We start from the raw sequence: 288,358 nt of genomic DNA on the forward strand, positions 1-288,358 counted from the left end.
ATGGAAGGCCAATTCCTACTCTGGTTCCACTGGCCACACTATTTCTGACAAGCCAGAATGCTGTTGGCCTTTTTGGCCACCTGTGCACGCTCCTGACTCATGTTTAACTGGCTGTCAACCAATCAACCAACTTGTGACTCAAGTGTAACACCCTGTACTTTACCTTAGTTGAATGTCACGTGACTGGATTTGGCTTATCAATCCTTCTGCAAAGCCCTTCTACCCTCAAGCTGATTAACAGTCCCACCTAATTTGGTGTCATCTGAAAACTTACTGAGGGTGCTTGCAATTTCACAATCTAGATCACTGATAAAAATATTAAACAAAACTGGTCTAATACTGAGCTCTTTTAGCTCAGAGTCACTCTATGAGGTGTTGACTTCTCATTTGCTAAAGAAAAGCTTCAGTGAAATGCTCTATTTTTGTACTGCCAAATTTGCTCTAGTATCATTTTATCTGTCTTTCTATGTAAGCATGGAAGTAGGTATGTACAGGTATACCACAGAATTATAGAATGGCTTTGGTTGGAAAAGATCTCAAGAATCACCAAGTTTCTATACCCCTGCCACAAGCAGGGTTGTCAGCTGCTAGATCAAGTACCAGATCAGATTGCCCAGCACCCTATCCAACCTGGCCTTAAACACCTCCAGAAATGAGGCATCCACAGCCTCTCTGGGCAACCAGGTCCAGCATCTGACCACTCTCTCAGTAAAATACTTCCTGACATCTAATCTAACTCTCTCTTTCTTTAGTTAAAACCATTGCTATCATTATCTACTCATGTAAAAGCTGAATTCCCTCATATTTATAAACTCCCTTTGAACATGGGAGGCTGTAATAAGGTCTCCACACAGCTTTCTCTTTTCCAGGCTGAACAAGACCAGTTCCTTCAGCCTGTCTTCATAGGTGTTCCAGCCCACTGATCATCTTTGTGGCCCTCCTCTGGACACTTTCCAAAAGTTCCATATCTTTCTTGTGTTAGGGGCTCTAGATTTGGATGCAGAACTCCAGCTGGGGCCTCACAAGGGCAGAACAGAGGGGGATAATCTCCTCCCTCACTCTGTTGGTATCCCCTTGTCATGGTTTTATGACTTTTGTTATCAGTACTCTACATCATCAGTATTCCACATTACCCTAATCCTAACCCTAACCCTACCATAACTCTATCCTAACCCTCACATTTACATCATGTAGAGCACTGAGAGTTAAAGAGTTAATGCTCCAGTTCTATGGATTGTCGTTATTTCTGGATATCAGTTCTCAGAAGAGAAGAACTACATCTGCCAGGAGGCTGACTGTTCCATTTCCATTTTCCATTCAGAAGAAAAGATAAAAATTGTTTGCAAGTCATGAGATGCCCCTTTTTCCCCTTCTGCTCATCTCTGCAGCGTGTGCTCCCTAGCCATCTCTCCTTCTGCTCTAGAGTAAGACCTTCAGTTTTTGAACACTCTCGCTCATCTTATTTATTAGCTTCAATTCCAATTTTTATATATTATGTATTATATTGAGTTATCTTGCATTCAATATCTTACTTAGTAAATCAACTTTCCCCCTCAGATCCTGCTGCTGTTTTGTTTTTCAGCCCATCTCCTTGTTCTTTCCCCTTTTCCCTCTTCCCCTTCTACCAGAGTGTGGGTCCATCAGTCTCCTCTCCCTATTAGTCATGGAGCCAGGCCAAACCAGTCTGTAAACCACCCCTCTTCTGATGGAATCAAGGATACTATTGGCCTTCTGGGCTGCAAGTGCACACTGCTGGCTCACGTTAAAATTTTCATCAACCAAGACCCCTAAGTCCAGCAGGGCTTCTCTCAAGGATTTCTCCTTCCAGTTTGTATACACATCGAGTGCAAAACCTTTGTTGAACTTCATTAGGTTCACAAGGGCAGACCTTTCAAGTTTATCAAGGTCTCTTCTGGATGGCATCCTTTCTTTCTGCTGTACCAGTCACACTGCTCAGCTTGCTGTCATGAGCAAACTTGCTGAGGGTGCACTCAGTACCATCATCTATGTAATTGAGGAAGACATTAAAGAATACTGGATCCAAGACAGACCCCTGGGGGCAACACTCATTACCAGCCTCTACCTGGACATAAAGCCATTGACCACAAGCCTCTGGCTGCAATCTCTCAACCAGTTCCTGTCTCGCTCCAATTTATAGGAGGGAGAGGAGGTTCTTTTATTATCTATATACCCGGCGTGAGATTAAGAAGCAACGGTTCAAATGTTGGTCCGACCAGTTTATTACAAATCTTGATCAGGGAAATGGGGAAGGGGAGGACGGACACTATTATGAATTAGGGTAATGGGGGAAGGGAAGGAGGGCGATAGAAAAGATAGAAAAGAAGAAGCAAGGAGTCATTACAGGCAGCAAGAGGGACATAGTCACCACCATGGATCCAGCGAGGTTCGTAGTTCAGTCTTTGATCTTCAGTAGCGGTGGGTCGTCAGGCAGAGTTGTCCTGTTGCCAATGACGACGAAGCACGACGAGAGACGACCATGGTGATGATGGCCCCTTTTCAATGGTTTCAAAGTGGTTGAGTCAGCTATCTTTGGAGTGACAGCTCAAATCCAAAGTGGTCGAGTCAGCTCTCCTTTGAGTGGCAGCTTCTGGCTCTGGGGCCTCAGCAGGAAACTCCTTTGCTCTTATCTTCCTGGCCTTGCCAGCAGATAAGAGGGAGCAGGGAGACGCCAACTTGTATCTTGCCTTCGCAGGATACAATGGCATTGTCCCTCAGTCTTCCATAGCAAACAGGAGTTATTTGGTAACAGGCTAGATCTTCTGCCAGTAAACAATCCTGAGCACTATCTTCTGAAGGCAAACAGTTCCAAAGATGTAAAATTGTCCACACAGCGATGTTGATTGCCACACAACATCCATCACTTGCCTCCTCAACAAAATACCTAAGGAAGCAAACTTTGAGCCAAAAAAACAAAGAAGGATTCTCACACCACCCCGTGGCTCAAAGATTGCTTGAAATGAAGCATAAGTGACCCTCCACGGTGGTGAGGAAAAGAAAAGGGAGAAAATAAAAAGACAGCAAAGAAGCAGGAGGGAAGGAGGAGGGGGGGGAGAAGGGGGAAGATAATTGTTACACAATTACTACAAAAGATTTCTTGGGCTTAGTTACAAATGTTGCCCTGATCTGTTGGACTTGTCCACCATCAGTTGAAGTGGTTACAAAGTACATGGAGGATACAATACGTTGTATCAGTTGAATAAAACATGGAATCATACACAGTACAAACATAAGAGTTGCAACAACACACAGTAGATACAACAGGATACATTTGACCCATGGGCCACCTGGAAGCCAGGAAAAGAAATCTACGTCTAGGCTCTTCCAGGTTTGGACAGGAACATGGGCTATTTTCCACATACCCTGGGCAATTTGTTTAACAACTTTACCATTATCATCAATCTTTAGACAACAATTAGAATCATTCAGTTTGCCACAGACACCACTCGGTGATATCCCAGGAGTGGTGACATGAATGTTACATGATGAATTAAAGGTAGAAAGTGAAAAGAGACAACCATACATTTAGCAATGACCACACATTTAACAATAACCAATAATAATAAATAAATAGGTAAAACAAACTTAGGTATTTGTGTCAGCTGCTTTCCCCACCCACGAACTCCCAGTGTAAGCCAGGATCCAGATGGGAATTCTTCAGTAGAGGTTGTGGTGTTTATGAATAGCCATACAATACTACACTTCAGTTAATTCACTAAAAGTGTATCTAGTCTAATTTGACAATATGTGGACTTGCCATGTAATGTTTTCTAAGATGATTTAGTGTCTCGAGAACTTTACACTTGAGCATTTCCAAAGCAATTCAAATGCTGAGAGATATAAATATTAGTTTGGCAAGTTCAAGTATTCTAACAGTCCACAGAACTTTTCACAGGATAGTGTGTGCAGGATGCACCCGCAGTACAAACCATCAAAGAGGGGTAATCCCAGAAACATACACTTCTCTTTTTAAAACTTAGGCACTTTCCAACAACCATGTTGGAAACCATGTTCCAACAACATCCAACAATGTTTTGGATGGAACTCCTGGACTGGTGTGACACTGAAAAGCATCAGTGCAAAAGGCTTTCTGATAGATTTCTTTTGTGACCACATCTAACAGATATTAGATGGGTCCCTTGATTCATTTCCCAGTTTGTTAGGAATTTGGAAACGCTGTGGAGGAGTTACATGGAAATCATAATCAGTTTGGTAAAAAAGGGGTGAAAGAAGGGGTCAAAAGAAATGGTATCACTGTGCAGGGAGTACCAGTAAGCCAGGATGACCTGTAAAAAGCCCTGAACCCAGTTGTGAAGTTTAACAGATCCAAGGACTGATACCAATCACCACCCACACCCATAACAACAAAAAACATAACACTATTGCAACCAAAAAATGTAATCAAGAGGTACATTCAGTGTTCTAGCATGATCAAATCTTCAGTATTTCTGTCACAAAACACAAATAGTTAAAATCAGCTATTAGCCTTTTTGTGTTCTGTCAAGGTCCCACGGGGATCTTCTGTGAAATAAAACAAGACACCGACTTGCCCTTTTTGGGCTTTGTTAATATGGTTAAAAAATGAGGGAACAATCCAGCAAGTGTTGATTTCATATTCCTTTTTCGGGGTGTCTTTAGCCTTCCAAAGATATTTGTTAAGGGATCTTGTTAAGGTTAGGGGAACTGGCCTCAGGTTAGCTGAGTCAATCGACACAGTCTGGCCAGGGAGGTAACAGTGTTTCCCTGGCTTATCAGCCACTGGATCGTGACTCACAGGGATAACTGGCAAGAGTGGTGAGACTTTTAGCAAAAGGTTTAAATCGACGATCTTGTTTCCCTTTGTTGTGAGCTTTCTCATGCATCCACCCTTCACCGCCCCCACCCCGCTCACTTGGGAGGGGCGAAGACATCAGTTTTCTAATGGCTTAGATAGCCGTTCAGGTTCCCTGAGAGAGACCCTAGGACCTGGGGTTTTGCTCTCCTCGAGATTCTGGAGCTTTTGTTCTGGCCACCAGTTAACTAATTTCTCTAACATTACAGTGGGTAATCCATTCATCAAATCTCGTGGAACATCCTTTTGCCAGCCCAGTCTCCAGAGACAATTACGTTTATGATCAATATTTCGCCTACCTGTTTTTACTGACAATGAGACCCTTCCAGTCCCACTGAGCTTTGGGCTAGGAGGCCTGGGGGCAAGGCTGACTGCTGCAAGTCTTACTTCTCTTGGCTCAGATTTAGTGGAGGAAGAAACCACTGGCCCATATTTCCTTCCATAGTTAATTAACTCTTGGGCAACCTCTCCCCACGTCCACACTTTGTTTCCTGACTGCAGATGGTTGGGGGTTACAGTTCCTTCTAACACTGGCTGGGTTCTCTCTCCCTGAGACATTACCTGTATTTTTCCTTGCAGTTGTATACCTATAGGTTTTAACGACTCTGGAAGCCCCTTAATTAAAGCAGTCATTCTCTCAGGATCAACAGGCATCATCATAGGTGATTCATGGTGTGGCTGCAGCTTTCTATCATACATCATTTGGAGACAAGCAGCCTTTTGAACACTCTCTACTAACTGATCAGTTGTTCCAGTAATGGCAAGAGGGTCTCCCCGTTCTAAAGGGTTGAGACCACCTGCCCAATAGGCAGCCCTTTGTGTTAATGACCAGGGAGCACGATTGTTACCAGTAGTTAAAAATACTCCTGGTCCCCAATAACCTTCTGCTTCTTTTTCTGTTAACCGAATCTGGTCGCCACCAGTGAGGCTAACCCTCCATACATATTCTGTTTCTGATTCCCTTGGAGAGCGGCTGAAATCTTTCTTCAATTTCGCTAGTTCAGTGGCTGAGAAGGGAATTTCTTTAACATTCATTTGAGGATCTAAATCCTCACTGTTATCGAATGTGTATTCAGTTTTTATCAAAGGACGCAATGGGGCTATTGGAGTTTCTAATTTATCTAGCCTTTCCTTCTTTCCTGGTAGTTCCACCTGAGGAAAAGTTTTTTCTCGAGGCAAACTATGGGTGATGGTATGGCTGGCATGCTTACACGTTAGCAGTTCCTTAAAAGCCATTTGCAACAAAGCCGAATTACTCTTCTCTCTTTCTAATTGTTCCTCGAGGTTCACTATTTGATTCTGCAGAGTTTTCACCAATTCTTGTGTTACTTTAACCGATTCCTGCAGTGCTTGTATGGTTTGGAGTTCTGCCGAATGCTTTTCATTTCGAAACTCCACGGCAGCTTTTAAAGCAGCCCCGAGTACGGCACAAATAAACGACTTTCCTTTTCCAGCTCGTGTACGAGCCTCATTCTGTAAGACACTAATACGGTCCGAAACACTTTGCAAGTTATACCAGTTCTGTCGTGCCCAATCCATGCCTGATAAAGAGGGTCGAGCACCATGTTTTTCTAAAAGATCAAATAATACATCTTCACTTTTCATGGTGGCAATGCTGTCGCTCATTTTTCAATACAATGAAAGGCCTACACTAAGGGAGGTGTACGTATTCAAAAGCTCAAGTGACTCCTTATCTCCCCAGGGAAACAGACACTTTTCAAATGCTAATGATCAAAGCACTCTTCCCTTTCTCTGAGGGGAGCACACAAAAAGATGCAAATTTCACACTTAAGTTACAAGACACTTAAAATCGCAAAATTCAGAGAGGTCTTCTCGAGGAGGCACACACTTAATCAAAATTAATTCATACGTCCCCGAGAGGTACACACATAAACTGTAAAGTTTCAGAATGTGGAGCGGTCTTCCTGGAGAAGGACTCACGTCTAAGTTTTCAAAACTATCGCTCCATGCAACTCCAGGAGGTGCACACAAAGAAAGTTTCAGACTATATCTGGAAGGACAACACTCCCACGGTGGGTATCCTGCAACGACTACGCCATTAAATAAATGTCTCGCTCCAATTTATAGGAGGGAGAGGAGGTTCTTTTATTATCTATATACCCGGCGTGAGATTAAGAAGCAACGGTTCAAATGTTGGTCCGACCAGTTTATTACAAATCTTGATCAGGGAAATGGGGAAGGGGAGGACGGACACTATTATGAATTAGGGTAATGGGGGAAGGGAAGGAGGGCGATAGAAAAGATAGAAAAGAAGAAGCAAGGAGTCATTACAGGCAGCAAGAGGGACATAGTCACCACCATGGATCCAGCGAGGTTCGTAGTTCAGTCTTTGATCTTCAGTAGCGGTGGGTCGTCAGGCAGAGTTGTCCTGTTGCCAATGACGACGAAGCACGACGAGAGACGACCATGGTGATGATGGCCCCTTTTCAATGGTTTCAAAGTGGTTGAGTCAGCTATCTTTGGAGTGACAGCTCAAATCCAAAGTGGTCGAGTCAGCTCTCCTTTGAGTGGCAGCTTCTGGCTCTGGGGCCTCAGCAGGAAACTCCTTTGCTCTTATCTTCCTGGCCTTGCCAGCAGATAAGAGGGAGCAGGGAGACGCCAACTTGTATCTTGCCTTCGCAGGATACAATGGCATTGTCCCTCAGTCTTCCATAGCAAACAGGAGTTATTTGGTAACAGGCTAGATCTTCTGCCAGTAAACAATCCTGAGCACTATCTTCTGAAGGCAAACAGTTCCAAAGATGTAAAATTGTCCACACAGCGATGTTGATTGCCACACAACATCCATCACTTGCCTCCTCAACAAAATACCTAAGGAAGCAAACTTTGAGCCAAAAAAACAAAGAAGGATTCTCACAGTTCCTTAACCACCAAATGGTCTATCCTTCAAACCCATATGTCTCCAATATAGAGAAAAAGCTGTGGTGGGGAACCATGTTAAAGGTCTTGACATGTAAATATATGTCCCTTTGCTCAACAGAACACCTTTTTTATAGCAACACTCTCAGTGAGGAAACTCTCATCTGAATAATTTCTATTGTCATTGTCACCACATCCCGTGCCCTGTTGGGTACTGAATCTTATTTCCCTTGGTTGCCTACCTCATTCTGACAATGTATTTACAGCTGACCTTCTGACTAGTTCCAGCCCCAAATGAGCTTGGGCTTTCCTGGCTCCATTCCTGTACCTGCAGGCCAGGTCTCTGTCTGCTTTCTGGGCACCTGTTTCTCCTCTATCCTTCCTGCACTTCCTCCTGGTGTTTGAACTTCTGAGCTGGGGGGGTCTGTGTTCATCCCTGATGACTTTCTGCCTGGCCCTGTTTGACTGGCTGGGTGTAGAATGGCTTGAGAGTAGCCCTAAGGAGAAAGATTTGGGGGTGTCGGTTGATGAAAGTCTCAACATGAGCCACCAGTATATGCCTGCAGCCCAGAAGACCAACCATATCCTGGGCTGCATCAAGAGAAGTGTGGCCAACGGGTCAAGGGAGGTGATTCTGCATCTCTACTCTGCTCTTGTGAGAACCTACCTGGAGTACCGCATCCAGTTCTGGGGCCCCCAACACATCAAGAAGGACATCAAGCTGTTGGTGACAGGATAGGGCCACAAAGATGATCAGAGGGCTGGAGCACCTCTCCTACAGGGATGGGCTAAGAATGCTGGGGCTGTTCAGCCTGGAGAAAAGGAAGATTTGAGGGGACCTTATAGCGGCCTTAGTATCTGAAAGGGGCCTACAGGAAAGCAGGGTAGAGACTATTTATAGTAGCAGGTAGACACTGGATGAGGGGAAATGGCTTTAAACTGGAAGAGGGTAGATTTAGACAAGATATCAGGAAGAAATACTTTACTATGAAGGTGATGAGATGCTGGAACAGATTATCCAGTAAGGTTTTAGATGCCCTCTCCCTGGAAGCATTCAAGGCCAGGCTGAATGGGACTGTGAGCAACCTGGTGTAGGTGTTCCTACCTATAGCAGGGGGCTAGAACTAGATTATCTCTCTTCTATCCCCAACCATTCTATGATTCTATGACTCCCTGCCCAACAAACTGATATGTTCCTGGGCTCTGAGAACGTTGTCCCTGAATATCCAAGATGGACACATAGTCCTCTTGTCCTCCAGAACAGTCCAAGCAGACCCCCAGCTACATGAAATCAGCTCTCTTGTGGTCTTATGCTGGGATTCGCTCAGTTGTCCTGCTTCACCTCTTGGTCATTGCAGATGTGGCTATCCACAGCATTCCTACCCCCTAGCAAATCCCTCTTCCCTGTGAGTAAGGGACCAGCCTTAGTCACCTTATTAACTCTTTGTGTCAAAATGCTACCTTTGATACCTCCCAGGAATCTCCTGAGTTGCATATGCTCAGCCTTCCTGCCAGCAGATTCTGGGCTGGTTCAACTTCCCATGCAATTTTGGACCCATGATCACCAGGCTTCCTCCCAGGGCAGACTCTTTGCATCAGCCTTCCCTTTTCCCAGAGTTCACTTCCACCTCCTCACTATCCTGCTTGCCTTGCTGACTAGCCTTTCTTATCTGTGGCTGCCCTGTCACCACTTGAGGTCTTAACCCAATGCTCTGCAGTTGCTTTTGTGGAGGCGCTTCGCTGCCAGCTGAGAAGAAATGGCAGAGCTGATGAAGGGAGGAAGAGTTTTGAAAGGAGCTCTGCCAACTAGACTGTGCCAATGGTCACAACCTTCTGAGCTCTGTTAGTCACTTCTCAATCCATGTCACTGTCCACTCATCTATCTCACATTTCCTATGCTTCATTAAAGGATATTGTGGGAGAATCAAAAGCCTTACTGAATTACAGCTACACAACATACCTTCATCTACTCATCCAGCCATGGCATCTCAGAAAGCCACCAGATCAGTCAAGCACGCTGTATGAGGCTGCTGAATCACAGCCTGAACCTCTGATTAATCACCTAAGGCGAACCATGAGTCAGCCCTGGGAGCACAGGTGAAGGCAATTCACCTGTGCTGCAGGAAGGACTGGAGCCTGGCTGCACCTCTCCTAGACCCATTTAAGAGCTGAATACCAGTGGGGAAGGATCTCTTCTGGAGATCCACTCCACCAGAGTTTCCTACATGAGCCCAGGATAGGGTGAGTGTCCTTTTCTGCTCCAGTATAATAATTACATAAGCCAAGCTCTCAAATATACTATATCATCTGTATATTCATTGATTGTACACATGCTTTCCCCTTTGTGAATCCATTCTGACTACTCCTGAGAACCTTTTCTTCCACTTGCTTGGAGACGCTGCCAATGGAAACAAACTATGATACTGCAATCATACAAGAGAAGTTAGAACATATTCTTTGACATAATATAGATATATTGAAGTAATTCAACAGTGACTTAGCAAGATTCAGGATCTCTGCATATACTAGATTATTTACTGCATAAAGGATAGGACAATAGATATAATACAGAGATTTAACAGAACATAATTGCAGATAGAGCAGTGACTTAACAAGCTTCCAGATGGCTGGATACACTTGGTTATTTACTGCATGGAGGCTAAGTTAAACAAATTTTTCCTAATGTCCAACCCAAACCTGCTGAGGCACAACTTAAGGCCATTACCTCTCATTCCATCACTGAGTTGCCTGGGAGAAGCTGCCAACTCCCACCCAGACAGGGTAAGTTTAGATTTGATACTTGGAAAAATTTCTTCTCTGACAGAGTGCTTGTTCTTCTTCTTCTTTATTTTCCATGTGTTATGTACAAATCAACACAACTGAAGTTAATTATGAGATGTTTAAGCCATGATGTAGATGTTTTGCACTGATATGAGAAATCACAAAAATACTGAGGAGATGTTTCCAGCTATGCAATTGTCAGACTTATCTATCTAATCCTGGACTGATTCCTCAGTAAGCTTTTTAAGATTCACAGGGTGGGAGGAATGGCTTGTAAATACTGAAATTATGATTTTATGTATTTCCTGATTTGTAATGATAAGCATAGTCATAAGTAATGTGATTGCCAGAATATAGTCTTTTTTTTTTTTTTAGCCTGTATAATCAATAAATATCAAGATGTTATAATCACAGTATAATTGTATAATCAATAGATATCAAGATGTTATAATCACAATATAATCAAGAGAGTTAGGCAAAGTAGACAACGATAACAGAAGAGAATAAGTGGAAGAGCTTACCCTTTGGCTGAGCTCACCACAAAACACCAAGAGAGGTGATCTCCAGAAGAGATCCTTCCTTTCTGGTAGCCAGCTCTTAAATAGGTCTAGGACAGGTGGAGCCAGGCTTCACCCCTTCCTGCAGCACAGGTGAATTGCCTTCACCTGTGCTCCTCTGGCTGACTCATGGCTCACCTCAGGTGATTAATCAGAGGTTCAGGCCGTGACTCAGCAGTTCCCATACACAGCCTTTCCTCTCTCCTCATTCTTTCTCACTCTTACTCTCTTTTTCTTCTCCTGCCTCTCTTCATTCTTTCTCTTCTTTATCTGCTCTGTTCACGTCACCATGGTCTTGAAGTGTTGGAGCCCCATCCTTAGTCATTAAGAAATTAAAGACGTACTTACTTAGATCTCTAGTAAAGATGCATTATTTAGCAGCACAGCCTAGACAGAATTTGAAGAGTACCAATACTTTTAAGATATTTGTAGTACAGAGATAATTGGTTTTGGAACTTGAGTGTCAGTTTCACCTTAATCTAATTAGGAGGAACCTCACTTACTGCTGTTTTGACTGCTCTTTCCAGGACATCATCTAAAGTACAGGGGAAAGGGGCAAATATCGGAGCACTGTACCTCAGCTCTTGCTTCCAGCCCTGACCTACAACTGGGACAGTCTTGGGGAGCTGCAGGGGCAGGCTCTACCCATCAAAATTTGACAGACTTATTCTTAAAGCTTTGTAAGGAACTCAATTGTACACTGCAGTAAAAAGCACAGAGAGGCAAACAAAGAAACGTTCTGGACTTGTGACCTCAGACCTTGCCCCTGCCCTTACCTGCACACCTGGTCTTCTTACTCCTGCTTCTTGGAGGAGAGCCTTCTGCAAAGGTCAAGGGGGAAAAGCAGCACCTCCTCCCCCAGTGCCTTGCTGACTGAGCTAGGAGGCCTGGATGGAGTTGCAGAAGCAAGTTCTGCATTACTTTTGAGACAGCACTGAGGATCCAAAGGGAAACTGGACAAAGAGCCACCTGCTACACAAGAGCTTTGCCAGCCAGACCAGGTGCACCATTACTGTCTGCAGGTCTCATGCCTGGGACAGCCTTTCCACCCAGAGCAGCAAACTGTCCTGGCCCTCTAAAAACCTTAATGCTGACACTCCCCAACACGGTGTCCTGGAAACGCTGACAAACATTTGCAAAGGGCACCCACCATTCCCTCCCCTTGAAATGTTAGTTGGAAAGCAGACACGAAGCTTCTGCTAGTGAACATACCTTTGTTGTGGAGCAATGTGACAGTTTTACTAACAGGAGATTAGGTTGTTTGCAGGAGGTTCCTGCCTATAGAGCATGACCGCTCCACAAGGCTGCTCTAAAGAGAAGAACAGATAACTGCTAGTCCTTTGGGGCTGTAGTCAGCAAAGCATCCCGCAAATGAGCTTTCCATCCCTAATAAAGTAGAAAGACCAGAGTTCAACTAAAGCACACACTGATACAACCACAAGAGGTCCCAAGACCACCACCACAAAAACGCTGCATACACATGGAGGCAGAGCCCTACATTAATGGTTCTGTGGGAAATACTGAATATGTGTGTACTGTCCAGGGAATATCTTTACATGTGTAACACAAGTAATGAATATAATATAATAACCAAATAATAATCACATAATTGCATATAATTTTATATAATTGCATTATAATATAATAACCAAAGAACTTTTGTGACAAGTATGCACTCTCAGGTGGAGTGATCCCCTGTACATCCAACACTGCAATAAAAGTATGCCTGCTTCTTAATGCTACGTTGATCTTAAGGAGTTCTCTTTCAGGCTGGCATTTTTGTCCACTGTTGTCATGAAGGACTTCACAGTCTTTGAGAGGAGGGGCTTGGCTCGGGCTGTTGTTTCCCATTCTCTTGAACTTCTCTGTCAGAGCTGAAAGCCAAAGATCTGTTTCTTCCCAGTCCTCTGTACAACATCTCTATGTTCTTGCAAGGGAAGAGAGTTCACCCATAAGTTCTTGCAGTGCCCTCACCTCGCTGTTCGTCAGCAATGGACCTTGCAGCACTTGAGCTCTTTTGTGTAGAAAAAGGAGCTGTTTCGTCTCTGGATCACCTAAATGAGGCAAGCTACTATTCTGACCATAGTAAGAAAGGCAGTAGTGCAGAGGTGTCTATGGGCCCAAATAGATGGAGGAAGTTGTCAGTCATGACCTCCCCATGACAGCAGGCAAGAATGAGCACTGCCTGGCTCAAGAAGGGCATGAATGTGCTGCATGGACAACACAGAGGTGTGAGGGATGTCGTGGAGAAGAAGGGGAGAAAAAATTGCTGCATCTGCAAGAGTCGAATCATGGATATTCATCACATGACCAATGCCTGCTTTCTTGACATGCCATCAAGGTCTACACCTGAATTTAACCACTACCACTCTGTTCAAGCTCTAGATCTGCATTCAGGCTGTGCTTCTTTACTTCACAGAGGCAAAAGGCACAAAGTGTACTGCAGAGGCTAGCAAAGGAAAAGTCCAAGTCACATGGAAAAAAATCTCTTATGTCCTAGTGGATGTCTTTCCCATACACATGCAGAAAGATGATCACGCGTTTCTGTCATGGTTTAATAATTTTTTGTTAGTGGTATTCCACATCATAACATCATGTACTGCACTGGGAGTTAAAGAGTTAATGCTCCAGTTCTGTGGATCATGGATAGTTCTGGGTACCTGTCCCAGAAGAGAAGAGCTACACCTCCCAGAGGACTGTTTGCTGTTCTGTTACTGTTTTTTGCTCAGAGGGAAAGACAAAATCCATTCACAGATCACAAGATGTCCCTTTTTGATCTTCCGGCTCATCTCTGTTGGGGGTGCCATACCAGCTCAGCTTACTTAGAGTAAGGCCTTCAGTTTTCAGACACTTGCTCTCATTTTAATTGATTTACTAACTTCAATTGTACTATATTGTTTTATATTTTGTTTTCTTGCATTCGGTATCTTACTTAGTAAATTAGTTTGCTTCTCAGATCATTGCCACTGTTATGTTTTTAGGCCCATCTCCCTACCCTTTCCCCTTTTTCCCTTTCCCTGGGTGTGGGTCCATAGATCCCCCTGCCCCCTTAGTTGTGGAACTGGCTGAACTAGCCCATAAGCTGCTGAAAGCTTCTCAGCAGCACACACACATATTCCTTTGGCTTGCTGGAGGGTCTTCATTATGCCACTCATAAAGTCTGTGTTGGAGTATTTTCTGCAGACTGTTTGCAAAGAGATGAGAAGCAGGAGTGACCCCATCACAGCTTTGCTACAGCTCTTCAGAACATAAAGCAAACTTGAGGGCATTCTTAGGTCAGGAGGTTGTGCAAGGGACAATCATAATGCTCCAGCTGTGCATACACTGCTTTAATATACTTGAGCCATCTCTAAGACTCTCCTCCAATGTTGTGTGCTTACCTATAAAGCCTACCTCACAACAGCAGCAGTTGCACACACATAGGACACACACACATCATGGAATCTGCTCCTTGCACTGGGTGTCTAAAAGCTGGACATGGCTCATAGCCTCCTTGTGCTTCCTGAGAAAAGCTGTCTCAGTGTGACATCTCATTCTGGAAATTGTGCAAGAGCCTGGAGGGACATGCCTATGCACTGAGATCCCACTACTTCTTTTTAGGTCCAGTTACCCTTCCCATTTTGACAGAGGTGTGGAGCTGACATACGGTACTGCGGGCATCCTGCCGCTCACACAGGTTCATAGTGTTGCCTGTTTCAACAGCTCAGTTGGTCATCTAAGCTAAAAAAAAAGTATCAGGAGAAAAGGGGAATCATGCTTCTGGAAACTGAATCATTTTCCATATGGGTGAAATGGAGACAGGCAGGAACAAGAAGGCAGCTGAGTGTGGTGCTTCTCCTTCCTGGGGATAGGGCCCAGACTGTGGGGTCCTCGTTGTGATATGTAGGGATGAGAGGGCTGGCAATCTCTTGCTCTACTCACTGTGGTCTGGAGAAGGAAGGTGGACAGGGGGTAGCCAACTTGCAGGACTTGAGCATGGGGTCACATGTCAGAGGCCCTAGCAATCCCAACAAGGAGCCAAAGGCTCATCCTTTCTGCAGGTGCAAGAGGCAGGAAAAAGGCTGTAGGCAGTCCCAGCTCTCCTGTGCTTCTCCCACTCGTGCATTCTCTATGCCATGACTGGGCATCCCACACCTCACACAGAGCTGAGCAGAGTTCTTTTTCCAGGACAGGAGCACTGGGGAGGAAGCATGGGGCATGCAGTGGGGCTCCTTACTTACTTGAAGCTCTAAATGATCTTCAGCCAACAGGCAACTGGGTGCAGGTCTGCAAAGCCCTGCTGTGCTCCCACACATTGCTAGAGATCACTGAATACCACAGGACTTGAGGTAGGTCTCTATCACACTGTAAACAATTTCCCCTTCCTGCCATCCTCCTCTGCCACTGACTGCCAGCATCCCAGGTCCTCACCAGCAGACAACACATGGCTGACCATGTTTCTTTTGATGCAGCCCAGGATACGGTAGGCTTTCTGAGCTCTAAGGGCATATTACTGGCTCATGTCCAGGTTATCATCCACCAGTACCCCCGGGTTCTTTTCAGCAGCACCGTGCTCAATCATTTTACCCCCAGCACTATTGGCAGTAGAGGTTGCCTCAACCCAAGTGCAAGATCTTGCACTTGGATTTATTGAATCTCATGAAATTCTCTTGAGCTCACTGCTCAAGCTTGTCTAGGTCCCTCTGGATGGCATCCCATCCTTCAGGTGTGTTAACCGCACCCCACAGCTTGGTACCATTAGCAAACTTGCTGAGGGTGTATCCATCCCCACTGTGGATGCCATTGATGAAGATAGTAAAGGGTATCAGTCCCAGCACTGACCCTTGTAGAACACCTCTCATCACCACTGATCTCCATCCAAATATGGAGTCACTGACCACCGCACTCTGGACTCAATCCTGCAGCCAGTTCTTTGTCCATTCAGCAGCCCACCCATCAAATCCATATGGAATCACAGAATTGCTCAGGCTGGAAAGATCTTCAAAACATTCAAGTCCAACAGCAACCTAACCATACTACCCTAACAACCCACTGCTAAATCATGTCCCTGAGCTATCTTTCCAATTTGGAGCGAAGGATGTTATGGGATACTGCGTCAAAGGCCTTGCTGAACTCCAGATAGATGACGTCAGTGGCGCTCCCCTTATTAACTCTTTTACACCATCATAGAAGGCCATGGTTGGTCAAGCAGGATTTGCCCTTCATGAAGCCATGCTGTTTCTCTCATATCACCTCCCTGTCTTCCATGTGCCTTAGCACAGTTTTCTGGAGAGCTTGCTCCATGAAGTCAGGTTCTCCATCACCTTACACTTCAAGGAGGGATTAAAGCTGCCACAGTCACTCACAGCTTGGACAGCACAGCTGAGGTGGGTGATGCTTTGCACCAGTGTGAGCTTGTTCTGCAAGTCTTGAGGCCCGAGAGAAAAATATTCTTTGAATTGCAGGAAAGGCCAAGGGTCACAAGGGGAACATGTGGGGGGAATACAAAGGGAAGGGCTTGGATCTTCATCTGGGGAAAAAACGTTCCCTGGGGAGTCTAAGGAAAGAGAATTCTCATCTCAGCAGGTCCCACCATGGGGGGTGGGCTGGAGCTCAGCGTCAGCACTCAGATTCCCTGGCACAGCTCAAGCTCTCACCTGGTAGTTGCAGCTGTAGAACAGCCCACAGTGTCTCCCTCCAGGTGGGGAAGAAGCTGTTCCCTGGAGGAACACAGTGCCAAGCTGCCCTGGGTGAACATGAAAGCGCTGTGTGCAGCATGAGCTCTCATGCTGTCCAGCTCCAATTGTGTGGGGAGAAATGTCTTGAGACATTGCTTAATGGCACCCAGCACCCATGCCCCAGGGCCCCCACACCAGGAATTGCTGTGAAAATAAAATGGAAGAAAACCAAAAAGTTAAAGCCCAGACACTTTACCAACTCATGTCTGGAAACCATTGCATTCCAGCCTTTGCATAGCCTGGAAAGAAGCATGATGAGCGTGTCTGAGACCAGGTGGAAGTTGATCTCAGCAGCATGGCTGAGAAGAGAAATTATTCTCTGCACAAAAAAGCAAAGGTCAGATGGTGCAGGCCCAGACCTTTCAGCGTGGCCAGGCCTGGGGGAAGCAGTGGTAGGAAGAAGACCAGAAAGGCCTGGAGCAGGGCTGGGAAAAGTCCTCTCCCCCAGGGAAAAACTGGGGAGACTCATAGAAGCTGGAGAAGAGTAGACATCACTTAGGCCTCAGTCAGCTCCTCCATGTTTGCTTCCTCCAGATGCTGCAGCTGCTTGTCTTGGACAGGGGAGACTTCCTTACAAGCTCCCAGTGCATTCCTCGTTATTTCTTGTACAAGAATTACTGTTTTGTTATTCTGATGTGGAACATATTTCTTTATAATTATTTAAAAGGGGAAGCATTGCTCAAACCTTGCTGAATTTAAGGAAGATAAGGGGAAGCAAGATTTGCAAAACAAGGCTGTAAAACAGAAGCTAGGGAAGATAAGGCTGAGAGGACTGCATCCAGCCAGGATATGCTGATTCCTGAAAAGAATGTAACAGATAAATCACAAAGACGGAGTCAGCAATTAGGCTTAACCTGGACCAAAGAGGAAAAAGGACAACAAGAGGAAGACATCGAGCCTTCTCCTACAACCCCCAAGGAGCACCACCATGACTCGGTACGCATGTGGAAAGGGGCTGGGCTAGGGGTGGAGAACATGATAATAATCTCTCGGAAGTAATTGTAATATCCCCCCAATTCATGGCATATGTATGACTTGTCTCTATAAATATTCTTAACCTTTATCTCAGGGTGCACAAGCTAGGAGGAGTTACCCTGTTTGCACCCAGCATGTGCGCACAGCGCTGATTAAATCATACCTGCTTTATAACTACTTTGTGGTTATGGCGTTTGATTTTCATCAATCTCCATTGATGGAAATTGATTCCTTGTACAGGAATAACTGGATGGGAGGGGAAAGGAAGATCCTGAGATGTGGAATAGACTAACCTGCCAGGAGAGGGCCAGGGGGAACAGACCCAAGCTGCCAAGGAGCAGCCGAGAGCAGCTGCAGGGCCAAGCTTTAGCCAGACACGAGCAATAGACAGTAAAAGGTCCTCCAAGGCCCAATCAGGGAAATAGCACAAGCAGCTCATGCACTCAGAGAACTGCTTGCAGCCTGAGGCCCCAGCTGGGTGTCCCACACTGCGCTTCAGGAGAGAGTTGAGAGGAAGCCACCCTCTCAGAGAGTTTCAGAGAGCTGCCCAACTGCTGGCTCAGCTCGCAGCTCAGAGCTTTGATCCAGGCTTCACCTTCTATGGCCTCCAGTGACGCCCTCAGGAACTACTGGAAAAGAGGAGGAGAAGCAAATGTTCCCTTGCCTTTTGCCTCTTCCAGCATTCCCAAATCACTGTAGCCTGCTTGGGAGAGCTGTCCCTCTCACACTCCACCCTAACATTTTCCTCATTAAAACCACCTCCCGGTCTTCTCCTAAGACACTCCTTTGGGTTCAGGACAAAGAAGAAGAGGCAGTGCCAGGGCATATGGCTGCAAACATGAGAGGCTGTTCCTTCCTGCTGTGGCATCTGTGGGAGTGGGATCTCCTCTAGGCAGGAGCTGCATCCTGCACTGTGCCTCCCAACAATGCTGTGCCTTTAGCAGATAGCACTCCCATTCTGCAGAGTCCAAGAAGCTCTGTACTTTCCCTAGAGAGCAGTAGGAAGGAAAAGACCCTTGTTTGTAATCAAGTTACAGAAGAAAAGCTGCTGTAGACCTGGCCTGGTCTGGGCACTTAGCACTGCCAAGCTGGGACCTGCACTCACTCCACAGGTACCCATCCCTCCCCACGAACACCGTCCCAGGAGGGACATGAAGCTGCTCCAAGGCCTGCTGTCCTAGGGGACACAAAGGACCACATCTGTGTTCTGAGATAAAGATATCACCAGGGGAATCAGCCCCCAGACTACAGTGCTGGCTCCCTGGAAAGAAAATGGCAGCTGAACAAGCACTGGGCAACAGGAAGTGCTTCGTCTCAATCAGGCTGTAAAGCTGAGCTTTCATACTCCTTCCCTGCCTCTCCCTTCCCACCAGCACTTAAAGGTATATAAATCTTAACGGTACTGCAGTAACGAGGATCTCCGTGGCTTACATGGTTCCCACAGCTATATGGATCTTGCTGTGGAGACTCTGTGTCCAGCAGCAAGGCAGTGGCTTGGAGTTCTCTGCCTGCAAAAGGAGCCACTGCCACCTCCTGAGTGAGGGAGAGGAAAAGTAGGATCACTCTGCAGCACGAGCAGTAGCTTCTCCCAGGAAGGAAGCAGCACAGTGCTGCCCTGGCAGGTAATGAGAAGCTGACAGCTTTGTCCACAGCACTGCCAGCCAAGGAAGGGAACAGTGCTTCCAGGGACAAAGTGGATGCTGACATACTGGAACACACTGCTTCCTCTTGGGGCTCACGGCACCAACCTCCATAGCATCTCTGCCACTGCCTTGGTCCAGAAAAGCTTTCTTCCCGAAGGCTTGCTACTCTCTAACAGGCTCAACAGCGGGATCTGGGGAGACAGCAGAGGACCTGTAGGGAGAAAGAAGTGCTGGGTGAGATACCAAGCCACTCTGCCCTGCCATGTGCACCTCTTGTTGGATGCAGATGCAGAGATACAACAGAGCTCACTGAGGAATTTTCTGCTCCTACTTTGAAAGCAGGATCTGAGGAAACAGGGATCAGTCATTTCTATTTTATGCCCTGCTGTTATGTCCTCTCTTTCAGCCAGGGCTTGGAGTCAGTGGGAGAGCAGGATCAGTATGGCCATGTACTGAGCTGGCACTATGTACAGCTGCAACCTTGGCCACAGGAGCTGTAAAGCTGTAGAAAATGAGGCAGTTCAGCATTTCTCTGAGCCTTATGCACACTGGGAGGAGAGATCTGGGGTGCTGGAAAGAGCTGAGGAACAAGTGGCTTGAAGGTGAGGACCAGTAGCAGGATAAATTATGGCTTACTTTGGTCATCCCTCTCACAGAGACATCCAGTGAAGTCTGGATATTCATGCACTGCTCTTGGAGACTTCCTTCTTCTTGGCTTCCTGGGTAGAAGTCTCCCATCACCTGCGTGACAACGTTGGGGAAGCCCCATTTACTCTCAGTTCCCAACTCAGGAAGCTCAGGCATACCCCAACTGGTTCTCCTGTGTCAGCCTCTAAGCATCACACATATCCCAGAGATCCTTACCCTTCTGTCTGAAACATGGCTGAAATCACTTGAAGTTGTGCCCCAGCACATCCCATGCTGAGCAGCTCTTCACATTTGCACTGAGCAACTCAAGTAAATGCAGAACTGCCTTCCTCACTTACCAAGAGTCAATTGTGGTTGTGATTTTCCTGGTCAGTGGACAAAGGCAAGCCACCTGCTCATTGGGACAGTCCTGGACGTGCAGACAGACAACAAGAGCATAGGAGAAGACTTCTTTCCTGGGGTCAATGAGCACCAGGCCATGTGCTTTCCCTGCAAATCACAGGGACCATCGTTCTCTGCACTGCTGTACTTGCTCTTCTTGGCACAAGACATCACAACCATATGAGTCAGCATGTCCCTGGGCACCACAACCTCGTCTGATGCAGCAGCATCCCTTTCCCTTTCCCCTTCTCCTTTTCCATCTGTCCAGTGGAAGATGAGCTTTCTCTGCAGGGCAGGGAAGTTTTCCCCACACCCTCAACCCCAGACCTTCTTGCCAAAGTGCTGAGATATGGCTGCTTCTGAACAGGGAGTGCAAATCCCACCTTGCAGCTGTTCAGCAGACTGGTGCATATCAGCTGTTTGTTCACAAAAGCCTACGTCACACAGAAAAGGAATTACTATTGAATAGAATAGAAACTCTTAAGAATAACATCATCATAAAAATATTTTTCAAGGATGTTGGTACTAGCAAAAGAACAGGAAAATATATTATTTACTAAACAAATGACTGAACTATCCTACTCTCTATAGAGTAAAAAAATAAATAAATAAAAAGAAGTACAACCTCTACAAATTGCAGATGTGGTCCCTACTCTGGACCACAAATATTCCCAAATTTAGATTTTTTCTTTTTAGCCAGGAAACTGGTTGCCATAGGCATTAACTCATTTCCTTTCTTCTTTTGCTTTGTTGTGCAACATAAGTTTGTAATACGACACTGTGCTCAGACGCTGTGCTTGCTGAACCTCCAAGAATGTCCCCCATACTGCACTAATCTGACTGATCCCATAGCTCTGAAACGGCTAGGGGGAATATCTACCCTGAGAAAATCAGGCAGAGCACTTAAAAAATAGCATTTTTTCAATTCCTACCTTCCATGCTGGGTGGTTTATATTATAATCCATTATGCCTCAAAAGATCTTGTAAGTGAAGAAGTGTTTCTTAAACAGCACTGTGCCCTGTCCAGGACCTAGAATGCCCCAAATGCCCTGTCCAGGACCTAAATTTGAGGTAAACGTCTTATTCTACTTCCACTTAGAACACCATTAGCAGGATGCTGTATGCTTTGCAAAGCTGGGAAAATTCAAAGGCAGAGATTTTTTGTCTTTTACAAAAGATACTGATCTTAGTTTTTTGACACACCAGGTCACCAAAAACCTGTGTTTCATATTTTAAAATTGTCTGCATTTCTCTGGGGGGTTTTTTGGGATTTCAGTAGGGAAAAGTTAGATGGATAATAAGAATTTCATTGTGCATGATCACATGACAGACATCCCACATTTAAATCTTTCTCTAGTCCATTTTTAGGCTAATGAGATCATGACTAACCTTCATTCTTATCTGTGACACTCAAGAGACACTTGATCTTTTATAACCTCAATTATTATGCTAATCAACAAAAACGCAATTCAAGCTTGCAATCCGCTGTCTGCTTTCTGATACTTTGTGTCTGCCGTGGTCTATGGAAAGAAAGACCTAATAGCAGAAAATACACCATTATCCCTTTTTATTTTGACATAAAAAGCAAACAAGAGTATGAATACCAGCCCACATAAAGACCTTTAAAATAAAAGCAATTAATGTTCAGAAAAAGTGAGAGATTTAACATTGGAGGTAAGTTTGCATTTGGCAAGTTTTTTTTCTGCTTTTTGTTCTGCTTTAAACATAATTATTTTGCACGCTTTCCTTTGAAAATAAGCAGAAGATCAAAACAGATGTTTGAATTATTGTATGTGGATATTTGAGGGAACTTTGAGCCTTTTTATTATGTAAATAAAACTAATACTATCTTGCAGTTACCCTGTCAAAACGTTTCCCTGTTCTACATATGTTAAAACAAAGGTCAAAAGGTTCTTGTCATATTTTTCTCTTGTTCTCATTGTTCTCTTTACAATACATATAGCGTGATGGAATAATTTGAGGACAGTGAGATTGAAACAGAATTTATGCTGCTGGAATGCAGTGAAGAACCTACCTTTATGCTCCATAGAAATTTGCATTCATCAGGTAATAAACTACACTCAAGAACTTCAGAAGTCTCCTGTGCAAACTTAATTCAGCCTCCATATTCTTATAAATGAATAAATGATGATGAAATCTTTAGGTACAAACTTTTTTGTTGTTGTTGGTCTGCTTCACTCACTGTGCGAAAGAGACTGTGCCCTCAGTGAGCAGCTATTTGATATGCTCGTTTCATTCTTCATGCTCTGCGCAGGATCTCCTGCCTTGTTAGCTTCATACCATTCAAAGCATTCTAAAAGTCAAATACTTGAGTTCCTCAAAGAACTCTTAGAATCAGATTTTTTAAAACACAGTGATCATTTTATTTATGTTTACCAAACTCTGAATTAATTCATGTTTCCAAAATTTTGTAAGTAAAACAGTAGTTGTTTTTTTCCCCCCTCCGTTTCATTGGCTCAGTCCCGAGACACTGAGAATTTGAGACAAGAAATAACTGCAAATGGCCAATGCCTGATCCAAAAGTCAGAAGAATTTAAAATTCACTGCACTTCACATATTTAAATCTAGCTCTCACTAGAGGGTGTTTGCATTGTGTGGTCTCAAGTCAGGCATTCTAAAACTGACACCACCAGCCAGCAAGACCAGGAGTGAGAGACCAGGTTTAGCTCCACTCAGCAGTTCAGAGGCAGCAATAGGAAACAAAACTAGATCTCTAGGCTGGCATTAACTGAAAGCTTTTACTTTTTTTAAAGTTCTGGCTATTCTTTATTTCCCTCTCAACTTCTGTAGTTGACAGAGAGAGAAATCCCACCTAATTATATCATATTTCCATGTCAGTGTAGCATCCTTCTCCTACTTCACCATCCTACTAATCCTCTTCCCCACAGCTGGAACACTAGAAAACAAAATACTCAATCACTAAATACTCTAATAGTTTATGAAAAACTTTGGTCTTGTAAACCAAACACTGAAGACTGCACCCTTCTTAGAGTAACTCAGAAAAAAAGGACTTAAACCTCCTCCAGATCCCAAAGCTGATGTTTTCAAATAAACTACTTTCTGAGACCCCTAAACTGCTTGAATCACCTCCTGAGACAACCCATGTACGAGCTCCAACACAACAAACAACACGAACAAGAAACCTCACCCTGCCACTAAGAACAACCCGACCCCACACAAATAAAATGCCACTACTCCACTAAAATCTAAGCGAACAAAAGACACCCCCCAGTATCGACAGTGTAGTTTCATAGGTTTTTCAGCTTTCAAAATAAGCTTGAGATAAGCTTTTCTATTGTTTCTGTTGTCTGCTTGTATTCTGTAATGTCTGTTTTGAATCCTAAACAAGTATGCTTTGAGATGGAAAATTACGCTCAGTGATACTTTTAAGACTCATTTAAATTAAGAAATCTGCATATAAATCTCTCTATAAATATTTTTAAGAATTGAGAACATTCTCTAAAGCATTTGCATTTCCCTCCTGAACATAGTAAGTTGCAAGGCAAAGAGAACAATAGCATGAGCAAGGAGATGAAAGTCAAAGCAGATAAACTACGTCAAGAACCAGCATAATGACCATAATATGTATGTATGACCAGGAGAAGGCTTCACAGTTGAAGGAAAATTTTATTCTACTGCCCACAGCAATAGGGAATTTGTGGGAACAGTGCATGGCTCTGGTACAACCTCCAGTGGCTACAGCTGAACAGGAGCTGGTGATTCAGATACCTTTCAGAGAAACCTATGAAGATGAGCCTAACAGCAAAGTGGTATGAAAAAGTGCCATGTACTTGCTTCAGCAACAAAAACAGAAGATTGAATATGCCTTCCTTGTGGTCAATGTTGACTTCCTCTCTATGACGTAGGCAAGAAAAGACAAACAGTGAGATCAAGCACTATGCTATAACTAGCAAATGGGACTTTTCAGAGTCAAGCATGAAAAGCAATTAGCAACTTGAGAAGTTAGTTCAGGATTCAGCAGTTTTCAGTAGTTTTGAACAATATGTGATTACTAAGGGTAATGTTGATCTGACTACATTAGGCAATAAACTGCTCTTTGTATGTCTTACAGCTGTCAAAACTGGCTCATGGCATACATAAGATTACAAACACTTACCCTGGTCCAGTAGCATAACTCCTACATTTTTCCTCTGTTGAGGAAGGAAATATGTTAAGCTGGAAATTGTGCCAGTATATAGAAACATATTGCTTATACATATAACAGGCTAATGCTGGAAAAAAGAACAGATTGGAAGATGAGAACATCCCTGCAGAAAGGGCCCTGGAGGTGCTGGTGGCATCAGCACGAGCCAGCAGTCAGGACGGCAAACTGTGTTTTGAGGTGCATTAAGCACAGCACATGTAGGCAGTCAAAAGGGGTTCTTCTGACTGAACAAATAACCTGCTGGTTGAAAAAGATTCTCCCACAACTTGTAGGGTGTCTGCAGCCTCACCTGCAGTATTGCATGCAGCTCTGGATTCCACAATATAAAAAGCATCCAGAGGAGAGCAAGACAGCTGGTAATAGAGCTGGGAGACATGCCCTGTGAGCGGAGGCTGAGAACAGCTGGGCTGTCCAGTGTGGAGGAGGCCAAGAGGTGACTTCATGGCTCTCTGCAGCTCCCTGAGGACTGGAAGCAGAGGGAGGTGCTGGGCTCTGCTCCCTGGAACTGATGGCAGGATGTTGGAACAGCACAAAGTAGTGGAAAGGGAGGCCCAAACTGGATGTCAGGAAAGATTTCTGTACTATGAGTGTGGTTACACAAATGGCACAGGCTTCCTAGAGAGGTGGTTGATGCCCTACATCTTTTTGAAGGAACAGAAAAACGTTATTATAGTGATGCCTGGTAGTATTTCATTGTCAGTGCTTAGTAAAGTACGTTGGCTTCACCACTTCATTAGGCCAAAGTCTGCCCCAACACTACAAGCACACTTGCAAATACAGCAGTCACCAGGGACAGACAGTATCAGTGTGACCCTCAGCTGCCATTTACAGGCCTGTCTGGAAAATCTCCTGGCCACAGGCAAGGATCTGTCCTCCTCCAGCACTTTCATAACTGTTATGTGCAACATTCTACTGCCCAACCTCTTCTCCTATTGGCTATTAACTAACAGCCAGATGCATGTGGTGAAAATAAAGAAAACTAAATCATAAACTGGAACTCTACATGAATATCAGATATCTCTTCTCTTCAGAAGAGTCTTGCGGCTTTGAAATATTACACTCTGCTGAATGCTACATGGATGGCTTTTTCACCTTCTTACAAGCTTTATCAAGGCATTTTTCTGCCAAATGACTTCATGTGGGGATGCAAATATTTAACATACATAATGGCATCTGGTAATGCATTCTAGGTGTACTACCATCCTCATAAGCTTTCAATAAAGCAATGAATATTTTATAATCGTACATGATGTAATATAGCTGTCCTTATCAATTTGCAAACCTTCAGATGGAAAATGGTATATTTCTTCCACAGTATAGACCTACATTATGAATGAAGCTTTGAAGGACATCACTGAAAAGAAGGAGTGAGCTTGGGTTAATTCTATCTGCAGCTTTAGAGGCAGGTAGCTTCCTGTAAGAAACGGTGATTTTTCTGTCAGTACACCAATAAATGTGTATTTCTTATCTAGAGAATATCAAAGTTCAATTTGCTTGAAAAATGAGCGCATTTGCAAACCTGAATTTATAAATTCAGAGCTTTAGTGACTTCAGAAATAAATGAATTTGTTGTAACTGAGTTGACTCACCCCTTCTTCCCTCCCTCCCTCGCTCCAGTAGGGGAACTGTTGGATCACGGCCTGAACCTCTGATTGACGACCTGAGGCAAGCACTGGGTCAGCCGTGGGAGCACAGGTGAAGGTAATTCACCTGTGCTACCAGGAAGCAGTGGAGCCTGGCTCCACCACTCCTAAACCCTGTTTAAGTGCTGACTGCCAGTGAAGAAGGATCTCTCTGGAGATCACTCCTTAGGGAGTTTACTGTCAGCCTACAACACTGATGAGCACTTTCCATTTATCTCTGATTATCTTTTCTATTTTACTGTGGACTTACTAATCTTACTAGCCTAACTTCTCTGCATACTTACTGATCACCCAATACTTTACAACATCTGTATACTTATTGATCTTACACTTGGCAAGCCAGCCAGGCCAAATAGACTAAAAGATATATAATATCTTTCCATTAGGATATCTATAAATGGGTCAGGGGGGTAGAACATTACCCCCCTAGATAAAATAATCCCTGGACAGATTCCAGGATTTCTGGGTTCCCCTTATTTTGAGTTAGTAATCGTAACTGAAAAGTGGGGTCCCCTGCGTTACATTTCCCCATTCCACATGGCAGAATATTTTCAAGGTCTAGATAAAGACATCCTAATTACAAAAGAAAGGCAGGTAGCTGCCTCTACAGTGGCATGGCCACTGCCAAATGCTCTAAACCCAGCTGAAATAAGAGCCAATATTTAAGAAAGCGAAAATCAGCTATTGAAAGATCGCATTGAGAAATTAGAACAGGAACTTTGTATATCAACAGGAAAAAAAAAACAACTTTTCATCTCCCAGTTGGCCAGGTCCATAATATTTCAATAGATAATAACCACATTTCTGAAACAGGGAAATGAAAATTCTAAATCAGAGCTCTGGAGCTCTGTCCTATTATAACCCAAAAAACAAAGAAAATACAAGATAGACCAGCAGGGCTGTGCCCTGATCAATGGTCCCCTGCCCAAACACATTTACATGTAATAGCTAGGCCTTCTACACCAATGGGATTAATGGACATGGTACAACAATGCCGGCAGAAGCCGAAGGAAAGCATATCCACCTGGTTACTAAGACTGTGGGATTTAGGAACAGAAGGTGTCATGGTTAATGGTCTGGAAACATCTAAATTGGCCACCATGACAATGCACCCTCCCCTTTGGCAAAGATTATATGCAGGCATCCAATATGCTAATGAAAAACATTCTGTAATCAATTGTCTAATGGCAGCATGTCGTGTGGTATGGCCAAACAAATCAGACAAATCATTAAATATAGGATTGTGGTCCTCCATGGAGGACCTTCAAAATTACATTTGTGAAATTAGCATAAGAGAGGCAATATGAGGAATCATTTGAAAGTCCAGATATGGTAGGATTTTTGGCAGGTATGAGAGACCTGATCTTACAACAGGCCCCTTCCCATTTATACGGGACCTCAGTTCCTATACCGAACCCCCTGATGGTGTCAGAGTCTGTGGTCCAACAGGCTGCCCAATTAGTGGCCGATCTGGGCACCTGCTGACCAGGCGCAATACTCGAGCATTAGAGGAAGCAGAGGTCCTCCCGGTAATTAAAACTAAGAAGCCGGTTGTAAGAAATCCTTAGTCTGGGCCTATGAGGGTTTCCAGGAAGCAAATGTTTAACGATCTTATCTGGGCTAGGGTCCAATTTGCAAAAATATACTGCCAGCCCAATCACGTCCTCCTTCAGGTTTGGAGACAGCTGAAAGATAATCAGAAATTTCAAAATTACCCTAAAAAATGAGGGTAAGAGTTATAGATAGGGTACCAATAACGACATGGAACCTAGAGGATTTCATAATCCCTTATAGAAAAAAGAAGCTCCCTCAGGTGTCTCGGTCCACAATGCCCGAGCCAACAGAAACAAAAGACTTAAACCTAGCACAGCTCAAGGCATGACAAGGAATGTTAGTCCTCATAAGGCCTCCGGGAGGGATCGGAGGCCCTACGTGGAATTGATGATTTTCTGGTCCCGAAAGAATATTCAGAGAGTTATGGCATTTGTTGATACAGGGGCAGAAATATTGATAATCTATGGAGATCCAACTAGATTTAGCGGCGATAGAGTCATGATTGCAGGTTTTGGGAGATAGACCATACCAGTCATCCAGACCTGGTTGAAACTGGGGGTTGGGCATCTCCCACCCCCGGATTATAAGGTATCTATTGTCCCAGTCCAAGAATACATCCTGGGCATAGATATTTTATGGGTTCTGGCTCTCCAGATGACGGTAGGAGAGTTCAGATTCTGACAAAGATGTATTATTGTCTGGGCGGTTATTGAGAGACACTATTGAGAGGCCATGCGAAGCATGAGCCTATTTGCCTGCCAAAACCACACCGGATTACTAATGTAAGACAGGATAGACTCCCGGGTGGGCAAGATGAAGACCAGTGCAGGAATTACAAAAAGTAGGCATTAAGTAGGCATAAGAGCTGCACACAGCCCATATAACTCCCCCATATGGCCAGTGCGGAAGTCAGATGGAACATGGAGAATTACAGTGGATTATAGAGAGTTAAATAAAGTCATGCCACCTTTCATGCAGCTGTACCCAACACTGCCTCCCTAATGGACGTATTGAGTAGGGATATAAAAACCTATCAGTGTGTCCTAGATTTGGCAAATACGTTCTTCAGTATTCCAATTGCTGAAGAATTGCAAGACCTCAAATCTTCCTAGCAGATATAACCAAGTGAATGACATATAGCTGAAAACTTCTGCTGCTACCAGTGAAAGTGCTTTTGCCTCAATACAGAGAGAAAGCTACAAGGGACTCACCTCAATGGCTCCACCTCTCCTAGACCCCATTTAAGGGCTGACTGCCACATCAGGCTGGAGTCTCACGCACATTCTTTCCACATTCAGATTTGACTAATGCTTTAAAGCCTTTGTTGGATTATTTCAGTTATATTGTTCCCTTTACATGGCACCTGCTAGGGATGACCATAAATCCTTGCAATGTAGATCACTGAAATTTAATAGTGATAACATTGTGGATGGATAATGGCTTTAAGATGACAATTTCAAGTTACAAGGAATGATTTGACTTATTTTTCTAGAAGAAAAGTGTTTTCTCAGCCTGAGACATTAATGATGCAGCTAACGATAGTTAAAAATCTGTACGAACATCAAAGAGAGAATGATACAAATAGAACATACAAGCCTAAATTCTGTAGTTACTTCGGTTCCCTGTGCCTTCTACTCACAGACACATACACATGCACAAGGATTCTGCTTCTGTGCGTGGTGGCTCTGTTGCCAGGAAGCTTCATCTTGTACTGACAAATTGAGTACAAGAAGTGACTGCAAGATATTTTAGCACCACTCTTCTGAGTACATTTTTGAGTAGTTCATTTGGAAGGGATCTACAAAGATCAAGTCCATCATTCATTTTTTTTGTCACTGCCAACATGAACCTAGAGCCGTTTTGTCCTGGTTGGCGAGCCAGACAAACATGGTGACTGTTGAGTACCACCCAGCATGGCCCTTAAGATGGGCAATTCACAATTTACTCTCCCCTGTGCCTTCCACTGCTGCAGAACACAGCTCAAAGATGAGGAAAAGCCAGACCACAAGTCTTCCTAGCAGATATAATCAAGTGAATGACATGTAGCTGAAAACTTCTACTGCTATCAATGAGAGTACTTTTGCCTCAATACAGAGAGAGAGCTAGAAGGGACTCACCTGCCTTACTGAAGTAACTGACCAGGAGTCACTAGGGTACAGCAAATCGCATTTGGTCTACCCTCCGTACTGAAACATGGGTCTGGTAGTTAGCATGCAGGGATTTCTATACTTAGTGTCTTCCGGAAGTCACTCATTCCAGTAATATAGAGGTAAAAAACAGTTTTGAAATACAATGACTTTCTTTCTGGATACCGGTGTTTTGGACAAAAGGAAGACTACTTGGCATACTGAGTAATGAACTAGTATTTTTAAACAGACATATTGGGGCACTTTCTTTTGCTCTGAAACACAGTCAAGGATTGCATTTGATAACAAGGGTTTTCAAACCTTCCTAGCCAGTATGATTCATAACAGTAGGATTTTGTCAACAGTGAGGTCAAACCAAAAAGAAGATGGAAATGTTACCGAGTTATCACTTAAACTTAAGGACCAACATGACAAGACTGGATGAAGTTGAACTTGTGCACTTGTGCACATGTACTAGACGTGTGTAAATCAAATTTGTGGCTCCATTTTGTGGTTACACAACAGCAGGATGACTGTTGCACAGAATCTGCAAATTTTCTAACAGTCTTAACAGGACAAAAATAAAAAAGGGCATATGTTATTTTGGAATACAATCTGATCCAGCTCTGGAATTTTCATTTGGCAGGGTAATGCAGTAAATTAAGTTAAGTGGGATGCTGAATCAAAGCCAAGTATTAAGGCAGACTATTGGCTGAGGGTTTGTGTGGGACACCTTTTTCCAGCTTGTCTTCACAAAATGTATGACTGAGGCATTTTAATCTGGGGGTTAGCCAGACTGCTTGTATCATTTGTGAGAGTTATGTAAATATGGTGCAGTTGAACCAACATTATACGAAATATTAAAGATCATCTGTCTTCCTTACTCTGTACTTTTCATCTTATGGTGAAATATGCTCATATTCATTTGGGGATGAAGCAAGCTTGAGAGCAGTGCTGCTAACTAGGAGTTGTTTATGTTGACTTAATTAATTAGCCAGAAAAGACAATAGTTCTAATCTAACCCCCAAACACTCAGTGAATCACAGAATCATTTGAGTAGGAAGGGACCATTAAAAGATACCTAGTCCAACTCCCCTGCAATGAACAGACACTTGCAGCTAGACCAGGTTGCTCAGAGCCCTGTCAGTCTAGCTTTGGATGTCTCTAGGGAAGGGGAGTCTGTTAAGGAGAGCAGAAAGCAGCCATTTAAGTGATGAAGGACCTCCTCTGTGCAAAGCAGTTCAACTCAAAAAGCCAGCAGCCTCCTGGAGCTGTTTCAAATGCTAAACATAAGGTCAAGGGAGGTTCTCCTCCCCCTCTACTCTGCCCTAGTGAGGCCGCATCTGGAGTAATATGTCCAATTCTGGGCTCCCAGTTGTAGGCAGACAGGAATATTCTACAGAGCATCTACAGAGAAGAACCACAGAGCCAGTGAGGAGTCTGGATCAGCTCCCTCATGAGGAAAGGCTGAGACCTGGGGCTGTTCAGCCTGGAGAAGAAAAGGCTGAGGGGGAATCTTATCAGAGCTTACAAACATCTAAAAGGCAGGTGCCAAGAGGATGAGGCCAGGCTCTTTTTGGTGACACCCAGCCACAGAACAAAGGGCAATGGGCACAAAATGGAACACAAGAAGTTCTATACAAACATGAGGAAGACTTCGATGGTAACAGAGCACTGGAACAAGTTACGCAAAGAAGCTGTGAGAGGTTGTGGAGTCTCATTTTCAGGATATTTAAAATCTGCCTGGATACATTACTGTGCACCCTACTGTAGGGAATCTTCTTTAGCAGGGGATTGGACTAGCTGTTCTCCAGAGGTTCCTTCCAACATCTACAATTCTGAGACTCTGTAAGAAGAGTGCAAGCTGCAAAACATCTGCTGCATGTGTTTCACCTTTTCCAGCTCCCTAGAAGGTAAATCACATTTGTTTCATTTGCAAGTTTGAGGGAAAGCAAGAATGTTGTTCCATAAATACAATTCTCTGAATAGAACATTCCTGAGCCACAGACCTCCATGTTCTGGAGCAAACCTCATTATTCTCAGCATTTCTAATCTGCCCAGTACTGACCTTAAATTGAGAGACCTTATGCAGGTTAAGCCGTATGAAGACATCTACAATTTAGTATTACATCATCCTTGGACTCCATTTTCCTCTTTCATGCTGAAAAATAATTTGAACCGTAGAGTGAATTCCCAAAGTACACAGCAAGCAAATCTTTTTTTTTTTTTTTTCTCCTTAAACTGAGTAGGACAAAATGTTGGTGACAGTTTGCAATAAAAGTTTCTTCTACTAAGCTGTGCAGATTCCTCTGCACATTTAATGTTTTACCTTGCTAAATTTGGACAGACAATGCAGAAGCAGCTCCTCTTCTAAGTCATTTCAAGCTGATCTTCCCACTCCACGTTAACAGCGACATTTCATGTATGGAACATTTAACGCATGGAAGCAGTATTGTAGAATTTTGCTACTCTGGTTTCTTATAACAGTGCTATCTGTTACTGCTCACTTAAGTGTGTGTTCTTCCAATCTACCATTAGAAATGATGCCATATAAATAACCCCATTCCAAGAAAGGAGGGCATGCACAAAGCACAAACATCTCATGGTAAACAAGTCCGCATAGGCAGCAAAAAGATGCAGCTGGTTGGCATTTGGTAACTACTTAATTTGGCTTATCAAATTCGATGGTGTACGGTTTCCTTTCTGCTAAACTTGATATTTTCAGACAATTCTTTCTGAACTGCTTCAGAAGCTAGACTGATAGTATGCTCTCTTACTGGGAAGAAAAAAAAAAGAACTGCACCTAACATCTTGTACAATATAAGGATTAATGGAGTATGTTTTATGAACTACTTAACAGCAACTAAACAATGCCATTGAGAACAGCCAAGCCATACATAATTTAAGATAGTGTATCCTTTGATAGCTGTTTAGTAGTTCACATTTTGAAGAAGTTTCTTCAAAGTCAGTAATAGAATAGTTGGTTTCAGCAAATACTGTGCAAGGTCATAAAACAAATGCTTTACATCCTGATGACCTAAAATATATATATATATATATTTCAAAGAAAGATATTCTTAGACTAACTTCAGAGTTACAATGACTTTACTAAACTTTGCAAGTTTGGATGACAGAGCTTGTGAATGAAGTTTTCAATTCAATCAAGCAGGACAGACTTAGCTTTGTAAACTGCATGTGTATTTGAGAAAATGATGCTGATGACTGCTAGTAACCACTGTTTCTATACTGCTCCATGCAACCAAAAGACCAGCTTCCCATATTAAATATTTCCTTAAAAACCAATAAATCTGAAATACTAAGACTGCTGCTGCAAATAGCAAAAGTAAGCTAGTCCTCACTTTCAGCCCAAGGTGGACTATAATGGGATGACTTACTGAAGAATAAAACGAGGCCTTTCTTAGATCAGTTAGAAGTCTGTTTGCTGTGTAGGGCAGAAAGACCCTCACCAAAAATCCCTCTTCTGTGTGCACTGTGATGTCCTCCACTAGTTCATCCAAAATCTTCAGAAGATCAGAAGGGTATTAATTTTTTTTAAGAGTTACAATTCAGTCTACTAATGTTCAGATAGCTGTAAAAGCCTGCAGTGTGTTGACTTTGTCAGAGAACAAAAACAGTATCTTTTCTGAAATGCTAAGCACAAACCCAATTTCCTATAGGTAGGTCAATAGCAAATGCTATCACAAGAAAGCCTTTAAGTTTATAACCAATAAAATGTGTAGGAGAGCAAAGTGATTGTAATTCATTCTTTATTATATATTTTTATTAATAAGTACTGTTACTTGAGGCATGCATAATAACACTGCAACAAGTATATCTATCACAGCATTACAATGGCAACTTTCTGAATCCTGGAATTCTTGCATTTTGGAAACTGTCATTACTACCACTGCAGTCTTATTCGAGAACAGAATCAGCTCGCCCTGATAAAGCAATCTACTTCCAAAAACAACCAGAGAAGACTTTGGCACTAACTGCAGTCTTGGTTGTAGTTACATTACATCAAGTGATGTAACCAGTGAAGACACAATATCAAATTTTAGCTGTATTTTGAATGATACCTGGAGAGGGAATAAAGGAATTCATCATCCAGCAATTACTTAGAAGACAGACAGCAAATAACACAAATCTAATTACTGTTTTTAACCTTATTTCTTATTGTTACAGGAAAAAGACATTACTCCTTTTCTTGTAGAGAATCAGTCATGCTTACAGTAAAAGAGCATCATTTAAAACCAAAAATATATTGAAGTGTCAATACACAAAACAAAGACAATGAGTTCTCTGGGTCAGGCCATGATAGATTGATCAGTGGCTGATGAGGAGCTCCTGTTCTGGCCGTTCAATGTGGGTGAATGCCTCTGTAACAGGGCTGCAGGTGCTCAAGCCCCACCTATTCCACATTCAGCTAAGCCGTCCAACTTCTCACCACACTACCTGTGGGATACTGGAGTGTGAATGCCAACAGTGCTGTTAACAGTGGCAACAAGTAATAGAGAAGGGATAAATAGGTGAAGTAGCTAGGGCTGTGGCAGCTCAAAACAAGAACCTGAGTCCCTGTGGGCACAAATGGAGACCTGGCCTTTGAGAATGATGTACCTGCAAACAAGGTGCATGCCAGACACATGGCCTTTGCAGTTTCCACAACGTGCAAGGTAAGGACAGTTTCACTCTTGCACTGCAGTTTTGCACTGAAGTAGTTCAGACCCACAACTGACAGCTTGACTTCTAAATCAAATACAGAAATCTAATTTTTAAGTACCTTAGAATTTAATGCATAAAAAGAACAGTATTTTAGAAAAGTGCCTGTTATCCTGAGTCATTGCTTGAGTCATTCATAACTTCTTTTTTTTTTTTTTTTTTTTTTGCACTATCTAGAAGCTGAACAAGACACGAGTATGTAGATGTGTATTTATTTTGGATGAAAATGCCATATTTGTTTTTTTACTACTAAACCAGAATTATTTCTAATTGGATCTAGCACATTTCTAGTCTTGCTTGTAGTGTGCAAAAAGTATTCCAGGACTCATACAAATTTATAGGAGAAGTCATGAAAAAATGCACAGTTGGGTTAACTAACACCTGGCATCCTGCACCTTCCAAAATTTAAGCCAAAATTATTCACTGAAGTTACTGATGTGTGAATCCATAAGGATGAAAATCTATTCATGCAGAGACCTAGTAAAGTGGCACTGTAATAAGAGCATTCTGCACTGCTTTAATTGGGTTAAAGATATTTCAAAGTCTGTGGTAAGTTCAATCCTCCTTCTTGGCAGGTAATTCCCTGTAATTTCAGTGCAGGTAACACCTCTTCAACAGGTTATGAAATAAACTTTCTTGTTTACAGTATGTAGCTCTAAGAATACGAGAAATTATAATTTTCACTAGATAGAAATATATATGGGGATAAGAATCTGACTTCATTATAGCCTCACACCTCCACAGTGTGTAATTATTAGCATAAATGTAAATCTTTAAACAAAAATATAGCAGCAAATCACCAGAGGGTCAGAAACCCTTCCTCAGTTTCAGAATTAGAATGATACAGACATCACTAACCAGCACTCCATTTGAAATGGCAACTCCTGGTGAAAAACAGCGTCCTAGCGTTAATGAATCAACACAGTTAATTCCCTGATTTTTTTTAATCCTTCTGCCAATGGCACCCTTCATATAGTTTCATTTGCAATAGTAAATGCAATGTTCTCATCAATTAAACCCTCCTGCAATTAATGAGTGTTATTCTTCATGCTCTTTAAGCCTCTGCACATGCAACAGAAAATGAATAATGCAATGAGGTCACATCCAGTGAAAATCTTTCGGAAAAATATTTTTCATTGCAAAACATGCGAGTTCTGTAAATGAAAGTGTGCAACTTCATTTCTGCATTAGATTTTATACTAAGCAAAGATAAGAGGCAAAGGAGCTGGCAGATGACAGGAGAAGACAAAAAAATGAAAACTCGTGTCTGACAGCTTGGCTTTAGACATGAAGAATACAAAATCATAGCACAGTTTTTCAGGCTGGAAAGGAGCTCAGGAGGCTACATAGTCCAATCTCCTTCTCAGAGAAGGTTTAACACTGAATTCAGACCAATTAAAAGATGTTTCAACAAAATTGGACCTTCCCTCTTTAAGCATTTAAATTGGATATATACATTATTGTGCCTGCAGTAAATTGAACTCTTTAACTACGTGCATACTGAACAAGAGAAAACAAGCAACAGGTAGCTAAACATACATACAAGGCACACATCTAATCCACTTCTTGTAGTCATGTACACTTCATCTTTTCATATTAAGCCATGTTTTTTTAATAGGGAAAGACTTTTAAACAAGTGTACAGTTCTTGTGAATACAGGCAGAATTGGTTGCAGTGCAGAACTTTGTACTATGAACAGATGTTATAGTTTCAGCTAGTACTACGGTAACATCATACAATCCTCAGAAGCAAGAAACAAGAGCAACAATTCATACATCACTTTTTCATTTTTAATTTGGTAATTATCAAATGATTTCAGAGCAGGCACTACATTATTGCAAACACAATCAAGTATCTGTATTAACATGATATTGAAAAATAACCTTTTCACCTCAGTATACACACGCGCATATACACACACACATACAAACAGAATTTAAAAAAATCTGTACAGATGAATTTTTCAGAAAGCAGCCCTAGCACAAAGAATGCATTTCTGTATCCTGACACATCACAAATTATTATCCTTTTTTTTTTTTCTTTTTCTTTTTTTTTTTTTTATGATAGGCTTTAAGGACACAAAATGTCATGCAATGTTACTCAGTAGAAAATGAACCAGTAAGGAAATTTATCTAGTTCATGCTCAGAGAAAACAGAGAACTCCTTAAATAAAATAAGTGCCAATTTATGAGAAATCAGAAATATTTATTGTCCTTGAGCTTGAAAGGACCCAGTTACTGTGGTTCTTTAAGCTTATCCCCTTAGTAGACTTGAGTGAAGAAGTATGTGAGTACAAGAACCCAAGATTCCTCATTTCTTATTACCAGCTGCAAAGATGCTTCAAGAAAGGAGTATCCTGGTTGAATCTGAGTCTGAGAGTCCATCTTCTTGATTGCTGGCCTCATAATCACCCACATTATCAGCTAATTCAACATCTTGATCATCATTACTTTCTGCACTATAATCAACTTCTTCAAGAAAGCGAGGCTCATCTTCATCCAAAACGTATGTTGTAGGGCTAAAATGAACAAGAAGTTGCACAAATTATGTTGAAGCTCTACCCCGAACACAGCATTCAGACTGTGCCCTGTCAGTATCCTGACATAATCCAAAAATTACCTCAGGAAAAGAAGTTTACTTGAAACTGATTTTTGATTGCAGGTAAGACAACCAAGAGATAAAAACACATCTGTAACACTCTGAATTAATTAGTCAGTCATATACAACTCATTATCGACATGTCCCATGATAAGTCAGCTCTATGATAAAAAAAATCACACTAATGACCTGTACAAACATCATATACTTATAGCACTATCATACATTGCTGCAGGACACAAATACAGAAATAGCAGCTGCTATAAACAAATTGAAAAAAAAAACACCAAATAGATCACAGTCTAACAATCTGACTGGAAATGTATTTTAGTAAACACACATTTTACAGAAAAGCACTGTGAACAATTGCACTGTACATGCCAGAAATGACAAAAAAGGAGATTTTTTTTGGCCTACAATTAAGATAAATTTCCATGTGTCCTATGGCTGATACCGCTGTCTGCACAGCAGTCTGTGTCCTGAACTCACGGCCTCCAAGAATGTCACCTTAGTGTAAATTAGAGGAAGCTTAGTAAATAACTTTCCGATCTTCTCAACAAGCAAAATTATAGGCACTTTCCAGATGCAGTTTCACTGCTCTCCCTTGGAACACAGAACACTTTCTGCTTAAAAGCACCAAGTATTGCTAAATATTTCATAAGTAATTTTACATTCAGATGAAGTACTAAGAAGGTTTTCAATGCCTTTTTCCTAATAATCAACTCACACACAACTAATACAAAAGAGAGATCACCAGGTACTTGCATAAATGCTTGCCTATTAATTTTGATGACTTCTCTCTTAAGGCACACTTCAACTTATCTTGGTTGTGGCTTTAAAATTAAAAGGATCAATCATTATTTCTTTCTAGAGGTCTATTAAGAGCTTAAGTAGATCACCTGAATCTTCAGTGCAATTTTTCTATTCAATACAAGGAAATTTCACACTGTTTTTCTTCTACTTGTAGTCTCAATAAAACACTACATTATAACCTTTTGTGCTGTTGGCAGTTAATTTATATAATGGAATAACAACAAATCAGATGAATTGATAGTCCTAGCTTATTAAAAATGGAAGTAAAACCTAAAATAGTACAAAAATAAATTATCAAAAACTCAATTCAGCCAGCCTCTGGATTTATATTTAAAGCAATCTGTACAACAGTTCAATTGAACAAAACTAGATACTCCTATTATTTAGCTGTAACTGGGGCAACAACCCAATATGTTGGTTGAAGAACTGGTGTTTTAACAAAACTGTTTCCATTTAAGACAACTAATGAGTGCAGGGAACAGTCTATATCTTTTCTATGATGCCTCCTCATTTTACAGGTGGGGAAACCAAGGTATCATAAAGCATATGCACACTTCATGTGAATAACCTGTCACAGAACCAGAAGGGAAACACAGGCTTTTGAGCTTTCACCTTGTGATTTTTTCTGCCCTAGACATTCACTACCTGACAAGTATTCTATAAGGGGAAAAAAAAAAAAAAGTTTAAGTGTTTCACTTATTCAATGAGATACCAAGAAAGCAAGTATACCACATTTCAACAAATGCACAACTTTTTTGCAGCTCCTGCTTCTAACCACTTAATGTAGATGTGTACTTGTTTGATTTCATATACAAGAAATCCACACTGCAATTGCAGAGTAGATCACGTAATGCAATTCACAAGGAATGAAGCCATCAAATCTGAATGCTGGTCCTATCTTAACTAACAATTCTGAATACTGAAACAAAAAGCTACATACAACAGTATATGTCAATGACAAAATCTTCATAAGCCATTGACAGTGGGACATTAATACATTACTGTAGGCACTTAGGAAAATTCATGTTATTAAGAGGCTCTACAGTCTAGCAAAGCTCTCTGAAAAACTTTTTTTTTTTTTTTTTTTTTTTTTAAGTAAATGCCATTATTTGGGAATTAAACTCACATAGTTATCCCAGTACAAGAAAGAAAAGGCCAACCAACACAGCCTGTTCTACACAAAAAGCTGGGCAAACAAGCAAACCTCAAATTTATAGTTCACCTGTTCATAGAATGTTCAATTTTTCACTTCATTGCAAAATATGCACATGTATGTATTACATGTTTTTGTCACACTTCTGTGCATTTATTTCATATATATTCACATGTGCTTGCATACGTATGCACACTCGTAACTTGTACAAAGTCAGACGATGTGCACAGTCTTTGAAGTCAGCATGTCTGAGAGAAGACGTTTTAGATATCTGCTCTGGTATGTACACATTCAAAATTCTCAAGGGATACATTTAGTTGGTACTTCTCCTTTGATAAATCAAAATTATAAATTACATTCTCTATTCAAGACAATAACCAAAATAGCAGATCTGAGTCTCAAAACTACATAAACATTTAACTTCAAAACTGTCTCAGAAATCTGCCTCAGTTTTAGCTTTCTACTGCCATCCAAGATACAATGCACCATCACTTCTTTAATTACTGAAAACAAATATTAAGATTATATTTATCCAGTCCTTAATTTTCCCTTTCTTGAATCTTCATTCCTTGCAAGATGGTACTCCAGTACTTTGTACATTCATAGGAGAAACTTACATACCACTTACAGACATTTGCTTTCCCGTGATGCTTTGCATCTGATGTAGCAGATTAGCCTTGGATATTAAAATGTCCATAATTATTCTATAGGGTATCATGTATCTGCAAAGTATAATTATCAGTTCACTGAGGCTTGGTGAAAAGGAAAAAATGCAGAAATCCAAGCAACTGAAAAAATCTATTGCTGCTTAATCAAATTCTTCATTTGCCTCCCTGCCACTGCCCACCCTCAACATACCTTGTGATAATATACTCTTAGCTGCCATCATGCTGATTCTGTGGGTTTTAATCTCCCAACTTTTCCCTTGAGCTGCATCTAATTAACTTACTCAATAATTCCTCTTCCTCTACTCATATACCTCCTGCTTTTGATTTTAAAAGGAAACCATTATTGGTCTCAAATTTTGTTGTTGATCATACAACCAGAGTCAGCAGTGTAATGTATAATCTCAGTGCTTTATGTTACAAAATTTCTTTGAAGTTTTGCAGAAACTTACTTAAACAACATTTTATGGTGAAGTGATGAATTCATCAATACGAAGTAATACAATTGATACAATTTTGTGTTCCTCACATTTATTAAGAACTTTAAGAATATTCCTTTAATTTCATAAACTATCTTCCACAATCTGCCATCAAATAAACAGAATTTAGGAATGAACATAAACTCTCTCTGAAACATTATTTTTAATTACAATATTTTACTACATTTTTCTTACATAAATTAATGCTTCGAACATATTCAAAAATAAACCTGTGTTTATTTTTGTGTACACATTTAAAAGCTTCTATAGAGAAAGAAAGAAATATTCCCTGCCAAACCATGGAAAGCTGCAGATGCCTGAGGAGTTGGAAAAGGAAGGAGAGAAAACCTAAGAACTAATGATTTCTTTTAGAACTGCAATGGAAGGGAAAGAAGAATTCTGAAAGAGCAGAAGAATAAAGAAATATCACCAAGGAATGACCTGTACATACTTATGCTTTTGATTTATCTTTAGGATTTATATTCCTTTACAGGAAACAGCAAAGCTGCAACAGTAGGCAACACCACAAATTCATCTCCATGTGCTGTTCCCATAAGGAGCTCTTCACCTGTTTGTTTACCGAAAGTATTAACTATAATCCTTAAATACTAAATTTAGAACTTCTAATACTAAAAAGAAAAATTATGTGCCAATTCCTTTTCAAACCATAAGAAGCTGTGTATTCAATTTCCATTTAAATATTTCAATTATTCTCATTTCCACTGTCACATAATTTCATTCCACAGCTTAATCACAAGTTACCTTAACGCTTTATGGAATCATCCTGAAATACATTTTGTAAAACTCAGAATTGGATTAAATTACTTGGGTTCAAAAATCGTTGACTGCAGTACTTTGTACACTAGTATTTGGATCACGTTACCATAAATGGAAGAAAAGCATGAAAAGTGGTATCACAACATCACAGAATGCCTGAGGTTGACAGGGACCTCTGGGTCCACTTGTCTGAACCCGTGCCCAAGTAGGCACACCCAGAGCAGCCTGCCCAGAAATACACCTAAGGGGCTTCTGAAGATCTCCAAGGAGAAGGTCCCACAGCCTCTGGGCAGCCTTTGTCAGTGTTCTTTTACCTGCACGACACCTGGTGTTCAGATTAGATGTTAGGGGGAAAGTTCTCACTCAGAATCTGGTGAGATGCTGAACAAGTTGCCCAGATATGTTGCAGATGCCCCATCTCTGGAAGAGTTGAGTTCAAGGCCAGATTGGATGGGGCCCTGGGCAGCCTGATCTGGTGGGTGATCGACCTGTCCATAGCAGAGGTGTGATCTTTATGGTTCACAGAATCTCAGAATGGCCAGCGTTGGAAGGGACCTCAAGGATTATGAATCTTCAACTCCCCTGCCACATGCAGGGCCATCAATCTCCCTATTTAATACTAGACCAGGCTGCCCAGGGCCCCATCCAATCTGGCCTTGAACACCTCCAGGAACAGAGCATCCACAACCTCTCTGGGCAGCCTGTTCCAGCACCTCACCATAGTAAAGAACTTAGGTTCCTTTCAACTCAAGAACATTCTAGAATACAATAATTTTTGTGGCCCTACGCTGGACCCTTCCTAGTAACTCAATGTCGCTCTTGCACCATGATTCTGGCCAGGCAGTTATTAAGATGAAAGGAAACAAAGTAGGTCAAATTTGGTTTCTTTCTGGCAGCCTAAAAGGAGACCTTTTTGCAAGAGGATCTTTGTCACATTCTTCTGCATGAGCCCCGCACTCCTTGCCCCTACCACACTGATGCATTTTTTCAAGTCTAAGAGTGTAAGTGCAGAAAAATGGATTTTGCAACTGTTTTTTCCCTTTCACACAGCTCCTTTTAGCAGTATGCTCTTTCGACTGTTTCGCAGATATCCAAAAGCATTCAGAAAAGTGCAGTCTGCTTCCCTACTATAATTAAATAAAATTAACAAAATACAAAATGTTCTAGAACATGCCAACGAGCGTCAAAACAACTAATGGAACAGCTAGAATTTCCAAAAGAGGTCAGGTTATTCGGCAAAAAATATTCCAGTAAGTCCTAACATGCAGTCATGTGTTTTTGTTTCATTACACAGACCTTACCACATCTCTCAAGGTAATAAATTTAATTCATACTGCAAGATTAGTATTACATTTAGTCAAATCTTTTCCACTGAGGATCACTTAAAAGACTGGCATGGTAACACATACTGAACTCTCCTCCCCACAGTTCCCCTTAGCACCTCTGCTGCCACTCACCCTGGAAACAATGTCAAGCAGTAGTTACATCTTTATTCACTTTCTTCAAATAACATTACAGCTGGATTTTTTGTTCATGTGTTTATATAAAGTAGTATGTTATGAGGCTGACTGGTACATGACTTCTCACCTTTTTTTATTGAATCCTGATGCTAACACACTTCTGATGTTTCTTTAGCTCTCTGCCAGAAACTGCAGGGAGTGACTCATATATGGCATTCCTCAATTCACAAAGTACAGTTTCAGTGCCACTCAACCACGTGTAACATTAACAGACTAAGAAATCCAGCACTTCTTTTTTTCTAGAACATCACAACTATCTGTGAACTGCCACGTTAACTTCTCTTAGTAGAGACAGTATAAAATATAAATTCTGAATCTGAGGCACCACATGAAACAAAGCTGTGTAGAAATCTGGGGCTGTTCTTCAGCGCCACCCTAGTAATTACTCACAAACACATCTTGATTCAAAATACTGCAATTCAAGGTTAAACATTTCAAAGAGACAAATCTATATTGAAGCTTGGCTCTAATAAAACTGACAGTCATGTAACACTTCTGGATAGGAAAATATTCTACAGTCATTTTAATATTAGCTGCAAATGAAATAAAAACTACTCTTGAAAATACGTACTCAAGGCAATACATGAGGAAGTGACAGAATAAGCATAACTTGTCTGTATTAACTCTTGAAGCTCAGCATCCTGCACTAATGGACAGAAGAAATCTTGTATTCCAATTGCTTCAATTAGCATTCTAATTTAACACTGCCAAAACACAAGCACTCAGTGTTTCTGAGAGCAGACTTAAAAACACTCTCATTTTCACAGGCTCACAGCATGGTTGAAGTTGGAAAGAACCCCTGGAGATCATTTTGTCCAACCTCCCTGCTCAAGCTTGGCTACCTAGATATGGTTGCCTACAAACATGTTCTTCTGAATATGATGACTTTTGAATATTTCCAAGAACAGAAATTCCACAACTCTCAAGGAAAGCATATTCCAGTGTCTGAGAACATCCACAGCAAGATGGGTTATTTTTATGCTTAAATATAATTTCTCTCTGTTTCAGTCTTTGTTCATTGTATCCTGTCCTGTCACTAACATATACAGCCTGGCTCTGTTTTCCTTACAGGCTCCCTTCAGGTATTTGGGCACCTTAACAACAAGATCCACCCCCTAAGCACTCTCTAGGGGTCCCAGCTCATTCAGCCTTTCCTCCTAATGGGAAACACTCCAGTCCCTTAATCATAGTAGGGGTCTTTTGTTAGTCTCTCTCCAAATTATTTGTCTTCTGTAAACGAGGGCCCAGACCTGGAAACAAATTCAAGCTGTGGGCTTCCCATCCCAGTGTTGAGTAGAGAGAAAGGGTCACTCTGAAGCTGCTGGCAATGTTTCTCCTCAGGCAGACAAAGATACCATTATTCATCCTTGCAGAAAAGGCACATGGCTGGTTCATGTCTAGCTTGTGTAGATCTACCAGGACTCCCAGGTGCTCTGCTGCTGAGATGCTCTCCAACTTAGTGGCCCTCAGCATATACTGGTGCATGAGGTTGTCTCTCCCCAGGTACAGGACACTGCAGTTCCCTTTGCTGAGCTTTGCCTCTACCCATTTCTTGAGCCTATCAAGGCCCATCTCTCTGCCCTATCAGGCCACTTCTTCCAGTTCTGACTCAGAGAACTTGTTGAAGGTACACTCTGCCCCATTATCCAGACCATGAATGAAGATGCTGAACAGGATGGGATCCACTACTGAACTCTGCAGTACAAAGCTAACCAATGGCCTTCAACTAGACTTTATACTATTCTGGTCATCACTGTAGGCACCGCCTTTCAGCCATTCTTCAGTCTAACTCATGGTCTGCTCATCCATCTCATACTTCATCAGCTTATCTATGAGGATTTTATGTGAGCCTGCGTCAAAAACCGTACTGAAGTTCAGGCAGACAGTATCCACTGTTCTTCCCTTGTCTATCCGGCCAATCATTTCAGCATGAAAGGTTATCAGACTGGTCAAGCACACCTTTGCATTCAGTTCCGGTGCCCCCAACACAAGGGATACATTGAGCTAAGGGCCATGAAGATGACCAGAGGGCTGAAGCACCTCCCCTACAGGGACATGCTGAGTGAGTTGGTTCTCTTCAGTCTGGGGAAGGGAATGGACCTTATAGAGGCCTTCCAGTATCTGAAGGGGGCCTACAGGAAAGTTGAGAAGGGACTTTTTATATTGCCAGGTTGCAACAGGATGAGGAGAAATGACTTTAAACAGGAAGAGGGTAGATTTAGACTAGATATTAGGAATAAATGCTTTACTGTGAGGGTGGCGAGACACTGGAAGAGGTTGCTCAGTGAGGTTGTAGCTGCATCCCTCTTAAGGTATTCAAGGCCAGGCTGGAGAAGCTTTGAGCAACCTGGTCTAGAAGGAGGTGTCCATACACATAGGCTAGATAGGAATTAGATAGGCTTAAAGTCCCTTTCAACCCAAACCATTTTGTGATTCTGTGACTTTTTCCTCTTGCTGAAAATCCATGCTGACTTGTCCCAATGATTGTCCCGCCTTCCTGAATTCAAGCTTCATTTGTTTTCAGTATTCCACAATCTGATGAGGTGTTTAAATACAGAAACGGAACATCACCTCCCTACTTTTTCAGGGTACTACTGACACCCTCACATATCTCCGCTGGATTTACACAGTTTATAGACAAATTCCTCATTCGTATAGCATCTAAAGTCATAGCAGCTCAAGCATCTCCCTATTTTAGTTCTATAAAAGCAGCAATAAGTGCCATTTTTCCCCAACATTACTTTAGCTAAGTTGGAGCTACAGCCAAAGCCACCATAAAACCATTCTGTGCACACAATATGCCAAGGGATAACATATCATACCATGTAAATCTTGCCTTTTTATAATCTAACTTAAATGCTTTTCCGATATCTGTAACTCCATTTTATTTAATTTCTAATCATATTTTCAAGACGTGTTTGAAATCACTTGTTTACTGTGTACTGCAAATTACGTGCACAAATAGATAGTAAATGATGACATATATGGATATATGAAATAGTATGCATATTTTTAAGTCAGCCTAGAGCTTTAATGATTTGGTAACTTAATAAGCTTACTGCTGAACAGGTACAATCTTTTTTTTTGTTGTTGTTGTTACCCAAACATTATTTCACATGTTTTAAATTCTTCAAATGTTCTACATATGTATATCAAAGGGGAAAAAAAAAAAACAGAAGAAAAAATTCCAACTCCTAGGGTGACGTTCAACTTACACAGATCAAGTCTGACTAAATAAATTTTTAATACTGTAACCAGCCATACAAAAAAATGCTGTCAGGAAGAGATAATTGAGACTTATTATTTTATTGAATATAATAACTACTTGATTACTTTTAAATTTACACCAGCAACAAATGTAACAAGTAATATAGCTGTGTATTACTGCTTTCTTCAGAAGTTTGAAGCAGTTGAATTAACAAGGTAGTGTAACAGCAACGTGAGTATATTGGAAAACTATCATGTCACAGAAGATCATCATTCTTTTTGATGTGTGGAAGAACATTTTTGAGAGAATCATCACTTCATTTGAGAAACTAATCTGTTCCTGAAAAATTCAAAATATAGTAAGTGTGTATTACCTTGTCACTTTACAGCTTGACTCAATCAGCTCACTTTCAATATCCAGCAGACCAGAAGGCAGACTGTATTCCAAAGGTGAAGCCATTCTTTTTAAACGCAGTAAGCCAACACAGAACTTGGCTCCCATTTCCTCCAGTTCTCTTGTCCCTATTTGCAACCCCTAATTTAAAAATAAGATTTAAAAATAGGTACCTGATGATGGACGCACACATACAGCAAAATTACTATTTACAATACATTTAAGAACTGCAGTATAAACACTTAGCAAGAAACAGATAGAACAAAGGATAACAAATTGAATCTCCTAAGGGAGAACAGCCATTTCTGGACACCTCCATATTTCTTCAGAGCCTCCTGCTTAACATTTCTAGCACATCAATATTCATAGAACTCTACCAAGCACTAAGAGGAGAGATCAGAGATCATGTCCAAGTTTAAAAGTCTACATTATTTATAAAACCTGGGACAGAATTTTAAAAAAAAGTTTTCAAATACTACGACGTTAAATACAACATTCTTCAGAAAGTCTCCAGAAAGTGGAATTCATGTATTATTCTTCAATATTACATAAGTGACAAAGTCTCCCATCATATTACATACATTTAATTTGGTGAGCAGTGCATTATGTAAGAAGAGGACCTCTAACATCAACTGCTTTATGAAAAAAGAATGATGCTACAGAGTGGCCCTCAACAATTACAGAATTAGTCAGTACTGAACCACATATATGATAACAGATTAAATGTCACAATCTCACTCAGTCTTCCCTCTGCATCTTCTTTATCTCAGGAGAATTTTAAGAGTTTAGTTTTTATCTTCTAATCCTCTCCAGGAAAAGGGTAGTTAAAAAGATGCTTTGACAAAATAAGCACAAGAGCAGAAGAACCAGGAACCAGTGGCAAGCTAAGCTCTCCAGCACAAGAATGTATGAAAGACAAAGAACGGAGTATATTTTTTTTCCTAAAAGCTAGAACAGGCACACACACACAAGCTTTGCACATTGCCACACTGACGCTATACCATAAAATGCAAGGTTAAAAAGAATTGTATTACTAATTGGTAGATTCTGAACATTCTTCATGTACTTTTGTTTTGAACAACTGCAAACTTTATAAATGGAAAAGCTGACAACTTTTATTGCAGCTTCTCTTTTTATCAGTAGTTTTCATACACAAAGTGTTTTTTACTAGCAAGAAAACTAAAGCAATACATTGTTCTATAGGTTGTCATCCTCCAGTCAAATGACACAGAAACCTGAAAGCAGTGAACAAGAGTTGGATACTAATTATTATTGTTAATAGTAATACTACTTACCTCTTTTATAAGGCTTTTGTGCTGTAGGTTTCAAAGCACTTTATTAATAAAGGAAGAATTATCCTCATTTTACTGATGGAGAAATGGAGGCAGAGAGGGTTGAAGCGATTTGCACAGTGTCTCACAGCATGTCACTGACCCCGCTGGGAACAGAAATCAGTTCTCCTCACTCCCAATGCAGTACCTTATCCACAGAGGCCAAATTTTTGTTTTTGTTTTGTATTTGTTTGCACATCAGTAACATTCGAAGACCCCAATCATAGCTGGGGCTCCACTACGCTAATCACAGGAAGACACAGTCCCTGCCCCAAAGAGATTAAAATAACATTAAGGACAAGAGGCAACAAGTAGGCAGAAGAGGAAGAAGGGTAACAGTAACCTCACTGTTACGCAGATTACTAACGTGCACAAATTGATGTTCAGAAACTTTTCCAATCATTGTCTATCTGTTGCCAAAGAATGTACAGTTAGTTGGCAGGCTCCTTATAGACAGTAGTATAAGAGGAGTGACTCCAAGTCGAAGAAGGACAAGAACACAGTATGAAATAAAGTGCAAAAAGAATTGTTAGAAAGATAAATAGCGTGTGCGTGTTTCATGGCTGCTATTTTCAGCACAATAGAAACAGGATATAACTAAGAGACCTAAAATGGAATAGATGAGAGATACGCATCTGTGAAGCACTTGAAGAGCAATGTGAACTGCAGTAGAAGCCTAAGCCATAACAGTTGAGAAGTATCTTCCTGTAATATGTTTTTAAAAGATCAGAAACAGTCATACTAAGACTTGGAGAAGTCATATGGATAGCAGAACTTTATATTGTTCTTTTCATTCAGTAGAGACTACAAAGATCTGATCATTTTTGTGAATTCAATGTCTAGAGATGCAAGGATCATGGTAAATTAATTTTCTTCTCTGCATTGTAAAATTTCCAACTGGCAAAGCCTTCTCAGTGAAGCTAAAAATTAAGTCATGCTACCAAACTTATTACTTGCCAAACATGAAAGGCGTGTTTTTCCTAATTCAATTAATGTTCAGCTTCCATGTTATCTGCATTACCGAAGAAATTTTCCTTCTATCTAGCATCTTAATTATCATCCACATGTCTCTGAGCACTGTCTCATCTCAACTTTTGGCTTTTGCATATTGAATCAGAGATGGACCAGGCAATATTTGTAGCAGTAATCCTCAATGTGTTACAACAACGCATTAGCAGTTGAAGCAAGATTGCTTCCAGAAAAAAACTCTATCACAGATGATCCTGAATTCAGGTAAGAACTTCAGCTGAACAGCTTCTTTCCTTTCAAACTGAGAACAGCCTAGCATCATCGAGTAAAATGAAAAATATTAAAAACAGTAATATTAAAAATAAAAACTGACATCCATCTTTGGCAGAGACTCATCATTTCTTTCCAAAAGAACATAACTTTTGAGTAATCTTTATGGCTTAATAAAATTCTGTGATAACAGTAAGCCAGAAGAAAAGTTCTTCAGACTTTTACACAATGTACAGTTTGTCAAATAGGAACTCTCACATCCTTCAGGGTGGCAAGAAGGTGGGAAGGGAATTTCTATAGTTCAACTCCTTTTGTGTTTTGGAAAAACATATTATGAAACATGTCAGCCAATTTATACGATGTATTCATTCATAGAAATGTTGGCCTCACTCTCTCCACAGGAAAAAAATCCCAGTCTCTTCATCTCTTTGAAGAAATGTTGCTTTTCTCATTCTGTCTAGTAGCTTTGGCTTTTCAGATACATTTCCTCAATAAACCAGAGCAGTATTACAGTAATTAAAAAAAAAAAAAATGAAGCTGCGTCCTCTATGTTCAAAGGATGACTGAGATCTCACAAACAGTTTGATTCCAAGTGAACTAAGTGACAGAAGAGCAATTTGATCTCATCAACTTGTTTATCACAAGGGAGGAGGATCTCCCCATTTGAAGAAGTGATTTTTCCATGAAATACATTCATTTTTTCCTCCCTTGTAGAAGAAGGGCTTTGCAGCATAAGCATCTTAAAAGTTTGTCCATAAAGTATCTCAGTTCCTTATGAACTTTCTATTGCAATGCGGCACAAGCTATGAATGTTGATGCTTGTAAGAATATTCCAGAAGTTTCAAAGTAAGTTACTTGGATAGGTTTTTTAAAGCTCCATAATGTCATCACCTGATGAACAACTGAAATTATAAAGGAATATTCTGATAATAACGGGAATGCTTCTATTGTTAATTGTGAAAATTAACTCACTCATTCAGTAGTTACAGACCTACTAAAATTCATGCCAAAATATCTGTCTTCCTGATGTCTGGAAAGTACTGGAATATACATTAGTATTCCTTGTTAATCCGTTTTTGTTTTTTTCCCCCCCCTCTCTTGTCCTAGCTTTATGGTTTCTTTTCTTGTCAAGCACATTATTTTTGACTTCTGGTCTTTTTTTCTTAATTGATAGTTCTTACCTCTATTTTGAAGCAGAGGAAATTGTGACTTTTTCTCTGAAAGTTCAGTTCAAAAACTTTTTTCAATCTGTAGCTAAATTCAACACAGTGGCAGAAACCAAAGACATGATATTAGGGCTCTTTATTTCTCTTTATTTGTTGCTTTTCTAGAAATGTTTTCCTTGTGAAGTTCTCTGCTAGTGAGAAACAACCACCAGGCTCATCTATTGTTTCTCAAACATACAGCCCTATTAAGTTGTGTCCTTCAAAAGAATTAAAGACAAATTCCAATTTGAGAAGATAAACAAGTAGGATGAGTATTCCTGAAGACATATCTAGTAGCAGAAGTAAATCAATATGAAATTGTTTTACTTTATAAGCTTTTTTTACAGCCATAGAGAACAACTCTCTATGGAACCTTAATACTCGCTGAAGAACCATGAACTGCCATGGTAAACTCTATAATTGCTACATGTAAAGAAAATTCTTATTTTACTATTGGTATTTATCACCATCCAATCTTAATAATCTATTAGAAAGAAGTTATCTAATTTTTTTTAATTACATGCATTCATATGTGCTATAAGCAATAATTAAGAGAAAGCTTGTTAAATCAGCAAATAAGCAAGCATACAATAATGTGTTTTTAGTGACAGAGACTGCTATGCAGCCAATTTAATTTCATTTTACATTACAGTACACAGAGATCTTAGAGGAGTTTTAAAAATCTAAGGTGAACAAGCAAGCAGGCAGGTTTATAGAAAAAGACACCAATGCAAATGGTAGAAATTATAAGCAAAAACAGTTTAACTTATATACTTTCTTACCTTATATTTGCCCTGGTCACACCCACATAATGTGCTTTCCATCGTGTAGCTCCTCTGTACTCCTATCTCCCTCCAGACAACAACTCGTGCTGTTGACTCCTTGGACTTTTCCACTACAAAGCTGCAGCTGCCCATACAGAACGCTGGGGCAGTTTGACTCAAGATTTTCGGGAGTACCTGCAGGAGAGTAATTTGAAAGCGATCTTGATTATTTTATTTCATTCATGAAAGGGAGACAGGGGAAAACATTCAATCGCAAATTGCCATTAGAAAATTTGGCTGTAGTTACACTTAACAGACAAATAATAATATTGCACCAGCTGGAATTTAAAAAATCATACCACAGAATCACAGAATGGCTTGTAGGAGAAGGGAGCTTAAAGATCATCTACTTTCAACTCTCCTGCCATGGGCAAGGTTGCCACCCACTAGATCAGGCTGCACAGGGCTCCATCCAATCTGGCCTCCAAGGATGGGGGGCATACACAACTTCTCTGGACAACCTGTTCCTGTGTCTCACCACACTCTGAGTAAAGTATTTCCTCCGAATACCTAGTTTAAATCTCTCATCTTTCAGTTTAAAATCATTCTTCCTTCTCCTACCACTATCAAATTGTAAAAAGTTGGTTGCCCTCCTGTTTATAAGCTCTGTTTCTGTACTGGAAGGCTGCAATGCAACCGCCCCAGAGCCTTCTCTTCCCCAAGCTGAATGAGTCCATCTCTCTCAGCATATCTTCGTAAGAGAGATGCTTCTGGACCTGATCATCTCTGTGGCCTTCTCTCTGATCTGATCCAACAGCTCCACATCTTTCCTGTGCTGGGAGAGCCAGGCCTGGTCTCGGTACTCCAGTGCCTCACAAGGGCAGAGCAAAGGAGGACAATCACCTCCCTCAGCCAGCTGGCCACTACTCTTTTGATGCAGCATGGAAGACAATTGGCCTTTTGAGCTTCCAGCACACACTGCTTGCTTATGTTCAATTCTTCATCCACCAGAACATCCATGTCCTTCTCCACAAGGCTGCTCTCAATGATTCTTCTCCCAGTCTATACCTATTCAGGACTGGCCAGACTCATTGCACTGGGCCTTGCTGAGCCCTCATGAGGTTCACATGAACCTTTCTTATTAAGCCTGTGTAAGTCCCTTTGGATGGTTCTTCTGTTGTATCAACTGCACTGCTCACAATCAGAGAATCAAAATTACATAACGGCTTGGGTTGGAAGGGATTCATCAAGCTCCAACCCCATTGCTGCATGCAGGGCCACCAACCTCCATATCTAATACTAGACCAAGGTGCCTGGGCCCCATCCAACTCAGCCTTGAACATCTGCAGGGATGGGGCATCCATAACCTCTCTGGGCACTCTGTTCCAGAACCTCACTACTCTCCTGGTAAAAAACTTAAGGTTGGTCAGATTGGTCTCATCTGCAAATGTGCTGAGAGTACCCTTGACTCCAGTGGCTACATAACTGATTAAGATGCTGAAGAGCACAGGACCCAAGAAGGGCCCTGGAAGACATCACTCTTCACTGGTCTCCCCCTGGACATTGAGCGATTGACCACAACCCTATGGCTGTGACATCCAACCAATTCAGCTGAACAGTCCAACCTTCAAATCTGTACCGTTCCAATTTAGAAATAAGAAGGTGGTATGGGACCATGTCAAAGCCTTTGCATAAGTCCTGGCATACCTGACACCAGGTGCCCTTACTTTGGCTAGTGATGCCATCACTTCAACATAGAAGGCCATCAGATCAGTCAGGCATGATCTGCCCTTGGAGAAACCACGCTGGCTGTCTCATATCAACTCCTCATTCTGTGCGTGCTTTAACACAGCTTTCAGGAATACCTGCTCCATGATACCCCCAGGCACAGATGTGAGGCTCACTGGCCAATAGTTCCCTGGGTCTTTCTTTCTCCCTTTCTCAAAAATAGCAGTGATGTTTCCCTTTCTCCAGTCACCAGGTACTTCTCCTAATAGCCATAACTTTTCCAATATGATGGAGAGTGGTTTGGCAACCTCACTGGACAGTTCCTTCTGGACCCTCACTGGACCCTGGGATGCAAGCCATCAGGCCCCATAGACATGCAGATGTTCAATCTCATGAGGCACTCTCTGACCTGATACGATCTTACAGTGAGAGTATTTTGCACACCTGACCCTTACCTAGAGGTTTAGGGACACGAATGACATGAAAAGCTGAGCTGCCAGTGAAGACTGAGGCAAGGAACTCATTGAGCACTTCAGCCTTCTCCAGGCCTGCTGTAGACGTCTTTCCCTTCTCATTTATCAGAGAGGAACACTCTTTTTGGCCTGTCTCTTCTAACAAATGTACCTATAGAAATGCTTTCTGTTATTTTTCATATCCCTTATGAAGTTCAGTTCCACCTTGGTTTTCCTTATCACACCTCTTTATGCCCATATGGAATCCTAGTATTCTTCTCAGGTCACCCTTTTGTTTGTACTTTTCCTTCTTTTCCCACAGTTTGATCAGCAGCTCCTTGCTCAGTCATGCTATTTTCCTGCCTTCTCTGCTTGACTTCTTCTGCTGGAGGTGGCTCACTCATATGCTCTCAGAAAGTTGACTTTAAAAGCTCCTGTATCTCTAAGGACAGTTTCCCAGGGAATACTATCCACTAATTCCTTAAGCAGCCTGAAGTTTGACACGCCCATAATCCTAAAGATCACTACTTCAGCAAGGGCATTTTTGCTACACCCCAGAACACCTCAAATCTTAGCCTCTTTAATGATTCTTCTCTAATGAAAGACCTCTTTTAATTAAATTAATTAAACCTCTTTAATGAGTCTTCTGCACTGGTGAGCACCAAGTCCAGTAACACTGGTTCATATCTCCAATACTTGGATCAGGATGTTACTTCAACAAACTCCAGGGGTCTCCTGGATTTCATGCTTTATTGCTTTCCCAGAAGATATGTAGGTGGTTGAAATCCCCCATCAGGATGAGATCCTGCAAGCACAATGCTTCTTGCTGGAGCAAGAAGGCTCACACCCAATAGGTTAAAAATGACAATAGATTTGTCATTTCCTAAAGTTTAAATCCCATTGCCAAAATGAAGTATTTGTCACATCCACAAGAAAAGTGGATTCTTCAGGTGACCACCATCTTCTTCTAATTCACCCAGATGATTTTGCTCAAATTAAGCACACTACATAAGCCATATAGTTCAGAAAGTAGAATTCAGTCTTCATACTGTTTCAACAATCCAATTTGTTGACCTAACAGACATCATTTTATTAACACATAAAATCCATCAATATTAAGTAATGCACTAAACACACTCTTTGCTTTGTGAACTTTGTGAATGTGAAGCAAAGTTCAAGAAAAATGTTCCCAAGACAAACAGAGAAAAATTGAAGAATCACACAGATTGGAATAGACCTTTAAGATCACCAAGTCCAAACATCAGCCTGACCTAAGTTCCATTATCCTTAATGACACATTCAATGTCTCTTAAGTAAAAGCGATATTAACTCTACCACTTCCTTTGGCAGCCTGTTCCTATGTTTGACAACCATCTCCATTGAGAAGTTTTTCACTAGCATCCAGTGTAAACCTGCCTGATGCTTGAGTGCAATAAGGTGCAACTTGAGACCATTTTCTTGGATTCTATCACTTGTCACCTAAGAAAAGACACTGACATCTACATAACTGCAAGCTCCTTTCAGGCAGGCTACAGAATGATTAGATCTCCCCTCCCTCTTTTTCTTCAGACTGAACAACCACACTGCCCTCAGTCACTCATCATATGTCTTGTTTCTTAGCTCCTTCACAAGTTTTGTTGTTCTCTGAAGAGGTTCCAGCAATTCTATATTCTTCTTGTAGTAAGGAGCTCTAAACTGGACATGCCTTTAACACTTCATTTCTTGAAAAAGAACCAGCCTTCCAGGACCCCTTTGCCATTCAGTACTACTCTGAAAGGGATTCTAGCAAACAAGTCTCAAATTAGGCCAAAACCTGTCATCTGGAAATCCAGTGTAGCATTTCTGTGAACCACTTTTTTAGTTGTACACATTTGCAGCTGCCACAAGGCGGCAATGGAGCTATGCAGAAGAAAATTATCATATAATTCCTTGACCATTATTTTAGGAATTACTAAAAGCTTATACCATTCAAGAGATGCTACTTGTATGAGTTGATTATGTTTACGTGTTGTAACTGTATGCTTTCAATACAAATTTTGCCCCTTTCCTTATACAAAAATAAGGATTTCTGTATTTTACATATTTTCTTAATGCTGTAATATTATTTGCCATAGTGAAATTATTCTTTTTTTTTTTTTTAACTCACTAATTATAAATACATGAAAGAATATTTTTTCAAGCATTTGCTAGATGGTATTGAACAGAAAATACACATAATGCTAATTAAAAATAAACAAAATAAGTATTTTGCTAACAGTAAACCCTGTACTAGCATAAAAATGATATTTAAAGCTGTCAAAATATTTTGACACGTATGGATGGACTAAAAAGAAATAATTCTAAATAAGTCTGATACTGTGAAGCCTGTGTAATCAGATTAAAATTAGGAAATTATGTGAAAAGTATATTCCACATTCATGCCAATTGACAAAGGTATGAGTGTCAGACTTACTCTGTAACCAGGGTCTTCCACTAGATCACAAGAGGCAGTGTTAACATTTGTGTGCCACATTGTCTCTTTGATGCTGCAGCCATACATGAATACATTCTTTTTACGAGAGTGACCGTGATAATCGCAGTAAACCTGCAATTAATCATACGTCAAAATAAAGACAAGGAACAAAAAATTTAAAAATCTTTATCCTTTTACTGCATTTGTATTTTCACTATTGAACGTTTCAAAAAATTAGGAACAAAACTCCTTATATACCTTCATACTGTGAAGAAAAGGTTCCTAAGAAATATTTGACCTTCTAGCAACAAAAACAGATTCAGACTTAAAAGTTTCCAGAAGACTAATTCACTAAGTCAATTTTTAAAGTTCGATACAGCATACAAAATCCTATTAAAGTGCTTATTTAGCAAAACAGCTATAGAGACAAAATTTGAAAGATTCTTGAGATTGCTTATACAGACATACTCACCAGAGGTAAACGCTTTATAGCAGCCAGATATTGCAGTAAGCCTTTAGCATGGTAAATTGTGGGATGCAGATCTGGATTTGGATTTTGCCACTGTCTGTTTAAATCTTCTCCACTTAAAGAGCAACGGTGGCTATTAGGGGGTGGGGGATGAAAAACACAAGTTGTACTATGTTTGTATTACCTTGTTGCTTTTCAGTAAGACTCCCTTCTTACCTCAAGTTTTCCTTATCACTACAGACTTCCTTATCACTACAGACTTGGTAGGAAACAATTTTCAGTTTTCTGACATTGCAATTAATAAAAAAGTTTGAGGTATTTTTGTTTTTTCCTTTCAAGTTGTGTTACAGAAAATCTAAAAATAAATCACTTCTTATATGAAGTGTATTGTAATCTTGCCTGCACATTGATGAAACTGAAGCCTTGTGATTCTACTAAATGCTAGCTCAAAGTAATTAATTTCAAATACATGGTACCTTTACAGCTCTGGTTCACTGGCTTCTGTCACAAAAATAATCTCAATCTGATATATAAGACTTGTAACATGAAGTGATTAGGAAGCAACTTGCTAGTAAGAGAACAAGAAGAAAACAAAAAAAAAAAAAGCAGCAAACAAAGATCATCTCTGTACTCAGTGAACTTTCACCAATAACTTCTCAGATAGCAGGTATTTATATTTCTACAATTATCTAAGGTATATTTGTCTTTACATTATGTCTGATGGGATAGATTCCTCCGCTGACTTTGTGTTAGATTTTCAATTACAGTCTGAATTATTTAATTTCAAATGTTCAGTTATATTCATACTTTTTCCTATATAAGGGCAGGTTGTATTCAAATCCATAACCAGCTTGACCATGAGAGACAATTAAACTAATTTCAAATCACTGAAAGATAAATGAGAATACTTTTTAAAATCTCTGAATTCATGAAACAACTGCACCTGCCTCTTAAGCCAAAAAACAGGAAACAAAAAATGAAAAGTGAGGTCTAGCAATCTTGTAATTTTCTTGTAATTAAATATTGCATGGCATAGGGATTAATTTATATATTTAACTTTTAAATTACAGGTGCAAAGACTAAGTATTACAGGTTAAATATTTGTGAGTAAAAACTTATGCTTACTTCCCATTGATGACACCATCTGGATTGAGCATGGGAATAATTTTGAAAATGTAAGACTCTCGTAAACTTTGGGCACTTGGGTTATTACTCATAAGATATTCCAGTGTTCCTTTCATAACCCAGCTTGCATTCGTTTCTCCAGGATGTACACGAGCAGATAGGAAAATATAAGGACGATTCCCTAAAAGAAGCATGCAGAGAGGTTGCAAAACAAGATAATTAAGCACCCTGCTAACTGAAAATAGACAGTAGCCTGCTTCATTTATTACTGTGTGAAATAGATTATTTAGAAGTTCTTTTTCAAAATATTGAAATAAATGGGGAATGCTTGCCAGAATTTTGCTATATGGACTGCTAATTGTTGAATTCTCACAATACGGTTTTAAATTCAATCCAAGACATGAGCATAATTAGCTCAACCTGGTGATTATGGCATGGTAAGTTTGATGTCTTTTTTTTTTTCTCCAGCAGAAAATAAAAGTTTGAGGAATGCTGAGCAAGTTCAAAAATAGCTTAGATCTAACTATAGATTTGGCTCCCAAAATGTATTTTCTTTTTGACAAGCAAACTTTTGGAGAAAAAAAAATAACTCAAAATTGACATACTCCTTTCCAAGGAGGGTTGACTGCAAAATGTTACACGCAGAAAACATTTATCAACTGATTTAATACTTGAAAGAAGACACTTACAAATATTCTTATTGGACTACCACAAGAATTTTTAAATATGAAACTAATGTTGGATATTAACCCCCTTTCATGTGGTACATAAATAGGCTTTTTTTTTTTACTTTTTTGTTTTTTACATTTTTATAATTTTTACATTAAATTACTATTTTTACAATGCACAATAGTTAGTACCCCATTTTTTTTCTATGTATTTTCTACATTATTTTCAGTTGCTGAGAAAGAAAAATCATACTTACTGAATTGACAGATATGTTCATAGTAACTCGATTCTGGCATGGCTGTAATAGTGACTACATGACATGTGTTGCCAGCCAGAGTCTCACAGAGAGCATCTTGTCGAAAATATATCTGTTGAGGGTTGTGCATAGATTCCAACTTCTGAAGATGCATCTTCATCAGAAATATAATGAAAAAGAACATCAAATCTTTTGCAATCACTTATGACAACCTATTCCATGTCCTGTTTAATCCTTTTTTTTTTTTTAAGTCTTTGTAAACAATGTCAAAGTTTCCATTATAACTCTGAACATCAAATACCATTCTCTGTATATCTAACAAACTGAATACCTTTCTTTATGTAGCCTGTTTCTTCAACTGTTTTGAGGAAGAAGGCACAGAGTATAAGCTTTTCATTTTCTTCTAGATTATACTATAAGGGTATATGGAAGGTGAGCACATCTGCTTCATTTAAGTTACCTGATTGAAGACATTTCCAGGGCAGAAGAAGATAACAAATAAAACTTGACCCAAAAATCAGGAACAAAAGAGATAAACAGGGGAGACAAGATATAACACAAACAATGTCAAAGATCAATTGCCTCCAGGCACTAACTGATTAGCCAGAAAACTACAGCAAAGCTTCAGCAAGTGCTGGCTGGACTGGACACTGAGTTTCAGTAGCCAGTGTAGGCAGGGTGATCAGGCGGGCAGACACACACAGGCTGGTAGCTGGAAGGAACTGCAGTGATGATGGGGTGTGTGCATTCATGTGCTAGAAAGCATCCAGCTGCACTAGCCTCCAAGCAGAAGGTCTATACAGTGGGCAAGAGGGACCAGAGTATTGCACAGACAGATGGCAGGTTTTGCTTGGTGCAAATGTATGTATGCTTGTGAATCTAGTGAAGGAGGAACTCTGCACTGCTAAAGCAATCTTTACCAGCTGACGGCAAAGAAAGGGAGTTGAGTGTCCACACTTGGGATTTAAGTAAGTTTTGGTACAATGTTATATGCGAGTGCCAGTCTGTTCCACGCTGGTGGGTGGGGGGCTGTCTGTTTGTCTCTTTCAGAATTACACACTCAGCTTTGATATTACTAATTGAAAGTACAAACAGGTTATCTGCAGCCAAATCCATCAATCTGGGCTGGGTTCTATATAGTTTTCCAGTCAATTACAATTTATTATTCTCAGGAAAACCTTTGAAAGTAATACAATTTTTTTTAATTTTTTTTCCCCAGCTACTGTTCCTTAGAATAACCCTCACTCCTTGCCAGTCTAAATACTAGTATTTTATGAACATCCTCAATTTTAATCTCTCAGCATTTTGAACTTTACAGAAAGAAGTAAAAATTCACTAATGAATGCTCATATACCAGATTGTCCAAAAATAGAGATATTTATGTAATACACCACGATCTTCTCACCTTCAATGTTGAGTACGTATAGGGATAATGGTAAGCAAAGTAGCAGACATCATCTTTATGTTGAAAAGTCACTGTAAATGTAATTGTGTAATAAGATTTTCCTTTCTGACCCCCAGCAGCAATTGAACTTCTTGAAAAATGATTCCTAAGAGTACAATTAAGATAATAAACACACAAGAATACTATTCATTATCATTGATTATTTTTAACACACACACACACACACACACACACACACACACACACACACACAGGAATAAAATTTTAAGGGATTTTATTTCTCTTCTTTGTTTATCCAGGTTAAATCTACTACTTCCCACAATCTGGAAAGAAACTTCACGATAGCAGGAATACACATATATCATATTAGAAAGATATGAATACACAAACAAACAAAAAGAAGCAAACAGCTGTTAACCAAGAAAGGTTGCAAAATTAAACGCTGTATTTTCTCGTCCTATGTTTTTTAAGATTGTTCTAGAATGACTGCACCATGTAAAACAAAAGTCAAAACACAAATATCACTTAGTACTACTGGATATCACCATTAATGTTTGAGCGTGTATGTGTGCATTTCATAAATAGGTTCTCTAGAATAGTAGGCAATATCTGATGAAAGATGAATTACTTAAGCATTAGCTGTGTGCTAAAAAAAAAAGATTTTATATATTCTGTTCACTTCTGTTATGCTCTGTAGTAACTGAGAAATAAAAATGTATTCAAAACCAAACTGCTAAAATATAATCACCTAAAGTCAGAAGCAATCATTTTTCTTCAAAATTTCTAGCTATACTAATCTTAAAAGTAGAAGTGTTGTTGTATGTTTGATGGGCATACTTACTTATAGTAACAAATATCTGCCCCAACACGAGTCCAAGAGGGTCGAGAATTTAGTGCCTCCTGAACAGAATACATAAGTGGCTGCATACCTTAAAGGAAAAATGCATCTCATTTTAATGCTTTACCTTCAACAAGCTCTTATCAGAAACAGAGCACATCAGTATTTTTACATAAGTCTACAAACTAGCTATGCTCATGTCATGGTTTTGTGATGTTTGGCTTTCGGTATTCCACATCATAACATCATGTGGGGCACTGGGACTTTAACTGTCAGTGCTCAAGTCCTGGGTACCTGCCCTGAAGAGAAGAAGAACTACATTCCCCAGGGGACCTTGCAGTCAGGGAGAGGAGGTTTAACTCCTGGCAAGGCCACCTGATTTCTCTTTCTCGCCTGCCCTTCGTCGTGGACACTGCTCCCGTCTCACTGCTGCTCATCTGGACTGCGCATCCCACCTCAGCGTTGTGGTGAGGCCTATCCACCTTTCAGACATTCTCTCTCTCATTGATTTATTAGCTCCCATTCTGATTATATTGTATTATAGTGTGTTATCTTGCATTCCGATAATATACTTAGTAAATTAGTTTGTTTCTCCTCAGATTGGTGCCGCTGTTTTAATTATTTTGGGGTCCTCTGTTTCTTTTCTCCAGAGGCGCGGATCTGCGGATCCCTCCACCCCGCTCATCATGGAACCGGGCCGAACCAGCCCGTAAATCATTGACAGCTCATTTATTAACAGACTATATTCATACAAATATTTAGATGCCTTTCCTTCTCAAGTGTGACTCTCTCTTCCTATCAATTGGACAACTCTGAGATGGTCTTCATCTACTTTCACTTCTTAAAATATACATCTTTTCAGGTGGTTTTAATACATTAGCTGTCATTCTCTACCTGTGCTGGTCAGCAGGCCTCAGTGGTGTCATTCATGGTGTCAATGAATTTTACGACACACTGTAGCTGCAGCCACCAGGAGAATTGTTTTGTTTTGGCTTCACTCACAACAAAAACTTATTTTAGAAATAATAGCTGTTGTTTTCAGATACCCTTTTTTTCTTTTTAATGGATATTTGTCAAAACATTCTCTAGTAGTCCTGTTTAAAAAATATGATCTGTAAAAAAACATGAATGTACCAATTCCCAGGAAGACTGAGGGGAGAGGAGGAATGGACCAGATGAGCTGGCTAGTCCAGATACTTTTCTACATGCTTCTTCTCAAAGAATGGGAAATATATCTTACCGTAGTTAAACTGACTGTTTGACTTTTCACAGTTGATGATGTTAAAACGGTAACCGATGCCTGTTTTCATTCCACTGACTTCAAAGTAAAACCACTGATGATAATGATTGCTATTTATATCTGAGTTCAGAATTAGATCATACTCGTTTCTAAAGATTAACAAAAAGAAATAAATCTTTTTTTAAAAAAAAAAACAGAAAATGGAAGGTCCTGCACATAAAAAGAATAGCTGAAATATCTTACTTTCTAATCTGAATGACTTTGCGCAGGTTTCCAGACTCAAATTTGGAATTAAACTTCAAAACATCCACTTCTTCAGGTACTGAACAACTAAGGGTAAAAAAAAAAAAAAAAAAAGGCCAAAATAAATAAAACAGATTTGACTAAAACAAACTCGTAAAGTTGATTTTCAATCCATACTTGATAATTATAAAATTATTTTGAGTCTTTCCATACTGTTTTTCCATAAGTACTGTTTTCAGCAGGGTAAAAACTTACCTGGAATTGTCGAGGTCATACACAACTCTGTCTATAATATCATTTTGATGAATTAGTCTTTCAATGTCTTGACATATTTTTGTCCTAAAGTAAAAGGAGATTCTCATTCAAATTGTTGCATGCTGTTTCCAATTACAAAAGAGAAATTACCTCAAAGAAAACTGAAAGAAATTAACATGAAGACAGTGAGACAGATTTCATAAGAGACCTAAGCCTCAATCCTGTTTATGTGCACAAGCTGTAGTGTTCTTAAACACCTGTATTCACAGCTGACTGATTTTATGTATGCAAGACAACTGAGTTTTCATGCACACAACCCACTGAATTGTACTTCATGAAAAAAAAAAAGGCACCACTTCATAATTTATAGTAGAAGCAGGAATTACTCAAATATTATTTATGTTAATGCTTCAATCTAGGACAGCACTTCATAATATTAGTAACTTACTTGAGTCCTATCATAACTAAAATTTAGTTTTACATAGTATGTCGTGCAGTGAGCATGTTAATGCACTAGCTTTTCACCTCTGGAGATCTATGTTCATTTATCGACTAGGTAACAAATAAGAATGAATTTGGTGATGTCAATCAAATGTCAGGTGTATGTTTATCCAGATCATAAAACCATTGCACAACTGGCAGTATCTAGGTCCTGGTTTGGAAAAGTAAGAATGTTTTGCAGTTCAAGAATGAAATATAGTAGCAGAGCTGTGTGGGAAAGCTTGCACAGCACCTGCAATAAGAAGAAAAGGAGGCAGATTAACAATGAAGAATACAGAAACAGAGATGTAAAGTATGTTCAGGTTGGAAATTCTCCATTTAATTAAAGTAAATATTGTTGAGGTAAGTTAAAAAGAACGATAAGTGGAGAACACTCGCACTTCACTAAATTAAGAGTAACTGGAAAAGTAAGCAAGACACAAGTCCAATATACTGTCATAATAACAAAAATGCTGACTCACCAAGATCTATCACAGCAGGTTCAGTTCAAGGCAGAATACAGATTTCTGATCTTACACAAATCATTAGCTCTCAATATGCTTCAGTTTTAAAGAGTAAATAATGATTCTTACTATCAAAAGAGTTTTGCCAGAAAGAAATCCATTTATGAATAACAGACATTCAAATATCAGAAAAAAGGAAAAAATAGTATTTAAGATACATACAAAAATTCATAGGCACCAAGAAGTCAAAAGAAAAACTATTTTAAAATAGTTAAACGAAAAATTTTCTTAATATGTAGATCTTCATCTTGAGTCAGAAATCACCTATCTTGTTCCCAGACAACTTAATCTAGCTTAAAGATAAGCAGTTAGAGATTTTTTCCTACATGAAACAGTACTTTCTATAGCAGTTTATATTATGTCATTAGAGTTTCAAGTTTCTCAGTCATTTCACCAGCAAGTTCGATTTTACAACATGCTTAAAAATCAGATAAATCATTTTAATTATATAGCCTAGCTTTATGGCTTATGGCCTCATCAATATGTAAAGTGATGATAAATCAATAAATGTAAATATGATAAATCTCACATAAATGGTTCAATTTACAGGTAAAAGCTGAAAGCTTTCAACCTAATAATGAAGCAAGTGGGAAGATCTGCTATCACATTCTGCAAAAATGCTCCTGTGACTTTACAGTAATGTAGTCCTATGCATATGAGCCAGCTCTTCATACCATCTCTGCAAACTGTTCTTACTAGTCACATTCATCATAGTTGTGTTGACGTTTATTCTGTCTTTCTGCAGATCTAACAAAAACTGTATCCTCAGCACTAAATTTTGCTCCATTGCAGACATTAAAAAAAAAAAAAACAGTTGAAAGTATTAATAGAATAATTTTCCCACTGCAGTTTGCTTAAAAAAAAAAGTTTTTTACCACAGGAAAGAGACAAACTAAAGTATCCTTCAACTTTTAAATGGCCTATATTTGCTAAGACCTGAAGGGAACACTTGGGTCTCTCTATTCAAAAATACTAACCCTGAACACATCAACTGGTTAATGCATAGTTATTTCAGTGCTTCCTCCAGCTCCTCCAGAAGGATGACAAAGAGAAGGAATTGCATTCACATACATTAGACTCCATACTTAACTTACAGACAACACAGAAAAACCTTCAAGAAAAAGAGGTAATACTGTCAATGCACCTTCATGTCTTGGTTTATTTTTAAAATACACACAGTTCCTTGCTAAGTATGATATTATGTAGTTAAACACAAGCTAGAAAGCATGACATCTCTAGCGTTCACCTTCTGTTTTGAAATATTAAAATGTGGAATTTGAGTTTGGATTTTTTTTTTAATTGTTTTTAAATACAGACTACAAGATCTGGATGAGAGGGTGAAAGGGGCACAGATAGGAAGATTACAAAGTAAACAGTATTTAGAAATTGTAACTACTGAATTAGAATTGTATATTAAAGATTCTGTTGTTGCTGACTTTGCACTGATTAATGTCTACATAGCTTTCTTTTTTTTTTTCCCCCCACTGAAAGTAGTTTTAGATACAAAAGTGAAAATTGTACACATGCCTGTTAATCTTAGCCTAAAGATTATTTTTTCAAGGAAGACAATGACAACAAAAGAAGTACAGTAACTTACCTTTGCACTCCATAAGGCCTTTCCAAGATAGGCTCCTTAAAGGGGGGTGGAATATGGCCAAAATAATCAGGATAGGCCACTTCTGAATATTCAGGAATAGATTTTGTGGTTTTCACCATTTCTATATAAAGATCGCAGTCATGAACAGGAGATATATCAGAAACCTCAAGCTCCACTTGTTCCCCTGATGAACTAGATTTGGTATCCTCCTCCTCTGATTCCACTCCTGTGCAGCAGAATTTCCCAAGATGGACAGATGATCCTTCAAAAAGGCTATTTCCACAGGGTGAAACATGTTCACAAGTTTTACTACAAGCAAGTGGGGTGAGGCTAGTTTTGTTTTCTTTTTTTATAACACACTCTGTAGCATAGTACTGATCATTTTCTGCAGTGTTTTGCAGACTGATTCTGTCCAAGCCTTTCACAATTTCTTGGCTCAGACTCTCGCATGATGGAAGCAGATTCCTTCGAACATTTTGCCGAAGTAAGCTACTGTCTTTGATACTATCTTTCTTTGGTAGTTCCAGAAAAGCTGGCCTTCTATTATATTCCTCTGTCAGTAATGGATTGCTCTCCTTCAAAGAAATTCCTATCACTGATGGATCTGTTTCAGCTGAGAACTCCTCTCCTGCTGTAGGAACCACAATAGGTCCACCCAGATTTGCATCAGGTACAAAAGGCTTTGGTTCCTTGGATACTAAATCACATTCCTTAAAATACAAATTTTAAAAATATGTTAAAAAAATAGACAAGCAATTTATCAGAAAAAAAAAGGTCAAGTGAATATCATTCACCAGATATTACAACTAGCTAACGCCAATAGGTGCACAGTACACTTCATCAAAAATATCTCATATCCTTCCTTCTTATTTTACTATCTGCTGTGTGCAATAATCAGACATTGTTTAAATATTTATATCTGCCCACTATCCCTTTCTCAGTCAGAATAAAGTAACAGAACATTAAGCAAAATAATTCATTATATAGCCCCCCCTGCAAAGCTCTAGAACTATAAATTGTCTCTCCCTTTCTCAACTAGAGTAGCTATCCACTAAAGCAAACAAACAAAAACACATCAAAATGCATTCCAGTTCCTCACAGTAAAAACTGCACTGAGAATCATGTACTTTACCTGAAAGTTTTCAGTAAGTTCTGGGAAAAACTGCTCATACATTTTCAGTTCTTCTAAGGGTCGTCCCAGTTCCTGTCTAGGTTTCAGTTTATTAATGTCAGTTTCAATATCATCATTCTGAAAAATAAAGAGAACAAATTAATCTTGCTTCTAGGATTAATGAACGTCTAAAATATTAGTGTAATATTAGTAATATTAGTAAAATTAGTAAAAAAAAGTGTTACTCAGGTTTTTCTTCTTTCATGGCCATGCTTTAAGAGTGGGATATCACTATTTTAAAATTAGTTGAGTTGTGCGTTTCATCATAAGACTTTAAAAGCAGCTTCATTTTAGTGGTAGGTCTAAACCTCTATTTTAGTAGAAACATCATAAACAGAACAACCTTCTTGCTTTCACCCAAATGCATTATGCACAGATTACACTTTACATGAGATCTACACATAACCTGACAAAACCTGCAAAATGTGGAGATTTCATCCGACTTGCAGTGACAAATGTATAAATAGAGGAAAATACTCCTTGCAACATCTCATGAGTGCCTTGAATAGAAGTTCTCATTGCAGCCCATAGACAGATAATTCAACCAACTCCCAAATATACGTAACATAAAAATGTAGAATAAGACTGCTCTGAATAAGCATCCGTTCACATCCTTATTGGAACGGGGAGAAGAAAAAGCCCTTCCAAAAGCATAAAGCAGTGTTTAAATCTCTATTTCTACAGCTGGCTGAACTTTTTAGCCAATCTCATTCCAGAATAAGGGAAAAACTTAGAGCATGTTTTACAAATTGCATTGTGTAGGTAATTGTGAAGTGAGGGCTAGGAGATATTCAAGTAGAGAGCACAATGCTGCAGAAAGACTTGCAGTGTCTTGCACCTGCAAACAATGCTGCAGGGTTCACAGACACGTTTTGCAGTGTTCTGCTCCACTGTACTCAAGTCACATTAAGTGCGGAGGAAATATGGTTAAGAAAAAATCTTGAGGCAAATTGAGCAACAAAGGCTGGCATTCTCAAGGAAATTCTAAGTTTCAGCACATATTTTAATTTCAGAAATTGCCCCGAAAACCTTCTCAACATTATACAGCCATAGATTTACATACTGTGATAAACAATTTAAAAAATTTTAAAAGTAATAATAACAACAAAATGCGATGCCTCCTTTATGCCCATTAGTTTTGTCTCATACCAACCTTAAAATTTTGGTCCTTGTCATCTTCAGTTTCAACTTCTGATTCTATTTCAGTATCATCGTTGTCATCACTTTCATCTACCACATCATCCACTACAATATGAAAAGTTTTTGTAAGGCAGATTACACATTTAAACCATTAAACACTTGAAAGAAAGGTGGTTTTTTTCCTTTCTAGTTACCAGTTGATTTTAAAAAGTCATCAGGTCCCATAAAGCCTTGCAAATATTAATAATTATCACCAGATTTATAAAACAAAACAAAAAAGAACCAACGCCAACAAAATGTTTGTATGATAATTCTGCAGACTCCATTTAGGACATTTCATTCCAGTTTAAGTCAGAACAAAAATCTTTGGCTTAAAGCAAAACCAAAGCTTCCACCCCCAAAAACACAGAATAGAACATGACCTTCAGAATTATTTTACAGTGCAGATGTATGGCATGACTTGAGCTCAGCACAAAACAAGACTCTGAAACCTTTTCCCAGTACTTATGAGCATGTCCAAAAAAATCTGAGGTTCTTAGCACCTTTCAGTCATGCCAGTTGGTACTAACCAGTGAAGTGTGGTACAAAGTGCTTCGTACACAATTTTTGACAAGCCCAGAAAAATCTAATATTAACTAAAGAGAAGTCAAAAACTTATCACTAGAAACCAGCAAGGAAAATACTGAAGGTGAGTGGTCACTGCACCTGTATAACAAAGGCTGGGAATTAAACCTTACTCCCTAAAAATACAGCAAGACGTTACTTTCTAGACATGTGAAATTACTGATCAACTTCTAACTTAGTTAGAAACTAAAATAACTTCTGTGGATTTTACAACAGTTCTAGATCTCTTGCTACTCTGAAAGCAAAACTCTAAACACTTGTAGCCTGAGTCATTCCTATACAAACCCTGAATAAATATTCATCTTCTTCCACGCTGTTATCACACTTTATTTTAGAAAATACTGTCAATAAGAAAACACTAAAAAAGCTAACTTCACCTCTTTATTTTGGAGCAACTTCCCCACAGCAACTTCATTATTTGCTTACTCCAATACTAAGCTGTTTTCCTGTATCTGAAAATGCACTAAACATTAACTATCCCAAAATAACAAGAGGTAAGCACAATAGGGTGAACGTATTTCTTTCAAGGCACCATGCAAACATTTTACAGATGAGTGACGCCTAGAAGACTGCAGCAGTCCAAGAAAGCAGTTCTACTTTTCTCATCATGTAAAAGAAGGGAGAAACACAATGATTTAAAATCAATACTTTGATTTAAAATCAAATACATGTTAATCTAAATTCTGTACATTCAGTTTATCAGAATAAATAATAAGTTAGTAATACTGTATTACATTTCACATTGAAGAATATATATAAGTTAAAAAGAGAGTCTAGGTAAGTTCAGAGAGGAATACACACAGTTGATGTTTGACACTTCAGAGCTTGATGAACATTTTAGATTTTGATCACACTTTATTTCCTATTTTTATGTATCTCCAGAAACATAACCACATATGCATACACAACACTGTCATCAGTTAAAGGTTAACATTAGAAATCGTTGCTCCACGCTAAGAGCCAGAGAATCTTTGTTAGCAGAGAAGAATCTCACCAGAGCCTGGGTTTTAGCAGAGAAAAATCACAAATAAATTCAGTTGATTACACTTTGTAAACAGGAGTGTTAGACATTTTCAAAGGAAAAACATTACAAAATTACCATACCATCAGGAGGCAAACTGTACATTTGAGCCACAGGACCACTGGAAGGAATAACTGGGAGTTGGAAGTGAAAAGCACTTTTAATAGTTGGTAAAGGAAGACGATTTTTAGGAAAACATTTTCTCATTATTAGGCTGGATGTGTTGACAAGTGGATCAAGAGTTCTTACTGCAAGGCACTCCTATTAAAAGAAAAATAATGAAGAAATGAGCATCTCACAAACCAGTAGTAAATTTCATTAGTTTCTAAAATCCACTCCTAACAGCTAAAATATTTTGCTAGAAATTAACTTAAAAATATCTATGTGCCTCTTTTCAAGGAGAATTTCTGTCAACCCAGATTCATCTTTTCAAAATGCAGAGTTAAAAATGAAGACTCCTTTTTATAAAGAAAACTACCATTGCCTTCACAATCAGGACTGAACATGAATATCAGAAAAAAAAACAATAAATTCAAAGTCAGAATATGTTTCTAATTCCTAAGAGACAAAAAGAACAAGAACAGCAACGACAGAAAAGAGAAACTTACTTGTGAAGTGTTATAAAGAATTTTCATCCCATTTGCATCAATGAATGCTTTTCTTCCCAATTTGATGTTTGTTACACTCTTAATGCACTGTAAAACTCCTTTACGTATCAGCATATATCTGTGTCGACTATCATGACGGTGCCAATCAACGTAAATTGTTAAAAGCATGTGTACGTATCCTCTATCTACTGCTCTCCTGGCATTTGTTTCTTTATTAAAAAAGAAGAGGAAAGTAAATAAAAAACTCAGCAATTACTCCAATATTGTTACATCTTCACCAATACTTTCCTATCTATTTTTAAGTGATTTTTTACACAAGGTACTGAACTACTTCATCGAAGGCATTACTTCAGCCACACTTGGCAGTGCATTATATCAAAGTAATAATCAAAATTCTAGCAAGTTTGTTTCCATATTATCAAGACATTTCTTAGAAGCCTTATTTCCTCTGTGATTGTCAGTATTGCCAAACTTTTAACTAACTCATTCTAAGCCACAAATACATCAGCCATGGAAGAGAACTTTTTGTTTAACTACTTTTATAGTCAGAAGTATACATATCAAAGTGTATAACAGAATATATAATGGGCAAAATATTATTAATAAAGAAGTGATTAGGAAAATTTCCATACGTATTTCTACATTGTTAAAATGAATCCAGTATCCAGAATCTAGTATCTAGTTATTCTTGCTCCAAGATGGAAATAAAGTTGATGATTTTCAGACTGCTTTTTTTTTTTTTTTTTTTTAATTAAAATCCAAATTAGAACGTGAGTTTGGAAAAAAGTACTAGAAAAACTTTAACTAGAACATACAATATAATTAAGTATCATTTTAAAGAGCAAGCACAGGAAATACTACTCCAATGAAAACCAACTAAATGATCAGCTCTAATACCCTATACTTCCTTCTTCAGAATAATATTGCAAGTAATTTCTACAGCTTATCAGAAGAACAATGTGGATTACACAGAAAGGTAATTGTAAGGCAATGTCAGATAGCAAATTTTAAAAAAATGTTTATCCAAACATAGTGTAAGCACAGCAGGTAAAACAAACTTCCCTGCTGTTTGTAATCCGTGTGGTATTGCAGCAATAATCACTCACAAAAACACCTGAACCCCAAATACGACACATGAATTGGGTAATCAGTTTGCCAGCTGCACTCTACACACCAGAAATTCATAAATATTTCCTTTCCTGAATTTCCCCAAGAGGAACCCCCATATTAGTAAACACATAAATCCGTAACACCTAAGCATCACTCCGATCAAACCCAAGAGAATTCAGTACTGCATAATAAGCAGCACAGTCTTTTCCTCTTGTATGTCTGAAATAGTCTTCTGAAAATATAAGCATGCTTCAGCTCTTACCAAACTCTACTAGAACAACTAAGAATGCTGTATCTTTTATGCAATAATGTTTTTAATCCCTTGTCAGTTATAACCTGGTACAAAATCAACAGCGATGGCATTTGTCAGCTATCCACTGCCATCAGCCAACACAGCCAGTGTCTGAGAACAGGTCATTGTTTTGTTACCCCTGGTAGCACTTCATGGACCTTCATGGACCAACAGGCTTATCTTTAACATCCTGTTTATCAGAAAGGTACACAAAGAAACTCTCTATTTTTCCCTGGCATCCAATAGATATTTTCAAATATTTGTATGAAGAAGATCATATGAGACAAGCTATAGATCTCTTGTCTTAAGAGCTGAGGTGAATGAATACAAAAGGCTATTTCTCCATCTTGCATCCAGACCAATTCTGTAGAAGTTGTGCAACATTTCTGCTGCAGAACTGCAGAAACAGTAGCTAATATATATACACACCAAAGAAAAATTGTACCAGAGACTGGAGATAAAACTCTAACTTTATTTTTGAACATCACATCCATTACTTTGTTTTGGCCATAGACTTAGTACTAATTCTACTATTTTTTCTATATAAGCACACATCTATACGTTTATACACATACGTATATCCCAACTAGACAAATAGTTTCTTGTAGTCAAAAACTTACTTGATTTTAGCAATGCAGCAAGTGTGTCTAAAGCAACCCTGTCAACATAACAAGAACAGTCAAACAACAAACAGCTGGTGAACTTCATCTACAACATTGCAAAGCTATATTTAAAAAAAAAAAAAAAAAAAAATACAGCTAACAGATTTCTTTAGCATCTACCTAAATGTTTTCCTGGTTGCATTATATCACAGACTTGGCCTTACAATTTTCGTTTTATTAAAATATCTTTTTTATATCTGAAATCTGATGGTGAAATTTTAAAAAATCAACACTATATAAGCGCTCATTCTGCAAGAAACAGTATTAAGTGGCAATGCAATCTTTATGAGCTATATTTCAATGGATATCTCTAACATCTATGTTTTTATATTAGCAGTAGAGTAAGTATTTTGTAAAATAAAAGACACTGCTTTAGAAAAACATCAGAAAAAATGGGCAGTTTATGAATATAGGGGCATATTGCTCATCAATCTGTACTACAGTAAAAGATCACACAAGGTTTTTTTGCACATTAACATCTTGTCTCAACTAACTCAAGATGTACAACTAGAAAACTTACATACTTATTTTTACCCTCTTTGTAAGGATAGACTTCACACATCTGAACTCAGGCTATAAACAAGGATATCAAGATTACTCACATCATGGAATAATAAGTTCATGTGTTTAATTTTAGCTGGGGCTTAAAGGGGCAGTGCTTGTTTTTTTAAACATACTCCACTGACCACAAGTATCATCTGTTTTAGATAACATAACACAGTTAGAATATGAACAACAATAAGTTATTATTTAGTTAAGCAGAGAAAAAATTAGTTTTCCCACAGGTATGCATTTAGAACCTTTCCTAGTATGTAATGAAAAGGCTATTTTCAGTAAGATACACTTACTTGTTTTTGTCCTAACTTCTCCGTACCCACATTCCCTTGCACACACCCCTCAAAAAAAAAAAAAAAAAAAAAAAAAAAAAAAAAAAAACCCACCCACAAAAGAGGATAAGTTTAGAATAAAATACCTAAAATACCTAATGCCACCATTTCAAAGTACCCAAAGAATTTTATTTGTTTTTACATCCTATTTATCCTGGCAGATGATGGTGCTTATTAATTGCTTTAATGTAGTACACAAAATCCTGGTACACTAATGCAACCCTAAATCACAAAGAAGATTTGGGAGCCAATTCAACAGACAAAAATTGATGGGATTGTCCTGATCAGTTTGTTCTTATATCAGGATAGCAGGTAGCACATATACAGCTTGCTTGCAGGAATACTGGAGGTAAAAAATAACATTTGTACTCTTTTACATGGATGGTAACCAGACAATAAAATATTCTGCGTTACTCTACTGGATAAAACAGTCAGCTTTGTAGCTCTCCTTCCCAAATCTTTTCAAATCACAAATGTAAGTTGCAGCTGATATCTCCAATATTCCTGCTCAATAAAGAATTTGAAACACGTGAAGTTTGTTTCAAATACTATACAAAGAAACATTACTTACTTCATAAGGCTAGTGTTCTTTTTACTAAAAGGTCCAATGATCTTAAACATCAGTTCAACCACTCCGTTCTTTCCTAAGGACACTGCATTTACAGCTGGAAGTTAAAAAACAACAACAACAACATTTTAATACAATACAACAAGAAAGGCAAAAGAAAATCAATATAGTCAAACTAACATCCGTGCAATTACATTCCGAAATACAGAATGCTCATCACAACTCGACACTACTATTCACACAATCACTGTACAGACCCAATCCTTATAAAACTTTCAAAATAAAAAAACAAAATAAACAAAATATATTACTGCTTTACAGATAAAAACAAACACTATTCCTAGTGCATGCTTCTGATTCCTTTGTTACTAAGATAAATCACTGAAATGATTTTTTCTTTATGGAAAAAAATATTTCCACATTTTATTGACACACCACGGTATCTAAAATTTTGAGACTACTAGGATCTATGATTTGATAATTTCTTTTAGCACCAGGTTAAACAGGTTTACCCACCAGTATCTGAAAGTCAAGCATTTGCTGTAAAAGACAAAAATGCCAACCAGCATTGCCCCACATAATCTTTCCTGAACCAAATGTTCTGCATGCAGATTTTCAGAAAAGGAAAAATAATAATAATAGAGTGAGAAAGGCACTAATTAAGAGAATAGTACTGAGATTGTTGTTCAAGGAACGCACATTGCATAGCCTATACAAGCACAGGAATTAAATTGCCAAATAAGCTCAGTAAGACACAGTCCTAGCAAAATAAGATGACCGCAACTAAGTAGAGAGAAAACATAATAAATGCTGCATTTGTGAAATTCAGTACTTGAAGCAACTTACAAAGTCATCATCATTAGCAGCACTACTACAATACTGTTAATTAAAATTAGCACTCCATTCTAGCAGCAAGCAGAAAGAAACCTTATGTAATGCTACCCAGCAAACTGAAATAAACTACTACTTTTCCCGCTTGTAAAGAGCGAGAAATACAGAAAGATAGATATGATCTTAGCAGAATCTGAAACAGAGACTCCTGTGTTCAGGCTAAAGTAAGTTTTTACCTAAGCTACATGATTAGTTCTATTAACTTTTCCCATTTAAAAGTATTTCACCTCATTACCTTAGAGCTCAAAGGAAACAAAGCTTCCACACAAAGTATTGGGTCTTTACAAATTCTACATGCTAATCTTAGAGGGCATCAAGTCAACTCTCTCTGAGGAATGTGATTATGTTTTCACCTTCAGACATGCATTTAAAAGGCTAAATGGCCATTTCAAGGGAAACAGAAAAATCTTCAGCACATTTGAGGAGAGGTAGAGTAAGAACCACCCTATTTTCACTACTTCCTACTATCCACACAAACAAACCACTCTATTTTCACCACTTCCTACTATCCACACAGACAATCAATTAGGCTTTTATGGAATAGTAGTAGTTCAACTGTAGGAGAGATACACAGAAAATAAGGGAAAGCTTAAATAGAAGTAAATTCCTAATTTAACTTAGCAGCCATGAATTAAAGCAAAAATACAGTGAAAAGCAAAAACTCATGACATGTATAGAAGTATTTTTGCATGTACAATGTGAGCATTCCTGGTTCAGATAATAAAGTGTCAGCATTTATGCCATCAAGTTGCATATAATTCATTACATGAGTTAAACTCGCTGTACACTGAACAAAAAAACAAAGATATGCAAGAAGAATACATATGCTTCGTAGATTTGACTAGACCTTTAAGCAAGCTGAGAATATAAAAATAAAATTCTTGGGTAACATAGTGACTAACCATTTAACAAGTATTCAGATGCTATATTTTAACCATGTCTGTGTAAAAAAAATAAATAAAAAATGGAATCACAAGGGAAAGAGTGATCTGCAGTACTTACAGTTAGTTGAATAAACTCTTAATACTTGAAGACACGGCAATATTAGCCTATGGTTCTGCAAATTCTGCTTCACTAAATTCAATGTTATGTTCAGGGCACCATTAATTCTCACTTTCATGCCAATCTTTTTGTCTGACATAAAAAAAAAAATCAGATCAAATCAGTTTTGAAATTATCATTAAGTATGAAAGTTAAACGAACTGTCAATTCTTTGAAGAGACAACTTAACTCTGCATGTCTATTTTTATAAATTTTTCCTCCCCTCTAATGTAGTCCTCCTTTTTTTCTCCTCAACCACCTCTGAGTACATGGATGCTTTGACAGTAAAAAAGGGGAAAAAATTATTATGTTTCCACTACAAAACTGCAAAGTTACTTAAATGTGTTCATTATTACCTTTTGGACCAACTTTTGCAAGAAGGGTATGAAGAAGCACCATTAATTCTTCGTTTGGTGGAGATTCTTTGCTTGCATTCAAAAGCAGCTGCAACAAGATCTGTGTCCCTCCTTTGGTGACCAAGATGCTTGCTCTCCGACCACCACCTGGTAATCAAAACTCATTTGAGGCTGTCATAGCCAAAGAATAGTTAAATATCTAAACTATAATTATCAGAAAGAAAGACTTGCAATAGCAATGCCTGTAGCAATATTTTCTTCAAAGGTGACTGCGTAAGTGTAAAAGCATGCTTATCTTGGACTTATAGCAACAGAAATTACTTATGGATGAAAGAGTATTTGAAAAGTCACTTCATTCTTTATGTATTTTTGATTGTCCCAAAGCACAGAATGCATATAGTCTTAGCAAACTTCAGGGGGAAATAAATAAACTAATAAACAATTCTGCAGAAGAACGTGAGAGTATAATCACTGTTTGTTAATAAACACTTACCAACTGAGACTAATTCAATGAGGATATTCAATATATTTAGAATAGTTTGAGGATCTCTTGTATTCTGCAACAGAAATTAGACATATTTCTTTGCTTGATTTAGAAATCTAGTATTGTCTTAGATATCTGAAGCTCAAAGAAAATTTCTCACAAAAAAATCAAACAGAACATCAAATGTTACTGCCCTTATAACCATCCTACCTTATTTTAACCATAAAACCCACTAATATCTATTTCTTAATATGACACATTAACAGAAATATTTGAGAAAAAAAGGGGAGAGAAATAATGAAGTATTAAGTACAATGCTTCAAGACCCTACCTAATCATTATAATTCTTTTAAAAAATCAAGTATTAGAGATAAAGAAGAATAACTACATATTTAATAATACCAAACCTAATTACAATACGAAAACCTGAAACATCCAAGTAAACAAAGAGATTTAAAGGTTTTACCTCTAGGGTTGACAGGATAACTTCTATTGCACTGGAACCCTTAGAAGTCATCTCCTTCTTGGTTTTTTCTGTCAGTGAGAAAGAGGCAGTTTTTGTTTCAATGTATTAGCTACTGTAGTGATTCGTATTATATTATTAGACATTGTTGTCTTCAGATAGAACATAAAATTTAAGACATTCTGAAAAGTGAAGATAGCCTGAAAAGGACCAGCAATAAACAATATTTGAAAGACAAAGTAAGAAGCAGAGCAAAAGCAGCTGCAACTCAATACGAGCTCAATTCAGAGAATCATTTATGATGGGTGCTCTGAAAGTAATGCCTCCTATCCATTATGCCCATGACATCACAAGTGGATGCTGATGGTATGGCAGTGGAGCAGAACCTTCCCACCAATATTCTGTTACATTTTGTTGCTGTGTGACAGATGGAAGCAGAGGGGCAGTCTGACAAAATGGTGCCTGACACGGAAGTGTGTATGAAGCAAAGGTGTGTCACTGAATTCCTCCATGTGGAAAAAATAATGCTGACTGATACTTGCTGAGTACGGAGACCAAACAGTGGATGTGAGTACAGTGGGTGGTGTGTTCCAGCAGTAGTGACAGCAGAACATCTCCACCAATAGCACATTTTTATGAGTGTGGCATGCAGGCTCTCACTCATCAATGGTAAAAATGCTGAAAAATAGTATTTTGTAGCTGAGAATTTCCTCTTTACACAGTATTGTTGTGCTCTTTATATCTGTTATTTCCATGGAAGTAAATAGGATGCAACTTCAGTATATTAGTCTACTGTGGTAACACGTCACCTCCCAGCAGTATTAAAACTAAAAATGAATCATTTTAAAAGTAAATAACTTATTCTTCATATGAAGATATTCTTCCAAGTATCAGTTTGGATCCTCTCACTATGAGAAAGATACTGAGGCCCTGGAGCATGCCCACAGAAGAGCAACAAAGCTGTGAAGGATCTGGAGACCAAGTCTTGTGGGGAGCAGCTGAGGAAACTGGCATTGTTCAGTCTAGAGATGAGGATGCACAGAGGAAACCTTACTGCCCTCTACAGTTATGTCCTTCAATGAAAGGAGGAGAGGATATGGGGGTCCATCATAACCAGTAGCAGAACTAAAGGTAATGACTTTAAGTTACAGCAGGAGAAGTTCGGGTTGGATATTCAGAAAAATTTCTTCCCAGAAGGAGTGGTGAGGTGTTGAAACAGACTGCTCAGAGACATGGTGGAGTCACCATTTCTGGAGATGTTAAGGAAACATGTAGATGTGGCCCTTAGGAACATGATTAGTGGGTACACTGGTGATATGTAGACAGCTTAACCAGATGATCTCTAATTCTAAAAAAAGATAATCTCTTTTTCCTACTTTAATGATTCTATGATTTATTAAAAGAAGAACACTTTCTTTTATATCAGTTTACCTGGAGCAGCTAAATATTTTACCATGTATCACATACAACAGTATCACATTAAGTGTCCTTACACTTAAACTTATTACTTAAATAACTGCGCATATATATATTATACTTTATGTACAATATAAATTACAAAAAATATGCTGTACTGACAATACAAAATGTATTCAGTGTAACCAGTACTATACCAGATAACATTAAGCATGGTCTTAGAAAAATCCATTACAGAAACAGATAGATAATAAAGCTCAGCAAATAGAAGCAAAAATTAAAAGTCCAGCAAGTAAGAAACAGAAGGAGGAAGGCTCAAAGGGAAAACTATTAGAAAGAAAAAACTCAATTGTTTACCCTGACTCTGGACCAAATGAAGGATCTTTGCAGTAACATATCTGGCATTATCTGCTTCTCCCAATACAGAGTCCAAATTGATCTTCTCTAGCTGTGACAGCAAAGACATAGTCCGAGAACTGGTAGAAACACTAAAAGAAAGATTTTTTAATCTTCATTTATATATTAACAGTAAGCATGTTATCAAATACTAGATCAGAAAATAAATAAAAACCAAATACCCACAACAACAACAGAAAAACCCAAACATTAAAAGCAGAAGTCCCAGAAGTCCCATGTGAAGAGTACACAGCACATCTACTTTCCTCCTGTAGTTTATACTGATTGGAAAACAGGTGTACTTCTCCACACAAGGGCTGCTCCAAAAGCGTCCTAACTGTTATACTGCTCCATGACCTACAAGTAGGTGCTGGTGGTATGGCAACAGCCTTTGAACATTCCCACCAATATTATGTTACACTTTGTTGCCATGCAACCAATGGCAACAGAGAGGCAGTCTGAAACAGAAGTGTGTACGAAGCAAAGGTGGGTAATACACATACAAAAAACACAGTTCAAAACCCATTGATGCTCATCAGTGTTTACTGAACATCTGTGGAGACCAACTAGTGGGTGTGAGCATAATGAAGAGGTGAGTGGAGTGTATTAGCAGTGACAGAAGCAAAATTGACGGCTCCTGGCAGTTTCTATGACTAGTTTTCTTACAGGCTGGTCTTTCTGAAGTGAAAAAAAAGATTATCATTCATAAGTAAGCCAGCGTTCATTAGCTAAAGACTTCATTTTAAGTTAAAAAACAAACAAACAAACAAAAAAAAAACTTCAGGAAGTCCCCAGATGTATGATCAGAGTTTGGGTTTGTTTCGAACACAAGGAGTGTTTTGGCCTGTTTTGACATAGAATGTTTAATATCACTACTTGCCTTGCAAATGTACTTCACATCAATTATTTATAAAGACGGGTAGATTACACAGAAAGAAAGAATGTAAATATTTATAGTGCTAAAATAAAGTTTGTCTAGAAAACATTTTATCTCCTCTTCAGTTTCAGGCTACAACAATTATTTAGAATAGTTTTCAGATTCATATTTCTATAAGAAAGTGATTTTTAGACAAACTTTTAACATTTGAATTATAGTCATACAATTAAATAGAGGAGATTACTTTGAAGGAGAAACAAAAGTAACTCTACACATTTGTATAATTAAAATTCTGCAATAGTCAACAGTAGATCATGTTACACACACACACACAGTCCTGACTGCTTGCAGTGGAAGTATATAAGATTGACTTTGTAAATACAGTCAGTCAGTATCTCTTATAATAATGCGGAATTATTACTTCTTCATTTGTATTTTCTATGTGTGAAAAGGCTTCATAAGCTATCACCTGTTAAAAAAAATTAGTTCACATACAGACAAAAATGTTAAAATCAAGGTTTTAAAAAAAAAAAAAAAAAAAAAAAAAAAAAGCTAACAGCAAAGGTCATGCATCTGTGAAAGCAAACCAGTAATAGTTGCTGAGGAAAATGTTTCCAAAACTATTACTTTCCCACACTGACATCTAAATAAGCAGCATAATTTAAAAAACCCTTCAGATTATAGATGATACTTATGATCTTTTAACATCAGTAGTAAGGAGCAGCAAAACTAATTACAAAGCTTAAATCAACATCATTTGGTAGACTTCAATTTAAGAGTATTTTTTGATCTAAAATAAGTGTCTTCCTCAAATATCACATAATGTGTATGATTAAAGCATAATCATTTCCAGTTCTTTCTCACCACCCAATATCAGGTTGAATAGTAGTAATAAAGCAACAATTATATGCCTAAGCTTTGTTCTGCTTCTTTTTACTCCTCTGTTTATTCACTGCACTCAAAACACTTCAAAATTAACCCAAATCCTGTCAATCTAATATACAGAGAGACTTTGAAAGGACATTAACTTCACCAGCTCCAAAATGAAACAAGAAAGCACCCAGCTAACTCACAAAGAAGCTATGGCTGGTGGGCAGGGGAGGGAGGGTGTGCAAGTAACCACTGCTTTGTTATACCATTAGTCTAACAGTGAAACACCTCCAGCTGCCAAGTAGGAAACTACTATGGATAGCAACAAAATGAAAGAAGAAACAGAAGTTGTTCAAAATATAAAATTAATTTAAAGAAATAACCACTTCAAAGCAAATCTGATTTTTTCCTTCTATTCTAGCCAAGAATCAGCACTGGTACATGGAAGTAATATACCACTTAGAGACAGTTAATACCTAACATAATACCTTTAAACTTAGCAAAAGCTTTGAGGGGGCTAGGAAGGGTATATAATCCTCACTGTAGGCTACTATAACAATTTAATTCCAACAATTTAGAGGTATAATCTTCTCCTGGAGCTAGAATTTCTAGTAAGAGCAACCAGTGCTAACAGTTAGGTTGAAAATTGTTTTAGGCTATTCATTTTGCAAGAAGTCCTTGAGCAGAAATATAGCCAAATAGATTATATATCTTCATAACACCCAGTTAAGCATTCTTGAAAATGATAGCAGTACTAGAGTCTGCGCTCAAATATGAATCAAATTCCTCTTCTAAGACTGAGTTTTTCCTCCTTAAAGTAGGAATTAGACTTCTATTAAACTCTACACTAATATACCTAGTGGTACATAATACTGTAATAGCTTTCAACGCCTGTACTGTAAATTGGAAGGGTTGTAGGACACAACTTATGATAGCCAGCCTGACCAACTACTCCTGCGCACAGCATCACTGTGAGAACAAAATGCAGTCCTAATCTACTGTGGAAGCCTTTCAGGTACCTAAAATGTAAATACGTATATCTTGTCAAATAAGCAACCCAGTATCTCTCTATAGATGATATATAGAGATATATAGAGATATATAGAGATATATAGAGATATATAGAGATATATAGAGATATATAGAGATATATAGAGATATATAGAGATATATAGAGATATATAGAGATATATAGAGATATATAGAGATATATAGAGATATAGAGAGATATAGAGAGATATATAGAGATATATAGAGATATATAGAGATATATAGAGAGTTCTTCAAAATAAAGGAATTCAGTGTTCTTAATCCAACAGCTAGGTAAAACAAAGAAGTAATCAGAGTGGCACAGTAGTCACTGTGTACTGTCGAACTAGATTTCACTTTAAGCTGCTGACATTCCAGAAACTCACAAGAACATCCTTAACATTGCAGCCAGCCTTTTGTAAGAGACTAGTTTTCCCACAGTGTAAAGAACCACTCTGTTTAAAAGAGACTTTTTCTTTTTTACCTCACCCATTGTAAAACTTTCTTGTAAGAACACTCCATAGTCACTGAGGCTTACATAGCTTCCACTATTTCCAGTCATAAAGTCATAGCTACAGTACACCAGAATAAGCTTTGTGAGGTCACTGACACTATTCTCAAGAATATAAGCAAAATAGTTTGCTCTTCCTGATAGATATACAATCAACCTGTCCTTAATGGCCTGCAAAAACAGTGACAGAATAACAAAGACAACTGTACTGTAAAGCTTTGCAAACTTTAAAGTTTTGATCACTGCAGTTTAACCTTAATATTTCTGTCCTTCCTCACTACAAATACGAATACCTACTGTTCTTTATCTGTCCCAATAATATTCCTCTCAAAATATAATATCTTGCACAAATATTTCCATCAAATAGTTAAAAACCATTTTCTGCATTTCACAAAAGTACCTTGAAGTCATTTGGTCTCCTTCAATGTTTTGCAGATCTTTTGAGATACAAGTTGTCTGCAATTTTAAGAAGTACTCCTCTCTTTCACTTCATTAGCTGAACCTCATAGTATTTTCATTCAGTTATGGCCAGTAGAAAAAAATAAGCATATCCAGAAAAACTCTGCACCTTTTTTTTTTGTGATAGTGAATGACTGCTACCACTTCAGTCACAGCTGTATTCTAGGATACTTAAATGGAGAAGCAGCCTTATCTTCCCGATGGCAGTATCATACACAGAGATGTCTAAAACTTCATTAAAATAATATGTACATACTACTTAATGCCTCTGCCCTGCTCATAGGAACTATTCCCCACAAAAAACACGAGATAAATTCTCAAGACATCTCAAAACACATTTGCCTGTTGAAAGCATCACCTGTTTTGTTAACTCTTCCAGAAACCTATGCAAAGACCAGAAGCGACTGATCTACAGTTTCTTCTCCCTCACTTTCACAGACACAAGAACTACATTTGCTATTTGCCTCAACAAGAAAACACCTTTTCTAAGTAAGTCCTTTCATCGCAGTGACGTTCATTCCAGCCCCGCCAACCTCCATAATGTTTAAGCATTCCTACTGTGATTATGAAAAAGTACTGGATGCACAACTCGCCATTACCCACTGTGTAGCACTTTTACCAAACTATGTGCAAACACCAAAGTGTCTGCTCATGATGAGAAAGATAACTAACATCTGTCACAGCTGTAATCAAACATCAGTTATCTCAGAATAGTTTTAGGCTACTCATCTTTAGGAAGTCCTCCAAAACAACAGTCAAATGGAGGAAGTCAGTTTCCCGACTGTATTTACTTTCTCTCAAATCACTGTTTGCTGCTAGCCAATACATTTACATATCAGGAAATGTTTTCTTTCTCTACAGCAAAGCCTTGTGCATTCCAGCATGCTATGTGCAGTAAATCCAGTGTGCCTGCAAAAAGTTGATTTAAAGTAAGGTAGAATTCTCCCTCCCTTCCTCCTCCCCAAACTCCCTTCTTTTTTTAATCTAATCAAACCATTTCCAAAACTAACTTTCCTTCCAACCATCCCCAGTTACCACTGTCTTTAGAAAGATGATATTCTGGATTGGTTCACTGTTATCTCTGGAAACAATCAATCACTTTTGTGTGTGTATGACTTAGGGAAAAATTATTTTCAGTTACAGGGAATGAAAGAAAAAATAAGAATAAAAAAAAAAACTTAAGCGGCCATTCTGCAAAAATATAATCTTCTTTAAATACTTTATGTACTACAGTCAGTAATGTTTCCAAGAATATCCATGGCTAAGAGATTGACTCTGCATATGATAATGTCTAAGAAACTGATACATCCTAAGCAATAAGTTTCTTTACTGTTGTTTTGGTTACAACTTTTGCACAAACAAGAATAATCAGTCTTTAACATCAAGATGATGTTACTACAAGAAACAAAACATAAGACTAATCTAAATGTTTTCACTTAAATTTTTATATAACCCTCTTACAAATTTTAAATCCACCCCAAGATATAAGATTTATCCAGAGCACAGCAAGTACTTCTCACAAATTCGTTCACTCATTTAGAAAAGAACTGGAATTTCAGAGGACTATGATTGAAGCCAAAATAGCCTATTTTGCTGCACTAAGAATTTTTCTAAAACACCAGATCAGATGGTTTGATGAAACAAAATGGTTCAACCTCTGCTAGCTCAAGAAAAAAATAAAACTGAAAGTCCTTCAGCAGTTTCTTGATGTTGTGTAACTGTGACATGGTCTTCCACAGTTAATCACATAGCTTTTTAAAATGTTAAGATGAGCTATCAGAAAAGTAACAAACTCTCCTGTAACTTCATTTGCTCGTGCTGTTGGATTGTAGAATTGTTGTGTAACAACATTTTGTGACTTCCTGTGCAGTATTATAAAGTTATCCTTTAATTCCTTCAGTAAAAATGTTTTGTATGTTTCACCAGTACCTGCATGAAATTATGAAATTCATTGCTATTTCTTTCAATGAAATAAAATGCATATTAACATACATATGGATATATCTGAGAATAACTGCTGGAGCGTTTTAAGTGTGAGAAATTATGTGTTAAAAGTGAAGTTACGTTATGCTAATCAATGTAAACTTCCTCAGAAGGAACAGCGCTCTGGGTGTGATCCCACCAGGGCAGAGTAGAGGGAGAGCAGAATATCAACTCACTCTCATAAGGGATAAACAATATTTTATTTAACATAAAGACTGCTTCTTTACAAACCTCAAATGTCTTGATTCTGAGAGATCACTAAACTCACCTTTTTTCTGATGATGCTTTTACTTTGTTCATATCGGAAATCTTATTCTTCAAATCACCATCTCCAATAACCTGGAAGATATTAAACAATCACAAATTATTGATATCCATTACTATTTATTGTTCATATGTTATTAATATATTGAATGTCTCTGCATTAGGAATGCTAGATTATTCACACTGATCATCTTCTCCACACAGACACGAGCTCTTTCTCTCTTCAAAGTCACTTTTAAAATATTGTATTGTAAGTATGAGCTGTAGTTCCACATTATGATTTAGTCCTACCAAGCTCCGAGTTTGATTATAATAAAACAGAAATTAATGTCAACAGATTTAACAGGCCGTATTTTCATTCCCATAACTGTAAATCATCAAACAAAGCTTCTGCTGAAGCTAATACATGCACTTTTAAAAACTTTCTGGATAATGTGAGATACCACGAAGTACTTATTTCTGACAACTATTCTGCACATCTACGGTAACAAGGAATAGCACCACAGCAAGAAGCACAGAGTGTCTCGTGTTCTTATTTAAGCAAGACCTGAATACATTTCTTGGACAGAAACCATACCGTGCTAAGGACTCAATTTTCCTATCCTTTTAAGGACATAGTGTCCTCAGGGTACACTGCTTCCTCAAACAGTGCCTCTGAGCAATTAAGGTTGCAGTCTACAGGACCATTAACTGAACCTCAGTACTTCCATTTGAGGTCTAATATGAATAATAAATACTCCACTGTGACAACAACAACAAACCCAGAAATGTAACATTAAAATCACAATGGTGTACTCAAAAGGGCACAGGTTAGTTTTAAGACAGGTGACAGGATAAAAAGGGGCAAAAAAAAAAAAAAAAGATATTCAAAGATACAGGTGGTGAGATGATATTGCACTTATTCTCTTGGGAAATGACAGCAAGAAATATGCACACCCCGTAGACAAATTTGTAAGACTTTGTTCAGCACATATAATAACCAATTTTTGATTACTGCCAAATTCCAGTGCTTAATTCCAGGTGCTAAAAGTCTAAAGCAGGTGAAGTATGAGGGAAGTTTGTTTCAAAGCTTACCTGAACACAGAATCTTCTTAAAACCCAGTAAGCAATTGCTCAGCTTTTCAAATATTCCAGCTTCACTCAAGTGAACAGCTGTCATAGATTAGTTCAAGTAACCTTCAGGTGCACGCTATCTTGGCTTCCTTTAAAGAAAATGAATAGTTAAAGGAGAATAGCTGTGTTCACCACACAGCAGACAATATGACAAAAAATACAGTTGGGACTATTCAATCCAGACTGCAGGTCTTACTTCAGGGGTAATACATTAGATTCTTGAATTCAAGTAGCCAAGCACTGTTTAGTTTGCAATGCTGACCTGCTGTCATACAGATGATTAACAGCCTGACAGTGCCAATACCGTCTATATATTATACTGTGCAGAAATACCTTACAAGTGGAGCCAGCAACACAGTTGAACTATGCTGAACAGCAAGGTCTTAATTTCTTGACTCTAAATTCAACACAGAATACTGAACTTTAGTTAGTGCTAAGATACAAACAGTCTGGGTCAAGCAGGTAAAAAAAATAAAAATGAACACCTCAACACAAACACACACACACACAGAGAAAAAAGGATCAGGAACAAAAGAACAAACACACTACATAGCAGCAATTCAGAGGGTTGAGTAAAGTAACTAATTATCTCTCTAACATTCTACTAGATGATGCAAGAAATCACACACTGATATTAAAACTTTAAATGCTATGCTTAATTTGAAGAAAGGATTCCTAGGAAGGTAAAGACAACAAATAAATGGGACATAGCTAATGCAACTTGTTTGCCAGTGATAGCATAGAAAAGAGTAAACTACCAGCAGTCACTGCACACTAGGAAGAACAACCAAAAGAAAATAAATAAATAAAAGGAGTGAACCAGAAGAGAGTAGAGGGTGATGAGTAGTTAAATTTCAAGTTGGATTCTGTGGAATCTCCCACGGTCATTTCATACAGCCTGTGGAACAGTATCCAATGGCAAATTCCTCATAGTAAATTTCTTCAGGCAGCTAAAGTTCAAAATCAGAAGCTGTACTTACGTAACAATGCAATGCTAAGACACATCTAACTTCTTGTAGTCCATTTCATTACTTTCACCTTACCCATTCCCCCCCTAAAAGTAACAACATGCCTGATGTGACATGTATTTGCTTTCCTCTCAAGTGAATTCTTTGTCACTGAGCCACCAACTCAGCTTCACTAATCTTTCCAGTCCTATGAAAGGTATGGGAGAACCCTAATCAAAAGGGCCGAAGATACACCCAGTACCTCTCATGAGCTTCAGGATGTGCTGAAATGCAAGTGCAACACAGAACCTGCATTCCTGCTTGTTAGACAAACCACCACAAAGCTATTACATAACAGCTTTCCTCATTTTATAAAATTATTTTCTTCTGTTCAGAATAACAGCTAACAGCCACCACTTTATTCACACCTCGCATCCAGGGCTGTTGACTGGGAGTGCCTTGTAGACTACTGAGACATGTAACACAATCTACTTCAATGCTAAGTTGATTTCTATATTAGATGAACACCAAGATGCTCAGCATCTCCAAGACAGTAATAGCTCTGGTCAGACATTGAGACAGGATTCACAGGAAATATTATTGACATCAGCTAGGTAGCAACTGTGCGGAGAGGGAAAGGACAATTAGTAATTCTGGCACAGTGCTCTTAATATTGTGTATTAATTCCATTCCACTAGTACAAGTGACATGACCTCAGAATTTCTGGGAGAAAACACAGAACAATGATGAAACAGTCACTGAATCCAGGTGTTACTATCCATGTTTATGAAAAACCTCAAACCCACTTCTTGCGTGAATAAAGAAATTCACAGATTTAAGCTTTTATTTGCTGACTGCCAGGTTTGACAATTCCCTTTTTCCTATGATCTCCCAAGACCACACAGCAAGTGCTCATGTTACTTGTTATCCAAAGCCTTCAAAAGGGACATCAGCTTTTTCCTTGGTCTCACTCAGCCACATCTGTTGAGCAGAAAAAAAATGTTTCTGATACTTTTGTGAATCTAAATGCACCAGTTTTGGGGAAGTGGCACCTAAAATACTATCTCTTTCAAAAGAAAAAAAAAAAAAAAAGCAAACAAATGAGAACTCTCCTCACTAAAATCAGGTCATTTCCCTTGGTTTGTCTTACATACTTCTTCATTTTCACAGAAATATCAGGAATCATAGAATGGTTTGGTTGGAAGAGACCTTTAAGATCATCTAGTTCCAACCCCCTGGTTGGGAGGCAGGGAAACCTCTCTCTAGACCAGGTTGCTCAAAACCCCATCCAGCCTGGTCTTGAATGCTTCCAGGGAGGGAATACCATAGTGCACTAGAAACCACCAAGAAACCACCAAAATCATCAACTTTACCATTCACCTTCACAGAATCACAGAACTGTGGGGACTGGAAAAGACCTCTGAAGATCATAAAGTCCAACCTCCACTATAGCAGATTCCCTAGTAGGCATCCAGATGGGTCTTGGGTATCTACAGAGAAGGAGACTACACAGCCTCTCTGCCCAGCCTGCTCCAGCATGTCACTCTCACAGTGAAGAAGTGAAGTGAAGAAGTCCCTCCCTGGAATTTCCTGTTTCTACTCGTTGCCCTTTCTACTTTTGCTTGCATCAAGAGCCTGCCCTCATCGATTTTACTCCTGCACTTGAAAGTTCATAAACAGCGATAAGAACCCCGCTCAGCCTTCTCACCTACAGACTGAACAGTCCCAGGTCTCTCAGCCTTTCCTCCTTTCATACAGGAGGTGCTCCAGGCCCCTCATCATCTTTGTCACTTTTCACTGGAATTTTTCTAGGAGATCCATGTCTTTTTTGAACTGGGGAGTTGGAGTATTTAGGGCTGAACAGTAGGCCTTGAACCAAAGCAGACCTACAGATGAACCTCACAACCAAATGCTATACCAAACATGCAATGCAATATTTATCTTTTTTTGCTGTTTTAACATTAATATATATATAGATGCCAATCAATAAACATCTCTTGTAACACCAGCAACACTAACCAGAGCAGACTTCTTTATTTACAGGCAAGTTTACAAGGGAGTAAAACCTTGTGAGCAGTGAGATCAACTGACCTTGTTGAGAAGAATGTGGCTAAAGCCCAAATAGATCGTTGCTCCCCTGGTTCATCCTTGAGCAGTTCCTTCTTGGGTGGAATCCAACAGGAAGATAATATGAAACATTCCCGCACTTGAAATTATGCAAGCTTGTTTATCCAGCAATATAAAAACTGGACCCCATTTTAGTGAGTTCAGAGACCTCATCTACAAGTGAACACACTGTATAGGATGTTCTAATTGCTGAAAAAGGCTCTCCAAATCCTCTCTGCAACCAGAGTTCCCTGGCAATTGCAGATTTGGATGATGGTAAAGTATTCGGGCAATTGATGATGTATCTTTCTTAATCACTACAGTTTATCTTGCAGAGTAATAACTAGGTTCATTAGCTTGTTCTTTTATATTCTTTTTGTATCCTTTCACCTTGTTTTATTCTTGCTGTACTATTTCACTTATTATTTTATTTTTTTAATGTAAGTAAAGATAAACTTATTTAATTTGATGCCTGTGTTCTTTATGCTGACCCCAACCACTGGCAGAAGAGGTGCCCAGAGCTGGACCCAGCAGTCCAGACATGGCCTCACCAGGACAGAGTAGATGGGGAGACCTCAACCTGTTGGCCATGTTCTTTCTATTGCACCTCAGGATACCACAGGCCTTGTTGGCCATAAGGGCACACTGCTGGCTTATGGCCAACACGCTGTCTACCAGGATTGCTAGGTTCCTCTTCGCAGAGCTCCTCTGCAGTAGGTCAACCCCTAACCTGTACTGATGCATACAGTTATTGGTGTATAGGTGCAAGATTGTACACTTGCTCTTGCTGAATCTCCTTACATTCCTCTCTTCCCAGCTTTCTAGCCTGTGCAGGTCTCACCATCAGCCTCCTCCAACCATCAGCAAACATGCTGAGCATGCACACTACCCTTTCACTCAGGTCACTGATGAAAATGTTGAACAAGATCAGACTCAGCACTGACCCCTGGGGAACACTGCTAGCTACAAGTCTCCAACTAGACTCTGCCAGTCAGTTAGTTCTCATCATCTGCCTAAAAATGAAAGTGGAAATTTAAAATTAAAAAGTAAATCTTAATACTTCATATGCTCGGTCACAGAGGTTTTCTTGCATCTTCTTTAAGATTCTGATACTTAAATCAACACGTATCAGGATAAAACTTTCTAAGCACTCTGGAAAGTCATTTTAAAATAAAATTGAAGATATCAAATTAAACCCAAAGCAGTAACATACATGCCTCACCTGTATAAGAACTTACAGTCAAATGCATTAATTGAGTATTTTCTTCCCTCTCTTATTTCCCATTAATTGCTAGTGGGCATTTAAAAGCCCATTAGACCAAATTCAAGCCTTACACTAACTTTCTTATAAAGCAAAAATGCATGATCACAGATGTACAGTCTACACAACAACACTGACAAAAATGTATGTATCTAATATGTGGAAGACACAACAAAGAATACAGAACAAAAGTACTGACAACAAGTCAGTACTGAGCATTTTTACTAAGCATTTTCTTAACATCATATATGAAAAATTCTCATGTATTTCACCCCACATCTGAAGCTCAAGATGTTTAATTTATGCAAAGCAGTCCTACTTCAATATTTCAGATATCTTCCCCCCATTCTTTGCCACTGAAACTTGAAGTTTTTGATACATATATACCTGCCAGTATACACATGCTAGTGGAGACCAAAGTGAGTAGCACTGGTCAGCTGGAGCAAAACAACTGCCACAAAAACAGAGGTGCTGAGAAGTGGCACATGTAAAACATGCCAGATGAAGCCAATGCCTGAGTCCTGCCGAGGTTGAAAAAGCCCCGAAACTTTTATGCTAGAGTCCTGTTATTAAAACTCTCTTTTAGAGATAATCTGCTTGGCCACTGACATTGGAAGACATTTTGAGTTCATATAAGCTAAATTCATATACATAATTGACCAAAATATTTTAACATAGGAATGCTGTTCATGGAAGAATAAATGTAATTAAAAACATTAAAATATCTTATAATTTTCTTAAAGTTTAGAAAAAGAGTCCTTAAAAAAGCCAGATACTTCTGAAATTAATCCTAGTTAATACTATGACTTTCCTACAAAGTACTCTGAAATTACATTCTCAAGTCAGTTCACTAGATCTCTTTATCAAATCAGCGGGAAAATCAAAAATGAAAATAAATATGCACAGCCTACTGATATCCTTCAGTTTGCTCTTCTTATAGGATATTTAGATTTCTCCATTTCTTTTTGCCAGAAACTCTTTTTCTTAACAAATTTACTTTACATTTTAAGGCCTGTACTTCATTGAGCCTTCTCAGTATTTCAGAAATGCATTTTATCACAATAGATGAGTTTTAACTATCAGATTACAAATCATATGAGGAGATAAAACCACAATTTCAATATGTAAATCTGGATCATTAAGTCTGTAAAATCTTTAGAAACATTTACCTCTACATACATTTCCATGCCTTGGTTTGCATTTAAAAACAGGAGCATCCTATCTTTAAGATAAGCACAAGAAGTGCAGAGCAAACAAATATTTCTTTGCTATTTACCACATAGTAGAAGCAAGCAGCTGAGCAAAATAACTGTAATTTTTACAATCAAAAAGACAAATCTAATATGTGAAAGACACAACAAAGAATACAAACTTCAGAGGATAAAACAGTATAAAATAACAGAAAATAAAAATAGACGGAAAAACAGATATGAAATAAGAAACAATGTAATGATTTAGAACTTCCTAAATGCAAGGCAGCAAAAAGTTGTGAAGTCAGAGCTCTACTAAAATCTGTTCATGGCTCAGATGATTGACTGTATTCTTCAGTGTGCTTCCAAAGGACAGTCCTATCACTCACATAAGGGCATGTGACCCCCCCCCCCCTTCCCTCTACTTCCCGCACCCAGCAGAGCTTAAAACAGAAGCAAATAGGCCTTTGATAGGACAGCATTTCACATACCACAAAGTCTGAAGGTGTTTATGGATCAAAATACTCCTTCCTTTCCAAGACCCTGAAAAAATCTGTTTGAACACAACTTCAAAGAAAAATCAGTTACTGCCTTTTTCTTGTACCCACTGTTATAAATATTTATATTAGAAAACAAGGTCAGCTGATTAGTTTACCCACTGCTGCATTATGACAAAGTGCCGACTTTCCAGTGTGACTAGATAAACTGCAATATATACTCAGACATTTAGAACAACACACACTGAGCTCCACAAGAGACTGAAGCACCAAAGCTCTGTGCAGCAGCCTGTCAACTATGCCATGCAGCCTATTATCACCAGCTATAAAAACCAAGTCTGATATATTCTGTCTAAAAAGCTGTAAATATCTCAGTCATCTCCCTTTAAAAAAAAAAATCAATGATCAAAACCAACACACAGAGTCACTCAACAGAAAAAAAGCAAATTAAGAAAACTGCACTTAGTTTCTTGCATAGAAAGACACTCCTAGAAAGTTACCAGCACCCGATATCCATACTCCTCAAGACATGAGGAACTTGTCATCGTCATGCTTAGGGTATCACATTCAAAGCTTGCTTGATTTAAGATGATAGAAATATTGCAAAAGTCAGCTGCTTATCACACAGATAACATAACCTCTTCATTAGGCAAAAGGTGAGTGGTACAGGGCCAGGAGGGGAGCTGGGAGCAGTAAAAATAGCCAGGAGGAGAAGGACTATCATTAGTCTATCATAATATTAGACTATAGACTATATATCTAATATATAGACTATATTAGACTATCATTATCATTAGTAGAAACAAAGCACTTCCCTCCACCAAGTCCTGAACAACAAGTGGAAACACCAGCAATTTTCCTGATTTCTTGGCCATGTCTCAACAGCTCACTGCTATACCTCTGAGGTGCCTGCCAACATCAAACTCAGTGTCTGGTTTTCTAGATCACACTGTCAAAGCAGCTCAGGTAGGTCTACAAAGACATCAGGCACCCACACTTGTTATTTCACCAGCTGAGCAATGAGAAACCCCAGTGGAGAGGGGAAAAAAATTAAAAAAGCAAACAATGGCTCCACGTTGGAGACTTACAAACTGAAACATATTTCCAGCTCTTATAAGATAAAGATGATTCTGCTAATTAGTAACCAGAAATAAAATCATGTCACAATCCATAAAACCTCTCAGCAACCATTCACATTCTCAAAAATCTGATTTGTACACTTGGCCTGTTAACTGTAGGTGAAAGTTATAACAGTAATGCCTCTCCCCTCCAGTACACACAACACTGGACAACACTTCTCTAAAATGATAGGATTTTTTTAAACATTCAGCAAAACTCTCACATGTATCTCCCAATGTATTAAGGTTTTGGGATAACACCTTCAGAACTCATCTCCAGAGCTATTGCAAAAGAAAGGAAGCACCTTTGTCCACAACTTTCCGCCTCTTTGCGTAGAGCTGTTACAAAACTATCCACACGTCATGTTGAATTGTCCCTGTATCCAGGACACACGCTGAACAGCTCATAATCTCCTTGATGCTTAGCACTGGATATCAGACAGTAAAGCTGAGCATAGTGGCAGGGCTTGAAAACAGGCCCAGAGACACACTGCCATTACAAATCCCTCCTAAGCACTATCAAAAGCAGCTGCCTTGCTCGGCACTCACACACTCATTCCAAACTTCCTCTCTAAGTTCCTTAAGGAGTTTAAATGCTTCAGTTACTGCGGTCATTACTCCAGAGCATAAGTTGAATAGCACTCAGCTCCTTCAAACATTAGCAATCCATATCAGAGGGGCAACCTCTTAAGAGCAAGGGGCTCACAGATAGTGGAAATATGAGAAAATTTTCAACTTACGCATGTCAAGAGGAAAAGAGCAGATGGCTGCCAGACACCTTCAGCAGAAATACAACCATGCCCAGAACCTGCCTCCCATCATGAGCCATCATAAGACATGCTGCTGACAACTAGTTGGGCAAGTGCAAGCTGAACATCTTCTCTAGGCTGAAATCCAAACACAGGGTGAAACAGCAAGCTGTTCTACCAGCCCAGAGGGCTTCAAACCTCCCTGAGGCCTCCCTGCTCTAGCTGGAGCCTCTTACACTTAATTTTGGAAAGGGGTAAACTAACTGCAACAAAAATCAGCCAAATGCTTCTACAAGACAACAGCGTATTTTTGTTTGTACACAAACCAGACCACGTAGAAGACAAATTTAAGTACCTCAAATCGGACAACCTCAGCACGAGCACTGCCCCCTGTGGTTGGGTGCCGCTTCACACAAACAGCCACACTTAGTACTCCTTATTCTGCCATCCTCGCGTTGCTTTTTGGAAGAATAAAAACAAAGCTCAAAAAAAAAAAAAAAAAAAAAAAAAAAGTTCTTAAGCTGACATAAAAATTAACTCACAACAATGAGCTAAGACACTAGAAATGAAGCGTTTTATGTGACAAAATGCCCCTGATGTTACACAGCAAGGTCTCCAGAAAAGGAGACTGCCTTGCTGCTCCATCACAGACCCGAACAGCAATAAGAGAAGCCAGCGCAGAGCGCACTTGCTCACGAGCAGATGCTGAGGCGCTGCCTCCTGCTGCACCCTCAGGGCCTGCCGACGGACAGAACAGTGTCTGCGGTGTCACCGTGCGGCAGTGACACGCAGCGCTGCGCTGCCAGCCTCAGCAGCAGGCGGCCCTCCATGCAGCATAGTGCAGCTCGCACGCCGCCGATCTATTGGAGCACTGCTGCTGGTAAACACTCCTAGCTGGTAGCTGACTTCCTCAAAACGGACGCATAAACACACAAAGCCTGCGCTAAGACAAGCCTATCTAAAAGTTTCAGAGTGTTTTTACCTCGCAAGGGTACGCAGAACCTCACCTCTGCCCCACGGCACGATGCCGAGCTTACAGCTGGCGGTGACAGGTTCACTCACATGTCTGAAACAACAGCCGGCACTAAGGAAAAACACTACTTCCCCACCGCAACGCGCTGCTCGCTGCTTAGCTTCTCTCCGAAGCGCTCGCAACGACACCTGCAGCATACAGCTATGCCAAATTCCCACGAGCGGTAAAGAGAAGCAGAGCAGCGCACGAAGGAAGAAGCAGCCGCGGCCCCGCGCCGTGCCCACGCCGACTCGCGCAGCACTGACCGGGCCGGGCCCCGCTGCACCGGCGCCCCGGGCAGGCCAGCGGAGCTGCGCGCAGGGAGACGAGCACGGCGCCTACCGCGGGGTCAGGCGGTTTCCGCAGGCGAATGCAGGCAGTGCGCATCGCTGGATTCCAGGCAGGCCCCGCAACCACGTTCCGTCTCTGCCGCGGCCTCGGCCCCGACCCCTCCCCGCAGCGCGCTGCCCCGCCCGGCCTCGCCCGGCCCCGCCCTGCCCCCGCTGTCCGTCCCGGGACTTCACCTTGGCCGTGGCGGGCCGCGGGCGAGGCGGCAGAGTGTGCCCCTTATCCCGCGGCGCTGAGGCAGGGGCGCCGGGCCGCGCCCCGCCGGTCTCATCCGCGCGGCGGCAGGAACCTGCCGGCACACAGCGCGACACGGGGCCGCCCGCCGCGCCCCGGCCCTGCGCAGGCGCCCCGCGCCCCGGCGGGGGGACCGGTGCCGGCCTGCGTGGCAGGGCTCCCTCCGCCTGTCACGGCGAGATCTTCCCCACCTGCTGTGCTGCTGCCGCGGGCCCTCCCTGCAGGCTCCGGAACACTGCGGTCGCAGCCGGCTGGTGGGAGAGGGAGCGACCGCCTCAGGCGGCTGCACGAACCGGGAGGCGTGTAAGAATCATATGGCTGCAGATCAGTGCGACAAGTCGCGTGAATTAGCCTCGCCCGTGGCGGTCCTGTAGTGTCACACAGTCCTCCGTCACACGAGGCGTCTCTGCCCCGGCCCGCGGGCACTGTCACACCCCATTTTTCGTGGGAGGTAAGAGCTCGCAGATGGAAGTGGAACAGAGATCCCTGCTACCCAGCGTGCTGAGGAAGCACCAAAGAAAACTTCGACTGGGGATTTGTAAAAGCCCAAAACAAAGAAACAGACCGAACCATTAGATTTTATAGCAAATTAATCTCTGTGGTACCCAGGTCTGACTCACTCAGCTCACTGATGACTTCTAGACGTCAGCAACATAGCTCCGTGATACACTTCCATCCATAACAGCCAAGAAATAACATTTCATGAAGTACCTCAATTGGAGAAAGGAAATGTGCAAGAATAATGATGATTTAGAAGACTCACAAAAGAGAAGAAGCCTTTTAGTTAAGGCTGATAAATCAAAATCCATTCCAAATCTCTCATATACTAGTAATCATAGGTAATGGTTCCGTCAAGGGCATAATACCTAATAGAAATACGCAACGCCTGTTTCCCAATAACATTGTGTAACTACAGAGTTGCCTATCCTGCTTCTCATACAGCACAATGTAGATTCTAAATTGTACATGCTTTTATGCATCTTGCTTTTCAAAATGCATATGCCTTATCCATCTGGCTAAAGTAGCTGCAACCACTGCCTTATAAGCTGTGGTTTATTCTAACCCCAAGGACTGGACTAAAGATTTTCAATATTTTTTCACTAACAAACAGCTATGCATTTTGGGTGACAGTTGTCACCTCTTCCTTGGGGCTAAAGAGGAGCAGTTTACAATTACTGCTTGTTAATGTTTTAGTTTTGGTATGGTGTTATGGTATTAGATAAATTGTGCTTCCCATCCATGCAGCAATCCACATGTGATCTGTGTAGAGAACATATATGTCTTTACCTTGTGAATGTGGAACAAAACTGCTTTAATGACAAGTCAATGGAAACTTGATAGTTGGGACCAAGGGGCCACTTCTGCACACTTGTGATAGAGTACAAGTAGATACCAGCCCTCCTATGTGGTTCTGGTGAAAAACAGTGTTTGCCTGGCTGTTAGTTTCAGCCAGTTTCTGCCCATCTGATCAGGGAAGTTAGCTTCTATTTTGGTAGAGTTAATTTAAGTTTAAGGTGATACAACAGATTCTTAATTTCATCATCATATCATTTAAGCATAAACATTGATTACGCTTTCTGAATTCCCCTTCCCACCATATTAAAATAAATGGATAGGAGTGGTAACCAGTTATCCTTGACTTTACTTACATGATCTTTATCCAGCAAATACTTAAACATTAATCACACTTCCTAGACCTTGTGAACAATCAGAAAATACACAGGTTTGAATGGAGCTTTGTCCCTCCCCTACCTAACACATTATTCAGTCACCTATCTTGAGTAAGTAGAACCCAGAGAATCAGAATGCAGTAATTTAACAGCATATTGGCACTAGGCAGGAACAGTCTTAATTGTTCCAAAACAGCAGTCATAGTTGACAGCTGTTAAGGGAGAATACTTTAAAACAGAAAACGATGCAGCTGAAAGTTTTCTGTGAAGTTCTATTCATAGAATGATTTTAGCTCTCTAAAGCAATGTCAGGCATTAGAAGATGTAGAATAAACTCAAGTATGACTCAATCAAAGACAGAAATAGTATCAGGCAGGCACTGGCAAGTAAAAAGCAAATAAGAAGAATATAAATAAAAATCTCTCTCTCTCTCTTTTTTTTATTTTTTTTTATCTGATCAAAGAGGCAGACAAGTTTATTTGTTCAGAAAATATTATTATTAAATACCTCCATGTGTGTCCTGGCACACGACAAAAACAAATCAGCTAAAAACATGAGAATCCTCTGCTGGAGAAAGAACACAAAACATTAAATCAAATTTTCTGATTGTTCTGTAACTCATGTTTTTTCTAGCAGAACATCTGCTTGTGGGAGTTGAAGGTCATTAATGAACTTAGATTTATTATTTTTTTCTTTTGCAGATAAAGTGAGTCCACATTTAGGACTTATTTCTACAGAAGACAAGTTTGCCTTTAGAACAAATGCACAAAACATAGTAACAGATCAATATTGTTCTTAATTGTGTAAGAATTTTCAACAGTTCTGATGGAATTTAGTTACATGAGACTGCAAGAATTTGTCCTAGTTCTGTTTTCAAACACATTCCAGTGAAAAGTGAATGGTTTGAATCCTTTGTAAAGATATACTTGAAAAATCACAGAACACAATTCTAAACATTTATCAGATACTATAAAAACAATATAACAGTTATTTATTTCATTTCACAGAATTTTCAACTTTCCAGATGAAATCTTTACTGCAAACAAATAAGTTTTTACTTAGCCAGAGGAAAACATAAATCTGTGGTGTTTTGCAAATAAGATGATGACAAGTAGTATTACTGCCATTAAGCAAAAGCTGGACAAACCCAGGCACTCTCTTCCAAAAATAACAGCTACAGCAATACTGCCTTGCAGTGCAGAACTGGTTCCACGCAAGACTAAGCCTCTAATTTTGCTATTTAAACAAAATTTTGTCACAAGTACATACTTTTCAATAGAACAATCCAAGCACTTAAAAAAGAAAAAAAGTAACAAATATGTCTCAATCTAAACTCAATGTGGAAAAGCAAGTCCCTAAGAGAGTCTATGTCCAGTAACATAAATTAAAAAAAAAGAAAGAAAGAAAAAAAAAAAAAATAGAGTAGCTTGTATGTTTACACAAATTGTAGTGCATTCATTTACTATTTTTGGCAAGCTAATAAAAGCAGTGACTCCAGCAACACTTTCTGAAGGTTATGCAAAGGCAAAAGACGTGAAGAAAGGCTGCCACCCCCAGCTGCACACTTACTACCTCCATTATCTCAACATCTACTAATACATACACAGTACCAAGTCTTACAGAATCAGCATTCGTAACTGAAATAATAGCAGGTAATTTTTTAAGTTAATAGCTATCCCCTATGGAAGCAAGAAGAACAAGGAGGATAAGAAAAAGTTCTTCAAATTACTCTTAATGATAACAATATGTAAGCATTGTTTGATTCTACCCCCTCTCATCCTCAGTATCCCTATCACCTAGTTACTCCCTCCTTTACTAGTAAATCTTTATCTGTACTAGTTCAGTCTGCCTTGCCTGAATCTATGCCCGTGTATACTGAATAAATCCAGTCAGTTCCAGATGATAAACAGCTACCAGCCCTCCTTAGCTGTGAAAAATAATCACTCCCTTATTTGAGAGTCAACTCTTATCTCTGAATACACACTGGAGAATTTGTTTTTGTCCCTTTTTCTCTTAGATATGTAATTCCTCTCTGAACATTAGAATACTCGGTACTTTTCTTCTGTTTTCTTCTGAACATAGCTTCTGTTCTTTTTCACATTTGAGAATATCTTTTGTGCTCTGCTATGTATGTGTTTCAACACACACAAAAGCAATTCAGTTCAACCTCACATCTGTGTCTCATTGAGATATTCTTGCTTTTATAACACTACAAAAGAAATCACGCATCAATATTCTTTGCACAGACTAATTCTGAAAGTATAGATTTGTAGCCTGGTGGATATTTTCATCTCAGTCTTCAGGGGAAGGGTGTTTTGGTGTAGTGTGGTGGTTTAACCTTGCAGGCAGCTCAGCACTACACAGTTGTTCCCTTATCTCCAGTCCCACAGCATGACGGGTGAGAGAATCAGAAAAATGTAGAGCTTGTGGGCTGAGATAAAGATGGTTTAATAGGACAAAGAGTAAGGGAAATGATAATAAATATATGCATATATACAAAAGAAGTGATACACAGCCAGGTTACTGATGCCAGCCAGGCCCCGAGCAGCAGGAGCCCTCCCAGCTAAGTCCCCCAGTTTTATTGTTCAGCATGATGCCATTCAGGTACAGGACATCCCTTTAGTCAGTTTGGGTCAGCTGTTCCAGTTCTGTGCCATCCCAGCTGTTTCTGCACACCCAGTTTCCCTCTGGCAAGGGCAGTGTGAGGAGATGAAAAGTCCTTGACTTAGCGTAACCACAGCTCAATAACAACTAAAGCACCAGAGCAACACTGTTTTTTCTCATAAATCCAAAACACAGCACCATACCAGCCAGAAGACACCAGCTAAAAACAGGACAGTAGGAAAAAATGTCAAAAGCACATGCTTGTACTGAGGCTTGTACTAAGTCAGACACTTATGTATCTACTGATAAGCAAATTATAGTTATACATACAAGATATTAAAAACAACAACAGAAGAAAACAAAGAAAAAAGAGAAGTGACTCTCCTGTGTTACAGTCAAACAATTTTCAGGTGTTTTTTTTTTGTTGTTGTTGTTGTTTGTTTGTTTGTTAGAGGGGGAAGAATTTATGCACGTCATTTAGTTCAATTGATTTCTGCACTCAGGGCAGTATTTTACTATCCTTTCTTATCCTGTTTGTTAGCATATATATTTTTAGCAATGTGAGTACACTAGAATTTGATAGCTGACAAGTATTACAAATTTGCAAACTGGGGGCAGTTGGTTTTGTTGTTGTTTTTAAACAGCCACTAATCAGGAAGAGCCTGTGGTAAATTCCTTCATATACAAGCATATTAAAGAAAAGTAAGTAAGAAGTAAAATAGACTGCATCCCAGCTGAAGCTCAACTTCTTTCTATTCATGAAAGTATCTGCATGCTTTCACACATCTCCTTTTCCCCCCCTCCCTGCATGAATTATTTCCGTTGGCAAGACACAAAGAAATTCCAGGTTCTTGAAAAATTTCAGCTGTTCTTTGAGCAAAGCAAAATGTAAGGAATAACCTTGAATAAAGATGATGAGATACTTTCTTCTTTGGAAAATGCTAACTGAAAATAGCTTTGCAGCAGGTAATCTCTTGCTATGATGGACTTAAGATGATACTTGAAGGGAGAATACACTGTCAACTCTCAAAAATGATAAACAAATGTATATTTTAAATACACACATGATTCCTAGAGCAAACAAAGGAAACTTATCTATTAAACGTTTCCATTTATTTAGCATGTTTTAGTAGCAACCTCCAGAGTATGAGTATTTTTTTTTTTTTTTTTTTTTTTTTTAATGCTGAATAGTACAAAACAAGTCTGCTCATATCTCCTTGTCAGTATCCTTAAAAAATTCATGTTTTAATATGAGTTGCTATAGTGTAAAAATAGCCTCTGTATTACAAACTCATACAAAATACAGCAATACTTTCAGAATTAATATCATTTTGGAAAGAAAAAAAGAGCAGGCAGTCAACTGACTACACTCTTAGCGTAGTCAGTGCACAGTTAGCTGAAGTTTCCCTAAACAAAGCAGCCTATGTACATCTAGTATAGAGTGATGTCTTCTTACTGTATCATAGGAACAAATGTGCTCCATAATTAATGCTTAAGCAAGTTCCTCATAATCCTTACATTTAATCAAGTCCCACTCTGCCAAGAAAAAAGAACACCTGTTCTGGATATAGTCACTACATGCAGGTTGCCTTTCCCTCTCACCCTCCCCCAACTCTATTTTGCTTGATGTTGACTATCTTGTGGATCTTAACATCTAAACGGGAAAATATTTTTGTATTAAACACCAAAGCATTTTAAGTATTAGTAACTAGTAAAGTAAGTGCATGGAAACTAAAAATAAATAAAAAGGTTTTATATCTTTGGATGTCCCATGCAAGTACCACAAAGATCAGTCTGCTCTGCTCTACCCCAAAGAACTTCACTGTACCATAGGAAAATAACATGCTTTGATTATGCTCATAGAAAGCACCTCAGCTTACTGATTACAGCAGTGAACACAAAGTAATTTTTTAAACTCTTACAGACATTTCATGCAAACAACCAACCTTCTCATCTTTCACTCCTGGTAATTTTCTTGCCAAGAGAAGCAGTTAAAGTCAGTTACAATACATCCACTGGTCTACTGAGAACTGGAATGAGGTCACCACAGACACGTCACAAAAGCCAGGTCATAATTCTTATTGTTCAGCCTGTACAGAAACATAGATAAGCATGTGCTAATGGAAGTGTAGATAACAAACTTCAAAAGTAATACTCTTTTGGAAATTAATTTACATTAAGTACTGCAGGTTTTAAAATTAATTTAATATCTATATAATAATCATGTCTGCAACAATAATCTGAGAAGCTCTTTTATCAAGTGTATACATAGAATTCCCCAGAAATTCAGCACTCTTTCTACAGAGTTCTGGTTCAGGCACCATATTCCTTGCTCCAGGAAAGTAGATGTAACTAGTTTTCATTTACAGATGCTTAGCTCCGATCAGGTTCAGCACCGAAGATCTGTTCTTTGCAATCACAGCATCACTGATACAGGGCATCTACCACACAGAGCAGGGCATCCTCTCAGAACATAGGACTGCAGTGTGGAACGATCCCCCAAAACATCTCTGAAGCCACTGAATCTGAAAGGATAGCTCTTTCTGATGCAGCAAGTGCTATCAGCGGTCTGACAGTTGGCACAGATTCTTCTCCTCTTGCCTCGCTCCATGTACAGTTGCTCTGTGCGTGGGGTGTGTTAAATAGGAAGAATGAATTGCAAAGTTAGCTTTTCCATTTTAAATGGAAAATGAAAACTTCCTCATATACACTGGAGCGGAAGCCTCTAGGCTTAAGTAAGCTCTTTTTGTTTATCAGAGCACGGTAAGAGCTGACTTCTATAACTGTGACGTTTGCTTTAGGCACGGGAAATATTCAGTCTTTGCAATTAAAGATCAAATTCTCAGTAAACGGCTCTGAAGCCGTGGGTCCCCCAGACACGTCAGCTCGTTTCGCCCAGAGGACGAGATAACTAACACTGCCCGCAAGAAGAGTAACGTAACGCCTGATGACAGCAAAGCCGCGGAGACAGAACCGATGCCCCGCCGGCAGGGCTCTCGCTCTGCCTTCCTCTTCCCAGCACGGCCACACGGCCTCACCCACAGCACCCCGGAACGACCACTGCCCGCCTGCGCTCGGCTAGCCCCGGCCCGCCCCTCACCGAGAGCAGGCGGCAGCGCCGGCCCAGCGGCCGTTCTCGCGAAGCGCCCCCACCGCCGGTAGCAAGGGCGCGCGCATGCGCCGTGGAAGGGAGAAGGGAGGGGCGCGCGCATGCGTTCCGTCACCCAGGCCGGGATTCGGGGCTGGAGGCGGCGAGCAAGTACGTTGGCTGGGGTAGCGGGAGGCACCGTGCGGGGCCGCGGTCGCACTCCTTGCTCCTCGCCGAGGTGAGGGCAGCACGATCGCCTCCCGCCGCACTCCGCCGGGATGAGCGCCGCCAAGGCACGGGCCCTGCAGCCGGCGGGGGCGGCGAAGGCAGCGCAGGCAGCGCTCGGCGTGCGCGGTGCGGGGAGGCGGTGCGGGGAGGCCCGTCCGGCTGCGGGGCCGGGTGCCCCGAGGACTCTGAGAGGTCCGGCGTTAGCGGCCTTAACGCCATCTCAGTCTCACTTTCGGTGTCTGCAGGTCTCTTCTCGTCCCGACCCGCGCAGCACGGCGATTTGCGGCCTCCCGCGAGGTACTGAACCGAGGGGGCCGGCGGCGCCCGTCCCGAACGCTGTTGGGAAGCCGTGCGGTCGCCGCCGCTGTTTGTTAGTCGCCGGCACGCGGGAGATCTGCTGTCTTCGGAGGCCTTTCTCGGAAGCTTCTGCTTCCGTCGGGCGGCGCGGGGCTCCCTGACGGCTGTGCCGACATCCTTCCCACAACAGGAGACAGGTACCGTGTGGGGAGGCGGCGTGCGCGCAGCGCTCTTCGGGGTGCCTCCGCGTGGGAGCACGGCACCAGCTCGGAGCAGTTGGTCACTGCTGTTCCAAGATTGCGTTTTAGTCTGCGGTTGCTTAACGCTCTGGCGGTGGTCTTGGTATCGGAAATGCCCACAAATATGTTCCGAGGCATAGCAACACTTTTTGCGTTGCAGCAGGAGGACATTTGTGTTCCTAGCAGTGTAAAACGCTAGAAGGTAAAACTGTGTTGCCTGCATCCTCTCTAAGTAAGGTTCTTCTCATGTGTCTTATTTTCAGTACAAACTCTGTTATGGCCATGCACTGACAAAGTTTTGGTGTTCTTAGCTTTTGAAGGTTCGTAGCCTGTAAACAAGTGGTAGGGAAACTGAATACCTTTCAAGCTGATTATGTGTAATAGTAGCCATTTAAATGAAATTTGGTTAGTCTCTCTGTCTTACTGCGGAATAAAAAGTCTTCCTTGAACAACTTTCTGTGATTTCTGCCTAACGTGTAGTGTGTTTGATACAGTTTTAAAGGAGCACTATCATGGTTATGAAAGCTTCGGTAGAAGATGATGATTCGGGATGGGAGCTTGGTATACCTGACAAGATGGAAAAGAGTAATACAGACTGGGTAGATATAACCCAGGATTTTGAAGAAGCTTGTAGAGGTGAGTTGTGGTCATGTTCTGTGAAAAATTTGAATCCTTGGAGGACTGAGGACTGTTTTTTTTGTTTCAGTAAATAGTTTGACCCACATTCAAGCTCCAAACAAAGAGACTGCAATGATTTTGTGTTTTCCTGTGTTTAACACTCTGCAAGGCTGGAAATATGAGAAGAATCTTGTCTTACTTCTACGTTGCATAAATATAGATTTTTGTTGTGCTCTTTGTTGTTCTATGTGTTTTTGTGTGTTTTCTGTTGTTTGTTTGTTTGTTTTACTAAGGGTTCTTTCTGTGTCCTACTGAGTGGAAAGCTCATTTATCTATGCAGAATTAATGCTGTTTTCTCTGTAAATTTTGAATCTACAGGATACGATTATATGTTTATTTAATTGGTCAGTATATCATTTTTTGTCTTTGAACTAAGGCTCAACTTCAGAAGGGAAGTTGTACATCCGAGTCACATGGAGACAATTGCTTTGATTTAAACAAAGCCTTTATTGCTATTAGCTATTAGTTTGCTGCAATGGCAAATTTATATATTTTTTAATTTTATTTATTTTATGATGGTCTTATGAAAAATAAAAGTGAAACTGTAGCTTATTAGACACAATAATTTAGACAATCATTGACATTATTTTCTTATGCCACTAAATAGTTCCCTCTTATTAATAATGTATGGTTTGTATGCCAGTCAAGTGCATCTGAAGGCTTTGCTAAAAAAAAATAATGAAGACAACCAAGCCTTTCAGTTAACACCTACTCTGGAAAATCAGACATCTGCCTAAAGGAGCCTGGAAAACTGTAGTCCTGTGTTTCACACTATTCAGATTTTTAAAGTTTGATGATTCAGGTGCTGATGTCAGAGAGGAGGATTAGGTATGATTATGAAGAAGGATTTTTAGCCTGATGGTTGTAAAAGTGCTAAATAGAAGCAAGTAAAGGTAGAGTAGAAGGGCCTGGTTTGCTTCTCACACTTTATTCTCTTTTAGACTATACAGTTTTAAAATAATCCAATTATGCTGGAAAAGTTGCATTAAAGTTATGATTGTAATTATTTATTGTGCTGTTCCTTCATAGAACTGAAGTTGGGAGAACTGCTTCATGACAAACTGTAAGTATGCCTTTTGAGTAGTTCTGTTTTTTTAAATATTAATGCTTAATAATGAGCAAGACATGCAGTGTCAGCTAAGTTATTTAAATTTTTACTTTAGTTAAAGTAGTTGAAATACTTGCAGTATTATTAATCCTCATGAGCATGTATGTGATGTGTTTCTATGAAGGCTGATCATTTCTCTTTTTGCCAGTATAGTCATAGAATGCCTTAGGTTGGAAAGGACCTCAAGAATTGTCAAGTTTCATCCCCCCTGCCTCACTCAGAGTTACCAGCCACTTGATCAAGTACTAAATCAGGTTTCCTAGAGCCTCATCCAACCTGGTTTTGAATACCGCCAGGGACAGGCAATCCACAGCCTCTCTGGTCAGCCTGTTCCAGCACCTCACCATTCTCTCAGTAAAAAAATTTCCTGATATCTTATCAAAATCTTCCCTCATTTAGTTTAAAACCATTCCCCCTTGACCTGTCACTTGTCCTCATGTAAAAGGTTGATTTCCCTCCTGGTTATATACTCCCTTTAAATATTGGAAGGCCATAATGAGGTCTCCCTTCAACTTTCTCTGTTCCAGGCTGAACAAGCTTAGTTCCTCCAGCCTGTCTTCATAGGAGAAGTTCTCCAGCCCCTTGATTATCTTTGTGGCCCTGCTCTGGACCCTCCCCAAAAGCCCCATGTTTTTCCTATGTTGGGGGTCCTAGACTTGGAGGTCTCATGATGACAGTTGCCTCTCCTGCCTTGCTTGCCACCCCCTCTTCTGATGGAATCTAGGATACCACTGGTCTTCTGAGCTGCGAGCACACACTGCCGGCTCATGTTAAGTTTTTTATCAGCCAAGACCTCTTAAGTCCTCATTAGAGCTGCTTTTGTCACAGTTTATATACATACCTGGATTACCTCAACCCAAGTGCAAAACCTTGCACTTTGCTTCCTTGAACCTCATTAGGTTCACCTTTCAAGTTTATCATGGCATTTGGATGGCATCCCTTCCTTCTGGTATATCAACCACACCTCTCAGCTTGGTGTCATCAGCAACTTGCTGAGGATGCACTCAGTCCCATTGTCTGTATCATTGTTCAAGATGTTAAAAGAGTACCAGATCCTAGATGTATCCCCCGGGGACACCACCCATTACTGGCCTTGACCTGGACAGAGAGCTGTTGGCTACAGCCCTTGATTGTGACCTTCCAACCAATTCCTTATTCACTGAGTGGTCCACTCTTCAAATCCATATCACTCCAATTTAGAGATGAGTTTGTGGTGGGCCTTGCAGAAGTCCAGTAGATGTTCCTTTTGTCCACTAGTGCCACCACTACATTATAGAAGGCAACCAGATTGGTCAGGCACAGGCCTTCCCTTGGTGAAACCAGGCTTGCTGTCTCAGGTCACCCGCTTGTTTATCGTATGCCTTAACATGTCTTCTAGGAGGACCTGTTCCATGGTCTTCCCCATCACAGAGGTGAGGCTCACCAGCCTGTGGTTCCCTGAGTCGTCCTTTCTCCTTTTCTTGCAAATGAGAGTGATGTTTCCTTTTTTCTAGTCAGTGGGGACTTTGCCTGACAGCCATGACTTTTCAAATGTGATAATATTACATTTTCACTTAATAGATGCAATGCTAACGTTAGAAGTTATTGTCAGTAACGCTGAAACTAGTAAACCTGCTGAACTATTTTACATGGACGTTCTTTCATGCAAAAAGACCAGAAAAGGTTTGAAGTTTATTAATTAATTTACCTCAGATGCCATTAGCATGCTTAAGTAAGCATGCTATATGCTTTAGAGTAATTCTAAAATGCCATCCCAAAGTGGAAACTGGGAGCTCTACGCATGAAGAAGAAAATATACTTCAGCAAAAAGTATGTGCTAGGGTCTTGCTGGATTTTTTAAGGAACCAGTTGAGATTAAAATATTTTAAATTTGTATTGTTTAAAGTGTATTATTAAGATATGTAGGTCTCTTCATTTAAAGAATGAAAAAAGTTCTTGCTGAAGACAGAAAGGAACATTCAATTTAATGGCTTAGAATTATGATCAGGGATGTCACCACAGTAGAATCAGAGCACAAGGCATAGTTTTATACATAAATGCCCTTCAAAATTAGAATGCACAGTAACCCAACACACAGTAAGCCTTCTACACTTGCATAGGATTAGAAGTGGGGTATTTAGTTAAGTAGTGTTCTTCTGCTCAATAAGTACTAAGCAATTTCTTTTAAGCGTGTCTTTTCTTACATAACTGTTAAACAGTCCTCAGATTCATGAAAACCATGCTCTCTCAAGATCAATCATAGTGTTCATGTAGCTTATTGACAGCAGTCAAGAAACAGCGTACTCAGTTTGCCATCATATGTTCTTCTAGACTGGTTTGTTAAGACTGATATAAAAATAATCAAATTTGGAACATATTTATTTTGGTCTCCTTAGTTTTGGTCTTTTTGAAGCAATGTCTGCCATTGAAATGATGGATCCCAAGATGGATGCTGGTATGATTGGAAACCAAGTTAATAGAAAAGTTCTGAACTTTGAGCAAGCTATTAAGGTTTGTGTTTCCTGTTTTTGCCTTCTCAGTGGCTGTAAAATAACTATAGGAGTAGCTTGCATTTTTTGTTCTTCATATTACTACTGTGATACTAACTCTTCCTGTGAAAATTACCGTAAAATTGTTAAGTATTAAGACCTCAAATAAACACATTTTGGAAATAGTTTTGCAAGTCATCCACACATCTTTTGTCTTTTATATGAAAATAACTGAAAGGAAGCCAACTTCTGTACTCTTTTTGTGATTGTTGGTTCAGTTCATTAACATGAACAGAAGCTGTCAAATTTAACAGTATTCATGGTGATGATTAACTTCTGATGCATGGTCAACATTTGTGAAAGTACGCTGAAAGACTGTTACTTGGGAAGAAGTAATGCACTTGTAGAGGATTATATATGTATTTTTTTAACCATGTGCTTTGAATGGGAGTGGTTTGAAAGGGAGAAAGCTGTGTGAAATTGCATGCATTAAACAAATAAAATTAAAGAAACGGGGTCTCTGCTTTCTTGATCCTTCAACGCAGTAAAATTCTGTTCAAATATCCACAATGTAAAAGTGGCTTTCAGAGAATCAGTCCTGCATAGTATTCCTTGTTCAGTCATTGTGACTTTACATATTGCTTGTGTTTTTAAGTGTTGCCTGTTAACTGGCTTTAAGCTTTTACTGGATAGTTATAGATCAGAAGTTTTATTTTATTGCTTTCTTTGAAAAGCTCTGCGTTGAACACCATGGTGGAAAGTAAGCTTTTTGAGAATTCTTGAAACATTATGAAGCTGGTCAGTAAAGCATACAAATATTCAGAAGTCTTGACCAATTTGTAATTTCCTTTTCAATTGTACAGTTAATAAGTTGCTTTTTGACATATTGTATTACATATTCTTAATTTTTGTTTCTTGTTTTTTTTGTGTTTTTTTTTTTTTAAGGATGGCACCATTAAGATAAAGGATCTCACTTCACCTGAGTTGATAGGAATAATGGATACTTGCTTTTGTTGTTTGGTAAGGATTTATCTGCTATTAGTGTTTAATGTTCTTGCTTTCAAAATATAATTCCTCAATCCAGATTGAAAAAAGGAAAAGGAGTGGAGCTTCATTTTATACGTTTTATTCAGGAAAAAGTCATACTAAGATCACTGTGTGTTTGACATGGTGTAACATAATTCCTCTTCTCCTTCCCACTTCATAAGCTGACTTTTTTTTTTCTTTTTTTTTTTCCTTTTATTTTAGAGAAGGGAACTGTCATCATTTTAGAAATCTTACCATACTGTATTTCATGATATTTCAAGATAGAAATAGTATTCTGCGTTACTGAAGGTTTCGCTTTAGTTTAAAAACATGAAAGTAGTAGAGAGAGTGGATTGTGAGAAGAAACTATGTAGAATATTGCTGAATTGTTTCATAGCTGATTTCATTTTTCATACTGGATTTTGTAAAGGAAACTTCTGTATTCGATGGTCTCTCAAGTTAATGTCATGTCTAAGCCACAGAGATCAGAGCTGAACCTTTTATAAGTTTCCCCTGCACCAGAATTTAGCTGAAGGACTGTGGCTAAAGGTTGAAAAATCTTCTCCATCCCTTTCTGCTAGGTAGAAAGTTGTGATGATACAGACTTCCTTAATGACTCACTGAAGCTCAGTAAGATGTAAAAAGAGTAGGGGTGTAAAAGTGAGGACTTGGCTGTCATGAGTAAAACATTTAATTTTCATTTTCATAGATAACATGGTTAGAGGGGCATTCTTTGGCGCAGACAGTATTCACTTGCCTTTACATTCATAATCCGGACTTCATAGAAGATCCTGCTATGAAGGCTTTTGCTCTGGGGATCCTAAAAATCTGTGATATTGCTAGAGAAAAAGTCAACAAAGCAGCCGTTTTTGAGGAGGTATGTTTCAGCATATGCTGTCGTTAAGTATTCAGCATCATTTGTAGGCTCTTTAACACAAGTGAAACACTTCTAGTTAAATTACTGTTTAATTGAAGGGTGCCATAGGAGAAGCAATTCATGCTCCTGAAAGTGTTACACTTGATTTTTTTATTATGCAATGTTCTTTAAAGGATGTTAATGCTCTTTTCTATATTTTGCTTGAGTATTTGAGCCACATAAATATTATGTTCAGGAAACAATGCTAATCTTGTGGCTAACCATTTCAAATCAGATTTACATGTGGTTTTCTTTCTGTTTAAGTTCTGATTTTGTACTTTAGGTAGCTATGTTTGTCTGTCTGAAATGTCCTTGTATCAATGGAATGAGAATTTCTTTTTCTGTGATGTTGGTCCTTTTGGTGCCCTTGTGTTGGAGAAATCCTTTGTTTTCTCTGAGCTTGGACAAGTCACTTTTTAAAAACTAGCCTTAAAATTGATTAAATAGTACTGTGCATCCATAGTTTTTGAAACTTATTGGTAGGATGATGCTTGGTAAGAGTTAGGAAAGTCATAGTAGTATTAAAGATTTATGCAGAATTTTAGCAGAAATATCACCCATAATGGGATGTATTCCACTGTGTTGAATAAAACCACTTTTATTTTATACCTGGTGTAGTTAAACAACAGCAACAAAAGCAAGCTTAAAACTGTAACTTTGTGTATTTCATTACTCATGCTTCTCCAATTTTCATATTTTAGGAAGATTTTCAGTCAATGACGTATGGATTTAAAATGGCCAACAGTGTGACAGACCTTAGAGTTACAGGTACAAGCTCTGCTTTCTGTGCGCCTTCCTATTAGTCACTTTCTCTTTAAGCATGTCATTTATTTTCAACCAGATCTAATAAATTAGTAGGAATGTCTTATGTTTCGTACTAGTCCTAGTCCCAACCCTGATGATTGGGTAAAAATAGGGACTGGTTATTCCTTCTCTTGAAGAAATTACTTGGCTGTTTATTTTGTCCAATGCCTGAAAGAGAAGTGGTTTAGTAACTGGAGTACTGCATGCAGGTCTGGGGCCCCAAATCAGGAAAGATATGGAGTTTTTGGAGAGGGTCCAAAGGAGGCCCATGAAGATGATCAGAGGGCTGGAGCACATTGGCGAGGACAAGCTGGGGGAGCTGGGCTTGTTCTGCTTGAGGAAGGCTTCAGGGAGAAGTCATTATACGGCCTTTCAGTCTTTAAAGGGAGATTATGGACAGGAGGTGTATCAGCTTTTTACACAGGTAGATAGTAATAGGACAAGGGGGAGTGTATTTAAACTGAGGATGAGAAGGTTTAGATTAGGTAGCAGAGGGAAGTTTTTCAGAGAGCCTGCTGGAGCAGAGAGACTGTGGATTCCTTATCTCTGGATGTGTTTGAGGCCAGGCTTGATAGTGCCCTGAGCAACCTGATCCAGTACTTGATCTAGCTGTCAGTAGCCCTGCCCGTGGCTGGGGATGTGGAACTATATGATCTTTGAGGTCCTTCCAACTTAAGTCAGTCTATGATTCTGTGTGCCAAGCAAATGTTTAACCATGGGATCGTCTAGAACTAGGACAGCTACAAGCCACCAGAAGGTACTCTTCATGCATTCTGCTTCTCTACTTCTCTACTTATTGTCATCTAAACAGATTGCTTCTGAGTAAAAAGCTCTGTAGTTCTAAAGTCGTGGATGCAAACTTCATCACTTCATGCATACATATGTGCAATAGTCTTTCTATGCACTATTACTTATGTATGCTTAAGCCTTTCCATTAGCCTTCATTTCCTCATAAAACTTTTCTGATTTAAATGATGTAAGTGTACTTAAGAACACTTCTGCTTTTAGTTGAATTTTTCCTTTTCTAGGTATGCTGAAAGATGTAGAAGATGACATGCAAAGACGAGTGAAGGTATTTCTTTTACATTTGCTTTGCTGATTATACTTCAAGTGTGCTTAGCGTAGGTTTTAGAGAGGGAGCTGGATTATGAAGAATAAAATTCTGTCAGTAAATGCTGGTTGTGGGGTTTTGTTCTTTTTTTTTTCCGTGTGTGTACATGTGTGTGTTCGGAAAGATTGCTGTCGTGGATTGCATACAATGATGGTTCTTTGCCTTGTAGGTAAAGATGGTGAAGTCATAAGCTTTTTCTGAATTCATTAATAGTGATATAATTAGAAATAAGTGGGATGGTGATACGGAGCGTGACATTGGGCTGTGACACAGAAAGCACTATTTAATTTCTGGCTTTTATTGTGCATACTTTGTGATATTAAGACTCAATCTTCCTTTGTCAAAATGTTTTTAGAATTTCCATAACGAGACTAAATGCACTATTTTCAGAGTGTGCTGAGGCAGATGTGTTTATTTAAGAAACAAGATTACTTAAGAAATATGCTAATGATATGAAATGATATGAAATGAAAAAGAAACATGATATGCTAAGAAGTTTTGAATTTAGAAATGTTTTTTTAGTGCTATTTAACTCGGAAGGTGTTCTATAGAGGATAAAGGGCTTTTATCAGTAACTTTCCTTTGCAGTTTTTAATTAATTAGTTCAAATTCCTTAACCTTTTAGAGCACTCGAAGTCGACAAGGAGAAGAAAGAGATCCTGAAGTTGAACTTGAAGTAATTAATTGGTTTACTTTTTTACTTTCTGTTTAAAGGATTAGTACACTGTCACTTAAATGAGCAGTTCAGCTCATGGGGATTGTGTGTCACCATTGTTGCTACACCAGTTGTATATGAATTACTCTTTAAGAATGGCTCTTAGCATAGCCCCATCTGGTACCTTGTCTTTTAAGTGGTGAAAGAGTTCCAGATTGATCCTGGTGGCAGGATAGTGCTGCTGCAGTGCTGTCATTTTTCTGCTTGCCTCTCTAGAAAACATGATTAGCAAAAGTAGAAAGTCTTAACAATCTTGTGCCTTTTCAACTCATTTCCTTGCAACAGCTTTTACTCCTGTTGATAAACTCTCCATTAAGGGACAATTTGGCAGCAGAAGGTAGAAGCAGTGTAGCTCCTTCCAGGAAGGATAGTAATTAATCTATTTGGTGTGGTTGATATAGAAGGGTGTGGCTGTCCACTTAAGCTGAAACTGAAATGGATTTGCATAGGAGCTATAGCCAGTGGCTATCCTTTAGCCAAAGTATCTTTGTATCTTTTTAAGACTAGAGGGTATAAGTCAATAAATCTATTTATTTTAAAATCTATATTTAAAATCTAATTTTTTTTATAAGTTTCAGGATTTAATGTATATTGCTTAGTAATTTGGAGTGTTTTTTAATTACAGCATCAACAATGTTTGGCTGTATTCAGCAGAGTAAAGTTTACGCGGGTACTACTGACTGTTCTAATAGCCTTTACAAAAAAAGAGGTATGTCTATGGTATTTCTGTGTTTGCGTTAGGATCCTTTCTCTAAGGCAGTACAAGTACTATGTAAATGTGAATTGATGTTCCTGCAGGGTTAAGTAAGCCGTGAGGGAAGCTATTGCTCATTTTTCTTTCAGTTACTACAAAAAACACATGAAAGTGCAGTAGCTGATACTAGTATAGCCTTCCAGAAATCACTTGAAGAAATTGTATGAGACTTTGCAGAGTTACCTCATATCAGGCTGTATTTTTATCTCTAGAAAATCATTAGCTTTTCCTTCCATATGGGTGTTGCATTTATATCTAAATTTCTTCAGTCTGAGAAGTGGAAAGTAACAACTTTCCATATAGTTGTTTTTTTTAAAAATACTGGATTTCCTAGCTGTTGAAAGGAAACTGCTTGTTTTAGTTAGAATTGCTTGTCACAAACCTTTCTGTTTGAATGACTTCACAGAAGAGTAGGTAACTGTATATTGCTTATTATTTCAGTTTTCATGAAGGTTTTTGTTTACTGGCATGGAGTTGTGCTCCTCCTAGTTTTGCTGTTGGAGTGGTTGCATATTGGATGGTTTAAAAGTCCTTGATTAAGTTAAAATTTAAAGTTGTCAAATCCCAACATTATTGATAAGCACCAGTGGTGAAGAAAAGAAGTAGCTGAGAACAGCTGCATTCTGAGCATCTCCATTTGTGGAGCAGAAATCAAACTATGGCATGGAAGTGACGTGCGAGCAAATTCTGCTTGTATTAATTGCTATGAGTTGTTTACTTCCTAGCTTGCTTTGATTTGATTTTAGATCTGCTTAGCAGCTTATTCACGTAGTAGAACTTCAAGAGGACATTTTGCAGAACTGTGGATAGTGTTCAGCTTCTGTTAGCTCTTCAGGGATTTTTAAACTTTTTTTCCAAAGGAATTTGATGTTAAGTATAAAACATCTGAAGCTTCCTCAGGGACCATTAGCCTAGTACTTTTAAAACAAAATTCTGTTTTTACAGAAAGTTGTTTTAAATTGTATTCTTTCTGCTCGCATTTTGTTTCATAGAATGTCAGAAAATTCAGCATGTCAACAGGTAATGGATGACTATTTCTAATGAAAATGTAGGATTTTCTAATATTATTTAGTAATTTCATTTTGCTTGAAAGCTTTTGTTCTGTCGATATTGTTAAGAGTTCTGGGTTTTTTTTAATGATAGGTGATATTTTTTTCATCTTTGGAATACTTCATTTGGCAGAAAAGTTTTGTTTTTTTCTTCTCCAGATCTGCAAAATCAAGAGTGGGAGACATGCATAGTGTGTTCTAGACTTTCAATTGTAATTATTCTTAAGGCTTACATTACTTAAAAATAGTTCATAAAATGCAATATTATACATACAGACATGTAAAATGTAAAGAAAACTTTTTTTGCACAAAAGTTTGTCTTTTCAGAACTGTTATGTTCAAACATGAATTGTGATGTCATGCTTTTTCTCCAAAACTAAGATGAATTCTGTAGTCAAAATATGTTAGTTTAAAATGTGATTAACTGTCCTGTGCTTTTTAGACGAGTGCAGTTGCAGAAGCTCAGAAATTGATGACTCAGGCAGCTGACTTGCTGTCTGCCATCCATAATTCATTACATCATGGTATACAGGCACAGAATGATACCACTAAAGGAGGTAAGTTTTGTTTTTTTTTTTTCCCATTCTTAAATATGTACCTTAATAAGGTTCGATATTTAAATATGTTAAAAAAAGTTTGTTTTGAGCTAGTACTCTTTATTATACAAACTATTAGAGCTTTGAGTGCTGCTTCTTCTGAAGTGAGCAATGTCACCTCAAAGCCAGAATTTATGTAAATACTGAATACTGTGCATTGCATTTCAAATCAATGCATATGCCATTTCAGAACAGGAAGCAGCACCTCATTGTCTGTACAGCTAACTGCTGAAGAGTTGAGGGTTTTCTAATAGTAATCGTTATCTCAGTTGCATAGCTGGTGTCACCAGAAGTTAATGTCAGCTAAAAAATTCATTTAGGCTAACTGCATCATTAATATCATACCTTTAAGTTTAAAGTGAGTTCTGAGAAGTCAGCTTATATGCAGCTTTTCTCTCTCTCCTCTCTTGTTAGATCACCCTATTATGATGGGCTTTGAACCTCTTGTTAATCAGAGGTTACTGCCTCCAACTTTCCCTCGGTATGCAAAAATAATTAAAAGGGAAGAAATGGTCAGTTATTTTTCCAAACTAATAGACCGAATAAAAACTGTATGTGAAGTGGTAAACTTAACTAATTTGCACTGTATATTGGTAAGTATGAATATTTCATATTTATAGCCAAATAGAAAATCTTACAATTAGACTTACGAAAAAAATGATTCAGTGCATGCATTGCTGTTACACACTGCAGAAAAAAAGGAGCTGTATGAATAAATCTTTTGGTACTTTCTGTGTATTTATCTGGTATTGCTGTGCACAATTCAATATCTGCTAACACTCCTGGAACTTCATCTTATTTAATTAATGGATGAAGGCCTTTTTTCTTGTCAAACGTCTCGTTTTTCCTAACACTTTAGGTAGTAATTATGCATCACAGTAGCATTAACACAAGGAAAGTAGTTTCTTTGTAACTTCTTTTCTCTTCTGAAAAGCTGTGTCTGCCATAGCAGAACATTGTCCCTGCTACATTCTTTATCGTACATGGATTCTATAACACAGGAGCACAGATCTTTAAGCAAGTTATTCCTTGAATAGAAATAAAGCTAAGCAGTTGTGTATATTCTTTCCTGAATAAGACATGCTGCCCTCAGTTGCTGTCTACACTGGTTATAAGCAATTTAAATGCTTCTCCGACATACACATTTTCTCTGACAAGGGAGCCACAGATGAGTCAGGCATTGTTCAAAGACCATGCGAAAATGCTTTGTCTTCCTATCTTCTGTTACATGAGTTATAGCAGTGTTTGCATGAAACACCTGCAACTAGTCAATTCCTGCAGTTTTATTACAAACCTGGTTCAATATTGGTGAGACATAAACAGCTTCACAGTATCCTGTTTTTTTTCTTTAATAGTACTATTTCAGTGTTGTACTGAGAAAAATAAATTTTAAACCTTCTGTTCTGTAAATGATAATTACAGAAGAAATAGATTTTAAGTTCATAAAAGGTTTTTTTTATAGTTCTTGTTCCTTTTTCTTACAATTAGTATGAGCTATGCTATCTGCATGTGTCTGTGTGTTTTTCTGTGTGTATTTACACAGTTGTGTGTGTGCATACAACATGTACATAAAAAATACAACCATGTGTAAGAGTTGTCATATTAAGCTGACTTGTATTTTGTTTTTTCCTTAATACAAATTAGGATTTCTTCTGTGAATTTAGTGAGCAATCACCATGTGTTCTTTCAAGATCCCTGTTACAGGTAATGTCCAGTCTTTGAGCAAAGTAATTAGCTTTCATGACAAATATGGATTCATCCTCTTGCTTTAAATATCTACATTATTTGCACACCAGTTCGTATAATACAGGTTTTAGAAATTTTCTGGTGCTACTTAAGTATCAGATACATGTTCTGATGTCATTGTTTTAAAACATTTTAAAAATATTGTTTAGATGATGTTAGTACCTACTGGTTAAAACACGGTGTTGACCTTTTTCCTGTGCCTTAATATTGGCCCTGCACAGGCATTTTCTGCTATTCTGCATTTGTTAACATTAGTCTGGGACTGATCATACATGAACTATCTCTGCTGCTGCAACAGCAACTGATGGTTGGGATACAGTAGAGTTTTGGACTTTGTTTCATTTACCCTAAAAAAAAAATTATGTATTCCATAACTCTGAGTAAAATACACTTCCTTATAGGAGGTTTTGATCTGCGTAGGGTGTCCCTGGATGTCAGAACTTCTTTCCCTTTGATCCCAATTAAGTCATGTGTAAAACTGATGGAGATTTACTGGCAAGTAAAACATTCTCATAACATACGTGTGTTCTGACTTTCTACTGCATGGGTGCCTGGCAGCACAATTTCTCCAGTTGCTGGAGAGCCGTGTAGAAAAGGGGCAAAGCACTTATGGGTGAAAGTGGAATGAGCAGCAGATGTGACCAGTGAAAGTAGTAGTATCTGGAGGGCAGAAAAAGTTCTGCATTGGTCCCGTTCTTTTCAGATTTAACTTTATTTGCCTCCAGGGGAACTGTGCAAAGTATTTTCTGTTAATCTTTTGAAACATCTGTCTGATGAATCATACTTGAAGAAAAAGAAATGAAATAATTTTACATGTCCCATCTTATACAACCACTAGAGCTGTATTTTATATGAATTCAATACAAATGAATGATTTCAGTATGCCTCTGTTTTTAAGATTACCAACTAACCAGACTATCTGAATATTTAAAGCAATTTTGATACATTCAGGTATCTTAAGAGTTCTCTATATATTATTTCTAAAGCATTGCTTTTAACTTAACACATTTCTGAAAGTACATTTTCATTTTCAGACGACTTTTCTGGTAGATAATAAGAAGGTGTTTGGTACTCACCTCATGCAAGACATGGTAAAAGATGCTTTAAGATCTTTTGTCAGTCCTCCAGTACTTTCTCCAAAGTAAGTGTGTCTTGAATTGACTTGCATGTGTGTATGTATAATATGATGAAAAATATTTCTTCTTACAAAGGCAGATTCTTGAAGAATATACGCATTTTGTATTAATTTGTGCTTAATATGTGAAATTATTCGTACTTATGTTTCTTGTTGAATTTTGTGCTGCATAGAGTGGTGACATTTTAAATCCATCTGTGGATATTTCCCTTCTAGATGTTGTCTTTATAACAATCACCAGGCTAAGGACTACATTGATTCCTTTGTGACACATTGTGTTCGGGTAAGTGTTCATTCCAATTACACTGAATACACTCATATATGAGTACTTTCAAGATTAAACTTACATTTGAAAATGAAACCAGTTATTTTAGATAACTGATGGGAAGGCAGAATTGGAAAACTTGACCATCTTAAAATGGCAATGCTTAGAAAGTCAGAAAGCTGTTTTTGCTTTCTTTTTTGTTGTTGCCTGTATTGTATTCCAGATTTTTCAATAACACTTTCATTAACATTTGATTTTACAAGAAATCTTTACCAACTGCCTCTTCACAAGGTAGTTTCATACAGAAAGTGCGTAGTAAAAACTGAATTATTTTTACCTTCTCTCTGGTTAAAAAACAAAAGTGAAAAGATTCCTTGTATTGCAGTGACAGAGCAATGAAAATACCAGAAAATATTGGAAGACCTATATCTTACTCTTACTCTTTTAAATCTCTTCCTGCAAGCAGTTGCTTGCGATTACATTCCTCAAAGATGCTCATCTAAACCCTTGTTGACTTGCATACAGAGAAGTGGGCATTTGCATTTTGCTCCAGATTGCTTGCCTGTTAACTTGCAGGCTTCCTAGGGAGTCTGAAGGACCCTACCTTCTAATGATAGATGTATAAAGCATGCCTAGTACTCCTCCACAAGGTTGTGTTGAAAAATTAAAACTGTGCTTTGTTTCTTTCAGCCATTCTGTAGTCTCATTCAAATCCATGGACACAATAGAGCTCGTCAGAGAGATAAGCTGGGTCACATTCTGGAGGAGTTTGCCACCCTTCAGGATGAGGTAATGTCCTAGGTAGCAGTCCAGCAAACTTTTCTTTCATGGCATATTCCTGCCAGATTGGAGCATATGGTATTCGTTTATATGTAAATGAAGCAATTCCTCTGTTCTCATGTCTTAAAGAGAATTTCAAAACAAGGATCTCTAAATTGAGACCAAGAAGCATATAGGATGAATCCAAATACTTCTTGTTGGATCTGTTGAATAAAAAGATACTGAGTTTTTGGGTTTTTGTTTGCTTGGGTATTTTATTTATTTATTTTAGATTAACTTTGTCATATCAGTAAACTTTGTGGAAACACACTGTTATGTCTGTAATTCAGCAACAGTTGCACTCCTTGTACTCTTCTGTCCATTTTGTAACTGTTAGTCTGCAAGCTTGTAAGCAGAGACAGATGGATGAGGCAGAAGTCCACCGGTTTCTGAAATGCACTGAAGACTGCTTCTTGCTACAGATCCTCAGCATGCCTATAGGAACAACACAATGCTGAATTTACTGCTGGCAGACTGAGAAGGGATATTTAACACCTAAATACCAGTGGTGGCCTTAGATACAGCTATCATAACTTCGTGAAGTTTGGGGTTTGGTACAATATACTGAAAACAAGTAATAAAATAAAAAAACTTGATTTTAGAAGTTCCAACTTCAGGATGCTTAGCACCCAGCTATGAGGGATTCCTTGGTAGGCATCTGTGCAGGTCAAAGAAGCTTGTAAGTGCTGGGAATTATTCGATAACAATCCTTCAGAATTACAACATTCCATCCCCTACAAAGGGAAGGGGAGGAGACAGAACAGGAGGCCACCCTTCCTAAATAATGAGCTTCTCTGTGTGCTTAAAAGCAAAAAAGAAGCATACAATCTATGGAGAAGTGACCCGCTATGCATTAAGGACTACAGAAATGTTGCTAGGGCATGCAAAGTTGCCATCGGGGAAGCTAAGGATCAAGGCTGGAAATTGCCTTAGATGACAGAAATGAGAAAGGTTTCTTTAGTTACATGAGCAAAGCAGAAGTGCACAGGGAAGACATATTCCCACTGATAAACAGACAGCAAAGCTGGTTGTTAATAATTATGACAAGGTAGAGGTTCTTATTACCTTCTTCACCTGTGACTTTGCCAGCGTAACTGGAGCATAGATCACAAGGTAGCTGTAACAGTACAAGTCTTAACCTACAATCAGTGGAGGAAAGCAAGTGTCAAAAGCTACAAGCTACACTGGGAGAAGTTTTGCCTTGATATAAGAAAGCAGTTTTTTTACAGTGATAACAATCATTACTGCAGCAACCAATAATGTGATAAAATTCCTATCTGTAGGTTTTCAAGGTACTCTTGCAAAGGATGCTGTGTAGTCTCATATAGGCCCCATTTTCCATTGAAGTTTGGACCTGATGATCTTTGGAGGTCCTTTCCCAATGAACTGTTTTGTGCTTCTCTGAGACATCTTTGCAAGACACTTCTGAAAATTCAGATTTATTGCTCTGTAAAATAGAAAATGGCTTTCTTTTTATTAAGTTTATAAAACATGTGTGAAGTAAGTAGTAGTTATTTAGAATACGTACTCCAGCTTGTTTGGGATTTTTCTCCAGACTGGACAGTAAAAGACTACAGGAAAAGGCAAGTTTTCTGCTGGGAATGTTTCCTTAGATAGTCTGAGGTAATGAAATTAAGCATTTTCTATGACCTTCATGCTAAAGAAAACAATCATTTGGAGTTGAGGGAAATTTTATGTGTTCTAGCATCTCTGAAGATGATTTGCTTGAGAGTTTACTGCAATACTGCAGCAAATACTGCTGTTTCGAGACGCTTTTTTTTTTTAAAAAAGACTTTCTGATGTGTATAACGGGGTGTTTCGTTCAAGACTACTAATATTATTCCAACTGAGAGAGACTTCGCATCTTCTATACAATTACATTTTAACACTGAATAGGTCTTACCAATGTTCTTGTTTCTCTGGTAGGCCACAGTGTAAACGTACTTGCATTCCAAGCTTAGAAATATAGTATTTCATTGCAGCCAAGTTTAAAAAAAAATAAAATAAAATGAAGTAGTGGTTGCAAATACAGAAGGACAAATAATAGTTTGCTGTATTTTCTGAGTTCCAGTGCTCACATGACTGTTAGTAATTTTAAAATCTGAAATTTTAATATGAACAGAGATAGTGCTGGTTAACAAGCTTGCCTCCCTGAATTATTGTATTAAACATTTTTTCCCATTCAGTATAATTTCCTTGTGTGAAAAATGTTTCAGATTTTTACCAATTCTAGACCACTGACACAACAGTATCTGGAAAAACATTTCTGTTTTAAATTTGGAGCATAACTTTGTTGGCAGCACTTGTATTCTGATTTCTTTATTTCTGGGAGAACTTCATTGCACTTGCAGTCTTATATTCTTCCTCTTGTCTATTACTGAATAGTTTACCTTTGTTTTTCTTTTTTGGTAGGCAGAAAAAGTAGATGCAGCACTTCATAGTATGTTGCTGAAGCAGGAACCACAAAGACAGCATTTGGCATGCTTGGGCACCTGGGTCTTATATCATAACCTCCGTATTATGATACAATATCTTCTGAGTGGGTTTGAGTTGGAACTTTACAGCATGCATGAATATTACTATATATATTGGTAAGAGAATGCTTTCTTTACAGGTCTTGGGGGAGGGATCCTATCACGGAGTTTTAAATGCAAACATTTAAAAAATGGATTTAAATTCTTTTCTTTTGGTCTTACGCTGGTTCAAAATGCTATTTAGTTTCCTGTTCATTAAATTACAAATGGACAAGAAAAATCTAGTGGTCTCTTTTCTAGTTTTACTTATTATTGTACTTCATTTTCACTGAGATAGTAATTGGCTCTCATTTAACTTTCAGAAACAGTGTCTTCTAATGAAAATGGGTGAAAAATACACTGATTAACAGAGAGAACAGTGCAGGAGGAAGACAATTTTTTATTTTCCATCTTTGTCCTACCAAGATCATTTTCTTGACCACCTTAGTGGTTTTTAAAAAATTTCAGTGTTTTAAGTTGTGGCTGTGGTACTATGTGAAAATAACATCGTATTCTTAAGCATATTTGATGAGTTACGTGCCTTTACTGAAAAAGATCACCCTGTATGAAGTCAAAGTACTTCTTTTTCCTCCACTGTACTTTATTCACATGAAGTTATTTTTCATAGTAGATGACTTGTTCAAATGAGAAAAGATTTTTAAATGGTTCAATGTTTCAATACAGCAATAAAAAATTTAATGTTGATCCTATCTACTATGAAGTACTTCTGTGCTCTAGCAGAGGTTTTGGGGGGTTGAGTTGGTTGAGGGTTTTGTTGTTTTTTCTAATGAAGTCACCATTAAACTTTTATGTAAGCTATCACTGTTTTTTTCTGAGCAGTTAGACAGGTTCACATTACTTGAACTTCAGTGCATTTCATTCTGTTTCTGCTTTGCTTTGTTGATGGTTTGATGGTTTTTCCACATTATGTGGGAAAAGTAATACTGCAGATAGGTAGCAGAAGTTTGCGATACGCTTTCAAGTACTACCTTAGCAGTAATACCCAGCTTTCTGTAACCTAGTGTGCATACCTGCCTTATTTTCCCCTTTGTCCTTTTTAATAAAATCACTTATAGTCTGAACTATCAAATGAACTGTTTTATCTCCGCACATTAAGTGAAGAAAAAAAGAGGAAACCTGTAAATTACACAGTAATTTTTCTCCTGAGTTATAAATTCTTACAGAGCATTATTTTTTTCTTCATATAGTCTGGATCTATAATTTATGTCGTTTTTCTTTAATTCCTTTTGTTCTGAAATAAGATCTATTGGACTGTCTCATACTCCAGAGGAAATTTCTCTGAAAGAATTCTTTAAAATTTCTCTTCAAAAATGTCACATGTATATAGTGTGAACTTGGCACTTTTCTGTGATAACACATGAATTTTTAAAGCTTGAAACTTGGTAAAATAGAACACAGAATAATTTGTTGTTTTCAGCTGTGCACATTTTTTAACGGATTTAATTGCCCTAAAGTTTGTTCCTGTAAGTAAGTTCTTTGAGTAAACCAGTTAGCATTCAGTTAGAAAGCATGCATTATGTTTTATGCTGTCGTACTTTACAGGGGGCATACTGTGTTTTCCACAGGTACCTATCAGAGTTCCTCTATGCTTGGTTGATGTCAACGCTGAGCCGTGCTGACAGCTCTCAAATGGCAGAAGAGAGAATAATGGAAGAACAACAGAAAGGCCGTAGTAGCAAGAAAACCAAGAAAAAGAAAAAAGGTATCTGAGATGTAAAGTGATTTGTTGTTTTTTTTTCTCCTTTTCTTGTGACCGTGTCAAACTGAAATTAAAAATTGAATCAGAACTTATGTCAGTTGGAAGAATGTCCTGAAGCTTATGAAGGCTAAAAGTAAAACATTTTAACTGAAATGATCAATCTCTACGTAAGAGTTTTCCATTTATTATTTAAATAAGTTTTCCAAAAAATATCTAAATCTTATTTGTATTCATAGCTTCACCAGTTGTGTTATACCTGCGAGATGTAGTTAACAGGTCCAGAGCAATTGTCTTTGAAAAATACTACCTTTCCAAAGGAATTATAGACTGTAGAGGTATGCTTTTTGTGACTAGATTCTGTAGCTAGATTCGAAGACCAAACTTTCAATATATTTCTTTCTCTTAGTCTTCAGAATGTTTCTTAATTTTTAGATGTTGAGTTATGTTCTTTAAATTCAGTGGTAGTAATCTTGTGTGAAATTTTCTTTTAGAAACTTGGTCTTTCTCTGATGCTTCTATGTGAGAGATAATGAGAATTTCTCTTTCACTATAATAGCAGACTGACTCTCTAATCAGAGCAATAAGCATGCCTGCTAAAGAGGCAGCCAGACACACCCTAAGTAGTATTTAATATAGCTTTACCATACCTAAGTGGCTAATAGATTGTAGTAAATTGGAGTTATCTTAGCATTAACTTTGTGACTGAACACCATGCAGACAATCTACTTCTTTGCTCTCTGCTTCTCTGTGTACGTATATCCTTGTCTTCTAGTCAAGGGGAACATTTGGATTTGAACAGCCTGAGATTATTTCAGCTGAATTTTCTTTGCTCTGGAAGTTCAGAAAATTTTACACTTTGTAGAAAGGTGCCAAATATAAGGCCAGTTGGCAATAGTTATACAGTGGAAGCTAAAGGGGAAGTTCAAAGAATATTATTTCAGTAAAAAGCATTTCTTCTTTAAAAAGCTTTAATCTTCTGCTGACTGTTAGAATCAATTTATTGAAGGCAACGTAACATTCATGTGATTGTAATTAAATGTGTCTTATGATATTTTGTGCAAGAGGAGCCAAGTGAGCAGGAAAAAAGTGTTCCTGTTCTTCATGCTCCAGTTGTCTTTCATTATTTACAATGCAGAAGGTATAGTCTCTTTCACTGAATAGATCAATCTGAGCCAGCTAGCTTGTATCTTTAACTTCAGCACAGTGTGATGCTGAAACCATTAGACTGAAGTCAGTGCAGAACACTACCCTAATGCTCAGAGCAAATGGAAAGGAAAACTAATTCCTGGTCTTAAAATGAGTACTGAGTGAGTCCATGAGTAATTCTCACCTTCTTATGAGAGTGAGCAGTGAGATGCAAGAGAACGGTGTACGTTTTGATTTCTGCTATGTACGTGAGTTGTGGCTGTGTTTTAGTGTTCGATTTTGAATTACATTTTTGAATACCAACAGTTGGCACTCAGCATGTTTACACATTTCAGTACTTAGGCTTATCTCTATTTATTAGGAAGAAACAGATGCTGGTGATTATCATTATAAGTGAAATTTCTTCCGTTATTTTCATGGAAGTACAGTTACATACGTTTGCTAATTGCATGGAAGCTCCCCTTCAGGAGGGGTGAGAAAATTTAATTGAAGAAGTGAGAAATGTGTTAGAAACAACTTTCCTGGAATATGTGCAATTCAACAAGCAGTATACTGTAATAAGCCAGTTTAATGAAAATGAGTAATTTACAGAAGCATTTTAGCTTATCATATAATACAACAAAACGTGTCATGTTTGGGCAGTGCTCCTGGAAATAATCTGAATTAAGTTCTCTTGCTTATATGGAATTTAAAAGATCTTTATCTAAAATTTGCAGTTCGCCCTCTGAGCAGAGAGATCACTATGAGCCAAGCATACCAAAATATGTGTGCTGGGATGTACAAGGTAATTTTTACGTTTTTTACTGATCAGTGGCTTCTTTTCTTTTTTAACGAGACTTAAGTATACGTTGCATGTCCTCTTTGTTTTTAGTGGCACTGAAAATGAATTTCAAGTTTTTAATGTGATATAGTAAATTCTCTCCTTGTTTTGCCCCTATCCAATTAGTGCAGAATTATAGCTTTCATTTTGCTTGTGCAAAAGACAACACAAAGCTAACACTTCTCACACTTCTCACTGTACTCTATCTTGTCCTTTTTAGACAATGATTGCATTTGACATGGATGGCAAAGTAAGAAAACCGAAGTTTGAATTGGATAGTGAACAAGTGCGGTATGAGCACAGGTTTGCTCCATTCAACAGTGTTATAACACCACCCCCAGTGCATTACCTGCAGTTTAAAGTGAGTGATTTTAAAATGCTTTTGTAAATAATCATTTATTTAGGTAGTGTTGTTTTAAAAAGAGCTCTTAATATCTCAGAGTTTGTATTAAGAAATACCTGGGCACCTTCAGATAGTGAAAGGGGGTTGAGACTAGAGGGTCGTAGAATGGCTCTGTGATCTTCAAGGTTACTTCTGACTCAAAACGTTCTATGATTCTTTAAGTCAAAATTGCAGGAAGTTCTAGCTTTAGTTGTATGCAAAGAAAATTGTTTTAAATTCTTACGAAGACACTTAGATGCTTGAAAATTGGTCTGCTCTCACAGTTTGAAATGCTTGTGTTGATGTGCATGAAAATGAAATCTACTGAAAGCTCATTGACAGACTTATTTGTGGTAGTTTGTCTAGCAAAACGTTTTTATTACTGGAATAATTAGGAAAAGGAAACAAGAATAAAACTAGATTTCAGTTTTAAATAATGGAAGTGGTAGTTGGAAGTGATATGTGAATGTCTGTCTTGTCCAGTCTTATTCTGAAGTAGTGTTATAGATCAGACCAGCTGTGTCTGTGTCCAGTCAAGTCCAGAAAAAATTCAGTGATACACATTCCTCTTTGGAAAACATGATCCTGTTACGTTTTGTTTTTTTTTTTCCAGTTAGTCTGTGGATAAACTGATTCTGGGCTGCACTATCTACACTTTCTTCTCATTTACAGTCTAAATCTCCCAAGCTGCAATTAATGGTCTTTCCCTCTATTAGTCTGGTATTAAAGAGGAATTTAAGAGAACCCTTATGGCTTGTATTGAACTTAGTGTTCACTGTAACAGTGCGCTTCGTCCAGTTGGTTGACTAGACTGTAGTGATATGTGGGGTTATTCTGCTTCAGATACAGGAACTTTGAAATTTCACGTTGAACTTTCAGATACCTGTTGGCCAATCTTTAAGCTTTTACAGGTCTGTCTGGTACTGCAACTGTAATATATAGTATGCCAGCCACACTCCTTAATTTTGCATCATGAGTAGCTGTTGTGGAAGTGAAGACATGGCTTCTTCCCTGTCGCTTCAAAATTGTATAGAATGAAGAGTTAAGTAGTGTGAGTCTTAAACGTTCTTTGAGTAAATAGTGTTACAACCATTTGGCTTTGTATTTTTTGTTCCTTTTTTTTTTCCTCCTATAATTTTATTCCCTGCTGCATAGGATTAACTAATCAAATGAATGGCAAGTTATTGAGAACAGGTATCATTTTATAGCAATATTTTATAGCAGTGTACAATGACAATTAAACAATGTATTGATGCTTAAGATTTGCCTTTTAAAATGTTTTTAACTTTACTGCTTTTTCTTAAAATTTATCAATCTCAATCAGGGTAATGAAAATAAAACTTACTGGCAACTGATCTTAATGTGTATTTGTATGTTTCTTTTATATGTCAGGAAATGTCTGATTTAAATAAGTACAGCCCCCCTCCTCAATCAGCAGATCTCTACATGGCAGCTAGCAAACACTTCCAGCAAGCTAAAATGATTCTTGAGAATATTCCTAATCCAGACCATGAGGTAAGACTAAAATACTGTAAAAATTAGTAGCTGTTAATGATAGAATGTGCTTGTTTCAAGCTGAGTTTACTTGAGATCCAGGGTACCTTACATGCACTCTTCCAAAATACTGAGTAAAGCTGAATGTTTTTTATTAAGGGCTGGTCAGAGGAGGGTGGTGGCATTTTACACAGCAGTTCATTTCATCACATTTGATAGATAGAATCTGGATTGTGCTCACCCTTCCAAGGCTCTCTCTGCTGAGCATCTTAAATGACAGGCAGCAACATAGTTCTTGCTTGTATGATACCTGCTGATGTCACTTGAAAAACATATCAGTTTTACCAGGAAGTTAACATCCACACATTCCTAGCTTACCTGGAGCCTGATAATTTTCCCTGAGAGATGGGAAAAATTAGTTTGGCTGGAAAGTAGATTTCAATCTGGCATTTGTAAACACTTCTCTTCTTGTTTGGATCAGTGTATAGGGTAGATACCTAGAGTCGGTCTAAACATTTTTTTTTGGGACAGGTGCCTCAGAATTTGTCATATTTTTAACAGTCTTTGTACTTAAGGATGGAAGACAGTGGTCTTATGGTCTGTTGAACAATAAAATGTCCCCTTTATTAAATATCATTAATCCACTTAATGTAATTCTGAGTAAATTCAGAACTCTTTGATCTCTGGTGAAATGTATTGTTAAGAGGACTGTAGTATTGTTACAGTATGCAAGTGTGTGTATTATCTTTGGAATGTTTTTGAAGTCATATGCTTTCAACTGAAAACTACTTGCTGTTTTCTGAATAGGTCAATCGAATTCTAAAAGTTGCTAAACCCAATATTGTGGTCATGAAGCTTCTGGCAGGAGGTCACAAAAAAGACTCTAAGGTAAGAAAATACCAGGTTAAATTAATGTGAAATATGTTAGTCTATGCAACAATACCACAGCTGAATTAGCAGATTTAAGCCACAGTTATTCTGACTGTCAAAAGAACTGGGAAGTAACAATTCATTTTCTCTTGGAAACAAGTATGTTATAATTATTTAAATAAAGAAAACTCTTATCTTTTAAATGTCTTTGAAACAAAATTGGAAGGTATGTGTGGGATAACATATACAAAATTAGTCTTCAAGAACAGGAAGGAGTAATTGATAGTGTGCCAGCAACTTGTGTGAACACAGCAAGGAGAGAGACTGGCTTTCAGGATCAGTGGATCAGAGGGGTGGGAGAGGGCCTTCAGACTTTCCTGCTGAAGGGTAGGCGCAGAAAAGATGATGCTGAAGAAATGCACTTCACAGCTTTGTACCTCCTACCACTGGAGAAATTACTGAAAGATCCAGAACCAGGTTGGAGCATTTTTCAGATAGATAGAAAAGAGCTGGGATTATTTTTTCTATCTCCTTCTGCTGCTTGAGTGTAATATTTTAAATGTCTCCCTTCTAGGTTCCTCCAGAATTTGACTTCTCTCCTCATAAGTATTTTCCAGTTGTGAAGCTTGTTTGAAAGACGAGACTTTGTTAGGATACCTGAAGCATAATCAGGTACCAGCAGTAGGATGGAATATCTAGTATTGTGCCAGCTGAGTGGGATTTCTGGGATAAAAGTGCTGATTTATGGAATATCTCTAGCCTGCCTTCTTTAAATGAACTGAATGACAACTGCTGTTTTAAAGTGGTGTTTTCTAATGTTACACAGGTGAAGCTGATTTTAATCAACTGTATTGTTGACAAATGTTGTACCTTCTTTGATTTAAATAAAGATTTAATCATAAATTACTTCTACAAATGAACCCTGACAGAAAATGGTGTTTAAATACTTAACCCTCATTGCTGAATAAAAATAATGCTCTACAGCAGTATGTCTGATAACAGACACAGCTGAGTTGCTGCAGTTAGAAACAGCTTCCATATTTCTGCCTGAATGCATTACATTTTGCAAGTAGAATGGCTGAATTCTTTTCTTGCCAAGTCCATTCAATTGAAAAAATCTTTATAGAAATTAAAAGCAGATGAAAAGTAGACTTCCATTTAGCTCAGTGATTTTGTTTCAGATTTATAAGTTATCTTGGAGCAATTTTGTCTCAAATGGGTGAAGTGCCCTTGAAGATAGGGAAGAAGAAACAATGGAGTAGAACACATGAGTTGAGATGAAAACTATTTGCTAAGACAGAAAAGGAAGGAGAAAAAATAATAGTAATGATAATTACATATAAAATGAGATTACTTTGGAAATGAGTCCTGTTGTCTGACTCAATTCTTTCTGGGGGGTCATGTCCCTCCAAGAAATACTTTCCAAGACCCAGGATAGATGTTTCCAGACAGCCATTGGTTGCTTCCACCACTATAAGCTAACTTCCTTGAGTTTTATCTTAGCCACTGTCCTCCATACCAAAGAGGCTTTATCTGTTTGGCTCCCTTAAGGGCAGGGCACGTCTTGCATTCATGGATAACTGTCTGTGGTCAACTCTACCCCTTGATCCCAAGCCCATCTGCACGTTGCATCTCTTCCTTCATGGCCTGATGTATTTCACGTGACGTCCTGGTCACCAAATTGGAGAAAAAAATGTATTTGATGGAAGGCCCACTTGTTGGGTAAGGAATTAGCTGGATGGTCACGCTCACAGACTTGTGGTCAGTGGCTCAGAGTCCAAGTGGAGACAGGTAGCAAGTGGTGCTCCTCAGGGATGGGTATTGGGACTGTTGGGACTGGTGCAGTTTAACATCTTTGTAGGTGACATGGACAGTGGGACTGAGTGCACCCTCAGCAAGTTTGCACATGACACCAAGCTGAGTGGTGCAGTTGACACACCAGAGGGAAGCTATCCAGAGTGACCTGGGCAGGCGTGAGAGGTGGGCCCACGCCAGCCTCATGAAGTTCAACAAGGCCAAATGCAAGGTCTGGCACCTAGGTCAGGGTAGTCTCAAGGACAGATACAGGTTGGGCTGAGAATGGCTTGAGAGCAGTCTTGAGGAGAAGGATTTGTGGATGTCAGTTAATGAAAGATTCGATGAGCTGGTAAAGTGTGCTTACAGCACAGAAAGCCAACCGTATCCTGAGCTGAATCAAGAGAAGTGTGACCAGCAGATTGAGGGAAGTGACTCTACCTTTCTACTCTGCTCTCGTGAGACGCCCACCTGAAGTACTGCATCCAATTCTGAAGCCCCCAAAACAAGGAGGACATGGAGTTGTTGGAGTGGGCCCAGAGAAGGGCCGTGAAGAGGGCTATGTCCTCTGCTATGAGGACAAGCTGAGTGAGAGAACTGGGGCTGTTTGGCCTGGAGGAGAGAAGACTCCAAGGAGACCTTATAGCAGCCTTCCAGAACCTGAAGGGGGCCTATTAGAAAACTAGGAAGGGACTTCTTATAGAGGTATGTAGCATGGCTTTAAACTGGAAGAGGACAGACTTTGACTATAAGTCAGAAGAAATTCCTGAGGGTGGTGAGGCACTGGAACAGGTTGCCCAGTGAGTTTGTGGATGCTCCCCCGAAAGCATTCAACACCAGGCTGGATGGGACTTTGAGGAATCTGGCCTAGTGGGAGGTGTCCCTGTCTATAGCAGGTTGAAACTAGGTGATCTTAAAAGGTCCCATCCAACCCAAACCATTCTATGATTATTATTATAGTACTATTGTAGAAATAATTCACCCATACGTTGCCAAACCAGATCTACCTGAGCTGCTTCAAAGGAACGGAAACCCCAGATCATGTAGTTGCAAAGATGTCCAACTGAGGTACTGTAGGCCACTAAAAATTCATCTGCCTTTTGCTGCCTTGTTGTAAGCAATTATAGAAATCCTTCCAGTCTTCAAAATGTTTAACTGCATACCAGTGGCTCAGGGAAAGCTTTCTGTATTTCTCCAAAAGATGCAGCAAATAAGAGAGACACCAGGTAACTTCTACAACATTCACAGAACTCAAAAAACTTGAACGATCATCTTTTCCATTTCCATTAACATTACAAGTATATGAATAAGGTAACAGACATTAGAGAAGACTGTTTTTATTTTAAAATGCGTACTTAAATGAACCAGACTTTGTTTTTAAAAAACAATGGGGACAAGTGTTAATTTAAGCCCAGAAAAATTAGACAAGCAGCTTCCCCACCCTCATGCATGTAAAAAATTTGGTGATAAACATTTTGTTAATCACAGTTCCAAGTGAATCTTGTTTTGTTCAACTACATCAAGTCCTTTAAAGTTCCATATAGTAGACACAACAGTCCCTTGTCTATTAAAAATTTATGATCCCAGGTACATTCTTGTAGCACTTGAAGCCACTGAGAGTAGGGCATTATTCCGCTATGTCTATGAACATTGCTTTTACACAGGTTTTCAGCCTTCCACTGTAAGAGGTACAGCAATTGTGCTTTGTATAAAGGAGGTCATGTTTACTGGAAGCCACCTAGCTGGCTACCAAGAAGCCTACTCAGTTTTAGGCACTGTACAGAAATGCTGCCAGCTATTTCCTTACCCTGAGAGTGGTTGGACTCTGCCACAGTGTTCCTAGACAGGTTGATGCCCTGTATCTGTCAGCGTTCAAGAGACATTTGGGTATGCCCTCATGCTTTAACTTTTGTTAGCCCTGAAGTGGTCAGGCAGTTGGACTATTCTAATTCTAAAAGAATTCTCTGGCAATATATTAATTACATTAAAGAACTGTGAGTTTTATTCAGGATTTTAGCAGTTTCAAGTTAAAGTACTTCGTTCAACTTGAATACAGCATTTCACTGTACATTTCATAGTGTTAAAATGTACAGTTCTGCAATCAGAAATTCCTGATTAACTTAGTCTCAGCTAAACAACAGTTTACAGATTAAGTCCTAAGATCATGCTCACTTTACTCTGAATACATGTAAACATTCTGATGCCAAAGCATACCATGTTTTACAAAAGATAAAGAATCAGCAATACAGAAATATCCCCAAGTTTTCCAACATCTGTCATTTAGAAGAAATGCTCATATATCCTCTACTGCTTAAAAATATTTGCTTTCACTGTTATTACTGACTGCAATAGTCAGCACAGTAAAATCTGACTTACATGGTGATAATACGCAGTAACCCGTAACTCATAACAGAGGGTAGTTCTTCTCTCAATTCATGTCACACTTGGCAAGTCTGTCAGTGAACCATTTGTGGACTTAGGAGGACCAGGCACCATTTGATGGCTCCTTCTTCTTTTGCTGAATGACAAGCAAACAACAAACAAACAAAAAAACCAGCCCTCTATTTGCACATTTAGGCATTTTAAGCTACAGGAGTAGTTAACTAACACATTAAAGAATGATAATCTATAATTTATGATATGAAGTACATTAAGAGGAAGCCATGATAAATGTCTGTATTCTTAAATGAAACTGTTGGTTAGGAAGTCATTTGTGTCTGACTTCTCCCATACTATCAATGTGGCTGTTGGTTCATATTCACGGAGACTGCTCCAAACATGGGGGCTGGTCTTAAAAGCAGCACAAATGCAATCTTCAAAACAGTTGGTTACAAGCAACAAAGGTGACAGTTGAAGTCAAAAGGTGTGTCAGGGGCAGCCATGGGTATTCTAGGCTTAACTTACTTTGGCAGTTCAGAGTGAACTAGTTCAACAAGCTGCAGAAAATCCAAAGATTACAGAATACCCACAACACCATAATGGTGTGTGACGCAGCACTTCACATCAACTACTGTTTCAACTGTGGGTGATAAAATGCACAACCTGGTCCGCCTCCTTCAGAAGTCCAGCAGAGAAGACATTTTTTGACAGCTGAATCTGCTGTTCCATAAGGCAGGCATTTCCTTTCTACTCTTCAGTGAAATATACTGTTCCAGCAGAGGGATGGCAGAAGCAGCACACCCTTGCTGAAGGCTTGTCACATCACAAGTTCAGGAGTCAGTCTGACTGATGTCTGCGTAATCCAGTGGCACTTCTAATCTTGTGAAGAAACGTCCAGTAAGGCTTTCAGGATACACTCCTGCTAATCTCTTAAGAATATTCTATTACTAGAATCTATTTTTAATGCAAAACTTAGGAATAAAACCAAGACAGCTATTCATTCCTGGTACAGATTATGTAAGCTAGAAGTTTCATTTATGAAATAAAGGAAAATGTATAATGCCATGTCATATCTGAGAACTACAATCATCCTCTCTAAGTCCACCCACACTGCAGTAAAATGGTGTCAGAACTGGCATGAGGGCAGACTGCAGCATAGGACATTTTTCATGCTTCCCGTGTTTTGCCAAAGTAAGTTAGCTCCTCACTCTGAAAACTAGGGTGAGGATTTCTCTACTGCACTGGTCAGGAGAAAATTCCATCTTTGCCAGAGGACTCTTTCCAACCTACCACCAATCCATGCATAATGTTATTGTAGCATGACTGCACAAGTCAGTTGACCTCAAAGTTACTACAGTGCTTGTTAGCTGGTTTTTACTTTATAATCAGGAGGAAGAAAAGTCTCATTGCAGAGGTCACACTGCCTTAAAACAAGCCTTGAGATATATAATTTTTTCACCCTGAAACAGTACTAAGACTTCACAACAAACTACTTCATTTGAGCCTTTATCAAAGCCTCGAAAAGATAATCAAACATTCTTAAATCACTGCTCTGGTCATTACTGTGTTTATAGGAAGAGTTGATTAAGATGCATCATGAATTTCCCTTGTTCACAGCCTCTGATGTGTTCCAGTTTGGTCAAGTGGTTCTTCATATTTTTTCTTGAGAATTTTGAACTAATAAGGAAGAAAGAAAAAGGTACGGAAATCTCTTTAAAATTCAGGAGTGATAGGTCTTCATCCAGAAAATTTTGAAGGGACTGTTAGTGCTGAACAGTAAGGCTGCACACACTCCCCCTCTCCACCATTTACTAAAAAGTAGCTTCAGGAATGCTATGTAACAACACATCATACTAAACAGTAGGAAAACTGGGGAACAAAGAGGAATTACCTATCTGAATCTGCTGAAGTATAAAATTCAAAGTAATCATCACAGTACTTTGCAGCATATAGTGCTTCCAATAAAATATTCTTTATTTATTTACCAGTTTCAATGCCTGCAAGTGCTGCTTGCTTGTCTGTTTCTGATTCAGCTTCATTCTCATCTAAATTGTAGTCAACATCTTTGTCCTCATTCAATGCTTCACGTGCTTGTTGGTCTGGAAAAACATTACAGTTAATTTGTTTTACACGGCACAAAATAAGTACTGCAAAAAAATCTACGATATAATTTATTTTGCTGGTGAATGAATTTCTGTTTAGGGAGTGAGTTTTAATGTTTTTCTTTCAGAATAGAAAACCTTTGCTGTCAACATTGTATTAAAAGCTAGATAACAATCTTTGGGAATTGAAAGTGTAACAAAGTCCAGCCAGCATGCGAGTGGACAGAAGAAAAGCATCAAGCAATTTCAGAATACATTAAGTGACAGTCTTAGAAGAGTAAAACTTGAAGATTACACTGAAAACCTGACTATGGTGTTGCTTTTCAATGCATTAACACTTCCTCTGAAAGGTATCTCAGATAGCCCCTCCTTGTTTTGGCTTGTCCAGCAATGAATAAAGCACTGAAGATGGCATGAAATGAATATATGAATATACTAACTTGGCCTTAAAAGTGGTTTTCTATAAATGGTTTTCTTCAGTCTGACACTGTCCTGCCCCACATGGCTCCATCTTGAGCAAATTTCACTACCTTAAAATTTCTTAGTATAGATTGTTCAGAAGAAAATTACTTCTGACTGCAAGAACCCTACCCTTACTTTTTCAGTTAGTCAGACAGAAAAACCACAATGACCAGTTAAGAGAAGAGTCTCTGGTTCTCAAGAAGAAGAAAACACCAAACTTTAACAGCAACTGATTAGAAGAAGGCTTGAAAAATTTTAGCATTATTTTGTACATGTTTAGAACATCAAAAATACTTTCCAGTAATAGGCCTAACTGTCTCAAGCTTTTAAAAGAAGCTTTAAATGAAAAACAGAGAATGCTCACAGAACGTAGAAGTCCACTTCTGCTTCCCTACAACCAAAGGAATCCACATCATAAGGTATATTATTTTTGCAGAACAATCAAGCATAGAGAATATTGTGCTGTTCCTGCATTCAGAGAACACTGACCTTCCACAGGCTGCACTGCAGGGCTTTCTCTTGCACCAGTTGTTGGATGATTTCACTATCTGCTTTTTCTATACCTCAGTTAAAATGAAACATTTGGCTTGTATAGTCACATCTCCTTGGAGAACTGCCTGCTCTGGTAAATATCTCTTTGGTGCAGTTGGAAAAGTATTACTTTGGCAAAGCAGATGAGACAGGTTACTTATCCTTGCCAAATTATCTACTCTACTAATATCATATAATAATGCATTATATAAATGCATTCATTGGATTAGAGAACATAAACAGTACTACTTCTTGTTTGCTGTCCATGCTACTGATTCTACTTTGCATTACTACACAAGGAGGGGTGACACATTTCCCCATTCAGAAGAGCTGGTAGTGAGGTAATTGGGATAATCTGGTGGAAGATGGAAGACAAGCTGGAATGAGTATGGGAAAAGCAAGAAACCGATCCCTCATAGTGCTGCAAGCTTCTACTGCATAAGAAAATTCTACTTTGTTCCATGGAAAAGTTGCTAATGACCACAATGTTAGGAGCACCTAAGATGGAGTTCCTCAAGTTGCTTGGCTCAGACTCTGGTCAGGTTTAGACATCACATCAATACTCAGCATGGTGCAGACACGGTCACGCATGGTAGAACCAAAAAACTGGCACCTTTGCCAATGACTTTCAATTTGCAGTTTTGCTGAGTCACAGTAATGAACTTCAGATATCTGAAGTCTCAAGCAAAGTTTTATTCATGCCAACATAGTTTATAGCTACCCATTTCAAAATGACAATCTACACAATATTCTACCCATCGATGCTTTGTACGCACAGTATGTTGCATCCTTTCCAAACATGTCATATTACTAAGCCCCAGTACTGAAAGGTTTCTGAGAGTGCAGTCCCCAGACACCTTGTGCAGACAATGGAGAGAAGGACAGAACAGCTAGAACAGTGACACACAGGAATCCAGACTGGCAGCTCCTCATTGCACAAATAGAAGCCTCTGTCATTACCCACTGAACTGTGAAAGGGTGCTGAGGATTGATCTTTAGCCTCTCACACCAACACTTATGAAGCCTTGCATTAAGTCTAGCCAACTTCTACCACTATTTCAGAAATTCTGCATCTTTATTCCCTTTCTTGCAGTCTGCAAGGTGTTACTAACCAGCCTGTCCAGGAGGCGAGTCACCCTGCTTAACATCATAATTGAGGAGCTGCTCCCTCTCCACCTCCTCCTCAGCAATCTGTTGTGCAGCTAGCTGTGGTGCCTCTTGCTCAGCTATGTTTTTTCCATCTTCAGCTGGATTCAGCTCTTTCTCTGACTCAGGGGACATCTCCTTACGGCCTGTGTCAGCCATATCCAAACCCTGTGGATGTTTCAGTTCAACAGAGAGCTTCTCCTCTTCTGCTTTGGAGTCCTCTTTTCTGATGGCAGCAAGGCCGTTTGCTCTTTCTGTGAATTATATTGACGATTCCAAATTAAAAAAAAAAAAAGAAAACAGAAAAAATATTTCAGTGGCAGCATAAGTTGAAAACCTTGAATAGACATTGCTTCACTTTTCACATTCCATTCTTATTTTTCTTTCAATCACATCAGATTCAAGGAGAAAGATAGAAGACAGTCCAGTCCATATTTTTCGAGTATGAAAGCTGAAGTATAAAACCTGCAAAGTCCAGCATCCACCATCACCAGATTCACTTTGCTACCTACTTAAATGTTTGTATGTGGAGTTAAAAAATAATAATAATGTTAGGCAGGTGAAACAGAGCAGTGCTCTATTAAAACTTCCAGTGTGCTATGTAAGCATCAGATCTCTGAGCATCATGCTTTGTTCTTAACAATATAACAGATCAGGTATTCAAAGGTAGCTCAGGACACAGTGGATACAGGGGCAGACTTTCAAGTAAATGAAGCCTGTTCTCACTTTTAGGTGTGGAGAGAATGCAGAGGTGCTCACCCGAATAAATAAACTAAACAGAGTAGTTGCTTGGAATTGCTCGTTCTCTAAAATTATTCCTAAGCCTGTTATTAAAGATAGAACAAAAGAGTAATTTAATAGAAAGTTGGATTTCTCACATGCACAGTACTTTGTGAGACTAGTACACTGGGACATCCATTCAAGTCAATACTTGTGAGAGTTGAATGCCAAAAACAACCATGGCTTACCTAATCTGATCTCTGATTACCCACTTTGCTCACTGAGACACAGCAAGCGCAGGAACGTGTTTGCCTAATGCTAAACTTTCAGGTATTTGATAGGGAGGGGCAGTGGGCTAGATGTATCAAACTTACTAAACAAGTAAATTCAAAACATACTTAAAAACTTTTGCATGCAAAAGCAAAATATTTTCTCAACAGTAAACAAGTGATTACAAGCATTTTTATTTTGCTTTAGAAGCAACACATCAATTTCAAAACAGCTGAACCAGCAGAAATGGCAGTAATAAAAAAACACTTGGACAAATTACTGCAGCTAAAGGACAGTTTATTACAATTCAGTCCACTGCTGTCATTTTTTTCCTTCTTGGGTACAAAAATATTTTTAGTGTTCATTTAAGTTGCAAACTTTCTTACTCAAGTTGCTAAGATACCAATGATTTTATCTCACCATTAGGCTGCAGAACATCTGTCCTTTTTACTGTAGGCACTGCTTTTGGCACATCTTCATTGGCTCTCTGCTGTTCCAAATCAGTCTGCTTGAACTCAGGTTGTTTTGGAACTGACAGCTGACCATCAGCCTGTAAAGTGAATGCACACAGACATACATTGCTCTGAACACTCAGTCCTGGATTTGGAAGCTGAAATTTAGTCAGACTTCAGTGGAGGAAAAGAAATCTAAATGCACTCAAATAATTGAACTGAAATTTTTAGTGGTGATGGAAGTACCATTAAATCCTGAGGCAGCAATGCTTCTACATAACAGCACACAACATTACAAGAATCTAACACCCTTCCTTCTGTCTAATTCCAGCTGAGAATACTGTTCTTGGTTAGTGTTTCCTGTTATTCAGCAAGGGTCACAGAATCATAGCACCACACATTTCTCTACTGTACCCCTGCTACCACACCAGGGACAGCAGAGCAATAAAAACAGATGGCATTAACTGCTGCTAGTGCAGGAACAGGTAAACCGAGTTTGGGCATAATCAGCCAATCATTGCTGTCCAGAACTGGAATAAATGTTGAATGTAGGTTTTAGAGAAGGAAAAAAAACCAAATATCAACAACTAGACAACATTATTAGGAAGACCAAACTTAAGGATGTACTGAATACTGGTACTTGACTGGTCTTGGACTCTGACCTGTCAGATCTGATTAAAGATTAATGGCTAAGATGTCACAGAATCATAGAAACATTATCCACCAACCTGAAGATCTTTCAACTAAACAACTACAATTCTCTATGCGGTCTTTACTCATATTAGCATTTAATAGCTATCTTAATTCAGTTCACATAAAAACTGAACATGAGATGTGCCTGGAGCCCATGTTGCCCTATACCAGCATAAATAATAAAAAACAAAACAAAAACAAACAAACAAACAAAAAAAAACAAAAAACCCACCAGACTACAATGTCTGGTTTTGACAGACAAATGACTACAAAGTGCCCAGCTTGATTAATGCTTAGAGCATGTATCCAGGTTGCAGGAGGACGAGAATCTGGATGTGAGCTGTAGCTGAGCCCAGAAGGCCAACAGTATCCTGCACTGTAACAAAAGAAAAGTGACCAGCAGGGACAGAGAGGGGATTGTCTTCCTCTGCTTCGCCCTTGTGAGGCCTCACTTGCACTACTGTGTTCAGGCCTGGGGCTTCCAGCACACGAAATACGTGGATCTGCAGGAAAGGGTCAAGAGGAGGGCCAGTAAGATGATGAGAGGGCTGGAGCACCTTTGTACGAAGAAAGGTTGAGGGAACTGGCCTTGTTTAGCTCAAAGAAGAGAAGGCTCCAGGGAGACTTCTCTACAGCCTTCCAGTACTTGAGGGGAGCTTACAAGCAGGAGGGAGCCGACATTTTAAACAGTCCCATAGCGGGAGGACAAGGGATAATGGCTTTAAACTAAAAGAGGGGAGATTAAGCTGAGATGTTAGACAGAAGCTCCATACTCAGAGAGCAGTGAGGCCCTGGCACAGGATTCCTAGAGAAGCTGTGAAAGCCCCATCCCTAGAGGCATTCAGGGCCAGTTGGATGGGATCCTGGAAAACCTGATCTGGTGGGGAGCAGCCCTGATCTGGTGAGTGTTTATGGCAGAGGGAATTGGAACTGGGTGATCTTTAAGGCCATTTTGTGATTCTATGATGATTCTTTTCAAAGATGCAGAGAGAAAAGTGTACAGACCTACAGAGAGAGACTTTTTAAATAGCTGGCACTACACAAATCAGTAATGAAAAACTGAAATGAAAAAATGAAAAAAATGAATGAAAAAAAACTTTATGGTGTAGAAAGTCACACCATCCACAAAACTCTTCCTTTTCCAGCTGTTGGTAAACTGTAACTGCTTATTGTCCTAAGCAGGTCAATAAATTACTAGGTTGCCAAATCTTCATGTGAGCATTTGGTAAAACGTCTGCAGAAATAAGTGATTGAATAACCAAGAAACTAAAGTTGAAAAGGATGTGTAGGTCACCGATTACTTGGCTATTTTGAAATTGCTTAAGCTCAGTTAAAGCCAGGGAGAGCTAAAGACCTTGGGTCAACACCTCTGAGTCTAACATCAACAATATTTAACACCTCAGATTGAGAAGTAATTACTACCACAGAAAATTTAGTAAAGTTATTGCAATAAGGGTATTCAGAAGAAGTCTGTCTTTCTTCAGTCATTAAAACATAAAGGTACTATATTTAAATATTCCTCTTGGTTTTTTTAGACATAACTGTCTCCGCAGTACAAATCTCTAGAGTCTGAAGATGAGACTGCTTTCCAGTTTATGCTGGGGCACACATACTTCTGTAAAAATATCAAGCCTGAAATTAATAGCAACAATTCAGCTCTTAATTAGATATGCAATAAGCCTTAAGCTGTATTATCTTACATATTCAACTCAGTAACTTTTAATGATGACATCAAATAAAAGCATGTGTATGCTACAAGTTGAAGTGGTTGGTCTTCTGTCTGAAAAGATAACTGAAACTTGTTAAAGATAAATTAATAGACACATTTTATATTCCCAACCTAGGAGTATAAGTATACATCAGTACTCAAAAGACAAAACTATAAGCATAGCTGTGTATTTATTAACTAACCAACAACCTACCTCCTTTCTCTGATTTATTTTAATACTGAACTTTCTGTTACATAAGTATGTGCATTTCAGAAACTCAGCACAAAAAAAAAGAAATCACACTAGCTGAGCCACTGTGATCTGTAAAAATGGGAATCATTCCAGCTAAAAACATACACAGTGACTCAGTAACTCAGCCTTTGCATATGCAAAAGTTGCAATCGTTGGCAAACAAATAACTGAAAAAATTACAACTTGACATAAGAAATACTGCAATAGACATTAGGGAACGCAGGGTAACTATTTTGCCTGAAGCACTATCAGCAGCTCTTGGAGCTGGGGCCAACCCATCTGTAGATAACAAGAACGACATGTAACCTGTAGCCTTTGAGAAAATACTGACTTCAGACATGAGACTTGTTGGAGAAGAATGCAAGACTTCCTAGCTTCTGGAATTGGTAAGTAGACCTCATCTGGTATGAGTAATGTTAATGAGAATCTGATGCAAGACAATATCAGAAATTCACTTGCCCATCTCTTTAGTATGCTCTTCCCCATATGAAGTGTATCAATGGTTTGTATTTTCCATCATTCAATCAAGCAAGACACATCTGCTCTATAAAGTCTTCCCGCCTGTGTCCAAATGATGAGCTTGTTATTTTTTTGTTTATCTGACACTTCACAAAAATTACTCAGACAAACAACAACTATCCCTGTAGAAGAAAGGGAAAAGAAGAATAGCATTCACTGTTTCTAATGCTTCATTCTTCTAGCAGCACTCATATAACAGAAGGCAGGAACTACCAAAACTGTTTTGCCTTTGCAATGAAAGCTGGCCATTCAAATAGTCTCTAATGCAATCACATGTTAAAGTTTCTGTCACAAGGCTTGTGGTCTTGAAGAAAGAGGCACCTTAAATTAAATTATTTTAAGTATAATATATTAGTTGCCTCTTTATATGGGGGTTTTGCTGCCTGTTTCCATGGCCATCTGTGGCAAGCTTAACTACTCAAGTCCTATCCCAGATCTAATCCTACTTTACTAAAGAAGTATCAATAATTTACATGCCAAGACAACACAATTGTATGAAATTTATTTTTCTCAGCATTCCTTCCACCCTCCACAGCTCAGGAAGAAAGAGTGGGTGGGCACACAGCCACCGCTGCTGGCACAGGGCCGACCCATGTGGCAAGCCCATTCTATTCCACTAGACTGTTTGTGTTACACACAGCAACACTTCCTGCAGCTCTCCGATCCCGAGAAAAAAAACAAAACTCTCACTCCTGCTGTACAAGACTGAAATCTGTATTCCTCTGGAAACTCACGGTACTGCGATAAACAGCTGAACCCCAAAGTCCCAGGTAAAGAGCTGTGGGCTACAGGATTGTTCTTCAGGCTTTCTGCTATTCTGAAGTGATTGATAGTAAATTTATCCTCATCTTTAAACATACAACTTCAACACACAAAGCGATTAAGTCCTTTAACAAAGTCAAAAGGAGCTGTGGGCCAAAGCTCAGCAGCACAAATATTCTTGAAATGGCTTCTCACCACTTTCACTCTCTCATTATCACCTCTCCAATTCTGCCTGTCTCAGAGGACAGTAATAAGGAGAACAATAAAGACCTCTCCAGGATCTATGCTTTGTTCTCTCCCCAGATTCACTCAATTTCACATAAATCAGAAGCATTCAACCAATGCAAATGAAAGTACTGAAAAGTTTAATGAGACACAATAATGTTAGCTGGAGATAGCAAAAAGGAGGAGGAGAACCTCCTAAGAATCACAGGGAAAAAGACTTACGATAAACTACTCCTATCATACCTGGGTGCTTCTTTTTGAATCTTCTAAGAAGTCCTTATTTTTTTTGACCTGTGGTACATTATGGTCTTTTTTTGATATCTCATTTATCCTTTCTTCACATTGTTCTTTTAATTCCTTCATCTGGTTGATGCACTGTGACCTGGAAAGAACATGAACAAGTGAGAAGTTGCAAACTTCCATCCATGTTCACAACTGTCTCCTAAAATTTCATTTTGTAAAATTATTTTCTTTGTTCCTTTGCTCCTCCCTACTTTATTATCTTCTTAGTTTTATTACCTTACACTCCTCTACTCCCTTCTGAGACCTAGTGACTAGCAAATCAGATGAGGCAGCTGTGTGGGACACAGTGTGATGTAGGGAAAGAAAAGCTTACGCAGAGAACAGATGGACCTTGAGTAGTCCTGATACCAGCACGCTCACACAGCTTTCTGCTGCCTGTTGAACTGAAAACGTGAGACTCACTCAAAAAATAATTCTGCTGTGATGAAACCTGAGGAAAACGTATGTTTTCTGTACCTCTTATATTAAATTTTGTTCTTAGGCGTTACGCACGCACAATTTTATCAGTCTTCTACAGCACAACAGCCAAACTGACTAAAAATGTGCAGTTTGTGTACTTGAAAAAAAGCAAATTTCAATTATACAGTAATTCTTTCTTTGATTTTTTTTTGCTAGGCAAAGTGTACTCGATATCCAAGGTGCCATACTCTCATCCATACAATTCCAAGTCCAAGGAAGTACCACACGTTTAGCATCCCTTTCTACCATAAATGAACTTTTAAGTGCTATAAAGCAAACCTCATGAAGATTGTGTAGCTCCTCAACTGAGAGCTGCTTTTGTGGATTACCAAGGAGAGACAGCAGAATATGGTGCATCTGCTTTAAAGACTAATGGAAGGCAGACGAGTTGACTGCTTAATCCCTGTTCAGTCCTGTTGGCATCCACGCTGACCCTGGCAAACCCATCCAAGGAGTATGATTTCATCACCATAACTTTATCTCTTCACTCTGCTTGCTGTTCCCTCCTGCAGCTGATCCCTCCAGATCTAATCTTCTTCAGATAAATGAGATGTACTTGAAAACATTTCATGGACAATAAGCCTGAGTTTTCAGATGTCAGATTTACTACAACAATTTTGTATCGCTTTTCTACACACGTTTATCAATCAATAATTCAACGATTACTTCTCATGTGGAGCACAACTGTACAGCACATACATGCACTTATGAATTCAGTTACTCTTGATGACCTCAGCCATCAAGGAAGATACCTTCTTATCCAGCTAGCAAAGAAGATGAACAAATGTCCAAGAGTCCCAATTATGTTAGGACTCATCTGTGTCAAAGATGTAGTGTACTGTGAGGGGTAAAATACTTTGGTTGGCATGTAAGTGTAATTCAGCTTAATAAAAGGTTGGTACAAACTTATATCTTCAAATTCCTTTTATGTTAAAAGTCCTTAATTATTAGAATTCTGATTCATCTCTTTTAAAAGAGTAACAGTTTTCTATACCTAAGCACAAAAGGGAAGAAGCTGAGGGACAAGAACATTACTAAGCAGAAAGAACCTATGAGAAATTCAGATAGCAGAAATATGTTTAGGGTATACATGTAGGGTACATATACTGATAGGTACTTTTGTTCATCAATCTGTGCCTTACAATTCAGTGAAAAATTTCAACCAAAAAAAAAAAAAAAAAAAAAAGGATAAGTATGAAATGCACTGCAGAACCATAACTCTAACAGAAGCTTCCTGTTTGGCCTCCAACAACTCCATGAGGCATAGCCTCTCAAAAGTATTTCTATATCTTCGTTTTTAAACTTCTTCATTGCTTAGCCTGTTCATGATCCAGTTTCCCCCACTTCTGAAATGAGAATATAGCTACCCTTCTCCTCCTGCACTGGAAGGAAGATCCAGAAGCGTAGAAGAAGTCTATGGATATTGAGATGCTGTTCATTGCAAGGCGTATGCTCTTCTCCAAGATTAACTCTGAGCAATTTTAGATGTATGCGGTGTCACTTCCACCTTAAAATGGTATATCTATTGATAGTGCTACAGCTGTCACAAGAATTCTCAGGGTTATAACCAAATCACTTACAACTCCGGAAGCATTGTTCAGATAGAACTTACAGGTCATATGAGAATTTTCTCTGAAGGTTAGTCTGGTTTTTCTGAAATCGGTAAACATCCAGCTGCAGCTTTCCATACTCTGTCTGTAACTCTTTCAAGTGCTCTGATCATAATAAAATTAAAATATATATTAAAATGTACACATATATTTAGCTAGATATTACAACACATATATCAGATGGCAAACCTTGCTATAAGCACACTAGCTCTATCCATTTCTCACGTTCATTACATTTTGCATGCAGATGCACTGACAATTTCTACATTGACAAATGAAAGATGCACAGGATTCAGTAAGACCAAATATCCTCTCGGCTGAATGGAATAACAAAAGCTGCATAATGTAGATTTTTAATCTCCTTTTCTTTACAAGGAATATTCTAGCTTGTTTATAAAATCTTTGTCTACTAGGTATCAGCCCCAGAAGCCATCAGGTATAGGAGAGAGAGAGATTTATCAGAACGTGGTATGAAATAGCATTCATATTGATTAGCTACCAGAAGATGTGTTTACAATTCTTTCCTGAGTAACACAGAGTTTACTGTTACATTCTTAAGGAACCTATGATTTGGAATTCTCTGGTTTTTTTTAATATCTGAAGCATCATTATCATGCTTCATCATTATAAATGCCTCCTGACAGAAAGCTTTCTATGAAGACATCAGAAGAACTGACAATATATTTGCTTGTTTATAGAACTTAAGATTTCTTCCTCAGAATACTGGGGCATACATTGTTAAGAACACTTCTGGAACACCAACATGAATTGAAATGAATTAGACTACGTTTTTTTGTTTAATACAAGTTTGCTAATTATCTTGATGCTAAAATACATGACCAAAACACCTCAGGGAGGAATGCAAGCATATGTGATAAAAAGTACAATCAAAAGCATTTTAACAATACATTAATAAGCTAGTTCTATTTTGCATTGTTTTTATATCATTAGCAGATAAGGATCAGGAGTCTACAGCAAGAACTATACAGACAAATCCCTCTGGTACTGAGGCATATGCAGACTGACAGTTCACTGAACCAGAACTGTGTAAATGCAGAACTGAAATCACAGCAGCTCCTGCACATTCCCCACAGCTTGGAGAAAGGCAGCATTTTCAGAAGACACTGGAATAGCCCAAGTCTTAAAAACAGCATATTAAAAAAGAAAAGAAAGAAAGGGAAAAAAAAGAGCGATTCAGGGAGGTATTATGTTCTACCTTGTAGACTCTGGATCAATCGTTCATTTGTTGTGATGTTATTCATCAGCACTGCCTGTAAGGAGCAAAACAGAAAACAATGTTTTAACTGCAAAGGCCCTGAGTTACCATTACTGTTATAAATAACACCAATCGAACCACTAGTAATAGGATTTTTAACTTGATAAGTGCTGGGTTACAGATGAAAACAAAAACTTTATTCACTGTTCTAGAGACTTATTATTAAAACCAACGAAGAGTTATTTTAATTCAGATTTCTGAGTGTACAAAGATATTACTACCTTTAAACAAAAGCAGGAGGAATGTAAAGAGCCCGCTACTAAAATTGCTTGCTGCTTTATCCTGGTTTAATCTCATGGTAATAGTTATGGTCAGATTCATTGTATTTACCCCTTGAAGAAAAACACCTATTTTTTTGGAGACTAACACTAATAAGTACCAGTTGATTAAAAGGGAAGTGTTCAATTAATCCAAGCATACACGGAGCAGAGGGGTAAATTTGTCTTTTGTGAACCTTTTAAAAAGTTCCAACCCAAAGAAGTGGTCGTTCATGTCTTAACAAAGAGGCAGTCTTTTTCAACTCAATAAAAGAAATATTCCTACAGCATTCCATACAAGCCATCAGTCCATGAACACTGTTGTGAAATATCAAGAGGAAAGGTCTTGATCCTTCATTGAAAAGAAACAAAGAGAAACAACGTGGAAAGCAACACACTTAGGATCAATCAACTCCTCTCCTTCTCAGTTCTCAAAGGACAAGGTAAAAAAGGTTCTGGATCTGTTTTCACTGCTTAATTGCAGAAAGGAGGTTTATGTTTCAATGGAAATGTGCTGCTATTGCCTGCTCAGCCTAATGAGACTGCTCCATGATCATCGTCATCAAGATTTCCCTTACTGGGGTTAGTCAACCATGGCTATTACCAGAAGCTGTCAACGGAATAGAAGAACAAGTACTGTAGTTTGCTACAGCCATTTTACATTCACACATATTTACGTTTGTTTGTTTGTTTACTGTTCTTTAGTGAATGCCCCCAGCACTAGAACCATTTATTTCATTTTGACTGTGAAGCACACAAGTGCTGGGTGTTCAGCACCTTAGGCATGGAAAATTCTCCTTAAAATATAAAGCATAAAAAATTATAGATCTTAATCTTTTGGACCACGTGGACAAAATTGAATGAAACTTCCAATTGGCAGTGCCACATCTATCTCTCTAAATTTGAGGGTAAGAATCCAGGAAGGAATCACAAGAAGTCCAGCCACCTGTCTAACGTGAGCAGGATATTGTGCTCAGTAATTTACAGGGCAGTGTTCCAAATGCCAGCTCCCTACCTAACTGTATCAATAGCTTCAGGCTTTTAATTCTTCCTCCTGCCAGGCAAACATTAACTAATCTTTGCCTCATATCTGGGAATTAGGCGGGTATTATTTTATCACATTTTTCAAACTGCAAGGAAGCAGTCAGCAAACACACACTGAGATTCAGACCTAAGAGGAAATTTACATTTTAAATCCCATTCAGCAACAACAATACCTATAATCCCTGACAGTGATTATTCAGTTTTGGTGAATTCAGTATCTCACCATATCAAAACAATATGTGAGAGCACGGGAGTAACTCTGTAAATAGAGCCAGATTGTTGTGCTTGCAATACACCTTGCACAGAAATCATTGTCACTATGAGGCAGGAACAGTCAGCCTCCTGATTGGGGTCACTGTTACGGACAGCAGATCTTCAGAAACCAAACCAAAAGCCACACAGCTATCAGCAGTGATAAAAAAAGACCTTGCTCCACCTGGACAGAAAATATTTTAATGAAAACTGCCATAGATACGTATCGTATACCAAAGAATATCTACGTTAAGTCGTATTCCACTTTAGATGCACAAACGTTAAAAAGCGTATGTTTAAAAAGAACACAAACAGAAATACCTGCATGGTGGCATTGAGATAAATCATCCCAAAGCACACGTATTTTGAACACATATCCTGAGCTACATACGTGCACTAAAACACATACTTAGACCAGTGTCTTACACAACAGTCTCCTTAATCACTCTCTTGGGGGGGCTACTAGCCCAGCTCCTTCAGCATGGCTGTCTATGGCTTTTGATACCACCATAAAACCAGCCAGACCCAGCACACTGATGTATCTGTTTTCCAACACTAACCAAGAATAGCGTATCTACTTACCAGAGACTGCAACAGAAAAAGAAATAGCACAGCAAAGCAGCTGACATGAATAAACATTTGTTTCAGAGCTAAAAGCAGCGGAAAGGGGTTTGGCACTCATAAGGCACAGCTCTCAAGAGGAGAAAAAAGCAAGCAGCAGTATCACTAATCGAAGCTCTGAGACAGAAGCAGATTTCAGCTGCCCAGCCTCCCAAACAAAGTGCTGGGAACACAGCAAGCTGGAGGGTGAGGCTTGCACATGCAGAAACTCATAAAACCAGTACTTGTAATAAGCAGGGAGAAGATGGGCAGCTATATCATGACCAATGCAAACTGATCTGCGTCCCTATGGCAGACACAAGGAGCAGTTTATCAAGCACACTTCCAAGCCAGTAGCCCAAACGAGGGCTTGTTCATGTCTTAATGATACATAAAAATGTCTTTCTCTGTTTCTGCAAAGACACATTCTCTACCACCACATTCTTGGCATTAAATATCTCCAATTCTTGTGTCTTTCTAGTCTCCTTTTTCATCACTTTGGAATAATTTTTGAAATAGTGGGAACTATTTCAACCAGCCACAAAGAGCCTTTTTCATTCCAAGGCATCAGATTTGTGGCTAAGCACATATCAGTATGTAAGGAAAAAAGAAAAAGATTTCATAAAAATGATTCCTTATGAAAATATTTCTCTTTTAGGCTGGTCCCTGTGCAAAATGCTCATAAATACTTCAGTAGAAGCACCTCAGTTGAAGAAACCTGAAAAAAATCTTGAGCTTGAACGGAGCAGATATTCTTCATTTAAAAATTTCCTACTGAAATTAATTCCATCAAGAAATTAGATTTTTTCTTCCTTACATTCTCAGCAGGAAAAGCAGCTGAAAATCTGAAGAAGAAATGATGTTTGCAGTTGTGGGGCAGCAGCAGGCAGATTGGAGACAACACTCCTTTTGAAGCTACAGGACTTCTGTAAACACTGCTATGTTTAATTAGAACCCCAACACCTGGTAGTGTAAACTAGTATTCAGAGCTGTTGGGTGCAACACTGCTTTAAAACAAGCACACATAAGCAGCTCCTTATTTCCACTGCAGGCTTTTTTCTCTCTTCCTCTGGCCACTGCCACTCCTTCTGAGCAGAGCCTGCACTCCGCATGCCAGCAGGTGTTTTGTCTCAGAAGGCTGAGCTGGAAGATGAGATCCTTCTCGGGGGAGCGATGAGAACAGCTGTGAACAGCGTTAAAGGACATCAAGCAACAGTGCCAGGCACTTCTCTTTCAGCAAACAAAAAAGCAAGACGTGCACTTGGGAAGAATTACAGAAATCCAAACTGCAAAAGCACGTTCTAAGAATTAAACATGAAACAGATTACAAGCATTGTTTTGCTGCTCCACTCTTCAAAAAACTATTGTGGGTGTGCGCAACCCAGAAGCCACGAGTTCTGAATAACAACCGTGAAGGATATTGTTCTGATTTGGAAATTGCTTATGGATTAGAAACAGCCCCTCTGCACTCCTGACTTTTTGTCTGCTGTTACTGAGAGTTCTTGTCAGGCCTCTCGATCTCTTCAGTCTACTTCTGTATGGACTTCCAGAAGCCACTGGCTAAATCCTCAATAATTCAAACAGATTTTTTAAAAGAAGCCTGCTGACAGAAGTGTTTTATACATACTCAGACATGAGAGAAACATGATTTCTTCTCCGAAGGAGTAGTGAAGCATTGGAATAGCCTGTCCAGGGAGGTGGTGGAGTCACCATCCCTGAGGCATCCAAGAACCGAGTGGATGTGGCACTGGAGGGCATGGTTAGTGGGCATGGTAGTGATGGGTTGGTGGTTGGACTAGATGGTCTCAAAGGTGTTTTCCAACCTGAATGATTCTACAGTTCTACAATTCTGAGAGCAATTAGCCAGGATTTCACTGCCTCAATGGATGGTGAGACCATGGGATATTTCACACTCCGAGAATCTTCTTCCTTCTGTACCCTTGCTCATAAAGTAGAACAGAGGCAACTGAACTAGAAAAGAAGGCAGATGTAACTAGTGATAGTCACATTGTCTCTGAGAATTACTTTAACCTGGAATGTATATTACTGGTATATTAGTTTAGTACAAAACTAAATTAGCGGCATAATTATCATATGATCAGTATTATGACCATATCCTTATCCATATTATAATCAAAGTAATAAGATGCAGTGATCAGAGATAAAGTAAAATTAAGACGGGTCTCAAATCTAATTTAAGAGTTACTTTTGCTAAGTACTACTCTTCTATATCCAGAGGCTCTATAACTTTACCCCAGTAAAGAGGAAGCTTTCTGACACAAACCAATCACTTCTACAAATCAGCTAACAGCCTTTTCATTTTTCTTATTTAAGGACAACAGTGAAAATTAAGCAAAATCCTGCTTGTCATGTAAAGATCTGTTTAGTTACATTTAGACAGTTGTGTTAACTTGGAAAGAGAGCTGAGACACTCAGGGTTTAGATTTGCATTCATTCCTCCTGGACTGGGTAAACATTCCCTGCTAATCTCCAGAAAGGAAAAATATAAAGTTCAGCTAAAGAAATGAATTTTGTATAAGCAGAAACGTTGCATTCACTATCTGCCTCCCAGGTATCCCAGATTCCACTGAAATCCATTGAGCCAAAAACCAAGAATATGTGTTTGTGTATGCATACACATTCATGTACATACATGTGAATTCAGAACACAGACATTAGCACATAAATACTTAAATACAAACACTAAAAAAGCTCAGAAACAGCTTTTTGCTGTATTCACATCCCACTGTCGTACAATCTCTGACCCTGGAGAGCATGTTCAGATTAAGGTCCTTAGTGAGGAAAACTACGGTCTCCTCCTCCACCACCACAGCTGTATCAGGAGCACTTGTAATTTAGAGTAAAAGATGCCATGCCAACTTGCTTATGGCATAATTTTTACAAATAGAGTTTTCCAGTAAAACAGCTCTCCCTACTCTTAAATTGCAGATCTGGGCAGCAAACAACTGTGTGGGATGTCTGTTCACATGTCACAACAAGAGCAAGTGCACAGACTCGCATGCTCGTTCCAGCCTTCAGCCTCCCGAGACTTGTTCTTCTCCAGTCACATGGAACAGAAGAGGAAATTAGTCCATTGCACCACTTATACCTATGTTTCCTACAGCATCAGCTCCTGGGCTTCCAACAGCAAACTTCATTGACTATTCCATTACTGACCACCTGCATTTTAGGATGACGGAAGAGAATGCACTTAAGAGGTTAAGATCAGCTATGCTAGTCCCAGCCCCACCTTGTCCAACATCCTGTCTTTCAACAGCAGCTGCCAAAGGAACATAAAGGCACCATAAGGCACAGTGTTTTCCAGCAGGAACTATTTCTGGCCCAGGAACATTTGGAGCCAGAAAAAAATCTTATGGGGCAGAGGGCAGGTGCTTCTCCAGTCTGCCCTATTGATTGTAACCATCACTGACGTCAAGTAATCAGGTAATGCAGATGTCATATGTTTGCAGCCTGAGGAGCAGCTCCTCCACCCACTGCTGTTTTCTAAGCCATTCTGCAACTTTTAGCTGACCATTCAGCCCTGCTATAACAATATTATGCCGCATGGCTTCACAATTGCTTTGATAAGTGAGTGTACAGACACTTCCTGTTCTAGGTGTGAATACACTAATTAGTCTTTCTCATCTCTGTAATGACTCTTTCACGCAGAAGTTCTAAGAGACACTAAAGGCAAGATTTTTTCATAAGTTTCTCTAAACCTTCCCCAAAATAACATATTCATCCTATGTCACATAACAAGATTGATTTTTTTTTAATATTTCCTATGACTTTTATAGGAAAAAATGCAAGACTTGATAAACAATAATTCCTTTAAACTCAAAGGAAAAAAAGCAACTCTACCACAAGAAAAAATGATTGTGTGGTGGCAGTTGCAACTGACTAGTACCATGGTAATTCAAAGGAAAAAGTGCACACTGCTCTTGGCAAAAGAAAGCACTTTTCCATCCATGGAGCTTTCTTAGGACTCTTGGTTGAGTTCTTCTCACTAGCTCTTGATATTTGCCCATCATGCTATCAATGGAATTTTCAGTATGTAGGTAGACATACAGAAATTCTTTTACCTTGGTAAAGGAAATTCTACTAGTGAAAAAGAAGCAAAAAATGCATTTGCCTTTTGAATTTTTTTTTTCCCCCTCATAAATGTTCTCTGCTAATTGCAGGACGCATGTGGAATGCAAAAACATGATAGAACAGAATGAAGGGTTTTACCAAGCACTCCTGAACCACAAATTAGACTCTGAGATGCAAACAGTGGTAATTGCAAAGAGGACGGTAAAAACAAACAATACCCAGAACATACAGTAACAATGCCTGCCACTAGAAGGGAGAAGCGACCACAGGTTTGAATATTGAGAAATGATTAAGCAGACAGGGAAATGACGAGACTGAAGTTGTGCTCTGTGTAAAACAAAGGATTGAATGTGTACAACTGTCTTTGAAAAATGATAATAGGCAGGTTGAGAACTTATGGGTGAGAGTTAGAGGCCAAGACAACAAAGGAAACCTCATGTCAGTGTTAACTACATGCCATCTAATCAGGAGGAGAACATCAACGAATTGCTCTTTCCTCAGCTACAGAAAACACACGATCACAGGCCCTATTCTGATCAGGGATATCAACTACCTTGACATCTGCTGGAGAAGAAGCTCAGCAAGCATCAAGCTGACTTAAAGGACAATTTTCTTAATCCAAGTGGTAGATACTGCAACCAGTGGAGGAGCTTCACTGGGCCCGTTGCTCACCAACACAGATAGTCTCATTATTGGAGGATCAAGATAAAAATCACAGAATCATAGAATCATCTAGTTTGGAAAAGACCTAGTCCTAGTTCAACCATCTACCTACCACCACCACTTCCCGACTAAACCACACCCTTTAGTACAACATCTCAAAGCTTCTTCAACACCTTAAGGGATGGTGTCTCAATCACCTTCCCGAGCAGCCAGTGCCCAACCACTCTCTCAGTGAAGAAATGTTTCCTAATATCCAACCTGAACCCCTCCTGGCATTCACGATCGCAAAGCATATAGGCTGGGAGCAAAGTGAAGACCTTTGGAAAAGCAAACTTTCTCCTGTTTCAGGAGCTTGTGAATGCAAACCCTTGGGAAACAGCCTTCTGTGTCACTGGAGCAGGAAAGTGTTGGCAGCTCCTCAAGGATGTTTTTCTTCAAGCACAAGAGCTCTTGATCTCAAGTGTAAGAAATCAGGCACAGAAGACAAGAGACCATCTTGACTGTATATTCAGTTATGGCTGAACTGAAGAGAAAGAAGGAAATGCATAAGCAGTGGAAGCAAGGACTGATTCACATCTTGGGAACAATTTAGGAATGCTGTCTGAGCATGCATAGATGGGATTAGGAACATCAATGAATAGCTGAACTGAACTGCTGACAAATGGGAAAAAAGGAACTATGGTTAGAAAAAAGAAACAAAGAAAACGTACCATCCTTGCTACACAAATCAAGAGATCTAGTGATGTCAGACATGAATAAAGCTGAGACTCAACAATTTTTTTGCATCAGTTTTCACCAGTCATCAGTTCTCTCATATCTCCCACATCTCCAAATCTGAAGACAGAGCCTGGGTGAAAGAAGTCTATTCCATCAAAGGAGAAGACTCTCTTAGAAATCACATGAGGAATCTTAACATCCACAAGTCCATGCACCACTTCTTCCAAGCCCAAGATCAGTGCATCCCTAAGAGTAAGAGATCAGGCAAATGCAGCAGAAGACCTGCATGGATGAGCAAGAAGCTCAAGAAACAAATCAAATGGAAGAGAAAGTCTATGAGATGTGGAAAAGGGGTCTGCCCATTTGGGAGAAATACAGGAACATTGTCATGGCATGTAGGAAAGCAATGAAAAAAGCTGAGGCCTACTAGGAATTGAATCTGGTGAAGGAGGCCAAGGACAACACTTCTGTATCTCAATAGGAAAATGAAGATGATGGAAAACGTGGGCCCACTGCTGAATGAGGAAGACGGAGAGTCTGGGAAAAGGAAGACTTCCCTTTGGTTGAGAAGGATCTGGTCAGAGATTGTCTAGACAAACTCAATACGCACAAACCCAAGGGTCCCCATGGGATACAGCCATGAGTGTTGAGTCAGCAGGTAGAAGTAATTGCCAAGCCACTCTCAATCATCTTCAAAAGGATGTGGAAAATAGGAGAGGTGCCTGACTACTGGAGGAAAGCCAATGTCACTCCAATCTTCAAAAAGGGCAAGGAGGAGGAACTGGGAAACTACAGGCCAGTCCACCTCACATCTGTCACTAGGAAAGTGATGGAACAACTTATTCTGGATGTCATCTCCAAGCAATTGAAGAGAAGGAGGTTTATCAAGAGTAGACAGTGTGGGTTCTCCACGGGGAAATCACTGATCTGGTGGTCTTCTATTCACAATCGGCTGGGTAGGTGAGAAGAGAGCAGTGGATGCTGTGTACCTTGAGCAAAAATCAAGGCTTTTGACACTGACTCCCGTAACAGCCTCATAGGTAAGCTCAGGAAGTGTGGGACAGGTGAGTAGACAGTGAGGTAGACTGAGAATTGATCAACTGGCAAAGCTTAGAGGGTTGTGATCAGTGGCACAAAGTCCTGTTGGTGGTCTGAAGCTAGCAGTGTTCTCCAGGGGTCAGTGCTGGGTCCGGTCTTTTTCAAGATCTTCATCAGTGACATGGATGAAGGGAGAGAATGCACCTTAAACAAGTCTGCTGATGATACAAAGTCGGGACAGGTGGTTGACACATCAGATGGCTGTGCTGCCATTCATGAGACCTGGCTGGACAGACTGGAAAGCTGGGCAGAGAGGAGCCGTGTGAGGTTCAACAGGAGCAAGTACAGTGTCCTACACCTGGGGAGGAACAACTGCACACATCAGTACAGTTTAGGGGATGACCTACTGGAAGGAGATCTGCAGAGAAGGGCCTGGGTGTCTTGGTAAACAACAGGTTGACTATGAGCCAAGAGTGTGCTCTTGTGACCAAGAAGGCCATGGTATCCTGGGATGCATAAAGAATACTGTAGCCAGCAGGTCGAGGGAGGTGATCCTTTCCCCTTATTCGTCCCTAGTGAGGCCACATCTGGAGTACTAAGTCCAGTTCTAGGCTCCCCAGTTCAAGAAAGACAGGGATCTCCTAGAGACCAGAGATGGGCCACAAAGATGATGAGGGGCCTGGAGCATCTCCCTTATGAGGAGAGCGTGAGAGACCTCAGGATGTTCAGCCTGGAGAAGACAGAGGGGGGATCCTATAATGGAATCAAGTGGATGGGGCCAGGCTCTTATAAACAGTGCTCAGTGACAGAACAAGTGGCAGTGAGGACAAAGAAGTATATAAGAAATTGCCTACAAACATGATGAAAAACTTCTTTACTAGAAGGGTGACAGCACTGGAATAGGGTGCCCAGAGAAGTTGCAGAGCCTCCTTCTCTAGAGATATTCAAAACTTATCTAGACACTTTCCTGTGTAATGTACTGTAGGGAGCCTCCTTTAGCATGTTCCAAGGACTTGGTGATCTACAGGGGTCCCTTTCAACCCTTACAATTCTGTGATTCTGTGACGTGATGAGGTACTACCCAAGGCACTGAGGAACTGGCTGACTTAACTGGCAAGTCACTCTCCGTCATACTGGAGAAATCAGGGCAGTCAAGTAAAGTTCCCCGTGACTGGGGACTGCCCAGAGAGGGGGTAGATGTCCCTTCCTTGGAGACATTCAAGGTCAGGCTGCATCAGGCTCTGAGCAACCTGATCTAGCTGTCAATGTCCCTGTTCATTGCAGGAGAGCTGGAACAAATGTTCTTTAAAGGTGCCTTCCAACACAAACAATTCTATGATTCTCTTCACTTGAATGTAATCTGAATATCCCAGGGTATCTTTTTAACACCTATACACATTAAAATATAAGCAACGAAACTATAACTTGCTTTTTTTATTTTTTTTTAATCAAACGTCTCTCACTTTACTGAGTTTTGGAGGCAGAAGATTTGGAGGCCACAAAATTTACAACGCATTTAGAAATAAACATGAATCATTTATAACTACTTGGGAAAGGAATACAATCATATCTATCAGTGCAGCTTCTTCTCTTCCTGAAGTTTTAAAATGTCAGTGTACAGGAAAGAAAGCCAAAGGTCAAACCAAGGTAGCTCTAACAATAGGAGGCAAAGGTATTCAGAAGTACTATCACTACTAGCTTCTAATATTTCACAATTAAAACCTCATGCAGTGCAGTAAGAAAAATGCAGATTTCAGCTTACTTCTGTTTCTTTCTTTCCCTCCCCCTAACACATTTATATTAAAGTTTTTCTCCATTTCAAACACCTGAGCAAATCTTTTACCGCTTTGAGGGCTATAAGCTGCATTCAGTGATAACTTATACATCAAATATTTTGTCACACAAACACTAACTGCAACCCTCATTAGCTGGAGCAACCTTACTCTGTGGCAAAGTATAATGGTTAACCACAATCTCATGGAATAGTGTAGCTAGAAGAGTTCCTACCTTCTCTTCCCAATGTGCTCTGTTGGCATTTTCCATCTGGAAGCTATGCAAGGACTGTATTTTATCAATTTGCTCTCGCTGCTTCTGCAGCTCTCCCTGGAATTCATTCTTCTTGAGTTCCACGGCACCTCTCTCTGCTGCTGCCCTGCGGACCTTGCCTTCCAGCTCCATGATCCGACTCTGAGGAAGCAATAGCAAAAGGCAAAGAGAAACAAAATAATAACAAAACAAAAGAGCTACAAAATAGTAATTATTCCATGGAACTTGAACACCTTCTTAGGAACAATTTCTAAGAAATACAAATTCAAGTTTTTAGAAACTGTATCTGAACAAGCTAGCCCCTAGTGGGAAAGTGCATGTTACTCATCCAGCATATACTGAAATGGGTCAATCTTTCTTTATACTGAGCAACAGCAGTCACTGAAATGGCAATATGGAAAAATAATTTAGGAAGATGAGCAAATTACAAAGACTCGTTCAGATTTAAAATCGACTTCAAGTTCAACATACTCTGAGAAAAAAAACTGAAGTAGAAGAAAGCAGCTGAATGTCTACATACGTTTGAGGTACCATACTCAGGTCTTTGGGCTTTGGGTCCCCTTGAACTCCCTACTTCCCTGTAGTATTTGTGAAAATCCCTAAAGCAAGCCAAAGCAAGCTCATCACATCTAGCACAAGCACCCTATTTATTGTGAATTACCTTTGCCAACTGCAGATGTGCATGACCACATGTAGAGCAATAGTAACATTACCTGTAGATCCAAACTGCGAGAGCTTGCAATCCAGTAATTGAAACCCAAAACAATGATGCATGCCAGGAGTGAGGCCACGAGAAGAGGTGGAGACTTCATTTCTCAGCAGCTGTTCCCAAGCTCTATCATGTCAAAAACAGCAAAAAAGCAAAACCAAAGGAATGGAAACTGCAAATTAAATTATGTGCGTTATATTGCATCCCCCACTTAGATTACTGTATGAACACAATCAGACCTTCACTGCAGTAACACAACAGCTCTCAGCTGGACTCCACTAGGCAAGGAGGGCAGGTATTTCCACCTGGAAAAAGAAAAAAGCCATATCATAATGTTAGCTGTTACAGAAAGCCCCACATCAACTTTGCAAGAAAATCTCAAATATTCCTAACAATACAATGAAAACCAAAAACAAATAGAATAGACCAGCCATCCTGCTATCATACATTCCATACAGCAAGCTAATTAACGGCACTAGTCTAGAAGTAAGAGGACAGATTCCTTGTCATACCACTTAGTAATGAACATTAGTAATTTACACCTTGCTTTCAACTGGGGATGTGAACCTAATGCATTGGTTCAAGGCTAGTTAGTTAATAGGTAAGTAAGCACATGAATACCTTAAGGGTAACCTAAATAAATAAATACGCAAACACTGTTAATTTCAATGGGAAATTATATGAAGTGCTATTTCTTTTGATCTTCAGCTTTCCACTGCTCTTGACCAAATATAAATAACATGCCTTAATCTGTGAGGTTTAGCAAGTGAGCAACATCGAAGGTGTCAGCTGCCACTGAGCCTTGTTTCACTCTGTGAAGCAACCCATTTTAACACAATGTGAGGGCAAAGAGCAACTGCAATTCTGTTTACAATAGGCCATAAACATCCTATGAGTTTTATGAGTTGATAAAATCCGGTCTTAATGAGCGCAACAGCACTTAGCTCAAGGAATTGTCCAACTCCACCAGAAACTTTGGGCACAGTTGGCAATACAGACTGCTCTCTTGCAAACTGAGATCCACTGTTTTTGTTTTTTTTTCCTTTTGGCACTACTGCAGACAAAAACCAGCAAAAATAGTAATGAAATCAAACAGCAAACACCAGTGAAGTGCAAGACACTAATTCAAGGTGAAATGGGTTCATTTACTACTAACACATTGTGCATTCTCTCAAGGTGCACACCCTTAAATACAACAACTTAGTTTTCCCTGTGGATGCAATTCAGAGGTTGTAATGTATTTATAAGTGAACAAATGGGAGCAACCCTCAGAGGGTTTTGCACGGGGACATGCTGTGATCACAGGGAAGATGATGATTCCAGCTGCTAGGAAGAAACAGAGATGCTGGTATTATTCTATGCCCATGGCTTAAGTCCTTCAACAGCACACATTAATTTCATGCACATGTGCACCCAGAATAAAGCCCACTTTGGAACACTCCTTCCAGACTTAGTGTCAAACACAACCCCTTGTCACTCTCCCTCAGTAGCATGGCCTCACCACCTCCATCGCACACATACAGACACATAGATGTTTCCAGCACAAAGGTACAGATTATGGAAATGCATGTGCTGCTGTGCAGATTGCCTTCCTGCTGTGCTAAACAAACAGGAATACCTGAGATTTAAGAGCAGATTCCCTGCAAATATAAAACCGTAGAACTCCAGAGACAAAATCAAAATCAAATATCAGATTTAGTGGCTGGTAGGGGGTTGGAGCTAGATGATCTTTAAGGTCCCTTCTAACCCAAGCCATTCTGTTGAGTCTGTGATTCTATGAAACAGAGACAACCATGCCAGCAAAGGACAAGATGATTTATTTACTCGTGCTTACCAAAATAAAAATTCCATTTCAAAAACTGTTTAACAAAATCTGTCTGAAGTCATTTGTATCCTGTTCTTCACTGGTACTAGCTGGTGTACTTGGAAAACATAGAAAAGTTACTAAATGTAAATTGCAAGATCACAGCGCATCATTTCAAGTGCTGCTTTCCATGCTGTTTTCCTCCTGGAAGTAAGAAGTACACAGAATCATAACAGTGGGAAAAGACCTCTGGCATTATCTAGTTCAATCGTCAACTTATCACCACCATGCCACTGAGTATGTACCTCAGTGCTCATTCACATGGTTCTCAAATATATCCAGAGACAGTGACTCCAGCCTGTTCCAGTGGCTCACCACTCTTTCTGAGAATAATTCTTTTCGTAAATATCCAACCTGAACCTCTGCTGAAAAGCATCTACCCAACATCCAACCAACAGAAAGCTTCCATTTCATCAGCTTCAGAGACTTGCTGGAAAGTTAACTACTGGGTTTGCTGGTTAGCCCAGAAAGTCATGGAGGTAAAGCAGCTGCACAAACACACGTGACTGTCTTGTCTGGAGCACAGCACCACAGTACTGTGGATACCCCAATGTCATGCTGCCTGAGCTGTCCCTGCTAGAAACAAGTGGGTGAGCAAGCACTGATTTCACTGAAGTACTCCTCACTTGATTTCCACAAATTTTCCCCTCTAAAATATCCAGTGTGGCTTGCTCTTAGCTGATTTATGTTAATTGGGAATATGTCTTATAGTCAACAGAAAGAGAGGAAGGAGAAGGAATGAAGGGACAGGTCACACAGGAGCACCTTCCATCCACCCAATCTGATCCAGTGCACAACCTGTCAATGCTTTATGGGCTGGTCTGGCCCGGTTCCATGACCAGCGGGGCGGAGGGATCTGCGGATCCACGCCTCTGGAAAAGGGAAATAGGGGACCCCAAAATAATTGAAAACAACGGCAATAATCTGAGGTGGAACAAATGATTTACTAAATATAGTACTAGTAAAATACAATGAGAGAGAGAGAATGTGTCTGAATGGTAGACAGACCTCACCACAATGCTGAGGTGAGAAGTGCAGTCCAGTTGAGTGAATGAAGAAAAAGAGACGGCAAAGCGCAGACAGCAACGCACAGATGGCGAAGCAGGCGAAGAAGAAGGAATCAGGTGACCTTGCACAGAGTTGTATCTCCTCGCTGACCGCACAGCCTCCTGGGGAAATGTAGTTCTTCTCCGTCGGACAAACATTCGGAACTCGAGCATCAGAAGTCAAACCCCCCAATGCATTACATGACGTTATGGTGTGGAATACTGATAACCAAAAATCATAAAACCATGACACAACCCCAGCTGCAATAGTGGCATTTCCTCCCACTGAAGTTTAAAAAGAGAAACTGTATGGCTTTCTCCTGGGGAGACCCGCATCCTGAAGGAAAGATGCAAATCAGCTTAGGGAATACATTGATATGGAAATGTATTTGTGCATGCTGTCCTCCAGGAAATATCTAGCTTGGCACAGCTATTAAGTCAAAAAGAAAATATGTTTCTGATTTTATGTGTAAGAATGTGATTTCACTGAAAATGAAGGAACCCATCTCTCATGCATGTTTACTACAGCTGTGGAATGAGATGCTCTGCCACATGCATCATGTTCTACGTTTGGTAGGACACAGAACTCCTGACCCCTGAACATTCCAGCCCTCTGATGCCCACCCAGCAGTGCTCCATGAGGGAGGTGGTGGATGCTTGAGCCAGCTAATGCTTCCCGTTTCTTGTGCTGCTGTACTGCCAGCTAGAGCAGATCCCCCCCCTGAGCAGCTAGGACCCAGAAGCCTCACAAAGGACTGCCAACAGAGACACAACCTTCGGGATAGCCATAACAAGTCAGAGTAGGTAAGGCCACATGCCACCATCTCACCTGGAAAGCCATCTCCTGCCCACAGGGCCTCAGATATGAAGCCTTGAGAGGCCCTGAGTCGCTGTTTGTCCAAATTATCACATTACACACTCCCCAGGAAGGGGCGCAGCTCTTGGCCAACAGGTTCTGCAACTGCATGCTCATCATTCTCAATAAACAACACTGCTCGAAGCCCAGTCTGGACCTCAGGACTTCCTTTCCCAATGTGTATGTAGACACAAATAACAGATCAGAACATGAACGGATGGAGAAGGCTCCTGCTAAGGGAGTGGCTGATGGCTACCACCACCTCACTGGCTATTTTTCAGATCAAGGCCCACTGTGCACTGCCTCTTAATTAATCCAAAGGAGAGTTCCCAAGCAGAGCTATGGTTTTTGACACCCCCACATGACTCTCAGGCAGCTGAGAATCCAGAATACTTCCATATAAGAACAACACCAAGCAAAAAAAGTTACACATGAGAACAGTTCACTGTCAGCCAGATTGCTAATTTCTTTTAAAGGATATGGTTTGTCTTAGGCACTTTTCCATACAAAATGAAATATTTTGAAATTATCAAAACTGAAAGGACCCCTGCTTGCCCTTAAAGATTAATAAAAGGAAAAGGAATAGAGTAAGCTTATATGTACAGCACAGGAACCACAATATCACGTCACCCCTTCCACTCCTGTAAAACCACAAGTACAGTTTCACTGTAAAACACATAACCCCACACTGGAAAAAAAAAAACAAAAACAAAAAACAAAAAAACAACAGAAAATAAACAAAGAAAAAAAACACATATCAAGCAGCCATTCATCAAGCACAGTGCGATTAAGACACGCTTGGACTGGGAGAGCGGAACTGACTGGCAGACTGAGCAGCAGCCCGAGCTGGCACAGGGGCGGGCAGTCCCCGCCGCAGGACGGCGCCTCCAAGCTCTGCCGCCGGGCTGCCGCCGGAACCCGTCACTGCCACCTCACTTCAATCACAACGTTATCCGTACCCCACTGCAGTACGCGGAGCTACCGAGGGGCCCCGGCCCATACAAGACCCCCGGGACGCAGAGGCTGCGGGCACGGAGCAAAGCGGGCCGCCACCCGCGGCCCCATCCGGGGCGGACTCTCTCGCCTCCCCCCGGTCCGGAGGGGTCTGGCGGGGGGACCCGCGGGCACAGCCACCCCCAGCACCTGCCCTCTCCGCCGGCACGGCCCCGCGAAGCCCCGCTCCGGCCCGGCCCCGCCTGCTGCCGGCAACCCAAGCTCACCTCACCGCGCTCTGCCGCCGGGCTGCCTCGGCCGGAGCAGGAAGGCGGCCGCTGCCGCGCCCCCCACAGCCCCCGGCGCCTCCCGCGGGGAGGGCGGTGCTGGCGGCCGGGCGGGGGGCAGGAAGTGCGGAGCGGGGCGCGGAGGAAGTCTGGCGGGCAGCGGGGCAGCGCGGGCGGGGACTGACTTCACCCAGCGCCGCGGAGCGGGGCTGCGCCGGGCTGGGGGGCGGCTTCGGGCGACCGCGCACTGTGGGTGGAGGACAGCAGCTCCCTGCTACCGGTCCGATCGTGACCGCAGGCGGTGGCGTGTCATATGCGGAAAGCCAAAAGCGGAAAGCCAAAATCGGAGCGAGGTGAGACTGGGCAGAGCTGTTCTAACCCGTTTACGGGTGGTTTTTGCTACCAGAACGTTGAATGGTTGGAGAACGTGTCTGTTCCATTGTTAGTCATTCAGCTGAACGCTTTCCACCGTCTGGTTCTGAACATTGCTTTTGCCCGTTGGCTTCTCTGAGTGGAACATAGCTGAGCGAGAGCAGAGCACGGAGCTGCAGCAGCTGGTTCACGGGCTGTGCGGGAGAACTGCATCTCTTCAGCAAAAGTTACTATTTTGAGATAAATTCCCTTAATGGGCTGGGTGCAGTAATTTGATTCGTACAAATACAGTGACCGTAAGAAAGTGGCTCACTTATGTTAGAACAGAAGGATGGTAAAAATAAACACCAATAAAAGTACTTACTAGGAATCGTTGTGCAAGCAGAAAATAGAAAGGCTGCCTGCAGCTGGAAGTACTGTTTAATTTTCCCCATCTTGCTTACAGCCAGAAGTTCTATGGACATACTCAGTTACTTCCATGCCTCAGGAGATTTTCAGCTCTTCCCACAGCTTGCAAATACAGGGTCTCAGACACAGAAGTGGCTGTTGTATCACGAGCTCGCTGACAAAAAGCTGTCTTCAACAGGAACGTTGCAGGTTCAGCACTGTCTGCAGTGTGGATCCAATGAGAATAAATTACTAGAGTTCAGTTGCTGCAGCATATGCAGTCTGCACAAAGTGGTCCTAAAGACATTGAAGGACAATGATGGTAGCAGAACTAGTTCAAAATACTTATCAGTACTCAACACCTGCTGGTGTTTTAGGAAGTATCAGTAGCTGATACTGACAGAGAGGAGATTATGAATAGCTCAGAGCTGCAGAGCAACGGCTCTTGTGTAAAAAAAATAGGTCATCATAATAAATCCTGTTCTATTTATTTATTCTGTCTACTGATGGTCATCTTTACTTTCTCTGTTAACTAACGCGTAGGCTGCAGTTACAACAGGTGTTGCATAAAGGATGGTTGAACATTCAACATTAGCAAACACGTATCATCTTTTAAATGAATAGGCATGCATTTTAACAGAAAACTGAGAAAAAGGGAAGCCTTGCCTTTAAGTTTTGTGATAAAACAAAGAATTCTTGAAAGAAAATCTCTCATTTTGGTCTGCAAGAAAAAATGGATGGGACATAGCAGCAGAGAGTTCAACACAGTTTCCCGATTGCAAAATATGCACAATGCTTCTGTGGTCTTTCAGAACTGTATCCTGATTTCTTTGAAGCCAACAGCAGTGCATGTCAATGTTAAGCTGCAGAGGAGTTCAGTAACAGCAACATTGTTCTTTCTAACAGGGATGAGCTTGTTAGGCTTATGAAGGTTGGGGGCAGCTTGGGATGTAGCAATCATGAGGTGGTGGAGTTCAAGATCTTGAGTGGAAGAAGTAAGTTAGCAAGAAGTAGGACTGCTGCCCTGGACTTTCAGAGAGTCAACTTCGACCTTTTTCTAGACCTACTTGGAGGTATCTCATGGGTTAAGAGTGCTAGAAGCTAAGGGGACTTGTGAGAGCTGGGCATCATTTAAACAGCACTTCTTCTAAACTCAAGATCAGTGCATCCGTAACAGTAGGAAATCAGGGAAGGGAGGCAAGAGATCTGTGTGGATGAGCAAGGAGCTGGTGGATAAGATCAAAAGGAAGAATAATGTCTATGAAATGTGGAAAAAGGGCCTGTCCTCTTGAGAAGAGAATAGGACTGCTGTCAGGGCCTTCAGGGAAGCAACAAGAAAGGCTAAAGCTCGCCTGGAGCTGAAGCTGACAAAGGAGATAAAGGATAATAAGAAGGTTTTGTTTTGTTTTGTTTTGTTTTAAGTATGTTAATAGTAAAAGGAAGAGTAGGGATAATGTGAGTCCCCTGCTGAGCAAGGGAAGTGTCCTCATAATGGGGGATGCTGAGAAGGCAGAGATGCTGAACACCTTCTTTGCTTCAGTCTTCACTTCAGAGACTCCCCCTCAGGGCTCCTGAACCCTGAAGGGAAAAGAGAGAATCTGGGAAATTGAGAGCTTCCTTCTGGTTGAGGAGGGGGAGCATCTTGGTGGGATCAATGTACACCAATCCATGGTCCCAATTGGGATGCATCTATGTGTGGTGAGGGACTTGGCAGGGGTGATTGCCCTCTCTCTATCTGCTCTCTATCATCTTTGAGACGTCTTGGGGAATGGGAGAGGTAGGTGCCTGAAGATAAGGATAGCCAGTGTCACCCTGGTCTTCAAAAAGGGCAAGAAAGAGGATCAGGGAAACTACAGGCCAGTCCATCTTACCTCTGCCCTGGAAAAGTGGTGGAACAGCTTGTTTTAGATGCCATCTCCAAGCAACTGGAAGAGAAAGTTATTAGGGGTAGTCAGCATGGGTTCACCAAGGGAAAATTGTGCTTGACCAACTTCAGAGCCTTCTAGGATGGCTAGGTGGGTAGGTGGGGGAGGGCAGTGGATGTTGTCTACCTTGACTTCAGCAAGGCTTTTGATACTGTCCCCCACAACATCCTAATGAAGCTGAGAAAGTGTGGGATAGATGAGTGGATGGTGAGGTGGGTTGAGAACAGGCTGACTGGCAGAGCACAGAGGGTTGTGATTGTTGGGGCAGAGTCTACTTGGAGACCTATGACTAGCGGTGTTCCTCAGGGGTTGGTGCTGGGTCCAGTCTAGTTCCATGTTTTTATTTATGACCGTGATGAGGGGATAGTGTCCACCCTCAGTAAGTATGGTGATGATACAAAGCTGGAAGGAATGGCTGACACAGCAGAAGGCTGTGCTGCCATTCAGCAAGACCTGGACAGACTGGAGAGTTGGACAGCAAGAAAACAGATGAAGTTTAACAAAGCAAGTATAGAGACTTGCACCTGGGAAGGAATAACCACAAGTATCAGTACAGGTTGGTTTCTGCCTATTTGAGAGGAAGTACTTTTTAAGTCACACAGCTTTGCAGATACTCCTTGGAAAATGAGTATATTAATGCCCTCAACCCCAAGAGGTTCACTCACAAATTTGTCTACCTTTGTCTCTGACCTTTATTATGATAATTTGTACATACCTGCACATACACAGGTAATACATAACTACTATGAATACATTTCCCATGGACGCTGTAGCATTCCTATTTGATCAGGAAGAGGAATGCAGAGCTATTGGAAAGGGTCAAGAGGAGGCTGACAAAGATGATCAGAGGGCTGGAGCACCTCTCCTATGATGAAAGGTTGAAAGAGTTGAGTTTAGCCTGGAGAAGACTGAGGGGAGAGCTCAGTGAATCTTCCAGTACTTGAAAGGAGCTTAGAAGCAGGAGGAAGACCAACTTTTATGCAAGTAGATAATAATAAGACAAGGGGGAATTACTTTAAACAGAAAGAGGGGAAATTTCAGTAAGGTGTTACGAAGTAATTCTTCACTCAGAAAGCAACGAGGCACTGGCACAGGCTGCCCAAAAAAGCTGTGTATGCCTCATCCTGGAAGCATGCAGTGCCAGGCTGAATAGTGCTGTGGGCAGCCTGAGCTAGTGGGAGAAACAGCACTGCCCATGACAGGGGTTTGGAACTGGATGATCGTTGAGATGTTTTCCAATCCAAATCATTTTATGATTGTGAAATTCACAACGATTCTGTGAATTTATCTCGCTCACAAATTGTTAGACATGAGCTGCATTTCTCAGGTCATTTCTCAAATACTTCCAGAAGTAGAAATTTAAAAAATATATTAAGAGTCATTGCAACATTAGTCAGTCAAGAAAGCAATAGTCTAGAGGGAGTTAACAGATTTTAAATACTCTGATTCTAATCATATCCTTGCCATTAATTTCTGTGAAGCCCTTGGCACATCATTTAAAATCTTAGGTTTGAAAATAAGTCTCCAACTCATAGTCAAGGAAAAGATGTAGATGTGGTGCAGATATGTTATGGCATTCACTTTTCTTCTGTATATAGTACAGGAGGCCCTTGGTATTTTTTAAATGAAATTAAAAATCAAACGCTTAGATGTCATTTTAACTATTTCTAATAGCACCATGTACTGAATGCGTATCCTATATTTTACAAACCCATGAACTGGCATTATCTTGGGTGATATCTTACATCCTTGCTGCAACATGAGGATTGAAAAGGATTTGTTTTTCTTGCGGACAGTTTTTATAGAAAGCTTTTTATGGAAGTTTTTATCAGGTAGTAATTGAAAGTTGGTATTATTTCTCATTATGAAAACACAATATATTCATATAAAATATATACCACAATAACTAATGAAAAAAATTGTCTTACAATTATAAATGCAGAAGAACTGTAAGTGTAATACCAGTTTCAGGCCTAGAAGAAAAGCAAATCTTAGAGCATTATTCACTTTTGACTCATTTTTTTGGACACACAGAGCATCATAACAACGAGCTTATTCAGCATGTCCAGGTCGAATGCAGCTTAAGCATAATTCTTCTCCTGCTCCTTTCCCCTCCAAAAAGGAAAATAAGACAACAAAACGAAACAACCACAATGAAAAAGAACTTAGGCAGAAAGGAGAAGAGTGCAAGGAAAATCTGTTGAAGTAGATCCTAAGCTTACAGTGGGATTCTGGAATTTAACTGAAACTGTTGAATTATGATGTCAGCTGGGCTCACTTTTCCTTCAGGTAAACCCTATCCCTGCATTGTCAAAAGAGTTTGGTCTCTCATTTTAAAGTCAAAGATTTCGTCTTGCGTCCTTTCTAGTCAAAACATCTTCAGTAGGGACAGTGGGAAAAGACCAAGAAAAAAAACAGTTCTTCACTGTGCTAGAGATGCAGATTTCATTTTTTGACATCAACACTCTTGTTGCTGTGCTCTACTCCCTTTTGAAATCAAACTGAGAATGGAGGATTTAAAATCAGCAAAACAGTCTACATCTGTGCATGTCTTACCTAAGATGTTTAATACTGTCTGATAGTAACTGAAGTAGATCTGACCTCTTCAGACTTCCTCGTGGCAGTCCTACATCCCAGTTTCTTTTCTGTTTCACCATCAAAGACCTTTTTTTTTTTTCTTTTTTTTTTTTTTAAATACCATTTTAAATTTCCTTATATCACAGAGAAATAACAACTCTAAAGATTTAGGAGAGAAATAGACTTACTTGAACCATTTGTTTATTTACTCATATGCTTTTCTGCCAAATGGCAAGCTGAAACAATCCAACCGTTTTTATCTTTTTCGTAAAAAGAAAAACAAATTAAAATAGAGAAATCAAAAACATCAGTCTGCTTCTTCCATTTCTGAAAACCTCCTAATAGAACAAGATCTTCAAAATCAGTCATGAGATCATCTTCTGGAGACACATTACCAAAATAATGTCTGGTCATCATCAACCAGCAGAGCCATAAAGTTTCAAATTATTGGAGAAAGGCATTAGCCATATTTGGATAAGAGTAGGTTTAGTCATTTTTACCATACTATTACTCCCAATGACCCCAAATTGTTCCCCTATATTCAGCACTAGTGAGGCCGCACCTCGAGTACTGTGTCCAGTTTTGGGCCCCTCACTGCAAGAAAGATATTGAGGCCCTGGAACGTGTTCAAAGGAGGGCAACAAAGCTGGTGAGGGGTCTGGAACACAGGCCATATGAGGAGAGGCTGAAGGAGCTGGGAATGTTCAGCCTGGAGAAGAGGAGGCTCAGGGGAGACCTTATTGCTCTCTATAACTTCCTGAAGGGAGGTTGTAGTGAGCTGGGGGTCGGCCTCTTCTCTCGTGTCATTAGTGATAGGACCAGAGGGAATGGCTTCAAGCTACGGCAGGGGAGATTCAGGCTGGACATGAGGAAGTATTACTTTTCAGAAAGGGTGGTCAGGCACTGGAATGGACTGCCCAGGGAGGTGGTGGAGTCACCGAGCCTGGAGGTGTTCAAGGAAAGGCTGGATGTTGTGTTGAGGGACATGGTTTAGTAGGAGCTATTGGGAATAGGTGAACGGTTGGACTGGGTGATCTTTTAGGTCTTTTCCAACCTTGGTGATTCTATGATTCTATGATTCTATGAAATAACAAAAAAACTGGGTGATTTCCCCTGCCGCTTTTCTCCTCCTGTCAAGGAAGAACATCTAAAATCCAGGCTACATTTTTCAAAGGTGTAGTGATATTACAAGATATGAAACACCACATTTAAAACACATTTGCCAAAAACAGATAGGAAATAGTGTAATCTTCTGCACAGTGTGCGAGTGTGCATGCATTCATTTTTTCTAAGTTCTTACTGGCTGATGTGCACACTCAGGGTCTGTTTTTATGCAAAAAAAACCACGAACAACAACAATAACAAAAGGGCTTTCCAGTCAATATATGCTCTTCTATGGCCTACATTTTGCAGGACGTACACTTAATGTTCCCTCTAGGAGGAGGCAGGGACACATGCCTCCAGACCAGTCTGCTCAAAGTCCCATCCAGCCTGGCCTTGAATGCTTCCAGGGAGGGGGCATCCACAACCTCACTGGCCAACCTGTTCTGGTGTCTGACCACCCTCACAGTGAGGAATTTCTTCTGACTTCTAGTGTAAATCTACTCTCTTCCTGTTTAAAGCTATTTTCCCCTGTCCTTTCACTGCCTGCCCTAATAAAAAGTCACTCCACAACTTTCCTGTAGGCCCCCTTCAGGTACTGGAAGGCCTGTATAAGGTTTCCTCCAAATGTTCTCTTCTCCAGGCTGAAGATCCCCAGCCCTCTCAGCCTCAAAGGCAAAATGCTCCAGCCCTCTGTGCACCTTCTTGGCCTTCTGGACCCAGTTCAACAATTCCATGTCCTTCTTGTGCTGGGGGCTCCAGAACTGGACACTGTACTCCAGGTGGAGTCTCATGAGAATAGCATAGAGGGGCAGAATCATCTCCCTCATCCTGCTGGTCACAATTCTGATGCAATTCAGGGTACGGTTCACTTTCTGGGCTGCAAGTACACATTGCTGGTTCATGTTGATTCTTTCATCAACTGATACCCCCAAATCTTTCTCTTCAGGACTGCTCTCAAGCCATTCTCAGCCCAACCTGTATCTGTGCCTGAAAATATCCCAACCCAGATGCAGAATCTTGTACTTGGTCTTGTTGAACTTCATGAGGCTGTCACAGGCTCACCTCTCAAGCCTGTCCAGGTTCCTCTGAGTGGCATCCCTTCCCTCTAGCGTGTCAAGTGCACCATTCAGCTTGGTGTTATCTCAAACTTGCTGTGGGTGCACTCAATCCCACTGTCCATATCACCTACGGAGATGTTAAATAAAGCCAGTCTCAACACCAATCCCTGAGGAGCACCACTCATCACCAGTCTTCATTTGGATGCAGAGCCACTGACCACAACTCTCAGTGTGACCGTCCAGCCAATTCCTTATCCAGCAAATGTTCCATCTGCCAAATCCATTTTTTTCCAATTTGGCAACCAGGATGTAATGCGGGACAGTGTCAAATGCTTTGCACAGGTAGATGATGTCAGTTGCTCCTCTTTTATCCACTGATGCTGTAACTCCATCATAAAAAGCCACCAATTTGTCACGCATGATTTGGCTGTACTTGTGAAATGGAAAGTGGGAAACAGAACTATCTAGCAACTGAGGGCTCTGAATGCAGGACTATTAGCAAGACAGAAACAAGCAAACAAAAACAAACAAACAAACAAAAAAAACCCCTATGTTCTACCAAAATCACAGAAGTTCAAATGACAAGTTTCACATGGTTAGTTGCTCATTTGAAGTCAATGCTTTGTTTTGTGGAACTAGTTCCTGTGAGACATCGGTGTCAAATTTGTAATCTCATGGCTCACAAGAGCAAGCTAATAGAGAATGACAGCCTTACAAGTGATTTAGTACAAAGACAAAGCAAAACATTTATTTCCGCTAGGGCTGATAGCTAATTGTCCACACTTGCGCTGATGCTGCTGCCAAAATTAGCTCACTGGCTACTTAAGTCAAATCTCTTATTGCTATCAGCAGTTCAAAGATGGTATGTACAGAATGCCACTGAAACTAGGAGAATGAGGTGACTGCATTCCCATCACAGCAGCAGAAGTAAGGAAGTGTCACCTTTGGAATGTGACACATTATTCTAGCTTCTGTGCTGTACAGACCTGGGTACCAGAGCAAAATCTGAAAGTTCAGCTTAAGCACAGCCCTTATGATAGTCTGTTACTTCTGCAAACCTGCAAGAATTGGTGCTGCACAACAGGATTAAATAGATAAATATATAAAAATCAATTGATTCTGCATCACTGTTATCTGAGGAGGTGAAACTGGTCAGCAAACAAGAATTGTAGTTTGTGGAGATAACCACCAGGTGGTATTAATCACATAGTGTGGGTATCTGCTGAATTTTCTCTTTGGGGGATTTCTTGAGGTTGTTAGCATTCACTCGTGTTTATACCTGTGAACAGGATGAACTATACAAAACCACATCAACTGTGAGCAACTGCTCAAATACTTCTACACCCAAAACACCAGTGAGAAACTTTCTCCAGAGTCACTGTTCCTGTTAGCAGGACATTCCCTTTTTGTTCCTTCTAATGAACAGATGTTACAAAATTAGGATGTTTGCAAAAATAAACAGTATTTTTAGAAGTACTATTCAATCAGCTGGTTATTGTATTTTCAGATTTGATTTTCAATCTCAAGTCAAAAAGCCTATGGTGCTTAATAAACTCTTCGCTTGAGATGCAGTGCATGAAAATCAAGGTCTGGGTGAAGGCTGGTAACAAGCTGTGTTCCCTAGGGACCAGTTCCCCAGGCACCAGTCTTGGGACCGGTGCTCTTTGACATCTTTATCAATGACATCAATGATGGAATTGAGTGCAGCCTCAGCAAGTTTGCTGACAACACCAAGCTGAGTGGTGCGGTTGACACAGTGGAAGGAAGGGATGCCATTCAGAGGGACAAAACAGACTGGAAAGGTGGGCCTGGGTGAATCTAAAGAGGTTAAACACAGCCAAGTGCAAGGTTTTGCACTTGGGACAGAGGAATCCCAGGCAAAACAGACTGGCAGGAGCATTGGGAGTAGCCCTGCAGAAAAGGACCTCAGGGGCCTGATGGATAAAAAACTTAACATGATCCAGCAGTGTGCTCTTGCAGCTCAGAAATGGTATCCTGGGCTCCATCAGAAGAGGGGTGGCCAGCATGGACAGGGAGGTGATTGTCCCTCCCTACTCTACCCTCCTGAAGTCCCATCTGGAGTACTGCATCCAGGTCTGGGGCCCCCAATACAAAGAAGACAGAGAGCTGTTGGAGATAGTCCAGAGGAGAGCCACAAAGATGATCAGAGGACTGGAGCACCTCCCCTACGAAGACAGACTAAGGGAGCTGGGCTTGTTCAGCCTAGAGTGAACAAGATGCGGGGTGACCTCACTGCAGCCTTCCAGTACCTAAAGAGAGCCTAGAAACAGGAGGGGAGCCAACTCTTTACAAGGGTAGATAACAGCAGGACAAGGGGAAATGATTTTAAGTTGAAGGAAGAAAATTTTAGGTTGGATATCCAGGGAAAATTCTTTAACAAGACAGTGGTGAGGTGCTGGAACAGGCTGCCCAGAGAGGCTTTGGATGCCCTGTCCCTGGAGCTGTTCAAGGCTGGGTTGGATGGGGCCCTGGGCAGCCTGGTCTAGTATTAAATGTGGAGGTTGGTGGCCCTGCCTGCAGAAGGGGGTTGGAGCCTGATGATCCAACCCAACCATTCTCTGATTCTATGATTCTATGAAAATATGGATAGTACACTGTCCGTGGTTTATGGGCTGGTTCTGTGACTAGTGGGATGGAGAGACCTGCAGATCTGCGCCCCGTAAAAGGGAAGCATGAAAAAAGGAAAAAGAGTAGAGAGATCGGTCTAGAAAAAAAAGCAAACAGCAGAAATGATCTGAGGAGAAACAAATTAATTTACTAAATAAGATAACAAAGGGCAAGATAATGTGCTATAACACAATATAATACGATATAATTAGAACCGGAGCTAATAAATCAAGTAAAATGAGAGAAAGAGTGTCTAAAAACTGAAGGCCTTACTCTAATGCTGAGGTGAGACAATCTGGGGAGCTCACACACTGTGGGGACCAAAAGGGAAAAGGGTCATGAGACCTTGCCAGGGGTTTTATCTCCTCTCTGAACACAAAGTCCTCTAGGATATGTAGTCCTTCTTCTCTTATGGGACAGGTACCCGGAACTGGAGCATTAACTCTTTAACTCCCAGTGCACTACATGATGTTATGATGAGGTATACCAATAACCAAAAATCGTAAAACCATGACATACATACTACAAGAATGTTTTGAGGATATTCATTCACTACTCTAGCTTAATATCTGCTGCTCACTATAGCAATGGTGAGATTGAGATCTCCAGACCATTCTAGACAAACCTAAAAATCTGCCCTGTCTCACTGAAAAATAAATAGAATCGTAGAATCATTAGGATTGGAAAAAACATCAAAGATCATCTAGCTCAACAATCCACCTAACGCTAATATTGCCATCTATATACAAATACATAGATGCTAATCTGATCTTACAATTCTTGTGTTTCAACTGACTCTGATTTACACAGCTACAGAAAATGCATCAGTTGCCTACAATCCCCACAAGCATCAGAACATCATCTTCAGGAAACTGAGTGAGAGTATAAGAGTACAAGAACACCAAGTTTTCTGGGACCTTCCTCCACCATTTCTTTCTCAGTTACCACTGAGAAGAAATGTTGTTCAATATTATGTACTGTTTTTCCCCTAGATTAGATTATTTTAAGGGGACTGCTGATACACAGAGAAGCAGTGGTAGAAAGAATAATGCTTGCAATGCTAAAACTATCACTGAATTTGTTTAGGAAACAGCAGGCAAAAGGCTATTCAGAGCAGCAATCGCGAAGATATGGTGCATGACAAAAGATGTGGTCCTGTTGCTTTATGTTGGAAGGAGCCATGCAGTAGAAGCCCTGCTATGGTCAGGGCTCTGCTATTCTGCCTGCTTTTGGCTTGCTAAGACTAACTCCTGGAATTCATTTGTATTCTTTTGCACAGCCATGGACTACTTTAGTTCTGATGCTAATCCACACACAAGCACTTTTCATAAGCTGACTGCTCTTTAGCACATAAAAGCACATACAACCCAAAATAGTCTCAGAGCTCATCTGATCTGCATGTCAGCCCATGCACAAGCCTGAGCAGCAATTTGTGGCCACCTCTTGTAGAAAGCAGTTGGCTCTAATCCAACATTCATAGGCTTCTATAGACTAGAAGGCTCTAAAAATAATGCGGTTGAAATAATACACTGAAGACTAGAATGCAACAGCCCTTTGAAGAATAGCTCAGCACAAACTGTCTCAGTGCCTGAGAAGCAGGGGACTAATTGCACTGATTATTTTTCATATGCTGCCAACAGACTTTTGGCTGCCCCCAGAATCTTCTAGGATGTGGGAGAGAGAAAATATTCTCACTTATTTTGCGGTGGTGGCCCAGCAGTACTCCAATCTGTGTGCCATTCACCCCAAAGGTTTGTTAGCTAGCTGTGTTACATTTTCCTATACCTCCTGTGAGTGGCTGCCATTTCAGATGAGAAAGAAGATCCAAGACATCTCCAGGTCATTACATCTGAAGATTTCTCTTTCCCCTTTTCCCCAGTACAGAAGACAATTCAATGAGGCATTTGGAAGAAAATCTTCTTTTGTGAATCTCTGCGTATCTGCTGTGATTTGTGCCGTTATCTCCAACTTCTGTTTCAAGATGTAGCACTTTTTTCAAGAACTGGCATTCATTCCTATACTTTGTAGCTCTCCCAGAAAACACAGGGCCTTACATCTGCATTGCACAAGACTTATAACTGATAAGTATGATAGTCTTTTATATGTAACCCTATTTATATATTTAAGGTTCTATGCCTGCCTTTTAGCTGCTGATGTCCGGTGTGTTTATGTGTAACATATAATGCAACAGAAATCATAAGCTACCATGTCAACAAAAATAGAAGTACACTATGAAGCTACAGCTAGCAAGACAAGAATATTTACCTGTACGCTGGGAAAATAACAAAAACTGACATGACATCATAAAGGTTTTTGAAACACTGTGCTTTAAAGCACTCCCCTGTTCACTGTCACAGTTTGAGTCACTGCACGTTTGAGAATAACCACTGAAAGCCATGCTGCAATTTCTGAGCAAGTGCGTGAATGTAGCACAGTGGCACTGTCAAGCTTCACCTAAACAATTGATGAAAAATCTATGGAAACTTGCTATATGCCAGAACAAATTGCTACACACCGTAACTTCTTAGACATTTTAGCAAATCTGTACAAGGTGAGTTGCTATTTCACTGCGTAACAGAAGAAAACTTCTGCTGCATCATGGCACCACTGCATGTTATTCTTGCCTGATAATGCAAGCTTTCAGTAAGGATAAAAAAGCTCTGATGGGATGGGCAACTTCCTTCCAAGATCGAAATGTTCTTGGCTTTACATTTTATATGCAATTCAGAAAGAACCTTGTCCTCTGTTCCCTCCATGATATTATTGTATGGTGAAGCTGTGCTCCAAATGTGAGGGTAAAAAAAAAACAACGCAAAACAACAACAACAACAACAACAAACCATTACCATAGTACAGCCATTTCTAATTAAGCAAGCTGTTACAGTGCTGGTCTTGGATCAAAGAAAGCTGGTGTTGGCACGTTATTAGGTCAGACATAGGCATCCTTAAAAGTACAGATCTCCCCCATGCTTTTTGTTTGAAGTGTTCTACATGCCTCAATGAGAACCCATGCTGTTCTTTTAAGCCTGAAATGTCAGAAAGCTAAATAAACTTTATTAAAGTGACCTGAGGGGTTGAGGGGAGTATAATAGATGACAATAGGAGAGGTTTAAGATCAGCTTTAGAGATTTAACTTCTAATAATCTTGCTGCATAGCAGAATTCAATGATGCACATTAGACTGCAACTTTCCCTGATCAGTGCAGTGGCAGAGTGAGATGAGCCAGTTTCAGCACCTTGAGTGGCATAGAGCACTTCAGAATTAAACATCCACTAACACAACCATCATTGATAGTTGGGGTCTCACAGCTTCTAATAGGCATAACAAAATAAAGTGTAACAGCTCCTGCCTATTACTACCCAAAAGATGTAGAAGATGTTGAAAGCATTAACAAAGATATTTCCCCCACGTAGCTTTTGGTACTCAGTTTCAGTAGTGATGCTGGAATAATTTGTACCTAATTCCTCACTATAAAAAACATTACATCAAAAATGTTGATACAAAATACAGTTAAGACTGCCTTCCTCCTCTCATTCCTTTTCCATCCAATAATTTTTCAAAAGCCATTTAAAGATACAACTTGTTTTAGCTCATTGAAGAATTTTAATCATCACAAATAAAGACAACCTAAGTGGATCTTCTTTGCATTATGAAATGTTTGTTTAGTACAAACAGATCTGTCCTCCACAAGTTACAGACACTGAACCATTGTGAGAGGAGTGAACCTGAAGCAGTGGCACTGTAATTGCTGTTTGCTTTTGCTTTAAAAGTTTTTGTTCTGATATCTGTGTGAGCTTTAATTTATGATACAAGCTCTGTTCCAGTACTGTGAAATGGTCTAAATCAAACTTCAGTTTTTGAGTGTGTTACTCAGGAGTAGAAATATAGTATGTGCCTTATCATCTTCAGTCATTTTCTGAAGGTTCGACGTGTCTCTAGTGTGACACCACCACCAGGCATGCAATGCAAGATTTTTCAGAAGCTGATATAGTCTTGATTTTGGGCAGCCTAGGCCTTCTTTTTAAACAAAATAGCAAATTTCTATTATCCTTCTTCACTTAGTATACTTTTGCATGCACTTTTTCTGAAGTTGTGCCTTCTCCCAGCAGCATGTCTCTGGGGAATCAAGTTATGTGTCCTTTCAACCTGTAACTCAAAAGCAGGGACAGCTATTATCAGAAAATAGCCAGGAAACTCATTGAATAGTGATCTTTCGGACATCAGAAGAAATCAATTTCATGGTTTATATTCTTAGTCTTCCTATCGAAGCTTGTAAGTTTTCATTAACTTTGATAGGTTTCAGATCAGATATTTGAAAAAGAAAAACAAAGTAGTGCACTACCACCACCTGGCAGACAGCCTCTCGGTGAGGATACAACAAAAGCTGTGCAAAGTAGAAGCAAGATGAGTATTTCACTCAGCTCTTTCTCACAAGCCTTATGCAACTGGGAGAAATAATTTACAGCATTAGAGTAAGTCTGGAATACTTACCTAGCTCTAACACAGTGGGATTTCCATGAGAATGACTACGGCAGGGTCGCAAAGGCAACTTCACCTGTTCTTTAGGTAACTCTGTAAACACCATCTGGTGCAGCAGCAGGGTTTCCACGCTCAGCATCTCATCCATGAATAAATGGCTGTTTTCGTTTTCTGTTACAACCAAATGTCAACTGTAAATACAACGGTCACCTGTATCTCCAGGGTATAACTTGCTTGCAGAAGAGAAGACGGAAGAGCACGTTAGGCAATGGAAAACTAAATTGTCATCTGAAATCCATGAAGAAATCTCTAACTCCACTGTGGTGTTACAAAGTGGCATTCCTTTATTCCTCACGATGCACACTGGGCAAACTGACAAGAAAGCGTGCACTCTCAGAGTTCAGGTTCTACATTTATACAGCTAAGATACACATACGCAGCATTTTGGCAAACGTACTCACTCTTTTCCAAGGTCTCACAGACATGTACTAATGTCCCCTTGGGCATGCTCAGTGGTATTTAGGGTGGTTGAGTGCCCACCTACTTCTTCCCCTTTTTTTCAACGTCAGCTTCGTCACTGAGCCCTTTGACTCACTTCATTCACTTTTCCTCAGTTTGGAAGATTTCCATTGCTTAGGCCATAGTGAACCACTTTTTAAAACAATGTCTGTGGAACCAGAGGAAAATGTCCTTGCATGTTTTGAGGCAAAAGATAAAAGTATTCCATTGTGACTCCAGCATTTCTATGCAGCTAAATCATTGAGGCAAAGATAAAAGTATTCTATTATGTCCCCAGTGCAGAATTATTGAGGAAAAACATGACTGTTCACCCACTAAAGTTGAAATGGGAAGTTGCAGAATTATCACTTATGGATTCCTTTTGCTAAACTATTACATTGGTTCTTAAAATAATGTACTAATCCCTATTGCTAAGCAAACCAACCTATATCAGAGTAGCTTGAGGAGAAGAGCTGACTGGGACAACTGGAAGACAGGAGTTTTTTGGAAAGGCTACACCACTGGACAAACTCATTAGCAGTGGCAACCAGGAAAGTAAAAGGTGTTGCTAACACTTGGAGACTTGTGGGTCTGGCAGAGCCATCTCATTCATAATCAAAATGGAATGAATTTGATCATAAATGAAAGGAGTCTGATGCATGGAAGGAGAGTGGAAGAGGGGGACAGAATACAATTAGGAAGCTGACCCCTGATGTAAAACAAACAGAAAGGAGGACTGCTCCCTGAGCATTTGCAAGCAAACACTGATTGATGACTGACAAGAAGAGGCATCAACAGCAAAGGTGATTTAAAAAGTACCTAAGAATTTGTGTGATTTGAAGAAAAAGCAGAAGAGAGTAGAGAAGTGCCAAATAAAAAAAAAAAAAAAAAAAAGCAGAGAGAGAGAGAGGTATAAAATGCAGAGAAAGAAAGGATAGATAGATTTTAGTTCCTTACTCTGGGCAGGGCAGAGTAAGGTAATGCCTTACTCTGACAGCAAGGTAAATGGGCTAATTTACCTAGAATGTGCCTATTTCTGGGAACACCCTGACTGGGGTATCTTAGATAGCAGTTAGCTGAGCCAGACTCCCTAGACTGAGAATTACAGTTTACAGGAAAATACATTATGTTTTTACATAAGCAGCTACTTATTATGCTCCAGAACAGGCAGAGAAATAAGTGAACTTTGTTTTCATGAAGACTGACATTTATATCCTGTACCACTTTCATGGAGAAATGAAATCTTTGGGGAGAAAAGTCAGCTTATCATGTTGTGTTTGTACAGTGTGAGAATGTTATGCTTCAGGCTCAAATTCAAGCTACTGTTACAGACTAAAGAAACACTAAAAATAATGATAATTTTTTAATTGCCTAAGGCACTTGCAGTTTTATTCGCTTCCTATTTTGAGCTGCAGTTATTCCCTTTTGAATTCAAGACGTAGAACAGGATATGCAGGATAAGCTGACAGAATTACTGAATCTTTAAAAATCAAAGGGAGGTTGTAGTGTGTCTTCACAGCCGTTCCATCTAGTATTGTAGAAATTCCGTAACTTGCTTGTCTCCAAAAATTTCGGCTGGACTTCTTCCTCTTCACCATGCCTTTATACAGTTTCCATTGCAGTTCCCTCAGGTCATGGAAGACAACGTATGGTATTTCTGGCACTGGCAATAAGGTATGTATTATGTTAATGTACATGTAATAGAACTTCTTCTCTAAAATAATTAGGAGTACACTGCAACAAGGCATGAACACTGACATCTGCATGCTGTAATTTAAGCTGAGTTCTAGGACCCAAATGATCAGCTGATCACTGCCAATATTGTTTGGTTTTGTTGTTGTTTTTAAGAAGAACTAAACAAAATGAGTAAGTCTTGTCCTGCTTCCACTTATATGTATAGAGGGATTCTTAAAGATTACTAAGTCAAGAGGAAAATTATTTCACATATCATCATCACTGTTGGACACCCATGTTGCCAGCCACATTCACTAGGCCAAAAATGACTAGATGTCAGTACTTAGCAGCTGCATGCTCTCACAGATGTGAATTGCTGACAGATTAGTGAAGACATGCTCGTACTAATGCTGCTGAGGTTGCATGTCTTGTTTGAGCTGAACAAAACAGTTTCATCCTTTTCCACATTAAAGTGTCTTCGGCGATCTAGGCATCAATTTTGTCACTGCTGGCCAGTGAGGAACATCTCAACAGATAAAACATAAGAACCAACTCAAACTAGTTTGAACACTTGTCTGCTTCTTGAGGGCTGTAAAGGGGTGGATGCTCTGACAGTCCTCAGCTCCAATCTGATGCACCTAGAAAAATTTTAACAGTGGAAATCATATTATCTCCTCCAAGTCATTTCTTAGAGACTTGAGGCTATTATCTGAGAATCCAGAAGATATAAAGATGGATTTAATTTCTCCTTAGTTATCCGGGAAGTACCATTAACTAGTGTTTTCCAGAGAGAAACACACACAAAGATAGGAAAAACTAGTACGAGGCTGTAAAGTACATTGAAGCTATGACAATGGAGAGAAGGGGTGAGATACGTGAACAGCGTCAGCTTGGTTCACATTTTGTATTCTGCCACATGGGAGCAAAGTACTCTAGTGTGAGATTCTCCAGGCAGAATGTTTACCATGTATGCAAGCCATGAGATGTAGCAAATCCATAAAAACCTTGTTATTATACTTCAAAGCAGACGTAAGGTTAAAAAAATATAAAAAGTAATTCAAGAGTTATTGAACCTGTTACTGAGCAAAATCCACTGCTTTGTTTAAGTGAGGAGAAAACAGTTTCCACAAACTCAACTTTCACAAAATCCATGCCAGAATTCCCACTGAATTCAATTCAACATCGGGAACAACTAAAAAGCCTGTAAGGACCAATTACTAATATTATCAAATGTGCCTGCATAAATAAATGTTTGGTGTAAATTAAGGTAGCAGACTGCCTTCTTTTGCTTTAGCAAACATTTTTTCCATGTCCCAGATATTCATGCTTCTATTATTTGGAAATTATTTCAGAGTATAATACCTGAATTTTCACATTCAGGAGCCTTATCTAGAAATTCAGTCTCAATTATTTTCCTCTTTCAATTTTTTTTTCTTCCATGGTTCTTAGCAATTCCCATTTGAGCTATTCTGAGCCATATATAAGTACCAGTACAGACTACGCACCTTCAGAAGCATGTAATTTGGAAACAGGAGTCTCTGATGCTGGCGTGCTCCTTTTCTCTTTCCTTAAATACTGTATTTTGCATAATATCTCTCCACTGAAACATTTGTCTTGGATCAAAGAAAGTGGCATAGAAAGGCAATTTTTGATCAAAAACACGTAAGGGAAAATATATTTTTGCAGTGAGTCACTAGAATAGTATTTTTTGTGTCCTCCAGAAACAGATACTTCTGGCTTTGATTTAGACAGCTGTCTGGCATCTTCAGATATGGAGCTGTCTGCACTTCTCATTCCTATTCTTAATGACTCAGCATTTTCCTTTGCAATACCTGTTTGTGAACAACTACTACTAATAGATTTCTTACAAAGATAGCTGCATTTGCTACGTGCTGCAGCATCCCAGTCATTAGATCTTACTGCTGACTGCATGGTATGGAAGAGAGAAATGTGTGTTTGCTCCAGAAGTGAAAGGTAATTTTGCCGCTCATTTTTGATATTTGTGAAAGATAACAACTCTGACACCTGAAAAGAAAAAAGAAAAAAAGCAGGGAAACTTTCCACATTAATGAAAATACTCATAACTATAAAAATAAGTTCTGTGGAGGACTAGGATGTCTTCTTTTATTAATACTACCACTGTTTATAGACTACAAGTTTTGATATGCGTCATAGTTTGGTAGCTGGTGATCTTCATACAATACAAAACATCCTTCCCACAAAAATCCTACAACATCAGCATACCATAAAAATTATTTATAGAATCATAGAATCATGTGAATTGAAAAGGACCTTTAAAGGCCATCTAGTCCAATTCCCCTGCATTGGACAGAGATACCTACTACTAGGTCAGGTTTCTCAGAGCCTGATCCAGCCTGGCTTTGAATGTCTCCAAGAACAGGGCATCCACCATGTCTCTGGGCAACCTGTCCCAGTGCCTTACCAGCTACGATGTAAAAAGCTACTTCCTTATGTCCATTCTATACCTCCACTATCAGTTTGAAACCATTTCCCCTTGTCCTATCACAACATACTCTGCTCAAGAGTCTATTCCCTTTTTTCTCGTAACCCATATACTCAGTGACTATAGATGAAGATAAAATCAAGACGACTATGTGAGAACCAACAAATGGGATCCCAGCACTTCACAATGATGACAGTTCCCTTTGGACTGATTTGCATGAACATGCATAGAAGTTTCTTTTCTACTGTTTGGAATGGGCTGTAGAAGACAATGTGAAAAATCCTCTTATTTTTCACTTCATGCCTCGATAAATAAACCTGTCCAAAACTGATTTTGAAATGTAGTTTGATGGGAACAGTGTGTTCAGCTACATAGGCTATGTGTATAAAACAGATCACTAAGAGTAAATAAATGAATCTAGTAAGTAAATGAGTCTAGGGAATCTGTAACCTTTTGCATGCCTCAGCTTATGTCCAGTACCTAAGGCCAATCAGTTTATTACATAGGAGGTTGCAAAGATGATGCATCAAATAATGAAAAAGATGTGCTGTTTTTTTGTTGTCATATACAAAATGGCCAGTGCATCCAACTATTATGCATTGAGTCATTCTGTTTTACTGAAAGCTCAAAGAGACTGATAATTTCTGCAGAAAAGTAAGTAGCATCACTCAGAATAAAAATTACTTGAGGTAAAATGCCTATTGTTGGGATTGCAATGGCTTTCTGTTTTATTCAAATAGCACTCAAAATTTACAGAAGAAAGCAAGAGAGCTGCTTCTATTAAGATAAACATGTATTAAAGAGCATATAATGTAAAGGACAAAGCAGATTAAGACACCTTGCTCTTACTGGTATTCTCATCAAATGCACTGATGCACACAGGACAAATGAGAAACAAATTCATCTTTTTGATTTACAGCATGAACAAATACCTCTTTCTTTTCAAGAATGAGAACAAATGACATAATTAAAACACTATTCATATGCTAAATACTGATCATGAAATGTTCAACTGCTGTGGATTCTGGTACTACTGTTTTTTTCTTTTTGCTACAAAAATTCAGCACAAATGTACTTGCGATGCTTAAAAAAAAGTTTCTCTGTATTTTCTTGCAAAGCACCATTCCATTAAAGCCAAGCATGTCTTCTCATTCTGTCAGGTCCACTGGATATAGCAAAGAGCATTTCAGTGTAATAATATAAAAATAATAATTTGGTACCAGGTACCGTAGAATACTTAGGGAATTCTTTGGGGGGAAACAAAGAAAACATCAACAAGGGGAAAAAAACACAGCAAAACAACCCTGAGGATAAAGGAAGTGGGCAGAGAAAGCCTACAAATGGTCTTTATACTGTTACAGTTCTCACTTTCCAGCCCACAGAGGATGACTGCTTCTGATCCATATCTTCGGGGAGCATACCGTCCTCAGTCTGATCCATTTGCCTTCACTACACTGAAAAAAGTAAAGCAATTTTAATTACAAATTAAAAGATGCAAAAGTGGGGAAAACACTTCCAGGGAAATGCAAACACCCAAAATTCACTCCTTACTTCCCAGCGAACTGTGAAGTAACAATGGAGCTTCTGCATCATGCACAACGGTGCTCTGCCTGCCGGTCTAAAACCTCACATAGGGCAGCATTTCTCACAGTTTTTGCAAGGTGATTCCCAGGCCAAGAAATTTCCATACCAAATCCACCCAAAATACTATATATATATATATTTTTTTTCCTTTGCTGGCTTCATTCTTTTTCCCTTGCTTTCCCTTTTCCTACCACACACAAGACCCCCTCTCTCCTGCTGCCCGCGTCCTGGCAGCAGAGGCCCCCTCAAATGACCGCCTGCGGGCCGCCACGGCCCGGTCACACACTGCGCATCAAACCGCCTCCATCCCGGCACTCGGAAAGGCGGAAGCGCGGCGCCGAGTGAAACATCCGCCTGCCCCCTGGCTGCGCTCACCGCTGAGAGCACCCTCGTCAGGCTGCGTTACTTGTTTGTTAGAATCGATGGAGAGTCCACTGGGGCATAACCTCATGGATCTCCCAAAGTACCAGCGGACGCAGCCCCTCTTTTACCCCCGTACCAATGAGTCCTTCCCTCTCTACCCGCTGCCTGAGGTTCTCAGGGTTCACATTCTTCTCAGTTTACCTATCAGCCGTCCCACCCAGAAGGTGTCCTCTCACCCCTTCATTTCCTTTTTCTGTACACTGTAATCTGAGCTCAGTTTGTTGTTTTGCTCAACTAGAACCATCTCTGTATCTCATGAAATCACTCTTTGTTCTGTCCAGCAAACCAGATTTAGGCGCAGATGCTAAGCCAGCATCTCCAACCGTATACTTGCAAACAAAGTTTGCTTAACCAGATCCACATGACCCCCCTTCTGGGGAGTTAGGAGCACAGTGGTGAGTTGTAGATTTCCATTCCACAGCAGGTAGACCATAGGGAAGTTTCTTCAACTGGTGGAGCTTGGGGTGGCGGCTGAGCAGAAGCAAAGCCATCACCTCCACAGTTCCACAGAACTTCCTCGTGCAAAGCACAGCGCAGACAGCTTCCCACCAGATTGCTATTTTCTAGAAAAGGTTTTTCAATTTAATAATAAACCAAGAGTATTGTTTTCAGAAGTGCTACATGAAGAGCCTCTTTATTGAGTCATAGGGGTCTACTCATAGCATAAGGCTGTTCTAGCCTTATGTTTTATGACAGCCAAGGCAGCACAAATTTCATTCAAAGGAAGGCACATGTGCACTTAATGTGAACAGTTTTCCTTGAAGTGATCAAAACCTGGAGTTCATGACAGGTGTTTTGAGACTTTATATACCGCTTCACAGTTCTGGACCATACCCATAATGAGGATGGCAAAGATATTATTGAATGTGCAACAGCCTCTGGATTTAAGGATTGCACAAACACTCTGGATTAATTGCAGAAAACAGAGGTTGTTCATGCACAGAACAGGGTAGAAGGCACCGTACCTCATAGCAGGCATTTCAGGCTCCCTATAGGATATGGGCAGATATCTCTGGCTATCACTTTACCTCTGCTTATTGCTGTATTGCGGCTTTCCAATATTTCAGCAAGGGAACATGGGTTCCTCCCTTGTACTGACAGGCAAAATGCAACTTGTTAACACAAACTCAGCCTCACTAGTTGATGTTCAGTCACTCGTTCACAAATTTGCTGTAGCAGTAGCAGCCTCAAACAGAGGATACAAACATACCAGTAATTTCTAAAAGCACTTCAGCAAACTCTGCTACAGCTGGCCAATTTGGTTGAACTTCCATTCATAGCTTGAATAGCAAAGGAAGAAATTCATTTCAAGGAAAAGAAGCACAATTTACATTCTCAACAAAGTTTCCAAACAGCAGTTTTGCACTGTCACTATTCACACCCAAGCACTGGATTTTCTATTAATTTATTTAGTGAGGGGGCATTATTCGTTAGATATTCATTAGAAAACAAATTCTGACAACATATTTCAACCAGCTCTAATTTGAAAAAGGGAGGATCACACTGCACAAATTTATTGTGAAAATGAAGGACGACAAGGAGGGACTATTTCTCACTCCCTACTACCTGTGCTCTTCCTAAGATCCTACAACATTAAGCTTCTTAGCACCTTTCTCCTTATTTTAATACTTGCCTGCATTTAAGCTTTTAATATGAAACAACTGCAGTGAAAAATAACGAGTATAATTAACAGCAAAATTTAAACAGTTTTGCTTCTCCATACAACAATTTAGTATTGATTTAGAATATCGTGATTAGGAATTAAAGGTCTACATGGATGACTCACTATGAACAAATTAAAGATTAAAACACATGGTCAAAACAAGGATATATCTGGCTGGAAATCTCTGTGTAATGAATTCAGCTATTCAGGTTACTTCCATTTTTTTTGGAGGCTCTCCCATTTCATTAGCCAAGGGAACTTATTCTTGTTGTCTAGATTTAGTTTCAGTAAGAAGGAACTTTTGATTAAAACCATGTGTAATAAAATCACTGTGCAATAGCTAAAATCCAGATAAATAAGGTGTAGAGGATGAGAGTACCGTTGTGAATGGAGACTTAACTATTACATGAGATTCTTCATCCTGTTGGATCACACAATCCCAGCATTTGGAGGTTAAAGCTGACAATCAGAATATATCCGCAGAAATCTGTAGTTAGATATAATGTTAATCAAGTACACTAGCACACTACTAGCAAGGAGACAAATGGAAAGAAAACCAATAGAAAAAGCTTGTTGGCAAAATAAATGCTCTGCTCTTTCTTATTTTTTGCATCTGGAGGTCTTAAAGTGATTTGGCATTCTGCTTACCTGCACCCATATGTATCCTTCAGAAACAGACAAGAAAAACAGAACAGAGCAGAAATAAGGGTGAACAACACAATCATTTCCATCAGTATCAGCAAAAAGTACTCTATGAAATACAAGAGGAAACAACCAGGGAACCAGGCAGAGGCAATTCTCATTTTGAATGAACAGTAATTGCAGTAAACTTACTGCCCCCCTATGGCAGTAACTATCTGTTCCCATGAAACAGAGCTGTACGTTTATTAAAAGAAGCAGGGGTTAGGACACTGTGGCTAGCATTCCTCGATTTGATCTAGGAACACAGATTCCACAGTTTGAGAAGCACTGCTACCAGAGAAGGTACACCCAGGTTAAATAAACAACACACTGAAAGGGACAGTAAGAGATGATGGCAAAGAGCTTGCTTCAATTCAGCAAATAAACTTTCCCTTAGTGAATCTTTAAGGAAAATGCCATCTCCTGCTGAAAACAACTACAATTAATGCCACTCAGACCTAAGTGCATGTGGAGCTCTGCTAAGTCCTTGCATTTTAGCTCGCCTTCACAAAGCAGCATTCCTCACATATCTTAAAAGAACAAGAAAGGAAAAGAGAAGGCCAAAGTTCTCACTGTATGGCTTTACATCTTTATCTGTAAACTGTGTGTTTACAGATAAAAAGCCAGTCATGCTGAAAAGTAATTTTTCAAGTAATCTTTTCAGAGCTCTTCTGGAACAAATACATAAATACACACTTTGCCACATGAGACAAGTACAGATTCCTACAGAGAGACTGCAGAATTGTAGTAACATAAAAGAATTACCTGCTTAATGAAAAAAAAAAAATATATATATATATATTCTACATATATATATGCTAACTATATATATATATATATATATATATATATATAAAACACTATATATATATATATATATATATATATATATATATATATATATATATATATATATATATATATATAGCGTTAGCAACAAGTGGAATAGTTCAGGAATTTTTCTGCTAGTAAAGAAGCCCATTTAAATAAATGGGAAGAATAACAATTACAGTGATAAACAAACATAATCAGCCTGGCAGATAGGATTCCAACACACACAGAACAATAATTATTTGACATTAGATTTTACAGTCCTACCACCTGTGTCTTACTTTTTTAGTTCAAATTCATTTTGTGCTGTCATTCGTTGCCAAAATGATTTGTACACTGAACTGTTTAAGGTTTTCCTGAACAAGCTGTCCTCCTTCTTGAGACATCCAAAGAGAACTACGAAAAGGAGTGGATCAGGAGTGACTTGGAGTGCAAAAATTTTTGTTTGTTTGTTTTAGGGTTTTGCTTTTTTTTTTTCCCCCCCAAGTTCTGTTTCTACAACAGAAAGACAGCTGCTGCATTTCCAGCCCCCTGACTGTAAAAAAGACTTGGTTCTTTCTCTCCAGCATTGTGAATACACAGTTGTATCAACAAATTCTGAGAAGGCGATGGAGACTGTTCATATTTCTTAGAATTATTAATTCAGTTAATTAATATTGTATCTATTTCATAATCCAGGCATACAAGTCTAATTCTCTGCCAAGTCCTCTACCCCATATTCATTATTGTAAACAGAATCATATCAAGATAGAAATCTTTCACATTTACCAACAGGCAAATATTTATTATTGTAACTCAGAACTCTACATACAGTATTGCACAAAATTGTATCAACTGACAAAACCATGTGCCTACATAACAGTAAATAGCACATAAGCAGAAGCTTATTTTAACAGACTGTGCGTTATGTGTCAGTAAATTAACACGTTTTAAAAGATTATTTCATGAGAGTATGAAAAAGCAAATTTCCATTCGAGGCATATACACAAAACACATGAAGAAGATTAATGTGTGTGCACAGGTCCAAAAACATCCCCAAAACCAAATGCACACCAAAACAAGTGAAACAAGTCAAAGCACTCTTAGCAAACACCAGTGTTACTACATTCATAGTTGTATCTGCTAGCAAGGAGCATAGAAACGTAATCTGAAGAAACACCCTTAGCTTGGAGTTTTAGACATACTATCACATTAACCAGATTTTTGTTTGGCAAGATGAAAGGATTTACGGCACTATAAATTCCTAACCAGTGTTACGCCAGTTATTTCATAAAGTAATTCAGGAGAAAAGTAACTGTGTATAATAGTTGACTATTAAAAAGAGTTTTTATATCAGAAGATGACATAGTATACAACTAAAATTCAAGCATCTAATATTAAACCATAGCTCTGGAAATTCTGGCCTCCAATTCCTACGCCGTACATACCAAGAGTGTTTTAAGTTTTTCATTTTTATTCTTGCCTCTACATATTTTCTCAAGCCAGATCTAACTGGCTGCAATTCTACATCTGTAGCATGCCACAACTGACAAGTTGTTCACAGGCAAGCGTACACGATGCTAAGAGCCCAGTCCCCAGAATCCTCCACTTTCTATTCCCAGTCTTTTGACTAAGTGTTCAGGTTAGTTTCCCAGATTAACAAGTTACTGTCTTGTCTACCAAAGGGAATAACTTAGCTGCACAGTGCCCTCTTTAGACAATCAGGGAAATTAGAGATAAAAGGATGGACCTGTACTTTTCTTCTATCAGCTTTGGGAAGGACGAGAGAAAAGCTTACACTTGTGCCTGATTTCCAGTGGAAGATCATCAGCTTGAAAAACACTGCTTCAAAAAGGGAATTATCTGACTAGGAATAATCTGATATATATTTTTTTTAATTACTGACAATTATTTTTAAAACAATTACTCAATAAAAGCTTTTTTTTTTTTTTTTAAATGATAAACTGTTTCCTGTAACTAAATTAACCCTTGGCTAGCTGTTACATACAAGTTACTGTAAGCTTTTAAAGTGAAAAATTCTAGTGCTACATAGTTACTAAGCAGAGTTTAGAGTTCTAACAGAATGAGTAGCACACCTGGTTAAAAAAAAAAAAAAAGAAGATTCCTCTTGCAGAAAAAGCAGCTTGTGGCTTTGGTAGACAGATAGCATGGTGAGAATACAAACATACTCTGTGAACACAGAATCAAAATTTTGAGTTTTAACACCTCTGCAATTTAAGCCACAAAAGATAAACAACAGAAATGTGAGGAACAAGGGCTGTATCCTGCTTCAGCATTCCAGTACCTGAATATATTTTATGTTTTTGAAAATCACTAAGTACAACATAGGCTGTGACTTCAACTAGGCAAGGAATGGGATTAAAATTTGGTTAGCACATTTTTAATTATTTCTACAAGCAGTACTACAACAGCCTACCACTACACTAATATACAAACTTCTTTTTTGACTTCCCTGGATTTAGAGGAAAGTAAGTTCCAGAAAACCTACACATAAAAACATGAAAGTATCAGAAATCTAAGAAAGGAAAGTAAGCATTTACATAATCAGTGAACTTATAAGCTGAAGACTGTATGCCCGTGTATATAAAACACCCATAAATGGTGATTTTTTTTTTCCTCCCCTAAATCAAGCCAGAATACTGGCAACATACTTTTGCAAATTGCATCAGTTTTGGATGGGGAATGAGCTGAGTGAACAAAGAAAACTGCAAAGGAAAAGAACAGCAGTGTTTTATTTCCTTGGCATGTAAAAGCACAGTGACATTACGATAGCACTTACTGTTCTTACCTTATAGATTCCAACTCATCACAAGTTACAGCATAAATACATCAGTGCTGCAATTTAACATACAATTTACATACTCAACACGACTCAATTTTATTTTTCTTAGTGGTGTCCAGACTTCACACACCCTAGATCTGAAGAAAACTGATCTACTTCTGAAAGCCAAAAAGCAAGTGTCCTGTGATGTTTAAAGTCAAAGAAGTAGTCCTGAGATTTCAGATGTTAAAGCTTTCTCCACAGCCACATGTTCCTTTAATGTTTGGATTATTGAAGACAAACTCACTGGACAATTTATCTTCTACATAGTCCATTTCAGTTCCTAGAAGTGTCAGCTGTGCTTTCTTCTCAATAAACACTCTAACCCCTTGAAGACAACAAAGAAAAACAAATTTACATAGAGCAAAATCATTCATTGTTTACTTTGAGTTGTATTTCAAATGAAAGGGAAATTGTTAACTTTCAGATTTCTAGAAGCAAAATTTGAAGACCATCAACACAGCTTCTTTTTCCTTAACCTGGGACACTCTTCCATTGCACTTTCTATCCTACTATAAAATCTGAATAACAGTCTTAGTAGTAGTTCATCTTATGAACCAGAAAGAGATCCCTTTTCTAAGGCATGCAAAGCTGTGAGTAGGTTGCTTCAGCTGTTTATAGAGTAGAAGATAACAGAAATAACATCAGTGAACAACAGCGAGAACTGGTTAAGTTATATAAGCAACTGCCAGAAAGCTGCTCTATTACAGTGAAAACTTAGATAAAACACACTGGTATAACAACACAAGTCCGCAGGCAACAAAGTTGAAGTTACTCCAGATTTTCAGGGAAAATTTTGATAGCAATTAACACAGAAGGCTAAACCTAATGCAAAATTTTACAGACCTGATCCCTGAAGTGGTCACTTGCTACCTAAAAGCCAGAAAATTTGGGCTGAAATCCAAAACCACCAGCCTGGTGAGTACAGAGCTATATTAAAGTCAAAGCCTTTAGTGGAAATCAGTCTAGAAGCAGCCAAACAAAACAGAAAGCAGAGACATCTGAAATCCTGTCCGTTTTTGGACCTTGAAGTCTCTCTCTTGACTGAGGGAAACATGAACTGCTTTTATCTTCCTTAAGATCCAAACCAGAAAATGTTTTTTCAGCTCTATAAAGCCAGAGCAGCTCTGAGTCAAGCAGAGGTAACTCCAGAAGCAAGTTAAGTTTGAAATCAAGAGGCACTTGCAGAATTACGTGGCAGTCTCGATCTCATGTGCTCCAGTTCAGTTTAGTCATTTGTCCCAACTACTTCTTTTTGTAAGAGAATGAAATGTATTAGTTGGTTGTAGATATCTATAACATAGCTATAACATGGTCTCTGCGTTGCAGAATACTATTTATAAGGAAATAATTGCAATATCCCATTCTTATGCATATCTCCTCCTTTTCTGCCAGATTCATTTTTCTGGACGTAAATACAAGAGAATTCAGTAATTCTCAGACAAAACAAAAGAAAAACCAGAGGAATATTTTAGAAACCTCTCGAAAACAAACATTATATGGATTCTGTAAAAATCCCTATTTTACAGGACCACAAAGAAAGTCTTCTGAGTGCTGGACAAAACTATGGAACTTTCAATATTTTAGCAATACACCTGTTATAGCATTCTCAACAAAATTATCAGATAGCATGCTTAAACATCAGCATACAAAAACAATTTTCTAAGTAATGCTTAGTTAAAATTGTAGAAATGGTTGTTACAAAACAATTTGAAGATCAAAAGCATGAACAGATTAGAAACAAATTACAGATCAGTGAAGAAGACGACAAGTTAGAGAAGACTTTTCAAAAACAAAATCCTTATTTTGCCAACTCTGGTTTTAGGCATGCTGATAAAGTATCCCTTTCCTTATGCATTTTTCTATTTTTTTTTTCTCTAAATACCTAGGATTAACCACCTCCAAAAGCATGAACAATTGGCTACACTGGTTATTCTGCGCAGCAGCCTCTGAACTACAGATTGCAGAGCTGCAGGTTTTAACTGATAACTTCAATATGGAAACCAATGCAGCACCAACTCCAGTATCAGGAAGCTAGGACCTCTTGTTATAGTTTAGTACTCAAAACAATTTCTAACCCGCCTTTCTAACCACATAAGATTGCTCTACTGCAGCAGAAACTCACCATCTTGAACTACTTCTTCATCAGAGTCTCCTTTAGACTTTGTATATTCTAGCGTATAAGAAAGTCCATTGCATCCCCTTGTACGAACACCTACTTTCACACCTACCTGAAAAAAAAAAAAACAACAAAATACAAACATACATGACTTTTTTTAAACCTGTTCTTCAACACCTTGCAATAAAAGTAGGTGGGATAACAAAATGACGACATCTATTCTTCCCTACCCAAAGCCTAGAACTAGAACAGAAGTGAACTAGCTCAGTGCATTTCTTTTCCTTTTACAAGATTGATTATAAAGGTAATGGTAAGCATCAGATATTTGCTACTTTGCACCTAGCTCTAATGGTTCTTAAAAACAACTTTTGAAGTGATAATAAACTACTGCTAATTCTGTGAGTGCCCAGTCTCATAAAGACAGTAGAATTTCAGAATGTTGTGACTTCAATTTAAACTTCATTCAGATGCTAATTCAGGCACTATTTTAATTAATTATGAAGCTGTGAGGGCAGGCCAAGGGCAGTTGCTAGATTTCTACACTCTTTCTCTAATGACCATCAGAAAACTACTTCAATTCAAAGTTCTGAAAGAATTTACTTTGATTTCTCCATTACTCCTGCTGCCTTTTGTCCATAAAACTCAAACTCTACCTTACATCGAATATATCCATTTGCTTACTACATTAATCCATGTTAAACCCAACCCAGTCAGTGTATTTGTAATCACTCACTGCTTCTCATAATGACCTTCTTTGTTTGAGAGAAAAAGAGCAGCCATAGAAGTGAGGAGCTAAGAAAAAGTGGTATAGAATCAGAAAGCCATTCACGTACAATAAACTTCCAAAAGTACCTATTCCATTTTCAGCAAACCACTATTTCTTAGTTAAACAGAAGTACATTGTATACCTGTATATTACCTGTGTTACAATAAAAATCTACCAGAACATTACCAAATACCACCACGTGGGACAAACTGTGTGATCTGCTCTGACTAAGCACCTCTCGACAGGAAACACTAGATACAATGCAGCATGCTGGAAAACAGGAACACCATTTATAACACAAGGATGACTGATCAGCCGAGCTGCAGGCTTAGGGCTTCCTTACCATCATTTGTGTTTTGAAGAGAAAGCCTGGTTATTTACAGATGTACAGGAAGAAAAGGAAACAATGGGCACTGTACTGAAGTTAAGAGAGAATATTTCTCTTGAAATAGTACTTGCTGTAAAGCATTAAGACAGTGTTTGTTTTCATAGTGGTTAGAAAGCAAGTCTGAGCTTTCCTCTGAAAAGCTCAGTTATTTGGTGAAAGGCTGGCAACTCACAAAAATGAATGTTTTGACCAATAGATAATAATCTAACATTACAGCTATATACCTCATAATGACCATTCCTACAAAAACTGATTACTAATGTCTTAAAGCAACAGTTGGAAGGCCCTAAAGTCACCTGGTGGCACAGTGGTGACTTATTAGAAGACTTCATTAAAATATAACTTAAAAATAAAGCTCAACTTCGTTTCACATTTTATCATCTCAACAGTAACTGTACAGTGACACATCATTACAGCAAGCTACCTCCTGCATTTAATTCTATAGAGAAACAATGCTTAAAAAACATTTATCTCTAAAAAAGCCCCCAACATCTCTAAACTGCTGGGTGTTTATTTCAGACTTCTAGGTTAGTGAGAAGTGCTTTGTGACTGTCAGCTGCACAACACGACAGCCCTAGTATGCTTACATGCTCAGGCTGGTCTTTAAGAAGTTGTTTTATCTTCTGGACGGCTGACGGGGTCTGAAAAACAAAAACACATCATTTCTAATCGTTACTTCTTGTTCATTTGCAGAGAGTGCTTGCACAAGCATTTCACACAACTGTGTTACACACAGCCCTATTCTGACACTGTGCAACACAGTTATGCCTTACACTTCATGCCGGCACCCCATCTGCACGGTCACCTTCGGCACCTGTCACATCGCCAGCCCACCTGCTGCCGACCCACTGCCTGACCTCAGCAGTGCCTCGTGACTGCAGTGCCGAGCAGAGTGCCTGCCGCCTCCCCACTGCCAGCAGCTCAGATACGTAAGCCCCTGGGGCTAGCTTTCCGTTTTCAGACAGTCTCTGTGCGCGCAGCGCGCTCCTCGCTTTCTGCACACAACGTCTTTACGTTTGTCTGCAGGCACGCAGGCACTTCGCAGCCCGTGACGCCGCTCCTTAGCCGGCTGCCCGCGGTCCCCCGGGCGCGGCGCCCCCCCGCCCGCGCCCGCACCCACACCCTTGTTCTCCTTTCCACCCCGGAGGCCCAGCGGCGCTCGGCCTCGCCCCGCCCGCCGCCTCCGAGTCCGCTGTCACTCCGATGCCGCCCGCCGCGGGAGCAGGCCCCGCCGCCCGGCCCGACTCCGAGAACGCCGCCGCGGGTTGTAAACGGGGGCCGAAGGCGCTCGGCCCGGGGCACTGACCAGGGTGAGGGCGGCGCGGGTGGCCTGGATCTTCCTCTTGCTGACCGCGCGCACAGTGGCCCGCACCACCGACGATGCCATCACGCCCCTCCGCCCCGTCCTCTGCCCTCTGCCATGGGCACCACCGACGTCACGCCGCGACACCGCCCCGCCCGACGCGCTTCCGCCATCCGCCCTCATTGGGCAGCCGAGAATGACGGACAGGCGGTCCGGCCCGCCCCTTCGGCCGTGCTGCGCCGAGGCCGCGTGCGCGCGCCCGTGGGGTGTGTTTCGGAGGAGGCTTCGCGGCTTGTGCGCGGAGATAAGGGGCGTGCAGGGCCCGGCCCTGCCCCCGGGCCGCACCGTCCGTGTCCGCAGGAACGACGGCCAGGGGATGCAGATACAGTCCGATGGAAACAGGGAATTTCGTCTCTGCAGAACCATAGAGTCACTGTGAAAAAGACCTCTGAGAACACCGACTCCAGCCGTCGACCCACCATCGCCGCGGCTTTCAGTGCATCTGTGCCCTTCTTGAACGCCACCGGGGCAGCCTGCGCCAGTACCTGATCACTCTGAGAAAAAAAATGCTTCCAAATATCCAACGTGAGGTACACAGCCCTCTGCAAATGTGGAATATGTCAGCCGGGCTCTTTACAACTCCTTGAGAGGAGTCTGTAGTAAGGCATAGGTCGCCCTTTTTTCCCAGGTAATAGCAACAGGATGAGAGGGAATGACCTCAAGTTGCACCAGGGGAGGTTCAAGTTGGATGATTCTTCTCTGAAAGAGTGGTGAGATGTTGCAATGAGCTGCTTAGGGGGATGGTAGACACTGTCCCTGGGGGTATTTAAGAATCGTGTGGATGTGGTACTGAGGGTATTGTGCTTTTATCCAGCAGATGACTGAGCACCAGGCATTCATCTGCCCACTGCCCCCTTCCCAAAAGGATAGAGAGAACTGGAAAAAAAGAAAGTAGTTTAAGATCAAACTGTTCACTAAGATAGAGAAAAGGATAACGCTTATGACTATATATACGTATATTTATATATACATGAGCATGTACAAGAAGTGCTGCACAGGCAATTACTCACCACCCTCCGACCCACGCTCAGCTAGAGCCCTGAACAGCAAAAGCAGTGATGAATTTTCATAGCCTTCAAAACTCTTTCCACGAGGCCATACACTACAAAATAATCCTCTGTCCAGTTTGAGTCAGCTGTCCTGATTCTGCACCTTCCCAGATCCTTGGGATCTTTGCTGGGAATGGCCTTGGCTCTTTGCAACACTGCTTAACAGCAACTATAAGTATCAGTGTGCTATCATCGTTTTTCTCCTAGAACCAGGTGCTCTGAAGAGCTCCATCCCAGCTCAAACTAAGACACAGGGACATGGTTATTGGGCATACTGCTGATGGGTTGATGTTGGAATTGGTGATCTCAGAGATGGAAGGCCTTAGACGCTCTATGAGCCTGAGGCCTTAGTCAGCAATGCTTGTTAAGTACAAGCTGGAAGCAAGCGTCCAAATGCAACCAGTTTTTCTGTCAGTACTGTTTACTTTACCTCCTTGTATAAAGGTGCGTGACTGAAATCCTTCACGCAGAAAAATGCAACCACTGACATTCAGCAGTGCTTGCTGAATGTTTATGGAGACCAGGCAGTGGAAGTGAACATGGTGAGGCATGTGGTGTATTTCAGCAGTGACAACAGCAGGCCACCTTTGCTGGTGCACATCTTTATGAGCGCGGCGACAAAACCCTGCTTGCCAATGAAAATGCACAGCTAATGATGGTGACTTTTGACAGAAGCGTTTTGTAGCTGAGAATTTCTCTATCAAACAGTGCTAATGTACTCTTTGCTGTAGTTTCCACAGAAGTAAGAGGTATTTTCAGAGTGAGTTGGAGGTTGGAAGTGTAATCTGTAGGATTTAGAACTGACTTTAGAAATCTCACACTTGAAAGCTTCACTATAAAACTAAAAAATATCTCAATGCGAGGGTGCTGAGTAGCATAAATGTGATTTATTTAGTCTTAAAAATATCTTCTATCTATAACATTATGCTGTAGTCTCTTAGAGGTGTATACATTTTGTTCTCATCAACAGAACAGAAGGCTAAATAAAATATATATGAGGCATGCAAATGTCCTGCATGTGAATTTTCTGGGTATGAATGTGGAAGTATAGAAGAAAATCTCAGGGAAAAAAAATGCTTAAAATTATATGAATAACATGCTATAGAGAACAAAATTGGAATGGTTTTCCATTTGTGAAGCTGGCTAAGATTGAAAATAGGTAAAGAAAAACAACATCTTTTGGGAGAAAGATAAAACATCTAGAAATATAAAGATAGCTGGCTTCATGTTGATGAAGAAAAAAAAAATAGGAGTTAGCTTCCTAAGGTCACTTTGGAAATTCTAACCTTCACCTTTAGCGAAAAACAGGTGAAGGAAAAAAAAAAAAAAAGCATAGCATTTTATAAAACAGATCATTCCAATAAATTAATGATTCATTCCACATTTAAGTCAGGAATACTGAAAGCTACAACTTAAGAAGAAATACAGAAAAGTAATTCTGGATTTTGATTTTATTTATTTATTTCAAAGTCATAAATAACAGTGGTTTCAATTTTACCATGTAATTATTTCCTGAACAAGACAGAGTACACTACCAGCTCTGGAAGGACTTCAAGTAAAGCTCAAGTTGATAAACCTACTTAAATTCTTGGCTGGTCCAAGGATCCCATTCACATTTTATGAAAATGCACATATGTTTTCCCCAGATGCCATATATCATTTCTCTATTCCATAAAGCAGTTATGTCTGTATCCCCAAGATAATGAAAAAGATTCTTAGCAGCATCAAACAGGACTGACCTGTTTCTTAGTTGTCTCTTTTTCTTTTTTTTTTAATTTTTTTTATTTTTCCTCTCTTCTCCTTCCTTGTACACAAGCACAGCAGCAAATTAAATTTCATAAAATCAAAGAAGGGGCAAAAAACTAAAAATCTCACTGGTACTGCTTTACTGCAGAGACAGCTTTAACATATGTTTACTAGTGACTGTGTTTTCAGTCCTCTACACGGGGAAAATAAAAACACCACAAAAACCTGTTTGCAAGCACAGTCTACAAGCATTTCAAACACTTTTACACAAATATTCATTAACAATCAACATATATAAATAATATTTGCTCCTTCAAAAAAAATCATATTTTGAAGAAAATACATTTATTTGGCCTGCAACAATTTTAGTGCATTTTAAAATGCTCAGGCTGAATGACAAAACCTTGGTCCATTTTCAGTACCTGCATTTATCTATATGATTTACCTAGTAAACAAATACAAAACATCATGGCTTTCTATTAAAATGCTCAGACAATCTATTTAGGAGCAAGGGGTCTATGGTATGACACCATATTAAAATCCTTTATTAGCAATCTAAAGTAAGGTTAAAGAAACATGGGTGTTTTAGGTTGAAGATTATTTATGCTGCTGTCCTGTGAATCCAGATGCTTTAGCCAAAGTAAGTTTTTAAGTATAAGAATGAAGTAAATTGCAACTGTATTGCAATTTAACAGTGCTTCATATCCCTCATGATTCTTGCTGGGTCCTCTTCTGTGAGGCTTTTCCCTGAGTCATATATCTATTGGAAAGGCTGCCTGAGATCAGGGGGGGAAAAAAAGCATCACACTTTAAAAGCTTAAAGGTTTCAAATCAAAACAAAACACAAAGAAATCCCAACCCAATAACCACCACTACCACCACCATAGACAGAAACAAACAAACAAAAGTAAAACAAGAAGAAATTACTGTTAAGTTGAACTGCAACGAAAGCACACAAGATCAACTTTATAATATCAGCTGCTAGAGGACAGTAGGAAATACTATAATACAGAAAAGATTACTTTTTTTCCAAATAAATGCCTGGGGACAAACTGCTTTTTTTTTTTTTAATTTCCCAAACTCAGCTTCAAAGAAGTCTTGCAATGACTTTTTTTCCCCACCCCACATAAAACTGAAAACCTACAGAGATATTTAATAGCAGTTTGCAAAGACTTCTCAAATCTCCCTTCAGATGCCCCAGAAGAGATCTATGTATTCCATGGAAAAACCCAAGCTGCTAAATGGTTTGCACTTGCACACAAAACTCAAAGTAATTAAAAAACAAAAAAACAGTTACTTGAAAAATCTTCATTGTGACAGTTAACAAGTTAAATGTGTGAAATTTCTGTAAGGAAGCTGCAGTGGCAACCATGCATCTAACACAGTGCACAAAATGTCTCTGATCCAGAGAGCGTATACAAAGGCCTTTATGTCATCGTCTGTCTGCTACTTGTAAGTGTAATTTTAACTTTCTCGCATTTTGACAGATCAAAGGATGTGCTTTCATAGTCTCTCTTAAGTTAGCTGATCATGTGGAATTCTAGATGATTATTCTGAGGAAGCCTCACAAGAAAGTGCTCCACATGTTGCTCCTGAAGAGAAACACAGAACCCCATGTATGCCAAAACAGAGGGAGAGAAGAGAGAGATTGATAAAACACCAGATCCTTCTGCAAAATAAATCTATCAGAGTTAAATAAAGAACAAATGGCTGACAGAATTGACATGCCTTATAAGTTTTGTTCCCAAAACACGAATTAAAAAAATGCGCTTTTCCAGCTTAAAAAAAAAAAAAAAGAAAGAAAAGGTGGTTTCAGAATTATCTGGCAACCTGTTCAGACTGCTGCTGCGTTCAGCAAGTTAGGCAGAGTTTCCATACGGACTGAGAAAGTAAGGTGAAAACGCATGCTTTCACACTGAATTTCTGAATTGAAAGAAAGAGATACAAACCTGTCTGGGGACTCAAAAGTACTTTTCCTTTTTGTTTCTTTTTTTCTTCATGTGTAACCATTCCCTATAAACAACACATATATACTGATGAACCTACAAAACTGAATTACATATTACACATGTTCTCCTTGAAAGCTTAAGTAAGAACAGCTTTAAGTTCCTTTACAAGGGTTTCAGAATATTTAAAGAGATCCAGGAAGAAGAGCACTTAACATTTACCTGATTTAATCGACCAGCATGTTTGGCAGTTGGAGGTAAAGGGGATCCACACAACATTTCTGGTTTTGAACCTCCTGAAAAAGTTGTAATATAGCAAAGACTTACTATTTTGAAACTACTTTTCATCTCAGATATCCTAAGGTACAAAAACTAGAAAGATACTTGCATTCTACCTTCATAGCACAGAGAACTTAAGACATTTCTGTTTTCTGCCTTTATATAATATACAAAAATGGGCACAATGAAATGAGATACATCCATAATTAAGCATTTAAGCTAGAAACCCCGATTCCCAAACCTACAAAAGGAGACTGGAACCTTCAGAAAATGAATGATGATATTGGGTTAAGTGAATTGACCAAAGTCCCACAAAGTGCTTGTGTATAGCACAGTAAGTCACAAAACCTCTTGGGCCAGAGAACTATAGAGAACACTTCAGGCACCAGACAAGCAAAAAAGTCCATCCTAGATCAATTCTCCTTCTCTACAAATATATTGATTCCCAAAATACCCATAATTCCCCTCAGCAACCACAAAACAGTCAAGTATATTCCTTTTCAACTCAGCAAACTCAGTATGATGGCAAACATAATCTTAGCAAAAAATGCTCAAAGATAAATTCAAAAGTTAAGTTTAGACTTGACATGCATCTTCAAACTCTCAAAAGCCTAATAAAATGTGGCTTCACTTTATAAACATCTTTTTCATCCACCCAATTCTATTAGTAATCAATTAAGAACACTTGCAAATATCCTTAAAATTCTGAGCACATTTGCAACCATTTTCTTACTGCTTCCAGTATTCTGGTAGTGCAACTTTATGCCTTATTCTATCAAAAACATCTGGATAAAAGGGTTTCCTTATCTGAGCCAGAAAGAACATTTTTCTAGTAGAGATTATTTGAAACTGTGTATGCAAAGGATTCCTGTACTTTATTTTGAGATGTCAAGCAATGAGCAAACTGTACACCTTTTTTCTGTAGTGTGTATATAAATGCTTCTAGATTTACTTAGAGGGAAACTGTAATACTGTGTTCGTTTGTAAGCTAGCTGAAAGTACCATGCACCATGCCAAGAAGTTGCATTCTTATTAGAATGATTTTCCTACAATAACGATGACTAGAGATCTGTCTAATGTGAAGGATGACTTAGATACTGCTTAGCAGTTCACTGTTTTCAAGTCTGTCAGTCAAGTTCTATCTTCAGGCAATTACTGTAGTTTCACATGTTTTTTTTTAAATTTTATTTAACTCAAAGTTGCAAAATAACTCTAAGAAAAATAAGGCAGATTATTTTATCGACCATATTACTGAGTTAGGAATTACATTCTTTATTTCTTCCCATTCAAAATATTTTATCTGAGCAATTTATTTTCAGTGATCTTGAGGTCCTTATGAAAAGGTCTATTTTACATGATGGGAAGGAGCTATAAGCTTTTACTGCTATTACCAGGTGCTGAAATAGAAGCTGTATATTGAAACGTTAGCCAACTTTAGCAGTGAAGACAACAGAAGCAATTTCAACACAGCAGGCACTCTCCACTTTCTACTGTTACCTCCTGGCCTGCTAAGAGAAACCATCTCAATTCTCAGGACACAACAGTTTTGAAAGATAGGTGAAAGTAAAGGGGAAACTGATCATGTCTGACTCTATTTTTAAAAAGTTGGCATTTATGTGAATGCCATTCAAAGGAAAAATATTTAGCCGTTAATGAACTTTGTAACCATAAGTTCTGCTTAAACTACTCAGCTTGATCAGTTTCATACCTGCAGCTACCTTATACTGTGGGCATTCCTTTTTAATGTGACCTTCTCTTCCACAGATAAAACAACGTTTTTCTTTTAACTCTCTGTCTTCTTGTCGCTTCCACTTCTCTGCTGATTGCCTGGGAGACCGTTCTTTTCCAGTTTCCACTATTCCCCTTGCTACTTTGCTCTTTTGAGGTGTAAATAGATGCAATTTCCCCTCCTTGACAGAGCTTTCTTTTTCTGTTGTTCTGTTCTGTATTTCTTTGTCCTCTTTGCTTTTCTCTTTGTTTTCTGTGTACCTCTGGTTTTTACTATCTTCATAATCACGTCGTCGCCTCAGTCTGCAAGAGGAAAAGGCTGCAGATTTCATATGTCTTATATACATTAAAGATAAAAACACAAACACTGCATATAGCCTATAAATGGACTCCATGTATTTCTTCAGTGGGTTAAATAAAGTTAAATGCCTTTGGCTCTTTTAAGAAACAGTTCTACACTGTTATGATATATATATTATTAACTTCACAATTTGATTACAATACACCTGAAATTCTATTTTTTTTCCCCTCTAAAATACGAATGCATCAACGTGAAGATCTTGTTGCTGGAGCTGCAATGACAGTGGAAGAAAAAGGACACCAAATTAAATACTAGCACATAAAAATAGAGCTCTCATTCTACTTCTTGTACCATTCCAGGAGAAATCTACCTTCCTTCCAAAATGGCATATATTCACTCTCTCTACAAATCATGTATAAAGGAAGATGCTTCTAGCATTCAAAGTGACTTAAAGACGTATCAGTGAGGACCTGGGTGCCATTACTGATCTGGTTTCATTTTACTTGTTTATTTATGAACTGGAGAAGGAACAATCAGTGTCTGATGATAACAGACTCCTTTGCTCAGTCAGATGCAGCACTAATGACGAGAAAACTGAAGAAACTCACAAAACTGAATAAACTGACAAAATGATAGCAGACGAACTTCACCGTAGATAAATTATAAATAATGCATCCTGGCAAAAATAATCTAGACCATGGCTATACAATATACAAAGGAAAGCTGGCAATTAGACCTAAAAATAGACCTGAAGTATCTTGGAATCATTTTAAAGAATTACTAATAAAAAAAAAAAAACAACAAACAAAACCCCCACCCCAATACAAACAAGAAAACAAGAAAAACTGACTAACAGTAGTAGCCAAGAAGTTTACCAGAATATCTGCATCATCAGGTAACATTCAAGAACAATACAGAAAGGACTTTTTTTTTTGTGCTGTGTAAAACTATGGCGTGCCTCCAGCTATGTACTTTGTGTTAGTCTAATGTGAATACTTTAAGAAGGAGGTAGTACAGTTACAGAAAGTACAGAGAAAGGCAGGTAAAATGAAGGAGCAATTACTAAAAAGGGCACAGACACTAATTTGGCAAGAAGCTACAAGATGAACACAACTGTGACTTCAAATCTCATCCAGGCATTATCAATACTCATTAATCCTCCTATGAAGTGCTTATGAAACCAAATGAATGCAAGAGAAGAGATCCCCAGAAGACAGCCAACTAGTGTACCTGTCATAAAGAGCATCTCCTATTGCAATGGCTAGACAAAGGACTGAAGAAATATCAGTCTTATACCACTTATTTTCATAAATGCAGAATTTCATTGATTTCTGCTCTGTGGAATGCTGTATGGAATATAGCTGTGAATGCACAGCTTTAGCATCCCTGTTCTAATCTTCCTTCTAAGGAAATATATCACAGAGATCCCAAAACTATACTCACTTTCTTCTCATGGGACAATCTTTCATAAAATGGCCAATTTTACCACAAATTCTGCAGCATCTATCATTTGGTGCCAATTCTCCTTCTGTCAGTACCTCTGGATCAAAGAAGTACTCCTGAAAAAAAAAAATGATGCATATAAATTACAAGTTCATACACTGGGCAGTCAAAACAGATAAGTAAGATGTTGAAATTTTGCTTATGTACAGTTCTGACAGATCTAACGAGATAAAATCGTCCACTGCTTCCTCTTCCCCACAGGCGGCCGGCTAACTACCAGGTGTGCAACATTCTTTCTTAAACCAGTCTTAAAAAACCGTAAGCTTTTCTGAAGGAGGCTGAAATGTCTAAAAGCCTACATAATGAATATCTCCCTTGATCAGTATTTTGTATGCCCCCACATTTTATAGGCAAGCAATATGAAAAAAAGTACTCAGTAGTAACAGTTCAAGGATTTATAAGAGCACTGCTGAAATTAAGAAAAGCATTAAGAGACCATAACCATATTCTTAAAAGCGAGTTACACAATGAAAAACATGCATAGGATGCCCTTAGGAGCAGCTTACCATTTTTGATGGATATTCTTTAGGAAATATTTTTACAGGAGTACCGAATACTCTTCTGCCGTTTATAAAAGCTTTCATTATAAAGTTTGTCACTAGGGAAACACACACAAAAAAAGAGAAAACATCATGTGAACATCAAACAAGCCAGTAAAACAAGAATTGTCACTTAATATCCAAGTTTTTCAACAGGAAACTTACTTTTTCTTGATAATCCAGCTCCAAGATTGTGGTTCAAATCGAAGGGGTCTGTATGGAAAACATTAGAGACATAAATATTTATATGCACATATATACACACATACGCACACAAACAACCCAAGACAACTGTTTTGAAAACAGAATTAATGCACTAAAATTAAACTGTTTGTGAATTTCTGGAAAATAAATTAATTTCATGGACAAAGGATCACGTTAGTGAGATGAAAAGTGAATGAAGCAGCCCCAAGCGCATTAGGCACAGTATAGATTGACAGTCAAGGGAAGGAATTGTCCCACTCTGCTCTGTACTTTTGCAGCATCACCTCGAGCACTGTGTGCAGGTTTGTGCACTGCAATATAAGATCATAAAGCTACAAGGGAATGTCAAAAGGAGAGCTATAAAGGTGATGAACGGCCTGGTGGGCAAAGTGTATGAGAAGTGACAAAGGTCCCTTCGATTCTTCAGTCTGGAGAAGAGACAAAAGAGAGGCCTCATGGCGACCTACAGCTTCCTCATGAGGGGAGCAGAGGGGCAGATGATGATCTCTTCTCTCTGGTGACAGCAATAGGACCTGAGGAAACGGCATGGAACTGCATCAGGAGAAGGTCAGGTTGGGGATAAGGAAAATGTTCTTCACTGGAGGGTGGTCAAACCCTGGAATCTGCTCCCCAGGGCAATGGTCATGGCCCCAACCTGCCAGAGTTCAAGAAGCATAAGGAGAATGCTCTCAGAGATAGGGCTCGAATTCTGGTAGGTCCTATCTGGAGCCAGAAACTGGGCTCTGTGATCCCTATCATTCCAAATCGGAATATTCTGTGGTTCTATAAAAGAATATGCTTAAGTTGTATGTGGGACAAGACAGTAGAAGTTCTTTCTGTGAAAGTCACATGGCCCAGAAAATGACTTATGGAACATTTCTAAAATGTATCACTGTATTTTCCTAATAGAGATCTTAGCATTAACAGTGTAATACATATACAACATTAAACTGGTCATTCAAATATGAACTCTGCTAACCTTACTATTAGTGGGAAAATCCCACAAGTATGATTTCTGCTTTGCAGCTTTTTTGCAGGTGGGAAGAAAAAGAATAATTTTTAGCTCCACTGAAAATGAATGGGAATTTTATGAAGACTTAAAACGTAACAAAATAGCAACTTGTAATCTATTAATAGAAAACTAAATAAGCCAACACAGAATGACCAAGTTTTTCATGTGGACATTAAAGAAATTCCATAAAGGGATGTACATTATGTGATTTTACCTTCAATAACAATGTATTTGGATGTCCACTGCTTCTTGAAAGTTGTAAGCAGGTTCTTTCTCCTAATGCAGATGACATGCTCTTTAAAATCAAAGTCTTCAGTGTAAAAACGAAGAAGTCCCAGCCACAGTTGCCCTACAGATTCAGTGTTTTTGCCAAAGTCAGGCCAAACAACTGGCTGAAAATGACAGAAATACATTTATTTTCTATGCTTACACTGGAGAGAATAACTTAATAACTTTCAAATCCAACACAATCCAGTTACTCCAGGATACTTTCTTTCTAAACTGCCACTAAGAACCCAATTATTGATTTTATAATAGCATGTCTTTAAACTTCAACAGAACTTTTAACATCAGGTTTTGCCTTTATTAATTCACTGTAAATGCTCACTTAATTAAAAATTATTCAATAGGTTTAACCTACTGTGGCCATAAGTGTAATTAACATTTAAAAGAAATTCTCTGCTCAGTAACGCGATGCACATAACGATTAATCATCATCAACATCTGAAAGCAATTTATTTTAAAACTACTTTTTTCAGGTTATGCAGTGGATTTTTTTTGTTTGCTTCTTTTTCAATGCACACGTGCTTGCACTGCTGGGTTGAATAGAACCATGTTCTTAAAAGTTCACATTTCAATTTATAAAGCAATAGCTACTTCAGTTCCACTACTGTGTTCAATCAACATGTCTGAGAACATTTCTTAAAATGAATTCTTTTTCATTTTTTACTCACCAACTCTTCTATCTTATCAAAGAAATAAACGTTCCAACCATCAACTAAAATTTCAGGCTTTTTTGGTTCTTTGTAGATCTGAAAACATAGTATTAAATTCAACAGAAAAGCCTTTAAGACCAACACTAACATTCTTCTGATCAATACTGTGTACAGGTACTGGTTTCTTTATTGATATACTGTACCTCTTGAAGAACAGGGATGACAGGTGGATTTCTCTGTTGAAGAAAATAAAGCACCATAAGAGTATATGCATAAGAAGAAAGGCTACCACGAGATGCATCTCCAATGTCGCACATCTACAAAAAGGAACACAAATTACATTTTTTTTATGATCATCACCTCATGGTGCAGGTACTACCTCATCCTGAATGCCTGAAAAACTCACCTTTGTAAAAACTTTCATCGTATAGCACAGATATTTCACTCGAGGATCAATGGCTGCATATGATGAAAGAAGTCTTGTATTATGCAAGGCCTATGAAAATAAGAAATCCATATATGAAATATAGGAGGTCTGAAGAAGTTGAGGGAATGAGCTGAAAACACACAAAATGTTTTTAGTCAAGAGAAGACAATGAATGATTCAGAGCACTGTAGATTCAGAGTTCACATGCATACTTCTTCAATTTTAATTTACTTACTGAGTTTGTGTTAACAGCCTGTAGAGCTGTGAGCTCTACAGTTAAGCCCCGCACAGTAGAATGTACATTGAGAAAGGAAACATTCAACAGTGAGGTTATCACTACTACTCTACTGAAAGGCTAACAAACAACTCATGCTTCTCAGAGTTGCTATAAAGCAGAATTCACAGAACACTACTTCAGAAAGTGAAGTATTCATCTATTACTGCATTTTCAAAATATATGGTAGGAGGTTAATTCTTGAATTAAGAGATTTCATTCCAGAAAAGTGAGAGCTATCAAATTACCCATGGGGATGCAAAACTTCAAGTACACACTTTTAGATTTTGAAGTTGAAGTATCCTTCTCTACTTGGGCTCCCCTCAGACTCATACAGAAGCTTCAGAAAGCTTAATGCTTGGCTCTAAAACTCACTTTCCTTCAATGCTGCAAGGAGCTGCCTATTGATGTACAAAACATCAGAAAAAAACAAATGATACTTCTTTTTAAAATATTTGGCCAATGACTTTTTTCTAAATTGTGTTGTATTCTAGTCCAGGCAAGCTGGATTCCTGTTACTATCCCAAGCCTCAAAAGCTAAGTATGACTTGTGATGGGAATTGAGGGATGGGAAAGGTGAAGTTATATTATTGTCTGTTTCACAGAAAGAATTAAACACTATCACTTATCATTACTGAAGAACTACTATCTTGTCTTACAGATGTATTAACACTGAAGTCTTGGCTGCACAATTGATTGCACCATGTCAAAAATAACTCGTCTGTGCTTGGAAATTTAAAACTGGAGTAGAACTGGAACCACTTATAATTGAACCTAGACAAAACAATCATTTCATTCCCAAGAAGCAGCCCCGCATTTTATTGCTAAAAACCAGATAACCTTACCAGAGTGTTATATAAACTGATGTCTACTTCAAGACCACTTCTGATATGGAAAAATTTGACAATTGGGACTTTAGCAGTTGTTATAGGCAAGACATTTCGTAGACCTAGGAGGAAATATTTCATTACTAAATGTCTACAATACAGTCATAAAAGTATGGAATACTCTCCAAATAATCCCAAACTGTAGTAAGAATGCTACACAATAAAATCTTAGTTTATATCAAAATTGTATCAGTAATACATGATTATTAAATGACTTCAGGCATTTGCCAAACACTCTGAATTATGAATACTACATATTACATATACAAATATAGTTATGCCCTCCCCTCTCAATAAAACAAAGATTAGTCCAAATGTAACAGCAAAATAAACTTAGGAGGTTGTTTATGATTCACTCTATTTATGTTAAAGTCATGCGAGATAAACCAACACAAGCACTGTAAAACTGTTTCTCTTGTAGATCAAGCAGGACTACTTCAAGCTTGTATTAGGCTACCTTTTATCATTACATTACTAGGCACTAAATGCAAAAATACAATATAGCTACTAACATGAAGCCTCAACCTTCAACTTAAGGCTCATTTTTACACATTAAGGTTATGAATCTACAGTCTGCCCAATTCAGTTGCAGTTTTATAATATTATAACTCAGAAACCTACACATACAAATAAATACAAAAGTCCACAACATAATCTCTTAGTTATCAATATTAAACTCATACAACAATTTCATGACTTTCCATCTACAGGGCCCAAAATTTTCACGTATCAACTGAAGTCATAAACAGAATAACTTATTTCAATGTTTAATTACCTGACTGTTTCTTGAGAACTTTTGCTAAATCTTCAATAATTTTGATACAATCAAGTCCCTAAGACAGTAAGAAAAAAAAGTCAAAACTCAAATAATACCTGCTACAAGTGTTTCAAACAAATCTTAAGTTTAAGTTTAAAGTTACGTAACTGGGTTTCATATAAAACAATTAGGTATACACCAGAAATTGTTTCAAAATAGCACTTGTAACCTCAGCACTAGACAGACAGTACCTCAATACAGGTGTTTTAAAAGTTTTGTTTTATACATGAAAGACTCATTTCATGTTCCACTGTTTCCCATTCATCGTTGTTCGTGCTACAAAAAATGTTATTTATCTGCACAGCTAATACTAGAAATTATGCTAGCACCCTAATTCAGAAGAAAACTGTTTATGAAGAACTGAGGTTCTTAAACTCATGAACAGATCAATAACAGAAAAAGGTAACGCCGCCTTCTTTTGTCACACCTACTTGTGTTTTCCTCTATCTGAAAAGCTTTCATAAGGCTACAACATACATACAGTACAAAGTTTGCATTCACTGGAAAAAAAATCTTGTCAAACTACCTCAGCAGTTTCCAACCCATCCATCGTCATACAGATATCAAGATCACTTTGTTTGAAACCAAAGCCATTTTTTGAGGAGCCAAACAAATTCAGCTTCGTTCCTGTAAGAGATGTGATGGGTTATAATCACATGTTAACAAACAAAAGCTTGACACCACTGCATGCTTTTTAATACAGGCATGAAAACACTAGTGATTTTTATGTTACTTTAAAACTTAGTTCCTATCAAATTCAAAATGATCTCTGCTTTTATTAGCTAAAGTGAGAAGTCTGACAGAAGCAAATTTGGTGTTCCCAAGTTAAGCATTCGGGCCAGGACTGAAACCAGATTAAAATAGGATTGCTTTCTACCAGAGATCTTTGAGATAAGGCACCTCTGAAGTCCAGGTCCTACATATATAAGAATCCAGAAAGAAAACAACAGTTTCATACAGCCAAGATCCGAGAAAAAGCCAAAATTTAAAAATATTTCAAAGCCGATAATCTGTAGCAGGAACAGTATGGATCAAATGCTTTTGTCCCTATAAGAAATTTAAAGAAGTATATATATGCAAACATATAGACTAATGTATGTATGCAAGTGCACATACATATAGACAGACAGACAAACTTTGAGGCATTACCAAGTTTTCCATGTCTTGGTAAGTATAAAAAGAGTAGTGATGAAAACACAGAAACATGCATGTAAACTAAAAAATTGTTCTTTAACCTTGGAATCAAGACCCCTACCAGAATTCTTAAAAACAAAAAAGCTTTTTTTTTTTTTTTTTTTTTTTTAAAAAGAAGATATAATGAGAAGCCTGGTTAATGAATGAACCTAAAACAGCTATCTTGAAACTGTCCTACTGCTTTTATTTTCTCTTTAACTTGCCCTTGTGCCTTTGTACAGATGCAATCTTATGCATGATGATAAAGTCACAGAAGGGTTAAAATAAAATCTATGGGGAGGCTATTGCTTTTCTTAGTCTCTTTAAGCAAACAAACCACACAACTAACCTAGTTTTCAAGTCTTTCTTCTTTGTTAAAAGAAGTAAAATTCATATCAACAGGAAGAAAGTCCAGGGCATCATACACAAAATTGAGACATTAAGATATGTTAACAATATGACCATTGTAACAGAAGATATACAATAAACAACAATACAGATCAAATGCTCAAAACTAAAATGTTTATTATGCTGACTTGACATGTTTTCTTGGAAAACACTTAAATATGAACACTCAAAGCATGAATATAAAGGCAGAACTTAATCACCTGGGAATTCCAGTCTAATGAAGTTTTCCAGGTTTTGTCTTATATGTTCCCGAGCCTGATCCTCTATAATATTTGGAGCAAAATCCTCTTTAAAAATGAACAAACAAACAGTTAAGGTAAACTGATCTGTAAAAAGAGTCAACAACAAAGATTGAAATGAAAAAGGGAGGGGAGCATAGTAAGGGGAAGAGAAAAGCAGAAGATTCAAATGTGAGGGAACGATAACAAGGATGAAGTAGAAGGGAAATACCTGTTCAAAGAAAAACATTAATTAGACAAATAATGCATTTTGTCTGGTCAGAAATGGCGAGAGAGAAAGGAAGAAAGTTGGGCCACTCTGAAAAGAACAAAAGTGGAGAAGTGTTATAAAACAGTATTCTGATTTGAATTTTTCAAGAACACTGAAGTCTTGTTGAGAATCGTTACTTGAATTTTTAATGTCAAAGCACCAGTCAAAACACTCCACCGTAACAAACTCTTAGATTTATATTAAGATTCCTAAACTAGTTGTCAGACAGCCACTGCCACAGAGGCAAACCTAAATATTTTTTATTTCTCAAGATATAAACTCTAGACACAGTCCTACCGTATTCTTACAAATCTTATAAAGTACAGTCATACTGTAGCCAGTGCAGCAAATAAACTAGACACCTTTATAATAATAGCTTCTGGTTATGTCATTGATTTTTGCAGTTGTTTTTCTTTTTTTCTTCCCCATAATAGCATGTAAAGGAGAAAAACTTACGGTAACACTGGACACAAACTTGATCTAGAATAACTGAAAACTTGGGTGTCAGAGGTGGCAGTGGGTCCAGCTCAATTTTCTTGAAGTCTTCTGGACAATCTCGTTTTAAGTGACCTTCCCGTTTGCACAAGCTACACACTACTGTAGGAGACTGCATGAACAGAAAGCAAAATTGGTTTCAAAAAGCATAACCCCTTAACGAAGTTGAACAGTACTTTCATATAACTGATCAGAGAGCATAAACAACATGTGCACATTCTGTTAAAGCTCGCTTACCTTGCCTTTTGTAAAAGCTTGTTTACTAAATTCATAAAAGAGTTCAGATTCTAAACACTTTTCTACCACTGCATTCTCTTCACAAAGATCTCCCTTCTCAGTAAGATCCTCTTGACTGAAACTGATCCTCAGAGATCCATGAATGTTGTCTTTGAAACGGTTTTCTTCATATTTATTAATGATGGACAAATCATCATCTTCCTCAGACAGGGCATTCTCATCTCCAGATCCAGGGTATGTATTGTCTAGTTCACCTTTGGTTGTTAGGATACCACCACATGCTGCCTGGTTTAGAAGACTCAATTCTTCCTCCTCTTCCTCCTCCTCTGAGTTAATCACTTCAGCCAGTTGATTCTTTGTTGAATGTATGAACTTCTGGGGGGATTCGTTGAGTTCATCAGTACCTTCAGTACTCTCCTCATCAGCATCGATCTTGTTATCCATTATGCCCGTGCACTCCAAGCCAAACTCATCACTCTCTGTAAGTGCTGTTATTTGAAAACCTTCCAAGTCTGAAGTACTGCATGTCTCTATATCATGATCTGTCATTGTTACAGGGAGATCTCCACCATCACTGTCTTCATCTATTCCCTGATCAGTAGACAAGATATTATTCCATCTTGTTTCTTGCTCTTGTTCTTCTTCTTCCTCCTCCTCCTCATTTCCACTCTCCATCTCTTCACAACTTGGTTTAAAGCCCTCGTTATCTCCAGAAATAACCTCTTCAACTATGCAGTCTGAATCTTCTTGAACAATTCCCAAATGACTTGTATCATCAGCCAGTTCTTCTTCTGTCACGCTCTCTGAGCCATCACACACCTTTGAAGGAAAAGTTCCATGTACCTGAGGAATATCTGTAGTTTCAATTACATAACCTTCCACTACTGCTGTGTTAATTACACCACTGACATTTTGCAACTCAGAATTGTCAGGCTTTACACTGTCACTTCCATTGTCCAGCTTTACAGACTCCTCCTCGTTGGCATTTGGAAGGGACTTTTTTCTCAATTTCACAGGTTTTTTGTGAGGTAAAGCAAAATACTTGTAAGTTGCTCTCAAGCAGTGAAGAATGTATTCGTACATTAGCTGGCTGTTCAGAGTTCTTGCAACATTCCTTTTGACTGAATATGGGTCTAGTAGAAAGAAAAAGTAAGCCAGCAGTGCAGAGGTTAACTTTTAAAAAAGTAATATACTTAGATACTTCAAAAAATTCAAATATAGTATTGTTAGTTACACTAAAATGCCTAGGAACATAAATGTATGAACACAACTGAAGACAATTTATTTTATTTTTTTAATGCCATCCTCATCACTCACATTACTTCTGGTAACACCACCCCAAACTGATTTTTTTAAAAACATTCTACAACACTGCTGGGAATAGCAGTTCAAAGTTAAAAAATCCGAAGTTACTGCACTTTTTCTCAACAGCAAAGACAATACCCTGGAAAGTTAATGGCAACAGTTCTATGAAGTCTGTTGATATAACATACCTTCCACAGCTATGCGCTTTTTAGGCCAGTCCTTCAATTCACGCGACACTATTTCTTTCAGTCGTATGCTAATAACCAAATCAGCCATATTGAACTCCAAGGCATAGAAACGAAGCAGTTCTACCCAAAGTTGCCCTACAGGTGCTGAACATTTCTGTACTGAATCAAATACTAAGGGAACCTGTCAATTACAGAAAAAAAACCCTTAATATTTAATGCATATACAGATATTCAGATCGTAAAAAAAAAAATCTGCTTATGTAGAACATGCATTTGCAAACAATATCATTTAGTTTGATTTCTTCATGTCCTATCTGTAAAGTGGTATTATAAAATTCATAACTACTCCTGTAACACAGCAATGGCAACAACACCTGCAAAAAAGGATGAGATATCATAAGCTCTTATCATAAGACATCAAAATAAAAGACTCAGCAATAGCTGAAGAATAGTGTCAATGATTAATAGCAATTGGTTATGTGTCTTTGTTATAATTTACAAATTTCCAAGGAAACAGCACAAAATAGATTACAGATTCTAAATTTTATTGCTAACTGCTGCAAAATGTCATTAGAGAACAACACTATGGGTTGCAGAGTAGTTGTGAAATAAAAGATGTGTAAGAATAGTTCAAAACTAAGATGAAATACAATCATACACTTGATTTAATTTGAAATAAATTTGTTTTAAGTCTATATTTTCTCCCTTAACAGATTAAAACCCAGGGCCTTATCAAAGAGACTTGAATGTCTGTCAGCTTCTGGGTACTTAGGGATAAGCATAGCAAACTTTGTATGAAGCAATTATGTAATCTTCCATTTCCTCTTTTGGTTTGGAAACATCAAAACCAGAGCAAAAATATAAGTTTTTTTTTCCCCCCCAAGAACAGTAAAAACTACTACACGACTACAAAAGGAATGTTAAATATTTCACACCTTGTCCCTTGTAGGGGAAGTTTCTTGTGGCAAATCAGCATTGTCAACAGGGTTATGTTCCCAAATCACAACATCATTCTCAACTTCTTTAAGATGGAAATTAGTTAATTTGTTTAATGAGAAACCTTCAATCTAAAGGAGATAGAAAAAGAAACAAAAATTAACATTACATGAAGTTTAAAGCATTCTTTCCAGGATAATAAGCCAAACAAGAACAAAGTTTAAAATCAGCTTTCTCTGGCCCTAGAAGATAATCCCAACCTGCTTCCCTCTTATCCCTAAACTTCCCTAAAAAAAGCTCTTGAGGAGCACTGCATTTGAAAGCGAATAGCATCCTGCATTCACTTGCTTAGCATCCTGCTCGAGTATATGTATTTTAATTATACAGTCATACTGTATAGGACTTTTTCTCACATTTAGTGCAGAGAGTGAAGATACTCTGGGAAAGAGTCGGTCATGTAGCAAAGGAAATTGTTAATTGCAAGGCCTGTGTAATTAGTTATGGAAACTAGGACATCCACATTAAATGTTAATTAAATATTACAAGTGACTGTATGAACAAAAATACATGCCACGGATATAACACCTGAATAGTGTCCTAGAGAATTGGTTTCTACCCATAATAGCCTGATCCCAATGCCCAAATGTGCTCCTGAACTGTAGTCCACACTTCCATTAGAAACCCAGATGTCAAAGTTCAAGACATTGTTTTGCGATATAGCTGTATTAATTCAGAGCTATCAAGGGTATGGAAGAAAGGCTGAAGAAATAAGGAAGTAGATTGTTATGCACTGCATTATTCAATTACCTTACTCCTTCAAGGGGCAGCAGTAGCATTTAATTCAATGTCTATGACTGCAAATTTTATCCTTTTACCTATTAGGCAAGTAATTATATATAATATATATATATATATATATATATAATTATAATAATTATAAAAAAATAATAATATATATATATTACTAATAATTAGTAATATAGTAACTAAGTAATATATATATACTTACAAGTTAAATAACAATTAAGTGTACATTGGCTGAATCACATTATCTCTGAATTCCTGCAGAAAAGAGTGGCTTACAGCTTTCTCAGTGTAGCAAGAAGCTGAGGTCACACCACAAGTGAAAAGATGGATCCTCCACTCACTCACAGTACCCAGTTTACTAATATACATACCCATGATCCCAAATAGACAGGTAGAAAAGGCTCTTTCCTCTGTTGCAGAAAGAAGATAACCATTAATGCAAACACATAGGGCGACAAACCTCCTTCCTCAGGACGATCCACACAGCACAGCTGTAAAATAAATTGTGCAGTAATTGCAGTTTCAAGAGAAACAGTAAAAAATATTGTTTTCCTTCCAATTAAAAAAAATAAATAAATCTGTCACTGTATATAGTGAGAAAAATTCAGGTATCTTTGAGCTCCTCTTGTGAGACTGATTCTGTTATCGAGATCAGTTAAGAGTCCTGCTGCAAAAATACCACAGAATCCGAGTACACAGAATGGCAAAACAGACAGCATAGTGCAGATTTTCAAAATCATTTTACATAGATGTAACCAAAGTTAAAATGCTTTTCTATGTTCTTCATAAGATTGTATTTTAACTGCATGCACACAAAGTCTTTGAACAAGTTTGTTATTATTTTAATTCAAAAGAAAGTTTTATCTATGTAAGAAAGAAAAATTTTATTTCCAGTCATTTTCACGATGTATTAAGTTTATGCTAACTGCACTACATAGACATCTTTCTGATTTGTTTGGTAATACGAAAGAACAGAACATTTAGAGCTTTGCATGACACTCATGGAATCAATCTGAAAATTCCACTTCTAAAATTTAATGGAACATGGTAAGGCAACAAATCATAGAATCATAGAATGGCTTGGGTTGGAAGAGACCTCAAAGATCGTCAAGCTCCAACCTCTCTGCCACAGGCAGGGCCACCAACCTCCATGTCTAATTTAGGCAGTCTGTAATTTAAACAAAAATTATACCCTTTTTCCAGTACTCTCTCTAAAACAGTTTAAGCAATGGTTTTCTAAATCATACAGTCTTACCAGTATAGTACCAATATTCATTAAATATTTTCACAGATGAAGGAATAAAAATAACTCTTACCTTTGCCCAGTACCTGAAGGCAATCACTAAAGATGCAACAGTAGGCTCCAGTTTTCCAATGGTAGCCAAATGGTTTGTTGTCAGATAAGCATTTTCATTCCCTGCACTTACTTTACAAATAAGGCCACTAAAAACCAAAGAGAAACAAAGTAAAAGACCTTGGAGGCCTTGTAAGAAGAGAGAGAGATCAGACTACATCTCACAAAACAATCTAGAAGGCAGCTGTAAGGGAAGGCTGAACAGCTCTTCCAAGACAGCATATCTATATTAAAAGAAGCATGAAAATCAACTTGATATATGATAAGATTGAAAACGAATGCACTATACACAGTCTGCTCTGAAAGTAATGTCTTCTATTTATTTCAATGGAAACTACAACAGATGCAAAGACCACAGTAAGACTATTTGACAAAGCAAATTCTCAGTTACAAAATACTACTTCTTAACATAATCACCACCATCAGCTATACATTTCCATCAGTAAGACTCAGGAGTCTGAGTTTGCAAAAGTCTGAACCAACAGAGGTGACATCTGTGCACAGCTGTCCAGAACGTGGTCTGTCCTGCGCATTGCTGTCATCACTGCTGAAATGCACTGCCCGTTGCCTCACTGGGCTCATATCCATTGTTAGACCTCCATAAAAGTTCAGCAAGCATTGAAGAGTGTCAAGGGGGTGCCATTTTTTCCACATCAGGGAATTCAGTTCCGCACCTTTACTTCAAATGCACTTCCATGCCATTTGGTCAGGCTGTTCCTCTGCTGCCAGCTGTTGCACAGCAACAAAATGCAACAAACTATTGCTGGGAAAGTTCAACCGCTACTGCCATGCCATGAACATCTGCATCTGACTTTGCAGGCCAACAAAATAAACAGGAGACATTACTTTTGGAAGCACGCCTCGTAATTTTCTGTAGAAGTGTGTTCCATTCCAAATTCCAAATTTAAGTTGTTTCTAATGTGTTCAATTCTAATGATATTAAATCACTGAACTGTAAAACCTCAATTCTGATTTTCTTCATGTATCAAAAATATTTTCCCATGCCACACCCATTGCAAAATAGTTTCTACGCTGCTTCCACAGAACAAAAAACATTTTCAAACAGTGAAAAAACAAGGTAGCGGCAAATAACTGGTAATATTCCTGTACCAGAAAGTATTTATAGAATGTTTCATGAATCTTAAGTGATTTCCATTAAATGGGCAACGTAAAATGTCTTTAACTCGTGCATGAAATATTAGTGAGGCTATGCAAGCTGATCTTGCCCTTAGAGAAATCTTTAATTTAATATGGCATCTATGTTATCTATAAGGAAGCAAAGGAAGTTTCTTCTTAAGCAGTTATCCCAAATGGAGGGGTAAAGGCACATGCTGGAAGCCAAAATGGTTGAAAGGACTGGGAAATACGCAGCTGAGGACAGAACAACCCTTACCCTCTTATTCTAGGCTAGGAATGACTTGCCCATGAGTGTTAGTTTGTGTTTCAAGATCCATGGAACTGTAACAATTTAGTAAAGAAATACCACTTTTCAGATGTTGGTACACATAATTTACATTGCTATATACTATTAGAACACAGAAAGTGACAACTGAGACCTTTGCTTTTCTCTGCATACCACCACCGGTATTCTAGTATGGAAATCTGCATCAACTCCAACAAAAGATTCTAGGAGGGAGAAAAGAGAAAAAAGCATAGTAAGTATGGTATTGACATAAAATATTTTGAACTGGACACAACTAGAGCAGTTCAGCTGTATTCTGGCAATTTCGTGATTATTTCAAAATTAGTTATTTTATTCATTCATCCAAGGATGCTGAACATTAGATGTGATAAATTAACTCCAACATGCTCTTAATGCAAGTTTTTCACATGTGATAGGAAGAGCATGGTCTATATTCTATGATAAGAATTGTTATTTTAAGAAAATACTTAAGAAAAAACGAACTTTACAAAATTCATAAATACTGTAGACATACTTAAGTAGGGATATTTTGGTTGTGCTAACTTTACTGTAGGCAGATAAAACTTTAGACCAACAACATCCATAAAACAAAGGTATTGTGAAAGATTAAAGACATACAACTTTATCTCAGTACCAGGTGGAAATAAAGTAATTAATTTAAATTTCCCTTGTAATCTAGAAATGCTCTATGTAAGTATTAGAACAGGCTTGCTAACAAGAGGTAATGTCTTCCTCCTAGACTTTAATTTTCCCCCTCTTATTCTTTATGTAACTCTTCAAACTTAATTTAGATTCTTTTTTTTTTTTTTTCTCCATTAACAGCAAGAAGTATAAATACCATAAATACCACTACAGCTCCTCCTCTAATTGGAGCATACTGATACAAACTTGATGTTTCATTAGGTCAGGTGCAGAGAGAACTATGAAAGTGTTAGCTATTCAGTGACTGCAAAACTGAAGTTCTGTTATGCTCTAGCAACTGAAACAACTGATCTCTTTGCTTTTGCCCTGGAAGTACCACTAATGCCTAATTCTCTGCCCTTGTTATCTCCAGACTCAAAAAAACTAGTATGTTAAAGAAAACGCTATATTTCAAAACACAGATTCTGAGTTCTTTTGGGATCTGGGTGTCCTTTTCTCACCTCCCATTGAGTAGTGAATACTGCTATCCTCAAAGACTGCAACAGTCATTTGATCAGACAAGATCACATACATACAGCAGAGGGGATGAGAGGGACAGATAGAGGAATGGAAGAAGGATGGGAAGAGAAAGCTTAGACCAGAAAGTACATGCAAGTTTAATGTATTTGCCTGAAACTATACAGACTGAATTCCCATCTGTGAACAAAATCCAAGGTAAAACGTAAAAAATTTTCTTTTCAAAATTTGCATTTAAAATAACAGAGGTTATTTCCTATTTATTTATTTATTTTTGTCTGGATATGCTCTAGCTGGCTTGAGTATATTTAAGATGTAAAATGTCATTTAGGAAAGTGATATTATATGACCACACATTAGTACACACAGTCATATTCACTGCTTGAAAAATGTGTCTGTATGCAGTCAATAGTACATTAGCTCACTGCATTAACAGACAAGTGCATACAATTACAAGAAAACAGATCACAATCACAGAATCAAAGCAGTCTGATCAAGTTAGAAATGTTCAATCTACTTCAGGTACTATACATGGTTCATACTGCAGTTAGGGAAAGAAATGCACCACCTGCCTTCTTCACTTGTGATGCGGAAGAAAACATCCCATTAGGAATTCCTCATATCATCAGAAATAACTCCAGAAGTCATAAAAAGTCATAAAACTAACTATAAAAACAAGAGTAATTTCTGCCTCTACCAGTGGCAGAAATTTTCTGCATTATTTTCTGCAATAATTTTCAGGTTCAAATTAATTAAAAAACCCTCATAATCATTTGTTTTACATGTTCAACAGAAGTGGAATTGATTAGCAGTAACTGTTCAATGGAACTGAATAGGAAGCAACTTACCACTGTTCTGTAGACATTCTTGAACAAGTAAGAGAACATCTGGCTGAGTCATCTGTGAATAAAAGTAATAAAGTTGTTTTTGTTGCAGTGAAAAAGCTGATTTCCCACATCACTTTTTATTTATTTGTTTATTTATTTATTTTTAAACAATGCCTCTAGGTCAATTCTGTTTTCCTTCCAAGACAGCAAAAGGCAAACAGAGCAAGGTTTTATCAGGAGGAACATGGATGGAAAATATCGTGGAGTAACTGTAAGTTCATTTTTTATCTCCATCAAATTGAAACACTAAAAAATACTTTTTCAGTGAGTTTGATCAGCTTGCTTTCTGAAAGCAGAGGACCTGTCACATGTCAAAGATTGGAATACAGCTTTTAATATAAACATTTTAAGAATATAGATCATTCTTCTCTCCATTACACTTCAGCATTCATCAGAGAAAACGTCTGATTTTAGCTATGAGAATGTCAAACCAGGAATAATTGTAAGTGTGGAAAAAGAAACTTTTCACAGTCCTGAATTTCTTTTCAATGTCTCAAGCACAACAACATAAAAGAAAAACAAAACAAACAAACAAAAAAACCTACTAGCATGACAAATCAATACTTTAATTCGCATAGAAGATGATTTAATGGCTCAAAAATGACACAACAATCAGAAACTGAAGCACAGATGAGTACAAGAAGCAAGACCATGGAAATGCCGTTTGATCCATCGATAATACAAGACAAATAAGTTGATCTGCCCCATACGACTGCTAGGAGTCCAGATGCTTTAGGTATTTTCAGTTTTTTAGAACAAGATTCAATGAAGTATGAAGTCATGTTATATTACAACTGTGTTAGTGTGATAGCTCTGTACTACCCAATGCATTTTCATTTTGAAAATGCTATTACCACTTCATGAGTTATATTTAAATTATACACAAAGGTGTAAACCACTGTGACATATTTAATAAAATGGTCTTACTTACGCTGGCAGGAAACTGGATGTCTATGTTTATGTCTGAAGTTTTGAAACCAAATCTGCTAAAGGAAGATCCATACAACCTTAAGGAGCACTCTGCAATGAAAAGAATGCTCCATTTATTTTATTTTACTGACCTAAGTCTGTAGCTACTTTACAACACTGGCAGTGCATCTTACAGCTACCGCTAGATTTGATGACCACAAAAGCTCAGGACGGATCTTCCAAAAGCAAAACGCTCACTTAGTAAATCCTACCTTCCATTGTTTAAATAGCAAAAGCTTACAGTGAAGGTAATATACTCCCCACATCCTGTTCATCTCTACTTTTCAGTCCAGGTCTATTTAGGTTATTACAATGAGCAACACTGTAATTTAATTCTGATATTGCCACATCATATTGTTTACAGAGACTAGTAATTAAATACAGTATTTTAGTATCCAGCTAGCCAAGTTTTTAAATGAGTTTCCACCTCTGTGAACTTACAAAAATTAACATATCTAGCAATTAGAAGAAACTGCAAATAATACCTGGCAATTTTTGATGCAGTAAGTCTTCCATTATTGTTCCAATCTTGAGCCTTTCTTGTAAATCTGCATTACTTAAGCCAAACTCTTGTACTACATTTTCAATGGCAACATCAATAGCTTTAATCTGTGAAGGTGTTGGAGGAGGCAGGGCATTCAATAGCTGTTCCTCTTGCTTTTCCTTTAAAAGATAAGAAGACTAATGATTCTGTTCAATTGCTTAATGTTCTAGAATGAATGAATGCAACTTATCTCAATTACCATAACCACAGTTGATCAAGACCATGAAGGTAACTGGAAAAAGAACAAGAGAGAAACTGCAATAGGTATAAAACATATATACCAAGAAGCTTCAATAACCTGCAGGGGTACATACATGTGTACATTTACTTGGGTATATGCATCTGGAATGTAAAAAAAGTCATCAACTCTTTCATCAGCAGTGCGTGTGTTTAAGTACACATGTATCTGGAATGTAAATAAACCACACCAACTCTTCAAAATCTAAGAAATAAGGAAGTCTAGAAGTTAATGAGGAAGAAACAGAAAACATGATCAAGACAGTTACTGTCTACTTCAAGCTGGGAAAGCAAAATGAAAGAAAAAAAAAAGAGAGTAACACTGAGGTCATGCTAGAAGTTACTTTGAGGTTTGTTCTGAACATGATCAAACTAATTCATGATCATCTAAATAGGCCTGCAATACTCCACAGGCAATTAATTTCATTTACAGTATTCTGAATGGCAATCTTCATCCAGACATACAGCTTATGATTTCTGCTTATTATTACACCTCACTGTTTTGAACTTTATCAAAACACTTAACTGATGAGATATACCAAATATACACCAAAAGGAATGCATGTAACCAGTCTATTAGAAGAATTATAGAACAATAGAAGAGTTGAAACAGGTTTTTTTTGTTATACTTGATCTCCAGATCAAATACTACTCCATGACAAATTAAATAAGGACTTCCTTTAATGATGGACATTAAAAAGTATAAATTACATTTCAAAAGTGAGAGAGGAAGTAAAGTCCAGGTATTAAGTTTACTCTTTTTATGAGCCTTAATATGTAATACATTTTCAAGGAGCTTCAAATATAGTAAAAAAAATAAGATTATTTTAGATACAGTGCAGTTTCACAGTTAATAGCAGGTGAAGACAGCTTCAAAAGCCTGCATTTTACACTTCCTCTACTGTCCTTAACTCACCTTTATGCTTTTCTTGTGTCTTTTCTCCTTAATATGCTTATGAGCAAAAGTCACAGATTCAATCAAAACATCACATAATTTGCAGGCATATTTTGCTGATGGGTAGCTTCGAGGTTGCTAAAATAAAGACAGAAAGAAACCACACCATAAAATAAAGAATAATGCTAACTTAATTTTGTTCAATACCCTTGCTAACAGGAAGACTCTAACACTGAAATCCAGGAATGCTCACTCTATCTTTCCCAACTCTATCTTTACAATTAAAAAGTTCAAACACCAAACATAATGCCAGAAGAAGAGTGCTGCTGGGAAATTAAGTCCAGTACCTTGTTGTCCAGTACCCCCAGAACCATGGTAGAATATATTAACTGAATGTACAATTACATTTTTCTGATCTGCTGGCCCAACCTTTAGTGAACCGATGTTAATTGGAGAGCAGATGGATCAGTCTTTTTTGCAATTATCTTGCTGCCACATTGAGACTTAATATAATAGAAAAGGATAACTTGCCTTCTCTTTACAATTCATCTACTCTTTCGTTACATCGATAATGACCTTCTAGCTATAGCCAGAGATATTGCTCAATACGCATCTCTACATTTTATTCAAAGATTAAAAATATAGGAGATAAATAAAAGAGTGGCACCTTCTTCAGTCTATAAATGAAGTCTCGCTTCAATCGTTCTTCAGCTTGCTGTAAACCTAGAAGCTCTTTTGCTGAAAGCACAGATTCATCTATGACTGGGCCACCCACTTCATCATCTTGATCATACTCATCTTTTCTACTTCTTCTTGATCTCCTTGTTTTCCTGAGCTTCTTCATTTCTTAGAAAGAATTATGAGAGCAAACACAACAAATAAATCCAAATACCATACAAAATTCTGGATTTCATTTCCTCTTTTAATTTCCATTCTACTTAAACGCAAGCCAAAGAATCATCTACTCTGCATGGTATCATAGCCTGTTTTGTGTAAGTGTGATAATAGCAAAAGCGTGCATCTATGACAGAGCCTGGATTATCACTTGTTACAGATGATGATGAAACACTTGTTCGTCTCACTGAAAATAACTGGCATGCTTATTTAGACAATTTTGCTACAGTTGAAAAAAAATTAAAGATTTAGGTGCCTACTTGAGACATACCAGTATAATGCTATGAAGATACAACATGCCCAAAGTATCAAAGAACTCCAAACACCACTTCTTTTAAGCAATGCCTGTTGTCATTTTGAAGTACGAATTGCTACTAGCCTGAAAAAGACGTGTAAAACTTACCTCAGGAATGAAAACACATACGCTGGATTTTCATGTAAGACTTTAGATTAATTTTCACTTGAATGGTTACATAAGATGTCCAGGTGCACAGAGTTTCAACATTTCCCTGCTCCTGACAAAGTTTATGTAACTTTCTTAGACTCCAAAACTCTTGTCATACCATGAAGTTTATTTGTAATAGTCAGAAAAAAAAAAAAAAAGAAAAAAAAAAGATATCTGCTTTACCCAATGTATTTGTAAGGTTTTGTCCCTGCTATTACAAATTTTGTCTCTAATAACTGGCAAAGCAAAACAAGCTAGTTGTGAATTTTCAACCAGTTGTCTGATTTCATTCACTGAACAGCATGTTTGTGCTGGTGTTGTAAGCAGGAAAAGAACAAGAATGGTAACACAACCCCTCAGCAGCAGAGCAGCACAAGCATATGTTGCAATAAACAGAACTAAGTCTTAGTAGGGATTCTTCTTTCTCCAAAGGACATTCCAAAGAACAGAAACAGAAGTCACAGCCTTGTCTTTACATATCCTTTCCATTTTCTGTACTGGCTCTCCTGCTGAGAATCCTAAGACCCGCAACAGCTGTTTGACCACATTTTTTTTCTGATGAATGCTGGTGCGACTTGGAGAAAACTGTCTATTAAATAAATGTCTCTGAAGGAAAGCATGTGAAAAGCACCTAATTATCATTTACCTTTGTAAGTATTAAGTAAGTTCAGAAAAGGCTGCAAAATAAATTAATACCTCCAGTATTATTTATTAGTTGAAGTAGTGACAATCTAACTATAGGCTAACAAGTAAACAAGTACTAAAGGTGTGTTCAAGTTAAAGATTATGCAGAAAAATCAGCACCTCAGATTTGGTAAACTCTGTGTGAGCTAAAGGAAAAAGGCACGAAGCTAAGAGGAAGAGACAACTGCACAGAAGATGTCAAATAAGAGGAAACATCAAAAAAGCATTATTAATAACTGTTTGCTATCTGACAGTTTATGCAGGGACTTCAAGAGGTGAGCTACACCATGTCTCTGCTTCACAGCAGAATGAGCTCTGTCAACGCTGGGTGATGCTCATCCAACCTATTCTCAAAGGCATTTGCACAGACTGTGTGAGTTGCCAAGACAACATCCCAAGTACTTCACAATGTTACACAGAGAAACTTCCCCTCTATTCTTCATCTGAATCCTTCCTGCTGAATTTCAGGCCTGCTCCTTTTTGTTTCTACTGTTGGAAAGATTCAAACAAGATTACCATATTATTTTCAATAACTGTCTGTATCACTGAAAGTTATTATCATGGCTGCTCCCCACTAGCCTACAGAAGAAAGGTTTACCCTGTGTTAGTTGATGTTTTTTAGGTGCCCTGGCATTCTTGTTGTTTTGGACTGTTCCTGCTTTATTTATTCAAGAAAGCTGTTGAAAAACACTACAGCTAAGTTTGCCAAAAATATACAAGAAAAAGCGTACTTCAGGCTACAATTTTGAGTTCCTACACCTCACAGTACCTTGATGCTGACTACTCATTTTCATCTTCCTATTCATTATGATCCCAGATACTTCTCTGAAGAAATGCTACTTAATAGCTCTTTCTTCTTCATTTGTGCACCCCAACTTAAATAATAGATTTCACATGTATTCATTTAGTATCTCAACCTGTACCTAGGTCAATTCTTCAATTTTGCTAAATAATTTCTATTCTTCTTCCTGCATTTCTGCATTTAGCTCCTACCAGCTCTGCAGCTCATTTATACTAATAAGAACACTGTCTACATTCATAATCAGAATAGTGTAATAAAGCTTCAACAGAGTAGAGCTCTTGCAGAAGTTTGGTCAATGCTTATTATCACTTTAAGAAGATCACTGGTACTTTTTGTAGCTCTACAACTTTGCTGTATTAATTTCAACCAGAGAATTTTCCTATAGTTTACTTATTCTGGGACTGTCACCCAAGCATTGAGAATACCACTAACAGTAGTATAATACCACTAACAGTAGTATAATACCACTAACAGTAGTATAATACCACCAACAGTAGTATAATACCACCAACAGTAGTATAATACCACTAACAGTAGTATAATACCACTAACAGTAGTATAATACCACTAACAGTAGTATAATACCACTAACAGTAGTATAATACCACTAACAGTAGTATAATACCACTAACAGTAGTATAATACCACTAACAGTATAACCTTTCTCCCATGTCATCATTTTATCATTTTTAAGAAATAAATTACATACTTTATACTTTCTTCTAGGCAAATCCACATTTACCGCTACTTGTCTCTTTGCTATCTGGCAGATAACCACAGTAGGTTACATTATTTGTTCCAGAATGGATTTCCAAAATTAAAGTTGCATATCCTTTTAGATAAGTTTTAAAGAGAGGCTTGCCTTTTCCTGCATGCCACTAACTCAATTCCCCTGTGTAAATTTTGCTCTGCTCTTTCCTTCTGAGACTGAGCTTTACTTTGCAATTTATTTCTAACAATGGGAGACACTGGACACCTGCTCAGAGTTCATCCTCTTACAACTGATGTCAAGAAAAAAGACAGTAGAGTCTCTTTTATAGTAGAGTAGACTTTTATACATCAACTAGCAAGACCTTCCCAGGAGAGGAGCAGAACAGACCATAATCTTAACTAGAATAAGAGACCTCTTGATAACAGTTAGCTGATCCCTGCCCTCTTAGCAGCACCTCAGCCAGGTCGCAATCTCTCTTATTTTACCTAACTATAAACATATAAAAAAATGTTGGTTTTTTTTTTTAAAGATTTTTTTTTTTAAGAATAGGATGAGAGGTAATGGCCTTAAGTTGTACCAGTGGAGGTTCAGGTTACATATCAGAAAAAATTTCTTCTCAGAAAGAGTGGTGACACATTGGCACAAGTTGCCCATCTCTGAAAGTGCTCAGGAATGTGGTGGGTGGAATGTGGCACAGAAGGACATGGTTAGCAGGAATGGTGGGACGTGGTTAGTGGGCATGGTGGTTATGGGTTGATGGTTGGACTAGACAGCCTTAGTGGTCTTTTCCAACCTGAGCGATTCTACGATGCTTCTCACTGCTTTAGTCTACTTACACTTTTTTCTCATACTCAGATTCACTGAAGTTCTGATTATACTTATGACTTTATGGGAAATACATTATTTGTTCTTACTGCACTACTTACTTGTGAGCATTAAGTTCTCACAACATCTCCGACACATTGTTTTCAGTCTTCATTAATATGCACTTTTATGGACTTCAATGGCAACTCTAGAATTTTATCCTGTAGCAACCTAAATTAATTATCTCTATCTATTAACAGATTCAATCAAACCATACCTGGAAAACTGCAAACAGGGACAACATACAGTTGTTGTAATTTCTGTACCATATAAAACCTAACACAATTTATAAAACAAGTTCTATACCACACACTGTGCCAACTTGTTTAAAGTGATTCAACATAATAGAGTAAATTTGCATTGTATGACAGAACAAAAACATTTTTTTGATTTAACAGCGATTGTAGAAATTTTACTTTTCATTAACATATACAGAAAGGTACCAAATAGTATGTATAATAACAAACATCTTGATTACCAGAGCTTCCTCTCTGCAAGTCTGACACGTCTTCATCTGCTAAGTCTTTCTGAAGTTGTCGTCTTACATTTCTGTTTCCTGCACCTTCAACTTCGTGAAAAGAGTCCTTTCTTGTTCTGTTATGCGTGGGAATCCAGATTCCAGATCTGTAGTCTCTCCGGTTTTCAGAATTACCACGGTGGTCATCAGATATCCACTTCTTTATTTGGTCTTTTTGAGTGTCACTCAACTTTGACCCTGGACTGGGAGTTATATTTTTAAGAGAATTTGGGCTACTGAAAACAGTACGTGGTCCTCGTCTGGGACTACCTCCATAATGACCTGGTGTTCCCTTCTTCTTCTGCAGGCTGATATCTATTTTATTGCTATGGCCATTTCCATATTCATCTGTTACTTGGTAGTCTTTCCGTGAGAGACCTCCTTTGAACTCTTCTTCAAATATTATCTCTGGTTCCTTACTTTGTTTGGTAATATAAGGCTTCGCAGTGTCTCCCATAGTTATTGCTATTTGATTCTGTGGTTCACACCTAGAAAATAAAAGTTAAAAGGAGTATTTTAAAAATAATCAACCAATAAATACAGACGTACTGGTTACTGAAATCTCAAAAATAAAAGCCCTAGCTCTGTAATACCGTAAAGACAGGAACATCTTGGTGAAAATGAAATTTTACTTCAATCAAATAAAATTCAAAATTAATATAAGCTTCTCCTCTTGAAATGTCTAAAGCTGGTTCACAAAATGCAGTGATAGTCCATGGCCTTTTTTTTTTTTTTTTTTTTTTTTTTTTTTTTTTTTTCTTCTTTCCCTCAGTATACTCAGCTCAGTATAGAACTTTTAAAGTGTCACAGAACAAACTCTGGTACACACAGAGTATTTAGGCAGCAGTAAAGGCAATGCTCCAAAGTGATGGAACAAGAGGGAATGATTTTAAACTCAAGGACGGAACATTTAGATTGGATGTCAGGCAATGTTCTTTAAGGAGAGAGTGGTGAGGTGCTGGAACAGGATGCCCAGATAGGCCGTGAGTGCCCTGTCCCTGGAGGTGTTCAAGACCAGGCTGGATGGGGCCTTGGACAGCCTGGTCTAGTATAAGATATGCAGGTTTGTGGCCCTACCTGTGACACAGGGTTGAAACTTGATGATGTTTGGTGTCCCTTCCAACTCAAGCCATTCTACGATTCTATGAAAAGCTAATTAAAATCATCATCCAAATATCATCCCCCACCGTCATCTCTGCAGACACTGTTCACTTTGTTAAGAATTAAAATCGTGATCAGTGTTACAGATGAGCAACAATTGGTCTGAGGCAAACATCACCCAGTGATAAAAAAAACCTTAGCTGCTAACGGACTTTGCACTTTTTACCTCTTCCAGAACTCAGAGGTTTCATATTATTGGGTAGTAAAAATGCATATTTCATACTACTATTACATACAGTATTGCCTAAAAAACATGGGCTGCCAATATGCACCCCAGACTTTACCACGTCTGTTTTCTTACCATAAAAAGCTTTCAGAGTACTGTAATTAAGGAGCTAACTTAAACCTGGGAGACTAGGAAAGGAGAGTTATCTGGAAGAGATGTTAAACCAAATAAAGAAAAATCAGTCCGTGCAACTACACCATATTTTACATAATTGAAATCTAGCCATATACAACCAAACTGGAATTTTTTTCTCTTTCAGAAGATTTATGCACTTAAGACTGCAGAGAAAGCTACAGAACTACTGAGGCAGTAGATAATTCACTTCTAATGTATTCAGTATGGATATTGGATGCTTGATTTTATAGATATCTATCTACACCTATACACACACTCACATGTGTATGTACATACATTTACATATGTGCATATACATACATATAAAAAAGTTCTGCAGGCTCCAAAGGCACCAGTATACCATATCTCAGTGTCTGCTTCCTACCAGCCTGAAGCTTTCAGTACGTAACCACCACATAAGCAGAGCTCTGTTCTTACAACAGTGACAGCTCTTGGGTCCCTCTCCGAAGACCTGAACTCAGTCAGTTGCACATTACGGCAGGGGTGCAGTCATTCTAAGTAGGAACCAATAACAATAGCGAGTACAAACTGGACTTGCTTCTTATGCTAGGTAAGAAGCTGCCACCAACTTCTTATTAAACAGGTCCCTCCGCAGTCACCTCGCGAGCCCAGCCCACGCCCACGCACAGGTCGGGCAGGACGCTCGGCGTGCCCCGGCCTCACCCCGCAGCTGACACGAGGCAGGGCGCGGCACTCAAGTGGCTCCGGACGGCCAGCGGTCAGCAGCAACGCCACCGGTGCGAGAGGCACCCCCCGCGGGGTCGGGAGGAGCGGACAGTGCCGCCAAGCTACCGGCCGGCTGCCGCAGGGAAGGGCGCCGTCAACGCCACGCAGGACACGCGCTGCTAAGCCCGGGACCCTCGTTCGCCCCGCAGCCCCCTCTTCCAGCCCTCCTCGCAGCACGCACACGGCTCCGGCCCGCCTCCTACCTCCCCGCTCGGCCCCTACAGCAACCACCCCGGCGCTGAGCGGAGGAAGGGAGGAAGGGAAGGAAGGAGTAAAGGCCACGGCCCGGGCCGCCGCAGGCGCGGAAACTCGGTCGGGGGAGACGCTCGGCGAGAGGGCGCCCGGGAACCCGGCGGGAGGCCCCTCCCGGCCGCCATTCGCCGAGAGAAGGGCACTCACCAGCCGCCGACACTCCGACCCCTACCGCCTCCCCGCCATTACGTCGGGGCGGAAACGCTGCCGTTCCCTCAACGCCGCCGTCCGCGCGGCTCTTCCGGCAACCCGGCCCCGCCTCCCGCTCGCATGGCGGTGCCTGCTGTGCCAGTGGTTCGCCGTACTGTGCGCCGCCATTAAGTGATCATGGGGTTTCCAACGTAGGTCATAGAATCATAGAATCACAAGGTTGGAAAGGACCTACAAGATCATCCAGTCCAACCGTCCTCCCATTACCACTGCTACCACAAGCACTTAACCATATCTCGCAGCTCCTCATCCAGATGTCTCTTGAACGCTGCCAGGGACGGTGACTCCACCACCTCCCTGGGCAGCCATTCCAGTGCCTGACCACCCTCTGAGAGAAAAAGTTTTTCCTTATGTTTAATCTAAACCTCCTCTGATACAACTTGCAGTTGTTTCCTCGGGTCCTGTTCGTTGCTTGGGAGAAGAGGCCAAACCCCTCCTCGTCACACCCTCCCTTTGGGAAGTTGTGGAGTGAAATGAGGTCTCTCCTGAGCCTGCTGTTCCCCAGACTGAACAATCCCAGGTCTCTCAGCAGCTCCTCATAAGACTTGTTCTCCAGACTCCTCACCAACTTTGTTGCCCTTCTCTGGACACGTTTCAGGGCCTCAATGTCTTTCTTGTAGCGAGGGGCCAAAAAGTGAACGCAGTACTTGAGGTTGCTGAACAGGCTCCTTGCTGCAAATGTGCAGTGTATCAGCCAGCCTCGGCAAAGGCAGTCCAGCTAACATGAGAAGATTTTTGTGGTACTTCAGTCATTATCCTTGTAACAAAAGAGTAAATACATTGATCTGAACAGTCACAAAAAGAGTCACGAGTACAAGTAACTTGGAGAATAGGCACTGAGTGCAATGCTATTCACACTTCGAGGTGGAGACATTTCTTCCCACATCTGGATGCAGTATTCCAGGTGTGGCCTCACCAGTGCAGAGCAGAGAGGCAGGATCTCTTAACTTGCTGGCAGCGCTTCTTTTGATGCAGTTGACTTTCTGGGAGAGGGCACATTGCTGGCTCATGTCCAGCTTATCAAACACCATTACCCTTTCACTTTTACCAATCTTTTACCCTTTTACCCATCATTTACCCACTTTTACCCTTTTACCCATCCACCATTACACTTCCTTTCAGCAGACTGGGGAGACAAATGACTGTCAGACAAATACAAGAGTGGTAATGATAAAAAGGTGCTGTGCTGTAAGTGGGTGGGAAAGAGAATTAGTAGAGCTTGTTAAGTTCTTGAATATAAAAAAATATAAGTTCTTGAAATAAAAAAAAAAACAAAAAAAACTAGAAGACCATATCTCATGAAGACAGGCTAGATATGTGTAAGTCAGACTACTGGCTATTACAGAACCATATTTTGTTTTTAAAGACATCTAATTTGTGGATTACTTCAGCACTGATATTGAATCTGACACAGACTTTTTGTTCCAGCTTAAGCTGGTCATTACATTTCCAGTTTCTCCATAACTACATATACTTAGCTTCATATTGTGCTTTGACCCAGCGGACAGCAAAGCGCCATGCAGATGTTCATTCACAGCCCTTCCTCACATGCTTTCTTTCTTTAGGAAAAGAACAACAACAAAAAAAGAATTGTGAGACCTCACAGGTTGAAGTAGGGACAGAGTAGGTAAGAAGGAAAAGAAAACAAAAAGCACCCCCACCCCATCAAAGAGAATACAGTAACAACAAAAAAAGCCCTAACAACTTATGCAGAATACTATTGCTTACCTCTAGTGGGGTGATGCCCAGCCAGTCTCCAAGCAAATACCCCAGCCAATTTTCCCCAGTTTTATGGTTGAACTTGATGTGGTATGGGTATGGAGAACTTTTTCGAGTTTGTGCCAGCAGTCCTGACTGTGTCCCATCCAAACTGCCTGCACGCCTCCACATGCAGAACAGCATAATAAACTGAAAAGTCCTTGTTTTTTTGTATGCACTGTTTAACAACAACAACTAAAAATAGTGGTGTGTTAATGCTACTATTTTCATCAAAAATCCAAAACACAGAACTTGCCAGCTACTATCTCAGCCAAAACAAGTATTTAGTACATTTGTTAATTAAGCATTTTTTGTTGTGAAGCATACTATTTTCTACTAGGGAAGTTTTCCCCAGAAAGAAAAACAAAAACAAAACACAACAAAACAAAACAAAAACAAACAAACAAAAAACCAAAATGACAAAATGACAAACAATCAGGTTTTACTCTCGTTCTGTAAGCTAAATCGAAGTAAGCCAGTGTCAGAAACCCACCATACTGGTACTAAAGGTGATGGAGTTGCCTGGGAGCAGGAGTGGCAGGAAGCAGAGCACGTGTTTTGACTGTCAGCTATCTCTTGGAGCCTCGTCACTCATTTGCAGTCTCTCACTTCTAAATTTCACTGTTGAATCACTCCCGGCTTCGAAAGCAGCTAAGAAGTATTGAAAATGTTGCTGCTTGTCCAAGTGAATGAAAGATTGCTTAACTTCCAAATTAGACAGAAACTTGTCAGCTAGATATTTTACAGTGAGATTTTCCTGAAGACGCTGCAGCTCACTGATGTACTTCTGTGCAGACAACCTGGCTCAGTCAAAGTTTTAGATGCTCACAACTTTTAAGAATTATTTTGTTTTGACAGAGATATTCAAGCATGAATTTATCTGTGGAGAGCAATCTAATGAAAATCCCCAGGTGCTGAAAATAAAGTCATTTACACATGGACACAGAGGGTATATACACAGAATTAGCCCTTTATCAGTTAATCGTTTACATCTGGCAGCCTACTACGAAAATGCACGCAAAACTTACCACACTGTAAGCTGCACCTTGAAGTGGAAGGGGAGTGGGACAAAACCCTGAATGTCTTAGAAGCTCAAAACATGCACTGCTGACCGCAAAAACCATAAATTACAGCTTGATTTGTGTTCAGTAGATGGCAGCAGATTCAAAAGAATTGCTGAAAAGCTGTAACTCAGATGAACTGTCAGTGAAATCAAGACCTAAAAACATTCTTATGCAGCAAAATAAAAGTGTGAAAACAACACAAATTTAGCTAGCCTGGGAAAGGACAACAGTGGGGGGAAAATGTCAGCACAGGCTTCAGCGTCACCTGGCGAGTCATAATTTGCCTGCACTTTCAGGCTCATGTTCCTGCTGATATGTCTGCCATTCCCTAGGCTCACTTGATTAAAGTTAGCAAGTCTATGCCTCCCTGTGCCACCTCCAAGTATTTGTTCTCTGTGTGAACAGTGCCTACAGGAGTATTTTACAATAGACTGTACTCTTTTGAAGCCTTTCTTATTCTCCCTCACTTTCACTTGAATATTTTCTCTGAAATATTTTCTCTTTTACAAAGGCTGTAAAAGTGAGGTAAGCAAAATATATTTAGCTAACAGTCAGTGTTATTCTAACAAATCACTAGATGACCACTGTACCTTATCTTCTCCTGAGAGTTGTCTCAGTTGGGCTCAGGCATGCAGCATGCTTAGAACTCTTATAAAACGGATAATCTAAAAAATAAAGGGCCTGGGGAAAAATACCATAAATGCAAAGCATCACCCTTTCCATTGATAGAAGTTGTTGTTTTTCCAGGGATTCAGATCTTTGTCCTTCACAGTACACAGGTCCTGAAGGTTTGTCAGTACCACTGTCACAGAATCAATGGGTCACAGAATGGCTGAGCCTGAAAGGGATTTCTTGAGATCATGTTGAGATCAATGCCCTTCTATCAAGTAGAGTCATCTAAAGCAAGTTACATTGGACTGTCCATCTGGGTTTTTAAGTATCTCCAAAGATGGAGATGCTTCAGCCTCTCTGGGCAACCTGTGCCTGTTTGACCACCTTCACAGTAATAGACTGTTTTCTCATGCTCCCTTGGAATCCAGTATGTTCTAGTTTGTGCCCACTTCCTCTTGTTCAATCAGCAAGAACTACTGAGAAGAGTCTGCCTCCCTCTTCTTAGGTTCTCTCATCATGTATTTATACACACTGTAACACTCTTTTAGCAGCAGAACAGGCACAGCTCTCTCAGCCTCTCCGTGTGTGAAAGATACTACAATCTCCATATCATATTTATGCCCCTCTGTCAGAGTTGCTTCAATATGTCCGTGTTTCTCTTGTGCTGGGAAGCTGAGAGCAGGCCCAGCTCTCCAGATGTGTCTCACCAGTGCTGAGCAGAGGTGAAGGATCACCTCCCTCAACGTGGGGTGTTAGTGCTATTAGCTGTTGGCCTTCTTTGCCTGGAGTGCATGCTGCAGGTTCATTGTCAATTTGTCATCCACTAGTACACTCTGGATGTTCTTGGTAGAATGACTTTTTCAGCCCTTTCATCTCCAGGAACATACTGATGCATGGTGTTGTTCTTCCCCAGATGCAAAACAACTCAATTATTTGTAGACCAGTTCAATTCATTAAATTTCATGAGGTTCCTCTGAGACCATTTCTCTAGCTCAGATGACAGCACAGCATGACAAAATGAAGTCTCTCTTCATAGTTCTGTATTTTCTGCAGGCTTGGTGAGGATGCACCCCATACCAGTGTTCAGATTGTTTGTGAAAATGGTAAGTATATTTAGTCCCAGTATCGACTCTTAGGGCACACTGCTAGAGACTGGCCTCCAACTGGGATTTGTGCCCTTAGTTACAATCCATGAGCTGGGTAAGAGACAGCTATACAGGGAGATCCTTCTAGCAGAAGTTTGCACAGTGCAGTGTAAATGGCAAAATGATTTGCTTGGTGGTACAGCCTGTAGTCATTCTCAACCTGAAATACATGATACTGGCCAGAGGATTTGTCAGTCTGAAGAACTATCTACAATTAGGTTTTTTGTGGCATAAGGACCAAAGGTGTGATTTTTCCACAGCACTCTGAAGTGTAAACCAGGCTTACTGTGTGAACGGGTAATGAAGCCTGGTTGTGACGCTATTTCATGGCAGACATTACAGGATATGTGCTCACCCCATAAAACAGACGTCTCCTACACTTAGAGCAACCAGGGAATTTTGACAAGATTGCTGATGTTACGGAAAATATTAAGCAATAATCCCTTCCATCAGCCTAATTCCCAGTTCCTCAGCTGGCTAAAAATGTTGCAACTGTTTTATTACAGTGGATAGTTTTACAACACCCACATGTTTTTTAGTTCCCAGGTTGACTGAATTTCTGAACATCATCATAAATTAGAAGTACAGAACTTGACAAGATGTTTGTTGTGAGAATTTCTTGTTTTAAGAAGTACATCAATAGTATTGACTTTACTAATTTACTGTTTGTAAGAAATATAATTTTATAAAATGAATTAAATTAAATTAAATCACTTGCATCAGGAACGGTGTTGCCAGCAGGAACAGGCCCTGCAGGTGTTCAAGGAACTTTTGGATTTTGTGTTGAGGGGTACGGTTTAGTGAGAACTATTGGTGATAGGTGCATGGTTGGAATGGATGATCTTGTAGGTCTTTTCCAGCCTTGATGTTTCTGTGATTCTGTGACTCTGTGAAATGCTTTCATTAAATACAGCCTACATACACACAGCTAGATATATATATCTGTTTGTGTGTGAATGTGTAAATATGAGGGACTGAATACTCATTTCACGGGAACTGATATATTTCTTTTGACTTCATAAACAGAAAATTACTATGGTTCAGGAAAAAACATGGATCATCTTACACCAAGATTTTCTCAAGATGGTCATCTTGAGTCATAAGTACTGGCCTTTATCAGAGTGAGTCATCCTGAATTACATGGTGGTGTTCTGTACCTCTAAGAATCAGACTAGTTACATAAGATCCCCATGTTATCATTAGGTATTTAAATTGAAAATGTTTGTTTATGTTTTAAATTGCTTTTGTGTCATTAGTGGGACACTACAGGCAGATGAAGAATTATGCTATGTAATATTGTTCATTTTGTCATGATTTCCTATGTTTTTCCTCCTGAAAACATAGCATTAATAATTCACATCTGCACAACAGGAGGATCCAGAAAATCATTCTGCTCTCGAGCAGTTATCTCCTGTGTCAACACATCTCTGGAGTAGGCGAATGGAACTGTGTTGGATATGGTCTCCACTGGCTCATGTGAAGACAGCATTTTGACCTGTGGCACCAGCACCTGTGGTGGCACAGCATGTCTTCCTTGTCCCTGCAGCTGCAAGTTCTTTCTCCAGCAGCTTTCAATAAAAAGGGAAGCACTTCCACTGGATTTGAGACCAGATGCCTGATGGTCTGCTTGTGCTTGATGGGCATTTTCTGAAATGGATAAACAAATAAAGTGGAAAGACTTAAGCCAAAAGCTTTAGATTGTCTTCTTGCTGTTGTGTCATTAGATAAGTGGATTCTAGATTATTTGGAAAGAAAAATGAAGTTTTGTCTGGACATTTTTATATCTTTTGTTATTTACAGCTTCCAAGAAAGCATGTATGCAGTCTGGTTGCCAAACTTGGCTATGTAAATTGTTACACATGATGCTGCCTGTTTGTTTGATGAATGTGCCAGTATATATACGCTTGATCTCAAGCATATCATTCTGCCTTTGTCAGTTTCTTTGCAACAAGCACAGCAAGCCAATGCTGTAAATAAACTGGAGTGACTTAAAGATTCTCCTTAGCATAAGTGAAATTGAATTTATTTCTCTACTTTCTGGGATCAAAATAGCTCTTTGGGGACAAGCATGTATGATTTTGTGGAAGTGGTATAGCTGGTGCTTATACTTAAGTGCTTAAGTACGCACTTACGTACACTGCAGAGGAAGGCAATGCAGGTAGAAGAAAACTGGGAGGAATCAGTTGGAGGTAGGAGAAAATGGCACAGAGGAGTCCCTGGCAGCTCCAGGACCTCTTGGAGGGGGAAAGTGGGACAAGTAACATTGCAATACAATTTTCTTGAAGAAAACAACCAATATTACTCAGAGTTGTATCTGAAAGAATGAAGAGATCCCCAAGGCCCTGTGAGGATGGGCCCTCAGGCAGTAAAAAGGATGTGAGGTTGCCATACATCTGGTTAGCAGAGGTTAGCGTGTTCATAGCTGGTGCTGGCAACTGGGTGACTGTGAAGCGAGGGCTGCCTTTATAGTCTTTTTTCTGATGAGCCTCCCTCATTGGCACATACTGCCCTGCATGTTGCTAACTTTTGCAGCATCAGATGCTGCACTGATCTTTTTGCTCAGCTGCTGCTTTGTATCTCCTCACACCTTTCATGCCCAATTAGCATCTTTACCAGTAGTGAGAGCAGGTGAATTGAGCAGAACAGTTCTGTTGCCCTTGAAACTGCAGGATCTGCAGGATCCAGCACATGCTGGCACAGCACTTTATTTTCTGGTGTCAGTTCTTGCTGCTTGGATGGAGGCAGGTGCCAAAAGCCCCTTGATGCTTCAGCCAAAGCTATATATTTTTAAAGATATTTGGTCAGTCCTTGACTTTCCCTCTGTCTTTCCCAAATTTACAATATCAGGCTGTTGCCTACTTGCCTGAAGCTTTTCCTGATGTTTTTAGCTTGTAAAAAAGCTTCAACTCAAAGAAAGCAGATGATGTTGATTATAATATTCAGTTATTAACAAAGAGCCCCCCCCCCCCCCCCCCCCCAAAAGCAAATGTACACTGCCCCAAACAAAGTTTGCTCTGACTGTGCTTAGGAAATTACTTCCTAATTACTAAGAACATAACACACAAGTCTGGAATGTAAGAAATACTGAATATACAACCCTGAATATAGATCTGGAAGCTATATGAAATGCAATCATCTTCTGACACCCTTTAAGCATGTTGGATAGTAATCTGCAGTAGTTTCATTACATTTATAAGACCGTGTGAGGTAAACATGAAAATGAAGTTGTGCCATTTGACTCTACGTGGTATTTCCCTGGAATTTCAATAGATGGAAGATTAATGAGAAACAGGTTCAGATCAGCTCTCACACAGATTACCAGCATGTCTGTCCTTCCGATGTATTGTACTTGCCTGTGTATCGGTGTGTTGGACTGTGTACAGGGGTTGGCAACAGCTTTTCTTTTTTGCTGGGCCACGAGAGGGACCCAGAGGCATAGGCCACTCAAAGCTGTTAGCTTCCAGCCTGGATTTTCTGAAAGCAGCTTTTTTGTCTCCTAGCTTTAGTTTTCAGGAATTTTTTACTACTCACCTGCATGCTTTCTGTGGGAAGATCTGAGAAGGGCACTTACCAAACAAATTGCTTTAGGTAATAAATGATTGTTGAGCAGACGGAGAAAGACTGTGTATCTTCTGGGCCAATAGTTATAAATCATGTGAAAACATGAGGAGGAAAGCATCTACCCTGATGTATTATACCGTGGGTGCATACAAGAAAAATATTTTTTTAAAAGTCAGTGTCTGGAATTTTCCCGTTATTAGTATTTTTGAACATTTAGCCAAGCAGACAACTGTAGATGTGATGATACAGTTCCACAAATTAGAGGAAAGCCTTATTAAAACTAAAGTTGCTCCATAAATATAATAAATTGGAGATATTCTGTAACAGTCAGCTTTGCTGCTGCTGCTGTTACTCCAACAGCTGTGCTGTTTCTAAAATTCTAAAATGTGGAAACAGGGCATTTCTTCCACAGCAATGGAAAACATCCTTGATATCTTCTGTTTTGTTATGGAAATAGCAGCTCTATCTACCTATGGGCTGACTGAGCAGCTTCATTAAGTGGTCCTGAGAAGTACCTTTCCTGATGAGGAGATCTTACCTGCCTTCACAATGGGCTGCTTCCTCTTCTTCTGTTGCACATGGTCACCAGACACAAGGTAGGGTTATGTCCTATGTCCACTGACTGCCCTTCTGCTGCCCACTTACGCTGTTTTAGTCAATGTAAATGATAGCTATGTTTTTATCATTACAAAAGTTATTTCCACTAGGTAGTGGAGCCAGGAATTATTTTACTGCAGAGACAGTTTCTTGTTATTCAATGGAAAACTTATGTTGGTGAGTGACAGTGTCATAATTTGGCCAAAGACTAAATTAAGCAATGCTGTGTTGCATCTGTACAGCACCTCAGGCTAAGATCAAGATTAATTGCAATTGCTGCTAAGTCAACTCAATTTGTTCTTGGAGGAGATGACACACTGTCACCCCAAATCCAGTCACAGGGAGGAGGGGCCCATGGGGCTGAGTCAGGAGCGGGGCTTAGAGCAGCCTGGGCCTGGTCTAGGAGGAGACCACTCTCTGTCTCACTTTCCTGCTGTCAACCCACAGTCCACCTCTGCAGGCCTGGAAGCGCTGCAGAGCCGCTCTTTGGTCACACACCTGCCAGAAGGGCCCTTCAGGGATTTCCCGAGATCCTGCATGCAGGGCAGGCCACGCAGAATTCTGCCTGCGCAAGGAGCTAACTTTTATTTTCATCTCTGTGTTGTGTAATCGGAAAATGCAGTAAAAAGTGTGGTGACAAACTGACATTAAAGATGGTTCCCTTCCCTCTCTGCTTTTTCTGGCAGCAGCAGAACATGCACCGACAACACACCTTCCATTACTAATATTTTGAAACCCAGAGCAGGAGAGCGCCTCAAACCGCAGCCTTATAGCGTAATGAAGAATACACACAGCTGCAGTAACAACCACATAATTATTTAATTAGTTTTTGACAGCTTCAAATTGCACAGGCAAAGGAATGCATGAACCACACATGGAAACTTGCCAGCAAAGGTTTTACACGTACACAGATGGTTTTAGCTATTGTAAGCGCAAAGCCAGGATGTTGTACATTTACTGCAGAACCTAATGGCACATCATGCACTGCAGATTTATACCAGGGGAATAAAAATGCTATGTGTAATTATTTCTTCCCCTTTATGCCATAGTGTTTCTTTTATTCTATTTAACTTTCCATAGCTGAATCCTGTGAGATCAAAGATGGCAATATTTTAGCATTGACTTAAGTAATCCGTAAAGTAACAGCTTCTTTGGGCTTTTGGAATAAGCAATCATAATACCACTAATTAACATTACATATAACTTTCTATTTTAAAGTCCTCTTATGGATGTGAATTAACACCTCTGTTAAGAAGTTAACATTTGGTATCTTTATTTTGAAAATGAGAAACCAGAGGAGCTCAGAGGACTACAATAATTCCAGAGGCTCAAGTGTGATTTAGGGACAAAAGAGACAGCAAATTAAGAACTTCTTAGTTCTCGTTTGGATCTGTGGAGAGCTAGAACAAGAAAGTTCAATACAGAAATATAGGAAAAAGAATTGCCTGCCATGGTGCTGATGGGGAGGGGACTGGCAATAGTAGCAATCTGTCTTTGGAAAATAAATTATTCCAGAGGGGAAGATAATAATTTAGGAGCGAAGCAAAGCCTAATGTACTGTAAATATTTGCTCTTCTGCTGCTGCAGAGCCAACACCCATCTCTCATGTCACTCCAAAGTGTTTATAATTTCCATGTGTTGCAAGTTCTATGATTCTGTATTAGAGCTGAAGTGATTTCTCGTGAGTGCACCTAATTAAGGCTAACAGTTTAAATAAAACAAGGATTAATTCAAAACTTGACTCTGAGCTCTAAATGAACACAAACTTTGTCTGAGGCTTAAAAAGTTAAGTCCTCTCTTTTCCCACATAATTTTAGTTTTCATATTTTCCAGTCTTTGCTTTTTATGGTTCTGGCTGGGATAGGAAATGCTAAAAGCCCACAAGAAAAGGTTATTCCCAGAGAGCTGTGTAAGATATTCACAACAAAACCCTAAAGCATGTGGAACACATGTGGTTTCAAGTTTCACAAGGAAGTCAAAACCCAGACTCTGTTGAAGTTTATGACGTGGTTTGAATGAAACTAGTCCCATTTTCAAACAAATCTGGTCAGATTCCTGGTTTTGAGATGGAAACCTTTCAAAATCACAGTTTAGCAAGGCCTGGGGAGAAATCTCAGTGGCAACCAGGGCACTGGGAGAAGCACTGGAGCTGAGAAAATGAGCACAATGCTAGTGGGACTCCTAATGTGGAGCACTGTAGTGAGAAGTTGTATTGAGGGCAGTGATGGGACACACTCTGAAACGCAGATAACATGCACTGCTTGAGAGGCTGGGGGGCTCCCATCATGGCCTTCAGAGAGCATCTCACTCCTTTTTTACAGGTGCTTCCAGTACACACTGGAGAATAAAAGTTAGGAGGCCACAAATTCTTCAGAACTGCACCCGCACTGTGTTGTGTTCTGTAGGATTTATGTTGACAACCTTGAAGCCAGAGGGAAAACACAGCTTTGTTTTACATGAAGAGGTCTCTTTGACTAAGAAACTGAAGGACTGTTAAGAAACTCCGCAGAAATCTTTGAAAAGGCCAAATCACGTGAAGGATATTTGCTTTGTTATCCTGCAGTAATACTCTGGAAATTGCCATTAAAGGTACAGACGTTTTTAAGAGCTGTACATGGGAAACTTGTTGATGCTTTAGCCTCAGTCTCCAAAAATGCTATCAAAACACAAATCAGAAGTTAAGTTCTTGTATTGCTGGGATGGATAGGAGAACAGTATTTTTTCTTGTGTACTCCTAGAAACATCTTTAACTGAGCTATTAACACTTGTGTATATTACTGAAACTGGAAAGGTTTAAAATCAACTTTACCTCTGCCAGACTTTGTTGGTAATTGCTTTTAAAAATTCAAACATTGTAAGAAATGAAAAACAGACCAGAGATCTTACAATCAAGGCTTTAATAATAGGGCTGGAATAAAACATTACCTTTATAGACACGTTTATTTCTTCACTGCATGCACATAGATAGTAACATATTTTCCCGTATTTATCGCTATATTTAGGAATATTTTGCTGAGAAAGTAAAAGCTGCTTTCTACTGAGGCCAAAATTTAAGCAAAGAAGAGAGCAGATGTTTTGTGAGTACATGGAAAAAAAAACCAGCATATGTCTGTGTATAAGGTAATAGCTCCATATCAGGCTACTGAATGCAGTGTATGACTTCCCTGTTTAATGAAGACTATTTTGTCTGTACAGTTCTGTGCATCCAGCAAAGTCAGGACAATAGTTGAAATATATTTCTTTAAGGCTGGAGTGTTTTCATTCTCACTCACTTTGATTAAACATAGGTCAGGTCTGTGTGCAAAAATTATTCACTATCCTGTCACTACTTTTTTTTTTTTTTTTTTTTTTTGGCAAATGCCTCTGTTTGGGTTTCAACTGATATAATTAAATATGTGTTGATAACACATCTTTTATGCATCACGATATTGCTCTGAATCTTAAGAAAATCTGTAGTGTGCAACTTGAATTATTTGTGTCCACTGTTGTCTCTTTTAATAAAATTACTAGAGAAAACAGTTACCAACATCCAACAACCTTCTTCCCCATGATCCTGTCCTACCACACATTTATCTTGTCCAGACTAACTGAAAATTTCCCAGATGACTAGGATTTCAACACTTTCCTAAACAACCAACAAGTGCCTTTGAGCTTTCACTTCTGATATCATTCTCTCATTCAAGGAGAATTGTGGGAAACAGCTCCAAAACATCCTTGTTTTCTTTCAAGACCATCCTTTTTGCTGGTGCCTCAAAAAAACTGATAGCAGTTGAACTTCTGGGACAGTGAGAAGTGCTGTCCTGCACTGTCTGCATCCCCTTCCTGCCTGTTGCCTTGGTTGCAAAGTTTTCCAGTCAAAGGCTGCCTATGCAGCACTTGACTTACAGCACCCTGTTGCAGTAAGCTGTGTGGCTGTATCTACCTCTCATGTCTGCTTTGACATCTCAGCATCTGTGGGCTGAACGTGACTTATGAGTGAGTGCTGTGGATGTGAGACAATAGCCTGAGAAAGTGCAGAGTAAAAAAATTCCCTTTTGCTTGCACGATAGTAAACGGTGTAAATATCTTTAGAAACAGAAACAAAATATAAGAGAGTCCAATTTAGTGCAAACAAGACAGAATGGAAATGGAAAATTTTGTCTGTTCTGTTTCACCACCAAAATTTATTTTGTATGCCACAATATTTGCCAACATAATTACAACAAATAGAGAAAAATAATTCAAAAACTGATTACAAAGACCCAGGAGAGACATATTGTGTTTAAAAATCATATAAATTTATAATGGCTGCATTTCAGAATGGCAATATTTTTAATTGAAAAGTGTCTAAGGCTGAGTTATGCTGAATCACTAGCATTTAACAGCAAGATCAATACAAATTTAAAAAAAAAAAAAGGAAAAGAAAGAAGGCAGAAGCTTCTGTGGATACTGCCAAACCACTTGTCAGCTTTGTAAAATCAAACACTTGGGCAAGTTTCCCACCACAAAAACAGCATAAATTCAAGCTTCGAACTGCTTATATTTTTCTGGCAGTTTCTTCCCCTAGGCTTCTGATGGATATTTGATAACCTATCAAAAATATTAAAATCAGTTTATGTTAAAAAAAAAAAAAATTAAACCTATTGAGTTGCTTATTTACATAGTAAGTTTTTTGTATCTCTTAGTGCTTTATTAAAGATCCTTACATAGTGCTATCATTCTTTAACTTCTAGGTAGCCAGATTCTGCCTCCTTTCCTCAGGTGGACTATCTTTGTTCTCCATTGTTCTCCACAGCTTCGTTCACTCTGCTGTTTGGTGGAATTAGACATAGCACCGTCTTATCTTTAACAATTAACATTTATTATGTTGTCTTTTTTTCTGGAACAAAAATGAAATATCGTAATGTCACAAATTGTTCCAGTGGGAATTGGAGTGGATGCCAAGCTCTATGTTTGTTAACTCAGTAGCTGAAAACTATTTGCTGTGCTCACTTTGGAAATCACATTGGCAGGTTTTGGTTTAAAGAATGGCTGCAACCCAATCATTAACTACCATACACATCAATTTGAAACGATAGAAGTAATTGCCATTGATAGCTTTATTCTGTGGAAGCCTATTTTCCCCCTTTCAGAAGCTTTTTTTTTTTTTAATCTTGGCATACTTAAAAAGTGAACAAGCACAAGGAAATGCTTTCAAAATTATTAGCTTCTAAGGAACACCAGTAATCACTTTGCATAATCCACATCTGGGCTCAATCCAGTTTTCCTTAATTAGCTACAAATGCAATGCCTGCTGCTATGTCTCAAATTTTCACTGCATTTACCTATTAAAATGCAAAATGAATCAGATTCTCATGTTAAAGTATATTACTTAGGTGGTTAAGTGGATTTGGAAACTATGACATTCCTTGCGCTATAAGTAGTACAAAGGTGATTTTTACAACCAGGGCACTTTCATTGTGTGAAAACACAATTGCAGCATTCCCTAGCAACAAATATTTAACAGGTCAGTAACCAGTAAATCACACACAGATGCTCAGGCCTCCTGCTCATCCTGTAAATACAAATATTATTATATATAACAGGGAGTAACTATAGCTTCTGTGTGTTCAAGGTCCCTCACTTAGCCTGGATGTGATATTCACATCCACCTACAAGATCACACTGAGTGAACATCAAGGCTCTCTGGTTAGCTGCTCCATGGGTAACAATGCCATCCTGAGAATGGATGATCAAGAAGGTGACTTGCCCTGGAGTATGTTATTGCTCTGAGATGTAAGATACATGAAGGTGTACATGATGCCTGTGCTGGGAGAAGAAAACATCTCTCCTGTAGACTTATGTTGAACTTGTTTTTTAAAGAAAATGTGACCTCTTAAACACACAAGTGGCGGAGTGCAGATAGGTGAGCAGCCTCTTCCTACCTTCAGCCATTACTTGTGAAAACATTTCTCACTGTGTCAGTCATGTAAATACATACCACTGCCCCCGCCAAATATCCCATTTTTACCACAGAAGAAATGTAAGAGTATCCTTTGGTATCTTGTCTGATAGGGAAGGATTTTGAAGTGTAGGCGCCTCCAGAGTGGGATGCTGGCATTGATCTTTGTTCAAAGCTCTATGCCTGATTATAGCATAGAAAAAATTCTGACCCTTTTTCTTTCAATACAAATCTGCAAGGAAAGAAAGAAACAGTCACTGCTTTCTTTTTATCCCCCCCTTTTTTTTTCTATGGGTGGATTGCTAAAGGCATGATCCAAACCTTTGTGAAGCCAATAGAATCCTTTCTAAGGGCTTGAGAATATGTTAGATCTACATGGAAAAGTAAAAACAACTTATAAACTGATTTCGCAAAAGGAAAAGAATGAAAAAGTATATGGCACTTGGTTAAAGTAGCATGTTTGCTAGATTACACTGTGGCTTCTAAATCCCTGCAACTGAATCTGATGCCTCCTGGGCTACTTCTGGCTCCTTCATCTCCTGGCTGTAGCCTTCAAGGAGCAGGCACTGACTGCTGGCTTGGATCTGTGTGATGATATGAATAACATCAACAAATTTAAATAAAATTGACCATTCTTTGAATGCTTCCATCCTGGTCACCCTAGTCTTGTGTAGACCTAAAGCAGATCTTTGAAAGTCAACAAAGCTGCACTTCTGGGACTGCAGCACAGTGTTGCAGTGAGCAGGGAGCCTCTCACTTACAGTGTAACCTGTTCTGCAGAAGCAGCCAAGTGGACCTAGGAGAGTTCTTCAGAAGTGCCATTGACATGGCTGCCCTGTTCCGATTGCATGGGAGAGGTGCAAGAAGTTAAAGTCCAGCCTGGGTGATGATGCTTAAATCTGAGAGTTTCAGAGGTATTTCTATCATTTGCTACAATTACTTTTTTCTTTAAAGATATTCCTCTCTCTCCTTCAGAACTCCAAGAACAAAACAGCTCACATTTGAAATATATGTTATGAACCAGGTCTTTTTTGAGTGTCACAAGACAACTTTGGTGATTTGACTGAAAACAGGCCTATGTATACTTGTGGAGGCTCTGGTTTACTGTGTCTTCTCAGGGCTTGGCACACGGCTGCAAAAGTATGCAGAAAAATCTGTCCCAAAATATGCTGACCAGCTGTTTCATACTTTATTTATCAGTTACAGCAGTTGGAGATTACATGTTCCTGCTTTCTAAAATGCGCAGCTAAGGAACAAAATATTGAAATAATTTTTTTCCTCTGTTGACATTTTCATTTGGTTGTCTTAGGTAAGATGTTCTTTTGGAAACCTAGCTTAGTATTACCCTCTAGTATTTCCAAATTAATCAAGTTGGTTTTCTAAATAAGGATTTAAAAAAAAAAACAACCAACAACAAATTGGAACCTTATGGACTATTAAAGCTTTCTGTTAGAGAGAAGTGTCAGCATGATTGATATGTAGAAATTCTCTTTTTGAGGCCTTTGAAAAGCTGTGCTCCAGTCTTTGAGCTCTTGCTACAAACCTATCCAAATTTCTTCCCGCCTTCCAATTTTCATAAATATCCCAACCAGAAGCAAAATGACAACACAATCAAGCCCAGAAATACAAACACCAGGTGAGCCACATGCATCAGTAATTGAGGAAAATAGCTTAGTCTGTTTGTTGTTCAAATGGTTGGTTAGGTAAGAAGAATAGAAAACAATAGATGCAAACTACAGATGCTCTGGGTAATTGACTAGCATCAGCTAACAGTTTTACAGCAAGGACAAGGAGTCCTGTGTGACCTTGACAACCAGAATACACTTGACTGAAGTAAAAGGTAGAAAAGAAAAATATATTATAAATTTAATTTGTATGTAGAAAGCATACTGGATTAGGCTACTGATATTATACCAACTTATGATTAAAACCTTTACCTTAAAATAATCACAGAATCTCAGAATCACAGAATTGTAGGGGCTGGAAGGGACGTCCAGAGATCATGGAGTCCAAGCCCCCTGCCAAAGCAGGTTCCCTACACCAGGTTGCACAAGTAGGCATCCAGGCAGGTCTTGAACATCTCCAGAGAAGGAGACTCCACAGCCACCCTGGGCAGCCTGTTCCAGTGAAATAAGCATGAGGTTGTCTTTTACAGCTTTCATGCTAAGTTGATGCACTTTCTTCTGGAAAGGAATACATGTCTAATTCAGCAAATAAATCAAAGGCTCCAAGGAGATTTTTTACTAAAGGCTCAATTTGTTCCTGAGACGTTGGCATTAGTTATGGGCTGTAGGCACCAAGGTGTGACAGCCTATGGTGTGATGGAGGGGGCAGGCAGCACCTTGCTCCCCAGCTCCCAGAAGAACGTGGGTGAAGAAAAACAATGTTAGCATTTGGCGAGCATTGCATGCTATCTTCCAAAATATGAGTTCAGCAGAATTCTCTCATAAAACAAAAATGAGCTCGCTCTGGGTATTAGCAGTAACACACACACACGCCTACATCCATCATCAGTGGGTGTAAAATGAGAAAGGGATACTTGCCAAGGAGCTTTCAGATCCAAAAATGTGAATGAGAACTGCATGCTTGGAGTGGAGGCATGAGAATGTGCTTGCAGTTTGAGTCCTTTTGTTCTTCTGACACCTTGGGATTTTACGTGGGTTTAATGACAAATTCCCCCCAAGCCTGTAGAACCAAGCCCTGAGCTTCAGTGCTAGTGATCAGAGGATGGCTACTTCAAAACATGGCCGCAATGAAGCTCTGGGAGTGTTGTGCTGTGCCCAGGCCTCTGGCTGTTTCTACTGGATAAAAGTAGAGAAGGGAGTTCTCCAACCTGCTGCTTACACCCAGTGTCCACTGCTGCTGCTGGCTGCTGCATCAGAACAAGGCCATCAGAACAAATGAGAACTGGCCACAAAACACTTGGAACTGTTATATCAGATGGCTTTGTTTTGAATGAGTTATTTTTGTAGCAGCATTTGACTCTGTATGCAGGATCTTGGACAGCTCATGGCATGGAGAGAGTGGGCAAACCACAAGGCTGTATGGGCACGTGATCCTTCAGCTGCCAGGACCTAAGGTGAGGTGCAGTCTGAGAGCTGGTTGAGGATGACTGCCATAAGGAAGGTCAGAGGCAGAAAATGAGAAGGGCCAGCAATGCACTCCAGCCCTATTGTGAATCACATGTGGGGTGCTTACAGATCCAGACAAGGACACCGGGAGTTGGATGCTATATCAATTATCTGTTCATTACTATAACAGAATTTGCAGAGGGAAAAATAATCTCATTTATGGAAATATTTCCTGCTCCAACCATACTTCAATTTAATACTGTCAAAAACTGAATTGGGGGGTTTGGGTGAGATTCACTCACCAAGTAAGGAACTTCACATCACAGTGTGGCATATGTCAACACCAGATAGACAGCAGATCTGCAGAAAAAGGAAAAAAAATGCTGTTGGTTGATTGCAGCTAGGAAGGAAAAAGGGTAAAATTAATTTTGCAGCAATCTGGCGATGGCTATGTTTGAAATCAATTTTCTTTAAACACTTCCTTAGTTCTTTGGAAAGAGAAGTCTGCATCTATTTCTTTCACAGTGAAAAAAAAAAAGTTACTTTGGATTTAAACTTCAAAAATACATGTGAACAAAACAAAACAGAACAAAACACACACACACACACACACACACCCTCTACCTCCCCAGAAATATTGTAGTATAGACTGTAAGAAAACTGAATCCATTATCATACAATTTTATGCCTGACAGTTCTACTAATCTCAGAACTATCCTGCAGCATATGATTCCAGGATATGTATTATTGAGCAAATATCCAGGGTTTTAAATATATTATCCATAGTGTATGAAAATAAACATGGATCTCCCTACATTTTAGGCCATATATTGTTTTGCATAGGCTGGCAGTAGAGAGAAAGAGAGGCAGAGAGGAAAGTGGAAATAAAGATATAACAAATAAAAATAAATTGCTAAGTAAAAATAAAATCACTAGGGCTTACAAAGGAGTTGAGAATGGCAGAAGGGAAGAAAAAGCTTAATATAAAAAAATGGAATCCAAAGGTATAGAGTTTTTGAGAAGTTTTCTATCTCTCATAATTTTAAAGTAGAATGCTCTTTGTTTTCTTTCGGCAGTAAGATGAGGGTGAAGTGCTCCAGGAACATTCAGCCTAGGAGAACGATTCTCCCCTCTAAGAAGACCTATCTCTATAAAGTCACCATGTCATGTCCATAAATCAGCTTTATAGCTGCACTGAGAAGAAAGCCACTCTCAGACTTTTAATTGCACAGAGAAAGAAGCAAACCTTCTCCTCTATGCTAGCAGTGATGTAATGCAAATATTTATGACTAGGATTAAGTTTTTTTATTATTTATGGCCTAAATATTGATAAACTATGTTTTCTCCAACTTCTTGGATGGTAACTGTTATTTCTGTTACCTGTTTAACTACTTTATTCCTTATTTCCACCATAAACATCAGACATACGACAAAATTTACTTCCATTATATATCTTCTTCTGATATCTCTTTCTTTGCTGATATTTCATTGTTATTGCTAGCTAACAGCTGTGCCAATATCCATAGCAATGAAGAGTAATGCAGGGAAATTGTGCAACATGTCATCAATATTTTTATCTCCCTCAATTATTCTTCATAGCTTGTCTGATCATCAGATCTCTCCCTCTTCTTTCACATTTCCTGGTTCAGATGCATCTAGATTATTTGATGTTGTTTGTTTTAAAACTGTATGCTTTTTACTTGGCAAAATCCACCTCAGTCCTTTTCTTTCTTAGACTGTACTCTTTGTTCTTTCTATTAAGCGGATCTGTATCAAATTTCTGAAGTCTTTCTCTTTGCCTCAGAGAACCCTGGTTATATTTATGTCTCCTATCTTTCTGGTTTCCGTTTGTATTCAGTGCTGCAAACATTTTAGGGACTCAGCAGCCATACTGCGGACCTATATTACACTTGGGGGTTTTATATCCTTTGTATCTAACCTCCTGCTTTTAATGAAGTCCCTCCTGTATAAAGCAATGTTCCCTTTCCTGATGTCAAATCCAGCTGTTACTCAGCAGCACAAGTCCTGGCATGAGGTGAATTAGCTCCTGTGTGTTGCTTAAGACTAAATCATGACTAGCTCACCCTTTGCTTCAGAGCTCTTTACCTTTGGGGCCATTTAGAGAGATTAACTGCAGACCACAGAGCTCTGTTACAAAGTGGAAAGCTCTTTCTGGTTAAAAGGCCTACTCCACTATGCTCCCAAGGGGCTCTGCCAGCTCTGCTAACAAACAGTTGGCAGCACTGAGCTGTCCTACCTATGTGGACCCTGAGAGGCCTTCTGGGACTCATGCCATGCCTGGGCCTCTTGTGGTTCTCTCAGCTTTGTACTCTCCTTGGGCCTCATGCAGTCCCTGGGCCTCATGTAGTCTGCTGGGCTCCTGCTATCCCTGGGCCTCACGCTGCTTCTGCCTGATGTCCTGCTGGTGGGAGAAGTATGCAGGACCTGTGGGTGCTGCAGCTGCCCGCTGTGCTGGTAACTGAAGGAGCTCTGGGACACTCACAGCTCCTCTAGAAAAGAGGAGCCTCTCCTTACCATGCCCACAAGCTGGCTTTCTGCTCAGTTTTCCTCAGACTTTTTTCCTCTTTTATTCTAGCCCCAACCTCCTTGCCCAGGCCATACGACCTTGGTTCCAGCCTCCACTGCAGCCTGCATGTGGGCAGCACAAATTCTTCTGCTTGGTCTCCATGCTTGCACAGACCCAGCTCTTCACCTCACTGCCTTCCTATCCTTTGGCTCCATTTCAGGCTTCTGGTCATGCCCTATCCTGCACACTCAAATATTGCTTATTTCCATCCACCACCAACCTCTGGTACCCTCCACAGCTGCCACCTGGTAATCTCAGTTAAATAACCAAGTGCTTGACGTGCCTGGGCTCAGATGATATTTAAACTACATGTAGCAGTGACTTGCAGCTGGCCAGTAAAACTGCAGATGAGGGTACCCTTTATGCAGAGGCTCTGCCTTCTGGATGGATTTAAATCCTTCTTGTTACCAGCACCTCATCTAGGAGGCAAGGGGACCAGGTGCATCTTCCACCATGGTGGATTTGCATGTAAGTCCTGGAAACAAATCATTGTGGGAGCCCCTGAACTATTCACAGAATAACAGAATCATAGAATGGCATAGGTTGGAAAGGACCTTAAAAATCTCCAGCCTTGCTGTTGCTGTTGCTGTTGCCAACCAGCAAATCAGGTTGCCCAGAGCAGCCTTGCCCTGATCATCTAGCCTGGCCTTGAATATCTCCAGGGGTGGGGCATCCACAGCTTCTCTGTTCCAGAGCCTCACTACCCTCTGAGAAAAGAATTTCTTCCAATGTCTAACCTAAATTTCCCTTTTTCTAGTTTAAAGTCATTCCCCCTTGTCCTGTCACTGTTAGATTGCATAAAAAGTCACTTCCCTTCCTGCTTATGAGCTCCCTTCAAGTACTGGCAGACTGCAATGAGGTCTCCCCAGAGCCTTCTCTTCTCCAGGCAGAACGAGCTCAACTTTCTTAACTTTTCTTCATAGGAGATGTGCTCCAGCCCTCCAGTCATCTTTGTGGCCCCTCTCTGGACCCACTCCAACAGTTCCACATCTTTTTTGTGCTGGAGGCCCCTGGCCTGGATAGAGTACTCCATATTGGGCCTCATGAGGTGCAGAGCAGAGGGAAACAATACCCTCCCTCTCCCAGCTGGCCACCCCTCTTCTGACACTGCTGGGGACACTGTTGTCCTTCTGGAATGCAAGAGCACACTGCTGGCTCATATCCAGCTTCTCATTCACTAGGACATGCAGCTCCTTCTCCTTAAGACTGCTCTCAGTGAGTTCTGCTCCCAGACTGTACTTGTGTCTAGGATTGCCTGAACTTAAGTACAACATTTTCCACTTGGCCTTGTTGAACATAGATTCTCATGGGCCCAATTTTGAGCCTGTCCAGGTCCCTTCAGATGGTATCCCTTTCTTCTTTTGTATCAGCTGCACCACTCAGGTTAGTGACATCTGCAAATTCATCGAGTTGAGGGACCTTGCTAATGTTCCTATTAACTAGCACGAAAACTAGCATCCAGCCCCTATCTCCAGCTTCTTAGTTGCTGCTGATGAATGTAAGCCATGAGCTTGGTTTCCTCTCCAGAAACCTACCTAGGTACCTTGTGAAACCAGCCCCATGATTTCCTTTTTTTTTTTTTTTTAATTTTTTTGTGAACGGCCAACTTGGACTGGTGGTGCATAGGCAAAGGAGCAAGGAACAATTTCCTTAAGAGCATAGCTTGTTTCAGCGTCCCCTACAGGCTGTTTCTTGTAAACGTAATTGTCTAAGACGAGGGTCACAAACCGCCTTGTGATCGTACTGCCGCTGCTACCGGCCCGGGGGCGAAGCCTGGTGCCCGCCCGCGAGAGCTGCCCCTGCCGCTGGGGAAGCAGCCAACCCGTACGGTGAGCTGGAGCAGCGCAGCCGCGCGGCGGCAGACGCGAGCGGTGGACGTCCCGCTAGGGGGCAGGCAGCGCTCACCCAACGCCGCTGCGCCGCGGGGCCTAGCCGTCGCGTCGAGCCGTCACCCGCAGGTTTTTATGAACTCTTAAGGGCATAAGTGTGGGCTATTCCGGGACAGGAATCACATCTTAAGGGCTGATTGTCCACCAGGAATTTGACTGACAGACCCGACCACGGAGGTTGTTTGCTCTGCACCACAGCCTTTCTGCTCTGTGCTAAGGTTAGCCGCTAAGCCATTCCCTTCCCCTCACTCTGGGTAATATCGTCCAGGATTTGCTTACCTATGTACAGAGAAGAGGTTTACATGTTTTCAAAGCAATAAAAATCAGGCTGTAGCAGGCAGATATAATGAACACCACATAAAACAGCTGGAACCTCAGTGCCCACTCCAGAGGCGTGCTACCAGAGTGTTGGTGTGAGCTAAATCCACTAAAGTGGATTTGATTTTAAGGCATGAGTCAGAAGAGGGGTTTTTTCCTTCTTTTTCCTCCCTCCACCCCCAGCTGTGAACCCGTGATTTCTCCTTATCCTGCTGATTGTGGTTGATGAGTACTAGAACATGTTCTCAAAATGGGCTTGAGCTCTGGCTCAGAGGGTCCTGATGCAGAAGGGTAATTCTGCAATGTGCAATGTGCGGTAGGTCCGGCTGCTGTGACCAGTAGTGAAGACAAGGCAGCCCTTGTACCACTGCTAACCCTTCCTGGGCATAGGCCAGCACAACCCCTCTGCTAACACAGAGCCCTTTTCTGCTGACCCTGCTTTGATCCCTGAGCAAAGCCTCCAAGGAGGCTACCTTCCCTGGGTACTGGTCTCAGCCCAGGCTCCAACTTCTGCCCTAGCAGCTCCTTCCTGTCCTTGCATGAGGTGGGAAGCAGATGATGGAAAGCTCAGTGCTGCTGAGGGTTTCTGCTTTATCAGAGACACAGAGGAGGCTCCTTTGGGCATCAGCTCTGAGTACTCTTTGCTCCCCTGGGCACAGTGAAGGGGATCTCAGAGGGGCTGCAGCTCTGGCTCTGGATGTTTGGTGTGCATTCTACTGTTATGACATCTGGAGACTCACTTTTTAGGACTATGCTCAACACCCATGTGGAGAATTCTTGTTTTTGAGAACAAGAAATGCTATTCTGATTTCTAGTTTTTTCTGTGACTTTTGTCTATCTGAATCATGTCCAATATGCCTCTGTCTGCATAATTTACAAGAATGAAGATTTATTATTATTATTATTTTTAATGGCAGCATATGTTGTTAGGTGAGCTATATGTTGGTAACCCATCAAAATTTTCCCAGTGAGTTAATCAGCACCTTAAACTTGAGAACAATAAATAAGTAAATACTGCCTGCTTTGTTTAGTTTTAAATGATGTTTTTTTCACTGCACCTGTCATTTAAATCTTACGGTTATTTCTCACAGTAGTATTATAGAGATCTGTAGTTAAAATAGTTTCAGATGGGCTCAGTAGTAGTATTTATGCACCTGCAGAGTCATCCTCACCAAAGAGCTTTGTCAGTGTTAATTTGGCCTTCCAGTGCCACTCTCTCAAGCGACATCTAGATGAGTGAATCCCAGTTTTAAAATCGTTCTCAAGTATGCAAAGAACTGAATGCAAATGGTCCAGCTCAGCTTTCCTCCAATCTTTGCCCATGAGGCAATCATCTATTTATTCCAAAAAGCTTGAAATAAAAGGTGCTGCTTTTGAAGCAGGAGGGAAGTTAATTCTTGTGTTTTCCTGTGAACATCTGTGTGTTACTAATGAATTCAGATCAAATCCAGTGCCAGCTATGATACATAACTCATTGGTGATCAGACATCCATGCTGCCAGAAGCCAAGCCCTGAACCACCCTGTTGTGTCACCTTTACTTCCTCTCCCTTGCTGTCGTTAGTCAAAACACATCTCTCTTATAGGTCATGAGCTTGTAAATACCACAAGCATGATGCAAGTTGCATTATTTTTTAATGACTATGTTAGTATTCTCGGGAATTTGTCCCTATATTTTAAAGGAAAATTACAAAATCAGTAGCAACTTCAAAGTACGAATAACATAGGCTGTAACATTGTTAACAGCACAGCACTCAGTATAGAAAGTCAGCTGCAGTGAAGTGAGTTTGGTATTGTCTCTTCCATCACATTTCATAGGAGCATTTCATTTATAGTAGATTAATGTCCTAACCTCTTAGCTTATTAGTGTGAAACACAATCAACCTTACGTAATAAGATTAGGCAGTAGGAGCTTAACTCAGTGCTAATTTTTAATCAATTTTCCACCAGTTAGAACACACGATGAGATCTAGCAGACTGGAAACTGTGTATCTGTTCACACGCAGTAGGAAAGACACCACTATTTTTCATGAATAGTCATGAAGCAGTACTTGTTGTGCTTTACATTTCTGTGTGCTTCTCCAGCCAAGTCTGGGCTTTTAGCTCAAAGAGGATAATCAAGCTTTAATGGTTGGACAACTTTACTGAGCAGGACTCAATAAAAATTCTGGGATAGGAAAGGTTTGATCAGATTACCCTGAATACAGCATTAAAAAGTGGTGGGCATGCAACTTCAGTTTCTTCGGGAGACAGCATTTCATATCACCTTTGTAATCCTTTGTAATGAAAGAAAAAATACCTGTAGTTAACTATTCCTGAAGACTCGGAGTGGTAATTGGAAATATTCACTGGTGCTTAGCGCTGCTAAGATCTGATCTGATTTTGCTGCTTGCCATGATTGTCTCAGAAGTGCTGATACAGAATCATGATTTGAGCTTATTATCTGCAATGCCTTTTGCAGCATACTGTTATCAGAGGGATAACAGATTCCAGCTCTGCTGGAAGCGCCATGTAACCTGTCTATCAGGAGGGAGGAGATCATTTTCTAAGAGATACAAAAGGGACATAAAGCAAAATTCCCTGTGTGTAATTGAAAATTCCCCTTTGTAGATCTGAGGGCAGAGTTTGCTTACCATTCGGCTTCACAGTTCCAGGAATACAGGAAGTTGGCTCTGCATAGTGGGAAACCACTGTGGCCACATAATACTCTCTTTAAAGAGGATTGCATATTCCCTTGAATTTTAATATAAAAAAAATGGTCTTAATAGCAAATCTATCGTTTTTTCCCTGTGGCCACATTTTATCAAAAGCCTTCATTATAACAAGGTACTTTTCAACAATATGAAAGTCATTTTGTCAGTTGAACATGCTATATAATTAAAGGATTAACATTTTCTCTGAAATGGAATTAAGAAACAGAAACAGGTCTGGAATTAACTCCTTCATAGTTTGATGACTGGCCAGGGCATTAAAAGTGTTAAATTTCACTGGGAATTCTGCATTTTGGCTAGGACAGTGTAAAGATACTCCTGTGAAGATATTTTGGCTTGAAATATTTGGAAATTTTTCTGACAGAATTTTGATCGAAAGAGATTATTAAAGGAAGAATGATGTGAAAAGCTGGAAGTAGGACAAAGGCATCTGTATTTTCCAGTCCAGAAACCGTTCAGTCTCCTATTCCAGACAGTGATCTCAATCCCATACACATACTCACTGGCATATGTTTAACCTAAGTTTGAAAATATGCAAATGGAAACTTCGAACAAATGCACCTTTTCAATTTTTGCACATTCACTATGGCAAGTCTCCAGCACTTCATAGTAATTTGGTATAACTTGTTATTGAGGCAACATTTGTCTGAGCTTCACCCCATTGAAAATGGATTTCTGGACTTCCCCAAAGCACCTGGGCCTCCCAAAGTCCTTGCAAGCCCCCAGGTTATATATCTCAAGCTAATTTTATCACTGTTTCCGTAGGAAGTTATATCTCTTGAAATTATTGTTACTCTTATGGAGAAAAGTATGGCATTGAAGCACGTGTATTTTTAAGGTGAGAAGTAATAAAGATTTCAAGAGGTTTTTTTATACTCAGATAACTAGTGTCTTCCCACTATTCCCTAGGTTCTATAAAAAATGCAGGATTAACAAGTGAACAGCTATAAGGAGAAGACTGCGTGCATGTTCCTGCCCATATTATTGTGGATAATTTATGTTTCCTCCAACCTTTGACTAATAGGTTGGTGCAGTTCTCCTGTCACTGGACTCAGGATACTGACACTGATTGTTCACATCACCTGTGCAAAGACCACCTGCTATCAGTTTTCCTCTCATCTTGTCCTCAGAATTGGTTGAGTTGGAGGTCAGAGGCTGTGCAGTCCTAATAGTTCCATGACATTTCTTGTCACCTATCTCTCTGCTCCACTTGTACTGTGTAGGGTCTGTGCTCCTTCAACAGTTTCCTTGTGCATTTTGCATGATTCTTTACTCCATTGCATTGGCACACCTTCCACTCAGGTGTGTGTGTTTTGCACTCTAGCTTGTTTAGTGGTGCCTTTTTCTGTTGTATCTCCTCCAGTTAGTTAGCTATTTAATTTGTGGCTGATGTACACTGTAAAAAATATGAAAGAATTTTTTCAACTGTAAAGATTTTTATGGATCTGAGAAGGCTAAAAGTTTTTTTGTATTTTGTGGAATTAGATATTTTCATTTGATCTCTTTAAAAAAAAAATCGGGTGTCTTGAAATAAATTAAATATGAAATATATTTTGAGAATTTGAGATAACCCAGAGAATTATTTCAAGCACAACAATCAAAACATACTATTTCCGTATTATCAAAATGCTTTAACTGCATCTGCTGCCCTTACACTAAAAAAATGCTGTAGACATAACAAAAAATTATTCAGTCAGCTCTATGCAGAAGTAGAGTTTTAACACTGATTTATGTCTGTTTGTCACAGAGATGTCTCTGCAATATCCTAGCCACAAAATGTGAAGTACTCCCAGCTCTGTTTCAACTGACCTTTCTTTCAAGCCTTTTCCTCAGACCAACTTTTGCCACACTGCATTATGTTAAAAGATAGCTTAATGAGCAGTCATTTTAGGAGTATTTCATTTGTAACATTTTAGCTTGAGAGTATGTGCTTTGTATTCTCCATTGTCCGTCCGTATACATCATGTTCACAAAAGACACTTTGAAATGAGTCCATTGGCATTACACTGACATTTTGATGGAAGTATTGCGTTGTATATTAATCTTTCAATTCTGTGTCGCAATGGCAAATACAGTCTCAGCGGGCATGGAAATATCCATCCCAGTTCTATGTGCATCTCCACATGGTGCAGGAAGGGATGGATGGTGGTATAGGTACTCATGCATTCTCTGAGACTTGTGCAGTGCTATGGGCTTCTCTCGAGGTCTCTGCAAAGAAGAGATGAGCACACATTAAGGAAAAAGTGAGTCTGCAGGAGCTGCCAGTTCTCACACCAAAGGCATTTCACTGCATTGCAAAATTGAGTTAGAAGAACCAACATTGCTGAGAGAAGGAATAAAAACATTGCTTATCTTCCTTTTTGTAAGACTAGGCCTGCTTGCTACAATTAAAAGGGAGGATTCTACATTCTTTCTTGAAAGAAGGAGGCTTGATGAGAAGTAAGCTTCTGCTGCCTCCTTTCTTTTCAATTGCTTTAAATCTATTAAGTGAACATCAGCAGTGAAATAGATCTCATTTATTTGTTTGGGAAATCTTGCTTAGCTCAAGAAGTCCCTTCATGCAAAGAATAGAGAACTAACTAACAAAGTGTTGTGAGTTGTTAGCTAATGATTCTTCCCTGATCTTTGATTTTAGTGCAGTACCATATGTATACTTAATTCTAAATCCGAGAGAGCCTAAGGGTTCAGAATATAGACAATCATTCCACTTGACTGTGTCCAGACAGATGCAGACAAGAAGGATTGCCTGTGCAGTGTTAATGCCCTCTAGATAGGTGATTAACGCAGTGTGAGATAATTACTTCTGACATCTCTCATTCCTACTTCAAGACAAACAGAGTGATGGTCTAGTGCAGTTTTGTACAGATCATGACCATGTGGCCCTAACACTGCTGAAAGGATCCCTTTGCTCTGACTCAGCTCACATTAAAGCCAATGAGAAACTCCCTGCTGGCTGTAGGGTCAGCAAACTGAAACCCTGCTGTAGGCACGTTGTGGGAGGAGTGGTGAGATCACAGAATTACTGAATCATAGGGGTTGGAAGAGACCTCTGGAGATCAACCAGAGGAGTCTAGCCCCTCTGCTAAAGAAGTTTGCTACAGCAGTTTGTATAGAAGTGTTTACAGGCGGGTATTGAATAACCTCTTTGGGCAGTCTAGTCCAGTATTCTGTCATCCTCAAAGTAAAGAAGATTTTTCTCATGTTTTATGGAACTTTCTTTGTGCCAGCTTTTTGCCCGTTGTCCTTGTTCTGTTGAAAAGGGCCTGGCCACATCCACTTGACTCTATTCATTTATATATTTATTGGTATCGGTAAGATACTCCTCAGTCTTCTCCAGGCTGAACCCCCAGGTCTCTCAACCTTTCTTCATAAGGGAGATGCTCCAGTACATTAATAATCTTTGAGGCTCTCCACTGGACTCTCTCCAGTAGTTCCCTCTTTTTCTTGAACTGAGAAGACCAGAACTGGATGCAGAGATAGAAGAAGCAAACCAGAGCTTGCATGGTGGTGGCTGCAACGCAAAGCCCATTCCCAGCCTTCATGTGTGTAAGGAACAGACACAGTTTTCCATCATACTTCTCTGCTGTTTTGGGCAGATCATGTGAAGGTATAGTCTTCTTTCCTCCCATAACAGCTTCAGGATCTGCTTTCTGGCAGGATGGCACTATACATAAGCATTTCAGTGAAGTCCTAAGCCAACAAAGTAACATCAGCAGGTTAGCCTTAGGAAACCAGAAAACAGTGGGGGTATTGACCGATCCAGTCTCCTGTAAGCTTCCTTCAGAAATTTGCATGATTGCTTACTATATACAAACTTTAAATAAAATACCCAGAACTTAAATCCCCTTCCTCTCACTCTGTGGCTTGCAGTAATGCACATAATCCCTTATTTGAACCATTATAGTGCAGCTATGCAAACTGTAGCAATTGTTTCAAAATCCCTAGTCGGAAGAGTCCTCTGATGACTGGTGAAAGAGTCTGGAGAGTGAAGGTGAGTGTCAGGACCTGCTCTCCAGCTGAGGCTTACTGCTTGGGAAGAGATGTACTGAGGAGGATTGGGGTGAAGGGCCTTGCTGCCCTTAGCAGCTTCATTGCAGCAGGAGTTTTGGGTCTGCACTCAGTCCTGAACTCTGTCCTTGCCTGACACAGATCTGAAGTTTCTGTGGCAGAAAAATGAGATCCCCACTTTGTGGTAGGCCTAAAACTTGTCTAGGTGCACTGCAATGGAAATCTCAGTGTGCGGCTTGTGGATCATTTCTGGTAATCTGAAATCATTCTGATGAAGTTCACACCTTTGCTAGTCTGTGAAAAATACTGTTCCCCCCCCCCCCTCCCCCCCCCACTATTTTGGGGGGGGAAGAAAGGACAGATATTGTGCATTTTTGATGGCAGTTTCAACAATAAATAATTAGGATAAATTTGGCTTTCACCTCACCATCAAACTCCTAAGCTATATCCATACTGGACCAAATACCTGTATTTCTTAAACTTTAAGTGTGGATGAACTGGCCAGAATTGATGGGACCAACCCATTAATCCACACTGGCTGGTAAAATGCGTTGACTTTAGGCTGGATTATATTCAGAGTTTTGAACTATTTTGGATTTTACAATGGATAAAATGTAGATTGAATATTAGAAAGTGAATTCTTTTTCAAAACCCGAATTTTTCACATATAGAATCCACTTCAGTAAAGATGATTTTTAAAAATCATATTAATTAAAAGATATGAAGAGTGTTCGTTGAGCAAGATTTTTGTCTTGAATCTGAAAATTTGAGCATGGTAGGTGGATGCAGCTCTTTCAGTTTGGAAATATCAAAACACTTTAAATAAAAAGGATTTTTTTTTTTTTTTAAATTAAAACCCCAGTAGGAAGTGTTACCTTTTTGCTCCATCCAACATTAAAAAAATCCTACACTGCTCTGACTCTTTATGGAAATTGTTGTTCAGCTGCTACATGTGCTCTCCCATCTGTCCAGATGTTTTGGTGGGATGCAGAATGGATAAAATCTCTCTAATGTACCACGAGGGATCAGTCATGTTATGGTATATAATAGGTAATGCAACCCAATCTCATAGGAGCAAATGCATCATACAACTGAAACACAATTTTCCAAAAGCTGCAGAGTTTGGCCACAGTTTGCTATCAAGCTGCTCCCAAGTGAAACATTTATCTCTGGTTCAACATACTGAAATATTTTATGTAAGTTCTCCCAAGAGAAAATTTTGATTTTCAGTTCTGTTCAATGTTTGCAAAATCATGTAATCAGCTTGGTATTTGGGAAAAAGGAAACTATTGCCTGAGACTAGTTCCTAAATAAAACAGCTCAACTTATTTAAGTAAACAGAACCAATTATCATGCTTTCTTCTCCTTCATTCTTACAAGAATTTCTTCTTTAATAAATTAAACTCACTATTTATGGCATATTGTGTGTTCAGTAATGCACTGTTCGTCTAGACAAAATGCTTATCTTACAGCCCAGAGTAATGTACAGAAAGAGATACAGTCAAATCTGTACTGTATTTAACTAGGATATCAGTTTGAGACTGGGAAGATAGATTTTTTAATGTCAAGAAATCAAATCCTTTGCAGAACTTTAAACATAATGCATACTTAGCAACAGCTGCTATTTTGTCTGTCTGATGAAGTACAATTACTCCACAGATATGTGATTTTAATAAACTGCATTGTACAGATGAAACAGTGGACTCTCTCCATGATATCACATACTAAATTTTACATAGTGCCTCCAGCTGAAGAAAAATGTCAATCATTGTTCCTAATTACTAATACAACTTACTGCCGCAAAACTGCATTGCAACTTGTTAAATATTTATGCTATAGTTATGTTAATCTTTGCATTTTTTACTTGAACTGATTTAAGATAATTAACTCTGGAATATGTAAACAAATCAGCTGATATATCAGTTGAAGCATCTGAGAAGCAGAGAATATTGGAGGCAATCTCAGCTTTGCTGAATCCTCTACCACGTGTTTGATCTACTACCCATCTCTGAAGGGATTTGGCAGTTCCTGCAGGTGAAGAAATAGCAAGCTGATCATAAAACTGCAGTTTTTTGAGGCAGTTCACTAGAGCTGCACATTAGGTATGTTATTTGGCCTTTCTGATTCAGTTTCAAGGTCACTGGAGACTTCCAAATTTTGGCTGAAGCTATAACGTGAAGGCACAATTGGTTCTTTGTTACCAATGGACTAAATAAAAGCTCCAAACTATGTAAAGAGGTAGAAATAAGCAAATTGGCTTGAATAGAATTAATTCACACAACAAAGGATTTGTGCTTATGCCTTCACACCTGTTTTTTGTGGTTCTCCTCTTCCTAGCATTTCCTTCGCAGACTCAGCACAGCATGGCTGATATTCCATGGCATTTGATGACATTTCTGCTGTGGACGGAGGAAGCACAGATCTGTGGTGCGTCATTCACCAGCTTGGCTCAGGTGGATACAGCTCTGTGTGAATTGGGTTAAATAAGCACTTGGATTGCAGGGTGTTTATCCAAAGTAAGTGAAGCTTAGATTATGGATGGTATGAGATCAGATTGATGACAGCAAAGCCTGCAGGAAGGGACGTGCCTGAGAGACAAGTTACTTTTACAGGTCTGTGCTGGGGCTCTCCCTCTGTCTGACATGAGGGCACTGTGACACTTGGGACATGCCATACCATCCCCCCACCATCTGTCCTCAGGTTAATCTGGTGTAGTGTGAGGGTTCAAGAATGGACACCTGTGGCACACTTTTTTATTTGTTTTTCTGGAATTGCAAGAGCCTCCTCATTGAGTCCTACTGGCAGCTCTTCACTAAAATAAACCCTTTATTTTTGACAAATTTGTTATTATTAGATCATACTTACAAATAAGTAACTTGATCCAAACAAAAAAAAGTTACGGAAATCATGTCAGATATTCATGAGTAATCAGAAGTTGGAAACCTGTTAATGAAGGCCTGAAGTCTTAGTTAAAAAAATTATAAATTGAGTAAAAAGATCAGGATAAAGGGAGTAACTATAAAAATATCTCACAACTGATGTGAAATGGTCATTTAGAGCACACAGAAAGCATGATGTTACCACTGTTCTCTTGTTGGAGAGAAATTTTCCAATCATTAATGCTGATTTTCCTTGAAACAATACCTGAGAGAGCAGTAGAGGAATGAAAATTCAGATTTTTTGACAGTATTTGAAAAAAGAAAAACAGTATGTGTTGAGCGTGTGTGTCAATGGGTAGCGTGGCATAGTGTTGGGTGAAGTTGCAGAAAGATTTCTACAGCAAATCTTTTAAGATAGCTTTTATACAATTTACCTCATTACATAATCTAGGTGTCTTTTCTGAGGAAATTTGATGCTTGATAGTGATAACAGTGCTGCTAGATTATTGTCATCATCTTGCCCATAATTGCCCAAAACAGCCCTTGGGGCTACTCTTTGCTCTACTTTGACATGTGTAAGTGAAATATGTGAGAACTGGCAAATGCTGTTTAAACTTTGGTAGTACATCAAGCCCAACTGTGGTCTAATGTCTTCCACTGCAGAAAGCAATAGCTCCCTGCAGAGTGATTGAAGCTCAAAAGAGAGATAGATCTGGTATATCTGTGCCCTGCAATCAGTAAGCATGGTTAGGACATTGCATAATGTACACGAGCTCTTAACTGTTGATCTTGCACTCAGAAAACAACAGTTCACAACTAAGTTCACTTAGACCCATTTGATGTGCAGATGCAAGAAACACATTTCATACATAGCACTGTCTACAGTAAACATGCATTTAAGGTTGCTTGAAGATAACCAAAAATGAAGAAAAGGTGTGCTAGAAGATAATTCTCAGAGGCCCTGATTTTGGTCAAATGATGCTCAATGAATTTTTCAGTGTGCAGCACAAATAAAGGATATCACTGCTAGAAATCTTGGAAAAGGACAGGAGTAAACTAGTGCTGGACTATGGTATAAAAACATTAGGGATGGAACATCTTCATAAAATACAGAACTTACCCTATGTAGAAGTCATACAAGGCAGCCTACAAACAGTAGGTCCTGTGGCAGCACAGCAGCTAGCCATTTGAGTGCCATCCTTGACTGCAGAAGGAACAGGTAATCAGAACAGGAAAGGGGTATTATGAGAGCATAGACCTCATGCTCTTTCTTCAGAAAGATCACTGAAAAACTGGAGTGTATTCAGGAAAAGTTTATAAGCACAACTCAGTCTCTGTAAAACGGACCTGACAAATTATGATTTAAGAATGTTAGTCTATTTTATTTATTCAGACAAAGATTTAGAAGTAAATTAAGTCCAGCCCAGAAATGCTTACATGGAAAAATATTTCAGATTACAGCATACTTTGATTTACCAGAAAAAAAATAATATTGAGATCAAATTGTTGGAAGCTGGAATGAGACAAACAGATGAAAAATGAGGCACATTTTTTTTAAAGGAATACTACATAATCTTTGAAGCAAGTTGGATCTGGATTTGGTACATTTTTGCACATCTAATGCTTTGAAGTCGTAAGTGGGTATTTGAAGTATACGCTTTAAACTCAAATAGAAATTACAACCTCAGTGCAGAAAGTAACAGCTAAAGCCTTACTGGCTGGAAAAAAGTAAGTCTGTGTGATCCTAATGGTCCAATTAGATACTGGCTCTTTCTGTTGGGCACATGAACATGGCAGAAACACAACCAAAGGGGATCTATGGTTAATTGTGAAGCTTAAAAAATCTTCTAAGTAAGATTATTCTAAAATTCCATCCATGTTGTATATATGAAGGCATTTCACAAAACTTTAAAAAACAGCTGCTCCGTATTTCCAGAGAAAGACCAGCTGAAACTCATCAGAAACAAGATATGACCCTAACATCAGTTATGATGACTATTCTAACCTCATGTGATCGTGTTTCCAACGACTCAGCATGTGTGACAAGCCCTTTCTCTTGCTGCTCCCCTCAATAAATGGGATTCACATGCTTCACGCATGAACTGTGAACTTTAACATCATGAACTCACAGGAACCCCCAGACATCTTTAACATCCTTGAATTCAATATGTCTCAATATATCTCACCACTAATCCCTAAGTGCATGTAGAAAGTACTGTAAGAACTTTTGGGGATGAGAAAGTACTACGTAAGGCTATATATTGATGGGTGTATACATTAGGTACAAATACACTGAGCAATTTCATAGAAGCTACATGCTTGTGGATTTTATGTCTAAAATACAGTAAACCTGCACTCAATTTCTAAAACACAAATCCCGATTTTTTCCTGCAGTTTTGCTCGCTCTGTATTATAGATGATCTACTGCAATCATTTATGATTAAAAAAAAACCCTGAAACCAACCTTTGAATGATTCAGAGACAAGACATCCTTCATGCCATTGGTGCACCCAAAAGTTCCTACCAGTGTTGTCCTGTCCTCTTTCCATAACATAGAAACTCTCCTTGGCAGCCCCTTGTGGATCCATTTTCTGTTATAATAGTGGAAGTAGTGTAGTGGATTGACTGTACTCAAATCCTCCCTGTGTCACTGCAGGGAGATGAGTGGGATGGTAACGGACGATTCAAAGAAGCAGAGGTGACCCAAATCCATGTAAAGCTTCTGCTGAAGAAGGAATCACCTGAGGTGAAGGTCACTTTTAAGAAACAGGCTCCTGGGATCTAAGGAGGTGCAGTGAAAACTCCTGATACTTCCTTGTAAAAGACCGTCTGTTTTTCTATGGAAGTTCCAAATCTGATTTATTTTTTCATTGTTTTTGAGATACACAGACTCTGTGGGATCAAGATATTGCTGGTTTAGCCACAGTTGTGAAACATCACAGTGTTCTGCCAGCACACAATCACCAGCACTGCAGTGCCAGCCTTCTCTAAGAACTGTCACAAGGAAGCTGCCATCCTCTCAGATGCTACCAATCACAATTTTGGAATTCTAATCAGAGTTGAGTTTTTTACCTGCCCTTTAATATGATGAATCTGCTCATTTTAAGTTTTTTTTTTTTTTTTTTTAATGGTATTCCCTACAGCTTTTCATTCTTAGCGTTTCTGTTAGTGTTTATGAGTGATGGCTTGTCCTCACACACTTTCCTGTGCTGGTTTAGGTCATTTCTTCCAAAAGAGCAGTAAACTATTGACACAGGGTATAAAGTTTTGAGGATGGCTGTTTTTCTGTTGACCTAGTAACTGCAACTTGTGACATACATTAACTGTTCTTTTAGTTGTCCTCTCTGCAGGGGATGCATACTACTGTTCACTCCACAGCTGTTTGAAGCAATTTTGACATGCCCATTCCCTAAATATGTATCACTGAACACAGAGACTCTTAATAACAGACTCTTAAAAGCCAGCTCAAACTATTTCTCTTCTGCCTTTGAGTGTTTTCAGTGAGTCTCCTCTCCTACTTTATTTCTGGCTATGAGGAACCGTAGTGGGATAGTCTGACTTCCCAGAAAAATATCAGCAAAACAGGAAGAGGGGAAACCTATTCTAATGCCGTCAATAGACTTGCTCTGAGCTAGACTAGACACAATGATGTCCAAATATCCCTTCCAGTCAGCATTTCTAGAAGTCTATCAAACCACGCTAAAATATATCAGTAAAAAAATTAAGCAGGTTTAGTGAGGGATGACTGTTCAAAACTAACCTGGCTTAAAAAGAATTTGTTTTTAGTCACCTTTCAGAGTGTAGAAGAGATAATGGAAATTTTACTTACTGAAGTGAAAAACATGGTTTTATGATGGAACTGTGTGAACCATTCTTGTTTTTACCAGAACATGCTTGCTAGCTTTTTGTCATAAACCATTTATGTGGATTTGCAGGTCCTAAAGTGTGGAAATGTATGGATTTGAGCAAATCCAGCTTCTCCTCACTCAAAGAATCTAAGGCAAAGTTCAAAAACAGTGGATCTATGGATGTTTGCATAAGTTCACCTTGTGTAGGATATTGCCTATAAAGAACAGTGTAGTTTGAAGAAGAATTATGGAAGATTATGGTGGGAAAGACCTTAAAGAACACTAATTTCAGCCATGAACTACTGTTAATCGGTCTCAGAAAGATAAATTGCCCATACTATGGTTGGATGATTTATGTGGCAAAGACTGTTGGCAACTCACCTATTGTACATCCTTAATCCTTTCTCAAGAGGTTTGCTTTATACTACCTGGCACTTCCTCATTTATTGATCAGACAGGTAACAGTTCTTTTTAACCACTTAAAATGTTTTTATCCTCTTAAATAGCTGTATGGGATCAAAGACAATTAGTATATCAAATTAGGACACAGCAAATAAACCTTGCTTTTGCTCCACTTTTTCTGAAATTTTAAAGATGTAGTACTGAGAGTTTGTGGGAGAGGTGGTGGTCCTATAGCTGTTTGGTAGAAGAAGGATAAAATGGAAGTGCTTAAGGAATTTGATAGCTAATATGCATGCTAGCAAGAAGTTTGAAATGAAATAAATCACCCATTGTTGATTTATAACAGTATAACTTGGTGACTGAAGAAGAGTGAGGTGAGAATCAGACTCATACATCTCCCTTTTTGGATTCATTTGAATGAGATCCGACGTGCCACATGCTTACGTATGATTATCCTCAGTTTGCTGGGGACCTAACCAGCTCCATATTTAGCTGGAACTGGAGTCACCCTATTGAAGTCCTATGGAGAAAGTCAAAAGATCAGAGCTCCATAATACAAAAGTACACTAAACACTTGTTGAAACATATCTAGAGAAGTCTCCCATCCCTCCCAAAACTCACCCTGAAAAACAGTCCAAAGAATTTAATTTTGCAAGTTTTTTTTTTTTTTAAACAATAGCCCACTCCACATGAAGACAACCTTCTATCATTTCATTAAAAAAATACTTTTGTTGTTGTTGCATGAAACAGTAACAGCTATGCAAATTCATTTTCTAGCACGGAATTCTCTAATAAGAATTTTACTACTGGCTTTCAAAGGCAGAATTTTATGGACTGTGTGCACACTTGCGTGTAGATGAGGCCGTCATTCAGTAACCCACACCTTTGCTTTCTTTTGCTTTGACACTGTATATAGTTTACGATGGAGATCTAGTTACACTTTGTAGTGAAATGGCTTTTCAGACCATAAATTCAAAATTCCCCTAGAAAAGCGTGCAGAACATGACCTGTAAAGAAATATGAATTATATCCCCAGCTCCCTATGCATACATATGCTGAATGTCATACCATTATATCATTTTCCCTGGTCTGCCATAAAAGGTAAGAATTTTAGTGTAGAAGTCAAGAGGCTGATGAATGTGTGTAATGTACTGAAACTATTGGTCTAATTCTCTTCCACCTACCCTCTTGGCTCAGCCATGAGAACCATAGGCCAGCTGGACAAACTCTCTGAAAAGAGAAACAGATAACAGCACTCTGATAAGAAACAGAGCATTGACTTGTCCTAGTTACAGCACCAGATCTACTCACTCACAGGAAGGGTGTCTTGCATGAAAGACATGATAAGTGCAGTATTTAGCAGTAGAGACAGATCCTTTGGAATAAATGAAAGGACCTCTAATAGCATAAATTGTTGAAGAAATAAAGATTTGCATGTTGTGCCTGCAATTTTAAATAATAATTGTTTTTACTCTTCATCAACCAAACAATTATTTGGATTTCTTATATATTTTATACGAAGGAAAAACACATTTTTTTTCCTGATAAAGAGAACACAGAAGCACAGAACATATTAAGAGCCTATTTTAGTTGTTACTTACATCCAAGTGTGTGTTCCTATTGGTATCAGGAACAGACAACAGCACATATCAGCTCATATAAAAATGGATTATAGTGCTTAAACTACAACTAAAATGACCATTGCAACCCTAAGATTTCCTGACAGTTGCAGCACATCTTAGAGAGATACCTAAAATCCTTTGCCTTTGATATTGTTGCAGTTCCCATGGCACACAACATCAAGCATTGATAAACATTAACATGCATTTCAGAACACAACACAACAGTGGTAAATAGGTCACAACATAAATAGCGAAGCCCATCCTTAATCCATGAAATCCTAGCGATGATTACCAAAGATGTAAAATTTTGTTAAGAATTTGTAGAAGATATCTGTCCTTCTAAATAGAAATTGTAACAGAGGCAGCTTTAGACAGGGTTTCATATTAAAATAAATGTATTTAATGGTTAAAATTGGAGATAAAGGGCAGCTCCTGATCTAATAGTCTACCTACATCAATTCTCAAGAGATGGGAAGACAGGAGAAGTAAAACAGAACAAATATTTCATGTAACTGATAAGATATTATTATTTCTTTAACTGCACTGTCATTTGCTTTCCAATATCTCTTTTTCCAAACCTGTATTTATACCAGAAACACTTATGGGCACAAACCTTGTCAAACAGCTAAATCAAAATTAAAACAAATTCTACGTTCATTCTTGTTATTAATCTGTTTGTAGTAAAAACAGTTTTGTTTTTATATGAAAGCCCCAAAATACACTTTGCGTCCTAGAGAAGCACTCTCAGCTAACCCATTGCACCATTTCCATATGATAAAAGTCAACATCAGAAGGTGAATAGCATCAGCTAGAACTTGATTATAAATTTTAGCACAATTTTTTGCCCCTTGTTCCAAGTTCATTTCATTGAATATGAAGACTTGCTATTAGTCTGTAGGAGTATTTCATGAGTATTCAGAGATCCCTTACTCCACCTCATCAAAATGAAACAAGTATCTGTACCCACAAAGCATCAAGTTTGCATTCTCTTTCTTGAACTCCTCCTACCCAAAAAGCTGTGTGACCCAGCTGGCAGTGATGAGTTGTTTATGTGTACTCAGCCTGAGGCCTGATCAGATCAGCTGTTTTTACTCTTTGTCATTTCTAAGCATTGAAAAGAACTGCAAAAATGAATTTTCAAGACACTTTCTTCCTCAAATCACGATAAAGGGCTGAGGAAAGCCCACCAGCTGAACATGTTTCACACAACTGAATCAGTCCCTGCAACCTTTCAGGATGATTGTGCAGCTGCTGCTTAGAGAGGAAAAGAATACATGCATGTGCTTGTACTGCAATACCACCTACCAGCTTGGAGGTTGCTCTTGGTTTATTGTGGATAAACAACCATTACAGATTTTCTAAAACCAGCTAAAAATTATCTTCTTGAATGGAAGCTGAATGGTTCTTCTTTGGCTCATTATTTATCCTAAGCTGCTTCAGACTTAAAATCTGTTCTTCACTCAGTGAAGCATCTCAGTAATTTTTGTTCTTGTTTTCTGTGGCTGAAGCCTTGTGATAAATTTCCCTCAGCATGGCCAAATGCTGCCCAGTTACCAGTGCAAAGGTCCTTCTAAATTCCTTAGGTAAACAGAAAAGTTTATGATGCTAGCAGAGATTTTTCTTTCACTGCTTAAACTGGCTTCACACAAAAGCAAACTATGCTGAGTAAAATGTTTTCTTGATTTTAAGTTCAGGTAGGTGTTTTTGGTCAGTGTAACTGTCTCTTTTCAGGCATTTTGGTATCTGCTGGTGTTAGAAAAGTAGCTCTACTCCTGAGGAGATAAAACTACAGAGTGATGAAACTTGCTGGAGGGCTGGTAACTTAGGGATGTTATAACCACAAACTGGCAAATCCTTCATACTACTGTTGGGACCTATTTGGCATGAAGCGGTTCTGAACATGAAAGTATCACAGTGTACAGTTGGAAGAGTGGTGCAGTTAGGATGGTTCTTTACAGGTGTTATTGTTGGAAAGATTATCATGGCAGAAAAGGAACAATGAAGGAAGAAATGCTTACTTGTATCTTAGGATGTAGGCTTGGAGTAGGAAAACTCCAAAAAGGAGAGATCTCCAGAAAGAGATCCTTCCCTTGTTGTAATCAGCCCTTAAATGAGGTCTAGGACACACAGGTGAATTGCCTTCTCCTGCGCTCCCACAGCTGACCGTTCTTGCCTCAGGTGATCAATCAGTGGTTCAGGTCATGGGACTCAACAGTTCCCATACACACAGAAACCTAATGGGGTTGCTATGTTCAATTTTGGGGAGGATGATGGAACATTGTTCCCAATTTATTTACTACTGAGGAGATTAAATGGAAATGAAACCCACTCCATAAGCACCAGGTTCTCAAGCTTCTTATTTACTATGACTCTTGGCATAGGAGGATGGATTGGGACCACAGCTGGAACATCACACAATAGTACAAAGAAGTAGCACAGTCTGTAAGTCAAGAAGATCCTTGCTATTACAGCTTGGTGAGGGACTGAGCTCCAGCTAGGTGGTACATCTGAGATCAAGGGCTGTAATATATTAATAACACCAAGCTGTGAGGTGTGGTTGACATGGGTGAGGGAAGGGATGGCATTCAGGGAGATCTAGACAGACTCTAGTAGTGGGTCCAGGAGAAACTCATGGGATTTAACAAAGCCAAGTGCAATATCTTTCACTTCAGTAGTGGCAACCCGTGCTATTGAGTATGAGCCAGGAGATAGAGCAAGCCCTCCTGAAAAGGACTTAGGGGTTTTGGTGGATGGAAAGTTGGACATAAGCCATTAACGTACCCTCACAGCCCCCAAACCCAACTGTATCCTGGGCTACATCAAAAGAAGCATGGCTAGCAAACAGAGAGAAATGATCCTGCCCCTCTGCTCCATTCTGGGGATACCTCATCCAGATGTAAAGTCCTCAGTACAGGAGAGACACAGACCTGCTGGAGCATGTTCAGAGGAAGACCACAGAAATGATGCAAGGGATGGAACATCTCCCCCACGATGACAGGCCGAGAGAACTGGTGCTCTTCAGCCTGGTGAAGAAAAGCCTCTGAGGTAACCTCCTAGCGGCCTTTCAGTATCTAAAGGGAGCTACAAGAAAGAAGACTCTTAAACAGTCTACTCAGACAGGACAAGGGGAAATTGTTTCAAATTAAAGGAGGGAAGATTTAGATTGAATATAAGGAAGAATTTTTTTACAAAAGGATGGTGAGGCGCTGGAAAAAGTTGCCCAGATATGTGGTCAATGCCCAGTCTGGCACATTCAAGATGAGGCTGAAGCAGGATCTAGCAATCCAATCTACCTGTAGGTGCCCCTGCTCTTTGCAGGGGAATTGGACTACATGACCTTTAGATGACCTTCCAAATCGAATGATTCTGCTGTTCTCAGATTGCAGTCTCTGAGAATGCCTGAGATAGACTGCAAGAAGAACTGTGGCGGGGGTGGTACTGTCATGTGTTTAGTGTCTTAGGCATTAGCAGCCCAAAATCCAGTCTTAAATCCTTGTGAGTAGGAGTCAAGAAGCACACAAAATAATATGGTATGGGAAGAAATTTGGAGTTGAATCCTAATCTGATCTTTTCATCAGAATAAGGGCAGTGCTGTTGGAGAAACATATATGCATACATTTACATTGATGAGAGCTACTGTAGCTTCTCCAATAAGAAAAATGTTTCAAATTACAGATTGCCTGTTTATTTAATGAGAGTGTGGTGTGGTGTAAATAATAAACATATTGAAGATGTAAGTGCTTCTTAATGAAGAATTTGAAGCTCTGACTATTTTTGGTATTCTCATCCTACTGCTGCTCTGGAATCCACTCATAAAACAGTTTCATGGGAGACTTTTCATTTTATATGCCTTAGAGGTACAATTACTTCTTAAAAGAAACTTCACTGTATTCAGATGCAAATTCACAAATTCAAGCTTTTTTCTGCACTTTTAACAGATTAAATAATTTATCTGCATGTCTGCTTTAAGTGAGACAGTGTAAACCATATTTAAGTAATGTGAAATACATTTTTATGGACCTCTTTTACTGGAAATATGTCAGAACCTTCTGTCCCATTTCAGTATGATGTTGTGGGAAACAAACATGAGCAAGAGAAGCTGGGGAAGATGGGATATCAGTAGAGAGATTGTTTTACAGAACATTCTAGACAGGTTTTCAGCCCTGGATAAAGCATGCCTCTACTAACGGGAGGTTACACAGCAGAGTGAAAAATATTTTCCTGACTAGAAGTTTTCATTTATATCTGTGCCAAAAATAAAATAGTCTCTGATTTACAGTTCTGCTGGCTGAACAAATTGTTTGGTGTGGAAACTCTGACAAACTTTTTTGGCCTTGGTTTTCTTATTAAACATCTTTTTTTTTTTTTTTGTCCCCTGAAAACATATTTCATACTGAACTCAACCCTCTTTATTTCTCCGTTCATTTTGTTGCTGCTCAGCTTGATCTTTGCAACAGGATCACGTAGACTTCCAGACATTATCTCTGTTTTTCTTGCCAGTCTTATCTTCTTTCCAAGACTAAGACTTCTCAACACACCCGTTATAAATTTTTTTCTTTTTGTCATCTCCAACCATTTAAGGTCCTTCTGGTGTATCTTCATACTTAAATCCATCTACTTTCTGTTAACTACTTTAGCTCAATCGTATCTGTCTCTGGATCATCTAATGTTGAGATTTTAGGTGGGCTCATAGTTTCACCCTACTTGACTCTACTCTCTTTTTTTCTGAGCTCTGACAAAAACATTCCTGGTTGGCACATACGCATTCACACTACTGTGAATGTTGTCTAACAGCTCTAAGTCACCACATGTTGCAATGCAGTCATGGTGAAGTTCTGGGAACTTCTTCCAAACATGCCTGAATAACATTTTATGCAGTACTGCTACCTTACCACAGTTTCATACTCGTACTAGACAATCTTAGCTGTTAGGATGAGCAACCCAACATGGATCTATGCTGTAAATACTGCGCTCCTTCTTCTTTGGTCTGGGATATCAAGACACTAAAGGTACTGAAGAGATCTCTGTGTTGATCTCTGCTGTGTAGTGTGAACATACTCCTGAACATTTAGGCCCTCCTTCAGACACACAGGTGTGCACACATGCACGTGGACATGAACACATTTTACCAATTTTCTTCAGATATAAAGATTTGACTTGTCATTTAAATTTGAATCTATGTTTCTAAGGATCCTGACCTGGGAAGATATTTAAGAATACACTTAAAGCTCACCAAATTTCAATTTATAACAGTTGCTGCAACTACACAAGGCAACTCTTCCTCTTTCTATGGGGAAGATGAACACCTGAATAAATACAATTGTGATAAGTAACATAGCTCTCTAAGAAATACAGAATTAAGTTAATATGTGTCTTCCTCTGCCATAGTGCTGGTCGTGTTCCTGAATATATGCCTAAATCTCTGCTGCAATGCGAATCTGGAAGATATGAACAACAAATCCTACAATTTAATATGGAGTTATAGAACTGCTCAGGTTGGAAAAGACCTTAATCATCATCAAGTCCATCTGCCAGTAAACCATACTACCCCAATTCTAACAATCCACTGCTAAATCATGTCTCAGAGCACCACATTTGTCACCTCAACTTCTGTTGCCAAACCATGTAGATAGACTCACATATGTATGGTGCTGCAAGAACCATGGAAATGAAACTTTTTCATCTCCTCCAACAGAGGACATTTGTGAATGTACCAGGAGACAGTAAATCTCAGTACATTTTAATAACATTCTTCTTCTTTATCACTGGCAATGGAAAAATGCTTGAGTCACTGGCAATTGAATAGTGCTGCCCAGAACAAGTCCCTAAGATACAATAGGGTCCTGCAGCAACTCTGGCCATTTCATGTTGACTTCTGCAATAGCATAGTCACAAGCTAGTCTGATTTCAGTAGGTTTCCTCGTCTTCAAGTATGATTTATTAGCTCTTACAAAAACAATGGTGGATGGAAAATGGAAAATAGTGTGGCAGATAACACTCTAGTTACTCTGTAATTGCTCCTTTTTATCAAGACAAAGTTAACAAACTTTTGCCATGGGAAAAGTAGGCTTTGCTGATGTAATTAGTCTTCTCTATAACTATGTTATCAATATGTTTTAGATTCTGTCTGGAAAAGATGCTTAGTCACCAGTTGACATGTTCTGGAAGTTGATGAGTGCATGAGACTGCCTAATTAGGAAGCCACCATGTATAATTAAACACAATCTCTTCTACTTCAACACCATTTAGTCAGCAACTCCTGAACATTTCATTGCAGAGTTGGGGCACAGTGCTTATCATCCTGCAAAACTGAGCTCACAGATACCTTGTCCGTTGTTTTGATGTAGAAGCCACCCATGTTTGTTCACACTGAGAGTTTCTCCAATATGGCAGAACAATGTGTCGCATTGCCAAGCTCATGAATCATAATAAATATTTTGATAATAAATAAAGCAAAATCAGCACTAAAACAAAGGGCCAGTCTATTGGAATTCCTTTTACTTGAATAAATTGTATGACGTTTAAGTTCAATGACATATCAAATAAACAAACAAACAAACAAACAAAACAATTTTCTGCTGCTCAGATTTGACCACAGTGTGGGCCGCACTCTGGGATACCTCAGCTATGTGTGTTTTCATATGGCTGTGTCCCCCTTACTCTCCAGCAGAACACTTATGCACAAAAAAGGGACCCTATCGTTCTTCTGCCTGGTTCAAACAGGAGAAAGTGCCTTTCCCAACTTCTTTTTGCTCTCTGTGTTGTGTCACTGGGGAACTGTCCAGCAAATGAGTGCCTTCTAAAATTAGGATGGCATGGAAATTTCTTTTGTGCTGCTATGTCTGAGACCTGTCAGAGAGAGAAGAGAAATACTTGCAATTTTCAGCCTAGGACAAAGCTTGGTAATTCAGGACTGAACAATAATGAAAAGAAGAAGGGAATCACAAAAGAGAAAGCTGGTCACAATTGCTATTACAGCCCCTGCAGCTGTTCACACCATGTTCAGTGCCAGAGATAAAGAAATTGTTCCGAAGAAAAGAACACTCGGTATAGGCCTTTAAGGTCATTTGCACTTGTCAACAAAAACTCTTGTAGTCTGAATGTGGTAGGCAAAAAACACTCAAAATCGTGATGTGAAAATTAAGAAAATTAAGGAAGTCTTTAAGTTTACCTCCTGCCTCTAGCAGCACAGCAGATTCAGTGCTGCTGAAAAGAATGTGAAGACAAATGTCTCCATCTGTTTTCATCTGCCTAGCACTAGACTTTGGCTCAAATGCTGCTTTTCTCCTTCCAGCATCCTGTGCTGGTCCTTGTGATGCCAGCTGCCTTGGGAGGGATGCTGCATAGTATCGTGATGTATTGCTCCTCCACTCCACATGGGAATAACTTGTTATGAGGATTGAGGGCAAGATCAACTCAGTGTCTGTTTGAGTTCTAGGAGAGTAGCATCTTTAATGTCTGTGGTTTGGGAGTTGCTAAAATCTGCTGAAGGTCCAGCTGGAATCACAAGGGATAGATGGATTTATTTTAGTCAAACACAGATCTTTGGCCAGACTTTGTCTAGATTTAGATCATTTTGTGCAGCACAGGGCTGCTGTGGACATTTTGGTTACGGAGAGCTACTTGCCCTGCTAATCTCTATTCCTTCATTCTGCCTTCTCAACAAGTGCAACATTAAAAAGGTAATTTGTAAGACTGAGGCACAAGCAGGCTGTATTATCACAAGCTCCTTATATTCTGCTTGCTCAAGAGAATGTGGAGCTCTTTTAAGTTCATCTACAGTTACGATAAAGAAAGGCAGTGCTATAATGCAGAAAATATTTTTTTGTAACTTCAAAATCAGTGAAGATTAGTTATGTCTCAGATTGGCTGAGGTATTAGTCGTGCTAGCAGCACTTATTTTCTCAGTTCGAAAGCAAAAGTAGGCAACTTTTCCAAGAAGAAGGGAAGCCCAATGCCTGTACCTGCTCTTACAAGCCATTTGTTAATTGATAGCATTTTGGACAAGAAGTATTTCTCATTCCATTTTCACATAAACTCATAAAAAATTATGATGAGGACTCCAAATTTCACCCATGTATTACTCAGGGCTCTTGTTTTGTCCCCGCCATTTGCAAAGCAGCAGTGTGTTTGAGCACCCAAAGTGGCAAAACTGAGATTGTTGAGCTGGATCACGCTCCAGCATGGACCAGCATTCATGGCATGACCAAGGTACACTTCAGCACTGGTTTCTATTGAAGACAAAGATACAGACACACAGTACAAAGGTGTATTATATCATCAGGTGGTTCATATTATTCCCTGACATAATAATGCATCAATATTAATTATGAAAACTAACTGATTTGGTCCCATGTCAGTTTTATTTGCCATCAATTGTGTTAGTTTTTGGTGGAACTCCGCCAACTTTTCATGTTCTCTTTGCTCCAACCAAACCCTGAAAGCTGACTTTCACAAGCTGTCTGTGATTAGACAGTGGGGTCTCTGTAAGTGTGGTCTCATATGAGCAGCTGTATGTTCTTTTTTTTTTTTGTAGAGGGAAGTTGTCATTAAAGAACTGAGAAGATGAGTGGGTGGTACCTTGGGCTGTTTTTCTTTTAATTTGGCCCTCGTTTACTTTAGACACTACGAAAGAGTTTGCATTAGTTGATGGTGCCCACAATTCATTTGTGCTGATGAAGGCAGCGTGACAGCTGCATAAATCACTGCTAGATACCAGTAATAGATTGCTGCATACAAATTTGTAGAGGACCACCCAAGCACAGCTCAGGGCGGCCCTGCAGTCACATTAGGCTTGCACATAAGTACAGTAATGCAAATTTGCTTAACTCTTTGTTGCCACTTTGTATAGTTTTCCTTTTAAGGAAGATATAGTTGTTTCTCCACTTGTTCTTGGACTCATTTGCCAGACAGGTGAAGAAAGTCTCCAGAGCTCAGTACCTCCCACTATCAATAGCTGCCAGCTTGAGTTAAGTTTTATTTGTTTGTTCATGGAGGGATAACAGCCCTCTTCCTCATCTTAAATTGTACAATTTAGTGGGAAGGAGAGTGAAAGGGGTGGGAAAAGAGAAAGGAGCTTCTGGCTCAGTGTAAGTACTTCTTGTGTTCTAGAGTGAAAAGCTTGGGCAGGACATAGTGATCATTAAATGACTACAGTATGCTGCCTGTCTAATAGAGAGGAATTATACCCTGCCATCTGTAATTAAAGACACAATGAAGGTCAGGACTTGGTAACATACCCGTCAAGAGGAATAATGCAGGAGCACAGGAGCAAGAACTTGTTTCTAGTGGCTGTATGTGCAAATCCCAAGGAGGAATTTAGCTGCCACATTTAAAGACAGAAATTTATTGATCCATTGCCACCTGACGTTAGCCAAGCCCTGGAAAACATTAATCAATAGCAAGGTTATGTTACCAATGGCAGGAGGGGGGATTAGAAGCTACAGAGCCTGCCTCTTATCAGATATTCTTTGTCATTGGCAGGGCTCTCCAGAGCTGCTGCATCCCACAGCTACCAGCCCTACAGCTTTCTGCAGTGGCATCTTCTAGTCAATTCTTGACCTTCTGGTCAGCGACTATGCTATCACCAGCTATATGGTCACCATACTCTTTATTTATTCTTCTCACATGAAAAAAAAATTATGGTCTTGTGCTAAAAGAGTTAAGTCCTCTGGCATTCACACCTCTGTCTGCTGCGGTGCTACCATGATAAAATATTCCTGGTTTCTCTTCCTTCTATAATGCTAATTGGAATGCCCAAGTAACATCATCTGTAATGTTTCTTCACTATTGGCTGTTACTTGAGACAAGAGAGTGTTAAATAGGAATTTCCATATTCCGCTCTCATACCAACTGAAGTGGATGTACATATAGTAAAAATTTAATACATTGTTTCTGTAATTTGCATATATTAACAGAAGTGGGTGCAAAATTGCACTTCACATATGCCTTTTAAATACATGTGGTCATTTGTCTGGGCAATCATTAAGACTGAATGTACAGACATGGTAATGCTAATGATGTAGATGTGCATGCGCACATCTGCACTGAAGATGTACGATCTGTCTTCCAGAAAGGAAGTCCAAATCACAAACAAGTATTGTATAGCTGTTATAGAGGGCCAGCAATAGAAATACTCTGCATTTCCCTTTTCCTGGTAGCCTTTTTCTTTACTTGCCATACCTGTTTTTGTGCTAACACCTGGAAATTCCCTCTTTGTGACACATAGTCCAATTTGGCCAGTCTTTGGCTGTCTGAAAATCAAGTAAAATATCTTCTGTGAGGAGTACCCTACCCCCAAAGCCTTTGGAGAAGTGAATAGCAAGGAATGAATTAGACAATCTGCATGAACTGACATGTTTGTTAACTTGTGAGAAAAAAAGGAATTTGCACAAGCATTCACACTCTCTTGAAGCTTCTTGCTGTTTAAAAGAAGTCTTTGATTTCCAGTCGGAGTGCAGTAATACTTTCAGACTTAGTGACATTTATATTCCTATACTGGATGTGATAGAGCAGTTTGTATAATGGCATTGGCCATCAGCCCACATGAGATCTGTCAATCAGTAGGTTTAATTCCAGATAAAAACACTACAGAAGTGTTTGTTAGTAGTGAACTGAGCAGACATGTGACCTAAAGTGAATTTAGCATACGTTTCTTGGCAGTAGTCTAATGAGTTGCGTTTACTGTTGGCTATTTTTCATTATATGCCAAAGCTAAACAGCACACCTTGCCCAATCATGAAAGAACAAGTGGTTTTGGTTTTGAGTATTTGCTGCATTCCCACACTCAGTTATATGTTCTGAGAAACTGGCAAATGTGTGCAGCTATACAGCACAGCAGGGTTACTAAATGGGGTGGTAACAAATGCCATGCCAGCTCTCAAATTACATGTATTAACTCGATACCTCTAAAGTAAAGAAAAGCTTTATTAGAAGAAAACCAAAAAAACTAAAAACATTTACTCATGCACATCTGGTTTGTTTTTATTTCTTTAAAATTAGATTTGTTTTCCTCCTCCACTCACAAGAAATATATTTAGGAACAATGTTCATCTTGGAATGGCATGCAGTGGTATGGCATGCTGACACTTTTTGAAATCTGTTTACTTTCTACTAGTCAACAGTTGCTAAAATGTTCCTGGAATGAACAGTGTATCTTATCCCTTGAGTGTTTGGACCTTTGCAAACAATTAAAGTACTTTCTTACACTCACGATTAACCTCCAAGCTGCCTTGATGACTGGGACACCCATTAAGAGGGGGAAAAAATAGCTTAAATGATCTCATGCTGTGCAGTGCCACATTCTTCAAGATTGCTTTGGTGTTTTCCTGCCTGTGATATGCATGCTGAGCCCAGCAGGGCTGCGGTGCCCCTGAAGGCAGCAGTGCTGGGCTGTCCTTATGAGGCACCAGGCTCCCATGCTAGTCCCTGTCACGTCCATGGCTCCTGGCAGATGTGGGTATTCTCACACCATCACAGGGAAGCTTTTTTTGACTTTAACCAATAAGCTTCTAAAGGTTTAGTCTACTCATCCATGGTCTGAAAGGTACTTTTGAATCCCTTTTTGCACTGGCATTTCCTTCCCAAGGCAAAAGGCCCAACAGTGTTAAGCTTTTGGTCCTCATTGCTGCAGCATTTGTAGATAGATGTTTTGCCTATCATGTCCAGAGTAGTTGTTTCCTGGGTTCAGAGGTTTGCAGGCTTTTCCTTGTTGGTGTGGTGACCTCAGTTACAAATAAGACTCTACTATCCTTGGGTGGGAGGTCTCCTTCCTCCAAAGACCACAGCAGGGACTCAGTGCGGCAATCCTGTGAATAAGGTGCAACCTATGGGGCTGGCCTCTGCAGCTCCTGTGGTAGCTCCTGCAGTGGCTCCTGTGGTGGCTGTGTAGTCTGTGGCTTGGGGATTTCACCAGTGCCTCTGCTCAAGCCTGTACGTGCTCATGGATAGCCTTCCCACAGCAAAGGTATCTTCCTGGGAGGACTCAGAGGACTCATCTGTGCAGGGCTCATGAGAGATGTGGCAGTCTTTTTATTCTGTGCTGCTTAGGCTGCCCATCTCAAAGAAGCTTTAGGAGTCAACCTTCCCTGATAGTTACCACTAAAATGGCTTATGTGGGCAGAGCTGTGTCTTGCCAGACAAGAAAGGGAGTTACAACAACTAGGAATCTGTGTCATGATTTTTTTTGAATGCAAGTTGGTTTTCTTGAAGCAGTACTACTGCTCCAGAAACTCTGGTCATCGCACCTGTGCTGCCTCCAATAGGAAATGAAGAAAGTTACTGCTTGGCCTCTAAAGGGTTCTTCAGAGCTATCTTCTACCATTTGTTACTCAGTAACACACACAGGCTTACTTGAGATGGATCATGATTGGGAAAATGTTTTGATTTTTTTGTCAGAAGGAAGCTTGTTGTGAACTGTCTACAAATGCTGAGTTACTCAAATAATGATTATTTAAGTGCTCATCTACATTCTGAGTCTTGAAATTTATTTATTGCTTAAATGATAATTCCGATAGATTGTTCTTACCCTTGTGATTTAGAAACTGCTCCTAGAGGCTCCTCAACCTTTAAAGTCTGAACTATGTTTGTCAGCCCTTTTTTCATTCATTTTTTATTTTGAGATAAAGCACTGTGGTCATGTAGTCCTGCCACATGGTATGTTTCTTTTTCCTGACTGGACAATGGTATTTAAATAGATGTAGTCATCTGTGTTTACCATTGCAAGTGTTGGGATCCACAAGCATTTCCTAATTTTCACACAGTGGTGGTATCACCAGCATTCCCTTAGGACAGTGCACTATCACATCTGAGACCATCGAAGAACAACTTGTTGCAGTTGTTGTAAGGTGACTTCTGCTTCTTCATGTTTCTGGAGTGTTTCTGAGCTCAAGTACCATGGCTATGCAGAGCTGCCACAGCCTGCCAGGGTGAGTGCTAGGATCCAGCTGGCTACTTTCTGTCAAAAGAGCGTTTAATGAGGCAACTCAGCAGCTGCTCTGAGGTGCTGTACTTTCAGTTGCATTGTTTCGGTGTGAGACTAACCGTGTTCCAGTAATTTAAATTATGTTGTGGTCAGAAACACTACCTGAACTCTGTGAGTACAAAAGCAATGGCCTGATTAACTGAGTAACAGTTGGAAATTTTAACTCCAGGTGTGTTTACAACTTACGCTGACTACAAAGGGCTAGGTGCAGTCCAACGCTCTTAGGTTATAGTTTGTCTTTGAGAACAGCAACAACTTGTCTCTGACATCTTATTTTAGCTATCAAGAAACAAAGTGGTTCTAAAAACACTGAAGAAGCTAATGTAATAAAGCAAATCTTGAAAAGTAACTTAATTGTAGAACAGATTGGATCCACTCAACAGCCTCTTTAATACACTCTTTTAGGCGGTTTGTTTGTAACAAAAATGGAGAAGTGAGAAAATCATCAGTATGATCTGGTTAAACACTCTTGTTTTCTTTCAATTCTTTTCGGTTTGTGTTTCTTTGTCATTAAAACTCGGCTAATCTCTGGCATCTTGGAGTCAGTTTCTACTGACAGGGTAGAAGGAATAAAAAAGCTCCCACTGACTTCAAGATAAGATATCTTAAGAAAGATCACCAGTTACACAAACTTTCTCTGTTCATCCTTGTTGGATGTTTTGAGCTTTGGGAAGGATTAAAATGGAAAAAAGTCAAAGAATACACGCTAAAACTTGAAGTGTCCTTTGGGAAGGTATGTGGCTAAGTAAATTAGCCTTATTCAAATCTTAATGTAACCCCAAAAGAACTACACTAAAGTCGAGAGAGCAACATCAATATAAAACCAGGGTAAGGGAGAGAAAAATCAGTCCCAAGCTACTTTTAAATACATTCGATTTGCACTTAAATGGCTCAGGCTTTTCATGGATTGTCTTATATGACTTTTCCTTTACATTGTGCAACCTGAGCACATAGAAACATTGAAACTGGGAGATGGAGCCAGGTTCTAGCACTGCGAATCATGAATGCTACAGGGGTACAAATCTGAGGTTTGCTGCTGCACCACAGTTCTATCCTGGCATTAGCCAAATTTCTAGATTCAAACACATTTATATTTTAAAGAGGCTGCAATAAAAGGAGAGATCAAACTTTGTGGCTTGGACTTGTTATGTTATGTTAACATGTTATTTTATTGGTGAAATTTCCAAAGAATGTGTTGATATTTCAGCTGAAGCAAATTGGTATAATGCTACTGAAACCATGGGAAATTTGTCAAGTTAGTTCAGCCTCCCAGACCTGAATTGTAACTGCTTCCCAAGGATTTTACTTGAGCAAACTGATAACACCAAAATAATAAATGAGGAAATAGTTAGAAATGTCCAAAGGGTGAGAAGGATTCTATCTGTCATGTATTTTTGTTGTTGTTTACTTTTTTTTTGTATCTTGTAAATTCATATAAATTTCACTGGTATTCCACTAAAAGCACCTTTCAGCTGATTGTGCTCTTAAACCTCCCTGCATCATTCAAACAGTGCAATGAAAGCAGTGATAGCAATGGAAGTCCAAACTGTATAGTAATTTTAGAAAGGCTTCCAACAAGCTTGTGGCTAGTCTGGAGCTTACTTTCAGAACATAGGCCATCTTGTTTTTGTTCTTATCAGTATTTAACTCTGTTAGAGAAGGAGAATATAGAACCTAAAACAGTTCTAGTTTGCTAATGTGTGCTGGTGAACACATAGCAACAGGGCAAATTGTACATAAGCATTTCTGAGAAAAGGTAAATCTTGGAGAGTATCTTGGAAAGAGACTACAGAAAAGTAGTTCAAATTTTGTACACAAGTCCTGGAACCTTCTCAGACCTCCCTGTTACTGAGAACTATGTGGAAAAGTTTTCTTGGACTCTGCTTTCCTCCAGTGGTGCACAGAGAGCAGTGTCTAACATCTTCCAAATTAAATAAAATTTGGTGTCCAAATCTTAGATCCAAAACCCATGTCCAAAGGGATCCAGAGGAAGCTTCATGATCTTTAAGCGACTAAAGGAATTAAGCCAAAGTTGACAACATAAAAGCTGTGTGCTCTGATTCTCTAGGTGAGAAGATGATATCATATCTTGTGAACTCTCTTTTTTCTTGAGAATACATTCTCATGCCCTCGTTCAAAAATTTGATACTTGTGCCTTAGCTGAGGAGCAAATCCACTGCAAGAGGTCAGATAACCATGAAGGAGTTCATGTAAGTGTTGGAATCTTCTGCCTGGTGGTAGGAAAGGAATACACTGTAATCATCAGATCATTTTAACAAAGGGAACATCTGTCTTTCAAACTGATATTACTTTTAAATTCAACTTCTTTGTCCTTACTGACCTCTGAATTTCAGGAAGTAGCATGAAAAGTAAAATGAGTCATTACAGAATAAGCACTACAACTTAATCTTTTAAGCAAATTATGTTCAAGAATCATGAGTTTGGTTGGAATAAGGGTGATGGAAGGACTGAATGAGACCTGAATAAGTCAAGAAAAAACAGAAAACAAAAGGGATGATCAGCAGTTTAAGATAAAGCCTATAATGATAATAATGTAAAACTAGGAGGCAGATTATACTGCTAATAAAGAAATGCAATTTCTGAATACGAATAGTAAAACCAGAGAAGAAACATACATTTATTACCAACATCAGGCCTTGGCTGCACGGAGGCAGCTAGTCCCAGGCAACACAACAGGGCAATGCTCTTGGTGCAAACTATGCTGGAAATCTGGGCCACAAACTTCCCCACAGCAAGGAACATGAGCAGAACGTTCTGTTCAGCAAATATGAGACATGCTCTGTTCAAGCTCTCAGATGACTCACATAGAGCTTTTGCAATACCTAGCCTATGCCCTGTTGCATCCTGCACTCCAGGATGTCCTAAAGGGCAGCACAGAAAAAAACATAATGGACCCTGAATTTTTTAAGAACATAATTATTTACAATTTTACAAAGAGTAAACTTTACTGAGGGTATTTAGTATTATTTTAACTGTAGCGAATATCCTTTTATATTTGATTGAAAAATTCTTCCTGATGCATCATGTTTCCTCCTGGAAATAATACCATGCTGGAACATTTCTTCAATGGTGAATGAGAAAGAAGAGTTCTGAATCATCCCCTCAAGTCTGATTCTCTTTCTGATCCATAAAATACTAGATTACAGTTTTGCAAAACAAACAAATAAAACACAGCAATATTCCACATGCTTAAATGTTTAACTCTTTATTGAATTTGACCCAGCTGCTACAAGAGGAGGAGAACACAGGATATAGACTAACCTTTTCTTCTGAAAGAGTAAGACATTCTTTGATTAAAACAGATTGAAAGGCAAAGGTGCAAACCATCTCCTTCCTCCTTCCATGGAATTTCATTACTGCTCTGTGGAAGTCTACAATTACGTACCTTGTTTACAGAAGAAGCTGCAAATGTATCTTTAAAACTTATGCTTCTGAAGAAGGGAAAGATTCTGAGAGCTTCATGTTTTCAACATGCCTCATGCCTGACAGCAGAAAGCAATCATCTTCCTGAAGGCAGAGAACTTGGATGAAACAAAACTGTCTTTGGAAACTGCTAATTAAGGGTGCATTAAGAAAATAAAGCAATGCTACTGGAATCATGGTGTCCAGAGACAAAAGCAAAGAAAGCCCAACTCTGCAAAGTTTAAGCAAAGCCTAAGGCACCCCAAGGATTTAAAAGGCACTGGGTTGGTTCTGTTGGCATCACTGACATTACGAGCTTTGCTCACTGAGACTGAGAGCTGGGATTAGTGAGATGCCCATTTCCTTCAAGGCTACAGTTTAGGAACTGGCTTGAAAACTGGCAGACAGATGCCTTCACAGTTTTGTGACACAACCTTATGTTAATTTTCCTAATGGACGTAAAAATTTAAGTCTGCTTTTTTTCACCAAACTATATTATTCTTCTCTCTGTAAAGGCAGAAATAAAGGTGAGAAGAAAGCTCATACATAAGCATATAGTGGGCACAGAATTCCGAGATTGCTTTAATTAGAAAAGCCTGGATGACTCTAATCAGATTTAAGAGAATTACATGCAGCAAAAATATTACCTGAGTAAACCAACTCTCTTTTTTCCATTGGCAGGAGTGATGAGTGGCAGCACAAGACCACACTTCCTTTCTACTTGTTCCTAATCCTTTGTTTAGAAAGACTTCAGAGTTGTGAGAAAGGTTTATTCAGCCCCATCAAAGCAAAACTATTCTTCAGCATGATTCTACCTGTTCGATACGTAGTGTAGAAAAAGAAGTTCCTCAATGAGACATTTAAGGATGCTGGGGAGTCAGACATTTTCATAAAGCTTTTTTACCACGATGATGTCATTTGTGAGATAGCTTGGGTTTCAGGGCTAAGCAAATATAAGATTTTTTTTTCTGCAATTCTCTAGCATGGGAATCAGACAGTTCATCAACCTGTTTGACAGAAAGTTTGAAAGAATATAAGCAAATATTTTCTACTTGTTGTTGGCAAGAAGTTAATGAAAAATAAGTAAGGTGGCAAAATTAGTAATCCCTGTAGCTGCAAATCTGCACTGTGAAGGTTGTGCTAATTCTTTTTATGCTTGCTATAATGAAATATATATTCCTGTATATACATATATATTCATACATACAAATATGAAGTTTGCTTTTTTTCACCATCACATTATTCTATTGCACATAAGGTGTAATACTTCCTTGACAGTTATTTACTTTGAAACCATTCCTTTGAACGAGAAATCACTTTAAAGCCATGCCTGTAGTCTAATGGCCATTTACCATCACCTGTGAAGTAATTCCAGGAATCTGCCTCTGTCATTCTTGGCACTAGAAAGTACAAAACAATAAGATCATAGGCATAGGTCCCACACTCTCTCACCCTTGGAAATGTGGACTCAGGTCACTGATAACAAAGGGACTCTTATGTACTGACCTCAGTACAATTGACAGCAAGGTCTATAAGGCATAATAAAGTTCCCCCATATTTCACACCAGGATAAAGGTGCAGTGGGGCTGATCAGCCTGCGAGAGCAGCATTGTTCTGAGCTCCTTCATGTGAGGACTATGCTGGTGCGGTTAGTTTGACTTCACTTCACTAAATTAACTCACTTTCTTTTGAAAAGTGATTACCCGCACTTCTGTATTTTCACACCAACTTCAGAACCTTCTGAAGGCAAAATTCCATTTTAATTTCAGGAGATTAACATTGGACTCCTGTTGCTTGCTCCTGTGGGACACTAAACACCTCTTCTGAATTACACAAACACTGTTGAACATCTGTCAAGAAATCTTTAACTCTCTGGGGAGACTGAGGTGACATGTATCTCCTATCCCAGTTAACAGGCTCTGGATTCAGGTACCTGTAAGCAGCACTTCTGGATGAACAAATGTTTCAGTGTTCAGTGCACTTCCTCTATGTGACCAACTCTTCAAAAATAGCAATTGATTGAAAGAGTAAAATTTTCTCCAATAGCAAATGGTTAGAACTGCTTATGAACCTGCAAAAATCTCAGCATGTCTTACTCTTAGAAATACATTTTTGCTTTTGAAAAAGAGGCTCTTTAATTATAAGGGTTTTTCTACTCACGTGGTACAATCCTGACTACTCCCTGTAAAACAGTCTGATGGCCTAATGTCAAGAGCGTGCCCGTAAACATGAATGCCTCCTGCCCAAGCCATACAGATTCTATTTCAAAATGACATGAATTGTGCTCACAACTGATACTTCCAGTCTGGCTGGGTTTTCATGCCAATGTAAATCTCAAGCATATGGGACTCTGAAGAGATAAGTGTGAAATCAGCATAACTGAAGAAGAGGACAGTATTTCCTAAAACATGTTTCCATTTCATGTTAGATTCAAACCATTGTTTCATTTGGGAACGTTCTTCAAACTGCTGCCAGATCCCAACAAATGTTGCTATTTAAATGGATAACTGAAATTAAATAGTGAAATCTCATTTTATCATATCCAGTCTTCCCTGCATTACATTTCTGAGCTTCGCCTCCTCTCCCCCCCCAAGAATTTGGTCTCTGGGAACACTCTGTTTTTTTGGCTTTATTTGATTTTACTTCATGAGGGAAGCTTGGACAGAAATAACTTGGGTTTTCCAGAAGTTGGGAACTCAGTTTCATAGACTAAGAAAGCCCATCTATTGAGACACACTGGGATACGGTAGCGCTGTGATGACACAACGTGCCTGTTATATAGACAGGATCCTTGCTAAGGGAGTACAAGACATAAGAGATACAAGAGTACCAGAGACACAAGAAATATGAAGTGTCTTGAGCCATTCTGTCCCCTACACAAAGGACATCATTTTTCTCTTAGTCTTTGCAATGCCAAAAATAACAATGTCATTGTCATTAGGCTTATTTTCCCCATTCTTCTACAAACTTACTAGCAATATATTTATCAGTGCAAGTTTTGAGTTCTTTCTCCCCATCTGATGTCATCACATGCTTTCCTTTAATATTTTCTTAGCGCTCTGTAATTAATATTTGTGTCTCTCTTGCCTCCACTCAAATATCCTCATGTTTCACTGATCAACCCATTAAAAACTCTCTGCGCTTTCTTCTTTGTGGTTCCTATGCACAATGAAAACTTCCCAAATGCAATTCTTGCTTACACGAAAGCCTCAATCCATTCATTTTTGAATGTCCCTTGGAGCCATCTGAGATCCTCCTGTCACTGCTCACTGATGACCTCTCTCTGTCAATTAATTTTAAACTCCTGGAAGAGGAGCTAAAATTTTGCAGCTTGTTCTACTGTTTCAATAAGAGAATCTTATTGAAGCTCTAAATATAAATGTAGCTCTAAATGCTACTCTGAAATAACAAAGTAAAAACTGATCCATTTTCATGGACAAAACTCACTTTAGGAGAGTCTTATTTCTTAATACTCCATTTTATCAAAGTTTAACTAAATTTTTGTTCTGTTTGTCACCAATCTGTGGAAAAATAAGGATTTTCTGCTAACAATATGTTTATTAGGGTATTATGCCTTGAATTGAGGTAAAGGAGTTGGGGAGGATGCTACCAGGTGGTAGACTGATATCAGGAGCAAACCTCAGCAAATTAATAATACTGTAAGTTGATGATAGAGAGGAGAAGAGAAAAAGACAAACATGGCAACTTGAGAAGGCACAAGCACCAAACCTGTTGCTGAGTATTTTGATTTTGATGGTTGACAATTTTAGCTTTCTGACCTTTCAGAAGCAGATATGATGTTGTTGGATTGATGAACAAGTTTATCCCATGAGGCAAAGTGTTTTTGTTTAGTGGACTTTGACTTACTGATCTATGCCAAAGCAGGCAGTGGTGCTTATAACACAGTTCCAAGCTACATAGAAGAAAGAATAAACTACAAGTGTTTGTTCCTTAAATGAAATGCCATTGCTAATTTTGAAAACATCCTCCTAACTAAAACATTGTTTGTTTTATAAATAAAAATCTAAGTAAAATCTAGTTCTCTCCCTCAAGGAGTTCATGATATTTGTGACATTTTGCAGCCTGTTGAATTCCAAGTTCTGCTCAAACACTGTTTGAACCTCACCTGGGGTAGAGGCTATTCACGGGCACCATGTGTTTGATTGCTCCATGCTCTTTTACTAACTGGTTTTGAGCCTGTGTTGTGAAGTCCTCATGGACTGAATGGACCAGATATAACTCTAGTTTCACTTATATGCTGAATAAGTACAATTCAAAATAGCATGGAAGCAGTAATCGAAATCCATGCTTCCGAACTGATAACTGTATTGTTTTATAGGAGCAGTAAAATCAAACAAACAAGCAAACCAGCAACTCAGTACATTAAACTTAGACTGAGTTAAAATATTAAAGGCAAAATAAACTCAAAAAGAGCAGGAAATGCTGGGCTAAGGTGCCATTCCAGCTTACTCTATCCATGTTATGTATAGGGACACCACATGGGAAGTGACTGTTTTAAAAGAGTCTTTGGCGTAGAGTTTCACCTTTAGCTCTTGCTTTCCTGGCTCATGTCCTTTTAAAGCCAGTGTATGTGACACACTTTAGGACCCAGTCTTTTCTTTCTGATTTTCAGATGTGAGTCTAGAACTATTTATGCAACTTTTCCTTACAAATCCTAACAGATGCAAACTGCCATACACTGAGCATCTGAATCATGCTCAGTACACACTTGCCCAACAGTGTTTATGTTACCAATTAAAGGCAACAATTTTTTGAATTATATAGGGAGTGAAATGATCTCTGACAGCTGTGAATTGCAGAAAAAGGCCTCTATTGTTCAAAGAACTGCCTTTAATATCGAGAAACTCTTGCTAAACTTTTGATTCCCAAGTATGGCAAACATTAATTGGCCATAAAGTTAACAAGAGTTGGTTCACTCATTCCACAGTTTTTGCTCCACTGCCCCTGACTTTCCTTCTCATAACTTCCCATTAGACTTTCCTAGCAAGTGCTTAACTCACAAACACCCCACCCCCCACATTCCCACGTTTCCATCTTTATGCCTTCAGTGTTCAAATACTATTTTATTTAGCTCTTCCAGCAGTGCTTATTCTGCCAGATGACTTCTACCAAAAAAGAAAACAACCCTTCCCAAACAAAACAAACAAACAAACAAACAAAAAAACAACAAAAACCAGTACAGGCAGCCTGGCAAACTCTCATGATTTTGTCCTCAGTCTTGGTCTCTAGTGCTCGTTCTTAAAATCCAAATCCCAGAGATGTTTTAAGAGGCGAGAAGCTCAGATTTCATTCTTTTTAGTGTAGATTTCTGGTTTTTACAGTTTCAGAGGAGAGATTAAAATGTTACCTGAGCACTTTGTAGAAAAAAAATCCAACAAAATGTGAAAGTGCTCCAAAATTTATTTCCTTCATTAAGCCTCATATTCTGTACACCAACCTCATGATTTTTTTACATTCAGATTTCTTAAAGAAATAGAAATCTTACAGTAGAATGAAACTATGCATGTAAATCTTTATAACCTAGTATGTATCTAGTATGCTGCACAACAGAAGTTAGCCATATGACATCACAGAAAAATGTAATTCAGCATTTGTCTTATTGTAAAAAATGCTGAAATTTACAAGCAAACAAAAACCCACTGATTACCTTCTTTTTTAACACAGAGGTTCAGAAAACTATCAGAAAACTATCAACATTCTTGTGTGTTTGTTTCCTTTTTCTTCCCATCAAGGACTTCTATTTTTTGAGGCTTGTACAGGTTGAGGAAATACACAGAGTAATCTAGAATTAAAAAAAAAAAAAATGGAAACTGAGGAGAATAAATATGAGAATATTCTGTTCTTTATCTTCAGCAAAGATGTGAGCATTGAGCTAAGTTTAAGAGTGAATATAACATGTTTCAAATCTTCTGGGCAAATGGGTAGGAAAAGCCACAACATGTTTTGGGCTGATTGTTGGTAAGGCTGCACAACTTAAATGTACCTTCAGATGAACAAGTGAGATCAAGGCCGGTTGTGACAGTAGCTGTGCAGATCCATACTACTTAGTGGGCCTCTCCTGGATGAACAATTCAACCGAGAGGCAGGAGGGATTAAATTACATGCCTGAGGCCACAGAGATGGGGACAGATATCCATCTCTGGTTTCTCAACCTCTTCTGTCACTGCTGAATGAAGCTGGCCCTCTGTTTCTCTCCCATTCTTGTCATATTTTCTTTTCTTGTGTCATTCGTAAGCATTTAGTATCTCATGTGTGTGGGGCCGAGCTTCTACAACAGCTGCCCTGTGAGTGGAGGAGGTGGTGCTCTTGGTGTCTCTGCATTGACGAGAAAAGCATACACATGCTTTTCCTTTTCATGTTGCTTCAGGGCTGGATGCACCTAACAGCATGTTATATTTTGACTCTGCTGCCTCCCCTCCCCCCTCCTACCTCCCCCCCCCCCCCCCCAAAAAAAAAAAAAAGAGAAAGAGAGGGAGAGAAGAAGAGAAGAAAAACACAGCTAAATTGCAAATCACCTAGGGGCAGTTATGTGCAAAAGGCAAATGACACCAACCAACACTGCTCCTCCTTCTTGATATCAGAACTGAGGTATTATTTTAACCTATTACCCAATGTTTGTGGCTTATACCAGCTTGTCTGTGAAGAGTTCATGCGATGTTATGTCCGCCCAGAATAAACACAGTGCTCTTTGACTGATCTCAAATTACTTCTAATTAATAACTAGATGCTAGAGTACACCAGGAGTCATAAGCAGAAAGAGCTGTCAAATTCTAATTCACAGGATCATTTTAAC

General features: G+C 39.3%; 5 protein-coding genes and 1 long non-coding RNA gene across 25 annotated transcripts; 2 read left to right on the plus strand and 4 right to left on the minus strand.

Annotated features, from left to right (window-relative positions):
• Positions 1-34,800: 34,800 nt before the first annotated feature.
• On the minus strand, positions 34,801-119,898 carry AGTPBP1 (ATP/GTP binding carboxypeptidase 1). Of its 12 annotated transcripts, none has more exons than XM_048930842.1 (29): positions 101,610-101,697; positions 100,456-100,599; positions 84,735-84,862; positions 83,665-83,735; positions 77,629-77,759; positions 75,859-75,926; positions 75,402-75,465; positions 74,909-75,055; positions 74,514-74,645; positions 72,624-72,717; positions 71,124-71,161; positions 69,102-69,310; positions 68,577-68,754; positions 66,862-66,953; positions 65,670-65,786; positions 64,538-65,247; positions 61,937-62,020; positions 61,682-61,768; positions 61,439-61,587; positions 60,202-60,289; positions 59,361-59,505; positions 57,956-58,109; positions 57,031-57,211; positions 55,909-56,038; positions 55,437-55,568; positions 50,823-50,999; positions 47,561-47,581; positions 46,246-46,406; positions 34,801-37,177 (listed from the first exon to the last, which is right to left on the minus strand). In XM_048930842.1, exons 4-29 carry the CDS (start codon positions 83,694-83,696, stop codon positions 37,000-37,002), a joined length of 3,699 nt encoding a protein of 1,232 aa, XP_048786799.1. In that variant the 5' UTR covers positions 83,697-83,735; positions 84,735-84,862; positions 100,456-100,599; positions 101,610-101,697; the 3' UTR covers positions 34,801-36,999. The 12 variants fall into 12 exon arrangements, 11 of the variants coding, with proteins under 11 accessions (XP_048786799.1, XP_048786798.1, XP_048786796.1 ...); XM_048930841.1 differs by lacking the exons at positions 100,456-100,599; positions 101,610-101,697 and adding exons at positions 92,997-93,099; positions 93,649-93,866; XM_048930839.1 differs by lacking the exons at positions 100,456-100,599; positions 101,610-101,697 and adding an exon at positions 94,427-94,566.
• NAA35 (N-alpha-acetyltransferase 35, NatC auxiliary subunit) lies at positions 101,658-127,416 on the plus strand. 2 transcript variants are annotated; one of them, XM_048930859.1, is made up of 24 exons: positions 101,658-101,768; positions 102,071-102,319; positions 102,856-102,997; positions 104,069-104,102; positions 106,523-106,637; positions 107,561-107,635; positions 108,351-108,518; positions 109,259-109,325; positions 110,390-110,433; positions 111,098-111,148; positions 111,813-111,896; positions 113,433-113,547; positions 114,001-114,179; positions 115,231-115,290; positions 116,367-116,473; positions 116,684-116,750; positions 117,423-117,521; positions 119,964-120,142; positions 121,651-121,787; positions 123,647-123,714; positions 123,971-124,111; positions 125,525-125,647; positions 126,434-126,514; positions 127,071-127,416. In XM_048930859.1, exons 3-24 carry the CDS (start codon positions 102,874-102,876, stop codon positions 127,128-127,130), a joined length of 2,178 nt encoding a protein of 725 aa, XP_048786816.1. In that variant the 5' UTR covers positions 101,658-101,768; positions 102,071-102,319; positions 102,856-102,873; the 3' UTR covers positions 127,131-127,416. The 2 variants fall into 2 exon arrangements, with proteins under 2 accessions (XP_048786816.1, XP_048786815.1); XM_048930858.1 differs by having other exon boundaries at positions 101,720-101,835.
• A 2,064-nt stretch (positions 127,417-129,480) lies between these two features.
• Positions 129,481-175,499, minus strand: GOLM1 (golgi membrane protein 1). 2 transcript variants are annotated; one of them, XM_048931530.1, is made up of 11 exons: positions 175,107-175,499; positions 155,818-155,883; positions 155,583-155,704; positions 154,831-155,010; positions 144,101-144,155; positions 142,887-142,989; positions 140,756-140,894; positions 136,321-136,450; positions 134,877-135,164; positions 132,655-132,768; positions 129,481-132,346 (listed from the first exon to the last, which is right to left on the minus strand). In XM_048931530.1, exons 3-11 carry the CDS (start codon positions 155,679-155,681, stop codon positions 132,321-132,323), a joined length of 1,134 nt encoding a protein of 377 aa, XP_048787487.1. In that variant the 5' UTR covers positions 155,682-155,704; positions 155,818-155,883; positions 175,107-175,499; the 3' UTR covers positions 129,481-132,320. The 2 variants fall into 2 exon arrangements, with proteins under 2 accessions (XP_048787487.1, XP_048787486.1); XM_048931529.1 differs by lacking the exon at positions 175,107-175,499 and adding an exon at positions 160,565-160,692.
• LOC125686930 (uncharacterized) lies at positions 138,089-142,845 on the plus strand. 2 transcript variants are annotated; one of them, XR_007373946.1, is made up of 3 exons: positions 138,089-139,392; positions 140,040-140,295; positions 141,431-142,845. It is a non-coding gene; the product is annotated as an uncharacterized LOC125686930 (long non-coding RNA). The 2 variants fall into 2 exon arrangements; XR_007373945.1 differs by having other exon boundaries at positions 138,095-139,392; positions 140,061-140,295.
• A 10,167-nt stretch (positions 175,500-185,666) lies between the features above and the next one.
• On the minus strand, positions 185,667-192,459 carry ISCA1 (iron-sulfur cluster assembly 1). Its single transcript, XM_048931821.1, has 4 exons — positions 192,313-192,459; positions 191,594-191,647; positions 189,859-189,964; positions 185,667-188,061 (listed from the first exon to the last, which is right to left on the minus strand). The coding sequence occupies exons 1-4, from the start codon at positions 192,391-192,393 to the stop codon at positions 187,913-187,915; spliced, it is 390 nt and encodes a 129-aa protein (XP_048787778.1). The 5' UTR covers positions 192,394-192,459; the 3' UTR covers positions 185,667-187,912.
• Positions 192,460-194,851: 2,392 nt separating this feature from the next.
• On the minus strand, positions 194,852-227,262 carry TUT7 (terminal uridylyl transferase 7). Of its 6 annotated transcripts, none has more exons than XM_048932126.1 (29): positions 227,087-227,259; positions 224,401-224,927; positions 220,189-220,367; positions 219,543-219,659; positions 218,331-218,508; positions 217,808-217,896; positions 216,838-216,889; positions 214,965-215,034; positions 213,371-213,497; positions 212,426-212,545; positions 211,247-211,378; positions 210,312-210,492; positions 208,819-209,951; positions 208,543-208,693; positions 207,798-207,884; positions 206,543-206,643; positions 205,975-206,032; positions 205,158-205,261; positions 204,018-204,107; positions 203,815-203,928; positions 203,630-203,707; positions 202,891-203,068; positions 201,626-201,673; positions 201,428-201,519; positions 200,862-200,977; positions 199,098-199,420; positions 197,333-197,406; positions 197,114-197,177; positions 194,852-195,940 (listed from the first exon to the last, which is right to left on the minus strand). In XM_048932126.1, the coding sequence occupies exons 2-29, from the start codon at positions 224,894-224,896 to the stop codon at positions 195,873-195,875; spliced, it is 4,620 nt and encodes a 1,539-aa protein (XP_048788083.1). In that variant the 5' UTR covers positions 224,897-224,927; positions 227,087-227,259; the 3' UTR covers positions 194,852-195,872. The 6 variants fall into 6 exon arrangements, with proteins under 6 accessions (XP_048788083.1, XP_048788085.1, XP_048788084.1 ...); XM_048932128.1 differs by having other exon boundaries at positions 194,852-196,756; XM_048932127.1 differs by lacking the exon at positions 227,087-227,259 and adding an exon at positions 226,891-227,077.
• Between the last annotated feature and the right edge of the window lie 61,096 nt (positions 227,263-288,358).

Source organism: Lagopus muta, chromosome Z (assembly GCF_023343835.1).
Source record: "Lagopus muta isolate bLagMut1 chromosome Z, bLagMut1 primary, whole genome shotgun sequence".
Lineage (NCBI taxonomy): Eukaryota > Metazoa > Chordata > Aves > Galliformes > Phasianidae > Lagopus > Lagopus muta.

What these genes read in the sequence shown, in the direction of transcription:
- TUT7 (XM_048932126.1), bottom strand. Translation starts at nt 224,896, where the DNA reads ATGGGAGACACTGCGAAGCCTTATATTACCAAACAAAGTAAGGAACCA. An exon ending in GTATGCAGAGAAAAGCAAAG is followed by an intron (nt 213,498 to 214,964) that starts GTCTCAGTTGTC and finishes TTTGGTTTTTAG; the next exon opens with TGGCCTTATTTGTAAAGTAA. An exon ending in CTTCCCCTACAAGGGACAAG is followed by an intron (nt 210,493 to 211,246) that starts GTGTGAAATATT and finishes TGTAATTGACAG; the next exon opens with GTTCCCTTAGTATTTGATTC.
- GOLM1 (XM_048931530.1), bottom strand. Translation starts at nt 155,681, where the DNA reads ATGAAGTCTCCACCTCTTCTCGTGGCCTCACTCCTGGCATGCATCATT. An exon ending in CTCGCAGTTTGGATCTACAG is followed by an intron (nt 155,011 to 155,582) that starts GTAATGTTACTA and finishes TTGCTTCCTCAG; the next exon opens with AGTCGGATCATGGAGCTGGA. An exon ending in ATTCAAAAAGAAGCACCCAG is followed by an intron (nt 136,451 to 140,755) that starts GTATGATAGGAG and finishes TTCACTTTACAG; the next exon opens with GCTGATGGTCAGCTGTCAGT.
- NAA35 (XM_048930859.1), top strand. Translation starts at nt 102,874, where the DNA reads ATGGTTATGAAAGCTTCGGTAGAAGATGATGATTCGGGATGGGAGCTT. An exon ending in GAATATTACTATATATATTG is followed by an intron (nt 120,143 to 121,650) that starts GTAAGAGAATGC and finishes TGTTTTCCACAG; the next exon opens with GTACCTATCAGAGTTCCTCT. An exon ending in TGTGTGCTGGGATGTACAAG is followed by an intron (nt 123,715 to 123,970) that starts GTAATTTTTACG and finishes TGTCCTTTTTAG; the next exon opens with ACAATGATTGCATTTGACAT.
- AGTPBP1 (XM_048930842.1), bottom strand. Translation starts at nt 83,696, where the DNA reads ATGAACAAAGTAAAAGCATCATCAGAAAAAAG. An exon ending in TATGACCTCGACAATTCCAG is followed by an intron (nt 61,769 to 61,936) that starts GTAAGTTTTTAC and finishes TTTTACCCTTAG; the next exon opens with TTGTTCAGTACCTGAAGAAG. An exon ending in GCAGATATTTGTTACTATAA is followed by an intron (nt 59,506 to 60,201) that starts GTAAGTATGCCC and finishes TTGTACTCTTAG; the next exon opens with GAATCATTTTTCAAGAAGTT.
- ISCA1 (XM_048931821.1), bottom strand. Translation starts at nt 192,393, where the DNA reads ATGGCATCGTCGGTGGTGCGGGCCACTGTGCGCGCGGTCAGCAAGAGG. An exon ending in CCCGCGCCGCCCTCACCCTG is followed by an intron (nt 191,648 to 192,312) that starts GTCAGTGCCCCG and finishes TTTGTTTTTCAG; the next exon opens with ACCCCGTCAGCCGTCCAGAA. An exon ending in TGAAGAAGTAGTTCAAGATG is followed by an intron (nt 188,062 to 189,858) that starts GTGAGTTTCTGC and finishes GTTGTCTTCAAG; the next exon opens with GGGTTAGAGTGTTTATTGAG.